Source organism: Scedosporium apiospermum (assembly GCF_000732125.1).
Source record: "Scedosporium apiospermum strain IHEM 14462 chromosome Unknown SEQ_SAPIO_0143, whole genome shotgun sequence".
In the NCBI taxonomy this organism is placed as follows: Eukaryota; Fungi; Ascomycota; class Sordariomycetes; order Microascales; family Microascaceae; genus Scedosporium; species Scedosporium apiospermum.
The window spans coordinates 1,310,665-1,517,516 of record NW_015971844.1 but is presented as its reverse complement, the minus strand read 5'-3'; the positions used below and the strand labels follow the sequence as shown (position 1 = coordinate 1,517,516).

Below are 206,852 nucleotides of genomic sequence, written 5' to 3'. Positions count from 1 at the left end.
CATAGTACTAATCGACTTCTCGAATATATCCCCACAACCAGGACGGGATTTGCGAGATTCGAGAAACATGAAGAAGGCTAAAAATGGATATTTAAGCTTTTTCTCCTTCACGGCTGCCCGTATATCCGGCTGTCTCGATAGCGAGCTTCCCGGAGATCTTTAGCCCTTGATGGAAGCCTCACAAGCGTTGGTCGGTACTGGGCAGTAACATACTCCGTACCACGATAGCTGCAAAATGTTTCGCGCCCCTCCTGCTGCTTCGTTCTGCAGCCATTGGCGAAGCGGTCCGCCAAAACCTAGCGTGCAAAAGTCCACCGGGACCTATACTATAGAGATTCCGGAATACCATTATCGAAAGCATCCGCAATCTCTCGGATTCTTCGAACTTCCGGGGGCCGGGGTGTGTTCCATTCGCTTTCTACCGGGGGGAAACAGCAAAGCAAAGTGCCAAAAAAGCCCTCATGGACAAAGGCCCTGCAGTTCAAGAAAAGATTTTGTTTTCATTCTTCGGGATAGTGATCCTCGTTTCCCTTCCCCCTCAAACGAGCCCGGCTTCCCTGTACGCTATGGATCTTAACGGCTGGGTCGAGAACTCCAAAAATTTCCGCCATCTCTGCCGCCTTGTTCTCGAATTCTCGAAGCTTGGTACTGGGAGGGGCTGTGTGGTGGACCCGACGTTAAGCCGCTTCGGGTCCATGGCCATCACGGAAAGGGGGGTTAGGAAGTCCATCTCACAGATGATAGGCAATAGGTAACTAAAGACGCTTTCGCTCGAAAGGGCATCACATCGACAAGTTTTGGTTGATAGTGGGGACGCCATGTGGGAGGGGTATACCTACAGATATTGCATTCAATATCCGCAATGGCCGGGATTTTCAAGTGATCAGAGGCGGGGGACGAGAAGGGAGGGAGAAGGGGGCATGGCGTGAAGGAAAGTGAGTACACCATCTCGAGCACGAGTAGATATCGAGCCTTGTACCGCTACACGTCGCCCCTCTGGTGATACATCAGGCCTTCTTTGAGAACGATCCTGGTATATAGCGGAAACTTAGAACTCATCACGAGTCCACGTTTTCTGCAGCACAGACTCTCCTAGTCATGATAACCACGGGGTTGGTTGACTAGTTGCTGATTCTCAGTAGCTGCACCGACGGTACCAGAAAATAGGCAATAGACGAGAGGGGGCACCAACGTGACCAGGATGCGGAGATCCTCCCATAACATCCCCCGGCCCCGGGCCAGGAATATCGACGACGCGGGTGATCCTTGTCAGCAACTCACTTCGAGCCATGCGCATGTGCGTTCCTAATGGTGTCTTTGTACAGCATGGCATGCACAAAGTGTGCTTGTTGTAATGGAGTAGAGGACATGATCATGGCCGGAATTCCATTCATCATCCCGCTTCCTGAGGGCCGTCCTGCCGGCTCGATTGACACAAGCTGGAGTTACTGTACCACGTACACCTCCTAGCCATCAATACTTGAGGCCCGTAACGCACTTTTCACACCCATCTTTCCCTACCCCCACTGCCCACTGCGTGCCCACAGTTAGCTACTGCCACATAGGGTAAAAGATGCAAGTCGTATCACGGGCGAAGGGAATAAGATCGAGGATGGCGCACTCCGAGCTCTCGGCCATTATTTCCCCCCAACTATAGTCTCCACGATGGGTGTAGACAGAACTTTCGCGCATCTCAAAGTCTCCGCCAGCCACTAACGGCTGACGGAAGCGAGCAACGAGTCACTTGACGCGAGAGCGTGACGAGGGACAACAAGCCAGCTCCATTCTTCACGGGGCCGGTAGTGCTCTGTGTGATGGCAATACAACTTGATGAGCTCCCTCATCAATCTAATCTTCTGGAATGTACGATCCATGTGCTAATGATTATCCTCCCGGCGTCATGGAGAGTTCGTCGCAATTTACCACAGCTGCGGGAGAAGAGAAGAAGAGAGATTGGCAGACAAAAATACAGCTACTTTACGGGGACGAGAAGCCACTCATGCGCGAAGGGAAATCGGCAGCGTCTCCGCAATCCCTATAGTAGGATGCTAGGCAAGTTTGACAGTGGAATGGGCAGGTAATCAATCCCCCATGGGAAGCTCGCAGACGGCGGCATATGGAGGAGCACGATAGATGGCCTCGTTTCTGTTCTCCACTCCACCCTCCAAGACTCACAGCACAACTGCTCCTGGCACCAGATTGTGAGAAAGGGGTGCGATGGGAAGATTACCATGAAGATTAGAGAGGGCAAAGGGCGGGAAGAGTGAAGGCCATGAGATTTCGGCACGGTCTGGCGACTCGCCTGATCCATCTAAAGATATTAAGATGCATCGCCTCCTAATCTATTCTGACCAGTCAAAAGTACGCCTTCGATACGTTGGGTATACTTCTGACGACAAGCCCGATACACAAGGATCTTTGCGGCGAGGGGGACGATTCGGTGACTTGAGGCTTCCAGAGTCAGGGCTACACCAGGGCCAGGACACATGATACGGCGAGCGGCATGGCATTGGGGCAGATCGTTCTCGTTGGGTGCTGGGGGCAACACCCCTCAAGGTAGGCCAGAGTCGGACCTCCACTACTGTGAGGGTCTTTGCTGAAACAGCTAGGTTATTGAGAGGGATCGTGCCGGGCCCATCCGCAACCATCGCTCACTATGTGTATCCATGTATACATAAACGAGTTCAACCGAGCGAGGGATTTCTCTCACAGTACTCTGTTGAAACATGCCCATGCCTCGGCACCAACCTAACGAGCATGCAGTCTCAATAGGAGAGACACGACATGAAAAAGAGAATCCCGGACAAGATGCCGATGGCAAAATGGAAGACCGGTGATTCCTTCCGCCTTACATGCAGTCAGGGGTAAATGGCTGGGGCGAGAGGTAGTAAGTGAAAAGGACGTCAATGGGCCAGCGAGGGGAGCGCAGTGCGTGATGCGTGAGCCCGCGTTCATCCTGCCAGTAATTCAGGGGGCTGGTAAAACTCGAAGTTTGGTGATGCTCAAGAAACGACCACCCTCGGTGCCAAAGTCGTCGACGAATAGCGTGGGCCGCTGAGAACATCCGGTGCCAGGCGGCAATAGATGAGTACGAACCGTAAGCTCATATCAGCTAGAAGATATTACTGCCGACATATCAGGGACAGCGCTCGCAGTCGTCGAAACCTGGGTCAAGTTGGTAACCATGTTGTCATTTTCAGAAGTATTGGTCGCCAGGAACGCGATCAAGAGAGACGGAGAATTTAGGCAAAAGCAGTCAATGATGGGCGCCGGCCATAGCGTGACGACCTGGTTTTGATTGCTCGGAAAAAGAGGGAAGGACGATGAGTGGACAGAATATATTGCCAAACCCACGAAAAAAAGGATGGCTCATGTAAGGGGAAGGTGGATATGTACTAGAAACCGAGCCATAAATCAGGGAGTAGGTTTTCCAGCAACATCGCCAGGTGGTAAGTCAAGCTCACCTTGGAGCTCAAAAGCTAGCGAAGCTTTCGTGTGGTAACCGGCCGTCCTTGCCAAGTCCGATGCATCACCGATAGACGGAGGGATGGATGGCATCACGCTCATATACGATCCTGGGATGACTCTCCCCGAGTCTTACCCAGAGAATCCATCCCATCAATGATCACGCCCAAGTGATGGCGCTCAAGACATCACGGTTCGACGCCTCCGTACGTGTAACGCACTCATAGGGGTAAAAAGAGCAAAAAAACCAGTCGTCGAGCTGGGCGCAACCGGGGATTCAAGAGTGGGTAATATCCCTGCTCGGCAATTCTGATGGTTAATATGGGGAGCTCATGTATCGCGCTCGGGGAGGGGGATTGATGCGGATGTGGGATGTGCCAGGAATGTTAATGGAAGGGCACCTTCATGCAAATTGCGAGCGAGGTTGCCGGATGTTAATCAATGGCATCCGGGAGACGGCGCGCACTCGCGCAATAAATTCGATATAAAGCAATACCGAACGTTTGCCTAGGGAAATCTCTCTTGGGTGCCGCCGAGCTGGGAGATTCCAATGTCTTGTAATTGCGCTTGCCGTCGAAGAGAGAATGGAGAATATGCGAGGCGAGGCTTCCTCTGACGTCGTTGAGGAGGGCAGGAAAGAAATGAAGCCACCCCAGGATCGCTTGGCAGATTGGCGGTATTACGGTGCCGGTCTCTCAGTAATATATACACTTCAAGGTCCCATCAAAATCAAGCCATGCACGTGATGGAAACCACCCCCGAGTCTTGATCAGTGCTCACAGCGTCGTAGCTTCCATCCAAAAGACCACGTTTGGGAGGGTTTGGGAGGGTTGGAATGCAGGAAAGAGAAGGTAGGATGGAGAGGTCCAAGTGCGGTTCTGGGAGGAAGGCAAGCCCGGATGACCTGGCGGGCTGTTTTGAAGTTTGGCACACGGCCAAGTGCCGGCAGTTGGTCAGCTGAGCTGGAAGAGATCAAGAGAACATCTTTGAACTCCGTGAGTGACAGTAACGTGTAAATATCTCCAAGCCTACAATATAAGGCTCAGAATATTCGAAGCGAGCATGAGGCCAAATAAAGATCTATAATTTGCAGACGTTACAATTGTAGGATGGGAAAATACTGGCAGTTGTCATTGGCGTTTGACACTTTACCGGACCGGGTCCATCCACTACCATCTCCAACCACTAAGACCCGATCTTGCCACAAGTCGATCTTAATTCTGGGTAAGAAGATCTATTATGAGGTAAATCCACCAACGGTGCAATCTCCGGTGTGAATATTCACTCTTATAATTAACCGCCTTTGTAAATCTCTGGGTTGGTGGGAAAAGGCTCCTTCCTATTTGGGGTTTGTGGGTGGGTGGTGTAAGTGATTCGAACCTTGGAGGAAAGCGCTTCCCGATGTACGAAGTAAGGCTGCACAATTGTAGAGAAACATGGGTACTCCTTATTTCTGTAGAGGGCTATACGTATATATTTGGTGGACGAGGGAGCAACTGTTAAGTACATGGGGCTTCCAGCGTACGTATGAGGAAAGCGAGACAGATCAATTGATGGATGTGGGTGGCATGCATCGATGGCACGCAAGCTGGACTCTCTGGCCAAGTTTCCGTGTTCAAACCATGAATTTGGAGTGAGATCCTGACCATGGCGGCATACATCACTTTGCTATTTCAATTTTCTGATACATTCAACTAGCAAGAAAGCGGTGAGATCTGGAGGTACTCCAGGGCGACCCAGCTTAAGTGGACATGGCACGTTGAGCCATGCATCGCAATCCCGTGGTACCACGAAGCGTTAGCTCGTGATAAATGCAACTAGTTTGCAGATTTCATGTTGGGTCAAGTATGATGTGGTCTTTACCAATCGATCCTGTGGGCAAATCCATCGCTCAAGACTTCTCGCAAACTCCTAGGCTTCGCTTCCGCAACAGCAAGCCAGAGTGTCATCGCGAGGGGTAGACATCAGAAATTCTTCTCTAGCTCTGGTGGACTCAATGCCCAGGGAGGCGGTGCAAGGGAGAATGCGGAACCCGATAGCCCCGAGGTCCCGCAGCGACCCATAACGTTGCGATTTTTCAAAAAGCCCTTGGGTCTCTCGCTAGGTCTCTCACTAGGTCTCTCGCTACGATGCAGCAGCCTTTCTACATGCAAGGCGATGGATCCGTCGAATTCACACCTTCTCCACACCACAGTTAGGCGAATTTTATAATGTTATACTAGTAATTCTCAAACATCTGAGTACTGCTCCTGGCCATAAGGCTCTCGCCGCGTTTGTCGGATGATTCCCAAGGGATAATTACCAGGCATCAAGTTGCGGTGACAACCGGCTCATTCCCCGAGAACATACAACATGACCTTTTGGTTAACGGATGTCGCCGACTCTTGGAAACTTCAGTATCCTGGCCGCATGTCTAGTGCGAGAATTGGGAGCCCATCCACGATTATGGTCCGTCTTGTTTCTTTCCTTCACTCCCCACCATCTCTCGCGGGCAGCCCAAAGGCCAATAAGTGACAACGAATAACTGACATCAGCAATGCAGCTTTGCACACTGACAAGGAGGGAACGTAATCCAATCCAAGCTGCGTCCATCGCTTACTTCATTGTTCCGTCTTCCCCGTCTTCCCCGACTCATTGACGGCCTTCTTGAACCTCCCTCGTGCACAGAAGTTGGCGACAATAGTAAAAGACTCTACTATCTCCTCTATCATAGGAACAGGCATTGGGAAGAGTGCCTAGTAGGCATGATCTATTCTCCTTTAGAGCTGCACAAGTTCGACGACGGCAGTTTGAAGTTTGGGTCAGAACTGACCATCTTGGAGTTAATGTTCTCAATCCGGCATAAGTGCCTTGGAGCGTGAGGCCCAGAGGTTCCGCTCCCATTCTACCGAGAAGTAAAAAAACCGCCTGAGGTTCAATAAAAATGAACGACATCAACGAAATCAGACACGAAAATGTCATATTTTGTCTGATGGCCTGGCATTTCTCGAAACGACTTCGTCGTCAGTGTGTTGTGGCTGGCCTTGTGGGGTGAGCCGGGGGTTTAGCGGACAAGTTGACGCGCGGAGGCCTGGATCGGGCGGGCTAGCCAAAATCTAGACTCTGACCAACCACAATCGACGACATTGCTCCTTTTGGGCATGGGACATGGGCTATTATCGACAAGGCAAGGGGAGGGTGTGAAATTGCGAATTACTGTACCCTCTCGGGAATCTGCGGACAGAAAAACTCGGGCTCTAACCAACCCACGAAATGCCGATCAAGTCCATCGAAGAGACGAGGACCCGAACCAGTATTGAAGACGCCCGAAACACATCACCTCGGAAGTGGAAAGGAATCAAAAGGATTCGATGAGGACCAGGCCGGACCCATCCTGATGGGCCGTAGTAGGCTCACCCCATTCGCAAGAGCCAGACCTCTGGTCCAGATCCAGTAGGATTTTGACGAGTGCAGTATTCTTACGGCTTCGCCCGATATTCATCCACGGCCTCATATCGGCGGCGATGCATACATGTAAAATGAGGCGCAAATGTCAAACATCAAAAGAAAAGATTGTTTAACGGAGACAAAGTATAGGTTGCTTGAATGGGGGCTTTCTCGTCGCGGCAATTTGAGTGGGTAACTTTAATCAAACGGCTGTCCTCGACTCCTACCTTGTAAAGTCAGCGACAAGAAGAAAAGGCGCCAGGTATAATGGCAAGGACCAGATCGACATGGACAAGTGGACTGACGCATGTCACGTCCTGTACTTACATGCACGACACGACCCTCGCTTGCATGTCCTTCAACGTTGCGAATCCGCTCTCCTGCAGCATGCATGCCATCTGGACCCATGAGCCAGTATTGCATAACAGGCATAAAACGAGGAAACTTAGGAAAATCATCGCATGGACTATGGCACAATTGCAAAAATGAAGAAACGTCTTTTATGTTTATGTTGATATCAGGTCATTAAGATTCTTCGTGTGTTCTGTGTTGGGTTGGTATAATATAGAATAAGCCTAGAGCAAGACGAAAACCCTTCTCCATAACCCCAGCCACCAATTCGCTGCACCCGTTCCGAGAAAAAGAAAAAGAAATAAATCCTTGTAAAATAAAAGTATTTGGGTAACTTAAAAGCGAGTTCCAAGCTTCGAAGAGTGAAACTGAGCCACAGTTAAACTTGATAAAGCTGGATAGAGAAGAGAAGAAGTAAATCCAAAGAAGAAAACTGGTGAAAATTGAGAAGAACAAGGCATGGGTCAAGTCAACAAGTCCTTTGGGTATTATCCGAAAATCAAGAACAGACAATAAGAGAAGCCACATGCGTAGAGACAAGAAGATTACAAGAAAAAGGGGGGGGTGGCATATTTCCTCCATGGACTATTTGTTTTTCTCTCTTTTCCTGTTAACTCGATTTTCCACATTGGAAGGTTCCATCCCTAACTTGCATTCTGATATAGAGAGAGAAGAGATTTGATGTAGCAGACTGGGTGGGAGAGAAAAGAAAAAAAGTGGTAACAGCGTGAGATAGCCGAACCATGGGAAGGCTCCAGAGGAGACAGAGAGAACATTGAAGCAAGAAGGCCAAATCCTACCCCGTGTCAGAAAATACCCACATCCAAAATCCACAATGCTGCCATCCTTCGCCAAACGCGAAAACTGCAACACAAATAAGCGAGAAAAGGGAAGGGGAAAAAAAGCAACATTTGAGTGTGCGGTCAAAAGACGCCCCCTCCTTCTCCCCTTCTTCGCCCTGGCGCCTCCAAAAAGTGTGTCCTGCCATAGCAGGTGACCTGCATATGGTGAACTTCCCACAATCGGAAAGGGAGGTGGAAAAAAGAATGTGGAAAAAAATAGGGAAAGGAAAAGAAAGAAAAGAATAACCATAGCAATGTGTTCTCGTTGTGTTCTGGCATCAGCGCCCCGTACATCGTTCATCATGCCACCCGTATTCATAAACGAGTGGATCTTCAAAATTGCCCAACCTGCCAACCCATCGCCGTTGTGTAAAGCCGGAAAAAAATAAGAGAGAGAAAGAAGAAGAAAGAGAATAAGAAAAATAACTCAAAGTATTTCTTATTTAGAAACCATCTTAATTCATCAAGTCGTGCTGCCGTATACATGCTGTGGGGCCGTCCCCGTCGATGGGGCAGCTGGCCCTCCCTGGACACCAGTGAAGCTTCGCTTCCTAGCGAGCGAGGTGGTGCCAATGTCGTCGTTACCATACCCGTCGCTGCCACGCTGGTCTTGGCCTTGTCCATGGCCGATGCCAAATGAGTCCCTCATTGGCGTTCTGGTTGTGGGACTCGCCATACTTGCTTGGAAAGCCTGCGAGAAGTCGGTAGGGGCGGTAATAGGGGCACTCAATTGGGGCATCGAGTAGTCTTGCACACCAGATCTCATGCTGCCGTTGCTTCTCGGGAGGGAAAAGTCGATAGGGGCTGTCAGAGGTGCGGATGGAAAGCTTGCCGTGTAACTGTTCGATCCATACTGCGAAGAAGTAGTTCCCCGAGGCGTGGTGGATGCGCCGGGAGATTGGAGAGTGCTGCCCACGGGTCGGTATTGGTTACGAAGGTCGAGCCCTAGTGGCAGAGTAGCAGACGCCGCTCGTAGACGCGAATTGCGGCTTTGAGGGTTGGACTGCACGTTGGAGTAGCTCATAGCAGTCGGGGACTGAACAGTTGTGGCTATTTCCATTCTCGTGTTAGTGGATCCACCTTCAAAATGAGAGATCTTATTTTCTTTGGACTTACTGGAGTAGGTAGAATCATAGCCCATGCTGCTAGAGGTACCACTCATTTGGTCCTGCGGATACACAGACCTGCTTTGGCTGTTGTGCTGGTTCTGATAGGAGCTGTAATCAATGGAGTCGCCCTTCCAAGACATGCTTGATCGTAGGGGGGACTGGAGATTATCGGACCTCGACCTAGACATGGTCTCTCTGAGCTGGAGAGGCTGCAGAGGACGGATGCCTTGCCGGTTTTGCATCTGCATCGTCGAGGTATCGAGACTATTGTGTCTTCCGTAAGGGTTCGAAGTCCTTGGCCCCCCGCTCAAGGGATACCCGTACCGGTCGTTAGGCGTCGGTGAAAGAGGCGATAGAATGTCTGGGTTGCTAATAGTGCCAGAAGCGCTGAAGCCGATGTTACCAAAAGCAGGGCTAAGACCTGTCGGAGACATATGGTCTTCGCCTTCAGCTCGTCGCACATCCACCATCAGCGGGCCTCGCATCATGTGATCGGTGTAGGAAGGTGTCGTGAAATCAACAGGAGAAGTAATAGGGGTTCCGAGACCGTGAACGGCTCCGTACGGTGAATGAAGGGCACCCACGTTGTCGAAGTCGTCCGGAACCGCCCGCATCTTCATCATACGGTCTCGGTCGTCGGCTGTCAAGCGCTTGATCTTGGCACGCCTGCGATATTTGTTAGAAAAGCCCTCCTCTCATTTACTTTGCCTGAAATTCCCAGAGAAAACAAAAGGCTTACCGGTTCTGGAACCAGACTTGCACTTGGCGAGGGCTGAGGCCCGGAATTTCGCGAGACAACCTCTCTCGGTGGGCAGCGTCCGGATGGGGTTGCTTTGCAAATTCGCTCATCAGAAAGCGGGTTTGCTGGTGTGTAAGCCTGCATAGTCATTGCGTTAGCGCCACTCCTTCTCCATAACATTGTGCCCAAGAAGTTTACCTGAAACGCTTCATTTTCCTCCTTTGAGCCGTCCTCTCAGCAGCTGTTTGTGGTTGGCTCTCGCCACCTTCCGCACCGCCCATGTCATCATCATCAATCGCTTCATCCTCATCTTCTTTATGGCCTGAAGCCTCCATAGGTTGTGGGGCCTGCGCCTCGGCTCCTTGGCCGGCGGAGGAGACCGTTGTGAGAGGGTTGATGGCCATCGTGAGGCCCGGTGTCTCAGTCGATACGAGCGACTCTTCTGGGGCGGATTCTGAGGGCTTCTGGCCGTACTGGTCTTGCTGCGGAACCTCCTGCTGGTCGGTTACAGGCGTAGAAGTCTTCGCGGAGCGCAGGCCCAGGGGATCAATAGCGCGTCTGTGGTCGAGGCCGGGTGTCGAACTTTCCTTCGAGTTGATGTCCACCGGGCCTATGGCGTTGCCATTGGTGGTGGCGCGAGCCTGGGAAGCCTCAGCGTTGTCATTGCCAGACTCAAATGACTGGGAAAAGATGTTGTTTTCGCTGGGGGGCAGGTACGAGTACTGCCCCTGCCAGTCCGGCTGCGTTGACAATGGGGCGTCGAAGTGGTTCGACATACGTGGTGAGCTAGTCGGCTTCTGGTAAGTGGTCTCGAACTTGCTGAAGGACCAATGACTCTGCTCAGTATCAGAATGCCTAGAAACGAGCATTGGGAGTGATTTTGTTCTATTTTCTCTAGATCGTAAGCGACTGGTCGAGGATCTAAGATCTGTTTTCGTTCCTGCCCGAACAAGTGGAAGAGCAGCTCATTCGTTTTCAACAGAGCGAAGGAGCGTCGTCAGGTGGAAAGAATGTGCTCGAGATGTCAGGGCGCAGAAATTGTTGGATATCAAAGAGCTCGGATGGCAAGCATGCGAAGTCCCTCGGGCTGGTTTATAGCAGAGCCGAGGTGATCACTCCGTTCCAGTAGATCTCAGCAGGGTATAAATCTCGGGGAAGGAGCGATCCCAGGATGGAGCGGTTGTCAGGTGAAAGAGAGAACAAAACGGGCAAGTGTGCGATTGAGGCTTGGTTGCGCCAACTAAAGTAATCCAGAATCAAGAATGGCGAGTCTTTGCAGAGCGTGATCGCAGATCAAACGAGCGAACGAGATCGGCTGGCAATGACTAGAGGTTTGAGGGTAACGAGGGGCACATAAAGGAGGCTAAGAAGGGAAGCGGGGGCCTGTAGGAGCTTGTGGGAGATGGAGACAGGGAGAGGGAAGGTGGAGAACGTCGGTAAGGTGGTGCAAGCTGAAATCCCAGATTGAGTTGATATGCAAAAACTGGTGATCAGACAAGACCAGGCGTGACAGGTAGAGAGATGACTGGGAGGTGAGGCACGTTGGCGAGATGATGTGATAACTTTTGGGAGAAGAGCTCCAGTTGCCCTGATGATAGGAAGTTGGAGAGATATCAAACAGGAAGGAGCCAACTGAGTCTGAGTCTGGCTGGGAGCAGCTTGAGTCCTATTGATATCTTCTGAGATCGAGGTAGATGGGAGGAGGAGCAAGATATGTATATGTCCCACTCGTACCCCAGGTTCCGCGAGGTAGGGTCGTCAGGTATGTAAGAAACTCGTGGGTGTCGAGGACGAGTACACACGAATGGATGGGTGGCTAGTGGGGCCGATGAACTTGGAGGGGGGGCGCGCCGGAAGACAAGCAGTCTTGGAAGACTACTCACGTACAGGGATCCCGATATTGTATGGGGAACAGGGACGGCAGAAGGACAAGAGGCAGTAGGTAGTAGAAGTAATACCCGCAAGGCAATGGAGGGAACTCTTGTTCATAAGTACGAAATAGGTGGAGTGGACGTGGGATCAATACCGACGGCTTCCCGTCAATTCAACGGAGAAATCCACATGCGGCCTGCAGGGTTCTGGGATAGTATCAATGGGGATGGGGCGAAGGTCCACGACTATAATAAGTGATGGGTGGACGGGCTGGGACACAGAGTCGCCACGGGAGTACCTTGTACAAGTACCTGGCCGAGTACCTCGACCGATCAATGATTGAACAAAGGGAACAACTGCCTCGAGACGCGATTTGGACACTGGCCCGCTCCAACTAAGAAAAGCCGCACCTTAATGGATCCCTAGTATAAGAGACTAGTGTACTTCGTAGTGATATCAAACGGACCTCGAGCATGGCGAGTTGCTGAGCCACATGTGCCCTTTCGTTTTCTCCATCTCTCTTCCTTTTCTTGTTGCCAACATCAGAGCGGAAAGATCCTTTATCAAAGCGACCATGACCATGAGACTGTCGGCTGAATGGCTAATGCCGCTTCAGGGTGGTTGTAAGATCAACGCAACTCATCCTCTACCATACTCGATCCAGAAGCTCAACTGGCCGTAATCAACCGATCGGGCTTCGTCAGTGAACCTTTCGGCTTGCCCAAGAGTATATATTTAGGTGAAGAACAGGGCAGGCTTGAGGCTTCTGGTGATGTCGAATGATAAGATGGTAGAGGGCTGAAATGGGGTCACGAAGCAAATGGAGATAAGTTTATCTCTTGATCGCATAGAGAGACTGTCTGCAGAGCGATCCCAAAGGTTTTCCACCTACCAGAGCTCACGTACTTTGAATCAAGAAGCCTAGAGAAAAGCAAGGAGAGGAGGGCCAATGGGAGATGGGAAACAGTCCGACGCGAAGCAGAGGGTGAGGCGAGATCATAGGTTAGCTCCCCACTTGCGCAGTGTTAGCGAGCTTCTCTCCACTCCACGTACATACAAGGTAGTACTGGAGTGTACTCACGTACACCTCTCTCCCCATCAAGTGTCGCAGCAAGATGGGGTCTGGGAGCCTGCTCCGTACCTGGGTACGTACCTCTCCCGTCCCTGGGCGCACTCCTCCAAAGTAGCATCGATCTCGGTCAATTCACACAAAGATACAGGTCTCAAACTTGGGGGAGGGAGGGAAGGCATGGCAGGCATGGCAGGCGTGGCAGACAAGACAGCTGTGGGATGCCAGACGACACTGCACGGCGGAGAGAGGTGTAAGCTATCCCGGCGGCTGGGGAAAGACAAAAGCCCAAAGAAGATGGATGGGGCGTCTCTTTCGAGTGTGCATGGAGATGAGAAACTGGAAGAGGACCTGTTGGCCGAGAAAACAAGGGACATCGCCATTGGCCAGTCGCGGGTCTAGCTTGGTTGGATCCCGCGGATGAACGCATGACCGTTGCTGAGACTGCCATGGCTTGAACCAATAGGAACATGAACGGACTGCTCTCTTGGGTGAGGTCTTCCTCTGAGTATTTTATGGAGAGGGTGTGTTAAGAGTGGGAAGAGAACATGAAGGGAGCGATCGAAGCCAGGCAGGGAGACAGAGGGGGAAAGAGGAAAGAGGATCTTTGGATGTGAGTATACGAAGTACTTCGTACTTCGCTTCATAAGGTGTGGACCAGGGAGTGGGGTGCATTGCCAGGTACAATTGCAGGTCCTCAGAGGGGGTGGGCTTAGACGGCAGGGGTAGCGAAGATGAAGGGGGGTGGCAATTGGCCTGGTCTGTCCTTTCGACGGGGGTACATCGTCCGCCGCCTCCCGCCCACTCCTGCTCGACCTTGCAGAAGTATACGCATCATCAGGTACCCTTGACTATGAAGTAGGGCTCACACTGTTTCTCTCCCGTTGGCTCATCCGGTTTTCGATCGTTTGGCGGGTGCTAGAATTTTACCTGTTTGGGGCGGGGGGTGTAGTACTCAATGTGGTATTTCTCGAAAAACCATGCTACCTGCCGGTGTCCAGGAAGCTCGTGGCGGGAAGAGTGAGCCACAATGTAGAGGCTGCCGATACGAATGTAAGTGTACATGCGCAAGTCGACTTGCGTAGAAGTCGTTTTGCAGAACTCGAGGTGTGGTGGTTATCTGGGACTCGTTGACAAGGTTAGAAGGCGGGGTGAGGGTGAGGGTAAGGCCGCAAATAAGGTATGCAGAAATGTAAACGATGTGAAGATCGCAGGCCGATCTCTCATTCCAAGGTAGGGAACTATCTGCGCCAGGGCCAGGAAGGCAATCGGACGTCATACTTGGTTGCAGACCTTGAGCTCTGCGCAGGATGAGATGCAGAGAAGAATATCGACATCACATAAGATTGTACCTTAATCTCATGTACACTCTAAGATGGTGCGTCCGTCTAAAGCATTTCATGTACATACTTCATACATACTTCGTACATACAAAACATGAAGTCGGAGGGAGAAAAGAACACGGAAAGATGGAGGAGGCACAGAAGGAGATACACTTGGTCTGGCTCACGGCAGGAATGATGTCTGGCATCGCCGAAGCATAGAATACTCGCAGGAAAGGTGTTCCGTGTCAAGTCTCGCCCGGGTTAAGCTGTGGGAGAGGTCATCGGCGTATTTTTCCCTGCCCCTGTTCCCTGCCAGGGCGCACGAAGGTGCCACACCTTCTCGAGGCAACGCTAAATTTGTTCTTCTCCAGTCGTGTCGCAGGGGGGGAACGGCACTCAGGAAGCCCTGATCGCCTAGTCAGGCTAGCTCGTCCTGTTCATTTTTCTCCACCTTTATTTCCCTCTTACACCAAATATGTTCGCTTGAGCGACAACGCACATAATCATCAATGTTGGAAGGGATGTCAGAAATTCGGTTGGCCTCACCCCTTGCGATAGATTCGAAAGAGGCTTCGCCGAGATGGGATTTCCCTTTTGTGAACTCCAGGCCAATACAATTGGTCCAACCCAGCTGTAGAGGTCACGTCCAACAAATTGGAGGCGGCGGACGGGCGGCCCAGACGCGGTATATCTCCACGTGTTCGACCATACAGGGTCGTGTCATCGTTGGTGTCACGTCATGCGATCCAAGGACACACGGACGCCTGTCTCGAAGCAGCAGTAGCTTTTGCAGATGAAGAGGCAGAGAGACAGAAGTGAGTTGGAGCTGGAGTTGGTTTGGGGATGACTCTCGTTCCTGTTCCTGATCTCGTTCCTGCTCCGGTCGAGTGGTGATATCCGCCCCTCCTGCAACAGCAAAGGTAGTACTACCCTCTTCTTCCGGCTTACCTTACGAGAGTGTACAAAGGTAGATGGGTAAGACAAAAGTACCGCAATACAGAGGGGGGGGATGGTCGTGATGGAACTTGGAGTATATGTCCTCTCTAATATCGGGTCTGGACTGGACATCAAAGCTCCTAGAGGAACAGCTAGACGGTGGATTCAGTTTTGATGGTGGTCGTTAATTCTCCTCATCCATGGCGCGGTTATTTCGCCCATGTTCTCCACTCTCTATTCTGAAATCGAAAGGGGGTTTTCTCGATCTCTGCATTCGATTTCTAAACGATGTTGGGTCTGGAGGTTCGAGGTGGGGGGGAAATGCTGTTTTGTCTGGTACCGCAATTTATAGGGGACCAGGTGGGCTGTGCACTTGGGTCTGGAGAACTTTTTGAGCTTGCATTGTACCCGACGAGGACTTTAGTGCTCGAGTCGAAAGCTTGGGTGTGACCCGTACTCGACAGGTTCCATCGCCGAGGTTGGGATTTAACACGGCTTTTCAGAAGAGATCGATGCAACAATATATTCGACAGGAACGTTAGCGTGCCCACTGGGAAAGCTCGCCGAATATGCCGTAGGCTGTTGGGACGAGTGCAACGCCAGACTCGACACCTTTAGACTCGAGTACATCGAGGCCCGAGGGCAAGTAGGGCACGGGTGTAGAGACAGTCATCGAGCACTCTGCCCTACATCAAACTGATTCCCCAGGGCAAAGATTAAAGTCCTGTAAAACTGTGCCTTCTTAACTGTGCCACTGGGAGCGCCTCTATGTTGCGGAATACTCGCTAAGGATGAGGAGAAAGAAACCCAAACTGGGGTATTCGGGTCGGCATAAAAAGAAACCCCGCTAATTCAAGAATCAGTCTTGCTGGTGGCGGAATAATTCCAAGGGCACATGGGTCGTCGTCGATCATGACCCTTCCTCTTCGCGATGTCGGGTTGGCGATCTGGGTGCGCCAAGCTTGCAGCAGATCGAGTGCCCAATGTCTGTGCACTAGCCTGGCTCTGGTACACAGTATACCTACGTTCTTTAATACGCCCCATCGCACATCCATTTCTTTGACTCTTCCTCATCTCAGCCTCAGTCTGGGGCTCTGTTGCTCGCGATTTGGCTCCTGCTGATGATAACCATTCTCGATGAAGTTAACTCCCTGCAGGACGTTCCGTTTCATAAGTTATGTTGGGCCACCCTCTCTGTCTTCCTCCACCCCAACATATGGTCGTATTTTCTGGATGACAGTCGGTTCAGTATAATGACAGGTTAGTTGCGTTATAGATTTGCGAACAGGAACGACTTGCAGACCAGTGGAGTAGGGGAGTGCTAGAGAAAGATGAATTGCGGTTCCGGGAGGAGCTGTTTCTGCCCACTCGACCACCGCCATTGGCTATCCCGATGGTCCGGTCTTTCAGTAGGTCGTCTCCCATCTTCTTCTCCTTCGGTTTAATAGCCGCGGTTCCATCTCGGGCAGAGACTGCACTCCTTCTCTGGTACTGCGTAGACCACAGGTGTTGCTGTTGTCATTGCGCCGGATCAAGCAGCCCGCAGCAGCCTGCATCATGATAGCCGATTAACAAGAGTCATTAAGGACGACTGCCGCTGCAGCCTTCGTAGACTAGTACCGCAGAGGAAATGAAGTCGAAGTAGAGGAGTCAATCCCAGATTGTGTGAGAAGTGAAGTGACAGGTGAGAAGCTCTATTGTCGTTGGGTGAGACATTCCCACAAAATAACGCGAGAAACCTCAAGTACACGAAGAAGTGGAGAACGGAGCATGAATGCTGTTGGCCCTGTGTTAATGCAGTATGAAGCGTGGTCTAAAGAAGAACCAACACAAAATATCAATTTTGATACTTCAATTGATGTTTTGTTATTTTAATCTTCAGTGTTGGCGTTAGTTCGTTGGTCACCCAATTGCTGCCTGGCTGGCTTCGCGAGGTTACAACCCGCCAGGCGAGAACTTCAATAACCAGCGCGAGGCGCACTGGGCTCAAGTAAATTCAAGCATCAACGATGACCGGGCAAATAGGAAGTACCAGGTAGAGTACTCGTTAGTGATCGGCTAGTGCACGACGACACTAATACTTCGAAGCCACTCCGGGACCTGGATCAATTGATCCGTCTCTGTCCGCCGTGCATGGAAGGAAAGCTATGACCCCTCGAAATGTTCGATGCGATGCTGCGTTGATCATGATGTCGATCCCCAGTCCTCTACGATTCAGGGGTAAAGGTTTGAAGGATCTGGATCTAGTATCTTATCCCTTGTTGGTGGCTCGCCTTTGGAACTTTTTTTCCTCCGGGTTCCTTGTCATCATGCAGAACTTCCCATCCTCTTGCGATATGCCTTGGGAGAGAAAAAAGGCTCTCCTCACGCCACACCTTTGGCTTCTGTTGGGCGAAGGACGTTGCACATAATGCATCGCATTATAACGCTACCTACCTGTGAGGGGGAAAATAAACCGGTGCCGGGCGGCTCGCTGCGACATCTCGCCGAGTGACAGCCGGTCGCATCAATTGCTCAGGTGGCTATGGTCACTCTTCTTCAAGCGTGTAGCTGTAATGTCCTCCTCACGCGTTGTTTCTGGAACATCCGGCGCCGAAGGCCCCGGCATAGACGAGCAGTAGCGGCTGTTCTGGCGTGAAATGGGCGAGTGCCCGGCTATTTCGGGGTAGTCATGCCCAAAAGAGCGACTGGGCTTTTATCAGCAATGATGTTCCTCGCGTGTTGCGATGCATGCGACCAAGCGTGACTGATTCAAAGAAACTATTTTCCTATCTGAATGTCTGTCTGGAATACTCATGCCAGACGCAGGGAAGGTGAATTTGACGTCCCCTCCCCTGCGCCTCGACTTAGCGACGCTGAAATGTATCTTGAATGGACGTTGTCTATGTCATTTGGGGATCTCGGCATTTGCTTCGCCTGGCTCCGAGCCAAGTGTAAGTGGCCAGTTACGAGGGACCAGCAATATATCCAGATGACCAGATGAGACTTCTTGCATTTTCCCCGGGTTTTCTCATCAAAAATGAATGGGCAGGGTGGAGGTGTATGCAGGTCCGCCACTGTCTTCAACGGAGACTTTCCTGCTTTCCGCCGGAAGAACCCACGAACAGCCTGGCTATCCAGATACAAGATTGACGCAGAGAAATCTGCCGCATTTATCCCCCCGGAGCCAGCTAGACCAACCACCTTCTACTCCCTGAGGCCATGGTCCTTTTCTGCAGCCTGGGGTCGACGCAGGTTCTACGGAACGCCATCTACACCAAGACGACAGGTTACTCCATTCCCATTGGATATCATGCCGGCTCCAGATTTACCAGCCCACGCGAGGCGCGATATATGAAGTTTTGTCCGAAGGGTGCATCAGTTCGTCGAGTTAAAGTATGCTGTGTTTTCAGACCCCATCTCGTCGATGGAAGGTCTGCCCGTTCACCCCAGTCTGAGATATAGTGCAATTTGTGATGACGCCCAGACGGCATCCCCGACACGGGATGGGAAGGGGAGAAACAATCTCAATATCGAGATGGAAGCTCAAGAGGAGGGGCATTTTCGGGCACGTTTTCCGGCTGCAAAGAGTTTCTCGATATTAAGGCCCCGTCCAGCAAGAGTGAGGGGTTATATGGGATTCAATATCTCTCATAGCATGTTGAAATTCGCAGCAACATTCTTCAGTAGTCTAGAATATTGATTCAATTAGGAGACTGAAGATTTCCTGGTTTCACCATTGCGATAAAGTGTGTAGATATTTTCTGTGGAATCTTCCTACATAAAGAGCATAAAACCTTGTTTGCGATGTCAAGATTGGAAGAAACGAAAAAGACGAAAGCCAGCGTAAGTCGGAAAACGAATCAATGGTGTCGGCTTGTGGCAATACTCCTGACCTAGAAAACCAAACCCCCTGGAGTGTTTGTTTGGCAAGCTATTAATACCGTTTGGCTGCTAATGGGCGTACAGCTCCCAGTAGGAGTCGCGCGGAACGTAAGACCAGCCTGGCATTGGCATCAATAAATTCATCCCATCCATTTCGCTTTTCATCCATGCGTAAGCCGGAATGAACGGCGGGGTTGAAAATAGCCTCTATTCCGTCGCTATGTAAACCTCCGTAGCTCCGGTTATGTCTGTGTTTGTCTCCCTAGACGGCTCGCACTTGTGGGCGAGGCGAAAATAGGAGGATGGCCAGCTGTTGTTGTTATCTTATTATTTCCCGCCGCCCGAGGACTGTGTTCGTTCTCATCCGAGACACACAGTCATGCGAAGTGGAGGAAAGGGAGAGCAAGAACGGGGGACAAGTTGTATGAGATGGGACTGTGACCACCGAGGAATGTATCCTTCAATTCGTGATTATTTAGCGGCCGGCCGGTTACAGCAAGAATCAATGTAACTACCCACCCTCCCGGAATATCAAGAGCTGAGGGTGATGGTAACACGAGCGGGATGAGTAGGCAGGGAAAGATATTCATCTCCTTTGGAGCACAGAAAGGGGCATGGATGGACTGATTAAGAAATTTGATGCCCTCTGAAGTCTATGCAGTTAATCGTAATCGCGCCATACGTTTCGCCTGCAGGTGAAGCGAGAGAGCGGTGATTACCTACAAGTTACCAGCATCAAGCATCGATGTCGTCTCCAATACCCCCGTTCACTCTGCCAGTGGTGCGACTCAAATTCTCGTAACAAGGTACGTCCCTCGCGCACACGGTCACAACCTTGGTATTGGGCCTTGTGCAATCGCGTAGCATGCAAGGAACCATCGCACTCTGTCCAAGCATGGAGTTCCTAGACCACTCGTGAGGGGGATGTGCTTCAGGCAGTCATTCCCGATTGGCATTTCTTGGTTGGTTTGAGATTCGTATGATTCCTATCGAATACTTACACTGGCCCCATCTTCCCTATGCGAAGTGGGAGAAGCCAGCCGGAGAATTAATAAATCTTCAGATCTGAAGCTAATCCACTCTTGATCCGAGCCCTCGGTTTTGATTGGCATCTATTATACAGCTGCCGGTAGATAATAGATTTTTGATTGACAGATTGTCAACCCAAGGCGGTGTCTAATGAAGTAGACCGGACAAGAACCTGGAAGGCTGCGTGATGCCATGCATCCCCTGAACTGCGGGTGTACGAAGTTAAGGTGCGACAGGGTAAGGCCTGGCCCAGGCCGCTCCGGTGACCGGGAGCGCGAGGTGGAAGATCCGCCCGTGATGGGAAATTCCATGGTCCGCCGCCATCGCACAACAGTGAATGGACGGAATTTCTTGTGCGCGTGTATGAGGGATTAGACTTCATCTAGACTTTAGGGATACCGAAACCAAGATCGAGGATCGCCCCTGTGCCCTCCCACCATTGGTGCCAAATTCACACATGTGGTTCCAGGCAAAGATGTGAGACGAGGTTCCATGGGCCTCTGAACTGGTGGGCTTTTTCCATGTAGGTTCTGGAAGGCAAGCTGGCTCTCGTATCCTTGAAAGTACACGCGGCTTCCCTTGGCTGGTGCATGCATGAAGAAGCGGATGAGCAGATACTTCGGACAGAGCAGGGCAAGAGAGATCGTGGGTATTAGTGGGACCGTGAGAGATTCTGATTCTAATTCCGATTCCTGACAAGTGCTTCGGCATTTGGTCTGCGGCCGAAGCCCCTTTCATCAAACCTGAAGTGACACCTCTCGTTCTGGAAGGCGCAGCGAAGCTTGGGTTTCATCACGAGTTTAGTCAGCGACAGAGACCACAGTTGCATCAATAGATCCATGTTCCCAAGCCCACGAACGACAAACGCCCCTTTGAATGTTTTGAATCCGACGAAACAACATGAAGCCAACACCCGAAACTGTCTGTCCACTTAAGAGCTCCCACGCCCATGCCCACGCTGCAGTACGAAGTAGGCTGTCTCCGCTCCCCGCCACACCAACCGGGATGCTCCCGTGTCTGATTGACGGGTCTCCCACCCGATTCCTGCTCCTTTTCGGCCAAATCTCCTCGGCTCTGCCCAGAATGCCCTCGTAATCTCTTTTGTTGCTCCAGTCAGGCTTTTGCCTTGACATTATCGAACGGCCCAGTCGCCAAATTTGCCCAAAGCATGAACCGAGCCAGTAATGCATTCGCTTCTCTTCATAGCCTCTTGAAGCACGGCGGGACTTTTGCTCACTGGCCAGCAATTTCTCTCACCTCTCTTATTATTATTTCCTTTATTTTAGTTTTTTCTTGGTTTTAGCCGGCCTTTTGCATATCGGGGTTTCCAATTGTCTTCCCATCGCCGGTAAGCTATTGTTCACCACTCTCTGCCCCGAAAGGGCTGTAGAGCACGGTGTGTTCAATTAGATTCTAGCAGATGCATTCTCCATTGATCTGTCTGTGCTTCCTACATAGGTCTCGGATGTGGGCCCCGCCTGGAACTAGGCAGTAGACTTAGTGGTACGTACCAGCGAGAGCACAGGAGCAACCCTGTGCCAGAGGCTCAGGCAATCAGGCTGGAGTCGCCTTCACTATCATCGCCATGTCCAACTCACAATATACCGCATGAGCTGCGCGAGGCGTCCTACACCACCCTCTATAAGTTGCTTAGCTTGCTAGAGATGCCTAATTACGTGGACGGATTTCCTTCAATCCTCTCCGGCTAGATACGCCGCAGGCGTGCCCCAGGCAAGGGGATGACTAAAAATACCAACTTTGCGAAGCTACACACAATATTTCCATGAGAAGCTCTCGCTGTCAGGGATTGACCATTCGGCGAGGCGTTGGCGAGAGCATACTCATCCCTGCGCTGTTGGCCTAGGCCATTAGGCCTGCCATTTACATGGTGCATCGCGTAGTGCATCGCGCGGTCAGGGTCTGTTCACGAAGAGTGGTGTGCCTGTCTCCTACTCACACCCACCACCGAGTCTAACTCAAACCGGTCCTCTTCCCCGGAGGTGCGGTCAACGGAAATGCCTATCGAGGCTCATGCGGCGCAATCTGTGCCGAGGTGCGGAAGACTACGTCCCACATGCCCCATACAAGCTTCTTTCAAGCATGGCCCTAACTTCGCCACCATTCATTCTCTAGGAATCTTCACTTGCATAAACCAACGTCATCCTTAGGGTTGGATAACGGCTTCTAACTGATTCGGTATCCCTTGCTGCTGATGACGCGCCGGAGCAACGCATTCAGCCCAAGGGACCGTATCAATTGGCAGATCCCGCTGAGATGTTGAATTCGAGGTCTGACTGCCAACCACGCCCGCCTCAGATGCCAACGTTGCAACTGGCTTCACTTGGTATCGGGTAGTGGAATGCATTTTTCCAGCCCTGTCACTTTTTCATGCGGCGAACGCGATGGATAGGCCAAAGGAGGAAACCGAGGCTTATATCAGCCGTCTTATAACCGGCTCACCAGCCACATGTTACCTGACCCGCGACAGCCCGTCTTTCGCTTCCTATGCAGGAATCTTGGCCCGCCTTCCCACCTCCATCCTCGTCAGCCAACCAAAACACTGCTCCGTTGCTGTCGCACCTCGATTCCACAGCTTATCGACTCAACCGGCTCAAAACAATCCCAGCAAACCGACATGTTTTCATACGAGCTAACGCAAGGGCTTCGTTTTGCTTTAAAGATGGGCTGCGTGTCGCAAGACAAGAACGACTGCCCTCACAACTTGGGGGGAAACCCATACTTTCTCCCACCAAATATCCCCCGACGCGTTCAACAATCGCGACTCTCGAGGAAATTACCCAAAAGGGTGGTGTATATTGCGGGTCACCTGACTCGGCATCTCACTGTCGACCCGTGACTCGACTTCTCGTTCCTCCTCCATCCGTATAGGTGGGAGACCCTGCTATGGGATGTAGGTACAAGCTGTACCTACATATATGCGTCCGAAGCAGGTACACGTGCTAGCGTATCGGAACGGATCATATTACGGCAACTCTGTACCGTGTCTGAAAAGGTTGATGCGCCCATGCTCTCGACCTCACCTCACTGAGTTGGGCGTCTCACCCATCCGATCTTCGCTACCATCAGTGTGCTCTCTCGTTGTCGAGTGTGTGACTGCAGAGCGCTCTATTTGGCAGGAGGAAGGGCGTACATGGTGCACTCCTGTGCTATTGTCGACAATATGCGACTGATCTAAGTCGGTGACAGACTTACAGAGACTACACATGAATACATTAGCCCTCCCGCATCAGCCATACACAGGGCTGCGGCTAAAGTTTCTAGCCATTCCGTTTCGTCGTCTGCCAGCGCCTCACTTACTCGTCGTGTACCTTGCTGTACAGAAGAATTAGGCCGAGGCTATCCCTTGGCGGTGGCTGTTTTGGCAGTACTTACTATCCGTAGGACGCTAAAGGAGCCCATTCCGCTCCAAGCTGGGCAGCACATTTAATATCAAGCCGTTTCTGATTGCATAACGCAGTCGACCTATTCCACCTCCTCGAGCGCCCATTCGTCTCCTCCCAGAGGCATCCATGGCAGGACGACGGTATAGCAGGTTTCTGCTATCACTCGCCAATATCACCGATCAAACGCTTCTGGTCTGACTAGACGTGTCTTTTCAGCAACCACAAGACGCGAATGACCGCGTGATGATGCAGGAACTTTGTTAACCACATCTTGAAGGATCGTGGGCAGCTAGTGGCTGTGGGATAGTCTTGCGGTGAACGAAGCCGTTGATGGGGGGCCGCTGTGCCTCTTGGGAGGAAGTCCGCCCTTGGCGGGAAGACAAACGAGGGCACAGCACACTGCTGGCCCCACCGCACATTCCGATTCCTAGAGACCCGTCAACAATGCCTTGGACACATATTCCAGATAGCCATCAATGCCCACAGCCTATCGGATGAGCTATGGGCATATGCTCTGCCTTAGTACATCCGGCAAAGACTCTCCCTTCAGTTAGAATCTATCATTTCCATGGCCTTCAAGAAACGCGCTGACAAGTAAGCGCGTTGATATCCTTCGCTCCACTCATTCGACAAACTGCTGGTCTCGTCATAGACTCGTCCTTGGCAGATCTCTCGGCAGATAACTTACTTTGCCCTGTCCTGTGTATGGGAGGTGAATCACACGCTTCTGCAGGCAGGTGTGCACGTGGGAAGCCGGGCCTTCGGTCATCGTGCCTACTTATTCGGATGCTAAATGCATCAGGCCGTTAGAGGCATCCTTCAAGTATGGCTGCTGTACTCGTACTTGAAGGTGACACGGCTATAACACGCACTTCTTCTTTGGTGTGAAGGTAGTCTGGCCCACCACATTGTGAGGAACCCCATGCGTACCTAGGCCGTTTGAGGGAGGCATAGAGCTCCTAACGTTACTGGCGAGCAGTACATCCTGCAGTCTCGATGCTAACTCTTGGGGTTGTCGTCCTCTTCACCTCGCTCACCCCATAAAATACCTCATGTGTACATGCCTTGAACATTCCGACTCGCCGGATTACATCTCTGCTTGAAAATTCGAAGTTACTGACACACCCTGCTAGGGTGGTCAAGTTTCATTCATACTTCTTGCGTTTTCTTCATGTCAACTGCAGCTATTTCGTATCTAGACCTCACTATGTCTACATCTCGGTATTTCAACGGATTTTATTGCTAACGGTCTTCATTCATTTCTCGACTATCCAGAAATAGCATCTCCGACTGTTAATTCCACTGTGTTCATGAGCTCGATGCAGGTGTCAAGCGAGTGCAGACGCGCGTGGATATTCATCTCGCTTCTCTAAGAAGGATCCGTTCTACTTTCGAAGCGAATTTGTATACGTCTCGCCTGTGGATACTATTCCTGTCCTTGAAAATCTGCCGTGTGATTGATTCGTGATTTGGGCTGTGAGAAAAGAGGATTTCAGTGAAGTACCTCTCGCTTTTCTTCGCTCGTTTTCCTCTCCCGTCGACGTTGTGGAGTCGAGTTACTTTTTCTGGTCATCCGGCTTCAGGTTTGGGAAAGTTCCCGATGGATAAAGAGCCTTTTCTTCGAAACCTGACGAGTATCTCGTACATCACAGCCTATAGCAGCTTTTCTCTATAGGGAGATCATATGTGACAACACGCGCCCCCGGCTTCCGGGTGTTAGGCACTTCCGGTACTTGGTCTCTCTTATATGAAGGATTTTAGATTCGGATGCCTATATGAAAGACATGGGGAGGACAGAAAACCACGCTTGCCACATCCAGGTGGGGCTCTGTATCCTGGCAATGGCTTTAATTCCTTCTCCTATGCGTTTCTACTTTCTTTGGCCTACCCTTGAACCAACGCCTGACCCATTGCCATGAAGTGTGTGCTCTAGTGTTGGCCGACACACTCCCGTTGTTCGGCTTACTCCCCACCCCATTCTGCCAGTGGGTTCTTGTCAGACGACGGGCCTCTAGCTATGGCTTCCACCGCAATGGGGCGGCCGGCGGTGGGTCCAGTTCCTGACCCCATCCAGATATCCCGTCCTTGCGTGGTCCGTCCCCAGGAACGCAGTAATGGTGGGCAACCAAAAGCCAACCTAGAAACTCCTATGGCAGGAGTAACGTTAGTTCGGCGATCTCTCTTGCTCGTACCACCCTCCCATCCGTCGCCTTTGTGGGGTAGACCAGTGGGGTAAGGAGGCAACTAGTGTAGTCATGCTTCACATTTTCCTACCCTGGTGGCGAGGCCCAGGGCGGGCTATTATTGCAAAGTTCAGTGGCGTTTTCGGGTGGCTCTGGTGGGCGCCGTTCGAGCACCAACACGGGAGTATGGAATCAGCCGCCGAGTCAAGGCACATCTCTAGGAGTACGAGAGGAAGGTGGAACTTTTGGTCGTGCTCAACTTAGGATCTACGAAGGATGCGGAGAATCTTGGGACGAAGGAGAGCTCGGCCAACACACACCGAGTTCTGCTCTGGAAGCTAGGGTACTCTCCTGGCTGTTTTTGGCAGTCTGTTTTGTCGTTGTGCAGAGTTCAGGTGAACCAATTTGAGTACACACCACACTTTTACCTATAGCTTCCCCTGGAACTATACAGCTTGGGTCAGGCACTGGTTGGCTCGTTCGTTCCATCTTTAATGAATTGGAAGGGAAGAAGCATGAACTATTATGCCTTGACGGACACATTTCAAAAGGATAGATGTGGGGTCAGGGAAGCTATAGCTCGGATCTCCACGAAAAGCTATATACAACACAGCATTTGACCCAAGATTAGACGGGCAACATGGTGGCGTGGGTGAGAGGGGTAGGGAATAAAAGTGGAGGGCTGGAGGAAGAGGGAGAGAGAAGTATGGAGAGGGTAGTGGCATTGGGAGCTGCCACGACAGCGGAGTAACCTTCCCGCTTGCCTTTTGCCTTTGTCCTCCGTCCAATCCGCCGCCTGTATGAATTTGCCTCAACGACGCTCTTCCCCTCTTGCTGCAAGGTACAAGGGCTTCCCAGAGAACCAAGAAATGTTTCCTAATTTTCTCCAATCCGGGGTGGCCGTGGAGTCGAGGTCAACCTCTCTGTTTTGTTCTTGGCCGACTTTACCCTTTCTGGTCACTTTTCTGTGCGGCCGGGTGTGTGGAGAGCCTGGGACGCCGGGTTCGGGTTCGGCCCATGTATCAAGTAAAGAGGCCGTAACCTTGTGTTGGCATAACCCGTCGACAGAGCAGGAGATGCGAGGTACGAAAAAGTAGAGCCACGAGAGAAGGGGGGTATAGCAGACTCAACCTGGATTTGGTAGCTATCTTGGCCGTAATGATAGCTTCTGGGGGAGGTTGGGGCCACCCGATTCATTTCCCTGTTACCCCATTCGCTTTGCTTCCTGAAATCCTGATGGAGCATGAAGCTCATGCAATATAGCCGAGGAGGAGAACCCGTCTAGGAAGGCGCGTGAAAAAGGAAAGCTTGGGGAGCTCTCAGTGGGGCGACGCGTTACGGGGAAGCTGGAAAGGAAGTCATACTGAAGGAGAATTTTTCTCTTGATGGGGGCGAGGGACTTATGATTTGCTCTCTCCTCCCTTGCATGATCAGATCTTATGGCGACCCCCTCCATCAGGGATACGGCTCGTCGGAGGCCTACGCATAATGCTGGTTGAGACTAAAGCAGGCCCAACGTCGACGGAGCTTAGAAGAATGCGAAGTAAGACCACCTCATCTTGTTAGTCCGGAGGAGCGATAGTGGGGAGGGACAATGAACGGAACCGGACGAGGAGTGAGTGAGGCTCGCTTGGCCGAATCCTGTCACCCACCCACGCCGGAACCATGAGTTCTCCACAACTAGTGCCTTTGCCATCCGTTATCCTTCAGTACGAAATGTTGCTGATATAGGGGGTGAGGCTAAGAGATTTGGCAGCGCCTCTTGACGCTTTTTTCTTCAAAGCAGAGTCTGTCTGTCAGGTAAGGTCTGCGGTCATGCGGTATGTTCTTGTGATCGGCCGATGAGGCTAGAATCGAGCGCTTTCGTTGCCAGAACTCTACTAATATGACGATGCAGTATTGGCCGGTGGTCGCCGATTCCCATGAGCTGGTTCCAGAGTCGTGAGCGGAGACGACGTGGTTGAGTTGTGAGAAGGGAAGTTGTGTGTCGGGGGGCTCGCCGGTAGGTTTACTAGTGGTAGCCCAAGCCTTGGCTAACAGATGACGGCCTCTCGGTAGACAAGACAGAGGATAGGTTTGGACTAGCCTTAAGTCATTTCCCAGATCTCCGCGTCCTCGGAATGGCGAGGCTGACCCCGTCCTCGGGAGTCCAAGTGGTCTCTCTGGCATCAGGGATTCAGCAAAGCTACCAGAGTCTCGACGGCCAGTAGCGTTGATGCATTGACGATGAACTCAACCACTGGTCGAACTATTGACGTGTTTTCCCATAAAATACGCCTGCTAGAGAGTACCCTCTTCCAACGTTCCATGTTCGGTTTTTCATTTCATTGGGGAATGGCTGTTGTAACAAGCTTAGAGCTTCAGAAACAATGTCTTCGCAGTTCAGGGTTCACCCTCTCGACAATCCCTAGTGTTTCTCGAGGGTGATTCGTTGGTAATGGTGGCCAGGGCCCTCTCTTCGACTTGTAGATGGAGGAATAGACACTGCAGAAACGATCCAAATACTCACGGCTTTGGCTTCTTCAGCTCACGCCTGCCAAATGCTATCCCGGCAGCCTCGACCATGGGACTCGCCGCTCTCTGTAGTCGAAGGGCTTGACGCCAGCCTCAACAATGCTGTTCATCGTTCGTCGTAGAGTCCCGTAGGGAGGATTTTGACACTTACGCAGAACCGTTTGATAGGGATAGAGTAATCGACATCAAGCGCGATATCTGCAACATCGTATATCTTTTTGTAAGGCAAGTTGTTCGTATATCTTCTATGGGGTTTAAGAAGTTTACTAGTAAGATTTCCTTCACCAGGACATCAGACGTAGCCACCTTTTGTCTCAGTCAGACAATTTTTGTCACCGAGGAAAGAACCTCTGGACTTTGATAGTGCCTACTAGCTGCCTGGGGGCTGGTGTGTTCTGAGGCAGGATCTTGTCTCCCATTCCCTAGTTATCTCAAGGAAAGGCGTCAGATTGTCAACGTCTACTAAAGTACGTGAGGACCTTGAAATAAACTGGAACCTTCTTAAGAGGATCACTACCGACAGCGTCCACAGCCTCTGCCAATATTCTCCTTCATTGAAAATGGAAGCCCGACCAGAAGTGGTCTTTAGGTCTAGATATCGGAGCGGCGTGCCTGGTATGCATTGTACAGATCGCTGATCAGCCTATCCTCCCGGAGCACCGATGCTTCCTTCAGGTTAGGATCTGGCTGGTGAACTAACCCCAGAGCCGCAGCGCTCTTCTTATCGGCGGGTCCCATTTTGCAGCAATGAGTGTTCCTTTCAGGGTTGTCTGTCTGGTTGATCTGGACGGCATCAACCTAGAGATCAGCTCTCACAAACTCGGATTTGCCGCAGGGCCTCGACGAGGCTCTTAGAGGCCTCAAATATGTAACCGTTGCCTAGAATGGCATCTGGATCACAAAGAATCTGCAGTCTTTGAACGTGGAAACGAAGAAACTTCGATTGCTAGTCCCCTAGCGCTGGCCTTTGACAGGGTATCTCCCATTAACGCTCAACGCAGACGGAAATCTTCGGCTCAGCTATTCTAGCGTTTATGAGCGAGCAGTAGATCCGAGCGATCTCGGAGGATGAGGAACCTTTTCGGCTATCACCATGAATAGCAGGATGCTACGGTTTTACAAATGCTGGGTGAAGCGTGCGTTAGCCTAGTTCTATTCTCGAGATGTCTGACGTGGCAGGATACAACACGAACCACCCCCAATGGTCAAGAGATACTTTTAATTTGATCTATTCAAAACTTATACATATGTTCTACCACTTTTTTAATACTCATAGAAACCCTTTCCGCTCTTCTTGCCAAGCCAGCCAGCATCCACCATCTTCCTCAACAGCACGCTAGGCCTGTACTTGGAGTCGCCTGTCTCCTCATGGAGCACCTTCATGATGGCGAGGCAAGTGTCGAGACCAATGAAGTCAGCAAGCTGGAGAGGGCCCATGGGGACGTTGGTGCCGTTCTTCATGATGGCATCAATCGAGTCGCGGTCACCGACACCGGTCTCGAGGCAGATGACAGCCTCGTTAATGTAAGGCATCAGGATACGGTTAGCAAGGAAGCCGGGAGAGTCGGCAGAGACCGAGGCGATCTTGCCCATAGCCTTGCAGAACTCGATGGCAGTCTCGAGGGTCTCGGCAGAGGTCTGAAGTCCGCTGATGATCTCAACACCCTTCTGCACGGGGACGGGGTTCATGAAGTGGGTGGAGACGACACGGGAGCTAGCCTGGGTGTCCTTGGGATCCTTGGTGGTGGCGGCAGCAATGCTGGTGATGGAGATGGAAGAGGTGTTGGTGGCCAGAATGGCATGCTTGGGGCAGATTTGCGCAAGCTTGGAGAAGATGTCAAACTTGAGTTGGGGAATCTCCGGGACGGCCTCAATGACGAAGTCGACGGTGGAGAGGTCCTCAAGAGCGGTATGAGGAGTCAGGAGGGAGCGAGCCTTATCAGCCTGTTCCTGGGTGATCCTAGACTTGGCCACATCCTTTGCAAGAAGTTTCTCTATTTGATTTGAGGTCGTCAGCTCTCAATGACCGAGGAGGCCGCGGCCCAGCCGTTGGTGGGTGTAAGCTCGTCCATACCTGCGAAGGCCAATCCCTTATCCAGAGCGGCCTTAGACGTATCAACCAGCTTCACGGGAACGCCAGCCTTGTTCGCAGCCACCAACGCAATACCGAGACCCTTATTTCTGTTAGAATGGCTCTCAATTGCATCTTTCCTGCTGTAAGACCTACCATCTGTCCAGAGCCGATAACACCAAGGCTCTTCACGGTGGCAGCATTTTGGCGGGGAGTGGAGCTGAAGCTCCTGACCTGGGACGCCAGCCTACGGCTCTGTACACGGAGGATTGGGCTCGCCATGACGGTGGTGGAGGTGGATAGAAGATTTGGAGATGTGTAAGATGGAGATGAAGTGAAGTGGCATCGCATCGGCCCTCTTTTTCATGAGATTCGAATCCTACAAAATGAATGATCTCATAGAGCCGGCTAACCTCGGCGTCCGAGGCTAACCCGGCATAATGCCACTGCCATACAGCTGTCACCGTCCGGAAGCTCCACAAGGCGGTTATACCAATAATTACTTCGTATGCAACAAGCAATTGAATTCATGTGCCTTTGCCAGAATCCACTTTAAGTCGCGCCAAGACGCGCTGAAGGGACGCGTCGCAGGGGTTGGATGGCAACCATCACCAAATTCAAACAAAGCCACCACTGGTCTCAATATCAACGAAAATCGTGAGAGCACTCACTCACATGCCCAGTCGTAACACAATGCTTCTGGTGGCGACCGTCATATCCTGATAACAGCCCATTCTAGTCTTCCCTGCAGCGACAATGGAGCTGGAAGACGGCACGACTGATATCGTCCATCCCGAAGTTCGAGCCCACATCAACAGCCTTGTCTCCGCTGTACGTTTCCTATCCTTCCTGTACTGAGCCCGAACCATTGGAATCTTTTGAACTAACCGTTGCGACACCCCTCACGAAAGCTTGGCGGTACGAGTGCCGACGATGACGGCCGCTACGTTCTGGGCGACGATGCCCTCGACGTCCTCCGGGATCTCAAGAAATGGATTCGCTACTATGACGAAAAAATGAGCCGAATGGATGTGGCGCGCTGCATTGCCGACTCGAGCATTGTCGATGGAGATCTCCTGCACATTTTAGCGTTGTGGACCGAGAGCGAGTCGGAGAGCAAGTTCAGAGCCAGGCTTGCCCTCGCCTGTCTGGAGGTTATTGTGCCTCTGACATGGCCATTCGACAAGGATCCCGAGAGGTTGACTGTCAACAATTACCGGCATATTCCTGTTCTCGAGCTAGCGCAGTTGAGGTACAAGCGAGCCATCATCAACTACGATGCCGCCCGGGTCCTACATACAGCAGTGAGGATGGCCTTGCCGTCCATGGCACTTCCGATCGGAGACAGGTCCCCTAGGGACCAGGGCGTCATCAAGCTTGTCCTCTACTTCTTCCGGAATATCGCCATGATCGCGCCACCCCCGGGTGTCAAGTACGACGGTGACGAGACACAAATATCTCGTTCCGCCCTTATCGATGCCTTCTCGTACCAGGACATCTTTCTTCTGCTCTTGACGATTGCATCGAACATGGGCGAGGACTTTAGGACAGAGGATGTCATTATAATGGAGATCTTGTTCCACCTGATCAAGAGGGTAGATGCTGAGAGGCTCTTTATGAGCGAGAAACAGCAGGACAAGGCAAAAGCGGCGGACCTAGTCGCCATGATGAAGAAGGAGGAGGCGCTGCACAATTCTTTCAAGAAGCATGCGCCAACTCGCCACAACCGATTTGGAACCACAATCTGGGTCAAGAGAGACGATGGCAAGATGTCTACCATTTCTAGCCAGGCGGCACTCATCGACGCCGCCACTCGCCAGCGCAAGCTCGATGAAACCAAATCCTTCAGACCACCCAAATATCGTCGGAAGAACGAGGCGGACAACTCGGATCTCGGCCCAGCTCCCAAGCTTAACACGAGGGCAAGCGAGCAACTAAGGGCGTTCGTGTCCGAGTTCTTAGATTCCGGCTTCAACCCCCTTTTCCAGCATATCCGTCGCTCGATCGACCGAGATGCGCAGCACGTTCTCCACTACCATTCGAAACAGTTCTTCTACCTTGTAGCTTGGTTCCTCCGGGCCGAGCGGGCGAGGCAAAAGGCGAATAATAAACCCAAGCCTAGACCAAATGCTGAAGAGGAGAATGAAGTTAGCCCCTTCAGCCTCGTTGCTGGCGTTCTGAACCAGGAGATGTTTATCGCCTTGCAGAGATCAATGAGGTCTGCGTTAGACAATCGGAGCTGGGGGGACTTAATTGCAGTCATGCGATGTTTCACGCAGATCCTGCTGACCGTTCAGGACATGACGGCTACGGGCAATGAGGCGGACGAAGAGATTGCCGAGAATATCTTGAGCCGTCTCTTCTATGAAGATACCGTCCACGAACTCGTGACTAGCGTAGTCCGGAATTACAACCATCAAGGGTTCGAATTCCTAGACGCCTCGACCGAGTTAGTGCACCATTTCGTGCGTCTCCTCGAGGCTTATTCCAAAAGGAACGTTGATATGCAAGTCCGGTCAAGGAAGAAGGCGCGCAAGAAGAAGCGGGATGCCGCTAAGGCCGGTACCGAGAACGACGACGCTGACGACCTCGGCGGCTCCGACGAAGACGAGCAAGAGGCGCAGAAGACGGTCTCTGAACGAAAGTTCAGCTTCCAGGCTTTCACGCAGCGGTTTATCCCTCAGAATGTGGTGGACACGTTTGTGATTTTCCTCAAGCACTACAAGGAGCTTAACGACGACCAGCTCAAGCGAGTTCATCGGTACTTTTACAGGCTAGCTTTTAAGCAGGATAAGGCGGTGATGTTGTTCCGCGTCGACATCATTCATCTTCTTTATAATATGATTAAGGGCCCCGAACCCCTTGATAGGGGCTCGAGCCTGTATAAGGACTGGGAAGAGCTCATCAAGCAGGTGTTTCGCAAGCTGGTCAAGAAATTCCAGGAACGACCTGCTCTTGCTGTGGAAATGCTTTTCAGCAAAACCAACGAAATTGCCCATTACATCGAGACCGGTGCGAGGAGGGAGAAAAAGAAGGCGAACCCCCGACCGGCGGCGGAGTTGGAGTTTCGGCAGACGGAGGAGCTGGACAAGCAGATTGGCATTGTGGTTGGTGCCCTGCTTGACAGAAACGAAATCGAGCACATCTCCTGGGTGAAGCGTGTCCTCAGGGCCGCGGAGCAGGAGAGGAGAGAATTTGCGGAGGCTCAAGCGGCTCTTCCTTCAGTTGAGACGGACGCGGGAGAGAATAACGGGGAGGCTGGACCCCCCGTTGAGCCACCGAAGGAAGCCAAGGAGGCTCCTTCTTACAGTAAGTTACAACGACGAGTATAGGTCTCCCGTCTGTACGAGCCGCTCTATGCTAATCCTAATGCCCTCGCAGCTGTCAGCGCGGATAACGAAGACCGTCGTATGGCTATGTTGAAGGACCCCTATCTCCGCCTTCTGATGAACACCGTTGGAATCCGGCGACTAAGCCCAGGCCTCGAGGAGACCCTCGAGTCCATCTGGACCATTCCGTCAGACGTCACTGCGGACCAGCTCAAGGAGTACGTCGATCTCATCAATGCGGCCGAGTTCAACCCACCCACGTTTGAAAACGGCGAGGCGGCAGAGAAGCAGCTGCGTCGGAAGACGAACCGTACGCGCGCCTACGTCTCGTCTGACGAGGACGACGAGAACGAAGAGCTCTTCCCGGCCGGAGGCCCAACAGCGCGTCGGGCCATTGACGGCGAACAGCGGCCAAAGAAGTCGAGGCGGCACAGGAGGAGAAGGAGCCAATCGCCCGACGAGGCCGAGCTCGACGAACGAGCGCGGAAGAGGAAGGAGAAGGAGCGCGAGCGGCGGTCGAAGATCAAGAGCGAGATGTACGTGTATGACAGCGACCTCGACAGCGAGGCGAACAGGGAGTTTTTCGCGCGGGAGGAAGAGCTGCGGCAGAAGAATCAGGCGGTGGCGGAGGCGGCGGGGCAGGCGATTCCGGGCATCGTGCCGGCGAATAAGAAGAACGGGAAGAAGAGGAAGAAGACCATTATGGATGATGACAGCGAGGATGCGATGGATATATCGCAGCGATCGAGGTCAAAGACGGCATCGAGTGATGCCGGAACGGATGAGGAAAAAGCTTCTTCGGACGGCTCTGATTCTGATACTCGAGAGACGCCCCTTGAGTCGAGTTCCAGACGAGAGGGTGGCCGGGGTAAACGTAGGAGAGTGTCCGACGAAGAACTGTCCGACGCTGGGCCTCCTGAGGATGAGGAGCTTCCGGTCTGGGCTGCGAGTAGAGAGCCGGCCGGCGACGATAAGCCAGATGAAGACGGGGATGTAGGGATGAATGCGGCTGCTGAGGATGATGACGATGATGATGATGAGCCGATGCCGTCGGCGAGACCGAGAGCACGGGTTAAAGGTGGATTTATTATTGATAGTAGTGACGAGGATGAATAAATAGACAGAGCTCAAAGAGAGTCTGGAATAGAGAGAGAGTCGACGGTTACGGTCACGAATATCCCGCGTTTAAGGGAGCCAAAGGATACCGATTCCATACTCAAGATTAATCGGTTCTACTTCACGATGGCCAATGAGACCCCTAAAAGAGATGTGAGCATTTGGCCAAAGTCACACAAGATCGATTCACGATTCAGTCGGCATTACCTACCTGAAAGAGTCGAGAAGGAACAAGGCAAGAGCCTCGTCAGTGCCATCACTGGAGTCGCGCCTTCCTGTGTTCCCAGCTCAAAATTCGAACCCAGGATAAGGCTTGTATACCAAATTTGGGGTCAGGATCTCCAAGAAAGGAACCTGCGGAGGTCTGTAGTCGTCATCGCTTGAACTTCTGGGATCTCCAATGGGACTATCTGGTTCGAAACGCATAGCGTACGAACGAACCTTTTTTTTTAATTATTTTAAATTTTTTTAAAATCATGTCTCGTTTGATTGCTGTGGCCTCTGGTTTTTGGGCAATTCACTCCCTACTCAAAGATTCAAACAAGTCTCAGAGACTGAAAAGCATCCCAATCCCATAAATTGGTGTCGATTAGCCCCTTTCCATTGTTCCGCCCCTTCTTCTCCTCGTCGATCTAGAAGCCAAAGTAGGATCTTTAATGTTGTCTGCAGTGAGCGAGTATACTTTTTCAAAGTCGCCGCTCTGAAGCAGCCGTATTTGTTCATGGCGAGGGTTTGCGACTACGACGCTCCGAGTGTCATGAGTACTAATCGAGCCTGAACCCGGAAAACGAAGCATGAGGCTTGAAGATGCGGGTGGAAATCACTGATTCACTTGTCGAAAGAGAAAGCATTAACACAGCGCCAAGGTTGGCTATGATTTGACGCCGGCATGGTGGAACGTTTGTTGGCGCTGTTGACGCGTCATGGTATCGCTCGGCATGCTAGTGGGACGAAAAGAAAAAGAGAAACGATTGCTGGCTCTTTACTTCGTATTGCTCTGGTTTCAGGGCCTTTTTGGTGGACCATTGCACTTGCACTGCCCGCCTGGCGGAGTCTGCGCCAACCTACTGTAGACTTTTTTTTCATTTGATATGAACATGAACATTTGCAATCGACCCATTGTATTATAAATATCCGCGGGAGCTCCAGGTCCCGCGGTAATGATGCTTCACTCTCATCTCCCCGTCTTCTAGAGTTCAAGTTGTCTGCCGGCATTCGTCCGCACCATCAACAACGGCAGTGGTGATAATTAGCGACGGCCAGTAGCGTCCTCCATACTTCCCCGCTTAGAGATGCGATCTTAAACGTCCCTCCCAAACCTCACCTCACCCTCCAAGATGCCTGAAAGCCACAGGCCCGCCGAACTCCCCATGAACAATCAGGGCGTCGACTTATTATCGCCCTTCGACAATAGTCGACCGGGCTCTCCTGATCCCATAAGCCGCTGGCGAGATCCCCGCCTCAGCTCTACGCAGTCTCTCGTTCCCTCGGAGTTTGAGGCCAATGCGGGGAGGCAAGGGAAGCGCAGGTTACTCATGATATATGTCCACGGCTTCTACGGGAATGATCACTCCTTCAAGTCATTTCCGGCACACACCCATGCCTACCTAAGGGACGCCTTGCACGAGTCGCACGTTGTTCACTCCAAGATCTATCCTAGGTATAAGACCTACCACGCCGTCCAGGTTGGAGCTGAGAGTTTCAGCACTTGGCTGGAGCCTCACGAAGACGAGACGACTGATGTTGTCCTTGTCGGTCATTCGATGGGAGGTATCTTGGCTGCAGAGACGGTATTGATGGTATGATTGAACAAAAAAAAAAAAAAATTGGGAGACAGGCGGATGGGCAAAGTTGCTTCAAAATACTAACATGATTGTGCAGCCGAACCCGAATCCTTTTGGCACCCATCCGTTCAAGCACCGCATTCTCGGTGTGCTTGCTTTGGATACTCCCTTTCTGGGCTTGCACCCGGGTATCATCCCTACCGGCATAGCCAGTCTCTTCCGCGGCTCACCAGAGAATACGAGTCTGAATGCACCAGAGCCCAGTAGAGGGCAGTCTAGATCTGCTCCCGATCTCTCCCAGGAGCTCAGCAACATCTCCCTGTCCACCACCACCTCAACGTCTCAATTCACCGATACCATAACCGAAACTAACACCCAGCCCACAAGCCGGACCTCCTCCGACTCGATCCGCCCGTCAACAGAAGCCACCCGAGGTCCCCTACCCCCTTACCCCTCAGAGCCCTCTTTGCCTCAGGATCCACACTTCAACCCCCCTTGGTTCAACGACACCATCCGAAGAGACCGATCCTTCTTCAAAGGCATCGCCCACTTCACCCGCAAACACCTCTCCGAAGGCGTCTTCAACGCTGCGTGGAAGCACGTCCTTTCCCACATGGAGTACGGTTCATGTCTAGCCGACTACCCGGGCCTTCATGACCGGTATAACCAACTACGTGCGCTGGAAAACGTCGACGATATCAAAGCGCTCACGAGTGACATTGTGACTCATGAGCCTAATTTCAGGCTCCGGCCTGTGAGGGTTAGGTTTACTAACTACTACACCAGCTCTACGGGGAGGATAAAGCCTGACAAGGTTGAGGGGAAAGAGAAGAAGGTAAAGGAGCCGAGTGTAGAGAATAATGAAGCGGCCGAAACAAGGCTATCCACTCCGCGAATATCCGTCGAGGTTCACGAGGATGATAAGGTCGCCGAACCTCAATTACTCCCGCCCATCCCCATTCCCGAAGACGAGGACGACGACGCACTTCGAGAGCCCCAAGCCCCGATGGAACCGGAAATCGAAGGTCTCCCCGATATCCCCCCACCGCCGACACCTCCCCCGCAACCCCCCTCGCCATCCTCATTCCCCGACAAAGCATCCCGCAAACAAGCCGAAAAAGAAGCCAAGGCCCTCCAAAAGGAATACGAACGCGCCGTCAAAGCCCGCGAAAAAGCTATCAGGCAGCGCAACAAGCTCATCGAGAAACACCACCGCCGACAGGCCAAGCTCGCCTCCAATCAAGCCCGTACATCCGCAGACGCCGAGGATGACGAGAACGACGACGGCGCGGGTAGTAAAGACGCGAAGAAGAAGCCCCGCAAATTCTGCGCCCTGCCGAGGAAACGCAACGGAGAACCCGACGCCGCGTGGGTCAGCGTGTTTATGGACGGCGTCGATGAGGTTGAGGCGCACTGCAGTTTGTTTTTGCCGGACGGTCCGCATTATGATCGGCTTGTGGGGGATGTGGCGCAGAGGGTTGTCGGGTGGGTGCAGGACGATTTGACGAGAAGGGCTATCGCGGATATGGGGGTTTGCTGAACTTGTTTGCTTTTCTTTTCTTTTTCTTCTTCTTCTTCTTCTTTTCAATGCTCTCTGCTAGCGATCATCTTTGAGAGCAAATCTTGCGAGATAGACGGCCAGATACCGCTTAGCCCTTTGGTACAGATTCCCAAGGCCTCGCAAAACTACTTAATTCTAATACAATAGAGTCTGGGTAATAATACGACCACAATATACTCGATCACATCTCCTTACGATGGATACGTCATGCGCTGGCTCGGTTTTGGGACAAGGCTTTCATGTATTGAGTGTCAGAAGCCTATTTGCAAGTTTAGAAAAGCAAAACTGATCTTGGACTAGTCCTGCCTTTGCTTTCCTTCTCAGCCAACGTCCATCTTCCTCATCTCCTCCCGCCTCGATAGCAAGACGGGGCAGGACATGGGAAAATTGAATGCTCCCTGTTTGACCTTTTGAAAAGAAAAGAGACACTAAAATATCCGCTGACCATGTGCGCTCTCGAGATATTAATCCGCTTGCAGTCCTTCATTTTGTTCTTCTTCTTTTAGGAAAAAACTTTTCTTTTTCACCCTGCTGGCCTGTTTCTGCCATTGTTCGTGGCATGAGTCCCCCTCGCGCGCTGTGGATGCATTTCAGCTCCAGAGCCTTTCAAGGGGCATCCAGAATAAACAAAGTCAACGCAAAACCTATAGACGAGAAAGAAAATAAGGCTTCGTAGAGGGAAAACAGCATGACTGTTAAGAAACCAAATGAGCCATAGAACAGGTCTTTTTTTTTCTGAGTGTGTTTGTGTGTGTGTGGTGTAATCGAAGAGGCAAAAGCATGAAAAAAGCCCTCTTCGAAAAAAAAAGGGAAAAAAAAAAAAAAAAAAAAAAAAAAAAGAAATGCACAGAGCATAGTCTTGTGCAGATATGAATCTCGTTTGACTCCTTTCCTTTTGAATCATTCCCTGAAACGCCATGCAAGCAAGTAAGTATAGTTCCATTGAAGCCCAATGGAACGTGAAAGAAAAACAGTTCGGGGCATGTTCAAGTGGCGGTGGTGATTCCACGTCTTGTTCTGGGTCTCAAAGGAATCCACCATATTCCCGAGACTCAAAAAAGAGACATGGCACAAGAGATGCCTCGTGGTATAGTGTGTACAGTTCTGAAATGCAATAAATTCCATCTGTTCGCCAGCCCTCATGCAGTAAGTGGAAGTTGCGCAGACACGGAAAGGAAATGGGGCAAGGAAAAACCCCGACGATTGAACCATCTGAACCAATATCTATAAGGCCCCTATATGGCCCTGTGAGAAACCTTGTGAAACTATTGTTAGAAAGAAAGCGTGTAGGAGAGTTGCGGTGGTGGCTAGCGGCAGTCATCAACGATGTTATTCTACCTTGTTCTTCTTAGGCCGGCCGCGCCCTCGCTTCGCGGGAGTGTCCCCCGTGGGAGCGGATGCTTTCGGCGGGGCCCTGGGTGTCTTCGGAGTCCTGAGAGGATTGGGTGCCTTCCAGGCTCTAGGAGCCTTGGGAACTGGGGAGGTATTCGAGGGCTTCGAAGTACTACCGTGACCTTGAGAAGTGTTGGGAGGGTTTTGTACAGTGGGGGTTTGAATTGTCTGGACAGTAGCATGAGCGTCTTGAGGCTCAGTTACCTCCTCCATGGGTGTGCTGCAGATAGACAGGGGATGAGGCGTGGCTGGCAACGCAGTCTATGCGCCAACCATCCCAGGGCCATACCCTTGCTGTCGTAATTGCGAGAATGGCTGCGGAGTGGAAGAATTCTGGACCAGGTTAGAACCGCTGTACACCAGAGCGCTGTACACCAGAAAATGTCACGAATACAAACCTTTTTGCGCCGCTTCGTGCCGTTCCTGTCCTCGCCATCTGCAGTGGAGTAATCACCCTCGTCGTCCGGATAGCCTTCACCGTAACCTTCAAAGCTGGAGTCGCCGTAGCTGCGCTTCTTGATGCTCCGTCGTGGCCGAGATGGGTCCTGACCGACTGCTTGTGTTTGGCTGGCCACCTTGAGCCGGGCTGATGCGGCAGGCGTTGATCCTGCCGGTGTGTTCAGCTCTGAAGCCTTTGCAGAGCTTGTGATGTTTGACGAGTTATCCAGCAGTTGCGCCGGAGACTCGAGGGAGCCAAGGATATAAGGATCCCAATGCTCTTTTCGCACCTTGCCTTTATTCATCGAAAGCGCCTTGGGAAGACTAGCGAGGGTGGTCTCTGAGAAGCCGTCCTGGATCTCCTTGCCCTTGACGTGATGAGTGTACCACACATCTTCTGGAAGATTCAGCATGGCGAAGAAGCCATCGGGATCGTCCTCTTGTCTCTCGTCCTTCTTGGTATCGTAAGCGCCGTCGATGGCAAGCTCCTTGATTTGGCTCTTGAAACTCTTTCGCAGAGCATTCTTCTCACCGGTAGGCTTCTCTCGAGCCATCTTCGTGGCGAGGCCGGTAAGGTCAAACATTTCAAAGAGGTCCTCTGCAGTTGAGTATTGGGGTACTTTGATGGGCCGATTGCAAAGAAGATATTTTTCGCCGACGTCAAGGTGGATATCTTCGATGCCCAAGGGCGGTGTGCCGAGGTGCACTTTTTTGGTGGCTTGATCGCCGAGATCCTCCGCTAACCTCTTTCGCTTATTAGGAGTCGTATCGTCGCCCGCGTCAATCATGGAAATATCGTGGGCCATGTCGGACGGCTGAGAACTGGCTCCAGTGACGCTGTGGGCGGGTGTGGGAAGGGCGCTCGTGATTGAAGTCATCGAGGTTGTGGCGCTCGTGAGCGGATCGGAGATCCCCGGTGATGGCTGTGATGGAGTTTGAGGAGTATGGGGATGATGAAAAGACATCGTGGGAGCGGCAGAATGACACTCTCTACGGGTGGGATGATCGCAAAATTCGTTCAAGGCGTGAGGAGTCGAGGAAAAGTCAAGTGAGGTTGGAGAAAATGGGGTTAGAGGGGATCGCTTGGACTGCAGTGAAATACTCGATCTTCACAAGACAAGCAGGGGCTTTCAGTCGCTCAGACTGAAAAAAAACTACACGGGCCCGTGAAGATCCGACGAGGAGAGCGATGCAGACGATGGCGTCGGGATGCGTAGGATGAACGAAGGACGATGGGAGGGTTTATGGCGAATCGCGCCAAGAGGCGACGAAATCTCCTCGGTCGGCCAACGGATTGGACGTCATGCACCGCCAGGATCTGTTTTGGTGGAAAAATCAATATTCAGGGACGCGGAAGGAATTTTCGAGTCGATCAGAAGGAAAATCGAAGTCGGAAAATTCGTTCGGCGTAATCGGAATCGCTTCAGGTCGTCGATTTCGTCGATTTCAGGATGGCGACGGGGCAGAGGTTCAGGTTTTGTCGTGGTGGTGAAGAAGTGAGGATGGTGGAGACGGCTGAAGAGGGAGGGAGAACATTGAAGTCAGGTCCGAAGCGAACAAAGAGGCATGGCCCATGGCCCTTTGGGATGGGATGGGGGCTGCCGAGACTGTGGTACTGTGAACTGGACTGGACGACTGGCACTGCTGACCACCTGCTTGGCGTGGCGGAAGGTACCACCGAACAGTCCACTGGTTCAGGCGCATCACCCCAAAAGAGCAGCCACCGCCTAAACCTCGCTTAATGAAGACTCGAAAAGAGAAGCCGCAGTCCCTAGCAGCTGTACCTGAAACCTACCAATCTTCTATTTTCGCCAGATCATACTGTGTACATGGTACTACACCCTGACATGGTTTTTTCCCTTTCTTTCCACGGTCGATTTCCAGATGCGGTATCCCATTCACGTGATATAGTGGGGGAAAAGCGACATCCTCAATTTAAACAGCAGCTCGTGAACCTCGTTCCGAATTTTTTTCCCTTTCCACTAAACAACGACCACCCATTCTATTCAATAGCTGACACGCCTTGGCTTTTGTTGCTATCTGCAATTTAAATGCTTTCCACGCTGTCAACTCTTCGAACCAGTGCGTCGAGATCAATGACTCGATTCTCCCTTGCCTAAAACCATCATCACGAGGGCCTCTCGTGTGGCTACCCATGATGCGGTGATGACCTGAAGCAAGCTTGGACATACATGCATACATACATATATATATGTATGTGCCAAACCGTACGGTCTTTGACGATGACTTTGTGAGCGGATGCGGGTGGAGGAGGGCGCGTTGTCGACAGGCCCAGTTATATTCTCTAAAACTTTCTCGCGTGGGCATCTTCCCACCTTTCGCTTTCGCCCAAGGTACGTAGGAAACTTATGCCAGACTTGATGGAGACTTGCATGAACCGCTTGATGAACAAACATCTGGTAAACCTACCTTCTGGGGCCGTCGTTTAACAGGAGGCTTATTCCTCAGTTTAACCACCCAGTCGCCTGAGGAAATTTGGCGATACGATTCTGAACGTAAACCACACAAGTTCTCTTGGCACTATGCCACATTCAGTATCAAAGACGCTCCTCACGCGCTCAGGTGCTAATTTTATTCTTTGCCCAACAGCTTTCTGCGCTTCCCGCGTAAGTAGTTTGCCTCCCGTGTAATCGCCTGTCGCAGTAATCCGCCGGCATCCCAAGGAACACTTGACGTCATGAAGCCAAGCCGCAGCACGTACGATCTTTGTGCGAACTCAAGCCCGCTAGCAATTTCTTGGATCTTGTGTACGAAGTAGTCTACCGAAAAAAAAAGTTGGCCATCTCCGATTGCTCAGTTGTTCAATTGATGCCTCTTTGACGCGGCGGCCGGTGCCTAAAGTTGAGTCATGAGGCATCGAGTCCTATTGAGAAATTAAAGCCAGCAGTTGCCTAATTCTTGGGCCAACAATGAGCCAGTTGGGTCCAAAAAAAATCCTATTGCTCCAGATGGACCTCATGAATCACGATGGCTCATGGTGCCTGCTTCTGCCTAGTGCTGCCTGGAGGAATAAAATTTCTGCCGGTCAAAATTAGGGTGGTGTGAGAAAATCCGCACGTTGCTCCAGTCCGATTTTTACGTAATCTACTGATTGGGGGACCGACCCTCACCGCCCTCCAAAAACTATAAATGCAGCCCTTCCCCCCCAACCTTTTGGTCTCCTTTCCTTCTTTTCTTCTCCATCCTTGTGCACGGGCGTTAAGCGTTACAGTGAGGATTCGTCCGAGTACGCTTTATTGCTTGTTGAAAACTTTTTTTTGACCACTCCATTTGGGCGTAGCCCGGATGGGAATTTTTGGCACCTTTCTCTCCCCTGCGAGATTTCTATCTTCTTTCATTGCTTCGGGTCCCTGGCGGACTTGGGTGAGGAAGCACACGAACGAGTGGTTTTACGAGCGGGCCTCGTCGCCATTCCCTGTCTCCGCGGATACAGTTGGGGGGAGGATTCTGTTCGATCTGAACGAGCTGGGTCATTTTTGGCCTGGACCCAGGTCTTGTCACACCCATTCGAGGATGGATGGATTCCTTGGGATTCCATAAAATTTCCCGCCACAGGTTCTCGGCCATTGTTGGCTCAGTCGCGACAGCGTTCTGTGACTGGAATTAGCGCGTTTATCGGCCAGTTGATATCAACAATGGTGTTGAGTTGCTTGTGACAAACACATGAATGTTGATGGCACGATGTTCTCACAAGCAGAATGTCGTTGGCATGACACACGACATGTGAGTCTCCGACGATAACCTTCAAACATTGAAGCTAGATTACGACCGCCCGTATCCTCGAACGCAGCATACATTCTGGGAATTTAAACTACGCAGGAAGCAGAATTAGTGGGTTTCTTTCTGGTCACTAGTGATAGTAAAGTAATGCCTGAAAGAGCGTCATCTCTGCTCTGAAGTATTTTCGACAAAATGAAGTTCCAATGTCTATAAATATCGTATCTGTAAACAACCTGCGTCGTGTAGCGTCGTGTAACCTACAGAAAACTGTCCTCTAGCTATCTACTGCGCAGCGTAAAGACGCCTTTTGACTTGGTATCTCTTAACGTCCTCGGGCATTATCCCAAGACAGGGAGACCTCGGCGAATATCACAAAGTCACCGTTCCCGTCTCAAACAAGCTGGAAGCTGGCTTCGAGGCCACGAAGTCTTGTCTTCTCCAGCGCCAATACAAACAGTTATATCACAATATCATGACGCCTTGCCGCCTTGAAGCTCCTCAACTTTTGATTCCAACTCCTTGATCTCAGCTAGCTTGACGGTCAGCACACGCTCCACCACATGAAGCCAAGCACACAAAGAGCGAGGTGCCAGAGGTTCGACCGCAACTTCTCACGCACCATTTCGTAGCACTTTCGTTTCGTCGGCCTCGAGCTTTATCCAGACTAGATATATTATTTGATAGGTCAGGATCGCCAGGAGGGTGACTTTCGCAATGGGTCGGCCAAAGGTCTTGTAGAAATTCGACTGCAGAGCCAGAAAGAGGTCATTGTCAGCCCAACATCACATTCCAGGATTCCTCAGACACATCACCAAAGAAATAAAAAGACAGAACTAATTTTTTCAATCTTAGGGAGGGCCGTCCTCACGTGTATCGAAGGTTTCTTCGCCTCGCTCGACGAGAATCGCTGGGGTTGTCGCGACGCGAATCCGAATTGGAGTCCAGTTCGAGGTACAGGTACGCGTGGCGCGATTCGAAGACCCGATGGTCTCGCCGCCTGGAGTATCCGTCGAGTCAACATATTCGACGCTGCTGCCTCATTGAGTCAAGTAACGACTAGGCAAACGTAGTCCTCTCGAGAGATCTAGAAAGCTCGGCTCGATGAGCAGAGGTTTGCCTGCGAGAAGCTCGCTAAAACCACGGCAGACACGAACCCTGATTGGGTCGCCCCACATTGCAGCCCCAACTGTCGTTAATTGATACTTTGTACTTTGTACCCCCGCCCACCAGTGGTTCGTGTGCTCCCAAGAATCAATGTCTTCCCCTGGAGCTTGCAGCGGAGCGATCCCATAGGCTCAATATTGACGACACATTGCCAAAAGTACAGGGCTGACTGTCACTCTAAGCATTGATCTAGTGAAGCCAGGAGCCTCGTTGAAATCTGTCCCTTTTCCATCTTCCATACTTCCCATGCCTTCGCCGACATTCGACGACGACGTGTCATTGCGACTTACGATTTAACGAGTAAAGAGTCCTCCGAATTCGAGTATACGAAATCGCACGTCGTCCACCATCCTTTATATATTTGGACAAGTCTCCTGCATTTGATTCCCATCAATTGCATCATCTCCATCTGCAAACTATCATAACCTCCAGAACCTCTTATTCGAACGTCAAAATGGTACGCCCCCAGTCCGCCCTGTTCAGCCTCGTCGCGAGTCCCCGCTCTCGTAAAATATCCGATAATTGCTATATTTCCCCATGCTGATGTTCGATTCCCATGATACCAGGTCCAAACACCCCAGCAACGTCGCCGTAACGCCCAGTTCGCCAAGGAGCAAGAAGCTCGCATGGGCAAGGCTCCCGAGGAGCTTAAGAAGCGCACCAAGGAGGTCGCTAAGTCGCCTATCTCCCCCGTCTGGGTTGGTAAGTTACTCGCCCTCGTCGCTATCATTTCCAGCGCCTGCGTCTCGCCGATCCCCCAGCACGCGACTCAACCAGCGAGCGCATCTCATGGGAAAGGGGCGGTAGACTCCATAAGAACCATTGATCCTTAGCTTTCCTCAGCACTTCTCCTGTTTTCTTTTCGTCCTACCTCGTCCCTTAAAGTGCGTATGTTCCCGATCCCTCGCTGACACTCTGGCACACAGCCATTCTCGGCTTCGCTATCTTCGGCAGTCTAATCTTCGAGCTCATCTCCCGATTCTTCCGGTAATAATTATCGTCCTTACATAGGGCCCTCTATCAAGGGGCATGCGTTCGACACACAAAACTACTTGCCAGGCCGGTCTGGGGGAACTCAAGTCGGGCTGCTCCATCAGATCGCCCGTTCAGCGAAGTATAATGTATTTCTGGGTATTTGGCGTTCAATGTCTATAATGGGACGAGGGAAAGGGTCCATTTAAAATCCCTACATGCGATACTTGTACCATCGGTAGATGCATTTCATTTCATTTGTTTCTCCTTGGATGCGAACATAAATGCGAAAAGAGAAGAGAGAGAAAAAAACAGTGAATCTGGCAGTACGACAAGGGTATACTTGAGTGAACATATAACTGTATTCCTTCCATGTCTCATATTCTCCTGAACTCCAATGTGACTTTTGTTACTTCCTCACTTACGCTCCCAAGCCCTTCCTCTTGCCCTGGGTATCAAACTTCATCTTGAGGCCCGTGTCATATTGCCTTTGGAGGTCATTCTGGACCCGGTTAATATCAAAGCCGGAGGACGAAGAAGAACGAGTCTGCGTTTGAGAAGTGCTGGGTGCAGCACCCTTGCCACCGCCAAGCAGTCTCATAAACTTCTTCTGTCTCTCCGATCCTCCCTCCAAGGCACCGACGTTCCAGTTGGCGGACGTCGCCGGGGTGTTTCCGGCGGATGGAGTCGCTTCGGAGGAAGGCTTTGTCACGGAGTTGCTTTTCTTATCCTTTTTATCCTTCTTGTCCTTCTTTTTCTTCTTGTCCTTCCGCTCCGCGTCATCAGCCTTTTCCTCGATGCCGCTAGCAGGAGTCTGCTTGACATCCTCGGGAGAGTTCTGCTCATGTTTGCGCTTCTTTCCCTGTTTCTTGGCCTTCTTGTCCTCCTTAGGGGTAGCGATATCTGGTTCCTGTTCAGGCTCAGCAATGTCAACTACGGCCTCGGCGCCATCCTTTTCGACATCCACCGCTTCCTCGATTTGCTTGTCCTTCTTCTTCTTTTTCTTGTCTTTCTTATCCTTCTTGTCCTTCTTGGGTTTAGCGTCCTCCTCTTCATCAGCTACCGGAGTGTTATCAACGTCCATAGCCGTCTCAGCGACCTCTGGAGAGTCAGCGTGTTTGTCCTCGACTTTCTGTTTCTTCTCTTTCTTCTCCTTCTTCTTATCCTTCTTTTCCTTTTTCTTCTCCTTCTTGCTCTTCACTTCGTGCTCTGGCTCTTCATCAACATCCATATGGTCATTGGTGTCTTCTTGATTCTCAGCCCCTTGATTCTTCTCGGCACCTTCCTTCAATGCCTTAGCCGTGTCTCGGAGTTGGGCAGCGATAGCCTCATCGACAGCTGTGGCATCGTCAACTACCACAGCCGGTGAATCAGAGCCGTTAGCGCCAGTACTTGGCTTCGTCACAACATCATCCTTGACATTGGCGCCCGAAGGCTTAGAGGCAGCATCTTTCTTGGTTGCCTTACCAGGCCCAATGTATTGTCAGCATTGGGCCATTCTTTGCCTATCCGAGAAACAATTCACGTACCTTCCCATCCAGCCGAGCTCTCAATGCTGCTGCTTGCTTGAGGAGCTTAGCGGCTCGCTGCTCGAGCCTCTCGGCCTGCGCCAAGGTTTTAGTGCACTGGTCGCCACCTCTTTAGCTACAGATGATTCTGCCTTGGCTACCTTTACCTTGTCGGGAGCCTTAAGCTTCCTTTTGGACATTTTGTAAGCCTTGGGCTTGAGCTTCTTCCTTTCAGGTGCCGCAGAGTTCGAAACGCCTAGAGCTGCACAACAAGCCTGTCAGCCTGATCTTTCACGGAAAGATAGTATTAGCAGTATCATATGGTGGATTGGAGTCTCTCATGCAGTGAACCGCATTTGGAAGATGAAGAGGGGTGTGTGTAAAGGCGAGAAAGATGCCATTGGGTGCACCACAAGGAACGCCCATGGCGTGGAAGGATATAGATCAAGAGATTCCCTAGGTAGAACGAACCTGTAGGTTCCAATAGATCCTTCTGCGAGAATCAAACTCAGCTCGGCATGCCAAGCTCGCTGACCGAGACCCAAATGAAATGGATGTCTTATCCTGAGCCCAGTGCGAGATGGGAAGAGACAGACAGCCAAATGGAGTCTAGATATCGAATGGCGAGGCTGAATTTTCACCTGCAGACCAACCAGATGATCTGCAAGGAGGTAACGCTTCTAGGAATAGATCTAGAAGCGTAATTGAGGGATCTGAGGGGTGGATGGATGTCGAGGGTATCCTGGATCACAAGATTCTGTGGAGGGGTGGAAACAAAAGAGAGTGTGAGCGTTGGAACGAAGCAAAGAAAAATATACTGCCGGGCGGTGAACTTGAGACTCTGGGAAGAATGTTGCATGGGGCTGCATGTGAGGGGCAGATTTCAGAGGCAGGGAAGCCGCGAGGCATACTTGCTCCTGCAGAAAGAAACCGCAAATCAGGGTCGGTGACACACGACACTTTGACTGATTCAACTGATTCAACTGATTTTGATACGGATTTGATCTGATGACATTAGACTGTACGAGTGCAACATCAAATTGAGCTACCAATGATTGGTTTCCGCACGTACAATTTGAAGCAATTACCAGATGCGGGTCTCTGTGGTCAGGTCATTGCCGTCCCATCAGGATTCCGGGGATTCCCTGAATTTGACAGCTCGGGGAGTCAATCTTCGCCCCCAAAGTCTCCTGCATGGAAGCAAATAAGATTGATCCCTACCGGGCGGGTAGGGAGTCCAGTCCAAGAGAATTCGATGATACACCCCAGTACATCATTGCTACAACCCGTCGATACTCAGCGACTCTGAGGGCCATTTCCGGCATTGATATTGATCTTGATCATTCCACACCAATGCTGTCCCTGCTGCAAGACCCTAAATATTGAGGTCCAGCCAACGCTGAACGTGCACGCGGCCCCGGTTTTAACGCCCCCCCGCTGCCCCCAAGTCCGCCCAGCCTGGTCATTCGGCGCGAATGCGATGTTCAGCACGGACAGGCAATACGGCAGATACGGCAACACTTATCGCCGACACGGCCTGGCAGTCGGAGCTGATTAATAAAAGCGTCGCAACTTCTATTCTGACAGATGACGACGATCGTTTCGTGTCGTACTCGTCGCAAAACCCTTTGATTCGATAGCTTTTCGAGAGTCTCAACAGCATTGCCTCCCATTTTATTTCCCTTCTTTTCTCCCCCCCTTTTTTTCTCTCACATTTTTTGGCTCTTGTGTACATGTAGTACGTACCAGCGAGCTGCGTCAATCTCGTAAAGAACCCCGCGCCCGCTGAACCTTTCTGCGAGATAGTCGCAAAGGATCACCCACCGCCCCTCCTCGGAAAAGTGCCTTGCGAACTGTGATATCCTCCCACAGTAGCCTAACACTTGCAGTTCGAGGCCCTCGTCAACTCATCATGCCAAGAAATCTCCAGCTGTTCTCACCCCCTTCAGCCCAGCCCTGGTCTGGGTTCCCCCCTCCATCCTACAAGACAGGAGTAATTATAGAATATGATGTGATCACCGTCCACTTTCATCCCGTGGCCCAATCCCATACCAGCAGTTATACATTCGTAAATTGCCCTATAAGGCGCATCCAGCTGAGAACGCTCCAAAAGCCTGTAGATTGTTTAATCTTTGACTTGGTGTGTTAGCAAAGTACCACACCCCACAAACGTCGCCTCGTCAATATCGCTTTACACTGGGGTGCTTTAATCCAAAGATAGAGCTTTTCTCCCTTGCTTAATTCTCTACCACGACTAGCTGCGATGCCGAGGAATAAGGGCCGAAGAATAATGTCGCGTGCTAAGGCCAGTAGTTCCGGTACACATTAATCATCGTAAGAGCAGGATCTGTCTTCCCATCACCTGCGACGGCACGTTACATGGCAGGTAGATTTGGGGAGGTAGAACCGATTTGAGCGGATGCTAGATCCGTCATCGACTTTAAGACAAGCAACTGAAATCTTCTTAAGAGTCTACCATACGAAACTAGGAACAGAACCAAAATTCGCTGTGCTGAAAACGAGTGTAATAAAGCATCCGTTCGCCATCCAACTCCATCCTCTGATATCATGATCCATGAAGAGATAGACACAAAGTTTTCCCAAAAACAACCGTTATATGCCTCTAGTGCGACCGAACCCCCCAAAACTACCATCAGAGATGCGAAAGCCTTGCAAAAAAGAAAATGCTAGGTAACTGAAATGGGTAAAGAATCTTGAAAGTAAAACAACGGCGGACCGAGTAACACCCATGAGCCAATCAAAAGAAGAAAACGAAATAAAAGAAGAAGAAGGAAGAACGATGAAGAGCAACGTAGGTAAAGAATAGTCCACGAGGAAGAGCAACGGAAGAAACATAGAACGAGTGGAATGCTGAAACTGTAGAGTTCGCTCGAATCGAAGGAAAACCAAAAACCGGAATGCAAAAAAACCCGAGGTAAGTTTGCGCCTCTTTTATATAGCCCGTATAACCGATGAGAAACCGAGAAGGAGATGATGCGAATCATCTCGGCAATGTTGACGAGAATTGTATGAGAAGAAGAAGAGCAGGAGTTAGGTCTAGTAATAAATCTGGTCGGTGTCTTCGCTGGCATGGAGAGGCGCCAGTGAAAAGTTCGCTGCGAATGGCGGGCTCTCAGGCCAGGGAGTTGATGCTGTAAACTGGTCCGTAACGAAATGACCTGTAACACTTAGGTGTTAGTAAATGGATTATTTCCACGTTTGGAACAGAAATGACTACGTGCTCTTGTCATTTCCCACCTTGCTGCGGAGGGGGAGGGTATTGCGATTGTTGGGCTGGGATACCTGAGGAGCCGTAGAATAACTGCGGGTCTGTCTCGTAGTATGGACCATCCTCTCCCGCACTGCTTCCTCCGAAACTGCCATGGCCGTGGTGCTGCTGGTAGGACGGTGTTGCCGCGGGGTACGGCGCGTGTTCCATAAATGGACTCGTCTGGTATCGTCCGTCTTCGCGTAGGTAATCGCCTCTGCCGCTGCTTCGTCTGCTCTCGGCCTCATGTCCCCTGGAAACTACATGTCGCATCGAGAAGGTCCCCCACGGAAGGCCTGATACCTCTTGGTCTGAAGCTACATCGCTTGGCGTCGGTATCTGATAGCAACTTCCAGCATGCTGCTGGTTCCTGGCTTCCCGCTCGGCCCTTTCTTTGTTTTCCCTGGCCTTTTCGCCTACATTTTGAGACAGAGTGTTAGTCATTCCTCCTCGTGTCTCAAAGTGGCGTGGAAAGGGCATTTGGCACTTACGGAACTTCCTTTGCGCAAGCTTGTTTTGGATCCTGCGTCTCTCTTCTGGCTCAGTGACCTCAGTCCAATCATCGGTGGTAGACTTGGACTTGGACTTTGATTTCGAAGAAGAGGACGAGTTCGACTTCTTCGAGTTGGACTCGGCGTCTTTCTTGGAGGAGACCTTGGGTGCCATTATCTTCCTTGCCGCAGGCTCTGAACTAGTTATGTCTGCTTCGGAGGCGCTACGCTTCCGGCTCAACGCCTTTGGAACCTGAAGACTGGAGGAGATAGTAGGAGACGGCGCGGCAATGGTCTGGGTCGCGGCTTTGGAAAGAAAATCCTCTGGTTCTGGCTGGAGAGGAGATGCGCTGCGAACGATGATCGAGGGTAATGTGTTTTGGCTACGCGAATCTGATGGTGCGCTGCTGGACATGTACGGCTGGAAGTCGGTTTATGGAAGGCGTTGGGACGGATAATGCCCCTTCATAGCCAAGGTTGGAGTGGCAATGGTGTTTGGCGATCGTTCGACCTTGTGATTGGCATACAATGGTAACTTGTTAAATATCTAGAGAAGAGAGTGGAGAAGGCGCAAAGTGTTGGTGAAGACGCGCCAGAGTTGGGAAATGGCTAGTGCGAGGGATGGGTAATGTATAAGAGTGTAGATGAGTATGAGACTTGAGCTTGTCGATGTCAAAAGAGAGTGAGTGAAACACACGAGATGTTAGTTCGAGATCATGGGGGGACGACGAAGCTACTGATCTATATATACTCGACAAGGTTCTGCCTGGCAGGGTTGAACGGTCTACTTGTCGTCCGAGGTTGGGGCTAGTAGTAGTGGGGTGTGATTTTGTGAATAAAAGTAGAAACAATGACGGGAGGAAGGCCCCGTGTGTTCACGGCCAGCCCCGAAGTTGCTCGCCTTGGGCTATAGGGCAGACTAGGCAAGGCAGCCGAGAAAGGCTTCTTCATCGAAACGATCAAAACGAGCCACACGACTGCCGACGTTGGGCCACAGTGACTGGCACGGGATAGCACATGCTCGTCTAAATCGAGGGTTGAATGAGGGTGAGTGAAAGAGAGAAGCTCTCGAGGCTTGGCCTTCGCGGCAGGGGCGTCTGGGAAGTGGACCCGCGGGGTCATGATGTAGTGTAAGTCTTGTAAGTGAACAAGAAGGGAAAGGCGTCGGTCGAGTCATGGCAAGATGCTATTAGCGCAGTGTCCAGAATAGCCCAGACGGCAGACGGGATGGAATGGAGCAAGACTAGGGTAGCAAAAGGTGAGATGCTAATACTGTAAACTGGGTCGACCAGTGACAGGCAGGATGTGACTGTCTGTAGGGCAATGGAGAAGAGGTACCCTCGGAGTACAGTACCTACAGGAGTCCCACGTCCGGACGGGATAAGGGAATGGATACATTGAGACGAGATAGTTACACTGCGGGAAGGGGGCTTTCCTTTCAGGCATAGTTTACTGCACTAGAAGACTAGAAGAGGGGCGAGTACCTGGCAAGTGCTCTGGATAGAAACAGAGGGGGTAGGGGTATGTTATTATGAGGGGGTGGGCGGATCAAGAGAGCGAAGGGTGTGTCGAGAGAAGGAAAGGAAACCCCAATGGCACTACTTCGTTCTCCATACCCTCATACGCCTGTGGCCTGGTATTATTGTGAACAGTGGCAGTAGGAAAGGGGCTGAAGGAGTGGTGGTGTTTGAGAAGTATTGGCTGGCTGCAAGAAATAGCACGCTTGCCTGGTAAGGTCAATGATGGACCCTCTCTCTCATGATGGCGTCCCAGGTTCATGGACAACCTTGTTTTTTGGGGGGGGGAAGATGGTCATAGATGGGGATGGACGTGCATACTTCGTAGTGGAGGGGGTGGGATTTTGGGGTGCCCACATCTCAAAAATGGTCTGGTACGGGAGTGGGCCAATCCCGCCTTCCTTCATGTTCTCCACGAGCCCAGGCAAGCAGTTCCCCGATTGTAAGGGTAAGCCAAGGCTTTGGATGGAAATAGTAACTTTGCGGAGAGCCCAGGGTAATCATCTGCTCCAGAAGCTCAGGGGTGGTCAAATATCTCTCCGTTGAAAGATGCGATGGATGTGGGATGGGGAGAGACGTGGGCTAGATCCGAGATAATACGGGCAGAAAATGGGACTAACACGCTAACACTCCACCATGTTCAATGGGGCCTGGTCGCTGTGCTAGTCAGGGAATCAAGGATAAGAGCAGACAAGGGACAAGGGACTGTTGTTAAAAATATCAACAGCTCACTTACATGCGGAATTGAAGAAGACTCCAGGCCAGGTCCCTGAAGTGCAAGGAGTGGATTTGCTGGAAATTACCATTCACACGCTTTGCTCGCAGGGAGGCCAGGATGTCGAATCAAGGGCGTGGTTCACTCTCCAGGTCTTGTTTCACTCTTGGGAATGTGGAATGAAGGTGGGAGTCCGTAGGAATTCATACATGTAAATCTACTTGCACATTCTTGTTTCGATTGAGAAAGTCAATGTTGATTCCCCCAGGAGTACATTACTCCGTACATCCCTCAACCTCATCGAACCTGAGTGGGAGACAGGAATCGTCCAAGGGTGGAGATTATGCAAGACGGCGAGATCCGATGAGCCTCGAGATAAATATAAACTTGATAATAATATATCGACATCATTACTGGAGGAGTGTTTGACTCGGTGGCCGAGTTGGCAATGGCACTGGTACTGAGATGTTATCAATTGATGTCGTTGAAAATATTCATTTTCCATTGTCCCCTGCCAGCAAATCCATCACCATATTAGCCTGGCAAACACCAGTCTTCCAAAAGTCTTCCTCAACAACCGGAACACGAGGCCCATGTGTCGTCAGTTCCAATTTCTAGGACCGTGAGCAAGCAAGATGCATCAATCAATGACAAGGTATATGCGATTACAATATGAGCGGATGTCCTCGCGCGAAATTCACGGCTGGTACAAGTCGAGGGTCAGAGGTTCTCGGCAAGTGAATTTCGGAAACCGCATACGATCTGGATTCAATGACAGTAGTGTACATATGCAAGAAGGGATGCCAAAGCCACTGTTATTGCAAATTATTACTGCAATTATGCTGGGAAAATGTCTCGCCACCTGGCATTTGCCATGCCAAGACCTACGACGTCGGGGTCACAGCGGGGGTGGGCTGCAGCAGACTGCACCGTTGGATCATTTAGAGTACAGAACCAGCACGCGAGGTGATATTAAAAGTGACACGGTTTTTATTTTTATTTTTATTTTTATTTTATTTTATTTTTTCCCTTTTTCCTTTTGGGAGGGATTCTGGTATCTGGCAATGTCAATGCTCCCCGTGAAGGAAAGTTCCGTCCGCCTGGCCGGCACGGTCATGCTCGGACTGAAAGTCAACACCGAAGCGTTTTTGAGGCAAGCCGAGGCCAGAAATAAACCATAAGCACCTTTTTTCGCGATGGATATATAGAGTCAAAGTTCTAACTATATCTGGGAGGATTCTCAGCTCGACAAAGATAGAGAACCAGGTTTAAGATGATATTTGACGATGCGACCCTACAGGCCAGAGGTGGGCTCAAACTTCAAGCCGCTTGTGGGGTGTGGTTTGCAGAATTCCAGGGTCTGAGGATGTTACTCCTGTCATGTTATCCGTGGTCAGACCAAGCAAAGATTAATGTTCAATGTCGCATTTCTTCGAGGTCTAGAAGTACACCATGTACATAAGTTTACATCGGTGTCGTACTGGGCCCAGCCTTTGACCCAAGTTTGAGAAGATCCACTACAGCCCTGGTCATATTACACTTCAGTTGTATTCTGTCTTCCCTTGCCTTAATGGCTGCCGTGTAATATTACTTCGTTCTTCGAAGAGGATGTTTGGACCAAGTTGTTTGGAGTATTATTATTTATTGCTAGTCTTTTATTGGTATAGGCTTTTTATGTTTCATACCATCTTTAGCATCCCAGGCCGCGGGAGGACCGTTGTCATTGCGGTTGCAGGCCGATGAAGCAAGTGGCGTCGGGGGAGCAACTTATGCTCTATCACTTATTCTTGACTCAAATCGAGATATCTCCGATTGAGGCCGACCCAGAAGACTTGGAAGCAGGCGGCTGGCAAGGCTGTGCATGCAAGATGGCTGCAACGTCTCCATATGACAGAAGCAACTGGTCTCTTCACTACCTTTCATGGTTGCAACGGAAATAGGCCCAAAAAATCTGTACAGAGCTATACTGGGCACTCGAATGAGAACTCTTTGGTCCCGGAAAATCCAGTACGGGATGGACACGTCAAAGCAGATGCACCTTACCGATTGTTGGCAAATGTATTCCACTCTTGGATCCTGTCCCTGGAATAGTATGGTCGCGGGGGAGAAATCTACATTACTGATACCAATGGCACTTCTCCATTGTCAATTGATCTTCCTTGAAGTTGGCGTCCTGATATCGTGGGTGCTAGCTCCGCGGGAACCTATGGGAGAAAACGTGGCGCCAAATCGGCGCAATTGCAAAATACTTCGCACCCTCCAAGTAGACGCCACCTCGGAACAATGCTCAACGGGGAATTTGACGGACCGTTCACTGACCGACATCACGTCTTAGGAAGTCGGGACGCCGATAACACCGATGCCCGACGGAGCATTTGCAGCTCGACATGGGATTATCGATCGACTTTCATAGCTATTATTATCTCTCAATTGCCAGCTGAATCCAGCCTGGCATTCAAAAGCAGGTATCCGCAGATCTGGGCTCCCGCAGAACTCTTCCATTCAGCGTGGGATCGAGTTGTAGTTTCAATGTTCTAATTCGTGTGTGGCTGTGCAGCCCTGCCTGCCGAAGTGATCTACATTTAGACTTGGTGATCCTCAATCTGGTGTCAGGAAAGCCACCTTCTCTTTTTCCGAAAAGAGATTCATGCCATGGGTTCCAAAAATGAACACGCCAAGACAAACCAGTCAGGTCCGACGGACACGGAGCCGGTTGAAAGTCGATTGTGCACTTATTTTAGCTCCTTCGGTTTTCGGTCGTGGATAAGTGAGGGATCTTCGAAAAAGTTGATGATTCCTCATGCCACTAACGACCATTCATAGTCACTTGCGTGAAGTACGAGCCTGAAGTAGTGTAGACCCCGGAATTCCCGAGACTGTCAAATTTGCGAACTTGCTACTTGGGAGGCCGGGCGAGACCACGGTAGGATCAGCATCGACGATCGATCCTTTTTGATCCTCAAGGCCAAGGATTCGGTATTCATGCTTAAAATTAGGGGGTTCTCGGACCCGAGTTATGCTAAAGAAACATTGTTCTTCAAGGAAACAAGACCCTCAGTTACCCCGGATTGGATGGACAGACAGACATCTTTCAGAAAACATCATTGCCACCGTGACATTTAGACCCTGCGCCATTTCCTGATTTAGAGCCCTGCCACGAGAATGGCCACTTTCACTAGCATATAGCGTGCCTTGTATGTGTGCCATCATCCCCATCGCCGGGTGGATTCCGGATCAAGGATTCCTTCTCTTTCGAAGTTCGGCCTTTACTAGCCGAACGCGAGATAGGACAGGAAGTCGTGCGATGTGGATGCATTCTCGACTCCACTCAGCGACTCCTCGAAGAGGACGACTTTCACCCTGGTTTACTATTTACATTTACCGAGCAAGGTTTCTTGGGCGATTTACGTTTTGGTATTAGAAGGCAGAAAGTCTGCTATACTAGTCTCCTTCTGTTTCTCTGAAACATCGTTTGATTTTTTTTTTTTTTTTTTTTTTGTCAAAAATAGATGTGCGAAGTATCTATCTCCAGCACAATTCACTTGCGGCACAGAATAATTTTTGGGGGCTGCGATGCTTTTAATTTGATTCCTGTGGATGTCGGAAGCGCACTTCATCCATCGCCTATCATCTTTTTCTCATTGTTATGCTTGCACTCTTTGCGGGCTATTTCCGGTATTGTGGTGTGCTGTCGGCAGTCCCAGTCGATGTCGATGGCAAACCTTGATGTGCTGGTTGTTGTTGATCATCAACGAGATTCGCCGTCGACTTGCCGATCAAGATACAATGCTTCAACTACCCACTAAATCACATCCAATGGCGAATGAGCTTAATAGTTCAATGCTGAGAGGTGAGAGGCGTCCTCGGTGTAACCTGGTATCAAAAGCAAAGTGGCTTCAGCCATTCTTTGAGGCCCGATTTCTACACTCCGAAGTAATCCACTTGGTGAGAGAGTGATATCGTGATTTGGGGATACTCGAGACTTGGCGAACTCGGTTGAATTACTCATCTGACCGACGACTTCCCAATGGCACGCCCAATCCCCTCTTTTTTGAAGTTTAGTGTTTCCTCTGCCAAAGATTGCGACGGTCCCATAATGCCAGGGCCTCGTGGTACGTATCGCGCAAAACCCCTCGAATTAAGCAATGGGTGAGCATGTCGATCACCCCAATTCCCAAACAGTTGCTGTTAAAAATAGATTTCGTCCCATCCACGCCCCCGGCTTGGGTTTGGGTCCAAGTCTTGGTGGGTCAGATTTGGAGTACCAGTATGTACCGAGGTATGAAGTAGTGTAGTGTACTATCAGTCCTCCCTCACCCTTGCGTGCCACATTTCACGTTGGAGTTGATGCTCCGACTTTGGTCTGTGGAAAATATCAAGCAAGACCCTGCTTCGAGTTGCACGTATAATTTCCGGGACAAACTTGGTCTCCACTCTCTTTGGAGAACAAATTGACGATTCGAACCCCGGATGGGTTTTAGCAGTGATGAACGGCGCCGGTCCCACATCCTAGACGATGCAACGAAGTGATTTCTTCCTCTGTCTTTTTCGACTTCTTTTTATGGCTGCGGGGATTTTCTCAACGACATCATAGCCTTGTCACCTTGAAATTACAAGCTACCACTGAGGTAAGTCTCCTTCCGTTTCTCGTTATCGTCCGCCTGACCATGGCCGATACGACCAGACCCCGAATAGAAAGTATTATGTAGCATCGTGGCCATAAAAGACGCTCGTGTAAGGCACCACACTCGTCGTGTTATCCAATTTCTTGTGAAGGAACCTCTAAAAAGTGAGCGGGAAGGAGCGGGTCCCCTGTCCATCTAATTATGTGAGTGCTTCAAAGCTCATCCCTGAGATCAGGGCATAACAAGAGTCGGAAACATCGAGATAACTATTCATCGGTTCAAGGACGTTGCTGGCCAACTTCTACTGGTCGGCACGAGATGGCTTCGGGCTTCAGGGCCAGTGGCGTCTGGACGAGCTAAATTAGCATGGGCCTTGCGCTTCAAAAGGACCTTCCCTCCACGTCACAGACATGTGGAAAACGACGAATGGCATGGTTCGAACCTGGCTTCTAGAGACTGAGATTAAGGTGTAGGCTGGCTAGCCACTCTGCTTTGAGGGTGCCAGCATGGGTCTGCCTGAGGAGCCTGCGCTAGTGTGGTTCCTACCAGCATGGTGTAGGACAATAGGGAAGCACGGTTGGCGTGATACGCAAGGTACTCAAAGGTACACATTCACGCAATGTGTACAAGTACTTCATACCAACCAGGCATCTGCCGTATTAATCGTATTTCCTGCTTTGGAAATCTCAATGCTCCCCAGAGTTCATCGTCATGGCAAAACCGTGATGTACCGGACCAGCTGTTGCACTCCGAGGCTGGTCCCAAGAAACGCATAAAATGTGGGTCGCTGACCGCGCTTTACCTTCCGTCTCCGAAGAATGAGGTCGGGGGCAAAAGAGTCGAGTGAATGTGATGCCAATCCTTCCAGGAGGCAGGAGGCTTCACAACCCAGCAGCCCAGATAACTCAAGGCTAGCGCAAACCAAAGCACCCCCATCCGAGCTAAACTGGTGCTTGAGTGAAGATTGGCCGGTGGTTTGCACGCTAGAACAAGTCAAGAAGTGCCACGGAAAGCAGAGGGACTTTTGGTATTCTGCCTACCGGGTTTCTCGTGCCTCGTCTCCCTGCATTTACGAGCCCAGGGCCCAAATGATGCAGGCTTGCAGCTCTGATGCAAGCCTCGTCTGGGTTTGTGGATGGATGATTCGCCTTGGCCCAGCTGGGCGACAGCATTATCCCCCAGATGGGTGTCGTATTTGTAACCTGCGTGAGCCAAGCAAGCACCTCAATCCCTCACCTTGCTCCTGTCATGCACGGCGTCGGATATTGCGCTCGAAGCTCTGTGGAGGGGGGTGTGCGCATGTACAAGCAAGTACACTGAGACATTGGATTTCCTTAATCGGTCCCGGAATTGTCAACCCATGGACGTGGAGGCAGGGACCGATCGGAGCCGACAAGTAATCAGACAAATCGATTGTCAAGAAGAGGTCACCTTCGCGTTGTCTGTGTAAATGCAGCCTTTCCATGTGGGATCTGCATGAAAGACTGAGGTAGTTTTTCCACTTTCCTTCCCAGTATCCACTCCACTGAAGGATTTACCTTTGCTACAATAGGGCTGCTGTCGGGGGCCAAACCTTTACCCCATTCTACATCCCCAATGGATCAATGATAATCGATCAATATCAGATCGAGTCTTGCTGTTAATCCTAGCTCCCTAGAATACTGAACCAGTAGGGAAGGTTCCCGCGACCTACCAAGACCTTCTAGCCGCTGAAGCTGGCGAACCCAAGGCTTAGGCGCATCCTTGTGGGACGACAATGGGACGCTCTCCATCTTCCATGTTGACTAAAAGCTTACACACACGCCAAAGCTACATCTTACACCACTATCTTCGCCCTTCACCATCAGACTTGGCCCCCTATCCGTCCATCCGCTGTCATCCCAAGCATCAGATTGGAACTTAGTTCCCAGTTCGATGGATCGAGCAATTGTTCCGCTGCGGGACGATGAGCCTAAAACAAGCCACTCCCGAGATTTCTTGCGCTTCCCTGATCTCAGCTGACGTCTTAGGTTGACTCGGCGAGGCTATCGACGTTGAGCTGAAGATAATACTTAAGCGCCCGCTTAGGACTGGACGACACGACACCACCATCAATCATGTCGATCCGATGTGCCTAGCCTAATTTTTCGGGTCTCATCAGGCGTTGCGCGACCCTCCAGGTTCTCTCACACTTTAGTGGTGGGCCGCTTCGACTACAATCTCCACGGTCCTGCCGCTCTCCGCCTGTGTGCTGTTTATTCCTGGGCATAATAAACACACGCAACCTGCTCTCTGGCCGGCTGTCGTTATCGGGTCGCTGGGAAAAGGGGTGTCGCGTCATCCGACTCGACTCAAGCGAGCCCAAGGCACCCGAAAAAATACGATATCTTCACCGTCTCATGCTACCCCTCCTGGCTCCGGGGGCTCGCGACGTCTTTCATCTCCTTCGTCAAGGTGTCATCACATCGTCAATTCTTTGCTTTATGCATTGACGACTCTTTTAATAGAACCATGATCATTAAGACTTCGGCAGTCGGTAGCAACGCGCCTGTTGGTCCTTTAAACTTGTCTCACGGCGTAAGCAACGTCGAACATTCCTCCGAACCGCTTCGTCTCCCGCACCACTCTCCAGGGTAACTCTGGAAAGGGAAACGTCGAGTGTCCATCACCGTCAGTTTGCCAATTCGAATGAAAAGACGGGCCACATCTGCTACCATAGACCCACGCCCTCTCTCAGCTCCGCCATCGCATTCCATACCATTTTGGATGTTTTTAGGAACCCAGCATACTTTTGCGCCTGCAGCCCTACAGGTACGCCCTTACTTTGTTCGAAGTGGCAGACGGGTAAGGTGGGATAAGCGTGGCTATCGCTATTTTTGCGACACATCCGCCACGTTTCGAGGTTGCATGATGTTCTATTTCGACCCCTACTGCTTAGACAGGCCTGGTGAATAAAGGGATGGAGTCGAATTCTCCTTGCCCTCGCCTTCACTTCGTCGCCAACCTCGTAGGCATATCCGCAACTGGATGGCGTTGATCTATCTCTGTGGAGCATAGCCTGTCCATTCTTAGATGAAGCTAAGTCGGCCCCGCCGTCCGGGTCAGAAACTGGAGATACTACTAAAAAAGGGGTTCGCGGGTGCCTGGAGGCTATTCATGGAACTTCGACTGAGGACGAAACCAATCCATCCTAAGATTGGAAATCGAGAGATATTTCTTGCATCATCTATCGACCAAGAGAGAAGAGGGCCGGAAAATGGGGGTCTAACATGGAGGGTTTACAGATTAACACCTTATCCCTCTCGGCTATGAGCTCAGACTCGAAGCTAATAATAATAGTAATTTACACGGGACGTTGAGAGGATCTAAATCGATCGTCGTGGACTATTGTACAGGCAGAACTGGTGATCAAGGCCTCCCGGTGGCTATTCAAAAAAACACAGCACATCATGAGTTCTCCTTAGTGACCTTGCTGCGCCTCTCGAGCGGCCTTGCGCTCGGCCACACGCCTCTTGAAGCGGACCTCTGCCTTCCTCCTCTCTCCTCCGTCAACCTTCTGTCCGCGGCGGAACTCCCACATGCCCTCGACTATCGTGACTTGAGATAGGCCATTGCCAACGGGTGTCGCATAAGGTCCCGAAATCTTGTTTGCTCCCCTGACCCTGTAGTCTTCCACCTTGGCCTTCTGCTCCGTCGATACATCTGACAGGCTGCTTCCGGCAGGGACGTTGACGACGGTCTTCTTATCCGTCTTCAAGTCGTGGTGGACACCGAGGAACGCCTTCCCATCCTCGACATACTTGAAGTCTCCGCCGGGTCCAAACTTGCCCTCGCGATACCTCCTAAGCCAGTGGAGGAGGTATCTCCGCGTCCGGGCGGGCTCGATGCCAAGTTCCTTCAGTTGTGGTGAGGTGAGGGTGAACAGAGCTTCCCAGGACGGGAACTTGTCGGAGTACTGGCTGAGACTTCGACCGATTATGCGTAGGAAGGACTCGGGGTTCGGTACGATGGGGATGGGAGGCGGAATCGGTCGAGGAACAGACATTTTGGAGCTGTGGAGGCATCGCACTTGCCCTCCGCGGGGGAGAAGCGGCGCATTGGGCCTGAAAAGGCTAAGGGAAGAGAGGATTTGCCTTGGTCGCATGGTCATAATGAACTATGGATCAAAGGTTAGCTGTCTTGTTGGGCATAGTATTCAAAACGGATGTTGAGAGGCTTAGCTTACACCATGAATCTATACTTCTTCTATGGTCTCAATGTTTGAGGAGAGTAACTTGTAGAGCGACAGAAAGTGCTCTCTCGGTCTGTCCAGGCAAGCACTCAATCGAATCACCTTCAATTGGTGACATGAAATCTTGAAGCTTGAGATCGCGATTCCCTCCAATTTTTCCATGATTCAGCCATTGGCCGATTCCCTCGAGTAAAGTGGGACTTGGCAGTTAATTCACGTGACCACGCATGTTCGGCCATGGATTACCGATTTGACCGATGGTGGGGGCCACGTCCAGTCGCGTCACACAATACACCGTGCAAAGTGGCAAGGCTCGTCAGCCTCTCCTTCCCCTCCAGATGGAACCCTCAACTCAGCAACACAAGTGTTGCATATTTATTTCTCATTCCCTCCGATGCCACCTTGAATTTTCCATCCATCTTCATCCCACAGAGGCCTCTTCGAGCGGTTACCAAGCTCGACTGGCTCCTTATCTTCCAGACTCATCGCTGCGCCCTCCATCCCTTGCCCCTCGCCCCTCCATATGCACCCAGCCCCAGCTCAATGACTGGATACAGCGGGCAAACATCTTGAAGTTACAATGCCGGGTTTACCTCGAAGGCGGGGAAGGGGAGGACTCGCTATGAGAATACAGAATGGAACTTATTTTAAAATTGGAATTGATGGTACGCATGGCCGAGTCTGATATTGATGCTCAATCTACCGTTACTTACTCTCAATGATAGATTCATTCCCAATCGGCCTCATCGATCATCTCAACTCCCTGCCCCTTGAAGCCGATCGCGACGATCGGCCGTCCAAAAAGCCGCGACTCGACATTCCCGCCGTAGAGCCTCTCGTCATTGGCCGCGGAGACTTGACCGTATCGAGGAAGCAGCCAGACGCCGAAGACGCCAACCTCGACAACTTCTCACGATTCAATGTTGGTGAATACCTGACAGTGTCATTGTTTCCAGAGTCTAGATATCCGAAGGACGTGGTTTTCCTCGGATTGGCCTCTCGACCGAGATCGCCAGCAGGGTTCTTGGATGCGGGACTGGCTCTATCCAGCAGTTCCATCGGCCCCCAGGTTACGACGATTATCCGGGCAGCAGGCAACAATGGATTGAAGCGTTGCCAGGAAGCTGGATTCTCATCAGTCATCAACATCATAGTTTCGCGCTGTGATGACGTCCTCGATATTCATTTCTCGTTCGAGCTCCATTGGCAGCCGAGGAGTCAGTATCATGACCAATTGGGCCACCAGTCGTACCAGCTGATTCGGAACGTGATCAACACATTCTTTCCTCCAGATGGAGAATCTTCCACAGATAGTGAGGAATGGTCACCATTGGACTTCTACGAAGCTGCATATGTCCCTTCTAAAGATGATCCTATCTCGGACTCTATCACTATTCCTGGAATGACATCCACCCTTTACCCCTTCCAAAGAAGGACGTTGCAATGGCTTCTGAGACGAGAGGGCATTGAATGGATAAAGACAGGTGATGATGCTTCAGGTATTGTGCAAGAGATTGATGAGGAATCACCTGGCTGCCTCCCTCTCTCGTTCCGGGAGGTGCATGATCTGAAAGGCACACCATGCTATCTTAGCAAGGTCTTCCACCTAATTTCCACTGATTTAGCCCAGTTCCGTGCTTCAGAGCAGCTTCTGAAAGGAGGCATCCTTGCAGAAGAGATGGGTCTCGGGAAAACTCTGGAGATGATTGGGCTTATACTACTTCATCCTCGGCCTGAAGGCGGTCCTGAGCCTAACTTCCTCGACCCAAACAACGTCAGCCCGATTAACGCGACGTTGATTGTGACTCCCGCGTCCCTTCGTAGACAATGGATGGACGAGCTCTCCCGACATGCACCCCATCTTCGGGTTATGCATTATTCTGGGTGTAAGACCAAGACCCGGGAGGAAGAAGTTGACCTTATCTGCGAGCTATCCGAGCAGGATATTGTAATCACTACATATTCTGTTCTCGCGACTGAACTCAACTATGTCTTGGAGCCTCCCGCCCGAGCCATGCGTCACGAGAGGAAGTATTACCGCACAAAATCTCCCCTGATGCAACTTTTGTGGTGGCGGGTTTGCTTGGATGAAGCACAGATGATAGAAAGCGGAGTCAGTCGCGCAGCGGAGGTCGCTAAACTTATCCCCCGAGTCAATGCCTGGGGTATAACAGGTACTCCTGTGAAGAACGCCGTCCAGGATCTACGAGGGTTGTTGATCTTCTTGCGCTACGAGCCGTTCAACTTCCTAACGGAATCATGGAAAGACCTCACTACAAGATATAAGCCCATCTTCCGACAGCTTTTCAACACACTGGCGCTCCGACATACGAAAGCTATGGTTCGGGACGAGATTAGGCTCCCTCGGCAGAACCGATATGTTATCACCATGCCCTTTGCGGCAGTGGAAGAGCAGCATTATCAATCCATGTTCAAGAAGATGATTGAGGAATGCCACCTTGATACGCAGGGTACGCCTCTAGTCCCAGAGTGGAAGTCAGAGGATTACCACGAGAAAATGAGCAGCTGGCTCAACAGACTCAGACAAGCGGCACTTCACCCGGAAGTTCTAATCCGGCGCCTATATGGTGGCACAAAGAATCGGCCCATGAGAACGGTTGACGAAGTCTTGGATGCCATGATAGAGCAGAACGAGAAAACTATCCTATCAGAGCAAAGGTCTTATCTCATGTCAATGCTTACCCGAGGCCAGCTGCTTGAGAATGGACCGCGCGTCAAAGAAGCGCTCGCCATTTGGGAGAAGGTGAGAGACGAGATAGGTCTCATGGTTGACGAGGCTCAAAAGAAACTTGATAACGCCGTTCGTGAAGCTACTAATGGCCGCGTGTCGGTGGACGGCGCCGATGGTTATGAATTGGAGAATGAAAGTTATAGGTACGATATACCTGCATCTGTGCCACTCACACTATCAAGGAACTATCCACTGACATCATTACAGCCAGGAGCATCAGAGCAACATATCCGAGCTGCGGCGGAGATTACGATCGGTCCTCGAGGTCCAGCACCGAGCAGTCTTCTTCTGCGCTGATGCGTATTTCCAGATTAAGGAGAATAAAGATTTTACCCAGCCTGACTCGGAAGAATATAAGAGGCTTCAACGTCTCGAGGACGAAGGCTACGAACAGGCTAAGTCAATTCGTAGAAAGATTTTGACTGAGGTGAGTAGACCTGGCTGCGTTTCACTCGTCGCAATTCTGTATATCTAACTTTCAAGCAGAGTTATCGGAAAACCGAAGCTTTGAGGAACCGCCTCTCCAACCGAGCGTCGGACCAATCCTTCACGACAATTCCGGAATTGGTCGTGAAAAGTGAGCGCGGTTTAGAGTCACGACCCTTGCTAGAACAGCTCGAGGAATTGTATGAGATGCTCAACCGGCAAGCCGACCAGCTGGACGAGTGGAGGGAGGAGGTGATCCAAATTTTGCTCCAGCCTTTGGTTGACGAAGAGTCTGAAGGCCCCGCTGAGCAAACCGGAGAGGAATTTGCAGATTCGACGAAGTTACAGGATAAGCTAGTAGCCTATGTCTCTGTCCTACGAGCAGCCATTGCGGATCGACAAGATGCGATTACGGGTCAAACCAACGAGCGTGTCCGTCATGAGATGCAAATGGAGACCGCAAACGCCCTAGACGGCACCGTATCACACGGGCCATTGTTCCTTCAGCTGCGGGAGATTCGTGATCGGCTCAAGCCGGACCCCGCTGTTGCGTCAATGCGCGGCATAATCAGCGCCCTACGCCAGGTCAAAAATCGGTATTTCAAAGATGACGCGAATGAACGGCAAGCCATGGAGGCCAAGATTGTGAATCTCCACATGCAGGCCATCCAGAAAGACTCAATGGCGCAAACTAAAGTCGCGACCAGTCTGGAATCGGAGTTGGAACTATTCACATCAACGATGAATGCTCGGGTGGAATACTATCGCCAACTTCAGGCGGTATCTGATAGTGTTATTCCGTATGAGGGCGAGAAGGATGAAGAGACTATGCGTAAGATGCGCGCCGCAGAAGAAAAACTTCAGCAGAAACTCGCCGCAGCCGAGTCGAAGCATAGATACCGTAAGTCCATTTTTTTCCCCCTCTCAACCACAAAACCCCTTTCACCCGGGCCCAGGGAACTAACGCGCGTTGGGATAAAGTCATTAATCTCAAGGAGACGGGCTCGAAGTCGAGCGAGCCTAGAATTTGCGTGATCTGCCAGACACCGTTCGTCGCCGGTGTACTAACGATTTGTGGTCACCAGTTCTGCAAGGAATGCATGATGCTCTGGTTCCGGGCACATAGAAACTGCCCGGTGTGCAAGCAACACCTCAAGCCTTCTAATCTTCACGACATTGTTTTGAAGCCACAGCAATTGCGGATCCACGCTGAAGATCTTGGCGGCAGAAGCGGCGAGGCTGGAAGTAGTAACTCAGGGTCAGGCAGCTCAAGGCATGGTGGGCAACCGTCGCAGTCGGTGATATACACCCAGTTCAGCCCAGAAAAATTGGATGCGATCAGGAACATTGACCTGGATGGACCATCCTTTACGACCAAAGTCGACAATCTAGTTCGGCATCTACTCTGGCTCCGACAGGTTGATCCGGGCTCCAAGTCAATCATCTATTCCTCGTAGGTCTAACAAGATGAAGAAGATCTCAGAAGTACTGATGCTAATGGCCGGTTACAGATTTTCCTATTTCCTCATCATTCTAGAGAACGCCTTCAAGCAACATCGGATCGGCTACACCTCAATCACAAAGCCGAATGGCATCAAGACATTCAAGGAAGATCCGAGCATCGAGGCGTTCGTTCTTTATGCGCGATCTCATTCGAGTGGATTGAATCTCGTCAACGCAAATCACGTTTTCCTGTGTGAGCCGCTGCTTAACACCGCCCTGGAACTCCAGGCTATTGCCCGAATCGATCGGATCGGTCAACAACAGGAGACGACGGTCTGGCTTTATCTCATCGATGGCACAGTTGAAGAGTCCATCTACAATCTGTCGCTGAGGCGCCGCATCGAACATCTCGGTCGCGTGACGAAAGGAAAGTCGCAAGAGACGACGGCAGAGCAGCTTGACATGGCAAACGCGCTGGAGATGGAACAGGCGCCGCAGTTGTCGCGCCTCATCCGCAAGGATGGCATCGGTGGTGAAGTGATTGACAAGCGTGATGTTTGGCAGTGCCTCTTTGGGCAGAACCCCGAGCCGTCACAGAGTGGTCCATCAACTCAAGGTGTGTGGTCTTCTACGTCCGGGGAGGTTGAGGAGAGTTAGGTAGCACAAGTGTGTTTGCGCTGCGATAAAGGGAATGGGATCTCTCTCCATAAGACGTGGAAACGTGCATACGTGCTATTCGTTTACAAGCACGGAGTGGTTATGACTGTGATGACTGTCAGTTGTTTATATAAAAGATACCATTTTCAAAACGTTTTCTGTCGGATGATGTATATATGAAATAAAGATGTCAAGGCTTATCATGAATGGTGTTATTGAACTTTGGACTTTGAGCCCCTCAAGCCCCAAATCACGACTTGACCAAGAATGCTGCGATACAAGAATCCTATCATTTGTACCGCTTCCGCTCTTTCCACTAACCATCGCCTCACAACTACTTCCCCGGGCAGGCATTAGCTGAATTAATAGCTTGGAAATGTCCGAAATTAACTGAATGCACATAGTTGACTGTGTATGACCAAAGAGACGACTTCAAATGTAGTACATCTGGGACTATAATATCGGCAAGACATGGCGAGGGTTGGCCAAGTTCATCATCTCCCATTGTTTCTATGTTTATTAGGGGAAACGGGGGCTTTTCCGCTGGCATTGTGACGGATTGTTGATCGAGGTGTTTTCTACTTCGTTGAAGAAGTTTCCCTCTCGACTATAAATTGTCTTTCAATAATTTGTTGAGGTAGGTCAAGTCGCTGTGGATTTGAAGATTGAGGCTGATTTTAAGAGTTCAATTGACTTGCCGAAAGTGGCTCTGGGCGGCGCCTTCTGGGTGCATCAATTTATGGGCGTCATCTCGAGAATGCTCTTTAGCAGCAACAACAACAACGAAAATAGCTATCATCCTCACATTCCCCTGTTCTCCACCATACTTTGCTCCGGCTGCCTCATCCTATGATGGCGCATGATAGTGTATCACCACAAACCTTTTCCGAAGAACGAACCTAGCCTAGTCACAGCTCTGTCACAAGATAGCCTAGCATCCGCAGATCTTAGCTTCAGCCTTACCTCTCATCTCGCCCTCTTCTCCATCGACTCTCCGGCCTCGACGAATTGTTGTGGCAAACCTGTTCCCGCGACCTCGACATACTTCTTCCCGCGATGTCGAGGTCCTTTATCTAGCCATTAATTCATACACGTTACCATAGCGCACTACAATTTCACCGTCGAGCCGTGCCACGTGTTCTGGAACCGAAGCCATGGCGAGCCGCGATCTCGTCCTCCGAGTTCAGCTCGCCTCGATGAAGGAATGGGGCGACTTTCTCGACAAATGCCTCTTTAAGCGCCTAAGCATTTCGAAATTTGAGTCCTTCGTACCCCATCTCCGATCCAAACACCCTCTCCCCCCCGACGCCATCGCCGACCTCCTCCTCCGCCCCCGCGCCGGCAACAACGACTGCCTCGATCCCCGAATTCCCCTCTATATCCAAGCCGTCCTCGAGCTTGAATATATCGACGCTCCGGCCATCCTAAAGGCCCTATACCGCTACTCCACATCTCATACACAATCACATAGCGACGTCCAGGACCTACCGCCCGTCCGATGGCGGAGTTCCTACTCCGCCGAGGAGGTCATGTTCTACCGTCTGACCAAGGCCGTGGTGCATGGCACCGGGATTAGGACGCCGAGCGACGCGCTGCGCATGATGGATATCGTGGCCAAGTGGATGGCGCTCTTCACGGCCGCCTTTGCGACCTTCGCTGCCGATGTCATGGGTCAACTAGAAAATGCCGGTCCGAGGGAGGAGATGGAGTCGGCGCGGGCGGCGTTCGTGGCGCTGCTTCTGAGCGTGTGCGAGAATCCCGTGTTGTTAAGGACAGTGGGTAGACCGATTGCAAAGAGTAAGTCTTTTGAAGACCGGTCATCTTCTAGCTTGCCGGGGTAGGCTGGTCGGACTGGAGAATAGGCCGCTAATCCTGTGTGTTCACAGAGGCGCGGAAAGCTATGCTAGACAGCCTTGTCAACTTCGTACCAACTCTGCAGATTGCGTCCATCGCTGAACGTTTGGAGCTCTTCCGATCGACGCTAGCTAGCTTTGAGCCCGCCGAGAAGCCAAAGGATGGGGGTCTAGAAGAGATGTTAGATTCCAGTGTTGGTTTGGACAGCGTCATACTACCAGAGCTACCTATCTCCAATTCTCGGGCGGGGCTATACATTTATCTCAACGCATGTGTAAGTGCGGAGGTCCTTGACGTCTCTTGTGAGGTACCGAGAGAGACTTACGTGCGTTTCGTTTCTAGTTTGTTGGGAGGCCGCTGCTCGATGACCACGCTTTATTTGCGTATCTTCATAACCGTTACCAGGGAGATGTACAAACTACAGCCGTCGACCTGATCCTAGCCTCCTTCGACGTGCTCGCGAACGCAGTCTTTAGAAACGATGGGCACAAAACAGCCCACCTCCTACGATCCTACCTAATCAACAAGCTCCCTCTTCTCCTAGTCGCTCTCGGCCATTCCCTGTTCCCGCCCACCACGCCTGAGTTCTGCATCACCGAAGCGCTGAGCCAGGTTGATACCAACACTTTTCCCACCCTATCATCCATGTTCGACGATAGCCGCAACAACAACCCGCTCACGGATAATGTGCGGGAGGAGTTTTGTTTCGCTTGTTGTCTGCATAACCTCATGCCCCAGTCTCATATTGAAACCCTTCTGGGGGAGAACAGTTATCAGACGTTACCCTCGGGTGGTCGCTATGTGAAGGATGATTTGGTGCGGGACTGTGCCGCGGATCCAGAGAAGATCCAGAGCTTGATAGGGGAGCTGGACAATATGGATGGAAATGTGGGCGCTGTGTGCCAGGCGTTAACAGAGGTAAGACCCCTTTTATTCACCCTCTAAGCTATCCATTTATTTTTTTTTCTTCATTACTCACAATGCTATGTGGATAGGTGCTCGGACGTCTTTGCGCAAATAAGGAGACTATGTCCTTGAAGACGCTCTGCAGCCAACTAGCTAGGAAGCCTCAGAGTCTAGATGTCATGCTTCTCTTTGCGAAACCTGCAACTATTCTCCAGCCCATCTGCGATCTTCTAGACAATTGGCGGTACGAAGAGGACCAAGGCGAATACCAGCCAGTCTATGAAGAATTCGGCTCCATCTTGCTTCTACTTCTCGCGTTCGCCTACAGATATAATCTGACGCCGGCCGATATCGGTATCAGGTCCCGAGACTCCTTTGTTGCGAAGCTCCTCACCCAGGGCCACCTTAGCAGGCCGTTGGGCGACCTCACGGAGCAGGAGAAGGGCCATCTCGATGGCTGGATTCACGGGCTCTTCGATACCGACGCGGGTGGTCTGGGAGACGAGCTCATGTCTTCCTGCCCACCCCAGGACTTTTACCTCCTCATACCTACGCTGTTCCTGAACATTGCGCTTGCCTTCGGGTCCGGGCGCCTTACCGAAGAGACCCTCAAGGGCGGTCTCGAGTGTAAGTGTCTACATTCGCGGCTAGAGAGTTGTTAGACTTCCGACTAACTTAGGAAATAGATCTCGTTGATACTTTCCTCCTTCCTTCTCTGGTCACGGCGATCCGGTTTTTGTCGGATTACCTTTGCAATGATCGGCAGGAAGAACAGAAGGCAATTATCAAGATTTTACAGCTACTTTTAGCCCCGAACGCAATTTCGACGGAGGCCTCGACAATGCTTTCGTCGGTATTGAACCTGGTTGCGAAACCACTAGAGCACTCCCTACGGGCGTATCAACGTCGGGACCCTAATAATGCCCAGATTGAGCCGCTTCTGCGTACGTTGAAAGACAGCCTACCTCTGTCGCGTAGGACGGGAGGGGCAGAGCACAACGAGGTTGAGTCGTGGAGCAGCACCGCATCGGGAGGCCTAACCATGTCCATCAAGCATACGATGAATGGATTCGTGCAATGGAGTTTACAGCCCGCTAGTGTCAACGCCATGCCAACTTCCTACACGCACCGGCAGGTACTCTGCGGCCTACAGATGCTCGGGGCCTCGCGGATGCTACGCATCATCCTCGACGAAGTCCAACAGCAGTCCGAAGCCGGCAACGCGAGCATCGTGTACGACGTAGCCACGGCGCTCATATGCGCGCCAGACGTCAGCAACGACCCTCCCCCGCCACCCAACATGCAAACGCTCGACGAGTCGGGCAACGTGCCCCCCGTGCCGCAGCGGCAGCTCAGCCTCCGTGAGGCCCTCAAGACCGAGGCCGAGAACTTTAGAAAGCTGCACAAGAAGGACCCGGCACTCGCTGAGATCGTCGTGCGGCTTCATCGGAAGGTCGAGGCCCAGATGACGCCTTCGCAAGCGCAGATACTGCAGGCTGATCTCGGTGCCTCTATAGATACTTCGGACGTCGTGCATCAGGCAGCTGCTAATGCCGCTGCTGCGGCCGCCGTGGCCGCGACGGGCGCGGGTGATCCCATGCAGATGGATTCCGTGGGGCTGGATATGATGGCAGGCGTCACGGGGAGCGATTTTGGTATGGGTGGATCGGGGAATGGGGGATCGCTAGATTTGAGCGAAGATATCTTCGGTCTTGATTCCGGGATGGACACGTTTGATATGTGGGGGGACATGATGGAGACGAGTTGAGGGCGGTGGAAGGAGCGAGCACGGGTCTGGGGAGGGTTTCGCTATTTGGAGGGTAAAACAGGACAACTGGGTGCCTTCTAGCGTCTCTGGGTTGTTTAGGGAGTTGAAGAGCGTTGCAATTACAATCGTAGAGAATCGATTAGTGCATTATTAGTAGAAGCGAAACCTAAATTAAAGAAAGCGGGATTTCGAATATGATCTGGTCTGTCCACCATCCTCTGTTGAAACGAGGAGGAGCAAACTAGATCGACTGGCTTCGACGGTGATTTAACAGTCCGTTTCCCTCCATGGAGGTATGTAGACGGAAGGGATTGTGTCATGACAGCTTTTACGAAAGGGGACTACTTTTGTTCATTTCAGAAAACAGGGTATCAATAATTGTCCTCTAAACGCCTTCCTAAACATATGCCCAGCTAGTCTTCTCACTTTTAGTTTTTCCTCTTCGTTTCCTTTGAAATGAAAACCGAAGGAATATGCCACATTCCATAACATCCTCAGCGCTGGCTGGATCTCCTTTCTATCATTGCGCATACGATTGAACGTAATACTACAAACGGAGAGTTAGTAAACACAACCTCATTCAGCATGTTAGTCCAGGGGAGCGAGCCACTCACCGTCATGACCGACTCCTCAGCCATCGTATGCTCATCAAAATGCGAGATGTAGCAATACAGAATCAAAGCATGATCGTCTATAAAGCTCCCAATCACCTTCCCCTCGAGCCTCCCAACACTCAACACCCTACTCAGATCCTTCCCGTCAACGCGCACGGTCGCCCAGCGATCGGGCCCAGCCTCGCGAAACCTCGTGCTTGGGTGCTCCTCGATAGGCATGCTCATCTGCTCTTGGTTAAGTTCGGGCGTCACGAGGCCGGACCACTCACTGCAGACGGAGCCACCGTCGGTCTGCACGCGCAGGCGCAGGCTCCCGAACATGTTTGCACTGAGCTCGAGCTTCGCGCTGGAGCGGGACGAGGAGGAGGAGGCGGCCGTGAGGCGGGTGAAGCGGTCGGCTATGGCTTTGAGTTGGAGTAAGGGGGGGAAGGTGATGTTGACGTCTGGGTCACGGGTCTTGGGCTGCATGATGCTCTCGACTGACTCCGGGTAGAGGACGCGGACGGGGATCTCGTGGGTGATGATCTTCTCGCGCTCGCGTCTCAGAGAGGTCTCTAGGTTCTCGACGGGGAAGGTGGATGTGCCGCCGTCATCATCGTCATCGTCGACACCAAAGTTAGTAGTCGGCCTAGGCGGAGGAGCCATACCGCCGTGCGCCGCCGAATTGGTCAGGGTGGTGATGGTCATGGCGAGGATGGGAACTCCATCGGTGCGGCGCTTGGCGAGCTTCATGCTGGCGGAGACGGAGTTGAGGGCGGACTTGAGAGCTCGCTGCAGAGGCGTTAGGGGGATCTCGAGGTCGATGATGTTGTCGACCTCTTTGGAGGAGATGGTGAACTCGTCGAAGATGACGTCCATGTTGAAGCTGGCCCAGACGTGGGAGCCAACGTCGGGGATGGCGGTGAAGCGGGCGACATTGTTGTCGAGGCGCACCCAGGCGATCTTTTCGAGGGATGATAGAGCTGCCGTGAGCTCTGGGGGTGTGCACGAGGTGTATTAGTTTCACAAGTTGCTTGGGGGGTGTGGCGGTTTACATACTTTGGAATGTGCTTATATTCTTCAGCTGGGCGTTGAACCTCATTTCGTCTGTGTGAGGCTCTCAGGCTTAAGCCCCCGGGGTTGGTATCAGACAAGTCCTTGGGCTCGGGGAAAACAGTCTCGTTCGAGCTTGAGGCTCGAAACGATGAAGTGCGAAGAGCTCGCAAGAGATGTGGGGCTTGTTTCTAGGCTTGGAGAATAATTGAAGTATCAATTGTTCACTTCCCGCGTTGTGAGTCGTGACGTATTACTTGGTCCCAGACTGTACAATGTACAATTGAAACACCCCGGACTGCTGTGTGCGGAATGCGGAAACAACTTCGAATTGTCAGTTTTAAAATTGAAGCTTTCGAAACATCCATAATCTTTTATCGTCATCATGCAGGGTAGTTTTTCCACTTCCAAGTCTCGTCACTGCATTGTGATGCCACCGAACAGAACCTGGTTAGACGAGGTACGAAGCAATCACACATACTTCGTACATACAGTGTATCAATTGAAAGTACTTCGGAATGAGGTACAGAAGTACAGAGGTCGTGGACTTCGTCGTGCTGATAGTGCTGACTGTGTTGGAGCCCCACTAGCTTGATCAATCGATTGCCAGCTGTGACAGCCATTGTAGATTAGTTATGCTGCATACCTTGAACGAGGACCGGAGTCTTCGAGATTGTTTTTTGGTAATTCGATCAGTTGGATCAATGGACCTGATTTGGTGCGTATACGCAACAGATATTGCCCCGTCAGCATCTAGATTATCAGGATCAATGTCTCAACTTCATTCCGCAGCGTTGTCAGACTCGAACTTCGTGCAGGCGATGAGAGCAACTTTACATAGCAGAGCGTACACAGGTACGAAGTAACTACACTATTTTGAAAGTGGTCTGCGTGTCGAGACTTGCCGTCCGCACAACCTTGTGCTCTTATCCCCGCTATCTGTGCTGTGCGCCCCTGATCTTAATCTGGCCCTACAAGGTCTGGACAGGGTACTGCCAAGCCTCCGTATCGACGATCAAAGGAAACAATACGCGAGTCATTTTCAACTGCGAAACAAGGGCGGCCCTTCCGAAGTATTGTACATTCGCACCACCACCACCACCAGTCAACCGCATTCCAGATCCTAATCTAGGTTCCCCTGTAACCTAGCCTATCGGGCTATTCGCCGCCCCTCCGCCTCCAACATACCACGTAGTTTACGATCCACTACCGCTGGCGGGAGTGTGGCGGCCTCCAAGTCTCCGACCGGGACTCGGGACTCGAGGCCTGGGTCTTTCACGTGGGCTCTGAGCACGAAGACATTAACCTGGCGGAAGCAGCTCCCTCATGCGTCACCACCGCCGCCATGAAGATAAGAGCAAACGAGCTTCATTTTACTTGTCTCTCTCCCTTTGAGCTTATGTGTATCCTCTCTGGCAGTATGGCCCCAGGAAGTGGATCGCGAGTTAGACACTTGACACTTGACACTTGACAGTCAGTCCCTCCCTCGTGAACACTGACCCCCAGGATAGCTCTGGCGATGAAGTATTGACAAAGTACATCATACTACGAAGTACACCGCCGAGCACACATTTGCTACCCCGATTAACCTGCACAGACCATCAATGTCTTCGGGCAACAATGTACGAAGTACGAAGGTAGGGAGCGACAGCAAAGGACATTCCCTTTGCAACATCCGAGGAATGTCTCCAGCGTTAAGGCAATCTGACGAGACAATTTCTTCAACCATTGATGGCTCGCTCTCAACTGCTGAATAGGGCCATACTAATACGAAACAACTCCCATCCTAAATTCGTCAAGGTTCGGCTTCCTCCTTACCCACCAGGCCCGAATGACCTTCGTCCTCGTCATCGTTATCCATGCCCCACTGTAATACCACCTACGACCCGCCTAACCCCGAACGACCCGTGTCCTTCTTTAGCGCTTAATACCACTATCGGCATAGTCTCAGACCCTCAGCTGGAGGCCTGAAGGACCACCAGACCTGTGCTCCCTCAGCAACGTTTGATTGATGGACACTGTAAGAGTTGAGTCCATCCTTGACTCGAGAGGCTTGGTATCTATCATAAGTGACGACGCCCCTCGCCGCCACACCCACCTTCTCTCCAACCTCGAATCCTTCGAACCCTGCTTCCTCCCTCTCCCATTCCAACTCCGACAGCGAACGTCGACCTGGGCGGTTTCGATGCCCACGAAACCTCGCCATTCGCCCAAAAACCCGCATCCGACCAAATCATGAGCCTCGACACTGTCGGGACTCTGCTGGCTGCCATTGCGAATCTACTCACTGAAGGTCTCCAAATCCTGGCCCAGACTGATACCCACCTGTGGGGCCCCGACGAACACGAGCAGGTGCGCGCCTTCGAGGACGCCCTCGACGAAGCGAAGAAGGACTTTCAAGAGCTATCGCCATTGGTGAAAGGCCAGCTGTACTATCAGAACGATCGTAAACGTATGTCTAGTCCCTGTTCCTCTAACTATCGAAGTCGCCGTGTAATATGGCCTCTCCCGAGCACACACAACACAATCGCTGACATTACTGGATTTTTCCTTCTTCCTAGGCGAATCACTCGACGAACTGAGAGCTTTGCGCGCGAAATTCGAGACACACATTCAAAGCTTCCGAGACTGGGGGAATGCAGGCGGTCCAATAAATCCCCTATGGCTGAATGACACGAAACTTTTACGGAGAGAATTACACCGAGCTCAGTGCAAAGCCGTCGGGAGGATATTCGCCCTCGAACAGGAATCCGAGCCCCGATGTCTCGGCGCATTCCTCGTATACCGAAAACAGCGCGCCTGGGCGAACCAACCCTGCAACCAGCTGGAGGAGTACAAGCGGCGTCAGCTCGAGGAGCTGATGACGTGTAATAGCGTCGGCAAGTTTGAGCGTTTCGGCGAACAGGACATCGCCTTCGTGTGCGACTTTTGCGACGGATACATGGTGTGGGAGGATCTCGAGAGCATGCCGTCCATACGCACCGTCGACGAGACGGTCACCGCATCCGGTACCAGGACGCCGCCGTTACCGCCTACCCTCGGAGCTGAACATTGGCAGGCCACAGGATTTGCTGTCACGACGAGGGAGGAGAAGAGTATCGTCTTCGCGCCGTTGGCCGTCGGTAACCATCTTCCGCCTGACGCGGGGGAGTGGGAGTCTCGCATCATATGCCCTGTCTGCAATGACGAGTACGTCCTTGCGCAGGGAGATGACGAGATGGAGCAAATACGGTACGACGAGAGATCCTACGCCAACCTCGCTGCTTTCCAGGCGCACATGGAGTGGCAGCACACCTCTTACCCTGTACCGACGATACCCTTGCCTGCGCTGCCATCGCCGAAAAGCAACTGTAGAATTATGTAACGGACTATGATGGTATCTTGGGTTGCTCTCTTTTTTCCCTTCCGGCGTTGGTATGCGCTTGCTTTTGTTTCTGTCGTTTTCTTTCTCTTCTTTATTTGGCATAGGCCGGATTGGGATGCGAGTCGGGTGCATGGCCAGCTCGGCGTAGGATACAGGGAACGGAGTTTTCACGGCCGACAAAAACTATGTCTCTTGGTGTTTCTTGGGGTTTTATTTATCATGACGGGATGAGGTGTTTTGCAGCTTTTTTTGTCACGGCGTTAGGTGGGCTTGATATACACTAGGAGCGTAAGTAAGGTTTCTAGAGTGCTTGCTCTCCCTCTAGATACAACAGGCAAGATGTCCTCTTTTCCTCCCTCTTCTTCTTCTTGCCCGTGGACTGCACCACGTGTAATTCAGGACAGACGGAATCGGTCGCTTTCAAGATCGAGTCTCGATAAGCTTACTAGTGTGTACTTGTGTAATATATATATACATGAGTCTCGCAGGTTCAGTAGACTCGCGCCACCCGTCATCGACACGCTCCCATCACGGTGATATCCCCTATGTAGACGTGGACTTGTTTTTCCATCTCCCCACGCTCAGTACGCAAAAGCCGTTGACATTAACCCATTTTCCATACAAGAAAAAAAAAATAAGAATAAGAAAAACAAAAACAAGGGGCAAAAAGATTGTTTGCCCAGCCCAGCATACTCTCCCCCCCCTTTTCCACGCTCAAAAGAACCTCCACCACAAAAACACCAAAATAATGAGCCCCAACGCCGCAAAAGGCCCATACTGCTTCACCAACAAATCCCAATTAATCTTGACAGCCGCCTTCCTATACTTCTTACTATCGTCCCTCAGCCTCGACGACAGCTCACCCATGCGCTCGAGGCTGTCGCCGCGGTAGAGCAGGTCCTCGATGTTCTTGGTCATGACCTTCGTGACGTCGCGCAGCTCGTCGTTGAGGCGGTCGAGGTTCTGCGAGGCGCGGGCGTCGGAGTAGGTGGCTTTCGTGCGGGCGATGAAGGTGTCGAAGTCCATGAAGGCGTAGGGGCGTAGCGTGGGGGAGTGGATCTGCGCGGGCGGGTGGGTGGTTGTGAATTCGCGGGAGAGGTCGGCGAGGTAGGTGAATGCTAGCTTGCGGGGGTAGGAGCGTTCGCAGATACAGATGAAGACGATGTCGCTCTCGATTAGGTAGCTGTTGGAAGCTTGTTAGCTCTTGCTTTTGGAATTTACTCCCCTTCTTCGGGTCTCTTCTTTGGGACTGGGGGAGAGTGTGTGAAGGGAGGACGGACTGGAGGACGAATTGGCCGGATTCGATGCTCGCTTGCGGTTCGGAGTTGCGGGTCAGTTTGCGGAGGACCTGGCGGATTTGACTCTTGACTTCGCCGACGGCGGATTGTGACTGTGGTTCCAAATCGCGTTAGGCCTTGGCTCTATGCTGAGATGATATATTTCCTATAGGTGTGGTAGTACCTGCTCGTCATCGACGGATGCGCAGAGCATCAAGCCTAGGTAATCGACTCGTGTTAGCTACGCCCATGTTCCGTTCCCCCCCTGTGGCAATGGGAGCTCGGCGTGGGGAGCAAGTACCGTCAAGACGCGCTATTTGGGTAGATCGAATCATGGTGGCTGTTGAAGAAGAAGAAGATGGATCGGGGTGTTCGTTTGCTCGTTCGTCAGGAGAAGAACAGTCGAGCGAGTGCTCCGTGTCGAGGAGAGCAGATTTCAGGAGCAAGGCCGGAGCTTTTAGGATGCGAGTGTGCCTAGACAGAGGTGGGTTCTATAGGTGACGTGGAATGTTGGCCAGTTTGGTAGATCTGGCTTCGTTGACGCGAAATACTGAAGCCTGGCTTCGGGCAAACGTTCTTGGAAGATGTGGTGGTTGTTTGCTTCGTTGCTGTTCAGAGTTGAAGTTAAGAGTGCGGTCGTTGGCAGTTGAAGCCACATGGAACAATCGATATTGTGAGGTGTTCAAATGCAGGTACTTAATTGAACGTCACCACAAGATACGTACCCAATTTGAGCTGAAATCTCACACAAGCTCCCTAACTCCCTTGCCAGCAATACTCTAAATTTTACCAGCTGGAGGCAAACTAACAAGCCATAATTGTACATCTAACCAGGCTGACAGTGACGCCTGTTGAGCTTGAAGTTCCGTCAATGTTGTCCAACTTGGCATATGACGGTCTAATTCCTACGCCCTCCTCTCAAGGCAACTTCCTATATAACCCAATCACCACTACTATACCAGGATGCAATCCAATCGCACGGAACAGTGTTGGCTGTCGACGGAAGAAGAGCAAAAAAAGAAGGGAAAGAAAGGAAAGGAAAGACCAAATCCTAATTTTATAGAAGCGCCCGAGGACTGCATTCCTAACGGTGAACAGGCAAGCGAGGGTGGGGAAACAGCCAGGAGCAGCGATCCGTAGGCAGCTCGACCGGCCACTTCTTCTTTTGTCCATCGCATAGTCTAATTGGAAATGGCCAATATAAAGGGTGAGTGGCCAATATACTGTCGCCGCTGAGGGTGCGGAAGGTTCGAATCCAAGGACGAGAAGGATTTTCACTCTTAACGCCACGCTCACAGTGATATACTTCGTGTAAGCAAGCTCAGGGGGTTGCCATGTCCTCGAGAACATGCCCTCGGCTTCTTCAAACCCGGCTAGCCCTCACCGAGCGACCTCTGCCGTGTCATTCAATTTAAAGGGGCTTAAGCATCGATCCCGTTGGCTTTGTCCCATAGCCTCCCGACAGCCCATTCAACAGGGCGACTGGCTGGAGCGATGCAGCTGGGCACATACTTCCACCAGTCCTGCATAGTACCCCGACCGGATTCATTGAAAGTGTAGAGCACCTTGCTTGCCTCGAACCATGCTGGATAGAAGCCACTTGTCTCCCAGTCAACGATTCCAGAAACCACGTACTCCTGCGCCTTCGTAGGGTCTAGGTCGACCATGATGTTACCGGGAAAGAAGTCACCATGAGTGAAGACGGCCGGTTCGTCAGGGTCGGGGTGTGGTAGGAGGCTTTTCAGGAAGGCAGCATACTCCGGACCGCAAGGCGCTTTGATGGAAAATTGAAAGTCTCTAAACACGGTGGCCGTTGTCATAACGGTTTCGGTATCTGCGTGATCAACCCAGGCATGATGATCGCTCACCCCCTCTCCTCCAAGGCCACCTAGCCGCCTATCTTTTTGCTTGAACTCTCTCAATCTCATAAAGATTTGGTTCAATTGTCTCTGGATTGAGAGTTTGTTACTGTCACTTAAGGTGGGCCATACGCTTTTCAAAGTCGTCGACGGGATGTACGACATCAGCATCAACCGGGAGTCACCCAATCCAATGAGTCCATGCGGCTTCGGTGCCGGAAAGTCCGGTGCATTCTCAGCAAGATAAAGTAAGGCAGAGTACTCGGTCTCAAAGGCTGTCGTCTCCGAAGCAGGGACGACCTTGATAGCAATGTCAGAGCCAGACCCGCCGCCGCAGCGTAAAACGCCACCGCGGCCTGAAAGCTTTGCGATGACCTCCGCGTGCCTTAGCACCCGACAGACGCCTTTATCTAGACTATCCTCATCTTCGACGCCTCCATCCTCCTCCCCAATCGCGCCGAAGATAAGTGTCTTGGCTGCATCGGAGAGAGGGTTTAAGATGACGGTTTTCTCGGGCGATCTCACGAGAACAGCGGTGAAGTTCTGCGGCTTGGGCGGCGGGGGTTTGCGTCGTTCTTGGAGGAGTTTTGCTGTTGGATGGGCAAAGTGTTTCTTCAAGGCGTCCATCGCCAGTCCGCGAATCTCACCATTCAAGTCCCAGCTTGGGTTTTCAGCTAATTTAGCCTGCACAGTCTCAAGTATTTCTCTGTTCATCACCGCGCGCCTCGCGAGGAGCTCGGGAGTCTCTTCCCTGGTATGAAGACGACGTCAGAATCAACAGATGAGCGCGTGAGGGGTTGGAAGCCTTACAGTTTCGAAAGTGACATGTTGGGACCAAATTGATCGAGACAATTGGAGTTTCCAGCCGTACTGGGTGGGTTGAGATGGTTTGAAGGAGATTTGCGAATTGATGCTAAGGGGAATGCTGTTATTTGAGTGTGGAGAGTGCTGGGCCAACCATCTAAAGTTCTACAGCAATCGAACCTTCTGCAGACAGAAATACCAGTAGAGGATAATATTGATTTGTTTACAGCAAAGGCTTCACACCAGCCAAGGCATAGCCTGGCACGCAATCCTCATATGCGGCTCCCAAGTACATGCAGCATCCTCCTGAAATCCTAGAAACGCCAGACCATCATAACTCGTTCCAGGTAAGAAAGAAAAAGCGAAACAAAACAACAATAAAAAGAAGAAAAAGGAAAGAAAGAAACATTAAAACAACGCCCATTCTCATCCTTTCTGCTCCTCCTCTCGCTTGCCCCTCGTATCCGTCGGGGTGGTCTCCTTCTCCTCCCCATCCTGGCCCCAATCGTCCTCAAACTTGCGAGCCAGGTACTCGTCGTAGTCACCCGCCTTCCTACGCTCGCTCGCCTCCCAGGCCTCAGCGAGCCACTGTTCGTCGTGCTTGCCCAGCGAGAGGTCCTCGATATACCGCGTGCAGTCGTAGCGGAAGTGGTCGTCGTTGAGAAGAGATTCGATGTTGGGTCGGGCCTCGTCAGTACCTGCGTCGAGGATGTGCTCGTCGTCCGGGAAGTGTGCGATGATTTCCTTTTGTTCCTCTGGGGAGAGGACTTCCCAAGCAGCTGGATTTCGTAAGATGGACTGTATATTTCAGGCGGTTGTTAAGTTCTTATGAATATATACATTGAGAAAGGCGTCGCAAGAACCACTTACTCTCAGGTCACACTTCGTAAGTGGCGAGCGCGAGCTGGTAAGGACTCTAGAAGCAGCCCACCGGTTGGCAGCGGTGCGCTTCTTGAAAACAATCTGAGGGCTTCGGGGCTCTTCGCGGAGATCAAATCTTGCTTGAGTATGGGCGTTGCCTTCGTTCTGGGATTCTCCTTGGGCGCGAGCCTGCTCGCCAGCCTCGAGTCGGGCAGATCGCCTCGTCCTCATCCTTTTTTTCTTATTTCCTCGGTCGGGATTCCTGAGAGTTTCGAGAGATATGGGTTATGTATTAAAGATTAAGATGTCAGTGGTGTAACTCAGAGGGTGGTAGATAAAATAATTTTCCGGAAAGACAAATATCAAGCTGTGATGATTGAGGATTTGGTGATGGCGAATGTAAAGATGAGGAGAGAAAGGATCAAATGGCATGCTGTGCTGTTGTGTCTATAAGGGGTCTGAAGTCCAGGCTTGCAAGCCGAAGAGACATGCCTGTGTGTAGAACGGAGGCATTTTTTTCATTCATTCATTGTGCTTCCCCAGGGTTTGGAGTGAAGCTATCACTACAAGAGGCTCGAGTTTGTGTTGTTGGGAGGTGATGAAAGAGGTCAATTGCTCTCAGTGATTGATCAGTGTGAGGTCGCTGCACACCGAATAAAGCCGAATTACTCACATGGATTAACTGAGAGCAGCTCTCATTCTCATTCAACACTAAACACTAAAAAAAATCAATCCTCCATCTTTCAACATTCGAGAAACAAACTCGATCATCAATATTCGGATCCAATCTCGTCCATTTCTCCTTCTCATAAATCGAACTCTCATTCCATAGTCTATTTATCATACGACGCCGTCTGGGGCGAACAGTTTGATATGGCGCCTTCAGCCACCGACCACTTGCGACAGCGCCAACTGCTGCTCTTCCAGAAACTTTTAAACCAGCGCGATGGTGCCAGCCCCCTTACTCTCGTACTCGATAGTCTCGAACAGCCTGCTGGACCTCTCGTAACCGAGTTTGCGCTTCGGGCAAAGGTGGGTTGAGTTGACGTTTGGGCCTTTTCGAGGCGGGGCTATCGGCGCCCCTCCTGTCGTCCTTCTCCTGCATCTCAGAGAGGCTTAAAAGTGCTGACGGACAAATTTTTGTATAGAAAGCGGCCAAAGCCAAGGTCATCTATCTCGGTTTTTCTACTCTCAAGAGGAATCCGCATGCGGATGTATATCTGAGTGCTAGGGGCAAGACCCCAGCTGCCGTGAGGACAGAGCTCTTGAAGCACTATCCTGCTGTTGACTCGGGGGCCGCAAAACAAGGCACACGGCCTCAGAGTGAGTGCACACTCCCCATCCCCAGTCCTTTGTGTCCTTTTATTCTTACAAGATATACAGGGGCTATTGTCATCCTCGACTCTCTAAACCCTTTCATCTCCACACACTCAGAACAACTCACCGCATTCCTCTCAAATATCATCACCCCCACCGTCTCCCTCATCGCCATCTACCACACTGACGTCCCCTGCGTCCTTCCCAAAACCTACAGCGAATACGCGCCCCACCCATTCACTGTCATTACTCACCTCGCAACCGCCATCCTATCTCTTTCCAGTTTGGACCATGAGATCGAGCGCCAAAAGGCCCGAAACCGCAGCGTGCCAGAACCAGAGTTCGGTCTCAACGAGGGCCGCGATGGTGTCCTCATCGGACTACAGGAGAAGAGAACACCGAAGCAAGGCCGTGGCCTCGTCGTGGACATGGAGATCAGGAGGCGTAGCGGCCGCGCTGTGACGGGCAAGTTCGTCCTCATGATTCCTCCGGATGTGGAGAGGAGAAAGGGGGCGCTGTCGAGTTTCTGTTTGCAGGAGAGCCATCCTGCCTTTAAGCCTCCCGAAGACGAAGCAGGCAGTGAGGGGCAAGAGACGGAAGGGGATGGACCAGAGAGCACATTCAATCTGGGGCTTACGGAGAAGCAGAGAAAGGATCGTGAGGGGATCGTGCTGCCTTATTTTGATGCGCAGACGGAGATTGGCGGAGGGGAGGGTGGGAGGATTCTATACGAAATGGGGAGGGAAGACGATTTTGATGATGAGGAAGATGAGATATGATGTCGACTTGATGAAAATGTTGGTTTGGATCTGAGATGCATGGCGCGATTAGAGAGAAGGTGAGATTGATCGTTGATCTTGATGCCCGTGCGATTCGAGCTGTCCCGCCTCCTATTTCTCGCCGAGGGTGCGGAATGGGACCAGAGTAAGACAGATAAATATCGATTTATGATAACGTCTCGATCTTAGAATTCAAACTACTTTGTATAACCAACCCTTCATGATCGTCTTGTCACCGAGCTCCAATGTGATGGGGGGGACCTTCCCTCTTGGTTTGGTTCGTGGTGGGAGCTTCCGCCACATTGTCCCCCACCACGCGTGGCGCAGCCAGCATCAACGCGACCACCCAAATTTCTCAACCTCACAGCCTGGCGACGCCTTCCTGTTTACTGCCCACCCTCCACCTCTTTCCATCGTCCTCAGCCCACTCCTCACCGCTTCCACCACTTCCACGACAACTACCAATCCTCTCTTCTACTAAGACCTCGTAACCGGGAACCTTCGTCTAAAGCTATTTTACTAAAGGAGAAAACAAAGATTCCTGATAAATCACAACCATGTCGGAGCCGTACTCGAGGCGTCCCCGGCGTCCAGATAGCCACCAAATGTGGGACGAATCCGACAGAAACGTACGCCAAGGTGATCGTGGTCAAGCCCGCGACCAAGACCGTGATCGCGATCGCGATCGAGATCGAAACCGAGACAGAGGCGCGCGGGATTACCGTGGACGCGGCCACGACGACAGGGATGATCGAGAGAAGGGCCAGCGAGATAGGAGGAGGTACAGATCGCGGTCGCGAGATCGTCACGATAGAGGCGGACGTCACGGGGAGAGACAGAGGTCGAGGGAACGAGAGCGACAGCCAGATCGAGGAAGGGACGATAGGCGTGGTGGCAAGCGAGATCGCAGAGAAGTCGACCGAGAGAGGGACAGGCGAAGAGCGGTTGAGGAAAAAGAAGAAGAAGAAGAAGAGCAACGCGAGGATGAGGGTCTGGAACTAAGACGCCGAGATCGGGATGGTGACAGAGGTATGCGCGAGATGCTCGTATCATTCCTCATCCCCAAGGATTCTAACACACCACCATCAGACAAGCAGCAAGACAAGCACCGTCGCCGCTCCGCCTCCCCCAGACGATCTCCCAGCCCCCCTCCCCGCCAGCACAACGAAGACGCCGACGACGACCGCCAAGACTTCCCGCTCGAGACCCTCCCCACGCGCAACAAGAGCGAGCGATCCAAACACGCCATGTCCTTCCGCGTCGGCGGCCGAGACACCGATTCCCCTCGCCCCGAGAGCGAGAGGACCGACTCACGCGGCCGGCGCAGTCGCGGTCGCTCCCGGGAGCGTGACGACACCTCCATGGACGTCGAGGAAGAGGGAGAGGAGGAAGAGGATCTCGACGTCGTTGTCGAGGACGAGGGATTCGCTGATATGCAGGCTCTCATGGGTTTTGGCGGCTTCGGCACGACGAAGAATAAGAAGGTGGCGGGGAATGATGTCGGCGCGGTCAGCAAGGAGAAGACGACCAAGTATAGGCAATACATGAACCGTCCTAAGGGGTTCAACAGACCTCTCAGCCCGTCGAGGTGAAAATGGAGAGTTTTTCTGGCGATGGAAGCGACAGTTGTTTTCGGGTTTCTCTTTTTCTTCTTCGGGGCTAGATCACTTATGGTATGTCTTCCTTCAAACTTCGTACTCAAGTCTCGTGTTACTTTTATCAAGCAATAATGCTAAATTCGAGCCCTTCGTTATTTTTGCACCTCTTAGTTTGGCTCAAACATTTACTCGTCATCCTTTTACGTGGATGTCGTACTTTCTCGGCCTGATGAAGCTAAGTCTCCCTCGCATATTCTTGCTCACAGGAACAGGTTTCTTTCCATTTGATCCTTGGTGAGTGCTTATCTCCTCCAGCGAGCTTTGTAAAATTGGAGAGTTTTACACCCTCGATCGTAGCTGCGTAGTTTTGGTAATTAGTTTCCACAACGCCACCAGCTTTTGTTTCAATGTAAATCTCGACCTTGCGTCTCTCCCCTAAGCTTCCCCAAATCACCATGTGAGAATATCCCATCACAACAAAACTTAGAAGTCGGCCATTTTCAAGAAGGCTCAATGTTTCACACAAGGGTAAAAAGCCAAAAAAGTAGTACTTGATCCCCTCAACTGATCCTGTTCTAAACCTATTCCGCACCCACTCGTGCTTCGCCACTGACCATGACTGGGCTCCGGCATTCCTATTCTCATCTGGTTCTCTCCCAGGAAACGACATAGGCTTTTCTCATGCCTCTCACGCCTCTCAGTCCTCTCTCAGGTCTTCTCTTGGGCTCTCACATCTTATGCGTACCGTACTCTCTCTAGTGTTGGTACAGCCAGCGTCCTGGCTTTTCCGGGTCGTTCTAGGATTCGAACCCATTGCCTGGCCAGGGCCAATGGAGTTCCGTTTTTATTAAAACAGTCCGACCACTAGGGCAAATCAAGCACTTGTAAACGTGTGAATTGAATCGCTTATTCTACTACTTATACCCAACTTGGACAGCTGAATGGAAAGCAACCCCTGTATTATTCTATAACTCCCAAAAACTTGTAATAAAACATAAAAGATGAATAAAGAAATAGAAAAAGACCCCGGCTTCTTGCTCTTCCCTCCCTTCTACGTGCGGTAATCGCCATTAATCGTAATGTACTCGTGACTGTAATCGCAAGTCCAGTACCTCGCCTCCTCCTTACCCGTTCCCAACCTAACCAAGATCTCCAAATCCTCCATCTCCAAAATCTCCGCCGCCCTCGCCTCGTCAACGTCCTCGGGCTCGCCATCAACGAGCAACTTCAATTCAGCCGAGCCATCGGTGGGGATGAACGAGACGTTAGTAGTCTCGGGCACGATCTCGGGGACGGGGGTGACGTCGTGGCCGGGTTCGGAGATGAGGGAGTAGCCCGTAGCACAGAGGATGCGACCCCAGTTAGCGTCCTTTCCGTAGAGGGCGGTCTTGACGAGGGGCGAGCGGGCGATGGTGCTCGCGATGCGTCGCGCGGCGTCCTCGGAGGCGGCCTCGGCGACGCGGATAGTGACGAACTTGGTGGCGCCCTCACCGTCGCGCACGACGAGCTGGGCGAGGTCGATGGCGAAGTCGGTGAGGACGTCGCGGAGAGCGATGTAGTCAGGTGAGTCGGCCTCGGCGATGTCGGAGCCGCCGGCGGCGCCGTTAGCCAGGAAGGCGACGGTGTCGTTAGTGGAGGTGTCGCCGTCGATGGTGAGGCTGTTGAAGGAGCGGTCGACGGCGTGCTTGAGAAGAGGGGCCATGAGCTCGGGGGCGACGGGGGCGTCGGTGGCGATGACGCCGAGGAGGGTCGCCATATTGGGGTGGATCATGCCAGCGCCCTTGGTCATGCCGGCGATGCGGTACTCGATGGAAGGGCCCGAGGAGGGGAGGGTGAAGGTGCGGGAGCGGAGCTTGGGGAAGGTGTCGGTGGTGCAGATGGCTCGGGCGCAGGTGAGCCAGTGGTCGTGGGAGGAGCCGAGGCGCTCGAAGGCCGTCGGGACGTTGTCTACAATCTTTTGGATAGGAAGCCTGTATGTAACGAAGAATAAAAGAGTATTAGCCGATATGAATGCTTAAGAGCACAATCGCGAGGGTTTGGGGGGAATCATTTTCCTCACCTCTGACCAATGACACCGGTACTCATAACCACAGTAGCCTCATGGCTCCCCAAGCTCTTGTCCGCCGCGCCAGCCATCAGCTTGGCATCCTCAAGCCCACCCTTTCCAGTCACGGCATTGGCGCACCCCGAATTGATCAACACGCTGCGAATGCCTGCATTGGACTTCTTCTTGAGCAGGTCCCTGCTAAAAGTAACCGGCGCGGCCTGGAACTTGTTCTTGGTGAAGACTGCCGCAGCGGAGCAGGGAAGGTGCGACGAGATGAGAGCAACGTCGGGCTTGGTGGTGTTTCCGGGCTTCACGCCCACAATGATACCGGAGGCGTCGAAGCCCTGGGGGTAGGTGCCGCAGGTGGGCACGTACTTCTTCTTAGCCGCGGGGATGGCGTTGGCGACGGGAGCCGAGTAGCGGCGGATGAAGCCAGACAGCTGGGCAGGACCTGGCCTGAAGAGCTTTGTTTGGAGGAGGACTTGGGAGGCCATGGCTGTCGGAAGCGAATTGGGCCCAGGAGATGATTCGGGTGGAGGGGGGAGGGAGAAAAGAGGGCCAGCTGGTTCTCCTGGGTTAAAAGCTTGGAGTAACAGAGATTGATACCGTGAGAGAAGCTGCTGGAGCTCCAACATCAAATAGAATTTGAGGTACCTCACTGAGTCACAGACCACCACAACAGAACATTTGAGGGGCGCCGAAACCGCAGCGATCGATAAAGGAAAAAAAAAAATTGGAACCCCTCCACGATAAGACAAGACTGACTCGACCCCGCTAAACACATGGAGAATTGTTCAGTTTCAATTGATCAATCACAACAAAGTCTCAGCTGGGCCATCCACACCGCCAGTAAATCTGCTTATGCATTGATACCCTGAAGTACTACTTCATCTACTACATGTGCGCCTAGAGACATCATTGATCGCTTTTATTGATTGTTGCCATTCATATCCCCTCCTCTCGCTCTCAGCCTTCCGCATTCCTCAAACCCACACTTACGTCCACCCTTTGCGCACTCTTTCCAGAAGACAATACCAGTCACAATGGCCTCCTCAACCCCCCGGTGGGCCGCCATCGCCCGCGACACCAACGAGACCAAGATCCAACTGGCCCTCAACCTCGACGGAGGCGCCTTCCCCCCCACAACCGACCCTCGCCTCCTCTCCACTGGCGACGACCACGCCAAACAAGCCAGCAAGAGCCAGACCATCAACATCAACACGGGCATCGGCTTCCTCGACCACATGCTCCACGCTCTCTCTAAACACGCCGGCTGGAGTCTCGCCATAGCCTGCAAAGGTGATCTTCACAGTACGTCTCCCAAGCCCCTTCTTCTGCTTTTCACCTTCCCGCCTCCTAACACACTCTTTTCTTAATAGTTGACGACCACCACACCGCCGAAGACGTCTGCATCGCCCTCGGCACAGCCTTCCACCAAGCCCTCGGCGCCCCCATCGGCCTCGCCCGCTTCGGCACCGCCTACGCCCCCCTCGACGAGGCCCTCTCCCGCGCCGTAGTCGACCTCTCTAACCGCCCCTACTCCGTTATCGACCTTGGCCTCCGCCGCGAGAAGATCGGCGACCTCAGCTGCGAGATGATCCCCCACTGCATGCAGTCCTTTGCCCAGGGCGCCCGCATCACCCTGCACGTCGATTGCCTGAGGGGCGAGAACGACCACCATAGGGCCGAGAGCGCCTTCAAGGCTTTGGCTGTTGCGTTGAGGACGGCTACGACCAAGGTTGCGGGAAGGGAAGGGGAGGTGCCGAGTACCAAGGGGACTTTGTCGGCTTAGGTGGAGGGAGAGTCGCAGGTTGATGGGGCGGAGGGGAAGGAAGGAGGTGGAAATGGAAATGAGCTGGCATATTGTCTGCACTGTGGTTTTGTTTTACTGACGAAGGAGTCCTTTTCTCCATTGGGGTTAGAGAGTGGGCTGGGGTGGTGATGGATTGCATGATAGGGAGTCTGGGTCTTGTTTCTACTTGGAAAAAGCGTGTGGTTTACTGGTTTACCGTACAAGCAAAAGGGAAAAAAAAGAAAGAGTGGTGGATGAAAAAGATTTTTGGACAGGCATAGACCCCCATCCAGACTCGTTGGATTAGCGTTCACATATATTACATTTCTATTCCTTTTCATTTCTGCCAGAAACCATTCGTTATGTTGCGCCTGACAAGAGGGAACAAAAAATGAAACCTATCAACCTTCCCTCCTTGTTTTGCTTGAGCTTGTCTGTACACCACATAATACACATGATGGAAAGAACATCCCGATAAGACCAACTCGACGGAAGAAAAGCCGCCACGATTGTTTGGCACCCGTCACAAAAGCAGAAAAGGCATTACAGTTTCCGAAGTCTTCTTTCCCGGGCACAAAACGCCGGGGTCCACCACGCTTCCTAGATCCAGCGCACGCCGAGAAAAGATACATCTTACTCAGAGCGGCCCTTCTTGGTGCGCTTGGCGGCAGGTCGAATGTGATGTTCGGGAATCCAGCTTTCGTCGTAGGCCTTGCCAGTCGAGACGCCGGTGGACTCAGAGCCGGAGACGTTAGCGTCGGGAGCGGGCTCGACCTTCTTGGTCTTGCGGGGCGCGCGGCGAGCCTGGGGGAACAGGGCCTCGATCCAGGTCTTGTAGACGAAGTAGAGAGTTCCAGCGAAGGCACCAGTGAGGAAGAGGTACAGGAAGATGCTAAAGAACGAACACAAAGGTCAGCTACTTCTATATCAGGCTCACCAACATAACTCCGCTTGGCGCAGGGTTTGGAGAAGTGAAATCTTACATTTGAGGATCAAAGATGCTGACCGGGGGATCAACAATGCTAGCGGTCGAGTTGCCAACATGAACCTGGAAAACGGCGCCCTCCGAGTTCGAAACAACGGCGAGAATCCTCAACTCGACATCCTGGGGGAACATGTCCAGCGCAAACGAGTAGGGCAAGCTGAGCTTCTCGCCGGGCGCAACCTTGGCCCCGTACGACACGGCGGTGAGGTTCTTCACGATAGCGGCCATGGGGGGCGAGTCAGGGGGGAGTTGCTTGAGGGTCGCCAGGACGCCGGTGATGAACTCGACGGAGATGTAGCCTTCCTCACGGTTGGTCACATCGATGAGGGCCTTGGTGGGCTTGCCGTTGATGAGCTTGACGCCGAAGATGTCAGCCTCGGGGAAGGTGGCTTCGAAATCGGCGAGGAGCGTGGAGGGTGCGGCGGTCGCGTCGAAGGCGATATCAGCCTCATCGACGACAGGGGGGACCTGAGAGAATGAGAAGCAAGGTTAGAGACGGAATAATGCTTCGTTGCGAGGGTTGCTCAGCGTAGAAGCGGGGAAACGGCGTTGAGTCGAAAAAAGATCATGATTGAGAGATGGTAATTCGATGGGACAATCGTACCGAAGCATCATCCTGAGCCAATGCGCCAAGAATGGGCATGGCGAGGAGCGCAAAGAGCGAGGTCGCCTTGAACTGCATGATGACCGGGGACCGTTGAGCGGAGCAAACAAGGACAGCACAGAGAGTATCTCGGGTGAAGAAAGGGCAAAGAATGTAGCGAAACACTCAATGAGATGAATTGAACATGAAGGAAATAGATTCGTGATGGGAGGAGAGGCTAATTGGGGGGGTGGGGATGGAGAAAAGGAGATCGCGTGTGGTCCCAGAAGCAGGGCGTGTTGTTAATTTGCTGTGGGATTTTTAATATGGGAAGCTCGAGCTGGATGCAATCTGGCCTTAGGTGAGCAGGAGAAGCTGGTGGAGATCAGTCTGAGGAGTGTGGGGAGAGCAGAGGGTTTGCTGCGACTGGGGAGGGCCTGGTCTGGTACAATTGGACGCTGGAACTCACTAATCCCTCACTGACAGACCATGACATTGGTCAATCGGACTGTCTCAGTCGACCGCAACTGTCAATTCAGCCAATCCGCACGGACCATCCTTCAGGGATGATCCAGCAGTCCGGAAGCTCCTTCCGACGAGACAATCCAATGAGCTTACTTAGGTTTGCGAGTCTCTGTCCTACAATTTGCAGCGCTTCTGCTTCTTGATCAACTTGGGAAGAAGACCTGAACGGTTTTTTTGAGCATCATCGACCATCGGCTCTACTTCTCACCAGCCTTACTACTGTAGACGCAGCACTAGAGCTTTGATCCTGCTTCTCACATGCACGCACACGCAAAGCCGCCTAAGGAGACAATGTGCCAACAGCTTGAGAACAATGATCTCGGTTGTTGATCGTTTCTCCGAGATACTTTTGAGACTTCGATTATTGCGCATCATCACTGTCCGATGGAGGACTAGGGCGTGGAGCTTTATGCTTCGCATGATCCGCTTGGTTTTCCCATCTCTTGTTGCCAGCAAGTGCGAGCCAGAGTTACCACCAGTTCGTCGCCCAGGATTATGTGTTTCTTCCGTTACAACTATTACAATAGATTTAAACGTACTAACCTGCATTTTCGAAGGATTGCGATGCTATAGACGTTATCTCCCCCCCTCCAGGCCTCCTTTTGGGGATCACCTCGCCGCCGCCGCCCAAGTTGCTCATGATTGGGAACACGTCGGAGACTTGGCGAATTGGAGATATAGTCCGGAAAGTATATCGCGCTGATACGGATACAGACATAATGAAGGCCAATATGAAGGCCGCAGAAACCGAAGCCAACGTATACTTAATTCTCGGTGAACACCCTCTCATCGTAAAGTGTCTTTCTACAGGCCCTGCCAAGAGCTATGTAGATCTGAAATTCTATCATCGAGGAACATTACGAGATTACGTCTCTTCGAATCGATCGCATGTCTCAGACGAGCAGCTCAAGACTTGGGCCTGCCAGCTCGTAGAGAGTGTGGCATACATCCACTCGAAGGGGATTAGACACGCAGACCTTCGACTAGATCAATGGCTCCTCGATGAAGACCTCCAGCCTCGTCTAGCTGATTTTAATGGATCCGGTTTCGACAGCCAGCCGGACCTGGGCTTGGAATATACGCCAGCTACTAGCATTGAATGCGCATCACATTGTCTCCCCCGCGATTGGGATCAAGACAGCACTGTGGGATCGGATTTATTCGCGCTAGGATCGTCGCTATACGAGCTTGTGACGGGTTCACGACCATATAACGGTGAAGAAGACGACGTTATCGAATCCAATTTCTCGAGACAAGTATTCCCCTCCGTCCAGCCTCTGCTGATGGGAAATATCATTATGGGTTGCTGGACCGGCCAGTATACCTCAGCGGAACAAATCCTAGATCGTCTGAGGCACTAGCGTTGACTCGGGAATATCATGTTCGTTGCCCCTGCTGCCTCCTATATCATGCATCAATAGATCGATCGTGATAGGGAGATGTTGGATATACCTACTATTTTTTCTGCTCATGAGTGTGCCCAGGTCGAGGTCCTTTCCGTCGACTCGAGCCAGAGTGAATCATTTTGTAACGATGGCAATGTCGAATACCCTCTGCAGGTTTATCGGGACAGTGCTCGGCTTTATATTCGATCCTGTCGCACTTGCCCATTTGGCAGCCTCCTCCACTCCACATGGTTTTCATCACATATTCAGTGCACATCTTGGATGGGCGATATGGAGCTTAATATTATTCGTCAGGAGTGGCTGGTGACTGATTTGTACAGAGCAGGGATCACAAAGACACAGTTCCTGAATGAGGCAGCCTTGCGACTTTCTAAGTCTACGTGCGCCCAGCAGGAGATTGACTACTACAAAGCAGTACTCCAATCTTGTCGAGGTATCCATGAGCTGAAGTTCCCCAAGTAGGGGTAGGACAAACGTGTCGAGCCTCCTTAAGTTCAACACCGGGTGGGCTGTTGCCTAACCCCCCTCATCCTCGAGAGATTCCTGGCCATCGATCCAACTGAATGAATGGTTACAACTGGACGGTTGCTGAGCTTTCGCCAGGCATCCGCCAGTGTAACTTGCTGTTATTCGATTCCTATAAGGCATTGAATGACAATGCCAGAGCCGTGTTGCACGCGAGAGGCTGACCGACACGCGAGGAGTTAATTGCATTGAATATCAGATTATAAATAGGCAGGCTGTAGGCAACGCGACGAGAGAATCAAGGCATCAGTAAATCTCCGGTCCGCTAAGCTTTCTCGAAATGACTCGCCATCAAGCTCTCACAAACGAAGGACATAATCCTCAAAAAGTAACGAGAGTGTTTGTAAAAGAAAACCTCGCCCAATCGCTTCGGCGGCATTATTATAATCAACCCATAAGAGGCTATACGTGATACATGTCTACATATTACACAGAGACGTCTTCATGCGCCTGCCCAAGTTTCAATCTCTAATCCTCCTCCAGAGAGATGAAAAGTCCGACGGTCCCGAAAGAATCTAAGAATAAGCGAAAAAAATAAAATGAAAAAAGAACATGAGCAAGAAAGAGAAATAGAAATAGAAAGAGAAATAAAAAAAAGAATACAAGAAAACCCGACCTAGCCATGGCACGGGGCGGTTACCAAAAAACAGCACCTCCTAAAAGAATCAACTCCCAACCCATATTATCAACTTCCTCTAAACGCCACACACACACTCTACTGACCCATCACATCGATATAACGTCCACCTTTCCGGGGCTTCTTCTGCCCAGGTTTCCTCGGCGCCGCAGCACCAATAAGATCGTCAATGCTGCTGGCATTGCTCATGCTCGTTGTCGGCCTGCTAGGAGGTCCACTAGGGGGGCCCGCTGCGCTCTGGTTCGAGACCGACCTGGCCATGGGCGGGGGGATGCTGAGGCTATCCTGACTAAGAGACTCCCCGAGAGCAGGCGCAGTACCCACTCGACGCGGTGCGCCGAGCGGTCCTCCCGGAGGCGCGGAGAAGCGACCTACGCCAGCCGTGGCGGAGCTAGGTGGAGGCGGCGTTCCCGCCATACGCGGGGGCGGCGTGGAGTTGGCCGAACGAGGGGGCCCCCTGGGCGGTGGAGGCGTAGCCTTCTTGGCCTCGGTGGTTTCCGCTCCGGCCTTCTTGTTGACCCATCGCTTGAGGTCGGGATCGTAGACGAAGCTACTTTGCTCTCCGAGATTGGCCTTGATGGGCTTGTTGGACTGCTCCGCAGGTGTCTCCTTCTTTCCGCCTCCAAACCAGCTGCCGAATCCCCAGCCCTTCTTGGTCGCTTGTTTCTCTGCTGCACGTTTCGCTGTTCCACAGTTAGCTTACTCGAAATCTGACATTGTCACCGAGGAAATCTTAGTTAGGCTTACCCTCTTCTTCAGCGACCCTCCTGATCATCTCCTCGTTCTCTCGGTCCTTCTCTGCCTTGGTCTTCTCGCGAGGCTTCAGCCCGGGAATGTCATCATCATCATCATCATCATCGTACATGATACCCTTCTTCTTAGGTCTAGGTGCTGGTCCGTCTTCTTCCTCCGCAGAAGGCTCAGACTGAGGCTCGTAAGATGGCGGCTCATATCCATATGACTGGAACGAAGGGGGCTCATATCCGCCACTCGAGGTGGTTTGTTCACCCCCAGCAGTCTCTGCTGCGGCCTCAACTGGCGTGTCCGCCGCGGCAGCCGGAGTGAAGCTAGGTGGTTGGTAGCCATAAGAAGGGGTCTGATAGCTATCCTGGATCTGACCATTGCTCATAGCATTTCCCCCGGCTGGTTCTTGGGAGGGCGTAGGGTTATAGGTTGACTCTTGGACACCTAGAGGAGCGTAGGCCGATGAGGTAGCCGCCGGAGCCTGGCCGGGATAGGACGGCGCCTCTGTCTGAGTTGGCAGGGGATAAGAAGGGCCTTGAGAGACTGTGGGTTGGGGTGCAGGCACTGTTGGAGTGGGCTGGTAGCCTTGTTGAGAGACCGGTGCTGGGTTATATTGCTGCTGCTGCGGGGGCTGCGGCTGATAACCCGTTGATGGTCGACTAGGCTCGTAATGATTGGGCTGATGGCGGGCAACTTCACTTGAGGAACGAGGTGTGTAGGATGAAGTGGGCTCATATGGGTTGGCTGGCGCCGTCGCTTGCCCTTGTTGCGGGAGCGGAGCATAGCGGGAGGCAGTTCTTGAAGCCGGTGGAGCAGGAGCCGCGGCGAAGCTAGGCGCATTCATGCCTGTAGGGGCGGGCCCCATTGGATATCCAGCCTGGCTTGTACCATAGGATTCAAAGTTAGACACAGATGGCGAGCGGCTGATGGTCGGGGTACCGCCGGCAATCTTGGCAAATGGTCCGGATTCCGCGCCCACGTCGCCGTTAGTTCCGTTGCCGGAGCCGTCGTTATCGTCGCCCGAGACAAACTTATTGAATGTGCTCCACATCGTGTCTGACACCTTGTTCATGCTTGGCTTCGGAATCCAAGAGTTCGACTCTTCCTTAGGAGCCTGCTTAAGGCGCTTGATAAAGTCTTCGACCGCTTGCTCTAGCATGGGGTGGTGATAAGGGGATCTCTTGGTCTGTGAGCCCATGGCGTTGAGAATGCCTTCGCAATACTGAAGCGCTCTGTCTCGCTGTCCATATTCGGCAAGGGTGCTAGCGAGCTGCAGCTTGTATCCGGCCAAGTGGGGTGCAAATGGCAACCCGGTGCCCGAAAGAGACAGACCATACTCGTAAACCTCGCTGAGCAACAAGGCTTCGGCATCTTTAAAAAAGCGATCAGCCTGGCCCCGGTGATCGGATCCGATGAGAACGAAATTTGATCGAGGATCATCGATGCCGCCAAATACGGATGCGTGCCTCGCGAAGATGAAGCAGACATGAGCGGCCTCTGCCCGTCCATAACTGGCAAGTAGGCCTCCCAATGCATTAATCGCTCGGATGTCTTCGGGTGATCTATTACCAAGGACGAGACATAGGGTCTCACGCCACTTGTCAAGGCCACCAAGAGAATCCGTGGTCGAGGTGTTTGTTGACGAAGCGGCTATAAGCTGGAGCCCAGCGCGAGCATGTACAGGAACTAGCTCGTCCACGCATTCATCATGATTTCCTGAGAGCACCTTATAGAGTGCGGCGATGGACTCGTTGTTGTGGCCTGGGTAGTTAACTTCCTTGCGGACGAACTCCTGAGCAACTTGCTTGTACAGATCAGGGGAGACGGTGTTTGCGATAAGCATCGCGTGCCCCCAAAGCCGCTTATCAACAGCAGCCCAAGCAGCTTTTTCTCTATCGCCGACGAGCAGATGCTTTCGGATCACCTCAATACCGGCGCCGTCGACGGCATCAGCCTGCACGATACCAGCGCCGCTCTGATGCAAAGTTGCAGCAGACTGGCCTGCACCAAATGCAAGCGCGTTCTCCGATGCCTTTTCATCCAGGCCTGGCATCAAGATATCTCTGACAGCCTTCTGAACCGCGGGGTTTCCTTCAAGGACACCATCATTTTCGATGAACACTCGGAGGATCTTCCACAAAACAAGTCGCTCAACAGATCGCTTCTCTTCGTGAGAGGGATTCTGACTATAAGTCAAGTCAGGCACCTCGATGGTCAGGGAGTCGATGCCGGAGGAAAGCCAGGCTAGGGTTTCCTTCTTCTTTGACTTTCCCTTGAGCGGACCGGGGAACTTAGACAATCTCTCCTCAAGTGGAAGAATGTCCTTGACATGCTTAATCTTGACCTCACCCGGAGTTCGAACGATCATCGGGGCAGTCTGGCTAATACCATAGCGCGGTACGCTCTTGGGGAACGTGGAGACAATGGTTCCCCCAACTCCCCAAACAAGTATAGGAACTCCCTTCCACCGCTGAAGAGGATCACGCTCCCGACCGTCGGTGGGTGGCACCATGTTCATGGCCAATGAAGGAGCCCGCGGTCGATGCGTCGGGACATATGCGGGCGCGGCTGGTGGCTGAGAGGTCTTGGGAGATACAGGGGCCTGAGCTGGAGCAGATCGTCGAGGGGACTCGTGGGGAATCTGCCCGTTCATACTACGCTGTAGAGAAGTGGGAGACTGGGAGAAAGACCGAGGTGGGGGAGGAAAGCTGTGTTCCTTGGCACCAGAAGACTGAGTGGACAGGGGTGTGTATGGCGATCTCTTGGGTGGAGAGAGAGTTGTCTGAGCTGGGTTGGGCTGCAACGGTGGGGGCGGCGTCGACCTAGGGCCGGGAACCGTTACGGGGCTGTATCTGGCACCAGCAATGGAAGCCGAGGCGGCGCGCGCAGAATGGTTTGACTTCGGAGATGCCTGCTCCTGCTCTTCGTCAACCTCACGCGTCGGCGGGAGAGAAGGTATCCTATGAATCCTAGGCTCATGCGGCAGGCTAGTACGACGATCGCCATGGACAATCTCGCCATTAGGACCGGGAGCAATATGACTCGCGCGGTTTGCAGATATCTCAAAATGTGCAAGAGGACTGGAGGTTCGAGGCTGGTGGGGTAGGATGGCAGGAGGATGCGCCGCGACGGGCGGAGCAGCATAGTGAGCAGATGGTTGCCTGGAACCGGTAGGGGCTGGTGAGTATCGGTTCGAGATGGTGGAAGTAGCAGTGCCATTAAGATGCGGTGGTAGCTGGTCCGGCGAAGGGGAGTACCGATGGCCGGCCATAGTTACAGAAGGGCTTGAGTTTAACTGGCTCGGCATGGGCGCATATGGGTTGACTCTTTCTGGCTGCACAAGATTCGCGACTCCGGGCGGCCCCATAGGAGTGGAATGAGGCGCCGTAGGGGGAGGGGCATATGGGTTCACCAACTCAGGAGCTACAAGGCCAGCACCAGGAACGGCACTGTGGGTAGTTGACTGCACGGGGGGATGTGAAGGCGGCGGAGCAAGCGGCGGAGCGGCTGACAAGGACAAAGCCCGGCTTGGGGGGGGAAGAGGACCAGGAGGAGGCCCGACCAATGGGCTCACAGGTGCGGGTGATGAGGTACGACCGTGGCGGGAGCTTGGCCGGGGTTTCGAAGTGATGGGAAGCTCCTCGAAGAAGCTCTCCTTAGCCTTAGGCGGTACAGAAGGTGTCCTATGAAGATGCGGGGGAGTTGAAGCGCCTGCGGCCACTGGAGACGGTGGGCCAGCATGAGGAGGAGGGCCATGGCCATACGCGCTTGCACTCCGAGGAGGAGCACTCGGTGGGCTAGCAGGCCCAATGCTGGAGGAACGTTGTTGCAAGCTAGGCCTCTTCCTCGGCTTTACGGCGTCCACAACATCCATAGGAAGGTCGTACGGCGACGTGTACCCGCCTTTTGATTTGTCCACGAAGCTTTGAGCCTTGGGTTGACTCGAGGGCCTCGGTGGAGGCCCACCGTACAGCGTCGCCTGTGGTGGCGCGGTCGCGGAGTAGCCGACAGGGTGTGGTATCACCGGAGGAGGATTAAATGCATTTGGCGTGGTAGTTGGCGCGTAAGGATTCGAAGCCTTAGAAGCGGGAGGTATTTGAGGGGCATATCGATTCTGAGAAGCGCTGGGTGCAGTCGTCGGAGAGGGAGCGGCGGCGGCAGGCACTTGGGCCAGTACCGGCGCGGATGATGGTTTCTCATCCTCCACATCATCCAGGAAGCCCTCGTCATCGCTACCAAAGAAAGCCGCTGGATCAATTTCTTTAGCGCCCTTCGACTCTGTCGCAACATCATCCGGGAGGAATTCGTCCTCAAGAAGCTCGTCGTCGGCAAATGCCTCACTCCACTTTGCAGCCAGTGCATCCTCATCGGTAACCTTTGAGTCCTCGTTGGGTTCCCCTTCAGCAGTGACGGGAGTCGCGTCAGCCACAGCCGGGGCCTCGACATGGGGCTTTCCGTCCTGCAGGGATTGTTGAGAAGCCTCAGGTTGTGATTCTTCGACTATTTCCTCTTCAAGAGTGGCTCCTAGAGCCGACACTTGCGCAGCGCTCGTCTTGGGCTGGCCCATGGCCTGGAATGTAGACTTCCGATCAAGGGGACGCGGTTCAAAGCTAGGTTTCGCGTTGTGGACGACATTGCTAAAGAAATCATCCTCTTCATCAACGAAGGCATCGTCCACACGAGCAGCCGTAGGTTCCGCCTCGCTTGGAGGGAGCGCATGTGATGAAACTTGAGAAATTAGAGGAAGTCCCTCTTCATATCGCGCGGCAGACACATCTTCTTCCATCCCTGTGCTCGTGAAAATCGCATCGCTATTATGTTCCTTCTCTTCCATTAAGTCCTCCACCTGACTTCGGGGTAGAGACCGGTCCTTCTGAGCAGCGACGGGCTGGTCAAGAGGCGGCACAGCAGGAAACGAATTTGACCGATCGGAGGCAGGTAAAAACTGGAGAGGGTCGTTGGACTCGGAACGGTTAAGAAACCAGTCTGTCCCGTCATCCACGCCTGCATCGCCGTCGTCCCAGTTCATCTGCTTGGGAGCTTCAGCCTCAGTGATGGCCTCGGTTTCGGTCTTGGTTATTACAGGCGCTTCAGCTGCCGCACCTTGGGTAGACTCATCGCTTGTGGGAGCTGGCGCATGAGATTCTGGCGCCTGGGGTTCGAGCGGTTGCGCTTCTGGCGCTTCCGGTTCTGGTTTTTCGAGAGGTTGCGATTCAACAGCGGACTCGACTGGCCGGTCTTGGTAGTCAGGAAGCCAGTTGTCTTCATCGGCATTTGTGTCCTCCGAGAACCATGCGTCGACATTCTGGGTGGTCACATCCTCCTTGGCAAGCTCTTCAAAGGATGGTTCAGAGGGGATATTCTCGATCTCGATCGTCGCATTAACTGGCTTTATAGCGGGTACTTCGATCGGCGCCGAAACATCTATGGCGTCGGAGTTTGGCCGGAAAGCAGGGTGCCATGACGCGAATGAGTCGGCCGAGGCCATGTCGCCGATTCTCGATACTCGGGATAGGGACGAATGGCGAAGAAACACGTGTGGAAACAGGGTAGTCGAGGAACTGGAATTAGAGATACGCTTCAATTTCAAAGGCAAGAGCTGGACTCCATGGCAAGCATTCGAAATTCCCAATGAAGTATATAACCACAGAAGCACAAGATGAAGAAAGAAGAAAAGAAAATTATGCAGAAGAGGCGCTTCTGGGTTGGGAAATCAGTTGATGGAAAGAGAAATTTCGAAAAGGAGATCCCCTGCTCGCTTGTTCACGACGGGAAGTGTCGAGGTGTTCCTTCGCACTAGGGAAAACGTCCGGGGCCGCAGCTTAGTCAGAAACGATCTCCCTGCTGACATGGGATTTTTTTGCTTTTGCAGATAGCTGGCCTGATTTTTTGTATACTTTTCCAATGTTACGTCTTGAGTGCAGCGAATTTGCACATATTAGTGTCAGTGGCGTAGTGGGGGGCACCAGTAATTTTGATTGTTAGTGGACAAAGCCAAAGGCACATGTGCAGCTCACAATAATTGTACTTAGTGGGAGGTACAACGGTACTGAGGTACTGTACCCTGCCCCTTGATGACAAGTATGAGATTAATGGGCGTGTTAGTGGAAGCTGCTCCAATTCGTCATGCGGCATATTGATTTTCAATGCTTGCTTGCTGAAAAATAGGGTAGCTGCACAGGGCTTCCCTCCAACACCTTCGCTCCTTCCATTGCGACAAGAGGAGGAAACTCTCATCCCCATCACGACTTTTAATATCTCTCAACTTGCTCTGTGTTGCGGATGAAGAGCGTGTTAGAATAACTAATAAACACACACAGGGTCAAACAAAGTGCAACCGAAATTAAGCTATTCCTAATTCTGTTGCTATCTCAACTCTAACCGCAACCTTGCTTTGACAACACGCGAGGCTCGAGTTGATTGTATCCTTCGCGAACCGTCCTCCAATACATTGATCCCAACTCATCCGAACGGGCATCACTTTAACCAGACGCCGATCCGAAATCCGAACTACCGATATGCCTCAAGATACCGGCGGCGCTGCCGTCCGCGCAGGCGGTAACGCCGCGCAAGGTGGCCAGCAGCGACAGGAACAATCATCTGTAGGAGCTCCCTCTCATCTTCTTCAACACAGTCTGGGTTTCGAATCCCAAACTAACATGCCGTTTTAATAAAGGGTCCAAGCGGAATGATGCGATTACTCCTCGGCGGAGGCGTCTATTTGCTCATCAATCTCGCCATGGGCTGGTATTTCGCCAAAGAACAGAATGGGATCCAGGTTACCGATCCGGCTGGGAACATCATCACCGTCCCGGCTAACACGGAAGACATCCCGCCGTATCTCCTCCGACCCAAGACGCTAGACTCCGGCGCCACTTTCCGCAATGTCCCCAACAAAGTCGCGCCGATCTGGCCCATGGACAGCTACCTCGACATCATCGTCACCCTAGCTCCGTCGTTCAACCCGGACCCCATCTCCGAAACGCCGGCGGATATGATTGTCCTCGACGAGAAGCGCTTCCAACTTAGCAACTATAGTGACAAGCGATCCTACGACGGAAACTTCGCCGTTCCCGACCGTATCCAGCACAACGGAACACTTTGGGGTCATTTCTACATCGGGTTGTCCGGAAGCGAGCTTGATTTCCTCCAGCCAGGCTTCAATCCCGCGTCTGCTTATCACTTCACTTACCCGTTGACTCATTACCTTCCTAAGAAAAAGATTGCAAAGACTAGAAACCTCTTGGATGATTTGCCTCCCCCAGTTGTCGAAGAGGAAGAGGAAGATACTGCCGGTCCCGTTATCGCCAACTATTACCACCCCAATATCACCCTCTCCTTGATCCCCAATTCTGGTGTCATGGATTATGCCAATCAGCATCCCGCAGTCCGACACTATATGCACCTCGAGGTACGTGAAAAGACTCTTTTTCAACCACACAAGCCATCTCCGCTAACATTCAGCAGCCTACTGGTGCGCGAGACGGTACTGGTCAGAACTCGTGGTACTGTAAGTTACTCCTATTCTAACCCGAGCGCTTACGCGACCGCTAACGGAGCTCGTCATTTTGTAGACCCAATTCTCTTCGTCAACACTTTCTGGCAGCTCAAGAGCCACATGACCCTTCTCAATGACACCGTCACCACTCTCCCAATCCACGTAGACCTCGGCAACCTCCGAAGCTGGCAATTCAAGATCATGGCCTCCCTCGAGCTCACCTCCAAGGAAGCCGCGCGCCAGTCCGCCTTCGGTAACTCGGTGGCGGGAGGAAGCGACGGTTCCGAGATCGAGATGATCAAGGAAATCTTCATCGACACCAACCCTATCCTTCTCGCCATCACGGGCGTCGTATCCGTCGCCCACATTATCCTCGAGACCCTCGCCTTCGGATCCGACATCGCCCACTACCGCAAGAAGAAGGACAACGTCGGCATCTCCGTCCGCTCCATCCTCGCCAACGTCTTCATGCAGACGGTTATCCTCCTTTACCTCATCGACAACCAACAAAACACAAGCTGGATGATCCTCGGCTCCCAGGCGGTCGGTATCCTCATCGAGTTTTGGAAGATCACCACCATCGTCAACGTCAAGTTCGGACCCCTTCCGCCGGGTTCTTGGCTCCCCTACGGCATCATCCTGGAGGACAAGCAGAAGCTCTCCGAGACCGAGGAGAAGACGAAGGAATACGACGAGATCGCCTTCAAGTACATGTACATCGCCGGCGTGCCCCTTCTCATCGCCTACGCCATCTACTCGCTCATCTACGACTCCCACAAGTCGTGGTACTCGTACATCATCACCACCCTCGTCGGCTCCGTCTACGCCTACGGCTTCCTCCTCATGGTCCCCTCCCTGTACATCAACTACCGCCTCAAGAGCGTCGCTCACATGCCCGCAAAGGCCATGATGTACAAGTTCCTCAACACCTTCATCGACGACCTCTTCGCTTTCACCATTAAGATGCCCTTGCTCCACCGCCTCGCGACTTTCCGAGATGACATTATTTTCTTCATCTATCTTTATCAGCGATGGGCGTACCGTGTTGACTACACTCGTGTCAACGAGTTTGGTCAGGATGGTGAGGATGTCGTGGAGGAGCTGAAGAAGAAGGAGAAGGAGGAGAAGGAGAAGGTCGAGGCTATACCCAAGACCACGTCTGGTGAGGAGGCGGCTGAGGGTGCTACCGCGACGGGTGCGGAGAAGAGGCAGGTCAAGAAGAGGAAGTAAACGGGAATGCGACTATTTAGAGCCAATGTACTACATGTTAGTACAGTTTGATGGACATTTCTCTCTCTAGTAGTGATCTGAATAGAGTTGTTACGAGTACAAGGGAATCAATCAGGTACTTATTTATTGTTTCTCATGTCGTAAAATTCAAGTATATATCTTTCCTCACATCAGCAAACACTCCAACCCATACATAGCCCTCTCCACATCCCTCCGAACCTGATACCAATCCGCCCTCCTCTGCGCAAACTCATAAACCTCCTCGGCCCTAAATATCCCCTTAAACCTATCCCCATCCGCAATCACCGTCGCCATCTCCTTAGCATGCGCCGCATCGATAAGGTAAACCTGCGAAAGCTCCCTCAGCGCGCCGAAATACGCCAGCAGATCCTGGTTCTTCAGGGTGCGGATGTAGTCGAAGTACAGGTTCATGTCGGCGATGAGCTTGATGGCGCCATCGGTGCTGATGCGCTGGCGCTTGAGGTGCTTGCAGACGGCCGTGAAGAGCCGGAGGCCCACCTCGCCGTTGAAGACGTCGAGCATGGATTTTTCCGTCGTGCCGACCAGCATGCGCGTGTGGCCCGACACGAGCTCGACGATTCGCTTGGCCGTCGTGGTCGGGCCGATGTCGAAGTCGGGGCTCGGCATGCCGTTTTCCGACAAGGTCGGGTTGTAGTCTGTGGGGAGCTGCGTAGTGCCGTGGAGATACTCGACCTCGTCCATCAGCACGTCGATGCCCTTGTTCAACCCGGCGGCGACGCTCTCGTCGAGCATCTGCTCGAACTTCTTCTTGGCCAGACCGGCGGGATCCAAGAAGTCGTTCTTATCCGCAATCTTCGGCGCTGCTAGCTGCTGCTCGTAGAAGACGTCGATCATTTGCGAGATGAGGTCTCCCACGTTGACAAGCTCGATAAACGTCACTAGGGGAGCCACACCCGCTTGGTTGTGATCGTTGACCGCACGAGGGTTGTACTGCGAGAGGTGATCCACGGCTTTGTCGAATCCACTCTTCACATGTCCAGACCCTAGGATGCGAAGCAATACCACGAATATCGTAGCACATTGCTCCCTCGCCTCCTCGCCAGACTGACCTCCGAGCTTGATAAAGACGGCGGTCCTCCCAAGACTAGTTTTCGCCGCGTGGACGAGATCGAGCGCGACCTCGATGCTAAAGAGACTTTTGATCCCATCAAGACGAGACGTCATCAAGGCAGCTTTCGCCGCAAGTTCGTCCGTCGGTGCCTCGGTGGGCAACGGAGTCTTCCGTCCGTCAACGCCCGTTCCCGGAAAAGCGGGAGCCGGCTTCGGTTGAACTGGTTGAAGAGAGTTCGAGTCGTTGGCAGATGGTGTTGCTGCTGCTGATGATGATGCCGCATTGGATGCTGGCTTGCTCGAGGTGAACGGCGAGCCAATCGGAAAGGTTGGAAGCACCGTAACCGGCATCATTACCACCTTCTTGAAAGAGCTCAAGAAATCTTTCTTATCCGCCTGCCGGTTGAAATTGCTCATGTAGAACGACTCGACGGATGCGTCTTGCTCCGAAAGCTTCTTCTCCCAACTATCCACTTCAGCCTCCGCCTTTTTCGTAAAGTAGTCTAGCTCCTCCTGGAAATAGAGATCAAGATGAGGCTCAAACGTCCTCAACGTCAGCTCCTTAGCCTTGACATCGATATCATCCTTCCAAGATGACGGGGGTGCTAAGGACTGGAAAAACCACATGCACTGCTCCGACATCCCCGACACGGCTTGTAGGTACGCCAGTATATTCCGCTCGTGGGCCTCGTCGAATAGTGGGGTGCAGTATTCCATAATAACATCTTCTCGTATTTTATCAACGAAGCCCCAGAAGACGGATGCGGGTTCGGGGAATATTCTCTCGATTACCGCAGACTGCTCATTGACCTTTTTCGCCAGCGTTTCCAGGAACACGCGGGACGGGTCCAACGTGATCCCATCTGTCGTTGCTTGATCGAGGCATTCAACAGGGTTCATCGACAGCTGCATCTCCGGGAAAATCGGGTGTTTGTCGATGAAAAGATTCACACCCGCGGCGCCTCCATTTAGGTGATACAACACAGTCGCATAGCGCTTCATGCGCCCGTCGATATCCCAGAACTCGTATCCTTGCTCAAACTCACGGAGGACGGCGCTCTCAAATACGCCCGTCATAGTTAGGAGCTTTTCCTCTCGTTGATTCCACCCTTGAGCCCAGTCGCTCTTTGCGAATACTTTGAGGTTCGCCAGCATCCTCGCCTGCCTCTCTGGGTCTCTGAACACTTTGAAGACGATCGGATCAGCATGGCTCGCCGCGTGTATCAAATCATAATAGAAAGGCGCCAGCGCGCCATAAATCTTCCCATATTCCTGCCTTGCATAACCCCTGATGCTCTTCGCGTTTTGGAATACGTTGAGTATCGCCCCCGAATCCTGGTTGGAGGTCTTGGAAGGAGCGAGCGACATCGTCTCGAAGCCGTCGGCGACCTTGTCTACAACGGGAGGAAGCTGGCGCTTCTCGACTTCAGCCACGGCGTCAAAGATGGTCGTGTTAGCCGGCGCTGCCGGTGCGCCGGGTGGCCCGTTGGCCCGCTGGGCAGCTTCTCTCCTCCTCCTCACGGCCTCCTCGAAGCGTCGCTTTGCTTCCACCTCATCCCAGCACCCCATGCTTTTTAACCGGGATACCCATCGTGTATCGTCGTAGACCATCTCCCGAAGGCGTCTCGAGGCTCGCGCGGCTCGCATCAGGTCGGATACCGGCAGGTAGTCGAGTATGGTTACAAGAATCTCTGTTATAGAAGAGGCAGGGCAGTTAGCAATCAAGTTGGCGGGGCAGGTTTCACCGTGTTTAGCACACCGTCGAACGCAAAAACGAGAAGTTCCAACTCATTAACATACCTGCAGGAAGTGCCGGCCGAGTATCCAGCATCTCGGTCGCCTTCAAAGCATTGAGAATGCTGGAATTGCGGTTGGGCGACACGGGCGGCTTGTACATTTTGGACGACATGGTGACGTCCAGATGAGCTCGATAGCTCCCGAGAGACCAATTCTCGGTCGGTTAGTTGGAGTGGCTCACAGCAGTGACCTGAGAACTTGAAGAGCAGAGAAAAGGATTGTCAAGCGGTGCTGGACCATGATAAGCTATTGAGAAGAAAGAATGCCCGGACTACTCATGTTTACGGTGGAGAGGCCAAGTTGTTGAAGATCGTATACCCTTGCAGGAGGAGCACCCTGCATCATTGTCGAGTGATCCCTCAGATTTGGGGGGTCGAGTTTAAGGGGTGAAGTATATTCGCAGCTGTCTCCAGCTGATACCAGTTGTCCTAATAGAGCTCATCACAACACCATTGATCTCTTTCGATCCCACAAAGCTCGGAAGAACACGGTTTGTTCAGAAACGACATGTATTAGAATACCGAGGATTCATGACGATTTTGCCCGTGATATAAGATATGGTAAAAGGATTTTTGTATAATGCCAACGCTCAACTGCGTGCCGAGTTCTATTCGAAGAATGCACATGCATGTGTATCCGACGAACCACTTCATGCAACCCCGTCATCTAAAAATCAAACGCGAATCAATGCTAACTTTCCTCTACCACGCATATGCTGCCGATGAATATGTAAAAAAAAGAAAAGAAAAAAAGAAGAAGAAGAAGAAAAATAAATCCCAATCTAGTCCCAAATGTACGTGCCGTCTCACGCCGTGAGCTCTGATAAGCCCACGGTCAATCTATTTTCAAAGCAACAACCGCCAAGCTTCAGGGGCACACGGCCCCTCCTCTATTCAAGAAAGGTGAAAAGATGAGTGTGAAGGACATTCATTGCCCTCGTGGCGTCCCTGGCCTCGATGACGCAGGATATGTTAATCTCGCTCGCACCTGTTTGGGACGCAGTTAGCATGAGATCGCCTCACCTTACAACGGACACGATCGGAGAGAAAAGCACATACCTTGTGAGATCATTTCAATGTTTACGTTGTGTTCACCAAGAGTCGAGAACATTTTCCCAGCAATACCGACCATATTCTTCATATCAGCACCCACAAGGCTAAGAATAGCCATGCTATGCCTGACACTAACATCGCCGATCTCGCCAAGCTCTTCCGTGGCCTGTAGGAACGCCTTGCTCTCGCTGCTGCCCAAGTGGATAGCCATGGACACGTGGACCTCACTCGTAGAGATGAGATCGACGGATATGTTGTGGAAGTGCAGGATGGAGAATACGCTCGCGTAGAAGCCATGGGATAGAGATCTCTTATTCGAGTACACGTTGATGACGGAGATTTTGTCCTTGATAGTAACGGCGGTGGGCCTCTTTGGCGTCTTTCCCTTGGCGGGGTAAGATGGCCTGTAGCCATTCTGTCGCTGTATTGACTGGCTCGGGGATTTGACGATATCGGGAATGACTATGGTACCGGAGCCCCTAGCGTTTTTGACGTTCTTGATCCTAATGGGGATGGGAGGCGTGGCGTGCATGACTTGGTCCATGGTGAGGTGGTGGATGACTTCGGAACCGTAAAAGGTGAGTTCGGCGGCTTCGGAGGGGGTGATGCTTGGAAGCAGGCGCGCGGTCGGTACTTTGGTGGGGTCGGCCGTGAAAATGCCGTCGACTTCTTTCCACACTTGAAGCTCATCGGCCTTGGTGGCAACGGCGCAAAGAGCCGAGCAAAGGTCGGTATACCCGCGGCCGATGTCTCCGTCGATGAGGCTCCCCGGCACATTTCCGAAGAAGCCCGTTACCACGGGGACCTTTTCCCCGCAGTCCGAGAGGCGTTCTTTTAGCGCAGCCGTGACGGCCTTGTAGAAGGCGGTGTCGATGCGGCTGGAGGGGGGGAAACGGAAGGCATCGCTGAGATCTACATACTCGGCGTCCACTCCCTAACGGTTTTGTCAGTAAAATTAATAAAAAAAAAAATAAATAAATAAATAAAAAAAAAAGAATAAAATAAGACGAAATAAATATGCATACCGTATCCTTGAGCAAGGTAGTCATGAACTTGCAGCTCAACTTCTCGCCAATGCTGACGATTCTGTCCTTCGACCGCGAGTTCGCCTCGAGATTGAAGCGTTTCGCAGCCACGATATACTCAACTAGTTCGTCACATTCATCCTCGACCTGCCTGCACAGATCTGCTCTTAATAGTTCATCCCTCACAAAAGTCTGGGCTGCCACCCTATGATCGACGCAGATGGCGTGAATGAGGTCTTTGGCTTCGTCGAGGAGGGCATTTTGGATTTCCTCTTGGCAGGGCGCAGCACTGATAGCTTCTAGCTTCTCAAATACTACTAATAGCCTATGTGCTGCGTCAGTGCTTGAGCTCTGATGGAGGAGTGAAAAATCGGTGTCGCTCGTTGCCGCGACACTCTGATCTAGGGATGATGATGACTCACCTGCTCGTTGTGCCTTCAGCCTTCTTTCCAATGCTCCTCGCCGAACATACCACAATGACTCTATTCCGATAAAGGTAGTCGCTATAGCGTCAAGACGTCAGTAAAAAGCAAGTTTTCAGAAAAATGAAACAATGCCGATTTCGGTGAAACCAGCAGTCGGTCTGGCCAAGACACTCTGGCAGTGACAGATGCCGACTTCACCAAGGGTTCAATCAACATACCGGACAATATCTCTAGCAATCTAGACGGTGAAGCAGAAAAAAGTTAGCAGCAAGTCGCTGACCAATTCAGCACGGCATCTCTCCATGCCGAGCGGAGCGCAAGTGCGCGAAAATTCCAGGCAGAGATCCTTGGCAGCCATTTCAAATTCAATCGGGTAGGATTCTCATCGTGCCCAACAACGCAAAAAAAAAGAATTGGCACAGAAAGAGGAGAAAGGGAGGCCCTACCTTGTCGGGGAACTTGCCCACGCTCGTCCCGCCAAACTTCTGAACCACCCAAGGGTACGCAGAGGCCCTTGAATTCCTCAGCACGGTCTGAGGGTCAATTGCGGAAACCATGGTTGAAAAAATAGTCCTGCCGGAGAGGACGAGGCAAAGTAACAAAACCGAAAAGGGAGGATGGTAGTCGAGGAGTGTACGATGATGGTTGGTAAAGAGAAAAAAAAAAATGAGAACTACCCGGGTGCCTCACAGATCCTCACTCGCTCGAAGTCCGTGAGAATGTAGCACAGCGGCGGACCGGCGTGCGGATCGGAAACGAAACGAAGGTGGGGGAGGGGATGTGGTGGGGTGGAAAAGGCCAGAGAATTGCCCCTCGCTCGAAAAAACGAAGAAGAAAATGAAAGCAAGGATCAATCAAATAAGAGCAGGCAAGTGGTTTAATTTTCCCACCTACGAAGTACACCGAAGTGACTTGATGATGCGCTCGGCTGTGCAAAGTCGCAGGGTGTGTTTGAAAGGTGACAGAGTCAAGGAAAAGAGAGAAAAATAAATTGAACTAAAATAAAGCAGCAGCTAAATTAAGAGCCGCTGAATGGTTGAATGAATGGTTGAATGGAGGGTGTGAGTTTGTCAGTTTTGTTCCGCGGCAGGGAAATTGATAGCGCGGGCGGGTTCCTGCTCCGGAGTGGATAAAGCTAATCCGGTCTGCCAGTTCTCGGTGGGGGAGTGCGTGCGGTGAAGAGGGACTTGGAGTTGGCAGAAGGGAGAAGGGAAAGCAGAAGTTATAAGGATCGAGGATGATGATGAATTGGCAAAATAACCTTGGATAGTCGGATCGAGGGATTTCTCAAGATCAGAAAGGGTCTAGTCACAAGAGTCTAGTTAGTCGGCTAGCAGTCCCGAAGGTGAAGAAAAGTGGACGCTCCGGTCCCTTAAGTACAAAAAACGTTGATGGAGTGAGGCGTTGAGGCTTGCGTCGAGAACCCGAGGCAGATCAATGGACAGACGGAATGACACTGAATGACACTGGCCAAGAGAGGGACCAGAAAGGGACCCTAATGGCTGCAGGGAGCACTCGAGGAAAATAGAATACACGCCTCACTGGCCGAAGTGGGCAATGGATCGAGGCAGCGTGGGATATCGGAGCATGGCTGAGACGGAGCACATGTCTCGGGCCCAATAGTGGACAGCGACTGTGTGATTTGACTTTTTGGTCGACTTACACGAAGACGGAGACGAGGGTTGACGCGCAGTCTGGAAGGTAACAGTTTGCCGGTTTGGGTCTCCTACAGGGCCTCTGCGAGAATAATAAACTTCCAGTCCGTCAAGTAAGGTCAATTCGGGTCAAAGTACTCCGCGCATAGCCCGCGTTGGTTGCTGGGAGTTGTGGGATTTGTTGATTTGTAGATTGGTATTTGTAGTTTCAAACACATGGGAGGGAGGGAAACCGAGAGAGAGAAGAAAATGAGGCGTCGAGTCTGCAGAGGTTATTCAAATTCGGTGTTGCATTTTGCAATCTGAATTCGGGAATCCAGGCCAGGGACAACATTTTTAAAGTCTATCACTCTATGACTCTACATCTACATTGTACTTTGGTCGCCATCAATGGATTGACTTCTATGAAGCGCGAGTCATACTTTTTTTTTCTTCGGGAAAATTTTTTGCGTCGGGAGCAAGAATTTCGGCATCAGAAACTTAAAAAAAAAGAGACCATATCCACCATTGGTCCATACCCGCGGTAAAAGGCTAACACTCAGTAACTACATTTAATCGCTGTTGCCAGACACTCTGGGTCCCAATTGAATGGCTGATGGTATTCCATACTGTTTCATTCCCTGTAAAAATAACGGAGCCCGCCAAACTCCATATCAGTAATCAATGAATCAATCAGAGTCGACCGTTTTTGTTGTAACATCAACCCACCAGTGGGAATACCCATCATCGAGATACTTGACCTCACGTGGTAACCGATACTGAACTCCGACGCACCGTGATGTAACCGAAAACTAAATGATGATCAATGAGGCATTAACCCCGATGGTGACTTTCCGGTGACACGTCAAGTGCCTGCAGTTGCTGTTGAAGTTGACTGTATAAGTGCGGTACTCGCGCACTCCGACCGATCATCATCTTCATCGCCTCTGGCAGAAGCTAGCGATCAGTGATATCTTCGTCGTCAGTTGCAGCTCGTGATTGTTCACTCGATATCGATATATGCAAATATGAGTGTTTTTTCGCTGTTTGTTTAAGTCTCTCGGGCATCCTCTGGAATGGCCTCGAAACAGCCAGCCAAAACCTGGGGCTTCGCCAAGATTGATAATGCCTGTGCTGGCTCACCCCACCGGTACTTCGTAAACTAATCCCTCAGTAAATATCCTCCGTAAATGCACCACCCACTAGGATCATCTCATCCCGCAGCTGCCTGCGCGTTCAGCAGTGGGTGGATGCATTGACAAGTAGACACGACGCCCTTGTGCCCTCCGCATCTTCTTTGTCCCCGCGCCAGCCTGCATTCATCGTGGTGCATGCGGTTGCTCCACGCTAACCTCATACGGACATGGTAGCCGTCCTATCATCCCGCTCCTCTCGACCTCCATGAAGTGGTGAAGAGGAGACGCGGATGGAGATGAAGGGAAGTGATTAGTATTTGATTAGTATTTGACGTGAATGTACTGTGGCATCGGCAAGAGAACAAGGGCCCCCAATATGATGTGGCAGAAACGAAACCCAGGGATTATGGCGTGGTCGTACTAGGCACCCTTGTAGACATCATCGGATAAAGAGAGCAAAGACAGGCCATCAAGTCGTGATAGCCTCAATCATTCAAACAAGATTTCCTTCTGATGGAGCTGCATCTGTCAAACACCACATTGGCCCTCCCGCCTTTATTAACTACCACAGTACACAGAACAGAGGGGGAAGCCCGAGGCTTGAATTCCAAGCTCTGGCCCCTGGCTCATGATGCCCATCGCCCATCCAAAACTCAGCCATATAGTCCTAGGCACACGAATATCCACTGGAAACCCAAATCCTCTTGAAAAATGGTGGCATCATTAAACCTAGTAAAACAAGGACCATCATTGGTTCTCGTCGAATAAACGCAGTATACCTGACCCAAAGAGAGAGAAAACCCCAAAGAATCGAGGTAACAAAAGTTATACTGTGATATATGTACCGAGAAACAGAGGATGCCTGAAAAGCGCGAAACAAAAAGTCACAGGAGTTGAAAACCCAAAGTGCAAACAAAGTCACAAAGACCCCCAGTCGCCAAACCGACTCCCACCAAACCCCCAATAAGCCAACAAGAATCGACCACACATCCGTAGAAGGTGGTCCCCAAGGCTCCCGAAAGAAGCTCACTCGTCGTCATTCATTCATTTCTTCATCAGATTTTTAATGCACGCCGGCGAGACATGCTAAGGAGGTAGAGAGAGAAAGGAACATGTCGCCCCAATAGAATCCCACAACGGGGAAGATAATCCCTGGCATCAAGACACACCCGTCCACCCGCAGAGCTGGGCCGGGCGGCGGCTAGACGCAGTAAAAGGGATGAGGCGAAGATGATTATATGAGTCCGGAGTAAAAAAAGATGACGCCGCGCCGAAACAATGGTCCCAAATGCCGGGAGAACCCGTTCAACTCCCGTCTGTCTATAAGGTGGTCGTGCTTTGCTGGGTTAGGAGCCGGCTCTCGTCTGTTGTTATGAACCCGTACTTGTCGAGCGGGAAATCCTCTTCGGGAGTTCGGATGCCGATGCCGCTATCATCATGAGGGTTTCCGTCAGCCTCAAGATTGGCATCTTGAGCGCCGTTCCCTCTTTGAGGAAACTGTGCCTTGTCTGGCTGCGCCTGAGAGAGGTTGGATAGGTGAAAGTCATCGCTTTCACTGTTGTACCGAGGACCAGATCCTGGCCCCTGCCTGGCCGCCTCCTTTGTGGCAGCTCGAGGTCTTTGGGTAGCCAACGAAGCCTGTGTGCTCTTCTGCTTCATGAACCCTCCATGTTCCGCCATAAAACTAACCATCTCATCAATCCAGCATTTCGTAACCCACCAGGAGCCGAAGCTCTTGCCTTGTGCAAGGGTGAGATCCCTCATGACCGCCGTGCCCACACGCTGGACACACCAGACAATATCAGTCGCTGAAGCATAGGGAAACCGGCCGGGGAGTGATCGGAGGAAAGCAACCCATCGGTCGAGAACGTTATGGGATTCTGTCGAGGCGCTTTCCTCTCCGCTTCCTTGTCGCCCGTTACGAGCTGCGACGTCCCCATAGATCGTCATGCACTCGAACTCCCATTGCACGTTGACCGGGTTTAATAGGTCTCGGATCTCCGAGAGAAGGAGCTTCACGAGGTCGTCCATGCCACGGGTTGGTACACATTCGGCTACCTTTCTCACTCGCACCATGGAAATCCAGTCGTGGTACATCTGGTCGCGATTGGCGGGGTTGGAGAGCATATTCGCCGCCGCGTGAGCGGTAAGATTCACCCGTAAAGCGCGGTCAATGAGCGCCGCAAAAATCGTCGCCGGAGCCTCCTTCGCCCTGATGACATGGGGGGGTTGACCTTGGAAGGATTCGCGGATATGAGGCACGAGTCGTTCCGAGATGCTCCTAAGTGTATCTAGGACAGGTTTTGGCACTACTTGGAGTGTCAAACTGGAAATGATTCGCATCATTCGTTGATATAGGATGAAGTCACACTCTTCAATCCACTGCGCAACACTCGGTGAACCTAGGAGCTTGTGGACAGGCATGGTAAGAGTGCCTTGAAAGGATGTGTAAAGGTGAAAGAAGGTCTTCTCCTTGCAGTAGCGAATGCACTCTACAAGAGAGGTACAGTGAGATCGATAAAGGGCAGCAAGAGACTTTGCTGCATCCGGATCTGTACCCTTGGGGAGGAAGGGTTCTATTCGGGGAAGGATAATTGCTTCACTTTGCTGAAGCTGTTCTTCTGCAGTTGGAGAGAAGGCTAGGTCGAGGCTGGTTTTCGCTGTTGTTGAGTGGAGCTGGTCCACGGTTGTGACCCCGGGAACATTGTACAAACTATGCGAGGATGTGTGATTTGTCAATTGCTGGACAGCGCCGCCCGTCTGCTCCTCGGGCGAGGGAATGTTTCCTTTATCTGCCGAGACTGAATTCGCTGGTGCGGGGAAAGAACTGTGGTTATCACGGTTAGCCAAGGCCATCTGAGCGAAGAGCTGGAGCATGGACTGGGAACATACTTGAAACTCTGGGAGAAGCTGGATACTTCAGGTAATGCCAAGGGCTGTGGAGGCTCGGGTTCGACCAGATCCGCTTGGTCTTCGGTTAACGTGAAGTTAACATAATGATACTTGGACTCGCCGCGGACACCAAGACGCCGCGTCTTTAGGCCTGGGAACAGGACGCGAACAAGCTTTCCGAAGCTGGCGGGGTTGAGAACTGTTATTCTTTCCGTGGCACACCTCGATGCGTAATTGGCATACACGCGGCCTCGGGGTACAGATCCTTTGCCTCGGGCGCATACTTGGTTAATCCTACATGGGAGATGGGTGTCTTGGTTAGCATATGTGTTGCCGAATATAACTCGACGACAAGGCGTCCTGATGCTAATCGACTTACCAGAGCATTGCAAAGACTTGTCGTTGCCGCTCGGAATTGGGACCGCGCTCGTTACCATGGAGCTCCCGAGCAATATCCTGGAGCGATCGGTGCTTGTTGGCCATGAACAACTGCTGCATCTCTCGCTCGTTATTCGCGCTGCTGCGGCTTGCGGCAGGCTTAAGAACAACAGGTTGAGAAGTGGTAACCTCCATCATATCTCCATTCTTAGCATCCATCATCTGGCTGTCGTGATCGGTGAAGGCTCCAAGGTCGGTCATCGATAGGCTCGCAGACATGTCACGTCTGACGAAGCTGCCGTCGTGTTGAAAAGAGACGGAGTGCGCCATGGAAGCATCCATTGACGGATCCATTTGGTATTCCCTCCCTGCTGATTGCATATGGGAAGCGGCTTGGAGAATAGCGTCCTCGGGAGACATTTGGGCCGTAGCGACAAGCGCCTTCGCCGCGCCGTGCATGCTGCTAGCCCACTGGCTGGCGTAGACTTCCTGGGCGTCTGCAAAGCTCTGATCCAAGTTGGGCTGGGTGCTGATACTGTGAATTGAGGCGGTCGAGGCTCGAGACAGAGTCCTCCGCCTCGCCTTCGCTATCGCTGAAGGATCTGTCGACGCGGACATCTCGATTAGCGCGTGGGGTCAAGCTTGATGGCCGCGGCCAAGAAGACGCGAAGGTGAATTGCTGGTGACGGTGGAAAGATGTAAGGTCGAGGGACTCTAGAGCTCTCACCTTTATCCATATCTTGTTCCTGCGGGTTAGTTGGTTTCTCTCCGTGTCAAGGTGTATATGCGACAACAAACATCGGGGGTGCGACGCCGAGAGGAGAATCAAAAGTGTGCCTTTTTGGCCACAACACCACTTGTTGGCACAAGCAGGGGCAAAGAAGAGGAAGAATGGTTGAGGAGAATGAATGAACGACAGGGTATCGAAAGAGGGAAAGCCTGATGGCGTCTTTCAAAGTACTCGACGGAACTCCTGAGAAATACACACCTTGTCGACTGTGTGGTAGCCGAGTCGTATTTTTGAGAGACTGGATGTCTCGCAGGATTTGGCGGGTTTATTTTGAAATCTAATGTTGTTGCGGTAACCACGATTTCGTTTAACCAACCGGATGCGAGCGGAGTGCACGCTCCACTCGAGTGTAAATATGAGGCCTTGCTGCCTTAGGCCATGCTAGATCAGGTTTGATTACGAAGGACAGAAGCGGGGACCACCCCGTGATTGCTAATAGGCAAAGACCCCATCACGTGATTGGAAATCACAGTTCCAGAGCTCGAGAAGTGTCCCCAAGGCCAAGACCACAAGCTGCTCCCTTGGGACCTGCACTGCCGGTCCAGTCAACAAGCACAGGCCGGCACAGTTCTCCATAAATGGGTCAATCTGCGCTGCCCATGCCAGTTGGGCCTTCACAATCTCACAGCCCATGACCTAATATGCAGGGGCTGCTGTACAGCGTAGGACCGGACACTGCTAGTGGACACTTGGTCGTTTTGGTGATTCCGTAAAAGTACTCCAACAGGCAATAATACCTCTACTTGGGCGATGAAGCTATATTCACATAAGGTACCGATATGACGGCACTACTTGACACTCCCTAAACTCCCTGAACCCCCCCAAGCTCTCCTGCCATCACCTCGAAACGGACTTTTTGTATTTTGCAGCTCTTGTCGCAGACCCCCTTCGTCATTCCTGATTCTGCTGTGCCGACAGCATTTCCAACTCACACATTTTCTATCCACCCAGTTTGTGATCACCTGCTATCTCATCATCACTGGACTACAAGTCATCTCCATTACTCTGAGACAAACTCATTTTGCAATTCTCTTCTTTCTCAACCAAAACATTCGAAGAAATCAAATATAACACGAGCTCTGCTTTTGCAGCCACGTTTATTGGTTTTTTGACTCTCCTAGACCTAACGATCAATACTCTGTCCGTATCCTCGCCCTCGCGTCGCAAGAGTGCTCGAAACAGCATCTAACCGAATAACGTCGGATCTAGACTTCATCAACGTAGCAAAAGTCGTCGCCATCATGTCTTCTGCTCAGGATCGCGTGCAGCAGTACGTCGGTGTTCTCGATCGAGAGGTATGTCTCCGAAGCTGTTCTTCAGGCAACAGGCGTCTTCCCCTGGGCGTGACCGCTTTCTAACAAGCCCTGGCTTCTCTCCACAGCTCGCCAAGTACCCTACCATCGCCAATCTCGAGAAGACCACCGGTGTTCCCAAGGCGTATGCTGCCATCGGCTTCGCTGCGCTCTACCTATTCCTCATTATCTTTAACTTGGGTGGCCAGCTCCTCACCAACATCGCCGGCTTCGTTATCCCTGGATACTACTCTCTGAACGCTCTGTTCACCACGAACACGGCGGATGATACTCAGTGGCTCACCGTAAGTTTTGAACCAAGGAAGAAATACGCCCGCGCGCAGGATTTTCGACGGAAGCTAACGTTCTTCTTCCTAGTACTGGGTCGTCTTCGCCTTCTTCTCGTACGTGGCCAACATGCTTCCCACAGCCCGAGGCTGCCTCAGTCGATGCTAACATGTGCTTTGTCTAGTGTTATTGAGAGCCTTGTCAGCGTTGTCTACTGGTTCCCCTTCTACTTCACTTTCAAGTTTATCTTCCTCCTCTGGCTCTCGCTCCCCACTTTCCGGTATGCTCGCTTTCCCTCTCGAACACCGCTAGATGGTGGGTTAAAAAAACGAGGATTTAGTGCTAATCATCCTTCTTGTAGTGGTGCCGAGTTCATTTTCCGATCTTTCTTGGCCCCCATGCTTTCCCGATACTTCCAGTCTCCCTCGACCGCCTCCAACCTTCGTGCTAGAGCTGAGGGTGCTGCTAAGAGCGACTAAATTGTCAACCTTCCAATAGTTGCTCAATTGGCCTATTCAAAGGTCTATAGATGTTTGAGACTAGTCTAGGGTGCAGTCACCTCTTTGTGCCCTAGGAGGCTCTTGATCTTCAACTGCCAAATGATTATGACCTGGACACCCTGCCAAAGCTTACGATGTGAACGAGTTAAGGATAGGATACAACGGATGTCTTTCATGGGTTATATTTTTGTAGAACAGGGGGGCGTGGTTCTGTACGCTGGATCCTGATGGGGCTTTGTTAATGGTTATCGTGATCGTCACAAATGCACTCTCTGTTTTCTTTCTTTACTTGCATTCTATTGCCCTTCTCCTATGGCCTCTGTGTTAAGACCAGTGCTTGAATTATGTACTGTGCTCATTGGAAGTTGACAGCCTCGGCTGAACTAACTTAGAACTCCAGCAAAATTATGTCCTCACCGCCGAGTCCTCATAGAGCCTAAAACCTTGTCGAGGTGTAGTCTATATTGCAATGAACCAGGCCTCGAGACGTTGCCAGTCAGCGGTGTTTGGTCATGGATATCTGGCGAGCGTGGTCTCATGGAAGAGAGTCAAAGTGCGATCTGCCAAGGTGGCACGATTACGTATGCCCGCCAGCGCACTCATCAATCAATAGTTTACTTCGTCCGGCATCTGATCTGTTGATGGAAATCTGCACTAGCTCCCGCTGCCGATGCCCCATGCTTCCGCTTGAGAACACTGCGTACTTTCGTAAATTACGACTGTGAACATCATCCTGAACTTGGATATCGTCCCTGCTTAGTGGCATCCCAGACTATGAAGGATACCGAGTATCGTCAAAGGATTATTATCCCTTACTATCAGAGGGTCTGGTACCAATTTTCAGTGTACCGAAAGTACCTACCGCCCGACTGGATTCGTGAAAGTCGAAATTCCGCAGTGTTCAACGTCAAAAATCTAGCGACTCAAGGGTCTTCTCAGAGTTCATCAATCAGATTGATCTTATTTATTCCCGAGCACAGGACGCATATGCAGTAATATGCATCTTGGGAACTACTTCGTGGTATCTTCGTGTGTACAAGTACCCGACGCAGAGTCCTTGGGTACGAGGTACTTAATTCGTCGTTCATACTTTGGGCGTGGACTTTATCGACTTCTAATAATAACCACAGTTGCGCTATAACTTGCTCCATGTTGGAGCCAGTCAGAACGCCAGACTATCGGAGATGGGTGCGCCCGGAGGATTACGAGGTGTAACTTGTACCAAACTCGTTTTGAAACTCACTAGAGCATGTCATCCCTTTCCACTCGACGCCAACACCATTTCAACAGCCCCTTCTCAATCCAGCGTGCCTGGACGAGAAAAACAGAAACCTCACGATATCCGCAACCCAAACCTGCGGAGGCGAAACCATGAGTCTTCTTCGAGATTACCCTTCTTTCCGCGAATAGCGCCAATCCTGTCCACCGAGTCTAGGTTCGACGTCCACTCGTTTCTCCGTCTCACCCCCGTCTTTATCTCACGATCGCCGCGACTCTGGGTTTTGCTGGATCAAAACCCCCCTTTCGCGCGACCGTGCTAGGATTTCAAGCCTACATTCCCGTCGCTCGACCTGCTTTCCCTGCCCGTTCTTGCGTTTCTAGCGACTGCCCTCCCGGTGGCCACGCGTTTGCAATGCCGCGAATACCATTGCAAACGCGGGCAAGCGCATCTGCCGGGACTTCGATGATGCTCTCCTTGATCTACTTGGCCCTTCTCCTCCCATCCTTTGTCCTTTCTCTCGGTATCGAAGACGCTCCTAAAACCGCCGCACTAGATGGCCTAATAATAGACAGAGATGTGGCGGGAAGGAGTGCGGAGGTGTTGTACGAACCACAGTTTGTCTCGTTTGAAAGGACGCTCATAGCGAGGCAGGCGGAAAATATCAAAGTTCTAGGGAACAACAGCCCTCAGCGGTTCTCTATGGATCCGGCATCGATAGCCTTCTTTGCCTTTTCCGTCGACGGGCTAACACCGAGAGCGGCACCTTTCGAGCCTGACCTCGAATCGGCGAGCAGCGTGGGGCAGAGTCCTAACCCATTGATCGAGGATTTATTCAAACGACAGACAGAACGAACTGTCTTTATTTCGGCTAATGTTTGCCGTCACCCTGAGAGGAACACCGATGATCAACCGCCGGCGCTGCATCTCATCGTTTCCTCTGACCCTGACGATCAATTTCCGAATAGCACCAAGGCTACGACACAAAACGTAATATTCTTCGAGGGCTCAGCAATGCAGAGCATATCCATATCTTCGGGTACCGTTTATTTCAGCATCGAAGCGCCACCTGTGCCGGATGATTTTAAAGGGGAATGGAATCTCGAAGTGGCTGTATCCGATGATGGCTGGTATCATAGCTATGTCGAAGAATCTGGAGAGGGTAATGGCATGCTCTGGGCTGCAGATGTCGATGGCGGATCCGCACTCCTCATGACGAAAAACTTGACGGAAAGCAGGGTGGAGGCTAGTGTTCTGATGACAACTCCTGGGCTGCCTTTCACTCTCTTCGTCGACGCTTCCCAGTCGCGAAGCCTTGACGGAGTGCGGCGCTCCTTTTGTGGGCTGCAGAACTACGCTGGAATTGCTTCCACGAAGAACGACAAGCCGACCGAACAAATGCTGATGAGCATGACTACACGTGGGTTGGGCAATTTCCCCAAACAGCAATTCTGGTTTGGGGGCCTCAACTCTAGCACTAAGTATACGGGGATTTTAGTCAAGTCCAAAACCAGTGTGCTAGCAAAGAGGCAGAATACGGGTGCCAATACCGGCGTCATCCAAGTCTTCCCAGAGTTCCAGTTCCAAACCACGGAAGGTAAGGCTGCAAGCTAGACTCCTAGCAAGCATTTTATTTGTCTGTTGTTCAAAGTGTTGCTAACAAGTTTATCAGGAGACAATTGCCGAGTCATCACAGACCTAGAGTTCTGTAATGAAGTAGAGTATGCCGTGCCGACCAACAGTAACAAGTTTAGCAACACATCCGCTTTAGCTAAGGCTTACGACGACTTTGCGAAGACTATGTACGCCAACTTCGAGAAGGCCATGCAACAAGTCCCCTGCGAAGCTCCGGTAACTGCCCGGTATTCATTAGCCCGAACCTGCGACGACTGCAAAGTGGCCTACAAAAACTGGCTCTGCACAGTCGCGATCCCCCGCTGCGAGGACCTCTCCTCCACCAACGCGAATGCGCTTATCAGGAACGCCCAACAAGAGTTCCCCAACGGAACCAAGCTTGACGAATCCTTCGTTAATAATCTCCGAGAAACCGAGGGCCCGGGTGTTTTGTTTTCCAGGCATTCGTGGATCGATGAAGTGATCGCCCCGGGGCCTTACAAGGAGATCCTGCCTTGCGACGACCTGTGTTATCAAATCGTCCAAAGCTGCCCGGCGTCCATGGGGTTCAAATGCCCTGTTCCTGAAGATGATAACTTCAAGTTCAGCTACGCACAACGTAGCGAAGGGACCTGTAACTTCCCCATCTCTGCGACCTTTGTGTCCGGAGGCAAAACCGTTGTTGCGTCGGGGATGGTGTTGATAGCGGCATTGACTGCATCTTGTTTCAATTATTTCTAACGGCACTTCGCTTTATGAATGAGCGTTCTTTAGTTTTCGAGGTTATCGCTTCTATTTTTTTCTTCTTCCTGGTCTGCGCAGGCTAGGAAGGACTTCTTTTTATTTTGCCTGGGAAGCATTAGCTTTCCTTTAGATGTTGCATGGAATCGGCGTTTTTTTGTTTTCTGTTATAAAAGGGTAATGGCACACTTGGAACGGAATGAACTCCAAACTTCTGTTGGACTTGAGAGGCAGGGGAGAGGTTCTTGATTCCGGTCTGGGAGGTGAGGAAGCGAATGGCGTTGAGCGTATGTGCTGGTGGTCGACTTTAGTGGTTATTCTTATAGACCAGGTGAACTTCTTCGTTCCTGTAGATGAAGCAAGCTAGACTTAAATTTAGCTCAGAAAATACGCAGAGATCTTCACTTACAGTGGATGTATCTTGAATTTCAGTCATATCGTGACCATTTAATATTATTCGTTTGTATAGCCGTCGCCTTCTCTCTTGAATAACCGCCCCTAGTTTTTGAATCAAGGCATCAAATCGTACGCCCCTCGTGTATCATCATGGTTTTCCATACGCGCCAGTCACCTTATCTTACACACATCACCAAGAAAAAAGAAAAGTAAAAAGCCAACCCCCTACCTCTGTCCGAAATCCAGCTTCCTCGCCACCTTCTTCCCCCGATCTTCATCCACAACACCAGGTCTCCTCTTAAGATCAGCCCCCATCTTCTCCTCCCCTCCCCTCTTCCTCGGCAATTCCTCCTTCCTCGTAGGCTTCGGCGCGGCGCTCCACCATTCATGTCTCAGCATCTCCGCAGCCGTGATGCGCTTCTTCGGATCGAGGACAAGCGTCCTCATGAGAAGGTCGACGCCATCCGCACCGACGGGGAAGAGTCCACGGAACTGCTCTCTAGGCGGGACCGGGTAGATCTCCGCGGGGATGGCGCCGTACTCGCGCAGCTTCGACACGCCGGGCCAGTTCTCCTCGGTAGGCGTGCCGAGGTGTCGGCAGATTAGCTCGATTTGGCCTATGTCCGTTTCGCCGGGTAGGTAGGGGTTGCGGAGGACGAGCTCGGCGAAGACGATGCCGACGGACCAGACGTCGACGGCGCCGCTATAGTGCTTCGTGCCGAAGAGGAGCTCGGGGGGCCGGTACCAGCGGGTGATGACGTTGGAGGTCATGATTTGGTGGGGGTCTGCGAAGCTTCGGGCAAGACCGAAATCGGCAAGCTTGATCTCTCCGTCGGCGGCGATCAACAAGTTGTTGGGTTTGATATCGCGATGAAGTACATAGTTCTCATGGCAGAACCAGACGGCGCGGGTGAGCATGCCCATCCATGCCTTAATATCGGCGGTACCATAATGGATAGAGTGTGAATCCCGGATCAGCATCTCGAGATCGCCCAGAGGGAGGTACTCTAGGACGAGGTTAAGATTCTGATCCTTTGAAGAAAATACGGAAAGGAGGCTGATGATATTCGGGTGTTGCAGCTCTTGCAGGTGCTTGATTTCGCGCACGGCATCAGGCGGCAGACCGTCCGTGTATTCCTTCTGAACCTTGATCTTCTTGATCGCCACGCGCACCGAGGGGTTACTTCGCAGCGATCCGAGATATACGATAGCGTAAGTACCCTCTCCGAGTTTCTTTCCTCTCACGTATTTTCGCTTCTCCTCCTCGTTCATCATCTCTGAAAGGTCGAGGCTGGGCGGGATGGAAGCTAGAGGTAGAGCGGGGGGGTGGGGCCGAGGGGTGCTCGTTGAGGATCCCTGTCCGGAGTTGGTCTTGAGGGGTGAGGCCGAAATAAACCGGCCGCCAGACGGGATGTCCGACGGACGTGCCACGAGGGGAGAGCCTGACATCTTCGCGTTGGGAGGTGCCGGAGAGGGCAAACGGCGTCGACGATGTCGGTGGCGTTCGAGCGAGGGTGACTCGTTAGATTTTCGAAATTTTCGAGATTCGTGGTTGCGGATTCAGTTTAGATGAAACGGGTATTGGCTATGCAGGCGGAAAACACCAGCAATGCAAAGTGCTTCGTTGCCTGGGGGAATGTGAAAGGAAGGCAATGAAATGTTGGAGCTGAGATCTTGCCTGCAATTGACTGGAGGCGACGAATTGAAAGATCCTTATCGATAAGCTCATCCGCATGTCGTTGATGACAGCTGACGCCATCTGTCCAAATTAAGCCCGTAAACTCCGGCGGCAGGACCAACGGGAAAGGGCCGAGTCCGAACCCGAGATTCGAGATTCGTCACCCTGGTCCATTCTGACCTCTCCCCTTACGCCCTTACGCCACCCCTCCAAGCACCCTAGGCTTCTCGATCCCAAAAACGCGTGTTTCCAGGCCTGCTTCGCCGCCGTCTACGTCATCCCGTGCTGTGTTAGAGGCCACTACACCAATCCCGGGACCGTCCTGCTTTGTCCTGTATTAAAAATCCGGTCCTGCATTCAGCATGCGCAGGACAATAGTTTTCAGTAATATTGCCTGAGCCGAGTGTCGTGTGAGGCTTGAGCACCATTCCTGACCAGCTGGGCGCCAGCTTCCGAGCATGGGATTTTCATAATTTAACCCCTTCTTCACCCAGCCAAGCCCACCTTGGTGACGTTTCCGGGCATCAAATCCTTTTCACAATTGGGCTTCCATACCTGTGTAGTTTGCGCCATTGCTTCGGCACGACCGGCGACCATGCGCAAGCTGTCATACTATAAGAAAAGACAACCAAAATCAAGTGAATGACACTCGAGACCCGTCATTAGTCTGGCGACATTATCATTCATCCACTCCAACCCCCAAGTGTAAAGCTTCGCAAAAGAATGAGAGTGAGATTCTCTTATTGGGTATGTCCCAAGCCACTTTTTGACGGCTTTTTACTTCAAATCCCAAGAATGACGAGACAGCGCTCGCGTGCGAAGATGCCCCATGAGAAAAAGGAATAAAAATTGCTAATTGAAACGGGAACATCTAGGTTCTGCCCATCATTTCGGGTGTGGTATGGCTAGCCACCCTGCTAGGTCTGCTCCTAGAATGGGCAGTAGACGAGCATAAGAAGCGATACCCGTCGATGAGCCCGTATGCCACAATTCCTTTCATCAGTAACATCGGCGCGCATGAGATGAAACCACTCTTCATCGCCGGCTGCGTCATCACCACTGTCTTCCTCGATCTCTCCTTCGCTTCGGACTGGTGGCTACGGCACAGGGGTCGTCTGGTCCCCAACACCACCGTCGGCGAAAAGGTGTTCTCGGGCTTGAGCATTGTATTCGCCATCATCGGCACCGTTGGTTTAATTATGCTATCCATCTTCGACACGGCAAATCACCAGCGTCTGCACAACATATTTCTGGGTCTCTTTATTGGCGGGTACCTGATCAGTGCCATTTTCATATGCCTCGAGTACCGGAGACTAAGGAGGAGTAGGTTTCCCCCCTTCCCACTCCCATTTCTCTGCAGTCCCTGACATTACTACACTTTGGGCATATCCTCTGACTAGTCAACCAGACCACCGAGAACACAGGATCCTTCGCACCTCCTTCCACATAAAACTCGGCTTCGTCCTCCTCGAACTCGCCCTCATCATCTCCTTCGCCGTCTGCTCGCGCATCAAGAAGCGTAACGCCGCTGCCGTCCTCGAGTGGGTCATCGCTTTCATCTTCTCCGCCTACGTCTTCTCCTTCATCGTCGACCTGTGGCCCGCCATGCACACGAAACCCGAACGTGGCAGCCGCGTGCGCCGCCGTGACTTGGGCATGCCGAACGGGGATAACAACAGCGGCGCCGCCGTGTGTCCCTCTAGTTCGGGTTCGACACAGCTCAGGGATTGGACGCCGATGGAGATGGAGGAGGCTCGTCATGATACAGTGCCTGTGCAGCCGCGACAGGCACATATGAATCGGGTGTCGGACAATTTTTAATCCATAATTCTTCTTTCTTTTTATTCTTTTCTGTGTTCTTATTGCGGTGGTTTGTTATCTTCTTTACTTCATTTCTTCGTATAGAGGAGTGCAAGGTCGAGGACGTTGAAGGGAGAGGAAAACTGCATTTAGAGTCGGTGGCTTAGATGGTGGGAAGGCGTTTGTTTCTTTTTTTTTTTTTTTTTTTTTTTTTTTTTTCTTTCCTGGCGTTCCTACCATTTTAGAGAGTGTTTCTTAGGGGCATGGTCGAGGAGTTGTCGGTTTTTCGTCTTCTCTCATTCATAAGAATCCCCTCCATGACTAGATTCGACGAGCGAGACCAATACTCTGTTATATATCATCGCTCGTCATACATAGTATAAAGCAGCGTATGCACGCATATTCAACTGAATCACCAGGTTCAATGTTACATTAAAAGTTAATAAATCAAACTATTATTATCTTGATATGAAGTGAGCGGAAGATGCGAGAGTATCCCCTACGCCGAGAGGTAGATTCGTGTGTGTATATAAACCGTCGTATAGTACAGCCCTTGGAACCTGCCATTCTCTTCAAATGCGAACAAAACAAGACCGCAGTTGAGCTTGCCATATCCCAGCCGCGCGGCCATATGCATCTATAATGCCAATATTTCCTTTCAAACATATCCCCAAAAACGCCAAGTACAGACTGCCCAACATTATACAAAACTTGACAAACAAGATGTGTTCAATCGATAATTTCTTTGAACCGCGAGCCCCGCCCGGGACTTCTACTCTTCCCAATCGGCGGCGTCCAAACAGCCCTCGTCGGTATATCAGTAGGCGAAAGCGTCGCCGGCGATTGAGTCTCTCTCGCATCGACAAACCTCTCATCCGATCCGCCCGAGCTTGCGCTCGATATACGAGTCAACTGCGGTCCCGCTGCGGCGTCACCAGTCTTGGCCTCGCTCTCTCGCGCCTCACCGAGAGGCAGGCTATCCCTTCCCGCGACGGCCACTTCCCTCATCGACGAGACAGGTACAAGGCTGTGCGTACTTCCACCTGGAGTCCGCAGTTTCGCCGTGTAACCGCCGACAAATCCCTTCTCTGACTCCTCGAGAGCCTTTGGAGATCCTTTCTGCCGGGAGAGTCTTGCCTTGATCCAGTTCTTGACCTTTCCTGGTGACAAGGCTGGTTCTTTACTGTGACCGGGAGAATCCTCCTCGACGGGGGTAATACTTCTCGGGGTGGAGGCATTCTCCGGCTCTTGAACCGGTGGGAGGGCGTGTGACGGTTCTGGGTGAGTAGGGACTGCCTCGCCATTCTGAGTACCCGACATTGCTATAAGTCGAAATTCCGCAATTTCGGTGGATGTTATACTGCGATTATCAGGAGCAGGGACGGGAGCAGTAGCGGAAGCATTAACGGCAGCAGTACCGAGGGCAGTACCGGAAGGGGCACGGGGAGCAGCAGTGGGGCCGACGAGGGCCGCTTCCACCTCCTCCATCCGCAGGACCCTGTCGCCCGACTTCCATTTCCGATCTTCTTCTTCAAGTACTTGCTCTCTCTCCTTATCCTTTTTCTTCTGACCTTCTGTTACACCGATTAGCTTTGCCGCATACAACTTCAGTTGCCTTAACTTGAAATATTTCACTATACCTTTGAGCTTCCGGTAAATGTCTCTTATCTCTCTCTGATGTACCTTCTTTGTTTTCGCCTCCAGCTGCTTCTCGGCCTGCTCTTCTTTCAACACTCGTTGGCGCTCATGCTCCTTCTCCGCACGAACGTCCATCTCCCTCAAAATCGGCTTAACCTTACGGACAGCAACGGCGTCGATTTCGTCCTGCGCTACGTACATTCCTCCCCCGACATCTCGCTTTCCCGGCGGAGGCATCTCCGACGCCACCTTGGCCAGGGCGATGGCCTCGGCCCTGGGAGCCCATTCGGCCAATTTACACGGGGGAACCTTTCCCGTCTCTTCGTATATGCTTTCGTCGATGCCCCTGAGCTGAGACTCGACGTTTTTCCGGGCCGCGGCGAGCACGGCTTCGCGGTCTTTTCGACGTTGCTCTTCGTCGGCTTTGGATTGCAATGGCGGCAAAATGGCCGTGGCTCTCGACGTCCTATTGTGGCGTCGAAGTTGTAAATCGCTATCACTTGAGGACCTGTGACGTATTCTCAGGGCGTTGGCGACTCGGTGGAGAGGGGCTGGAATTTGATCGGGAGTGTTCTGCTCTTGAAGTTCGCGGTTCTTCCGAAATTCTTCTTGGAGTTTTTCCAGTCGCTCTTGTGCTAGCTTGTATGCCGCCTCGTGAAGATTCACGGGTTCAGGCTGGCCTAGATCTGTGCTACTGCGCATATCATCGGAGTAAGCATCATCGTGAGCCTGCTGTTCCGCTAGTTTCTGTTGTTGTAGATATGCCTGTCTCGCTAGTGCTACAGCCGAGGAGTGGATTTCGCTGGCCCTTCTCTTCTCTTCAACCTCGATGCTCACCGGGGGGTGAGACGTATACATGCTGCGATCCAAGGCCGTAGCCGGGATAGCGCCGGATTCCGCCGAAGGGGATAGCTCTGGAACGAAAGACCATTTCTGGCCCGCACTAGTGTCAGACACACCACCGGCACGCTGCTTGATGAGAGGTGACGACATTGATCTCGGCCGCGAGGCCGTTGCCTCTTGCGCTGCCATCAGCGACGAGCGGCTATCGAGGCGAGGTCTCATCTTAGTGCTTTGAGTGGCCTGCGCGGATTGAGACTTGAAGGCTAAGCATGCCGCCGAGCTCCCCCAGTTTTCTTGAGAGAAACTATTACGGTGCGGGGAGGCGGTCGTGCCGGTATTCGTGGCTAGCTCGCGGACGGCCTGGTTGCGTTTTTGCGATCCCTTCGAGTCCGCGGCGAAAGAGGCCGCAGCAGCCGCTGATGACCGGACAGTCCTTTCGGGTGTGGGTTTGACCGAAGGCGGACGGGGACTCTGTCTCCGGGACCATCCAACGGTAGCCGCTGCTGAAGCTGAGGCGTCACTCGGCAGGCCGAGAGAAGGGTAGCTAGGTAAACTCTTCGGATCGGCATATCTGAATCGCCTGGATCCTGGTGCTGTTTGAATGGGGGCGATTAAAAAGTCAGCAGAGGGCTCGTCTATGCGGAGATGAAGGTGTATGAGGGGCTCATCGGACCACTTACATGAGCTTGGTTGCTCCTGTTGGACGTGCGCCATGACGGCATAGATGGGTAAAAAAAAACGAGCGGCAGTTCAAAATTTGAATATTGATGATATTAATTCATTTACTTCTTCTCCCACGATATTTACTCTCCATCTGATCTGAACTAGGTGGAGCGGGGAGGAAGTTTGGGTGGCGGGGTTTAGATGTGGATGTCAGGTACGTGAGACGGAAGGCAGATATCAAACTGGTGTCGTTCAAGTTGACTAAGATGCTCTCCTGAGGACAAGAATTGAACCTGAGGTTGTGTTTCAAGGGAGGAGGTGAGAAAGTATATCTTGGGTTGACGATGGAACTCTTCGTTTGAAATAGAACGTATGGGGGCGAAAAAAAGGAAGAGAAAGAAAAAAAAATAAGAAAAAAGAAAAGAGAAGATCAATGCCACAGATCTTGACAATTACGAAAGTTTAACAATACTTGACCGAGAAAGCCGCAGCAGCAATCAAGTGAGGCGAGGTGCCCGTTGCAGGACACCCAGACCCCCGGCGCTGGCCGCGCAGGTATTGAGCTACATACGATGGAGGAGCAGTGAGTGGGTGTAAAGTTGATTGATCGATCATTGAAGGTTGCATCATCACCCGCTGCACTGGACTATCTTGGCATCGTCGGGGGCGTTAGTTCGAGGTCGCTAACTTATGGGGCGAGGCCAGACCTCGCCAGGCATTGATCTGATTGATTGAGGTATCAATGACGTCCCATCGGGTTGGAGGTCGCGGGGGCAGACCAGGTAGCAGTACATTTTCAGGTGGTCTTTGTGCGAGCGGCACTCGGGACGCAAGCAATCGATTCGGGGGAGCAGGGAGGAACAGGCAGTCAATCATCCAGAACTTCCTGATGTGGCGTTGAAAGCTTCGCCTGGATTTGGCCAAGGGCATCACGCGGTCGGTTGTTAAGGCCCCCAACTAGCTGAGCCGAGTAGAGTGTACATGTACCACGCCAGGCTGTGATGGGAGTCATTGATGATTGGAGCATCTGCCTACCTAGCAATGCAGGAGGGCACAAGTAGGAGTTAAGGTGAGGAGAGCACTTGCGGCAGCATGCCAGGCTAGTTCTTAGTTGTAACCATAGCGTGTCTCTAAATTCGAAAGGTGCATGCAGCTATCAAAAGGAGGGAGGTTGGAGGCTCTCCCAACTGATGATTGATCCTTGTCGAAGAAGAAAAGAGGCAGCAGCATGCTAGTCTTTTCGTAAATGAAGTTGAGGTACATAGAATTTGATATCGAGGCTCTGGTCTTGCTTATCGCCACAAGAAAACAAGGCGAAAGAATAGCAAAATATACGAAGTGTGTTAGTGATATAATTAGAGTCATCACGATGGAAGGTGTCATTGGTCTTGATATTCTTAGCTCTCTCGCCTCTGAGCCCAAGCGATGAACTTGACTGCGGTTGTCAAAACAGCATCGGTGTTCACGGCAATCACACGGCATTCGTGGTACCGAAGAGGACTGCCGCGCCTCCCTTGTCGTACGTATAATTGGTCATGGACATGGACTGGAAATCGTAAACTGGCGTTCGCGATAATAAGTACTTGTACACATACGCACACCCGCGATGCAACCCTGGATCAGGAGGCACAGGCACTACGTCATCGCCACTGCTTCCCCACAATCGACGATTTTCTAGTTTACGCCAGCCGGCTCCAACGTTGAAGCAAACCAGTTTACGAAGGGAACTATTACTCACGTCACGTAATATAGGCAAGTACGAAGCTATCATTGATGTTCTGGGAGCCTGAGACTACGGAGTAGATGGAATGGTGCCACAAGATGGGCCAAGGGACCTTGCGTATTGCTTCAGTCTGGCTATTATTGGCATGGACGGGCTTGCTTCGTCAACTCGTAGTACGTACGGAGTAGATTATTGGTTTGCTTCGTAGTCCACCTCCATGACTCCAAGCCTGGCCCATCTCTACCAAATCGGTATTAGACCTATGGACAGGCTTCTGTTAGCGGCTACTCGAGTCCTCTTTTTGGAAGAGGCTTCGAATTCAATTGATAAACCACGACTTGGATTCGATTCCGTCTGGGCCGAGCTTCCCAGGAGACTTCCCACAATAGCAACATTGGACTATTCTAGTTTATACGATCGTGGCGACTTTATACTGTTTAGGGACACGAGGAGCCCGATGAAGCGTCGAGGCGTCGAAGAAGAATACGTAATCTAGGAAACGATGATCCCGAAATGGAACCCGAGATTTTCTTGTTTTCCTCTTTCAGAGACGTGGATCCAAACGCGGGAGAGCACTCGGGCCCGATCCGGATCAATTGAGCCTTCTGAAACAGTATGGTACGGTACGGAGTAGGCGGGTAACGCGCCTCAACCAAAACGAACGAACCTTCATCAAATGCTCCAGGTTTGTGCAAACCGCTATTACTCCTGCAGTCTTCAACACCAGATTTCTCTACTGCTTCGGAGTCCGAGCTTGCGACTATACGAAATCTGGATGTATCAATCCTTGGTCTTCCTTGTTGTGCAAAGGTAGTGCTCAGTGTTAATTTGCTGTCAATATGCACATGAAAGAATTCTCCGAACATTAGCCCCGTAAGGCCGAAGCTGACTTCGCATCGCTCGAATGCTGTTTTTCGTCTCATCTTGAATCTCACATATAGAGGAGTCTCGATGTCGGGTTGCTGTCTATCCACGGTCTTTTCCGAATTTCGCGGGTTGTACGAAGTGGAGGCAAGGCCTGGCTTTGCTTTTGTCAATTCGTTTCCTTCTGCCTGACCGCGCCGCACGTCGTGGACGAGAGTGATCTGCAGATACGGTTCACCGCTTCTGGTGCCTAGGAAAGGGATATTGATATCTATTTCGCCAGTTCCTTTCTCATCGGTGCCTATTTCGGCTCATTTCTTTCTCTGGTCTAAATCCGCTGCAAAGTAGATACCCAAGTTTCTTGTCTCTTTTTAAAAGGGGGGTAAAGGTATATAGTAACTAATCTAAACCACCGTCCGGGTCTGGAAGCCTCCCCGAGAATGCCGTCATCAAAAGTACCCGAAATCCACGGTGTGGTCAATTTCCGAGATGTCGGCAAGTCCATCAATGGCTTTCTTGGTGAAAGGTATGATACACACCGCCGAAAGGCCAAGCGAGAGCAATTGCAAGATGCATCTCTGGTCGGCATACCTGCACAGGCGCGTGCTAACTGCATGACGCAGACGACTTCGCGAAGGGCTCTTCTACCGATCAGCTAGGCTAGGTGTGTCAACTGAGACCTTCGACGGGGAACAAGGTGCTCTAGCGTGCCATTGACTGACACATGGGATTCTAACTATGCAAGACGATGCAAGACCTGAGGATAAAGATGTCCTCATCAATGACATTGGCCTCAAGTCCATCCTAGATCTCCGCTCAAAGTCAGTTCTCCCATGTGTCCATGCCAACAATAACGCAGCACGTGTGACACTAACAAGCCGGCAGCACCGAGAGGATCGACCAGGCGGAAAAGCACGGTGCTCATCGTGCCTCACGTTCGCCCTCTGCCACACTCCCTGTAGAACACTACTTTCATATTTCACTCGCCGGGAAAGCCTATGAGAGGCTCCTGTTGGGCCAGCTATCATGGCTGACCTTCATGTAAGAAACAGAGAACACATCCCGCACAAGTTTAGTAGAGCTTTATTCGCTAACTTCGTCGTCTTGTTCCTCCTCCAGATGGATCATCATCCTCTTTATCTTCCGCCAGCGCCATCGCGTTGTTCATATCATTGTCCGCGAGGTCATGGTACCGCGCGGTCTGGTCGGCACGCAGTTGGATACCATGGAACACTGCGGCGCTGATGTAGCAACCGTAAGCACCGTCACTTTTTCTTCTCGCTTTCTCTTACCCCAACGCCAACGCCAACCCCCAACCTATTTGCCTAACTGGCCTCTCTGTCACTTGCCCGGCCTAACGACGAATGCAGGCCCTCCGCGTTTTCGCGACACCAGCCCATTTCCCCATGGTCACACATTGCACTCTTGGCAAAGACCGCACAGGTCTTGTCGTGGCTCTCATCCTCATGACTCTAGGTGTACCGAGACGGGCTATCGAATATGACTACGCCCGCACCGATGTCGAGGTCGAACCCAAGAGAGACGTCATCCTCAAAGAAATCGCGTATACTGGACTGCCGCCCTCCTGGGCCTACACGGCGAAGGACATGGTTGAGAGAGTCGAGACTTTTATCCAGGAAAAGTACGGAGGAATAGACGCCTACTTGGACTTTATAGGCGTCACCCTGGAAGAGAGAACAGCCATAAGAGAAACGCTGTTGTATTAGCTGGAGGAGTCCTTTGACAAAGCACGTATCATAAAGCAACATGTACTCAATATTATGGGAGAACGAGTGGGCACATTAAAAGCGCAGCGGAAATTTTTGATATTTTTTTTTTTTTTTCTTCTTCTTCTATTTTCTCCTAAACCGACCCTGTATCCAGCATCGGTACATCTTGATACGCGACGCCCTGTTCACTAAAAGCCTATTATCCCGCCCTAGGGCGTCGATCTCAAACTTATCAGACCAAATCTTGGTCAACTCGTCTTCCTCGAAAAAGTAGACTCTCGTCCCGTCACCCCTAACGTAAAAGTTCTCGTCAAGATAGCGATTCTTCTTGAACCGCACCTGAGCGAGGTCCCCTCTTCCATAGTCTCGGAAGCAGACGTGCCCGTCAGGCTTCAGCAGTCGATGAATGTTATCCACGGCCTTGTCCCACTCAGTTGGGGAGAGGGCAGAGAATATAAAGATCAAAACGACAACGTCCACGGAGCCCTCGGTGAGTCCGGGAGGGAGCTCATCTCCCGTCACGTCCCAGACATCAGCTTGCATGACATCCGTGTTATACGCCTCTTGGCTGCGCATCACCTCTACGGCCTTCTTGGAGTAATCACACGCGTGTACTTTTAGTTGCGGGTTTTTGTTCCTGGCAATCAGTGGGAAAGCCGTATTTCCGGCACCTGCGCCGACCTCCAGGACGACCTGGGGGCCGGCATCTTCTTTTGTTACGTCTTCGAGAATGGGAAACTCTTGTTGGAGCCATTTCCGGTCTTTGAAGAAGTTTGCGGCATTATTCTTGTAGAATAGATTCCACCACTTAGCAGGATCGGTATTAAATCTCTCTGAACAGGGCAAGCTGTTAGCTAACAACGCCATTGCAAAACTGGTATGCGTATAGACAAGAGGTGGAAAGAGATGATGCATCAGATGGGAGCGAAAGAAGAATAAGTTGGTCATCAACGGTATTGTCAGATGAACTATGCATTTTTGAAGGCTCATCACCGCATCGGTGGGTTGGTTCCAGTCAAGAAACAAGAGAAAGAAGAAAAAGAAAAGAAAAAAAAAAAAAAAGTAGACTCACTTTTATCAAAGTCATTTGCTGGAGACTGACGCTGCTTCTCATACTGAGCCTGGGCAAACTCCTTATACGCATCGTCAGTCTCGACATGATCCCAGGCATTGAACTCGAACACGTCGTCCTGCTCGCCAAGGTACCGGTTTCCAAACTGAAATGGATCGGATCTCTTCTTGTTCTTCTCCGGGTCATGGGACCTGTGGGCCGGGAAGTCCTGCTCCCCGGGTTTCGATTCTTGCTTAAGGTTTAGCTCCTCGGTCTGCTGGACCAGATCGTCACCAGTCTTTGGCACTTCCGGCGCCAAAGGTGCGGCCTCCGCAACCGTCATTATGTATCGGTGCCTGCCCAGATAATCGCGTTTGCAGAATAAGCCACGGTAATTTCCTTGGTTTCTTCCAATGAAAGATCCTGGGGTAAGGACAGGCTGCGTGAATGGATACAAATTCTGTTGGATTGAACTTCGGGGTTTGGGGTTGAGAGAAGGAGGAAAGAAAGCGAAGTTGGTGTTGAGTCAATCTCCCAAGAAAAATCTTTTTATTGACAGCTTGGAGTGGGGGGAACAGGGGCTGTGTGCTCCTGTTATGCCTACACCCGCCTCCAGCTGTTGCCATATAGGTTGGTCCCCACTCTTCACAACAAATTGAACCTCGGGAGTGTTGTTTTTCCGAAACAACTCCAATCCCCAATGCGGAATTCGAGTCAAGCTTGACAATACCTAATATACTTAGTCCCCACCTACAGCCTCTCCACCATTCCCTCCATCTTCCCGAGTTACTGGGACTGTCTCCCCTTTCTTGGCAATCGGCGCTCCATACCTCGTCGGCTTCCTCACGATCCTTCCCGACTTCGTCCTGCCTAGGTCGCCGACATGGATGATCGCACCCGATCCAGTCGCAGCAGCTCCATGCTTCAAGATTGTGCGGCCCCTTGAAGTTTTGGTTACTGACAAGTACTTTGTTAGCCCAGATACTCGGATGGGAGGATGCTTGAGAGCCTAGTTCTGATGATAGGAAAACTTAAAGAGATACATACGATGCTCCTCCTGCCACTCTTTTTGCTTCTGTTTGTTATACCGGTATCGAGCCACAATGGTGCCGTACCTTCGCTCGGTTGACCGGTGCCGCATTGGGGACTGCAGCATCCCCCTAGAGTGGGAGATGATGGGCCCTTGTCCCATCTTCGAGTCACACTGCCTGTCCCCCGGCAAGGCACTCGAGATCTTGTGGGCATGCAGAGGCATGCCACCTCTGGCATAGACCTCTACATCGTTAACCTGGGGAGAGCCCTCTGCAACCCTAAAATAACCATATTGGGCGTCTTGTGTTCCTATTAGCCTTGAACATGCTGAGCGCTGATTAGATCAATTTGGACTTACACATCCATTCCAGGTCCAGAAGATTCATAGGCGTCAACCAGCGGGTGTCGTCGCCCACAGCGAACGCGAAGCAGTTGTATGCCGGGCTCGAGGTTTCCCAGTGAACTGCAAAGCTCCCCTCACGAGCATCGGAATGGTCTTGAATAATTCCTTGGACGAATTGGGTCAATTGCTGGTTAGCCATGATGCGCACGGCTAAGGAGAAAAGGATAGGATTGAAGAACTGATTTGACTCGACAGTTGGAACAACTGATGTATAGAGCCAAAAGGGGAACGGACGATTTGGGAATGCTACTGATAGCGAGGTGAGAGGGCAATGATACCGGAACCGAGATCTGGCTATGCGGAAGATGTGTGGGAAGCAGCTTTTCAAGGATAAAGAGCTGTTTCTTCTAATCTCTAGCTGAGGGAGGTGCTGCCGGTGGCATCACTCTTATGTGAGTCTGCACCCTCCCTACGGCGTATTCATAACCCACGCCGTGCTCGCTGCTTTTCTTTCCAGAGCCTTGGATCTCCAATTCCAAGATTGACTCCTTAGAGCGCAACATGTGGGGATCTAAATCTGATGACTAGTTTGGCTGTTTCGGCGCGCTTCGAGGCTATAATGAGCTGGGCTAACAATCTTTGGGCTAACACTCTTTCCACCATTCAACTCAATGCAAACGACTTATGTGTTGCGGGCGGCCGTCTCACCAGCATCTGGGATGTTAGCATCTACAAGCGCTATATCAGGCTTGTTCGCCAAGTTTTGTTTCCAAGCGAAGCTATACACTACATCAGCGAGTTCGGCGATGCTACTGTATCGTCTTGGTTGCATCGCTTGCGCATAGATGTGCAACACCTGGGTTATCTTGGAAGTCCCTACGAATGTATTCACGTCCGCCCAAGCGCACCTGCGAAAGCGCGCACGTCGGTACCTCGTTGACTTTATTGGTTTTGTAGAGTCATAGGGTCTGGGGTATGGGAAAGGCCGTATTGACTCAGGCCGTGGTTGGGTCGTGGTTGTCCAGTTGGCGGCATGCCGACAAGGCCCGTATTTGCGATCCGCAACGCCCTTCGTGGGAGAGTTTGTCTCGCTCGACCTCTTCTGATGCCTGACCACTGCAGGGTTGTCTTTAACTTTGGGTATTACCTGGCCAGCAAGGGCTTTTGATATTTCTGATGCTGGATATCCCGGTGACTCGCGACGTGCCTCTTTGGTGAGCACATTCTTTGATGATAATGGTCTAGCAGTCTGTTTCGGGGGCAGCTACTCTGAACGTCTTATGAAAAGAGAATTTTCGGTTTCGATAACTGAACGTCCAGGGAGATTACATCTTCCATCTGGCTAACTCCGGGCCACAGCTACCAGTGTTTGCTTCTGTACTACTGCTAGCAGCATGGCTCACCGAGGCTGGCCCAATGATACCTATTTAGCACTCTCGCTGCCTTGGTCAATGCAATTCATTTCAAGCGGATTCCTAGATGTTGTTTATTCTGGAGTGGCTATGGAGTTTAGAGACACGAGGCTCCCCTTCCGCTTGACAAACAACCCGACTCCGGGCGTGATAAAACTGGTTGGATTTGTATTTCATCGTCGGCAGGCACGCAACCTTATTGACCTGGCTCAGAGTGTGACAGGCTTCCAGGAATTCATCGATGGTTTTCCATTTTTTGTAGAGTCACATACTTCGTAGTCGTTTCAGGTGCGGCCCAACCCTATAGGCATGGCCGATTGTGGGGAGTCGCAATTGACAAACGATTGTGAATACATAGGTTCTGACGCTGCGTCAGTGTAAAATGCTCCCACGAAGGCTACTACCGGCTAGAAGTCTCAGAAGATTCACGACGATTCATGCCCACCGCTACGCTGGCGTACATTGGATGCACCAAGCCGGAGCTTAGACGACTTCATTTGTGCTGACCGGGCCATTCAGGCAAATGTATGTGATGCCTGCGCGTGAAAAATGCCAATGACAGTTTAGAATGGCAAGGTGTAGAGCATACAAACCTTAGTTTGCCAGCGTGCCATCGAGGTAGCCGTGAACATCGGGGTCTGTAAGCTCCCTTCTATCCTCCCTCTCAAGTAGATCAACTGGAAGTTCTAAGTTAGAGTGCGGGGAGCCGGAGGCATTCCCTTGCCCCTTCTAGTCGACGTAGAGAGGTTAACTAGATGCAAATGCTAAGGCCGGGTCAACTTGGCATAAAGATGGTGTCGATAGCTAAGAAACGATTCGGGTGCCTCGATTCCTATCTTCATTACCAAGGTAAATATCTCCTCTTTGCCTGCCAAAACAAGAAGAAAAGGCAGAACACGAACGGTACCAAAGAAAGCTAAGGCAGGAGACAGCAGAGATGTACAAGAGGCACAGCCGGTAGCTCAGCCCGTAACGCAGCACGGAACTCTAAGCAAACAGTCAAGAATCGTCATCGCTGACAATCTCTCCAGTAGCAAGGAGTCGTCGGCCTTCGGGGAGTGGAAGGTCTCGGGTCGGCGGGCGCTGCCACTTCAAAAAGTCACGGCCTTCCTTCACCAACAGGAAGCGAAGCTGGCAGGCACAGTCGAGAGGCCTACCGGCTATGTCATGGGATGGAAAGCCTGGCACCGGGGGCCAATCTAGAGGCTCCGATGCCTTCGTGAAATGGTTGATCCTCTCGTCAACAGTCTTCCTCCGATTTACCCATTCTTCGAGGATAAGACGATACTCAGTTACGGGGCTATCCAGCTTCACATCTGGGTGCTTTTCCCACTCTCGCTTCATGAGTACCTTGGTCATATCTAGCTCGTTTGGGTAAAATTCTCTGCGAAAGCTAAACTCGCGCGTAATGATCTCGTAGAGGGTAAAAACGACGAACTTAACATCGTTGCAAGCTTCATCGTACCCAAAGACGAAGTCGTTCGCCTCGTCTCCTCCCCAGCCTAGCTTCGCGGCTGAGTTGAAATCGAAGACTTGGATACTATCCGTCTCTGGGTTGATGAGAAGGTTCCATGGGCAGATATCGCCATGAACGATGCCTAAGTGGAGGTTGAGATAATCGACAACCTTCTTCTTATTATTGGTTCAATATGCGAGACGGGCAAGAAATACAAACCTGAATAAGTTGTTTAAGGTATTTCAGCTTGAAGACGCGATCGTCGTTCTCATCGAGTGTACCACCTGGGACGTACTGCGTAACAAAACCAACGACTTTATCATCGCCCTCAACTACATCGACAACGAGTGCATCGAAGGGGACAATGTTCGGATGCTTAGGTATTCGCATAACACAGTTGGTCTCGTGCCAGATGGAGGCCCTATTCGCAACATTCACGAAATACTTGAAAACGACCTTCTTAGTTACGCCAGGGCGAGGTTGGTAGGTCGTCAGGTCTACCATAAGCCCAAGACGATCCACCTCGGTGAGGTCACCGCGGCTTACTGTAGCGGTTCCCGTGGGAAAATCGGCGAGTGATGGATAGAAAGGGACGAACGCAAAATCTTCCGTGATGTCCGATTTGCTAGACAAAAACGTGCCGTCATCCGAGATGCTCACCCGCAGGGCGTCCGCTGGGAGATCATCGACAAATTTGGCGAGGGCACTAAATATGAAATCATCGTCATATTTCTCGACGGGCGAATACACCAGGATGAGCCGCCGTTGATCCCAATCCTCCACGTACCACAGGACACCACTTAAGTAGGGTATACAGCCCGACATGGTGAAGCGCTGCTCAGGAAGACAGTGATCGAAGTAGTGCGAGCCCATTTTTTCGGCTCTCAAATTGAGGAGAGACGAAGGGTAGAACGTAGTGCTTTCTTTAAAGATGAGAGGACAAAAATTAAAATTAAAAATAAAAGAAAATCGATCGTCTTGGCCGTTGGGGGGGAATTATCGAGGTGTGCAGGTACGACGTCATCACTGTAGCTTGGAGGAAAGTGACCACTCAGCGCCGCCAAGTTACCCTTTCGGAGGAATATCGGAAGAACCCCCACAGTCTTAATGACAACAATTGAACGGTTTCGAACACACCAGTCGCGCTGAGCTTGGCAGAGCTCTGCCCCAAGACGAGAGTAGACATAGAACTGCACCCACCTTCGCATTTGCCTCTCCGGAACTCCAACTACCTGCATCATGACGCCGTCTCTCCTTCGCCCCCAGGCATATCTGTCGAACAAAGAAGTCCTCGAACTCGCTCAGCAAGCTCCCAACATCCTCCGCAACAACCCCAAGGCCTTCTCGACATCACCGCTAGTCTCCCTCTTTACTGCGTCGGAAACGCCAGAGTTATGGATGATCTACGAGAACCTGTTAATAGCCTGCCTCAGGACGGGCGATGACCAGTCCGCCTTTGAAATTCTGGAAAGGCTTATCCAGAGGTTTGGCGGTGAGAACGAGAGGATAATGGCCCTAAAGGGGCTGGCAAAGGAAGCGAAGGCCGCCAACAATGCGGAGCTCGAGGCTATTCTTAAAGAATACGACTCGCTCCTATCTGGCCAAGCGGAAAGCGAAACGAACATTGTAAGCGCCCTCCCTCCCCCCAAAAGTTGGTAGGGAAGGTTTAAGGGAAGCTGCTCGTGCTAATCGGGACTCTTTCTTAGCCAGTTGCGAAGCGCCGGATTGCATTACTTAAGTCGATAGGACGAAAATCGGAAGCGATAGCGTCCTTGGTTAAGCTATTGGATTACTCGCCGACGGACGCCGAGGGGTGGTCGGAGTTGTCAGATCTCTATCTTTCTCAAGGCTTGTACGCGCAAGCAATCTATGCTCTCGAGGAGGTTCTTGTCCTACAAGCAAACTCTTGGAACGTAAGTCATGATTTCCGGCCAATTGCTAAGTTGATACTAACTTTTGAGTCTGTAGATGCACGCTAGGCTGGGAGAGATCCTATATATGGCGGCCACCGAGCTGGCAGATGGTAGTTCAAATAGGTATTTCGCGGAGTCAGTAAAGAGGTTCTGCCGGAGCATTGAGCTCTGCGATGACTATCTACGTGGATACTATGGCCTGAAGCAGGTAAGGCCGTGCCACTACTCCGCAATATCAATCGAAGTGAGCGATTGAATACGAATGCTAATGCACGTCTCAAGGTCACGGGTACTCTATTGAGCGATCCCAAGCTCCTCAAACCGTCCAAGCAGGCGGATGGGGAGGGCATGGCCCTCCCTCCCAAGAAAACCCTGGAGGCATTAAACGAGAAAGCGACGGCGAAGCTTGGCGAGATTGTGCGGCGATACAGCACGGGAGATGTCCATTGGCAAGGGTATGATGCGGCGGAAATTGAGGCCACCCGACAGCTCCTTGCCAAGGATGAAGCCCAGGTTGTACGATAAGTAATGTGTAATGACACTAGTCAGCGTTCTTTTTCTTTCTTTGCTTTTGCTTGTTATTCTAGCCCTCTTGTTCTTTCGGGCCGCCGCACCAGGCCTCGGACGGCTTCAAAGGAGAATACTGTTTGCGTGCGACAAAAGCACCGACAGAGCGGATCTGGTCCACACCCTATACTTGTTATATGTGTGATCCGCGATGTGGGAATAATATGAAGCGCACCACACACAGGCGATATTTCTCTTCCACTTGTGGATTTCTCCCTGTTGCCTTGATGCCGTCGTGGAGTATTTCGCGAGACGCGAGATACCTCCGTGGGATGGCACATTGCGATGGCAAATAATACTCTTGCAATATAGCACGCTTTCGGCAACACTTCGAATGTTATTATAATCAGGGCTAATGCTACCCTACATGCGATGGGGGGACGCGGGGAGGGGAAACATTCCGGGCGCCGACATCCTGGGATTGCATTGGATGTTGGTCTGTTCGGATCTTAATTACCAACGGGCTCCTCCACGTGCTCTCTGGCGATCCACGGCTTCCCGCAGAATGGCGCTGACGGCCCTAACCTGCTGCGGTAATTACCTTCCTTCATGGGAAATCCAAACGGTGATACAGGGAATCTTTGTCCGGGTAGGAATATTTAATTAACCTACAATAGAAATATTCTTGACCGAGGGTGGGTAGGATGTTAAATGAGAGGAAAACATGCATCGCAGCATGCATCGCAGCATCCCACGGCATTCTGCGCTGGTAGGGCACATGCTTCGGGACAATTCAGACCGCAACCGCTCGACAACTTAAGGAGCTGTCTGCCCGGACCTTGGATGGAGTGCTGATCTTGACCTCCGGAAGATAAGCTCTGATCATCAAGCTCCAGTCGCTCTTTTACACAAGTTCTTCTTACCCCAGATTAAGGTCTTGTTGGGCTTAGCAAGATCAATCTTATCTTTTACTCCAGTTTTAATATACCAACTTGGGACATCATCAACAGCAAAAGATGCAGTTGAAGTACGCCACCCTTGCGCTCGGCCTCGGCCTGGCCGCTGCCGCGCCTTCCAACAAGACGTCGTCCTGCAAGCCCTCTACTGGAGTAATCAAGACCGCCCAATTGGGTCCTCGTCCCTTCTTCCTCGTCGATGACCTGGAAGCTGGGCCCCTCAAGGAGAAGCTCACCTCTTGCATGAGCAAGAAGACCTTCAAGCCTTCGGTCTGGAGCGTCGCCCACCGTGGTGGTGGCACCCTCATGATGCCCGAGCACAGCCTTCAGTCCAACATGGCCGGCGCTCGCATGGGTGCCGGTGTCCTCGAGTGCGACGTTGCCTTCACCAAGGACCGGGAACTCGTCTGCCGTCACTCCCAGTGCGACTTGGCGACCACCACTAACATCGTTGCGATTCCCGAGCTCAACGCCAAGTGCACGCAGCCCTTCGCTCCTGCTGCCGACGGCAAGCCTGCCAGCGCCAAGTGCTGCACCAGCGACATCACCCTCGCCGAGTACAAGACGCTCTGCGCCAAGGTGGACGGCTCTAACAAGGCGGCCACCACCCCTGAGGAGTTCCTCCGTGGCACCGCCCGCCATCAGACGGATTTGTACGCTACCTGCGCCACCGTCTTGACGCACAAGGAGCACATTGAGCTCGTCAAGGGCCTCGGTCTTCGCTTCACCCCCGAGCTCAAGACCCCCGAGGTCCCCATGCCCTTCGAGGGTGACTACACCCAGGAGAAGTACGCCCAGCAGATGATTGACGAGTACAAGGCTGCTGGCGTTCATCCCTCGCGCGTGTTCGCCCAGTCCTTCCTCTACGATGACATCTTGTACTGGATCAAGAACGAGCCCGAGTTTGGCAAGCAGGCCGTCTTCCTCGACTCGGAGGGCGAGACTCCTGAGACACTCCCCGTCGCCACTGAGAAGCTCACTCAGCGCGCAGCCGACGGTGTCCGTATCGTCGCTCCTCCTCTTCAGTACCTCGTCACTCTCGACGAGAACAAGAACATCATCCCTAGTGCCTATGCTAAGAAGGCCCAGGAGCTCGGCCTCGACATCATCACCTGGTCGCTCGAGAGGTCTGCTTTCCTCGGCGACGGCTCGCACGGCGGCTATTACTACTCTACCATCGCTGATGCTATCAACAAGGACGGTGACGTCTACAAGCTCCTCCACGTCCTTGCTCAGGATGTCAAGGTTCGGGGTGTCTTCTCTGACTGGAGCGCCACTGTTACCTTTTACGCCAACTGCTTTAACATTTTCTAAGTGAGGGCGGGGTGTTCGCTTGATGGAGAGGATATGATGGCTCTCTGGGCTTTTTGGAAGATTTGTGGATGAGCTATGTTTATAATTAGAGAGCCGGTTACTGTGCCCTTCGTTTTCTTATACCTCTATGGGCCACAAGATTATTTTACTTTGTATATATCTTGAATGCATAATGCTTAATGGTATTAACGGAGCGCGTATTCCTCCATCCATATATTGCTGGGTATTGTCAATGGGAAAATGGCATGGAGCCAGGATTCTGTAGATGCTGGTTCAACAAATACATGTCGGTATCACAACTCTTTTTACCAATATAGCGGTGCTCAAGGTTGTCATTCCTCGCTAATTCGTCTCAGGGCCTGAGGGGGATAATGAGAGATAGCTGTTCTTCCTTGCTGTCTAACCCATAATACCTCTCTTGGCAAGACACACTGGAATGAACTGAGCTAATATTTGTTTGGTATCTACTTCTCAAAGACGCTCGACACCCTCTCAGCAGGGGCGAAGGAGATTCGCTTGCAGAGAACTTTACTTACTTCGTTTGGTAGCCGGTTTCGAGGGGATATTTTGACCGATGAGCTAAATGCTCGGCGTAACTTTCCCATCTAAGGAGCCCGTTTCTGTTTAATTAGTTTGGATGCTGGAGTCCGGGGCAGCTGGACAAAAGTGTCGAGCGGGGAACAACTTAAAGTCAACAATCGATTGTTGCCAGGGGCAGCATTGGGGCTTAGTCACGAATTATGCTTAATACTTCGGGTCGTCTGGAACCGCAAGGATCAATTAATGTCTCCGGCACTCTCCGCGCACACCCCACTCCTCCTCTTCAGAGCGGTCTTTGCCGACAAGACATCGGGTCGAATGCGCCAGAAGGCGGTCTGGAGGACAACGAGCCGACTTGTGCACGCGTTCTTCGAGACCTGGCTGAAGCGGGTCGATTCTCCGAAGTAGCAAATGAAAAAGGAACAATAATACGTTGATACGTCAACACTGCAGTTCTACAGGCACCATCGTAGCTTGATCCAATTAAGTCTGGAATATTCTGCCAGGCAAAAGCAGCGCCGCAGAGCTCGGTTGGCCTTAAGAGGAGAGGGCGCAGGACAAGATGCAGTCGTGGTATTGGGGGGATGGGGGAGGGAGGGGGACTTCTGCCACTTTGACCTCATTTGATGTTTCCGTGGTTCGCGAACTTCATCCCTCATACTGCCCTTTCCAGCTGGAAGCCTGCACCCCAACAAACCCGACGCCTGCCCCTCCACCCCCAATCATCAGCTGGTTCGCCCGATTTGCTGCGTCTGCTTCGATCATGTATTTCGTCCGTTGTCTCCGGAAGGGAAACAGGGTGGCCGCCAGTAAGAAGAAGCAAGGGCTTGCATTGCTGGCTGTAGGATACGTCGAATGGTCCCGACGAACATTGTGCCTGACCAATGCCGGCTGTCCTTTAAGGGTGCGACTTGTCCAAAATAGACCTTAGCTTAAGTTACATCCTTTCCGTCATAGCGTGATCGCATTTTTGGTGTTCACCAACGAGAGAGCCGAGACTTCATAATCTAGTTCCAGGACTACTGGTAGACAGGTCACCTGCAACGTTCTCAGCATTAAACAATAAAGCGGCGCAGAATGTTCACCAGAGTAGTGTATGAGTATGGTGCATCAATGTAATAATACGCACTCATCCTAAACCACCAGCGGCCTGAAGTAGGAGAGTTTCGGGGCAAGAGAGTTAAGTTACTCTACTTTGACGATCCTGGTTCTGCCTCCTTCCTTGTACTTGCAGGACGAAGGTAGTCAGCCAGGCGAAACATCAACCTCCAGTCCAACAATATTGTGCCTCGATCATCCAGGTTCTCTTCACAGTATTAGGCTGTAGCGGCTGGATGTACCGCACGCAGTACTTCGTACATCAATCTCACCGCGATCATCGTTCCAAAAAGCACTGGTACGAGTACTTCGTACACTAATAATTGTTACTGGCTGGCCACAGGCTGAGCTGTACTGGTAGCTTGAGCGCTTTCTCCAGGATTCTACACTAATACTTCGTGAATCCCAGCAACCCGTCTTCTCCATCTCTCCCCGCTTCTCTTCCGGTCCAAGTTCCCAAGCCCCTCCTTGTCCTTCTTCGCTCGTCCCACTCCACTATCATTCAAGGACACCACAATTGTACAAGTACTTCCTACTTCCTACACACTGCCAACGTTGTTGACCACATCAGTACCCTCGTACCTCTCGTCAATTGATCGGATTGATTGCGGAAAGCAAAAGCACTATTATTACAAAGGTACAGGCGGATAGTGTTATTGAATCTGATATTGATACATGACCTCGCCCTTCCCATCGAATATTAACACACCGTTCGTTGTTGTTTTCACCTCCCCGATCCGCTCAATCTGTTGTTCGTTGTCGCTCTTTCCCACTTCGCCCTGGTCGTGCATATCACCAAGACGAGTTCGACGAAATTGATCCCGGCTCTTGATTCCCAATCCTCTTCGCCATCTCACCTTGGGCTCCAATCAAGCATCAATCCCGAACCCCGCCTTCGCCCTCCCCGCCACCGCCCTTCCTCTGTTCAATTGCGAGTCCGCCCTGATCTGGTCCTATTGTTTGGATTCGTTTCTGCTGTCGCCTTATCCGGTGCCTCGCTCTGGTCTGCGCTGGACCAAGTACACCTGTATCTCTGCATCTCTGCATCTGTCCGCAGACCAGACCAAGACCAGACTGGACGTCCTGGGACGACTTTGATCAATACTTGATCCGACATACGAAGTACACCTGCACAGTCTACACGCCAGACCGACCCACCACCCTGGCAGTGCAACCTGCAACCAGCAGCACCCTGTGGATTCCGCCGCCTCTTCTTCCACTTTCCAGGGCCCATCGTCAACTAAACAAGACAACTTGATCCCCCGATTCTTCCTACACCGCACACCGTTTCTGGCACCCAATCGCCGGCATTACAGCCCAACAGCATCACCCGTTACCCGTTTAAAAGCAACACACTCTCCCGTGCTGCGTCCTCAGCTGCTGTACAGTAAGCTCTTCTTCTGGAAATCGCTCTTGTTTGTTGCCAAAAAGCGCATCAGTCTTCGTTCTCCGCCATTCAAATTTTTTTCTACCACTTGATCCCCAATCCAATCCACACCAAGTCCACACACCAATCCCACTTAATCACTCTTGTCTGCTTACTTTCTCCCTTCGCGCTGCAATTGTACTACCCGTCGGCTACCTCATCATTCGCTGCATTGCTCTGCACCCTGCAACATTTGAACACTGCAACACTCCGCCGCGAGACCTCTAGACCTCTCTCCAAGTTGAACCCGCTCAGCAAAGAAGACCAATTCCTGTGTTGTGTTGGTTTTGCTTCGCTCCGTTTTACTTGGCTGGCACTGCCCCCGCACCCGCACCACTTCTTTTAACGTCGTCGCGACCAAAGTAGAGTCATTGACACACACACCACCAACATTGTGCTCCAGCCAGCAGAAGCCTTCGTCCGCCAAGCCACCCACGATTTGAAGCGGAAGTCTATCTGACAGGTCATCGCTAGATCCAGTGTGCCTGTCCCCCAATCTCTTTACGGTAGTCGATCCCACAACCCGACTCAACCGTTCAAACTTAAAAAAAAAAAAAAAAAAAAACTACGGAGTTGGGTGGAGAAGACGCCGTGGGCTCTGGCTGTCCGCTCTCCCTCCCCGCCTCGAAGCAGGCTTCATTGCGTTTTTGCTGAACATCCCCCCCTCCCTTTCGTGTACCTTTGCTCCGACTTTCTGTTCAGATTGTCGTGAGTAAAGGGTGCATATTGCTACTTCCGACCATGACGTTAGTCACCCTGTTCCTGCGACGGCCTCTTCCCCCCCAGTCTTGTTCCTCTTGTGGCCACACATTTTGTTTTTATTTTATTTTCATTCGGGCTTCCTTGAATGTTCTTTTGACCCCCTTTTGTCTAACTTTGTTTCTGTCCAAGTACAACCGTGGTTGCAAGTTTAAAGTCACTAACATAAATCCTGACCTGATTGTAGTAGCCGAGGAGGAGCCCGTCACATAACAATCAAGCACCATCACCCGGTGCATAGCTCTAGCGAGGAGGAGGAATCTTCCCAACAAGAGGACTCTAGCTACGACGACGAGCAGGACGAGACTTGGGACGGTTACGACGACGACGAGGTCGACCCTTCCGACTCGGCGTCCGTGAGTCAAGACCGGCGATCACGATCACGCTCACGCTCACGTTCCCGGTCGGCCAACCCCTACCGCCAGCATAGACTCTACGATCGTAACTCCTTCCATCGGCCGCCGCCGACCCAATCCGACAGTCTGGATCAATCAGATGACTACCCGGCCCCGTGGGGGGCGCGTGGTGGATATGGACCCCCTCCGGGTGCCTTCTATGGGGGACGGGGCGGACCTCCAGGAGCAGGATACCCGCAGAGCACCGTTGGAGGCTTCATGCCGCCGGGTCCGGGTCCGGCTCCCTACCACCAGGGTAATCAGGTAATTCCCTACAATTACCCGAACCCCTTCACGCCTATGTCGAGCAACGGCGGCGCCAATTACTTCGGCGACCCCAGAGATAGCTATGGCGTCGCCCCGTACCAGCCTAACGGCCATTACGGCTACGGCGGCTACGGTGTTGGCGTTCCCCCGCATATGCAGCAATACCTTCAGACTTACCCTCCGCCGCCACCACCGACAGAAGCTCCTGCGCCCAAACCCGCTACGCCAGCCCCGCCACCGAAGGAGCCGAGCCCGAGTCCCGAAATGATTAAAATGAAGGCCGAACTTCAACTGTACAGGGAAGAGCAACGGATGAAAGTCGAGGCTGAGAAGCGAAAGGAACTGGAGGAGAAGATTCGCAAGGATACCGAAGAAGCCATTGCCAGGAAACTTGAGGCCATGAAGCTGGCGCAAGAAGAAACTCAGAAAGAGATTGCGAGGGCAAAGAGAGAAGCGGAGAAGGCAGCTCGCGAAGCCATCGAGGCAGAACGGAGAGCTCAAGAAGAACAGAGGCGGATCCGAGAGGAAGAGATCAAGCGTGTTCAAAGGGAAGCCCGCGAAAAATTCGAAGCCGAGCTGAAGGCCCAAGCTGAAGCGATCGAGGCAGAAAAGAGAGCTCAAGAAGAACAGAGACGTTTCCGAGAGGAAGAAATCAAGCGTGTTCAAAGGGAAGCCCGCGAAAAATTCGAGGCCGAGCTGAAGGCCCAAGCTGAGGCGAAGAGGCGCGAGGAAGAGGCCGTACGACGCGCTGAGGAAGCTGCTAGGTTGCGGCTCGAGATGGAACGGAAGCTTGAGGAAGAAGCTAGGGCAGCAGCGAAGAAACGGGAAGAGGAGGCTATAAAGCATGCCGAAGAAGCTGCCAGGATGCGACTCGAGATGGAGAGGAGGCTCGAGGAGGAGGCTAAGGCTAAGGCAGCGAAGAAGGCAGCCGAGGAAGAAGCCTACAAGAAGAGGCTAGAGGAAGAGTCCAAGATCAAGGCGGAACTCGAGGCGCGCCAAAAGATAGAAAAGGAAAAGGAAGAAGCTGCGGCGGCGGCGGCTGCTGCAGAGGCGAAGAAGCAGGAGGAAGAGGCTCTGAAGAAGCGGGTGCAAGAAGAGACGAGAGCGAAGGTTGCCGCTGAGGCGAAGAAGGCGGCAGAGAAGGCCCCCATCAAGTTTAAGGATGCTGTTGGCAGGAAGTTCAGCTTCCCGTTTCATCTTTGCCAGACCTGGCCTGTAAGCGGCATAACCCTCTCCTGCCTCCCACCCTTTTTCGAAGGTTGCTGTTATTATCGCGCAGTGATACGGTAATACTAACCTCTTCTTCTAGGGAATGGAGGAATTAATTAAGCAAGCATTCCAATCCGTTGATGTCATTGGGCCACTAGTTCAGCGTGGCATGTTTGATCTCATCGGACCCAACGGAGAGATTATCCTCCCCCAGGTTTGGGAAAAGGTCATCGAGCCGGACTGGCAAATTACCATGGTTATGTGGCCTCCTGCGAATAGGGAGAAGCTGCATCCCGACCACCCACACTTCCGTCTTCGAGGAGGAATCCCTGGCCGCCCCGGAATCTCTATCCAGCCTCCCATCGGTCGACGCGCAGGGGGAGCAATGGGGAACCCCCCACCGCCTCCCGATTGGCGTGGTGCCCCTCCAAAGCCTCCTGGCGGGCGATCGAACATCCCCGTAGGCGTCGATATCGTCAACGTTGAAAAGGAAAAGCGGTCCAAGAAGTCGAGCGGAGGAGCGTTCCTGAACTGGATGTCTGGAACGCAGCCCAAGAAGAGTAGCAAGAAGTAAGTCAAGATTAACCCTTCGACTCCATTGATTTTAGCATTCTAAGATCTTGCCTACCTATGAACCATTGGATGCTAACCTAATGTTCGTCTACAGGAAGAAATAAATTTGCAAGATTGATCCCTTTTGTAGTTTGATGGGTGGCGATGTTTGTTACAATTGTTGGGGTGTTTGATTGCGAGCCAACTTTGGGAGTTTTATGAGTTTTATCTGGCATGGACAGGGAGGAAATACATCTGCGTGCTCATGGCAACGTTATCTAGCGACGTCTTTTCCCTGACATTTTTCTCAGCCAGACCATTCTTAGATCTGGTATTTCTGTGGATTATGCGCTGTTGTTGTTTTTGCCATATTTCTTCTTCTTTTTTTCTGTTGAATGATACCTCGACTCTCCATCTATTTTTTCCCCCTTTCTTTTTCTCCGCTCTCTCTTCCGCTTGCATTCTCTCCCTCTCTCTCGTTGCAGAGAAGAAGTACTTATGTTTGTTTTTGTTGGTTTTATTTCATTTTATTTTTTTTTCTCAGCTGGGTGGACAATCCCCTCTCCTTTCCAAAGAAAAGAAAAGGGCACCCATGGGCGGACAACGGAGTCTCATGGTTGGAAGGCGTGTGGCATAAACGCGGAATGGTAGAAATTCGACCTTCAGTCCCTGACTATCGCTACCTTTCTTCGAGTTTTATCCTGACGTGGTTAGCCCTCTTGTTTTCTAGTTGGCTTGCATGGTCTACTCGGCAAAGGAGCGTGAGGTACGAGGATACATTGGAACTTGGGGTGTTGGTGTGGTCCCTTTCCTTTCATGTTTTCCCAAAAAGGAAAGGAAAAGTGGAAAAACGAATGCAGCGATCTTGAACATCTCGAAACTGTATATGGGCTGGACAAAAAGATCTTGTACGTAGATCGAAAGTTGGCGAAGAGAGATAGCATATCAATTGGAGTCTATATGCTTAAAAACAGTCTATAAGGAGAACAGGAGAACCCATCCAAGGAGCTCCATTGCCAGAACGCCCCGAAAATATCTAATATCTATACGTGCATCACTTCCTTCGTTTATTTTGTACAGAGTGAGTGGAGAGGAGGAGGAACCCATATGTCAACATCAAGAGGCCCGTTCATCATTAATTCACTTGGTCAAGTGTATCCGATCGGTGATACCACTTTCATAAAGGCGCGCGAGGTCGCACATTCTTATCCAGCACCCTCCTCGCATGATTCTCAAAAGCCTCAATCATCCGCGCAGCAATCGTCTCCGAAACGGCCGCCGAAAAAGCCGCATAGATCGGATTAGCAAACTCGAAGCGTATGGTCAAGTTGACCTCGGCACCCTCCTTCCCCGCGACGTTCCTGGGGGTTAGGCTCCAGCGCGTGACGAGGGTTCGAAGGACGGAGGAGTTGTTGGAGGCGAGTTTCCTCCCCGGGTCGGCGACGAGCTGGGCGGATGCGCCGCTGACGGCTTCGACGAGGGAGAAGGGGACGCAGTTGACGCGGGAGGTGAAGGATTCTTCGAAGCCGGCCCAGCCTACGCGGAGGGTGGCCTGTGTCGGGGAGCGCCGGTTGTGGTTGTCAGTGGTCGAGGGTTCGGACCAGTGGGTTACTTTGGAGGCGCTGCAGAAGGGGACGAAGGTCGAGTAGGAGTCGATGTTGGAGATTATTTCGTAGAGAGCTTTTGGGGCGTAGGGGAGGGTGCGGCTGGCGGTGAGGGTTTGCGGGCTTGGTGAAGTGCCGGGGAGGGTGATGAAGGGTCGGGAGGAGATTGTTGGGGCGAGGCGGCGGCGGAGAGGCATGGTGAATGGGAGGCGCGGGGGGGCGGCGCGCAGGAGGAGCCGGGGCGGCATTTGGGATGGATGGTTCGAAGGCTCGGTGGAGGGGGGGGCTGTGAGATTGGGTAGTTGAGGTTTATCGCATTGGTGATTTGGAGGATTGGAATACTTAATGCGGTCGGTTGACCTGTAAGAAAAAGGGTGCCATTCCCGATAAAAGATTTTCCCGCGATATTAGCTTACACGGCCTTCATCCACCATCTCTTTTCGTGATTTATTTATTTATTTATTTATTCTCTCCGCTGTCTTTCTTTTTATTTTAATTTATTTACCATTTCCCTTCTAGCTAGCAGAAGTAACTGGAAATTTGAAGTCTTGATCCCATATTACGAAACAGTGAAGTTGAAAAGTGATACTATTATATCCAGTCAAGTAGAAAGTCGGTATAAAACGGATTCTCCAACATCCTCTTTCTGAGGACGAAGGGCGCCATTGAAAGACACCCCGAGTCCTCGCGCAAGACATCGAGGGTTACCTATACTTGTCTTCATCTTTGAATTGAGGTTGTTGGCCTTTGATACGCTTTTCCGCCTCTTCTGGAATCTTGCCTGCTCCCAGCTGGCTTTGGATCAACGGACTGGATTGAACGTCGAGTTCAGCAACAATCGGCCTCACATGTCCACGCTGAATTGGCCGAATTGGCCTTCCGCTTGTAGGACTGAGGGAGGCTCAGATCTTTTAAGTCCACGTCCAATTCAGTGTTGTTGCCGTAGGTGGGAGGTAGGGTGCGCAGCTACAGTGTGCACAGCCGAAATGATACTATTGCTGGTAGTTGAATTAGCTAAGGTACCAGTGCTATGTACCATTATGTCACCATCAATCCACCACCAGACAGGCAATGCAATATCGCTGGCAACCTCAATCTCTCAACCTTCGTGCCTTGCCCTACCATCACCCAGGACCGCGGGTCCCCGTCGATGCGAATCCCGCCGAGAAAGTGACTGCGCGATCGAGGATGGCCATGCGTCTTGATACAACCAGCTCCCCTTAGCATCTCGAACCGATCCCCCTTCTCACTTTGGGCCTCCAACACCACCGCCGGCCAACAACGGAGAGACCCCACGTGGGGTATTACCTTGCGACAATGTGCGTAGGACTTACTTCGATCTCGAGCCGTGGATCGACACCTAACTAGGCGAACAGGTTCGAAAAGTCACTATACGACCTCATTCGAGGTCTGAGGAACCATAAGGGGAATGAGCGCGAGTACATCCAGAACTGCCTCAAGGAATGTCGGTCGGAAATCCGGAGCGCCGATATGGGTAAGCACTCCCAAGACCTTCTCACTGCTTTTTCCCTTACTGTGGTCTAGGTCTAAGTGCTGACGGAGCTTCACTATCCAGACCTCAAGGCGATCGCATTACTCAAGCTCATTTACCTCGAGATGGTTGGCCATGACATGTCTTGGGCGTCTTTCCATGTCCTCGAAGTCATGTCGTCACCCAAGTACCACCAGAAGCGGGTTGGATATCTCGGTGCTGCCCAAAGCTTTCGACCCGACACGGAAGTTCTCATGCTGGCGACGAATCTTCTTAAGAAGGTGCGGAGGCGTCCTAGAAGGCCGCCCACTGTTGTGTTTGGAAGTGTTCGTTGTCTGACTCGTCGTTTCGCAGGATCTGGCGTCCACCTCGATCCCCATTATGTCCCTACCGATCACGACCCTCCCGCATATCATCACCCCCTCCTTGGCCCTCTCCGTGCAAAGCGAGATGCTTTCCCGTCTGGGCCACTCGCATCCGAACGTGCGCAAGAAGACCATTATCACACTCTACCGCCTCGCCCTCGTGTACCCAGAGACCCTCCTCGCCGCTTGGCCTAGGATAAAGGAGCGCCTGATGGACAAGGATGAAGACCCTAGCGTTACTGCCGCTATTGTCAACGTTATTTGCGAGCTCGGATGGCGACGGCCTCATGATTTTTTGCCCCTTGCGCCCCGGTTATTCGAACTTCTTGTGGACGGAGGGAATAATTGGATGGCCATTAAGCTCATCAAGCTCGTGCGTGCATCATTATGGGACACCGTCTTTCTGCTAAACGTTTCCGTCTAACCGGGCACTTTTAGTTTGCTACTCTCACGCCGTTAGAACCTCGTCTCGTCCGCAAACTGCTTCCTCCCTTGACCGAGATTATCCGTACTACGCCAGCCATGTCTCTATTATACGAATGTATAAATGGTATCATTCAAGGAGGTATCCTTGGAAGCGCAGATGACATATCCGGTAGGGAGGAGATTGCGTCTCTTTGCGTCGACAAGCTGAGAAGCATGATTCTGGTGGACGGCGACCCGAATTGTACGTCCTTCCAACCGTTTCCCGTATCTGTCTGTTGGTCTAACCGGGCGCCACAGTGAAATACGTTGCGCTCCTCGCCTTCAACAAGATCGTCGTAACCCATCCTTTCTTAGTGTCTCAGCAAGAAGACGTAATCCTAGAATGCATCGATAGTCCTGATATTACTATCCGAATCAAGGCCTTGGACCTAGTCCAGGACATGGTTTCCTCAGAGAATCTCTTGTCTATCGTTGGCCGGCTGATGAAGCAGCTAAGGGCTTGCCAGCCCTCTAAGCAAACCCAGGGCTTTGCCACTCAGCAATCCAGTACATGGACTGCCGATTCAGATGAGGGCTCAAACAACGATTCTCCAAGGGTATCGACGTCGACTAGTGAAGCATTACCGGAAGAGTATCAAATCGACATTATTGGCAGAATTCTAAAGATGTGCTCCCAGAATAATTACAACTCCATCTTCGACTTCGACTGGTATATCGATGTTTTGACGCAGCTCGTGCGACTGGCCCCGGCTCCTCGGGCATTTGAACAAGACCCTTACCTGCCCGCATCTCGCTCCTCGGCTGTGGACGTAACTGAGACGATCGGGGACGAGTTAAGGAACATCGCCGTCAAGGTCAAGGCCATGAGAGGCTCTGCGGTGAGGGCCGCCGACCTCATAGTGCAGCAGCTTCTCCTAGATACGCCCAACCAAAATTCTATCTCCTCTGCCGCACTCAAGTCGATAGCCTGGCTTCTCGGCGAGTATGCCACATCACTAGCATCCCCTGATACCACGCTCGCATCGATCCTGCAGCTCATCCCGAGAGCATCCTCTCCCATTATTCTCATCACCTGCCTCCAAGCTACCGCAAAGATATTTGCACTAATAGCTGGTGACCAGTACCAGCCGTGGACAGCTGAACGCAAGAGCAGTATCTCTCTGCTCATGGCTCGAGTCATTGATGCGTTCGAGCCGCTGACTCAACACCCAAACCTCGAGGTTCAGGAACGCTCCGTCGAATTCGTGGAGCTTCTGAAGCTTACCTCTGAGGCGGTGTCTGGGCACCCTCCATCTACGGATGAGACACAGCAAGATCCACCCCTTCTACTAACTCAAGCCATCCCGTCTCTCTTCGCCGGCTGGGATTTGAACTCTGTGGCTGTAGGTGCTCAATCAAATGTACCAATACCGGATGGCTTGGACTTGGACAATCCTATCCATCCAGATTTGGAACGACTCCTGGCAGAAGCAGACCTGCCATTCCTCAAGAATGAGGAAAGCGACGACTTTACCTCGTACTACTACAAGAAGCCTGCGGCAACATCTATCTCCTCGGAGATGTCTATGCCCGCGATTAGCAGGCTAGGCGGCGCGCCCGAAGAATTCACGAGCTCTTACCAGCAGCAAGTGACTGAGGAGAGCTACCTCGATGCTGATATCGTGGCGAGGCGGCGGGCCGAAAGACTCGATCGCAACCGAGACGATCCGTTTTACATCGGCGGCAGCGACGTCAGCAAGTCTTCCACGCCCATTCACAGAATCCTTCAATCCACCAACGGTCCCGAGCTAGACATCGACTCCATCCCCATCATGCAGCTCGACATCGACAAGCTCGCCGCCGACACATTGCCGACCTCCTCTGCCAGACACCATGCAAAGCCACTAGCAACCCCCAGCGCCCGCCGGCAAATCGTAGTCGCGCAGGACGAGACGCTCGGCGGAAGCGGGCGATCAACGCCGCGCACCCATGATTCGGACGAGTCGCGGCATGGTCGGGGAGCGGGAGGACGGTCGAAGAACTCGTCGTCTATCCTCAAGGTCAGCTCCTCAGGCATCGAGTCGCTCAGCCTAGAGGCCGGGGCGCCGACGGAGGATGCGCGCGCGAGGGACGACGAGGAGATGGCTAAGGCGATGAAGGAGGTGGAGAGGTTGCGGCTGGAGATGCAGAGGGCGAATGAGAGGATTCAGGTCGCGCAGGGTGTGGACGTCGAGGGTACGGTTGTGAAGAAGAAGGTGAAGAAGGGGACGAAGAAGGGAGTTGCTGGGACCAAGAAAAAGAAGAAAGCTGCTCCCGCTGCAGTTGGAGAGGCGGGTCCTGCGAGCGGGAACGGGATTGAGGATGCTGCTATTGGAGGAGGTGATGCTGTGGTGGTGGTGAAGAAGAAGAAAAAGAAGGTCAAGCCGCCTGTTGAGATAGAAGAGTGAAAGGGGATACAGGGTTGGGAAAATAAAATGGAAGTCATTTATGATGTTTTGAAGATTATATGGCATCTGCCCATGCGGAGGTCTCCTGCTGGCTGGGGATAGAGAAACAAACTTGCCAGTATATGCGCCAAAAAGACGAGTCAGATCCCCGTACGAGTCTTCGCGTCAAAGGGGGGGAGAGAGAAAGCGAGGGACGAATGTTGTTCTTTTACTTTGCAACGCTGTCATACATGATATCTTCCCGAGAGAAAAACAACACAAAAACGAAATCACCTTCTCCCCTGCTTTCTGCCTCGGCATCTCCCCTCCAGCTTCTCTCCAATGCAATCCCCTCTGATACGGAAGGAAAATCAAATCCACTTGATGTAGCATCCTCGCGTGCCGTGCCGATTATCTTGAAACCAGCATTCACACCTAACAAAGAAAAGAAGTAAAAAAAGGAACGACAAAAGAATAAGACTATAAAGCAAGGCAAAAACCATTTCCTCATTCCCATAGACGATAAAAAAAACCCATCACTCATACACCTCGGTGTGTTTTAAGAAAAATCCTAGTGCCTGCCTTTTAACCCTCCCGCCCGCCTTCCTCCTCTTTGTTCTCTCTCCCACAGCCACTAATTCCAATAATCCAAAATAAAACACTTAATCGACCATAGGCTTATCTTCCAACGTCACAGCCCTATGCGTAAGAGTCTCGGAGCGCTGCCTAGGCGACTCGGGCAGCGCAACCGGGATCCTCCTTCCGGTCGAGAAGCGCGCTCCGCTGCGTGATAAGCTATTCCTCTTCTCGATAGGAGACTCCGAAAGGGCAGCGTCGGACCTTGAGGCGTAGCTTATGCTCTCGCTACCGTTAGCGGCAGCTGCCGCCTCGACCGGAGAACCCGTAGACTCGGATCCGGGCACCTCGAGAGACTGCCTCTTAAAGCCGCCCACGCCGCTTCCCAGGCTGGAGCGGTGGCGCTCATTCGGAACCGTGGGGCTGGCGATGGGGAATCGGGTCTCGGGACCGCCGGTGGAGCGATCACGTCTGTGACCGCGAGGGCCCGGCGCGGGACTAGTGGCGCGGCTGCGACTGGATCCGGGGGCGGCGCCTGCCTTCTCTAGGAGGAGTCGATTGCGCTCTTCCATGTTGGCTTTCCGGTTGCTTTCATCGGTGCTGATAGCTCTCGGTCTCGGCGCTGATCGACCGAGAGAACCAGAGTAGCCGGGAGTGGACATGCGCTTGAGCTCGTTGAAGATGGCGTCCTTGTGAGCGAAGAGGTCTCGGATGAGGCGGTAGGCGTGCTTCTCCTCCATGGTGAGCGAGGTCTCGGTCTTGGGCCGGAGAATACATGGCGCAATGTTGGCAGCGAGGGCGGAGATGTAGGCTTCATCGGCGGATGTGAGGTCGATGAGGCGTGTAAAGTGGTTCATGCAAGCATCGAGTGTAGCAATGTTAGAAAGGCGCAGCTGCGAGAGGGTCTGCTGTAACACTGCAACGCGAGCGGCGTCTGCGGTGTCGGGTGAGGTGTTTGAGTAGATGGTCCGGACAATTTCATAAACGTGAGATGAGATTAAAGAATCTAGTGTAAAAATGGTTAGTTAATGTCGCTGGATCCATCGACTTGGAGTTCTCCAGGCCATGTTTGACCACCTACCAGGCAGCTCGAGTAGATAAAGCTTCAACAGGCTAGCAACAGTCGGGACGTCAAAATCAGCAAAGGCTTCGGGGGAGACGGGCTTGCCGTCGTTAACCCTGGCGCGGAGCTTGTGGGTCTGGGTCAGTGGCACATCAACGAGCCAAACACCTCGCATCGCCGCATCATCCTCGAGATCGGGATAGTGGTTATCCAGGTAGGTAAGAATGGTGGTGACAATGCTGGGCACGCGCTTCTTATCGGCGGTTGCTCGAGCTTCTAGATCAACACCAAAGGTTTGTTGGTCGACCTTGTTATAGTAGTTTCCGTAGACGACGACCTTTGGGAAGAAACTTCCCGTGCGGTAGTTTTCAATCAAGTAACGAAGATCGTTCGCGGGCTGAACAGCCTCCTGGAACAGCATCATGTTGTCGACGGTAGACTGGAGGCTGGGGATGACGTTGCTAACGGTTCCGGAGAAGTCCAGCAAGACCGTCTTGATAGCCTTTAGCCTATCCAGCTCGCACCGCTCAAGGAATTTGAGATGGAGTATAATAGCTTCCTCAAGCTCACAACGCATCTCGTCTAGCTTCTGGACGCCGGCTTTGTACTTCTCGTCCGCTTCCCGAGCTTCCCGCTGGAGTCTTTCCGAGGGAGTCTCATTGGTATGCGGGTTGTTGAGGGGGTTCCAGTTCGATAGGTATTCGCTCACGGCACCAACCACGGGGGAATCGGACCCGTCGGAGACGGGGAAGGACATAGTCCTGGAGGTCGTGAGCTTCTTCTCTGGCACGCCGGAGATTTGGAAAGCCTTGGGGCGCCACTGGTAGAACATCCTCGAGCTATTGGCGAATGTGTTGCCAACATTGCCCACGAGACGCAAGAAGCCGTTCGACACGAGGTCCTGACCGATGCGCTCGGCGTAGCTTATGCTCGACGTGCCCATATGTCGCTGGAGATATTCGACGATATCGGTACCGGCGGAAGTGTTTTGGTATGTGCCGAGCACCGGTACCTTGGTCTCCCCGAGCTTGATGGTAGTGAGCATATGGGCGAGTATCTTCTTCAACTGTTCGGCGCCATAGACTTCGTCGCCAATCTCGTATATATCCTCATCGGCCTCTTCGATGGGTGGCTCCTGGTTCTCGGATACCTTGATCTCGGGGATGGCGGCCTTTGGACTCGACTCAGGGTCCCGGAAGGCCAACTTGTTTTCTTCTTCGAGATCTTCTACAAGACGGCACTTGTTTAGGTAGTTGCTCCGAAGCTTCTTGACGGCCTCGAACTGCCGGTCGTGGGCCTTGATTCGCGCTTGCAGCTCGTCCTGGGAATCTTGGATGCGGGCTTCGTGGGCATCGCACCATCGAGAGAAGGGGTTGACAACGAGGTCTCGGATATTCTGGGCGATTTTCTTGTGGGACTTGCCGGCGTCGTCCATGTTGGTTCGAACGCCCTCGTAGGCCTGTGGAGGGTTACGAACTGGTTAGTCAATCTGTTATTGCATCCATCAGGCTAAGGACTGGCGGTCCGTTGCATCCCCACCTTGCGAACGCTGGCTCCATCATCTTTGCTAAATCCGCCGGTGATTTTGTCGGCGGCCGGGGCGATCTCTGCTAACCGTTGACCGTAAATCTCCTCGGCCTCGGCTCGCATCCGCGCAACGGTGAGGACCTGGCGGTTCTCCAGGACTCCCTGCTGGAGCTTTCCGAACAAAACCCCAAGGCCTAGAAAGAGGGGGCAGACACCAGTTAGCCACGCAACCACAGGCGCCGTGAGCAGATAGCCCCAAGGCTGGATCAAATGAGAGTCGCAATGACGCACCTGCCGCATAGTCGGCAGACCAGAACGAATCCGCGAAGCTCGGCATGGCAAGTGGATCGCGCTGTGCTTGACAAGAACGATTGGCGAAATTTGGATAATCGCAGGTTTGGCCGCGCTGTGTAGAGGTAGCTTCTAAAGGTAGGAAAAGGAAGAAAAAAAGGTCGTTACACAGTCGGTGAGAAGTTGTTTCGTTTGACGTGTTGCGGGTCCAGGATGCAGGAGACAGGAGGCAGGACGTAGCGGACGACGAGGCTGTTGCTGACTAGGAAATTATTTTCCTCCGGAGACGCAACTACGAAGCAAGTATTGATGACGCCGGCATATGCAGACCATTGACTACAAGTATCAAAGAAGATCAAAATGGGTTTCAAAGGAGGCGCCAGGCACAGTTCTTGGGCAAGAAGGTAATACAGAATTAGAGGACGTAACAGGGCAGGAACAAGGAGACAAGGACAGGTCAGCTTCGTCTGCGGCTGGAATCCAATGGTGATGGTTGGCGTGGACTGCGGAGGCAGGTGCTAGTTCGTCGTGTACGGAGTACTTCGTGCATACAAATGTACATACAAATGTACACGAGTACGCATGTCATGTCGTTTTGGGAATCAATGGTTGGACTCGTTGGAGTCCTCATTGATGGATTCTAGCATCAGGGTAAAGTACAAAGTACGTACTTTGCAAATATTGGACGAATGGCTGTGTTCGAATAACATTGCATGTACCAAGCAGGTATCGTTGCCGCCAACAAGGAGACAGCGCGACCAGGCAGGAAAGAGAGCGTAACTCAGCATTGAAGGATCAGGCTCAACTCTGTCCGATCAGTGATGACCTCTGAATTGATTGATGGCTACATCGAATCGTGTAGTTCTGAGCATGCCCGACCGGAGATGCGAGACGTCGAACTTGCCCAATTTTTCTTCTTTTTTTCTTTTTATTCCTTTTTCTATGCCTTATGGGCGCATCATCGTCAGATGGAAAGCTAAAGTACTTGAGCCACTGGACCTGCAAAAGACTCGACTCGAGCACACTCATCAATGAACAAAGGTCAATCCTCGAACACGCCGCCTGAACCCCTGGCGTACCCACTCCCAATAAGGCGCAGATCCTGGGCCTGGGCTGGCCTTAGCCACTGATCGAGCAATAGTGCCAGCCCGTTCAATACGTGGGCGCACTATAAATATCCGCTCACCCCTGAAACACGAACAATCAATGAAGTACGAGGTACTTCGTATCTGCGACAGAGGATAGAACTGGACAGCCTTGATCTAGAAGGAAAGAGTTCTATCAACCTCCCTGGGCATCCCCAAGTCGGAAGAATAGATCGAGAAGACTCTCCAATTTTGGAACTGGCTGCTCGTGCCCGCACCCTGCCTCCGAGGAGGCCTTCCACCGTCTCGTCGACTTAGACGGAGACTTAGTTGGCTCCTGGACCCAATGGATGTCCTTCACTAATACCAGGCACCACGGACACCATTGATTGCCTCCCGGAGCATAAGACGGAAACTATGAGGCCCTGCCGATCAGTGCCGCCCGTCCTTATGCATCGAGCATCGACAAGTTCCCAAGCCCCAATGGACAGATCCACGACGATAAAAGCTGGAGCCAGAAACGCGCGGCTAATCTTCCAAGTCTTGATCCACCGCCAATTGTGACCCAGTGTGTACGTCAACCCTGACAATGGCATTAACCTCTTCTTGACTGTAGACTGTTCGTGAGATCTGGTCCGAGCGAAGACGTGAATTTCGAGAAAAGAAAAAAAAAAAGAAAAATACGACTTATGATATTCTTAAACTAAGCAGTAGTTGGAAAGATGTTTGGTATTGGACGTCGTTTCGAGATGAAAACTGTTTCGTTGTTGAGCTTGGCAGTCTTAAACTGTCAAAGTTGGTGGAATTGAGAGCATCGGTTGAACTTCACTCCGCCAAGCACGTCAATTCCTCTTCAAACGACTCATCCTTATCTTTCACCTCACTTCATATCATCAATTCCTATATCTTCATCGACGCAGCGCACAGATTGTCTACGTAGTAGATTATATATGCTTATATCGTCAAGCGTAGTCACATAATTCTTTATACAATGTCCTTCAAGGACCGTCGTTCCCATCTCCCCTTATCAAAACCGGAGAGTCCGGCTGTTGACCCCAACCGGCCCCCCGGCTCCGTGAACGGCCGTTCACAGTCTCGCCATCTCACGAAGAAGCGCGTCCTAGCGGCAGCGCTGTCCTTGCTCTCTATAAGTCTTTTATTCAGACCACTAGCCGATAATTATCGCAATGTAGTGCCCACGAGACATCGGCCATCGCCATCTTTAGACTCCAAGAACCCCAAGTCAATCGATGACCGTGTCCAACATATACTCTCCCACACCCCATTGATTGGTATCTCATCCTTCCCCCCAGTTCCCCGCACGTCGTGCTCATGGAAGAGCTATTACTAAAGAACAACTGTACTAGATGGGCATAACGATTTGCCAATTCTGATCCGTGGCTGGTACAACAACCACATCTATCAAGACAACTTCACCACGCCCTTCGAAAAGGGTGGTCTCGTTGGCCATGTTGACATACCCCGTCTAAGGGATGGATTGAATGGCGGCTTCTTCTGGAGCGTCTTTGTGCCATGCCCCGCTGATGGTGCTGATTTCTCTGATGAAAACTACGCCGAGAGTGAGTAGGCCTGCGTGTTGCGTACAGTAACTTCAAGCGCTAACGGTCAATTTTCATCAGGCGTCCAGTTTACTTTGCAGCAAATTGACTTAGCAACTCGATTGAAAGAGGCCTATCCGAGTGACTTTTCCGGAAGCGTCGATAGCAGCAATGCTCTCGATGCGTTCAAGAATGGCCAGCTCATCTCCCCCTTAGGAATCGAAGGACTTCATCAGATTGGCAACTCCGTTGCGAATCTGCGCAGGTTCCAAGCCTTGGGTGTTCGATATGCTACTCTTACCCATAACTGCCACAACAAGTATGCCGATGCCGCCCTCCTCGAGCATCCCATTCGCAAGGCAGAGCCGAAATGGCACGGCGTGAGCGCCGAAGGCAAGAAGCTCATCGCAGAGATGAACCGGCTCGGCTTAATTGTCGATCTGTCCCACACCAGGTTTGTAGCCCACGCTAGATAAAATTCCCTGTGCTCATTCACTGACACCCACCCGTTAGTGAGGACACCATGATACATGTGCTCGGCGGCAGAGACGACTGGAAGGGAAGCCATGCACCAGTCATCTTCAGCCATAGCTCGGCATATAGCGTCTGCCCGCATCCTCGAAACGTCAAAGACAGCGTCCTCCAGCTCGTCAAAGAGCGTAACTCCCTCGTCATGATCAACTTCAATCCCCCATTCATCGCATGTACTGAATCCGACAACAACAACGGCCTGCCTAAATATGTGCCCGAGGACGCCAACCTTCATCAGGTCGTCAAGCACATCGTGCATATCGGGAACTTGATTGGATACGACTATGTCGGCTTGGGCAGCGATTTCGACGGCATTGAGAAGACGCCCGAAGGTCTTGAAGATGTATCCAAGTATCCCGCTCTCGTCGCTGAGCTTCTACGCCAAGGCGTCAGTGATGAGGATGTCGCAAAGGTTGTGGGAGGGAATCTTCTACGTGTCTGGCGTGATGTAGATGAAGTTGCATCTCGCCTACAGGCAGCGGGCGCGCCTATCTTGGAGGATGATTTACCAAGTCTCTGGAGTGACTCGTAGTAACCCGACCCGTCCTCGCAATTATAACCCTGTACAGATAAGAATTTGGACTAGAACATTTGTATTCTAACAGATTTATAATCATAAGTTCTTGTATATTGAGTGCGGAAATCACCCCAGCGATATGTCCACATCCAAATCTTCCTCCATCGTCTCGATGTCCATGTGTGTTGTACAGGGGCTGACATCTATCTGCCAGCCCGAAGGTGACTCGCTCCCTTTCCAAATCGCAATCGAAACTGACCACGCAGTGAATGTAAGACGCCACGGTCATAGGTAGAGTCGAGTCGAATCAGAAAATTTTTGTTGGGCATCACCCTAGCCCAAAGATCGGCTCGATCAACCACGGCGGTCCAGTCTGTTGAGCTTCCGTGCGGTGTAAATCTGGTTCCTCGTCCTCTGTCCACGGGCCGGTAGACCCATTGCGTGTCTCCTTCCGCGGTAACTTCCCATATCTTTCAGTCGCTTTAGATTCTCGTGCAGAATTCGCTTCGCGTCGTTTTCGATCGTCATTTGGGACAGCTCTGCTGTCAGGGCTGTAACGGTCTTGGCTGAGAGAGCGCCGACCTTTGCGAGGGGGAAGATGGAGTATTTTGCCATGATGCGCGAGGATGTCGTTGGTCCGAGGGCATAGAAGCACTCGAGCGCTTTCTAAATGATTGGGAGCTCGAAGTTAGGCAAGATTTGGGGACTGGGAGGATTGCGGGAGCCAGATCCTCCTACCTTTACCGGCATGCGCGCCTTGAAGTTGACACCTAGAATGAAAACCTAGAGAGTCCAATTGTGTCAGCTAAAGATTTAGGTTTCCCGTTAGAGGGATTGGTCAACCTACCATCTTGAAGTGATACCCGACTCAGTCTTTGCTACTCTGGGTGGTGTGAGGTTCAATTCGGCATCATGAGGCGTGGTTTTGGTCCATCAATTTTTAGCAGCCCAGATTAGCCACAACTTATCATCAAGCCACAACACCAGCCTCGACAGCGATTCCATCCTGTCCTTTCTAAACTCCTAAGTACTTAGTACCTCAACACCTTGAATGAATCAGGCCATGATCAGCCAGTAATATTCTGTACAAAGTACTTGCAGGGGTCTATAACGCTCACTGATGCTCTGATACTCATTTCCACTGCTCCTATTCCTGGAGAAACTGGCTGAGAAAGGCACTTGAAACACTGGCCCACCCGCCATCGTCCAGCAGCAACAGCGAAGCTAGTGACCTGTCCTCTTGGACGCTAGCAATTGAGCAATAGCAACAGAGCACGCGTATATTCTTCAACCCCCCCCTCTCCCTCTCCAAAACACCAGGCTGAACTGCGACAACAATCCTTCATTTGAAGCTTGGAGTCTTGCAATCACCACCTCCTCACTTCGTGCAAACCCATCCACCCAACCGAAAAAATGTTCAACGTCAGGCGGATTTTCCTCTCCGCCCTGCTCCTCCTCGGAGTGAGCATGGTCTTCCTCGCCCAGCCCGCCGAAGCTGCCAAGGGCCCCAAGATCACCAACAAGGTCTACTTCGACATCACCCACGGCGATGAGCCATTGGGCCGCGTCGTCTTCGGCCTCTACGGAAAGACTGTCCCCAAGACCGCCGAGAACTTCAGGGCTCTCGCTACGGGAGAGAAGGGCTTCGGCTACGAGGGTTCGACCTTCCATCGTGTCATCAAGCAGTTCATGATCCAGGGTGGTGACTTCACCAAGGGCGATGGCACTGGTGGCAAGTCCAGTAAGTTTCCCCCGTCTTAGATGGTCTTTAATTTCTTCTCGCGGGCCACCAATGTACTAACGGCTTTCGTGTTTCCTAGTCTACGGCGACAAGTTCCCCGATGAGAACTTCAAGCTCAAGCACTCCAAGCCCGGCCTCCTCTCCATGGCCAACGCTGGCAAGGACACCAACGGCTCGCAGTTCTTCATCACCACCGTCGTCACCTCGTAGGCTACCTCTACCCCCGGAAAGCGAACACTTGTCCCCCCGCAACCCATACTAACGCACTCTTCTTGCAGCTGGCTCGATGGCCGCCATGTCGTCTTCGGCGAGGTTCTCGAGGGTTACGATGTCGTCGAGAAGATTGAGAAGGTCCAGACTCAACCTGGCGACCGCCCCGTCAAGACGGTCAAGATCGCCAAGTCCGGCGAACTTCCCGTCCCTGAAGAAGGTATCCACGTAGAGCTTTAAGTCAAGACACTCTGTCTATTTGTCATACCTGTACACTCTTCCATACCTGAAAGATGAAGATGGACAGTCAACGCATGTATATTCTCCGATGACTACAAAGCAATCAAATATGAGGCTCTCTAGCCGTGTCACTGTCTTCCTCTATTTTCTTTCTATTTTCTTTTCACTTTGCCATTGCACAAAAAAAAAGGAACTCGCTGATTCGTGTTCGCACCCACTTCCTCCTCCAGGTCTTTACGGAAATGCATCCTGGGCCTCTGGCCTAAACGGAGAAGATATCCCAGTTAAACTCGATAGCGGCTCTGGAGGCATCTCTTTCCTTGGAAAGGCTGTTATGGCGGGCGTCTTTTGCGCCGCTGTTGTCACAGTATACGCCAGGCGGATGCGCAGGAGCGCTAGTGATGAGAAGTATTCGTAAAGTGTTTGCACAAGTGCAGATTCGCAAATGGTACCCTCGAGCCTTTGATTTTCAAATTATTCTGTTGCCTTACTTTGGTGCTGGCGTTCTTCCCGTCGTCTCGCATTTCTGCGTTCTGATGTTGGCGACTTGTAACTATCACGTGCCCCGCATTTTGGACTCAAAAATCAAATCTTCAAAAAAGCTATCAATTGATCGCTTGATAACACACATTCCCAACCCAAGAACGCCAAGTCTCTCGAGTTCGAATATCTTCCTTCAGAGGAATTTTACTCTGGTTCATACCGCTGTCTATTCCGTGAAAGATATATATATCGGTGAAAATGAGGGTTCTAAATCTAAACTTCTTCTCTTGCGCCGTCAAGACCTGCAAGGTCTCCAACCAATCCTTCCCCCTCCATCCCAAGGACGCCGAACTCGCCCAGGACGATGATGCCAAGTACAGGCCCGAGATCCTCGTCGGCCTTCTTCCCCGACTTGACTGGGCTGCCTTGAGGACTACATGCACCGAGGTGAGTTTTGCGCATGTGTTCTTTTTAATTCTCCGTACCTCGCAAACCAGTTTTATTGCTGCTTTCGCGTCTACCGGGTCTCACTTCCCGGTGGTGAGAATGAGGAAAATGATATAAGAATGTGCTAACGCCGCCCTTGTTATAAAAGCTGGGGTTCCCCGAGCTTCCTGAAAACCCTCCAACCGTAGAGGCGCTCCAGGCCGATGAAAAGCTTGCAGCTGACCTGCACCGCTTGCTTATGGAGACTCATATCGTTGAGGGCAAGTTGACATGCGGGAGCTGTGGGCGGGAGTATCCCATTCGAGAAGGGATTCCCAATTTCTTACTCCCAAGTCACTTGGTGTAATGGGGAATCTGCTGGGAAAAGGGAAGACGGGAGTTGATGGCGGGGTCGGCCGTTGAAGGTTTGGGATTCACTTGAAGGAAGGTGTGCTAGTTGCTTTCATGGTTAGAGGAGAAGCATACAAATGGCGTCACGGCGTTGACTGGGGTAAAAAAAAGGCCGGCATGAATAGGGGAAGGAACTCGGGCTTGGGGATGAGGAAGACTTCGCATCACAGACGATAGAAGAGGGGCTTCGTGATCAAGCATGCGATTAAGGCCTGTTTCTAAATGATTCCCAAAATGAAACGCAAAAACTCCCACACTGCCCTACGGACGTGTCCTCGATCCAATGCACCCGTGATTCCGCCTTACATGATCTTACATCTTACTGCTGCTTCTTCTGAGCACCTGGACCCATCTCCTTCGTGAAAGCTCCGTACGAAACCTCGAGGCTCGCGAGCGCACGAATGCCAAAGCTCAGAATCGTCACGAAGAACAGGGATGCGAAAAGTGTCATGAAAAGTCCTGGAAAATTCCTTGTTAAACTTGCGGGCATCAACGAGGGGAGACATTCAGCGCATACCTTTGTTGAAGAACTCGTACTTCTCGAAAAGAGGTCTTGTATCCCTTTCAGTGTCACCCTCATCCTCCCTCCGAACAACCTGAGAATATGTTGCTCGCTTCTTCAACTCTTGATGGACAGGCTCTCTTTGCACCTCAGGAGCCTCGCCAGGTGTTGAAAGGTAAACAATTGTGTAAGATCCGCCAGATTGAACGGTCTTGATCGACTCGGCGAGAGCATGATCTATGACACTGTTAGCCACACGCCATCCAGAAGTTGTATACAGCCCGTAGTCGTGTTGACAGAAACACACCATTCTCAGCAAGCTTGCTAGCAGAGTTCTGAGATGGGAGCGCAGGCAGGTTCATCTGCTCCACAGCGGGAGTCTTGTCCGCCTTCGCGCAGGCCTTATTTATATAATCGGCAATCCCATCGGCCGACACCTCGCCAGCAACACTGGCAACACTCCAGGCCGTCGCGACATTCTCGTGGGATAGGGCTCGCTGGAGGTTCGGTACCGACTTGCCATTTGCTCCTCGGAAGTCGTTGGTGTTTAATTTCGGCTGCAGCACGACAAGGTATCGGTCGGTTGGGCATGACTCTAGGAAGCTCTTCGCGGATCCCTCGACTTGGGAAGATGTTTGTAGTTGGTTCTGGCTGGGGGCGTCGGCGAAGCTATTGGATGGGGAAGAGAGCTCGGGTTAGTAGTTTCCTCAAGCTGAGAGCTTGGACGAGGTTATCGAGTTGAGGTAATACAACGTACCGAGCAGTTGAAATGAGAATGAATGGAGATGTGTCTGAGAAAGCAAGAGCAGAGGAAGATAGCGCCAGCGCGCTAGCGACAAAGGAGAGACGCATGGCGAGTTGATGCAGATCGAGGTCGAGTTGACGCTCGGAATGTTGTCGCCTAGAGTGCTTCGACCTGTGATGTAAAGTTTCCAGGATCAGAGACCTGTTGTTGCAGGACAATTGGAGCATCATTGAAGGTGCAGATCATTACATAATCATAGTCCGTGGTCAACTGTCTGGGTCCGCAAGAGCACCGCGTCCGCCCGCCGGCAGCCGCCAAAACCTCAATAATTTTGAGCATGCTTGCATTTGATATGCAGGTGCTCCAATGAAATTTTGACGACCCTTCGATAAACGACACCGCCAACACCAAAGATAGAGACCGGTTGTCCTCAAGAAAGAAAGAAAGAACTCGTACGCATTCGAATTCACGCAAAATGTTCGCCACACCGAGAGTAAAGAAGAGCCTGCTTCCGCCCCCCATTAAGAAGCGCAAGATCGAACACACCGTGGAGGAGATCTCTTTCAACCCCGATGACCGCCAAGAGTACCTCACTGGATTCCGCAAGAGGAAGCAGCAGCGCATAAAACGTGCGCAGGAGGAGGCGGCGAGGAAGGCAAAGGAAGAACGGAGAGAATTGCGGAAACAGGTAATGAACATGCCTAAATGGTGCCACTGGAATGTATCTCATCTGCAGTATTAACACGATACGGTTTTTCAGATGAGAGAGGAGAGACAACGCGAGGTCGAAGAGCATGTGCAAAAAGTCAACGCCCTCCTGCGGCAATCGGAAGTGGCCGGTGCGATAGTCAACGAGGAATCTGACTCGGAGGGGTCAGAGTGGGAGGGGATCGAAGACCCACCAACGAACGATATTATAGACCACGAGGACGAGTACATAGACGAGGACAGATACACCACGGTGACCGTTGAATCGGTCTCGGTAACAAGAGACGGACTTCATAAACCAAAATTGGAGGAATCGGAGGACGAAGGAGATACGGAAGAAGCCAAGAGAAGGGAGGCAGAACAGACGAAAGAGAAGAAGAGACCGCCAAAGCAACCGAAGAAGAAGTTCAGATACGAGTCGAAGATAGAGAGGCAGATCACGCAGCAGAAGCTAAAGGCGAAGAAGAAGGCGAGAAATCAGTCCAGGTAGAATAACACAAAAAGGGCATCCACCAGGGAGGCGCATAATTCCCTCCTTTTCTTACTCCTGGCAAGAAGACTGTCGATTGTGGAAGATAGCCTTTGCTGCCACTGCTGATCTAACAACGAATACGTTCTCCAGCCACACATCAACGCAGCCCAAAATAATCAAGTTCCGGGACCAATACCTCACAAGATGATCCGTCTCTCCAGTAGTGCCATCTCCTTCCTCCGCTCGAGTTGGTCGAAAAAGGTCGGGTCTTGCAGGTTTAGAGAGTACCAATCTCGCGCTGGAAGTCCTCGAGCTCCTTCTGGACCTCGTTGTACTTCTTGGCCATCTCCTCATACTTGGACTCCCATTGGTCTCGCTCGTTCTCAAGGGCCTGCACCTTTCGCTCGAAGTGTCCGGCCTTCACATCGGTCTGTCGGAGCCTAATAAGGGGGAGAAAGAAAAATTAGGTTAGCGACCGTAGGGCGAGCACCGGTGATTGGGGGGAAAGGGTGAAATATGGGAGAGAAGGGTAAGGAGTCTAAAAAAAAAGGGGGTAGCTAGGCTCAAGCTTTGGTTGAGTGACGTACTTCTCGTTAGCCTCACGGAGGGTCTTGTCGGCCTCTTCGGCCTCTTCCTCGAGGAGCTGCAGTCTCCGCTGGAGCGCCTCGTTTTGCGTAAGGGAGCCACTTCCCTCATCAGCAATCTTCTTGTACTTGTCAACGTCGCCCTCGAGCTTCTCCACTTGTCCCTCAAGAACGTTATTCTTGTGCTGCAAGGAGGTGATCTCCTGCTCCTTGGCGAGATTTTCTTGCTCGAGAGTCTTGACCTTGGCCTGGAGCTCGTCGACCTTCGAGTTGGCGGTGTCAGCATCCAGACGGAGCTGGTTCATTTTCTGTCGCGGAAAGCATCACGTTAGCGCGTGTTGCGTTGGTTCGTTTGGAATATCTCAAAGGGGGGGAGAAGAGGTGAGATGACGGCGTGCCCCTCCGGTTATACATGGTGGGGTAAACCATCAGCAAGCGGAATGTCTGTTACCTCCTTGATGCGGTCCATGGCTGAGTTTTGGGCGGATAGTCTGATGGATTAGAAAAGGTGAACTGAAGAAGGACAGGTGGAAATAATTCCAAACGCGTAAAAGGTGGAACTGGGAGATGTCGAATTTCGGAATTCTGATAGATGGAAAGAGGGGAGTTTGGAGGAAGCGTCGAGAATAAAAGGTAATACTTAATGTTCCCTGCTGCCCCTCCCTGCGAAGTACTGCAGTGTACATTGCAGGATGTACAGATTTACGTACAGGTTCATGTACAGTGCCTGCTCACGGACGAAGGTACACCACAAACGGCTCTCCAATGGTATTAGGCACCTGAATTTCGTACGAGGGGTGCTGACAATGACAACCCAACCGCAACGGTTCAGCGCAACTTGTGTTGCAAGGGGTCTCAGGTCCCGCCTGATCGACATGGGTTTGGTTTCCTGGCCAACGCTAAATGGTCCGTGCATTTCAACAATCCTTGCCATAGTCAAGAGCACAGCTCGTTACTCGTCCCAACATCCATTTCAACCTTGCACGCTTCAATTTCCAGTCAAGATCGGTGACAATCATTTTGGGAATAGAATCGACATTCTCTCCACTTCGGAAAAGGGGGTCAATTTCGTGACCCCAAAAAAGCTAATTCGTGCCGGAAATATCAACTCAACAATCACCCCCGTAATTGACTCCATCCAGTTCAGCTCCCCGGAAGAAGGACATCGCCAATTCGGTCTCTAGCAACATGCTGGCGGCACATCGCGACCAGGAAAACCTGGTTCACAGTCACCAGGTTCCAACGAAGAGCGGTGGCTCGAAGCACTTTGCCCCCAAAACACCCGGGGCGCGATATCCGAAGACGCCTTTGAAGGTGCCGCTGAATGACGAGAATGGCCCTCACATCACAGGGGGCAAAGCTCTCCTGGGAACCGGCCGGAATACCCTTGGAAAGAAGCAGGCTCTGGCAACTCCAATCGGTAAGTTTTCTTTTATCTTTACTCTTCACTGGACACTGTTGGCTGCGAGATTGCGATTAGCCTAACTTCTCACGTGTAGGAACTCGGCCCCGAGCACCCTTGGGAAACAAAACCACCAACGCGAAGGCGCGCGCGGCTCCTCCAACCGGAACCGTTAAGGGCATAGTTCAGGAATTTGAGAAGAGCCAGATCAAGCAGCCGAGCATCCAGAAGCCGAAGCCAAAGCCTGCAAGTGTCTCCCCGTTGAAGTTCGCAGTCAGAAGCGACGAACAGCAGTCCGACGACCTTGATATTGAATACGCGCCACCGAAGCCTCAAGACCTGCCTTACGAGTCGGATGTTTTTCCGGACGGCGTCTTGACATTTGAAGGGTTGAAGCCTGAGAACTTGCTCAAGGGCTACTATGAACGGTACCATGACCCCGTGGACGAGAATGGAATCCGACTCAAGGACAAGAGATTTGAAGAAAATCTTCAAAAGGCGCTCAAGAAAGGCGATGAAAGGATCCTTCGAGATATTGAAAACACAGACTGGTCGGTCTCGGACGTACCCGAAACGAAGCATATGGCTCGACCACAAAAATCTGAGCAGACTAGGCCGCTCGGTCGCACATCTGCGCAACACCCCCAAACACTTAACTCCCGACGTGCTGCGAGCGCCCTATCCATGGCCTCCACCGTCAGAGAGAGAAAGCCTCGACCAGCTCTCACAACAGTGACACAGGCGAAGAAGCCGACTTCTTTCTTGCCGTCTGGACGCAAAGTCTCGAAGCCGATCGAGCCTACCAAGTCTCTTCCGGAGAGTGCCATTGGGGAGGCCGTATCGAGGAGCACGTTGGGGTACTCGAAGGGCCGCTCCGCATCCTCGGCGATCAGGGCCCGACAAACGCTCGCCCGCTCGGTATCCGGAGCATCAGTCTCATCAGACAGCTCCGATGCGACCATTACCCCTGCCAACTTCCGCAAGACTCAGGAGGCAAAGGCAAGCCAATGTGACCAATGGCCTCAGCCCCAGTTCCTCAATATCTTCGATGTTAATGCGGAGTCTGATGATGACGCCCATACTCCCAACTTCGACAATATTGTTGATGAATTCGAGGACTTCCAACTTAAGCTGGATGATAACTGAGATGAAAAATAATCAAGGCCAACCTCGGCCAGGGGGCTAGCGACGGCGGAGGAGGATTGCAGGCTTTACGTTTTATTTTTTTGACGGCGTTATCGGCGACATTAATCCTAAAGGGCTCGGCCGCATTCGTGTTGTTTCTCAAAAATGGTTACAAGAATATCGATTAGACGGCGGCACAATCGGCCATGACGGAGCCGGCGGGAAAGAGGGTATGAACGGCGATTATTTTGTGTTTTAATATGTATATTCTACTCGAATTCAACATTGATGATTATGAACTTCACATAAGAAGCTTGCACAGGTCCTAGCCAATGTTGCTCTCCTCCACTTCCGGGAGTTCGCTAATGTTCTCCAACTAGTCCGTTCGTGGTCGGCTTCTATGGACTTTTATCACTTCCATTATCTCCAGGCTAACCAATTATGAATTAGGATTAAGTTGGGTTTTATATGTGGACTAGTGTTGGCCAAAGTGATTTAATATGGATTGAAGCCCCTCCCATTCCCAGATTCTCCCATCAACCGAGAAAAGCAGTGTTGGTAAAAGCAGCAGCCAGCCCTATCCCGACGACCATCGGAATATCTAGACGCTGTCCCCGATGAGAACTTCCATCAGGTGACGACCTCGTCGTCGTCGGGCCGAGAATGGGAGTTGGATCCCCCGCAACCTGCGCCTCGGCATAGCAGCTAGCTATGGCAATAGTGGCGTGCAAGCCCCGTCCACCGCCCAAGGGATATCATCCACATGCTCCCATCAAGTAAAAGACATTCCTCGGCAAAGGCGACGGCCGACGCGATGATCTCGGATAACCAGGACGAGGCCTTGCTCGCGTAGGCTGAGTAGTCTGAGAGCACAGAACTCGAAGCCGCCGTCGAGAAGCCGCACCACAGCGAGTACTCGGGGAAGGGGTAGGCGATTCGGTCCCGGCCCGTGCGCGTGCAAGGTTCGAGGAGCTGGAGAACATAAACTATGAGCCGAGGAAACTACCGAGGGTGCCGTTCGGTTCTGGAGGTTTAAAGAATTGCCTGATATCCTTGGTCGCGCACGCCAAGGAATCGGATGCGACTGTTGGGGAGGCTTGAGGTAGGAGCCGCGAGATGAGGTCGTCGTCCGCAAGAACACCCATTCCAGGTAGTTTCTGGGTTTGGTAGTGGGAGGATCACAGAGTCCCGGTCGTAGCTTATCCCGGTATCATCCAAACCCAGGACCGTTTGGCCGGAAACTTCATTCTCTCCTGTCTAATATCGCGTTCTCAAAGTATCTGAGGATCTAGTTGGACGGATGCCAGCGCTCAGGGACTACTGCAATGTATTCCAGGAAGACCACAGCGCAAGTCATCTTCCGTCAGTCATCGGGGAAGACTGGCGGACCGAAGCCACGGCGAGGGAGGTATTGTCGAGATATATAACAAGGTTCTCTTGGACGGTTGTATCAACATGTTGAGCATTCGATGGTCAAGGGGCCGTTGATGAACTAAGTAGCACAAATAGCTACACTTTATCAGCTCTTCTCTCCGATAACTCACGCTTGCGAACTTAAATGCGCTCTCCCAGTTCACATGGATAGGTATCCTAGTGCCGAAGGACTTGTGATAAATATACGGAATACTCTTCCCGTTCTCATCATGCGAGCTTCTCTTGCGGATTCTGGTATAGCAATCGGGCATCCATCGTGGAAAAGTTCATGATGTTCCTCCTTCGCTTGCACATTATCCCTGCCGCAATAGCCCCGGAGATATCTATTTTCGCCTTGTATGAATGCCTCTTCGCCGGCTTAGCTGTTAACGGACAGCATCGTAGTATTCGACGAGTGCCGGAGACTCTTTTGCTCGCTATAGCTGCCAAATATTACCATGTCTAGGAAAGAAAGAGGAACAGCGGCTCCTGTAGACGGCAGGCCAAACGAGATGCAATTGAATTCGAGGAAGAAAGTCGGCAATAGTCGAACGGAGGCGAGCAAAGTGTGTAAGTAGGGAAGGGGTTCTGGCTGGCTGGGCTGAGATCTTGAAATCATGACCGAATCGATGTGCCTCATAGTCACGTGATTACAAAATCCCGACCAATGATGGGCGCGTTAAGGATGCCTGTATCGGTACATAAACAGAAGGTACTGTATTGGAGACTGAATAGCAGAAATGAGGAAAAGGTACTTCCACCTTAAGTATCACATGACGCAGTCTGACCCCAGCGCCCCTGCAGTTGCAATCCAAGCACTCAAAAGTGGATTGTCATCCCTGACCACTAGACAATTCTCCATCATGAAAGTCTCAAACCTCAACCTTTACTCGCTCCCGCCATTGCCCTCAGCGCCACCTATCGCGTCGCTCATTAATTCATCACACGGCTTCGGCCTCCTTTTCCTAATTTTCTCGTCCCCTGGCGTTGCGCGACTGCATTACCCGCCGATTTAGCCACCCTGCCCCCGGGTTTCCAAGTTTTCTCGACACCGTGGACATTGTCGCGTGAAGCCTTACCAGTTCGCGTACCTCCTCCCTATATCCGCCACTTTTTGCTTAAATCGGCCTGTATGGTCCTCACTACCAGTGACTATTCAGGGTATGATGGTTGGAGGACGGCGGCCAAGGTAGAAACTGCGCAATTCTCACGATGACTCGCCCGCCTGGGGGGGCGGGCTTCGCCCAGTTCTTTCCTGCGGCTCCTCGAGCGGTGAAAGACCGCATGACGGAGCGGGAAAGAGCAGAGAGGGCGAAGAAGCAATCGCACGAATCGTCTGAAACGCCATCTCCAAATTCTCAAATTTTCACCTCCCACGCCTCGTCGCGGGCCGACCAGCCAGACGGCCTCGGTCGACCCCCAGATATGCCTTTTTCGGATACCTCTTTACCCCCGACTGATGATAGCGAGTCCATTCCTGGTGATATTCCTAATGGCACCAGGTCTGCGAGTTCTCATGCTAGCACTGTCTCTTCCATCTTCAGCGCCCCCGCCTCCGCTCTCCAGGCCGCCCCAAGTGCGTCCACTCGACCACCCGCCGCCATTCACTCACCCCCCACCTCCTCAGATTCCCCATTACATTCCGCCGCCATGTCTGTCGCGAAGCCTTTGCCATCGCATCCTAATAATCCCGACATCTCCTCACGAGAAGGTTACTTCCACGCCACAGACTCTCCAGTGTCGACTAATGGCCAATCATCGGTATATGCCGGTCGCGTCTCCGCCCGAAATCCTGCTCGAGCAATTCAGGGGATCAGATGCATCTATGACCCTCTAATCGACCGAAACCTTGCTAAGTCGTCGAAGAAAGACACAAAACCACAATTCAAGGAGTTCGGATTGGTACGTGATACATATATGATACTATATACCACCCACTCTATACTGGAAGGGGGGGCGTCATCGCAATGCTTTCTGTGAACATGAAGCTAATATTTTTTCGGCAATTAGGACGATGACGCCCCCCCTGTAGACCCCCGGCTGGCAAAGGGTGGCAGGCTCAACTATATCAATGTCGACTTCCATTTCCCCAAAGCTCGCCTCCGACATACGCCCTACAACCTGAAGCCGTATCCTTTTGACCCCAAAACGTCTATCGGGCCCGGGCCGCCAACCCAAGTTGTTGTCACTGGTTTCAATCCGCTTGTATCATTTTCGAAAGTCACCGCCTTGTTCTCCAGCTTCGGCGACATTGCAGAGAGCAGTAACAAGCTGCATCCTGAGGACGGAAGTTACCTTGGATTTGCAACCTTCAGGTATCGCGATGCTAGACCCAGCCGGCAATGGCCCGCCGGTATCCCGGGTGCCGATGCAGCAAGAAGAGCCGTGAGGTCGTTGAATGGAAGCCGGCTTGAAGCGAACCGAATTCGTGTAGAATTCGATCCTGAAGGCAAGAAGAGTGGTCGCATGCTGGAAGAGGTCCTAAGCAAAAGCAGGGAGAAGGCAGAGCAGGCACTTGCAGCCTCGCGAGCGGCTTCTGCTGGCCCTCGTAATTCAGATGGCGTCCCGGCACCCCCTCCGACGGCACCCAAAGGCCCAGCCGCGCACAGGCAGGTTCCCGTGGGAACCTCGACGACACGGCAAGGGAGCGTTGCTGCCCCTTCATGGGCCCCTCTCTCTCAGTCGAAGCGATTCTCCCTCATCGAAGACCAACCGATAGAGCCGCAGGTCGCCGATGACCCCCACATCTTCATCTCGAAAACATTCGTACCCGTAATGGCGACTACTATTCCCCATATGAAGAAGCGATTAAAGGCCTTCCGATTCGAAGATATTCGCCTCGATCGATCGGGTTACTTCATCATCTTTCAGAATACGAGTCACGGAAGGCATGAGGCGGAGAAGTGTTACAGGGCCGCTCACGACACTGATCTTTTTACGTACAAGATGGGCATGAAGCTGCGACTCCCACGACCGCCTCGCCGCGAATCCGGATCGTCAACGCAAAATCAAAATCGCTCCCCGGCGCCCGACACGAAACTCAGGACCGACTCTAGCTTGAGGCATGATAAAGATCGTGAACGTCGCGAGGTCGAGGCAGATATCGAGGAAGAGAAGAAACAACGGGCCAAAAACTTTGATCCAGTGATGGAAGCCGTTGCAGTTGTCCGTCGGGAGATGGTGGAGCATCTCATCAAGCATATTCGGATGAAGGTAGCTGCGCCGGCGCTCTTCAATTACCTGGATCCCGTCAACCACAGTGCCAAGAGACGACGGCTTAACCTGGAAGGGCCGGAAACTGATCCATTAGCGGGTTCATTCGAAGATGGCGACGACAGCTCACGGGCCGCCACCCCTAATTCCCGAGCAGACCCTATCGAAAGACGCACGGGACGCCTAGGAGTGTCAGCCTTGCCTCGTATCCGGAAAGCCAAAGGCGCCGGACAGCGGAATGTCGGGTTCACGGATCCTTTCGCTCGCAAACGGCCGCCTACAGCTCGCAACGCATTCCGATCGCTCCATTATCGCCTCAAAGGTCTAGACAGCGACGTCGAGTCAGACGATGAGAATGAGCAACGGACGTCCCTTACCAGGGACACAGAAGAACCAGAATCCCGTCCCCGAAGCCGAATGAGTACCGATGATGAAGTCTCCAAGGATGATCTGGCTTCCTGGGGCCCAGGGGATGATGATTCTATGACCGAGTCCAGTTTCGTTATCAACGATACTGGCCCCGCTGTACGAAAGCGGAAATTGGGTCTATCCGTTGAGGCTGCCCTAAAGAGACAGAAGAAATCGGACGAAGAACTCTTCGGTGTAACCTTTGATCGCGTTGAAACTATCATACCGTCCAAGGATGTTTCCGAGGAGCCACCGCCAACTATCGAGATAATCGAGGACAAAGAGACACCCTCACGTTCCGAAACACCAGTTCCTCCTAGTGCGAAGGGCGCAAAGAAGAAGGCTCCAAAGACCAAGAAGAAGACGAAGAAGCAGTTGCTCGAGGAGCAGGAAGCCCTTAGAAAACTGCAAGAAGCGGAAGTGGCCAGTGTCAAGACCGAAAAGTCACTGACTGATGACGCCGCTGTAGGTGATGACCAGAGAAAGGTGACCGAAGAACCTGAAAAGCCATTTCCAGACGAGAACTTATATCCTACCAAGCCGCAACCTGCCATGGAGTTACCGGACGACTTTGCTTTGGAAATCAGCGCCTTCGAACAGCTCTCCCTTGGCTCTAGGGATGCGCCTGATGTCGCGAGATTGTGCAAAAAGCACAAGCCGAGCGATTTGGGTGATGTAGGGCTGTGGCTTTGGAAGCGCAATCGTATTAGGGAGTTGAACAACGTGGATGGCTCTGTTGATCGTCCTGTCGGCATAATCGAAGGCTATTACGTTCCCAACCCCACTGGATGCGCCCGGACGGAAGGCATCAAGAAGATTCTGAACTCGGAGAAGTCGAAATATCTTCCCCATCACATCAAGGTACAAAAGGCCAGAGAAGAGCGTGAAGCGCGTGTCAAGAAGGACGGGAAGGACCTGGCTGCGGCCGCCGCTGAAGCTGCCAAGATTGCGGCGGAGAAGCTCCTCGCGAAGGGCAACTCGCGAGCCAACCGTGCCAACAACCGACGCTTTGTGGCCGATCTCAACGATCAGAAGAAGACTCTGGGGCAGGACTCGGACGTGTTCAAGTTCAACCAGCTTAAGAAGCGGAAGAAGCCCGTCAAGTTTGCCAGGTCTGCCATCCACAACTGGGGCCTTTATGCTATGGAGAATATCCCCAAGGACGACATGATTATCGAGTACGTGGGTGAGGAAGTTCGACAGCAGATTGCCGAGATCCGAGAGAACAGATACCTTAAGAGTGGCATTGGAAGTAGTTACCTCTTCCGTATCGACGAAAATACGGTGATTGATGCGACGAAGAAGGGAGGCATCGCACGGTTCATCAACCACAGTTGCATGCCTAACTGTACTGCCAAGATTATCAAAGTCGATGGCAGCAAGCGCATCGTCATCTATGCGCTTCGCGATATAGCCATGAGTAAGTGACCATTCTCCGTATTCTTCCCATCCTATGGTAATTTGCGTTTCTTAACTAACACTACTTCGTAGATGAGGAGTTGACCTACGACTACAAGTTCGAACGGGAGATCGGAAGCTTGGATCGGATTCCCTGTCTCTGCGGTACGGCGGCATGTAAAGGCTTCCTCAACTAAGCGTTTTTTTTTTTTGGCAAGCATCTTCATCATTCTCGGCGCAGGCGAGGGTTCTACGTTTTTTCACCTCTCCCTTCCTGGGCTTCGATGTGTTTTTCTATTGTCATGACTTCTGCTTGGAAGACTTATTGTCACTTTTATTAGTGTTGTCATCGGGACTACTCTCGGACCTCTTGTATTCTCTCCGGCATGATAGGAGTTCTTTTTTCATATTTTTTTTTTCCTTTTTTGCTCACTGTGTTTGTTCATCCTGGATGAAGAAAAGACGGAAGAGGTTTCAACTAGCATAAGCAATACCAAGCAACACTTCAACAGTTGCCTACTATGCTCAAGGCTGGTTCTGTCCTCACTCCTTACTCCTCACCAACACCCTTTCTCTCTTTTTACAATTCCATTTTCTATCAATATCACGGTCACTGCACGGTCACGGTCTAGGTCAAGTTCGATGCATTTACTTTTTATTTTTCTCTTCTGCGTCTTACTTTTTATTGACGTTTGGATCATGGTTGTCTTTTCTCTTCTGACATATATACTCTGGGTGCATCATAACTCCTTTCTCTTTCTTGATCGGTGTCATGGGGTTCTGCAAATTATGGAGGGGATTGCAAAAGAGGTGTGGACGAAACGACGCACACAAAAAAAAATTCGGGGGAGGGTGATGGGTTTCATCGGGGTTTGGTGTTTTTCTGCTTTGTCGAGGGTTCTTCTGAACCCCCCCTATTCTCCCTTAATGTAGTTAGAGATGTCGGTGAGGCGAGAGTACGAAGGAGTGCTCTGAATGCGAAGAGAAAGGCACTTGTTGCTTTGTGGTCGTTGATTGATGTCCAAGTCCAAGTCTAAGTTCAAGTTCAAGTGCTCGCCACACGTAGTAGTATCCGTCCAAGCCATGTTCGTTCCAGTTTACGCGCCCATGTCCATCATTTCCACGGATGCTGTACTGCTGTCTGCCCCTCCTGGAACGAGCGTTCTTGGGGACCGTAGAGAAGCCGACGAGAACGCCAACTATCTAGTCACTAACTACGAAGGAAGAACTGGATATCGGAATCACCAGGCAAGCAATCGGGTTCTCTGAAGAGCACGAGGAGTATGGACAGTGTGTGTGTTTCTAGTCCTTCGAATTCAGGGGACGTCCTAAATAGAATATTAACGCCCGATCGGACTTTCTCTACCATGGATACCCAGGCTTGAAGTTCGCATCTTGTCGGTATCTTGACAACACTTTTCCCAAACGAAAAACTAGTAATCGAGGTCTCTCGAGCACTACCGGCCCTCGAGCTCAACCCAGTCAGATTAGCACGAGAGAAGCGCAAGAACGTATTGTGAACGAAACACAGACCGACTTTATTTTCCCAGAAATAAGAACATAAGATCCAGCTCTCCATCCAGCGTGAGTTATTCGAACCCTTCTACTCCAATTGGGTATGGCAAGCGCCTTCCTTCTCCTCGGCTCTTCCAGCGCTTCTCACCCCTCTTTGCGAAGGTCTTGTCTACAAGACACATTCGCAACTGTGAAGACCATCTGTTAAACTCCATCCCACTATCTCTAGGAGGTATCGTGAATATGCCTATCCTCAACATAGAGTGTCGGCCTCGTCGTAGTTGCCTACGCGCCCAAGAAAAAAAAAAGGAATGAAAGAAAGAATGCATTCAAATCGTTATGTTGCGGGAATCAAGTTTCCAAATGCCTTTGTTCATTCTCCAGAAATCACTCACTCCATTATTGTCGTCTCTCCTGCTTGATGTGGACTCCGCTAGCCCTGGTAATATCGGGTGCCCTCGGGCCAAGCATCCAGTCTTGCATAGCCAACCACTCGCTCCAGGTAGCTTCTGCAGATTGGATCTCCTTCTCTGTAACTTCTTGAAGAGGCTTGAGGAAAGGGACGTACTGGCCATCGGCCATATCATAGTCGGCCTTGACCTTCAGCCAGTTCTCGCTCTTGGCAGCGAAGAGGTAGTTCTTGCGCTCGGTTTCGTGTATTGGACCGATGCCCTCAGCCCAGTCATCGCCGAAGAAGCCGTGCAGGACGGCGGGGAAATCGAAACCGGTAACTATGAGGCGGCGGACGTATGGGATCAAAGTGACGTTCACGGGGACGAGTGCGCGCTTTGCGGGGGCCGGGCCGAGGGCAGCTGGTCGCGGGGTCGCGGCAGGGCCTGGCGCACCCACCGTTGGGCTGTAGGAGTAGACGGGATGGATCGGATGCTGGAAGGGAAGTTGGATGTTGATGAAGGAGGCTACGACCTGAACGGGCGGGGTGTATTGGGCTTCATCTAGGAAGTAGCGAAGGCACGACTGGAACTTGGGGTGCCATTCGAAGAGATCGAATTGAGTTCCCTGTATGTTCTGTCAGGATAGTTAGATCGAACAAGGTTAATGCACCGCGGACCTCGGTGCATGGCTGGGTTGCATGACTCGCCACGGGAAAGGAAAAGGATCAGATGGCAGTCCACCGCCTTTGTGGAGGGTACGTCACTTCGGCGGGGTTCGGACATACCTGGTGGAATTGCTGTTGGGATCCTCCCGGAACAGCCATGTTGGGTGATGAGCTAGCAGGGGTGGATGGAAGTCCGGAGCACGGATGAAAGCGAGTAGACTAAGGCAAAGTGTCTAAGTGTGTAGTCCAAAGATGGTGGTTTGTCAGAATCGACTCGGAGACGAGGACCGGGTGAAATCAATGTACTTGGAAAGGTTGAGCGATGGGAACATTGAAAAGATTGAGTACATTGATCAAGGTCAGGCTGCCACATTAGTGGTCCGGTTGGTAATAAACTGGACCACCACAAGCAGAGTTGCTGCGAGACAGCTGCAGAGGAACCAACATTGAAGGATTGTGGTTCGCCTACGCAGCGGTTAAGCAGCTAAGCAGCTAAGTAGCAGGGGGGCTCCGCTTAGTAGAAGCTGAAGGTGCAGCTAGTGACGGAAAGGAGACAGAAGGGACATACCAGACTAGTAAACTGGAACAGCCAGTCAGAACGTCACATGCGCAAAGACCAAAGAGTGAAACGGAAGTCGTCGGGGTCTAGATCCAGCCGGAAGCACGCCTGGTCTTATGGATAACGGCCGTGTCGGCTTTGAAAAAGAGGGATACAGTCGACGCAATGCAACCGCGGAAGGTGTGATGGCCTAATACCTTAAAGCCAAGTAACGATTCGCACTAAAATGTACGCTAGGATAGAGGCGCCTTCCTAGGATGCAGACACAAGGGAGAGCTGGTGTTGCCTCGAGCTTAATGCAGAAGGGACCACTGCGAGCGACCTGACAGCGCGGGGCCGGTACGGACTAGGCTAGTACCGGGTTAGTCCTGATACGTACGAGGCCGAAGCGAGGCAACGGATAGTGGCTGTGAGGACTGAGTTTGGTAGTTTAGGTAGGGAGGCGAGCTCCTAGGCTGGAGAGTATAGATAAGACTAACTGATGATGGCAATTCGTGGAGGAGATACGATAGACGAGTGCGGAGGTTAGTGACTTGAGGAGGCCGGGTAAGGTCAGCACCGAGGGTATTAATATATACTCTCGAGAGACGTCCCTAACCAGCTTGATCTAGACAAGACTACTCTGGAGCGTTGAGCCATTGCGACGCTGGCGCACGTCAGTGCTGTGTGGGATATCTACGCTCGGCATGACAAGACGTTAGGTGAACGTAGGGTGGAGGCCGTCCCAGCTCAGTCGGGGTTGGGGGACTTGGATGGGGATAGAGCGAAATGCGAGTGACCTACTATCTGGGTGTAGACTTGTATCGTTTCGAGGTTCCCGTACCCGACTGGGTTGGTGTAGATGCAGGTACACCCTAGCACCCCCATGCCCAGCTGGCTACTTCCTACCTCGCTCACTGGATCGGCTGTCGTCGCAACGGTGCGACCATCAATGCTGTACCATGTACCATTGTACCACTGTACCATTTGGGAATCCGCCATCAATGGACTTGTGGACTCGCAAAAGTTGAGATTGCTTGGAGTCCAATGAATCAGATGCAATGTTGAATGCCATTGATGCTGAATTGCAAAAAGTGAGGTGTCAAAGTTGAGGTACCTCGATATTGATGTCCGGAAATGGCCCCCAACACCGACCACCACCGCTAATCTCAGGTTGTCTGACTTCAACTGTTAGGGCCACAGGTCTTCCCCGGTTCGTCTGACATGTTCGTTCCACATTCACCTGTGTACTACGATTTTGCTTTTTATTTCACCCTCATTCTCTCTTTCACCTCGCCTCGCGTACGAAGTAGTCCGCTTCGGTATAATGATACCACAATCTGATCGACCTCGTTTGACTTTGATATGGCCTGGGCGCTGGCAACGACCCTGGACTTGGAGATTTTAGGCCTTACAAGGGCCTTAATAAGCACAACCTAAGAACAAAGTTTAACCAGGGGTATTGATCTGTGCAGAAGACTAACAATACCCTGGATGAAAAAAATAAATAAATAAATAAATAAATAAAAGAAAATAAAATAAGAAAAGAGAAAAAAAAATATAACTCATGGATCATTCCTTTAGCTACCATACAGTAGGCTCATGATAGCGTCGGTGTATCGCAGGGTCCTCCTCTTGCAGAGACCTGATGAATTGATCGTGCAATTTTGCAATGGCTGAGGAGAGCTGAATGTGGACCCTCCACAGCTCGAGGCGCCATGGAACAGAAGTCCTCCTGCTGTCGATATCACATCAACCAAGGTTTGCTAATGCGTCCCCCAAAGGACTGCAATATAGCCAGGAGAAGGCAGAGGGGTCAGAAAGGGAAGAGGAAAGGAGAGGAACCAGCTCGAATGACACATTCCCCTGGTGATAAAGTCACGGGAAACTACAGGGCGGCATAAAAATCCTTGAGTGGACAGAAGCTATAGCTAATTGATACTCAATTCCTCCATGTGATAGAACAATTGAAGTGCATGAGGCGGGAGGTAGGTGAGAAATATCCATAGCTGGGTTCACGGGATGGGGTGTGGTGAAAACTGGTCTACTGACAACGACTGGGCTTGTTGGAAGTGTCTCCAAAGTTGCCACGGAGTCTGGCTGGGCCCTTGTCTTTCTTTTCTGGACAATACTCACTCTCTAACCTACCTGCGTTTGGCGGGGATTTTGAGTCTGAACCTCTTATTGGAAACTGTACGATGAATGTAACCAAAGATACATTTCAAGAATATAACTCTAGCCAAGGAAAATGGAAGATTGGGGTGTACGTGAGTGTGAGAAATTTACGAAAGTATGAAGGAGTCTCCAACTCAACTTGTGAAGTACACAGCATATGCGGCTCCGAGGTGGCATTCGGGAGGGCGGCCGAATCGACCCAAGCGGCCCCACCTTCGATCGAGGTGGACCATGCAACTCTGTGGTCACCAAGCATATCCGGGATCCATCAAAATTGAAAATTTGTTCCCCTCCTTCACGCAGCGACGTTCAGGTGCTTCCTCCCAGTGCGAGCCGCCTTCACCCCTGTCCAGAAACGGATAGCTCAACGATTCAGATCAATGAATGATTTCTCATACGTAAAAAATACTCGGCGCTTCTCGGATTTTTCTATTTTCTTTGGTTGCTTTGCCACGCGTAGCGTAATTTAATTGCAGGAACATTTTATCATAAAGGAAAGTGGCTAAAATTTGACCCCTCTCTCCGGGAACATCAAGGCTCTTGGGCGTAGCTACCACCGCCTGGATCAACCACATTCATTTCCAGATGCCGCCGGTCCATGGTGATCAAATGCACCTGGGGGGGAACATCAGTGGGGTCGGCAACCCCCCTCCTCTGCGCAGCAGGCTACGACCTGCAGCCAACAAGCCACTACGTCAGGTGGGATTGGGTCACCATGCAGGAGAGACGACCATCAATACTCGCTCTGCAATAGTGAGAGGATCTGGCATGAGTAGATGTTCGGCAAACATGACGCATCTGTGGCGTCTAGACTGGATGCCAAGAGACACCGCACACTTAGGCGTGTTGACGAGGTACCCAGCGCTAACTTGAAGCACGTTCCAGCCCTGCGCTGTTAAACGGTCACCCACATGTGCGCTTGTCGAGTCGGGATCCGGCGCACTTGACATCAATTGCCAGCCCACGACAACCCTAGATTACGTTATTAACACCTCAGCCCAGCTGTTAGTCCCCTTTCCCACCCTCAAGTTCAGCAGGTATTGAAGCGGGGGCTGCAGACTTGACGGCGGTCACCAAGCACCAAATATCGGACGAAGCAAGGTTTTCGGGATTTATCAGCATATTTGATGAGTATTACGATGCCGTTTCTCGTCCTCAAAAACCAAGCCAAGGACAAGAGGTTGAAAAATTAATGTTTTGGATAATACTCACGTAACCGAGCCGAAAAGATTAATTGTCGCCAGCTGCAACAATTGCGTCCCCCGTAAGAATTAGGTAAACGATCGGCGTGTCTTTATTGGGCGATCGGGTAGTGTTCCGGAATGGAAGGAGACCAACAGGAGTTCGCCGATAGCATGTTTAGGATTTTACCAAGGACCCGGGACAGCACAAGCCCCAGGCTAAGCGGGGGGCGGTGAATGGTGGGTGAGATCGGCGGCGTCGCCGTACCTTGTACCTCGTACATCCTTGGCAGCAAGACTAAACGCGTCCGACTCCTATCATTCAGCTCCAACTCTGTGTGCTGGTGTACTTGTATGAAGCTATAACCTCAATACCTGCATCAATCAATTGATCAATAACTCGATAGATTAGATTCACCCAAAGGATTGATCGGTCAACCTCAGTAAAGGACTTCATAGTATGTACCCTCCGAAGTAGTGGACAGGGGTTTCCACCTGCCGCAGCTAACCTGGAAGCGGCAGTTGAACGAAGCTTCCACGCCACGCACCCGGTTAGGAAGAGCAAGGACATTTACTGGGGTCCCAATCTTATTGTTCCTGCTCAACATTGCTTTTCGAGGATGAGACACACTGGAGAACGACCGTTCTCGTTCTTTGATCAGGCTTGACAAAGACATGACTGAAGAGACTCTGTTTTACTTCATAAGTGGAGCGAGATTTTATTTTTTATTTTTATTTTTTATTTTTTCTTTTTTTACCCTCTGCAAGTGTTATTTTACGTTTTGATACACTTGATACACCCAAGCCTTGCCCACTTCGCTTCCAGTTCCGAACCCGGACACTTGAGCGATGACGCCCTGATCGCAGAAAGTGACGTGTCGCCTTGTCATTATTCAAGACGTTGCCAAGAACCATTTCTACGGTGAGGCCACTCCTACACCTCAGCTCAGCTCTCATGGACAAAAAGACCGAGTCGGTAAACCTCGGAAATTTTTATTCTCGTCATTTATTCAAGGAGCTTTCGTACGACGACATGTGATACTACCTTTCGTGGTCCTGAAAAGTTTTCTGTGTTTAGTGAATGTATGAGATCGACATGTCATTTGCTGATCCTTTGCCGGCCGGCAGAGTAGTATTGTCACGCGGCTGCTCAATCAGCAGAACCTTACCAGACTAGGCTAACAAGGACAGATCTGTGCGGAAGTTGCCCCAAAAGGCTAATTCCCAAACTAATAACTAATAACCACAATATTAATACTGGGTATGGAAAGAAGTTTTTAAGACAGCTCGCACTATGGCGGCCCTGGTTGGGGGAGGCATCGCGCGAAGATACTGGACAACGGCCATGATATCGATCTAAATATCATGGATGGTACGCCGCATGAGAGCTGAGCAGGGCATATTTGACTCAACGGTCCAGAATTAAACACCAATATACACCGAGCGAATAGCCGGAGAAGCTATCTCAGAGCGATGATAATATGTCTAGTATAGGGCAGGGACGACGAGTTCTTGTGTTCCAATCATTGCTTTCTCCTGGATTGTAACATCAATTTCAGAACTTTACGACTTGGCCAATATCGCCGCCGGAGGACCAGTGTAGCTCCAGGGAGCGGTGGAGAATCATTACTAGCTGATCAACAGGATTGATATCGATGTCGAGCTTGTCGCGGGCGATATTGCATAATACGGTTTTGCACCGGAACCTAGTATTTTAGAGGATAAGATTTTGCAAACGTCAGCCACTCTTTTAGAAAAGAAATACGATCCTCTTTCCATGGAACTTATATCTTTTATAGATCTCCTCTTCTTCTCTTTTTCGAGTATGGGAAAATTCAAAGTCTTGAGGCTTCTCATCGGTGAACCCCCCACGCCCACTCTCCCGGACAAACTCATCAGACATCAATCAATATTGCCACCAGAAAAATATTTTTTCTTTTAATCTTGGTATTTTTATCCTACCTCCTTTTAGGAGAGTGGCAATGATGACGGGGTTATCGCCATTTGCCTCCGCCTGCCAGTTTTTTTCTTCTATTTGTTAAACCGCCGACTGCAACCTTCTTGTTTTGAGCCACCGGGTTCGGGAGATGTTCACGGATCTCCCCTCGGCTTATCCAGAGCAGCTGAAGTTGGAGCTCTTGGTAACCAGTCGGAAAATTCTGGGGCCCTCCTTTCTGTCGCGTGGTCTCCTGGGCTAGTGTAGTGTGTTACCTTTATTCAATGTTCCAATGACTGATGGAGTTGTCATCGGGATGGAGGGGGTGAACCTATGCTATGCCGGATGTCAATTCGTACATTGTAAGAAGTAGATCCACTGTTCATTGGGGCAGCTTCCGCCGGTTCTCCCCTAGTATGTACATAGCACGCCGCATACATTGCTGGTTTACACACACGCCAGTACAAGTAGACCCTTCCTTAGTGGAAGCCTGACAGTTTCCGGTTTTCTGGTTATGTCAAGCCGTTTCGGGGGACGAGTGGGGGGATAGCGCAAGGTTCATGTCGCACGCGCTAAACACTCAAGTGGCGTTGCGGACTCGTGGAGTGTCAATGTACAGCCAGGCGCATCATTGGGCACCGCCGGTGACCCCGGTTGCGAAGTCTTCGACTCTTCAAGCGGTCAGTCTCTATGTTATCCAGGGTCGGTCCTTCAATGGTTGTCGTCAGACCCCCACCCCACCAGGAGCTTAACCGGCACGTAGCTTGCAAGGAGAGTCCAGTCAAGAGACCTCGATGATATTTTCACTCGACAGTGCGCAACAGAGGCCCATCACCAACTTACGAAGTAGCGAATCACTTTTCCCTACGACTCACTGTATGGGATGAGATGAAAATCTAGATCAGAAGTGTTTCAGGGTCTGGGAAACACTGCATCTCGGCTAGCATTCCCACTGCGATGCACCCTCCATCCCGGACGACTTGGTGACAGGGTGAAGTTGTGCCCCAGCGATCCGAGGATTTGACCGACCCCACCAAATTTGCTTTCCCCCCCATGTGTTTCGTTTTACTCCTCAGAAGTACATCAACCTCGATAAGTCTACAGTAGTGTACTTACCTCGTGGTACTCTGCTGTAATCGACCTGTAATTGGCGTCTACGAAGTGCGAAGGATCAATTGGGTTGTGCGCCCGCCTCGTGGCTGGGATGCTCGACAGCCCCGAACTTACCTTTTCGGTGATTTTAGGCGCTCCCTCATGTGCATGGTTGCAATCGATCAATGTCGCCAGGGGCCCTTTCTGCTTCTCTGAGGAATTAGATAATTTTGAATCAGCACTTGAGGGCATTTCCAAGATGCCCTCCTGTGTCATGTACGAAATTTTTGTTTTTCGGCTCGGATTTAGTCAAATGTTTTCAATCTGCACGTCAGGGCGTGTGGGTGCTGAAAGATCTCTGGCAAAAATGCTACAGACGCGTCATGGTTCAGCTGGGGTTGGTAGGCAGAATTTCTGGCAGACTCTCTTCTGCGAGTCGTTGCCGGATTAGGCAAGGCAAGAAAATTCCCACAAGTGAGGGTCTATGTAGTGCAGCCTGTGTATTACCTGTGTACTTCATTACACGGGTACCCTTCTTGAGTTTAATCTGTAGAATCAGCGACACTGGACTGAGTCGACGTGAGTACCTTAGGATCAATAGACGTTGGTACTTGTACTTTGTTACGTCACGGACACCCCCGCAGTCTTGGGCCATAACAGCGTCTACCAAGTACATGTACCGTTTACTCCGTATCTCCGGAACTAGAGTTACTTGTAGCTTAAATGCACGCCAAACAGGGGACCCATACTTTCCCGATCTTGGAGCATAGCGTCTTGAGTCGGAAGGCGAAGCGAACCACGAAGTACTGCGGTACATGCACGTCTGAAAAGCCTCAACGGTCAAGGCCAGGCCTTGATTGTGTTCTTCTGCATGTTGGTGGGGTTGAGGTATGATGTCGGGGATACCACATTGACGTACTAGACTGCGGAATACTTGAGCAAGGGTTTAATACGTGTGTGTACTTGCCCCGTTGCCGTGTCAAAGTCAATCCATTGACCATATCTAGTATCGTACACTAAAGCCTCATAAAACTTTGCGCATGTTTCAATGGGGCATCTCGCTTACCTCTGTTTTACAAAGCATTTTTAGACCCAGGCGATTCCAACTCAATCATGTCACAGGGCGGCAACCAAGTCTTTCCTTGATCAAGCATCCTGCATCTCGGGGAGGAGCCGAGTGGCAAGCTAGCTGATGATGTGCCGCAATTATGATCGTCTGTGCACCGATTCACATCCCACACCGGGCATGTTGAACCGCAGTGAGCTTTTGCCCTCAGGTTCCTTCTTCAGCTTACTTCTGCTTTTCGAGACCTCAAGGCGGCGGTGAGGAATCCGCGGACTTGAGCAAGAATGCAGTAGAACACCTGAATATTAGTTCACATGTAGATAGTAGTGTTTCTGGCTCTCCTGGCTCTGTGAATTTCCGGCAGTGAGGCGCACTGGTGCGCGAGATGGACTCCTTGGCCAGTCCTACCTGCCATCCGCATGCTGAAATAAGAATATACCCGGTTGTTTCAGCTGGCGGGAGCTAGAGATGCGTGGAGCAGGAGATGACGCACTTGGAAGACGGGAGATTGAAGCATAGATCCCAGGCGGACACCTGCACTACTCAGGGTGCATAAGTCTGCGTCGGCGAAGACGAGGGATCGTTCAGACTAGGAAAGCCGTGGCCCGGTGGTGCTTTAATGCCCGAGCCGGATCTTCGCAAGGTTCCATGTGAGATTCCCAAACAAGACTGCATCACTGATTGGGCCATGTCTGGGTGTGTGAATCGAACAAAGTGAGCCCAGAGCTCTCGGGTAAGGGTAGCTCCTGCAAGCCAGACGAAACGGAGCTAAGATCTAGAAGTCTGTCTCTGATTCTTTGGCCTAACGCCGAAAGCTGCTTCGGGAAAGGCACACCATGCATATGGTCTGGAGCCAGGCGGCAGCGGGAAGGTTGATTAAGATCCCGATGTGGAAGCTTGTTCAGCTGGAAAGGCGCAACTCTGACCCAGATCAAAATTTGTGGCACGTCGGCTACGTTGAAAGCACGATGGAACATCCCTTTGAATGTAGACATGACCTAGACGACATGACGGAGGGGAATCGGCATGCGATGTCTACGATCATGCTGCAATGGAGTGTAGTGTTGGAATTGGGAGCTGAATCGGTGAGGGTTTGGGATATTGGAGAAAACCAGAGTAACGAAGAAGAAAGCCGAGGCAGGCAAAGTAGCCCATGGTACCCTCCATATTCACTGGCTTGAAGGTGAAGAGTGGTTGCGGTATATTCCCCACATACGATGGCTATTCAGCTTCAAATTTCAGGTTCTACTACTATCCGCGGAGAAACTAATACCAACTTCTAGTTCGGGCGCTTGGCGGGGCCTCGTCATATCTGTGACATCAAATGCCAACAAATCTGGACGCGGTCATGGAATCACGCCGCCTACACCGAACAGCATCATGACCTTCGTGATTTTTTGAGCATGCCTGTTCTTTCGGTGGTACTTTCCAAAGTTTCGCCGGAAGATCCCTGGGGGCTGCCCACTCTCAACCATTTCAGACTTTTATACGCCTATTTTGGAACGATGTGCTTCTTTCCGATTATACATGGCTCCCCGGTCCTCGGATATCGCATGGCGGGGTGGCTTTTCTTCACAAGCATGGTAATCAACAATGATTATCTTCCCCAGGCGTGGGAAAGGGTTTTTGGGGAAGTGGCCAGTGCACGGCAGCGATCATGATGTGAGCTCGTTGTGTGGTGTGGCTGAAGCCCATCCGTAGATCAATATATGATGTGTACTCCCGCTACCACATCCAGTCTCGGGCCAGTCTATATAATCCCTGTGGAGCAGAATACTGGTGCTGATGGCGTACTCTTCGGATATCGTCGAAGGAGGGCGTGGGCAACTAGGATGAGTGATCGTCAGGTCCGGGGTACGTAAATCCCCGAGAATATAGGGCTAACCTAGCTTTCTCGCTGCAGATCATCTTCCCTAAGGGGACTACGGGTTCGATTTATCACAAGAATGTTCCTCTTCCGGCCGTCTGAACGACATTTCAAGACAAATCGTTAAAAGTATGGCCGATATGAGAGGGGTTTTCTCAGCTTGCCAGAGCATCAATGATCAATGTGACGTAGAGCCCGGCCATGTAGTAGAGGATGCACCAAGCTGAAAGTTTGTCTACCGTGCCGATCGGCCCCGGAGTTGGAAGAGCGTCTCAAAATACTACCCTCGGCGGTTGAGTCGGTTTTTTTTTCTTGTGAATCTTTGATGTCGGGGCTTTTAGTGGAGCCAAAGTTCTCCGGCGCCGGCTCCGGGTCAGTGCTCCGTCCAACGTTCGGCGTCGGGGCGGCGGACGGCGCTTATCCCCTTGCCGGATCCTCCCAACTTACCGTAACCACGGGAACCTGACTACAAAGCACAGCTCTTCGGTCAGTAATTCCCGACCTACAGCTTTGGTGAGATGCGTAAGGATACATAACTGTTGGCAATCCGGGCGAGCCCATCCGATAAATTCGTCAACGATCAGTCCATCCTGCTCATGAACCTGCCCCCAACCCTGTGCCTACGCGGAAAAAAAAATGCCGAGAATAATAATAACAATATACTAATGTTTCTTATTACTTCGTACAAGAGAGCTAACTGTGTCCGCAACTGTTTGATCGAGGCCATTACAACCTAATACTGGCTTGGACCCAATAATACCTACCTTACTATGGCGTTCCGTTAGTGAACTCGCCTGGCCAGCCCCCGAGTCTTGGCCCCTATGGAGCGAAGAGTATTCCCAAACTTACAGGGATCATGAAGTGTCGCCATCTCAGAAGTTGACAACAGCTATAAGAGTAGGAGCAGGGACCGCAAGGCTCCGCCGTCCTTGACACCAAGTTGGTCATCGCCATGCAATACAATGCAGGCCAAAAACTTTCCAATTCAATAGAAACCTCTTCTAGCACTAGCGCAGCCTTGCGCCCAAGTGGTGCTTGTGCTACGCGAAGATGGGATAATGGATGAGGGAAAACGAGGAGCAGAACTCTTCACATCGGCACATTCTCTCACTTCTCCCCCCTTCCCTATCTTCGACTTTTCCTCATTTTCGGCTACTTTCCGTTTCAAGTATTAGTCCGTAATAGCGAGATTCTTGATTCCATCCTACACAGATAGCTTTCGCCGAAGTGTGACTCAAGGACCAAAGAAAATGAGAGCCGCAATGCGACTTGGTGCGGTACTTTTCGGGGTCTTCAGCATCGCGAAGTCTCAGGCCTTGATCTGGAATCGCGACGACGGATCTTCGTCGTAGGCTCCTGCCGAGGAAACGGCTTATGCTGTACTACTCACGAAGCTATACGAGACCGGCCCTGAACCTACCTCGCCACCTACTCAACAAGATGTTAAGGCTCGACTCGAAAAGCGTCAATTGCTCAGTGATGTCTGCGGCTATGCGGACGGGAATATATGTGAGTTTCCTGTCCATTTCTCTCTTTTCCATTTCCCTTCAGCGATACTCACAGCTGCCTAATCATGATGACTTCGTTGATGACGAGAAACTATACTCAACTATTAATCAAACTTAGCCTCGGAAATCGGTTGCCACTCGGGATATACGTGCGCATATGAAATAATCGCCAGCATCGTCGGTTGCTGTACGACTTCAGGCCGGTGCTCTCTCAGGACCGATTGCTACGACTACACTCAATCCTCTGCATACTCCCGTCTACCATCTCTTTCGCGGGCCCGCGTCCTCTTGTGGTAAGTTCCTGAAACGAGCGAGCCTCCACTCTCTCTTTAAGCCACCTCCTTTTCCTCTCCTTCTCGTGGCTCGCCGGACTATTGTGCCATGTCGCTGACTATTTTGGACTTTTGATTTAAAGCCCTAGTTATTCATCTAGATGCGTTACTTATTTTCACAGCGGAGGCATCAGGGATGGTATGATAGGATATGGGTGCAGCACTACGAAAACCATAGAGACTGTCTATGCGCGGGCGACAACCACTCATACCTCTCGACAACCGCCAACATCACCGACGACGACGCGGATTGTCGATCCGACCTCAATATTTGAGCCGAGAACCCCGGGTCCTGTGACTGCTACACCCACACCCACACCTACGCCCCCAGCTCCGAATGTAAAGTCAAGTACGTGTATCTCAAGCGCCATGAAGAAGTCGGCGCCCTCTGACTTCAGACTTTTATCACTTGCATGGAAAGTTTGTGCTGATATTCGAAGATAATAATGATACCGCGAAAATCGTCGGCGGCGTACTCGGCAGTATCAGTAAGTCTCTCAAAACGAACCTACTTACAGAAGGGTTTGAACAAGAGAGAGAGAGAAGAAAAAAGAAGAAAAAAAAGAGGAAAATTCTCTAACCTCTCCCAATAGTTGGCCTATTCCTCATTGGCATCGCAGCATTCTTTTTCTTGCGAAAGCGGAAAGCAGCCCAAGCCCAACAGCCTCACTCCCAGCAACCGCCAATGCAACAGCAGCAGCCTATCGTCTCTGCTGACTCCGCTCCGAGGCAGAGCCAGTATTCTTTCCTGCAGTCTCTAATAAGCCCTGTGTCCCCAGGACAGCCGCAGCCGCAGCCCACGAGCTTTATACACCTAAACCCTCAGGGAGCTCCACCGTTTATGCAGATGCAGCCATCGGGTCCTTATCCGCAACCGTATGACCCGATACCGCGTCTCCCCGCGGCGGCTGGGTATCGATAAACATAGTGATAAGCGGAAGAGAGAAGCGGAATGTAATGAGGAATTAACGAGCACGACGGCGGAATAGGGTTCTCAAGTCTGACTTGTGCGATAATATTGATAGGAATCGTACGTACTCCCTTGAGTATAGATGGACATAGGGGGTGTATCCCGCCTCAGTCCTCCGTGTTTGTCCGTGAATCGCGTACACAATATTAACATCGTGCCGTATACGTAAATGAGGAAGCCAATATATACCGTGGTCCTCCAAGTCCCCGTGAAGCATGTTCGACACCGCATTCATAGACAGAAGTGACAAGCACGAACCGAGAAAAGGCTATGGCAATACCTATACGGAAAGACGTTCACTCCATGAAGTAGGTATCTACAATTTGCTCGGAAACTGACGATCATAATGAGGAAGGTGACTTTCTGGACACGGTATTAAGTGATCCACAGCCAGAGTGTTCAGATACCCTGGGTGGAGCTCCTCCAGACTTGTAACACCGCACAATTTCATCGTCGTCTCCAGTTCATCTTGGAGGACTGGATAATGATATCAGTGGATGTTGCAAATCTTGGGAGATTCGCACAAGTGCATTTCTGTTTCAGGGAAGGGGATGACGCTTACTGTCCACGAATTTCCGGACACCTTCCGCGCCATAATTCAAGGCATATAGGAACCCTCGACCAAGTCCAACAGCTTTTGCCCCAAGACACAGAGCCTTGAAAATGTCGGTCCCACGAGTTATCCCTCCGTCGATGTAGACTTCCATCTTATCGAACACCTCGGGACAGTTCTTCCTTAGCTCGAGCAACACCATGATGGTCGCTGGGGCAGTGTCTAGGTTGCGACCACCATGATTCGACAGCACGATACCATCGACGCCCATTTCCATGGCCTTGACCGCATCCATTGACGTCTGAATCCCTTTTAGCACGATAGGGATGCCAAGGAGATGCTTCCGAAGCCAGGGAATATCGTCCCATGACAGTGACGGATCGATAAAACCACCCATGATCCGGCCTAGGGCCCCTCCCTTTGCGTCATTGCGAGCCTTCAGGCCAGATATGGGAGAGGAAAGCGACTCATCCGATTGTATTCGCTCATCCGCCTCCCTCTTCCCCGGCAAGGCAGAATCTACAGTAAGGAACAGGGCATCGATACCCTGCTCCTTCGCATTCTTCATCAGGTTCTCGGAATTCGACCGATTCCTATCCACATAAAGCTGCAAGAAAACCGGCAGTTGGTCGCCATCGTGTGCCTCAGTCCCTCGAATTTCATTCATAATATCCACCAGCGGAAACGATGCGCTGGAAGAAACGCACATGGGCACTCCCGTGGCTTTCAAACCTCTCGCTAGTTCCTTCTCACCTTCGGGATGAATCGTTCGAGCCATTGAGGTTGGCGAACAAAAGATGGGAAGACGGGTGGTCCGACCAAACATGGAGCATTGCGTGTCGACGGCACTGACGTCGCGAAGGACGCGAGGGCGTAGGGTTATTGAGGAGTAGGTGGAGCTGTTGCGGTGCTTGGTATAGAGGTCCGTGGCGGCGGAGGTGACGAAGGCCCAGGCTTTGGGGGTGAATGATTTCTCGGCAGCGAGTTGGAAATCGTGGACATTTATGAGGGACGACAGAGGTGGTTTGGGTGGTTGGTTTTTGGTGTCGAATTTGGTGTCCATGATCCCGGCATAAGTTATTATATGCAAAACAGATCAGCTGGGTGTTAATACAATCCAAGTAATTCTTGACGACTACTTCGGATATTGGCGTCACCGCGATATACTACTGCAGTGTCCGCACTCGCCCGGTTCTTGGCTTCAGCGTCGTTGTCGACTTATTTATAAAGATCAACTACGGTTCCGCGATGTTGTCGATGGTCGTCGTGATTGGCGATGTCCCACTCCGCAGCCAATTTCTCCGCATCTCGGAGAAGCTGTCGGTCCTAATTGCACCGAACCAGAGGCATCGGAATTCCTATTACGCAGAGTTTGCGCATTGGAACATTCGATACGACTTTCTAGCATCTTATTTGGAGATGCATGCATGTACCTCTCTGTAGATACAGCAGCCAGAAAAAAAAAAATAAATAAATAAATAAAGAAGGATAAAGAAGAAAAAAAAAAAAATGAGCAAACCTTGCTTGTATTTTCTCAAGATTCTAATGCCTTTCCAATAAGCGTCTTCGCTCTATCGCTGAGCTCCATCCCCAAAGCCAATTCCTTTCCCTTGTCGCTCATCTTGCCCCACGTCTTCCTCAGAATGCCCACCATCTTCTCCTCGTCAATTCCGGACGACTTCTCAAATTCGTCAAACTGATCGTCCAGGAACACCAGGCACGCCACGTCCTCGAGCACTTGCGTCTCCTCGTTCGTCGTCAAATTTTCCTTGCGAATGAGCCCCGCGATACGGGAAACGTCGTCCGCGGGGATCGGCGGCTCGATTTCCGGAGAGGCCAGGAGCTCGGCGACTTGGGTAGCGGCGAGCGATTTAAGCTTGGCGCGCCAGGTGAGATAGCCGGCCCTGGTCATGGGGTAATTGCTCCGGGGGTTTTCCCATCTGGGTAGCCAGAGGTTCGAGACTGTAAGTTAAACTGCATTCTTCCTCTGCACATATAGCCATGCAATTGGGCCATGTGCTGCTGTCCGAAGGTCTTTGGAGGTGGGGTTATATTTACCGTCGGAAGTGTTGCGCTCGACAGGCGAGTTGAAGCGCTGGTGAGGCATCAGGACATCTCAAGGTGAGCCATTGAGTCATGTGTTTGGCATAATGAAGCTCGAAGGGACTTGTGTCTGCGGCTTGGCGAGGATCGAGGGCGTGAGCTGCATCGATCAGCTCCAAGGCTTTCGCATAGTTTGGAGGTAGGTCGGGTAACTTGGCCATAGCGAGATATTGATGGGACGAAGTAACGTCACCTTTCAGTAGATTCATTATTCTCAATCACCGTCAAGGGTGCATTCAAATTTGAATGTTCGGTTGCGTGATTGGATGAGTCAGCGGCAGCATCTTCATCCCAGGACCGTGTGTCGCAACTCATGCATAAACGGCAGTTCTATGCATAGCACAGACCAGAGGCTCTCGGGTCTTGGCAAATAATTTTAGTCTTCAATGAAACTGTCGGTTGCTCAATATTCCTATCCCCAAATCATGGAAGTGGACGGCCAAGACTACACTTGGTCCAAGCCTTGCAACTCTATCACCCACCCCGGTTCTCGCTCACTTGATACTCCCCTTTCCTCTCAATGTTCCAATCCTGTTTCCGCCGTTGGCGTCTAAGAATTAGAGACTTTAAAGGAATAGGATCCAGTCATGTCCAAGGTGAGGGCGCTTTGGAGCAGGTTGATAGCGGTCTATGATCAGAGGTGGCTGGTATCTGGAGACGACAGATGAAAGGTCTATTCCACTGAATGGAATTCCAGAGATTCCATGATTTCTGAAGAGCTGTGTTGGTCGCTCAAGGTGGTAAAATCTCGACCGAGGAACCCGATGATATCGTCCCCCTCGACAGCACCAACTAGAAGAATACAAGTTTCTCCGGATTCGTCAAGAGAAACGTCTTGAGTCCATTCTCCGGAGTAACACTGACATGGACTTGGTATTTGAATGGGATCGTCGAGGATCATCGAGACCGAGCACTGAGGAGATCACTTACATCAAATTCTTTAACAATGCTTCGTTGTTAGTTACTTTGGGGTAGCCTGATGTATTCCCAGGATGGATCCCTCCTTCCTGAGTAACAGCGATGGAAGTTGCAGGGTTGTGCTGCTTCCTTTAGATCTCTACATTTCTTTTGGGGTAGGAACGCCCCACGGGAGGACATCAATGATGACATGTGCGGCACTCGATACTCGAAGGATTTCCCTATTCCTTCATTCGCGTTGAATGGGTCCTTCCTGCTTTGTCCCCAATGACTTGAGAGTCTCAGCCACGCCTTCTCCAAAAATAGAAGCGCCTACCCGCTTCAGCTTGCCACACGCGACGCGTTTACTTCCTACATATTTGATCTCACCCTGCCTCATTTCCTCGTTTTCGATCCTCATCGCACAATTCGATCTTGGTGTTTCAAGGACTCCTGCACGTCACTCACCACGTGGCATTGATCGAAACCCCCGATCTTCCCCGATCTTCCAACAAACCTCGACTCAACGTATAATTGGGCTATAGTTAATGCTTCTGGGCTATTCGATCTGCGCATATCACACGACCGCTCCCTTGTCGGAGCCCAAAGCCCTTCCATCCTCAGGTTGGATCTTTGTTGAGAACGACTCACTTCACTGGCCCCCAGCGCGCCTTCCCGCTCTGCAGGCCATCCCAATCGAGTGATTCCAACGTCCAATCCTGGTCATGCCCTCTCCACATTCCCTCATTCTCTCATCATCAACAATCGCGGAAAGAGGAACAATAGCGATTGAGCTATTGCGATAGGATTCGACCTTCGTTTGTAAATGATTCAGTCTTCGCGGGGCTTGAACACTCTTCTAATATAAAAGCAGTCACTGTAACCGCCCTCTTCGACAATTCAACATCCCCACCATTCTGCGTTAATCTCTCTCCGAAGAACTAGCCTCACCCTTCTCCCCACCATAGATTAACCCGCGCGCTACTGAAAGAAGCCGCGCATACACGTCGTCTCGTAAGTCTACTAACGGTCGAGGTCTCTTTCCCCCGGCGGTGCAACGCCCCACGGTGTCACACAAGCAATAATCCTGTAGCATATCCCATCGTTTTACCACCTTGTATGCTGACGATCTAGAATAGGACACCCGGGACGCTACTCATTCCATACTGGGAGTGCCTGTGCCTTCTGAAGTACGGCGGGTTCAGACCTTGAGCTTGTTTTATGCGCATAACCCTCTTGGAACGTGAGATCATGGCGCCTCACACATCGTTTGTTGTGAAGTCCTATCCCCGGAGTCGGGCTTCGGAATCTCAGATCTCTGGATCCACAAAGGTTGTATTTTCTTTTCGTCACAAAGTGAACAACCAGGAGTATAATGGTACAATGGTGAAGAACTTCCCCAGAGGTCATCGTTTCCGTACACTGTCATTCAATGGCCGACTGCCCCACCACGACTCCTCGTCCAGCGACACTAAATCCCGCGAAGATGAGAATGAGGAATATAAAGACAGTGGAGAAAGTGACGAGACTTCTGATCGGCGTTTGGACTTTGACTCCTCCGTTGTCTCCTCAAGCGCAGAATCAAGAGAGACAGGAGAGCAGGAGACCCCTGACATTGAAGACTCTTCCGAATCCATTGCTGCTTCTCCCGGAAGCAGCCCTCATGCCAACGACCATCATCGATCCGCGTCAGAGTCGGCATCACTTTCTGGTTCCATAGACAGCGAAGGCGAATACTCGAGCGAACGCAAGGGCCGCTCGGTATCCTCTGGTGCTGGCGCCGCTGATTATCCCCGTGACAGGTTGAAGGGCTCGCGAGGCCAAGGACGCAAAAAGGCCTAGAGTGCCTGGACTGAGTCCCAGGACGCACTCCTCATGAGCTTGAAAGAAGATGGTGAGACCTGGTCATTTATCGCCGAAGTCCTGGGAACCGGAAAGAGACGGGCGCAGCGACGTTTCAAGAAGCTCATGCGGAAGCTCAAGTCTGCCGCCACCCAATGTCGGAAAACGAATTACCACTCGAAGAGGTCGCAGGATGAAGAGTCTGACGTGGGTCGGCAACTGTACGTCGAGAATCAGATTAAGGAGAATTTGCATCCTCCATATCTGGGCAGCCACTACACAAAGCGCGATTGCGAGGTCCTCGCGTCCATGGACAGTAAGATGAAGCGAGGAAAGTGGCTGGAGATGCAAGCAAACTTCTTCAATGCTACCGGACAGATGCTCCCACTGAGTGTCTTCCGCGATAGATGCGAGGCTGCCGAGGCTGAGCAATATGCCGTCGTGCGAGACGGCAAGATTTCAACCTGGATGGCTGGACTGGACCAGCATAAACAACTTGACCCCTTCGAACCTTCTGACCGCGGCACGATTTTATCCTGATTTTCTTTAACTTGGTGTCTCATTTGAGAAAAAAAAATAGAAATGGTGGCGACACGACAAACCGACACACTGTCATTCAAGACGATGGGGTTTGCGATAGACGATGGCGGAGAACTCGGTTGACACGGCGATCTGGTCCATTGATCTTTTTTTTCGATAAGAGCGAGAACCTTTGGCGGACAGATCTCGACGGCATCACGGATCCATCCTTTTTCTTTTCTTTTTCCTGTTCTCGAAAGTTGGCATAAGATGGTGCATCTCGAGACGGGAGAACAAAATAAGGGGTGAGTGTAAGATGGGTGGGCATTTCTTAGACGGCGGCTTGTGTCCTCCCACGAGGTTTCGTTTTTCTCAAAATTTCCCTGTTTGTTTTCTTTATATGTTATTTTTTCACTGAAATTGTTCCTTTTTTTCTCTTTTTCTTTTCATTCCCTTTCTTCCCCAAGAGCATCGCATCTTCTCGGCACCATACAGCATAGAGTTAGAACAAGATCAGGCGGAGCAGGGGTGTTTAGATGGTAGACACAGAGACCAAGTCCTCGAGGATGAACAGTTATCATTGACAGTTTGACAACTCGCTGTCTCAACTGGCGAGCAAGCATATTACATCTGCTTCTCTCGAAGATAAGCATCATACATCAATTCAATCGAGACGCTATTTAACACACAAGTATTTCTTTCTGCCGTGCGCTCCTCTCGCGTAGCATTGGTGATAATACACAAACCCCTTGTAAATGCTAATGAATCGTAAAAAGTCACTCACGTTGTCTCACAACAGGATGTCGGAGTAATAAAAAAAAGGGACACATCGAAGACGTCGGGGGTTGCATTGACAAGGGACCTAGGAACAATCTTGAAGCGAAGCTAGGTGAAGACGAAGAAAGTTCGCTTGGGAAAATAGAACGCGGACATGAAGATCCAAGCTCAACAAACCAAAGGTGACGCCCTTCGATACAGGAACAAGTTTGGGTATCAACATAGAACGAGAAGATCGAAAAACCTCCCGCGCGAAAAAGAAAAGGGGCAGAAAAACGGGAAACACGAATAAATAGTCTATACGACATTTGGTCCTGAAAGTATTAAAAAAAAAAAAAACGTTCCCCTTTCCCTTCAAACTTTTTTTTGGTACAAAATCCTGTTTGCGAATACAAGTACAAAGCCAACGCTCACTTGATGTCTGCAACAAGTTTCTTCCACTGGTCCTGCTCCGGTTCTATGTGTGTGAAAAAGACCTCGTTGCGCCGTGCAGTATGCTCAATGTAAAACAGAAAAGAAAAGAATAATAGATCCCAACTGCTCAAATACTATTGTGAAGGATAGATGCGAATATATACGGAATCGTCATGGTTGCTTAGTCGACTCCGGCTCAAATTAAGGTGGTCCAGGCGGGGAGATGCTGGGGCCGCAGGAGATGGTGATGTGATGTTATGCAGGCTATGCTGTCGCGGAGTATCGTATTAATGGACGAAACCCACTGTCGGTACGGAGTCGTCGAAACTAGATACTAGATATAAGTGCGGAATCCGCCAAACTCTGAAAACCCTTTGGCGCTCGAAATACGGTTTGGGCGGGTGATGGAAACGTCATATGGGATTCTCCATTCCGGGAGGTGGTCCTGCTGGCGTTGGGGTTTGTCGATTACTAGGCGTGTTACTCGCTCCCAAGCCCCTCTTCATCATCTTTCCGAGGACGGTAACAAGCTCGCATGCATCAGCGAACATATCATCATCCATCCCTTCCTGGGCATCATACACTTCGGCAATCGTCTTCTTCGCTAGGGCCCGGCTTGCCTCGGGGTCGTGGACGCATTCGTACAGGAAAGCAGCGTACTCCGTCTTGACAGATAATCGGAGTGAATGAGAGCCCCATAATAACTCCTCCGCAAGGACAACGGCTTCTTTGAATGACTTGTGCGCCACTGGAAGATAATCCGTGGCAGGGATGAGAAAAGAGGCGGGTGATTCTGCCGCAAAACCAGGTGGGGGACCGACAGGGCCGCCTTCCATTGGATGAGTTGGCTGTATCGAAGAGTTAAGAGACTCTAGATCGTCGTCCCGGGCTATTCCCTTGCCTTTATAGATTTTTGGTGGCGTTGCAAGGCCGGCGGCAGCTCCGGCAAGGATATCTGGGGTGGAAATGGCGAGGTCGGAAACTGGTGGGCTGTTGTGAAACAAGACAAATATGTGGTAGAATGAGGCGCGGAGCTTGTACGCGAGCACTCTGAGTTCGACCACTCCATGACCAACGCTGGGTATCACATATTGATCGAGCATTTTGAGGCCTTCCCTTGATAGCCAAATGATATGGAGAACAAGCTTGAGGAACTCTGGTGTCTGTTCTGCCTGGTGTCGGCGTTGCTTCTTTGCGGTGACAAGTTGGTCAGCTAGATTAAGAGAAAGACCAAGGATCTTGAAGAGGATGGAGGCTAGTAACGGGTTGCTTGGCTCGACCATCTTGGCCAGTTTGCCCAGAAATTTCTGGTCAACCTCGGAGGAAGCCATTCGTTCTGAATCGGCCCCGCCCACGGTCGTCTGGTCAAAGGATCGTTGGATGGTGTGGTGGATAATAGGTGCTAGTTAGGTGGTGGCGAGTGTTAGGGGAACGAGCGAAGCGAGCCTAGATTTCGGAGAGGAAGCGGATGAGCAACGGGTCAATGATGCTAGGGGACAACTAGCTGTGGAGTCTCGAGGGATCACCGTCGAAGCAGGCAAAAGAGTCGGGCAGAAATATCAGACTGGTCAGGGGCCGAGCTACTAAAGAGACCGAAGGCGTAACGTATGGGGCGCAGTAAGCTCTTGGTGACGGCGTCCGTAGCAAGTAAGGCGTCAATTGAGAAGGTGAGGATGTCGGCAATAAGTATAGGTGAGATTAGGGGTGAATATGAATAACCTCACACGTAGCATGTCGACGTGTCCAATGTCAGGGAGGTGGTGATTACACGAAGCTCAACAGAGGGCGGCCTTTGTTTACACGGCCACGGTCACGGCCACGGCCACGGCCACCTGGTGGATACAAAAATTCCGACAACCAGGAGAGCTACCCTCAGCGGCCGGAGGAACCGAGGCCAGGTTTGGGTTCAACGCGGGGATAATGTCGGATTGGCCTGGTCAAATAACGGGACCTGACGCGTGCGACTCGGAGAGGATGAGTAGCTTTCCAAAATTGGGCAGAAAGAGCGAGGCGAGCGCCCCGAACACGAAGGTCAAGTGCTCTGTGCCAGGACTCTGAGAATTGGGTGGCAAGACGGGCGATGCAAGTTGGGCTTTGCGTGAGAGGTCCTGATGGGAGTTGATAGTGCCAATCAATGAACTAGATCAAGGCATTGGGAGGAGAGCTTGGTGGAGGTGAGTAAGAGAGGCTTCCGTACGAAGGAGATCACGGATTGCCAACCAAGAGCGTCCAACGACAGCTCGGCTCACCCATGAACAAGTCGGTTTCCCCGGGTTCCTACCAACGTGTCGGGAAAAGAGGCAGGGGCGAAGAGTGAGGCCTTGCTGAGATCAATTGACGCGACGCACGATGAGATGCGGGCCAATTGGGAAGGCGAGTTGTCTCCGAGTGGCCTTCCAAGGGTTAGGGCTGAGAGTTTGGGGGGCTCGGCGAGCAAAAGTAGGAATCCTGGGAGAAGCGAGGACACGGAGGCAGTTCACGTTAAAGGGGCAGCCAATGCAGTCCTCGTCATGGAACGAGCGACGGGCCTCAAGAACGAGCAAGCCCTTGCAGACGATGGAATCGAAAGTAAGAAACGAACGTGATGCGCTCTAACCTGCAATTAGGGACTCCAAGAGACACGAAAGCATAACACCCAAACGAGTGACGGGCGAAGGTCAAGCTTCGATGTTCAATTGGGGGTTCGAGACGTTGGAAGGCAGGAAGGCACGGTGGATGGTGGAGGGTGCGGTGCACCTGCACGATGAGTTGTTCAATTGCGTCGTGGAAAGAGCAAAGTGAGTCTTGTCAAATAAGAGAAGGGGAAGGAATTACTGGACGTGTTGCGCTGAAGGTGGGTGGTGGGAGACGGAGTGTGAGCAGCCAGCAGGGGGTGTGTACGAAGTACTGAGGAAAAACATTGGGAAAAGAGCAAGTGTGTGCCAGGACGAAGTAGGAAGTAGGAACGGACTCGATTAGATGTTGCTTCCCGCGAAGTACTCATGCTAGGCTAATGTACGGTCTGTAACATTCGTTCATAAAATCAATACTGGACAACATTATTATGTTCCAGCATTAAAGTAACCATTGCAGCTGATCCATTCCTCTAGTGTATTACCACCACCTCCACGAAAAGAAAGTACGAAGTACGAAGTACATTAAACATCAAATCTCGGCAGACACGTCACTGTGACGGAGATATGTGGACTGGCGGAGCTTGGGAAGGTGCCGGCGAGGGGGAATCGGGAGGGAGCTTATTCAAGAGGCGATGAAAATGATAAACGCGTTTGTTCAAGACAAGGATGGCTTAGATGAAGAAACAATATTACTATGACAGCTCTCTCCCTTGGATGAGTGGAATGAAGGGCACCACAAACAAAGTACTTCGTAGACGTAGACCTAAAAAGCAAAATCACATCCAAAGAACAAGTACTGTCCATCAATAGTAGTTCCTGGCGTCGAAGGGTAACCCGAACCAGGATCAATTGATGCTCAGCGCGGGATGACCTCAATAACCTTACTCGGGAGGGAGCAGGAGCAAAATACGAAGGAGGTAATTTTATGGCAATCAGACTTTGTAGGAGTCTCTACTTGTAGTCTGGTAAGCCTCGGCAGTCTCGAACGTGGAGAAATGAATTTTCATACTTCGTAGACACCGCTTTCCGCTCACATCATGTTCATTCATCCAGGATCACGCCTGTTCCATGCAATGTGCGATGGGGGCAGCTACGACGTACGAAGTATGTACAATCCCTACCGCGTACGCATAGGTCTAAATCTTCCGCGATTGGAATCGCGTTCTCATCAGATTTGATATCTTCTACCCCCTGTCACCAACGCGTGTTATGCGCCGCAAATGCCGCAGCGCAGCATATTCTAATACCGGTGATTGAATGTACTTCGTACCACAGGCGAGAGCAGCTCTTTTGTCCCTTTTCTCTTTACCCCTGGCACGGTTCAACCCCCTGGCTCAACATTGAAGCTTCGTTGGTGGCTTCAATGTCACCCCCTGGGCAGCCGTTTAAAGTGCTTCACTGAGTGAGTTATGTTGTCAGTCACTTGTCAAGTTATCATCATATCTGAAAGGCTGAGCGGTACACAGGTATTTCGTGTTAATACCCGCCTTCCCTCACCCCTCGACGATGCCATCCGCACTGACCTTACTTATATATACTTACAGTAGTAGTTTAATATACCTCTGTAATAGTGTAGGAATTGTGGTAGATGAGGTATGCCAGCCCGGAGCGAGAACAATTGTCATTCAGCGACATCCACGACCTTTCTTTTTCTTTCCCCCTGGACCCCCTACCAAGAAAAGGCTTCTCTTTGCTAAACCAGCAGTTAACATTTTCTCGGACGCCGCTGTCTTATCCGGATAGACGCCATCTAATCTGTCTCGCCTATCTTACAGCGAGTTTGGGTAACTACGTCGTACCGATGATTCATTCTTGACCGCACCATCAGAGAGTTCATTCGCCCGAGACATTTCCCGTCCATAACCTGCAGGTTACCTGGGGTTACTTCCAGTTGAAACGATCTATCGTCAGACATGCTCACGGCTCACATGCAGTGAAGGTGCTTGCAGGAGAGATGCGGCGTGAGGGAACCTGGCCTGGTAGAAAGGAACGCTAAAGAGTTGGACTGTTCCGAAACCCCAAGCTGAGTGCGCCCTGGGCTCCCCGCAATGTCCCTCGTACGAATCGTCGAGGTTCGTGATACTCGCGTGACATTGCGATTGCGGACAAATGCGGATGATGGAGCCGCGAAGAGGATAGTCTCATTCAAACGTTTTGCTTCTTAGTCTGGCGGTGGTGGTGTTTGACGAACGAACCTACCCACTACTAAGATTGATGGTGCTCCTTCTACCGAGGAGCCAGCTCGGGAGCCTTTTTAGGTTGAGCAAGCTGGACAGATTAGTGGGTAGCGTGCCACCTGCTAGTGGCTTCATTTCGCGCTTCACTTCAATGTTCAACGTGAGGCGCTCCAGCCCAGTAAAAGTGGAGATGGAGCGCTGCAATCAGAGTATTGGGAGGTATGAAAGACACGAAAGGGTCATGTTGAAAGTTTCCCGAGCTGATGTCTACGATTGACACCCGATGCAGCTGAGGCCAAGGCATTACGGGCTCAATATTGCGGTACAACCCGGCTTCATGAGCACCACACACCACCCAAGACGTGTCCATATCAACCCACCACCAGCCACCTCTTTTTTTCCGTCGCGACTGGGTGCCTCAAACGACAGCACGAATTTTCGCAATACCTGCTCCCAAGAATGTCGCTATTGCTCTTGGAAGCACCAATAGATGCATTTGGCGCAAATTCCACAGCAGGAGTAAACTCGCCCATGACACGCTTCGGATTGATTCGTCTGAAGCGCCTCGATCTCTAGAAAGGTATCGAGTTCGGTTTCTGTCAAACTTACGAAGCAGACACGATGGACTCGAAACACTTCAGGTGGAGTCGGTGTTAATTCTAGCGTTATCAGCCAGCCCAGTGCAACATTCACTCCACCACGCTTGGCCTTTCGAGATGCGACCATGCGCGCACCATTTCTGCCGCATGCAATCACCGGTCGTTTGCCGACCTGGACTGGTTTGTGGCGGAATTTACAACTGATGAAAAGGTGGTTCAACGATCACCCTGTTTGGAATTCTTTGCGAAGGACATTGACGACCCAAAGACGTTGCGAGCAATGACAACTGATGCACATCTGTGGCCCAAGAACCAGGTCTGAAACTGGCGGTGAGGAAATATGGCCTATGCTCCCAAACTCCAGCGCCGGGGGAACGGCTCGGATTGCTTTCCAATGAAGCGAAGCCGTTATTTGAGGGAACCAGATCGCGGCCCGTTGAGAACGTTTGTGGAGGGATCTTTGGTTGGTATATGCTGTGTAACTGACATCTTACGCTGCAGCGAAGGAGAGGGGTTGCTGAGACTCGAAAGGGCTCTGACCTTCCTTTAGTGGGCTCATCCAGAGCACAATCGATTCCGGATTCCAACGCTTCTTGTAGCCCAGCCCTATCGGTTGTTGATATGGTTAATGGCAACGGATGGACACCGAGAACCCAATCTCCACGTCTGCCCGCTCAATGGGGACCATCAGATGAGCCAATGATCTGATCGTTGTGGTGCTGCGGGCTGACAGAATGTAGGTTAATCTGGGGTACCGCACTTGAAGTGTCAGCCTTTGCGATCCTTTTTATTTGCCTCCCAGGCCAGCTCTGGAGTGGGTCATCTTGATGTGCGCCCGCTTAACTGCCCCTCGCCGCCGCCGGCTCGGCCGTCGTATATCTCTCGTCAGCCCTGGATGATGGCTTCGCATAGCATATTTGCTTACGGGGGCATTACAGCCTCTGTTATATTGCTATTGGATTCTTCTTCTTCACAGTACCCTCTTTATGGGATTGTACGTCCGACATTCCCATGAAACGCTGGAGTCGAGTCATACGTGAGCGCTCCTTATGCTCGGTCACCTGGAAACAGGCGGTTTCTTGGGCAATATGGATTTGGCTTTTCGATTCCCATCAGCCCGTGCCCATCAGCGCGTGGTAATATGACATCTTTTTATTTTACTCCGAGATCCGACCATTCCTCTTTCACTCTCAAGTGAGACCACTAAGCAAACCTCGCGGAAGCTATGCGACGGATGGGAAACACGACGCAGAAAGCCACGTTGAAGAACCTGGCACCCAGTTACTCCCGGACACCATGTTTCGAATTAGATTCTGGTGTCGAGGTTCGTCTAGGGCTTGTAGTGCTAAGAATTGCTGTTTGCACATTCCTGTCTTGACATCATTTCACGTGGGGGTTTTGTCTCGCTGTTAGACGTGCTGTCGAGGTTTGAGGTGAGTCTGGA

General features: G+C 51.6%; 48 protein-coding genes and 7 pseudogenes across 48 annotated transcripts; 25 read left to right on the top strand and 30 right to left on the bottom strand.

Annotated features, from left to right (window-relative positions):
• Positions 1-8,547: 8,547 nt before the first annotated feature.
• Positions 8,548-10,801, bottom strand: SAPIO_CDS9710 (uncharacterized protein; the record flags this gene model as incomplete). The annotated part of the gene is made up of 4 exons (XM_016791040.1): positions 8,548-9,134; positions 9,201-9,859; positions 9,933-10,070; positions 10,131-10,801. 4 exons carry the CDS (start codon positions 10,799-10,801, stop codon positions 8,548-8,550), a joined length of 2,055 nt encoding a protein of 684 aa, XP_016639550.1.
• An 18,590-nt stretch (positions 10,802-29,391) lies between these two features.
• On the bottom strand, positions 29,392-30,481 carry SAPIO_CDS9709 (3-hydroxybutyryl-CoA dehydrogenase; the record flags this gene model as incomplete). The annotated part of the gene is made up of 3 exons (XM_016791039.1): positions 29,392-30,122; positions 30,203-30,302; positions 30,356-30,481. The coding sequence occupies 3 exons, from the start codon at positions 30,479-30,481 to the stop codon at positions 29,392-29,394; spliced, it is 957 nt and encodes a 318-aa protein (XP_016639549.1).
• Positions 30,482-30,955: 474 nt separating this feature from the next.
• Positions 30,956-34,644, top strand: SAPIO_CDS9708 (Topoisomerase 1-associated factor 1; the record flags this gene model as incomplete). Its single annotated transcript, XM_016791038.1, has 3 exons — positions 30,956-31,030; positions 31,111-33,508; positions 33,581-34,644. 3 exons carry the CDS (start codon positions 30,956-30,958, stop codon positions 34,642-34,644), a joined length of 3,537 nt encoding a protein of 1,178 aa, XP_016639548.1.
• Positions 34,645-35,981: 1,337 nt separating this feature from the next.
• On the top strand, positions 35,982-37,968 carry SAPIO_CDS9707 (uncharacterized protein; the record flags this gene model as incomplete). Its single annotated transcript, XM_016791037.1, has 2 exons — positions 35,982-36,443; positions 36,526-37,968. 2 exons carry the CDS (start codon positions 35,982-35,984, stop codon positions 37,966-37,968), a joined length of 1,905 nt encoding a protein of 634 aa, XP_016639547.1.
• A 1,369-nt stretch (positions 37,969-39,337) lies between these two features.
• SAPIO_CDS9706 (uncharacterized protein) lies at positions 39,338-40,784 on the bottom strand (the record flags this gene model as incomplete). The annotated part of the gene is made up of 2 exons (XM_016791036.1): positions 39,338-39,448; positions 39,780-40,784. 2 exons carry the CDS (start codon positions 40,782-40,784, stop codon positions 39,338-39,340), a joined length of 1,116 nt encoding a protein of 371 aa, XP_016639546.1.
• Positions 40,785-45,178: 4,394 nt separating this feature from the next.
• SAPIO_CDS9705 (uncharacterized protein) lies at positions 45,179-45,715 on the top strand (the record flags this gene model as incomplete). The annotated part of the gene is made up of 3 exons (XM_016791035.1): positions 45,179-45,181; positions 45,291-45,426; positions 45,651-45,715. The coding sequence occupies 3 exons, from the start codon at positions 45,179-45,181 to the stop codon at positions 45,713-45,715; spliced, it is 204 nt and encodes a 67-aa protein (XP_016639545.1).
• Positions 45,716-46,117: 402 nt separating this feature from the next.
• Positions 46,118-47,404, bottom strand: SAPIO_CDS9704 (uncharacterized protein; the record flags this gene model as incomplete). The annotated part of the gene is made up of 3 exons (XM_016791034.1): positions 46,118-47,158; positions 47,226-47,300; positions 47,372-47,404. 3 exons carry the CDS (start codon positions 47,402-47,404, stop codon positions 46,118-46,120), a joined length of 1,149 nt encoding a protein of 382 aa, XP_016639544.1.
• A 2,857-nt stretch (positions 47,405-50,261) lies between these two features.
• Positions 50,262-51,378, bottom strand: SAPIO_CDS9703 (uncharacterized protein; the record flags this gene model as incomplete). Its single annotated transcript, XM_016791033.1, has 3 exons — positions 50,262-50,383; positions 50,463-50,888; positions 50,964-51,378. The coding sequence occupies 3 exons, from the start codon at positions 51,376-51,378 to the stop codon at positions 50,262-50,264; spliced, it is 963 nt and encodes a 320-aa protein (XP_016639543.1).
• Positions 51,379-61,259: 9,881 nt separating this feature from the next.
• On the bottom strand, positions 61,260-61,949 carry SAPIO_CDS9702 (annotated as a pseudogene; the record flags this gene model as incomplete).
• A 799-nt stretch (positions 61,950-62,748) lies between these two features.
• SAPIO_CDS9701 (putative SNF2 family helicase/ATPase) lies at positions 62,749-67,308 on the top strand (the record flags this gene model as incomplete). Its single annotated transcript, XM_016791032.1, has 5 exons — positions 62,749-64,925; positions 64,990-65,209; positions 65,269-66,109; positions 66,190-66,661; positions 66,720-67,308. 5 exons carry the CDS (start codon positions 62,749-62,751, stop codon positions 67,306-67,308), a joined length of 4,299 nt encoding a protein of 1,432 aa, XP_016639542.1.
• A 1,154-nt stretch (positions 67,309-68,462) lies between these two features.
• SAPIO_CDS9700 (Mediator of RNA polymerase II transcription subunit 5) lies at positions 68,463-71,836 on the top strand (the record flags this gene model as incomplete). The annotated part of the gene is made up of 5 exons (XM_016791031.1): positions 68,463-69,105; positions 69,195-69,436; positions 69,505-70,080; positions 70,158-70,695; positions 70,755-71,836. 5 exons carry the CDS (start codon positions 68,463-68,465, stop codon positions 71,834-71,836), a joined length of 3,081 nt encoding a protein of 1,026 aa, XP_016639541.1.
• A 520-nt stretch (positions 71,837-72,356) lies between these two features.
• SAPIO_CDS9699 (Hus1-like protein) lies at positions 72,357-73,531 on the bottom strand (the record flags this gene model as incomplete). Its single annotated transcript, XM_016791030.1, has 3 exons — positions 72,357-72,383; positions 72,451-73,424; positions 73,489-73,531. 3 exons carry the CDS (start codon positions 73,529-73,531, stop codon positions 72,357-72,359), a joined length of 1,044 nt encoding a protein of 347 aa, XP_016639540.1.
• Positions 73,532-75,717: 2,186 nt separating this feature from the next.
• Positions 75,718-76,846, top strand: SAPIO_CDS9698 (uncharacterized protein; the record flags this gene model as incomplete). Its single annotated transcript, XM_016791029.1, has 2 exons — positions 75,718-75,934; positions 76,044-76,846. The coding sequence occupies 2 exons, from the start codon at positions 75,718-75,720 to the stop codon at positions 76,844-76,846; spliced, it is 1,020 nt and encodes a 339-aa protein (XP_016639539.1).
• Positions 76,847-77,560: 714 nt separating this feature from the next.
• SAPIO_CDS9697 (uncharacterized protein) lies at positions 77,561-78,458 on the bottom strand (the record flags this gene model as incomplete). The annotated part of the gene is made up of 4 exons (XM_016791028.1): positions 77,561-78,029; positions 78,127-78,236; positions 78,308-78,342; positions 78,425-78,458. The coding sequence occupies 4 exons, from the start codon at positions 78,456-78,458 to the stop codon at positions 77,561-77,563; spliced, it is 648 nt and encodes a 215-aa protein (XP_016639538.1).
• Positions 78,459-79,544: 1,086 nt separating this feature from the next.
• On the bottom strand, positions 79,545-80,809 carry SAPIO_CDS9696 (uncharacterized protein; the record flags this gene model as incomplete). The annotated part of the gene is made up of 2 exons (XM_016791027.1): positions 79,545-80,733; positions 80,793-80,809. The coding sequence occupies 2 exons, from the start codon at positions 80,807-80,809 to the stop codon at positions 79,545-79,547; spliced, it is 1,206 nt and encodes a 401-aa protein (XP_016639537.1).
• A 403-nt stretch (positions 80,810-81,212) lies between these two features.
• SAPIO_CDS9695 (uncharacterized protein) lies at positions 81,213-81,878 on the bottom strand (the record flags this gene model as incomplete). Its single annotated transcript, XM_016791026.1, has 2 exons — positions 81,213-81,584; positions 81,657-81,878. 2 exons carry the CDS (start codon positions 81,876-81,878, stop codon positions 81,213-81,215), a joined length of 594 nt encoding a protein of 197 aa, XP_016639536.1.
• A 642-nt stretch (positions 81,879-82,520) lies between these two features.
• On the top strand, positions 82,521-83,743 carry SAPIO_CDS9694 (Uncharacterized protein; the record flags this gene model as incomplete). The annotated part of the gene is made up of 3 exons (XM_016791025.1): positions 82,521-82,679; positions 82,796-82,970; positions 83,031-83,743. The coding sequence occupies 3 exons, from the start codon at positions 82,521-82,523 to the stop codon at positions 83,741-83,743; spliced, it is 1,047 nt and encodes a 348-aa protein (XP_016639535.1).
• A 557-nt stretch (positions 83,744-84,300) lies between these two features.
• SAPIO_CDS9693 lies at positions 84,301-85,335 on the top strand (annotated as a pseudogene; the record flags this gene model as incomplete).
• Positions 85,336-86,392: 1,057 nt separating this feature from the next.
• On the bottom strand, positions 86,393-87,882 carry SAPIO_CDS9692 (Arginine biosynthesis bifunctional protein ArgJ, mitochondrial; the record flags this gene model as incomplete). The annotated part of the gene is made up of 2 exons (XM_016791024.1): positions 86,393-87,311; positions 87,401-87,882. The coding sequence occupies 2 exons, from the start codon at positions 87,880-87,882 to the stop codon at positions 86,393-86,395; spliced, it is 1,401 nt and encodes a 466-aa protein (XP_016639534.1).
• Positions 87,883-88,431: 549 nt separating this feature from the next.
• SAPIO_CDS9691 (Imidazoleglycerol-phosphate dehydratase) lies at positions 88,432-89,180 on the top strand (the record flags this gene model as incomplete). The annotated part of the gene is made up of 2 exons (XM_016791023.1): positions 88,432-88,699; positions 88,768-89,180. 2 exons carry the CDS (start codon positions 88,432-88,434, stop codon positions 89,178-89,180), a joined length of 681 nt encoding a protein of 226 aa, XP_016639533.1.
• A 633-nt stretch (positions 89,181-89,813) lies between these two features.
• Positions 89,814-90,847, bottom strand: SAPIO_CDS9690 (uncharacterized protein; the record flags this gene model as incomplete). The annotated part of the gene is made up of 3 exons (XM_016791022.1): positions 89,814-90,072; positions 90,164-90,633; positions 90,770-90,847. 3 exons carry the CDS (start codon positions 90,845-90,847, stop codon positions 89,814-89,816), a joined length of 807 nt encoding a protein of 268 aa, XP_016639532.1.
• A 3,072-nt stretch (positions 90,848-93,919) lies between these two features.
• Positions 93,920-100,073, bottom strand: SAPIO_CDS9689 (COPII coat assembly protein sec-16; the record flags this gene model as incomplete). Its single annotated transcript, XM_016791021.1, has 2 exons — positions 93,920-94,524; positions 94,589-100,073. The coding sequence occupies 2 exons, from the start codon at positions 100,071-100,073 to the stop codon at positions 93,920-93,922; spliced, it is 6,090 nt and encodes a 2,029-aa protein (XP_016639531.1).
• Positions 100,074-101,103: 1,030 nt separating this feature from the next.
• On the top strand, positions 101,104-103,313 carry SAPIO_CDS9688 (uncharacterized protein; the record flags this gene model as incomplete). Its single annotated transcript, XM_016791020.1, has 4 exons — positions 101,104-101,187; positions 101,262-101,996; positions 102,053-102,095; positions 102,160-103,313. The coding sequence occupies 4 exons, from the start codon at positions 101,104-101,106 to the stop codon at positions 103,311-103,313; spliced, it is 2,016 nt and encodes a 671-aa protein (XP_016639530.1).
• Positions 103,314-103,478: 165 nt separating this feature from the next.
• SAPIO_CDS9687 (Uncharacterized protein) lies at positions 103,479-106,314 on the bottom strand (the record flags this gene model as incomplete). The annotated part of the gene is made up of 2 exons (XM_016791019.1): positions 103,479-106,096; positions 106,206-106,314. The coding sequence occupies 2 exons, from the start codon at positions 106,312-106,314 to the stop codon at positions 103,479-103,481; spliced, it is 2,727 nt and encodes a 908-aa protein (XP_016639529.1).
• Positions 106,315-107,091: 777 nt separating this feature from the next.
• Positions 107,092-109,261, bottom strand: SAPIO_CDS9686 (uncharacterized protein; the record flags this gene model as incomplete). The annotated part of the gene is made up of 6 exons (XM_016791018.1): positions 107,092-107,189; positions 107,261-108,188; positions 108,280-108,604; positions 108,702-108,782; positions 108,923-108,942; positions 109,151-109,261. 6 exons carry the CDS (start codon positions 109,259-109,261, stop codon positions 107,092-107,094), a joined length of 1,563 nt encoding a protein of 520 aa, XP_016639528.1.
• A 3,533-nt stretch (positions 109,262-112,794) lies between these two features.
• Positions 112,795-115,362, bottom strand: SAPIO_CDS9685 (Uncharacterized protein; the record flags this gene model as incomplete). The annotated part of the gene is made up of 3 exons (XM_016791017.1): positions 112,795-114,301; positions 114,367-114,660; positions 114,746-115,362. 3 exons carry the CDS (start codon positions 115,360-115,362, stop codon positions 112,795-112,797), a joined length of 2,418 nt encoding a protein of 805 aa, XP_016639527.1.
• A 1,413-nt stretch (positions 115,363-116,775) lies between these two features.
• SAPIO_CDS9684 (uncharacterized protein) lies at positions 116,776-117,593 on the top strand (the record flags this gene model as incomplete). The annotated part of the gene is made up of 5 exons (XM_016791016.1): positions 116,776-116,829; positions 116,916-117,131; positions 117,205-117,230; positions 117,299-117,394; positions 117,476-117,593. 5 exons carry the CDS (start codon positions 116,776-116,778, stop codon positions 117,591-117,593), a joined length of 510 nt encoding a protein of 169 aa, XP_016639526.1.
• Positions 117,594-119,247: 1,654 nt separating this feature from the next.
• Positions 119,248-121,188, top strand: SAPIO_CDS9683 (Calcium influx-promoting protein ehs1; the record flags this gene model as incomplete). Its single annotated transcript, XM_016791015.1, has 2 exons — positions 119,248-120,430; positions 120,506-121,188. 2 exons carry the CDS (start codon positions 119,248-119,250, stop codon positions 121,186-121,188), a joined length of 1,866 nt encoding a protein of 621 aa, XP_016639525.1.
• Positions 121,189-121,809: 621 nt separating this feature from the next.
• On the bottom strand, positions 121,810-123,033 carry SAPIO_CDS9682 (annotated as a pseudogene; the record flags this gene model as incomplete).
• Positions 123,034-123,985: 952 nt separating this feature from the next.
• Positions 123,986-125,083, top strand: SAPIO_CDS9681 (Frag1/DRAM/Sfk1 family protein; the record flags this gene model as incomplete). Its single annotated transcript, XM_016791014.1, has 3 exons — positions 123,986-124,009; positions 124,138-124,585; positions 124,671-125,083. The coding sequence occupies 3 exons, from the start codon at positions 123,986-123,988 to the stop codon at positions 125,081-125,083; spliced, it is 885 nt and encodes a 294-aa protein (XP_016639524.1).
• A 708-nt stretch (positions 125,084-125,791) lies between these two features.
• SAPIO_CDS9680 (uncharacterized protein) lies at positions 125,792-128,257 on the bottom strand (the record flags this gene model as incomplete). Its single annotated transcript, XM_016791013.1, has 3 exons — positions 125,792-126,636; positions 126,703-128,136; positions 128,224-128,257. The coding sequence occupies 3 exons, from the start codon at positions 128,255-128,257 to the stop codon at positions 125,792-125,794; spliced, it is 2,313 nt and encodes a 770-aa protein (XP_016639523.1).
• A 2,976-nt stretch (positions 128,258-131,233) lies between these two features.
• On the top strand, positions 131,234-132,520 carry SAPIO_CDS9679 (uncharacterized protein; the record flags this gene model as incomplete). The annotated part of the gene is made up of 6 exons (XM_016791012.1): positions 131,234-131,319; positions 131,417-131,457; positions 131,539-131,614; positions 131,679-131,834; positions 131,913-132,048; positions 132,164-132,520. 6 exons carry the CDS (start codon positions 131,234-131,236, stop codon positions 132,518-132,520), a joined length of 852 nt encoding a protein of 283 aa, XP_016639522.1.
• Positions 132,521-132,646: 126 nt separating this feature from the next.
• SAPIO_CDS9678 (Uncharacterized protein) lies at positions 132,647-133,917 on the bottom strand (the record flags this gene model as incomplete). The annotated part of the gene is made up of 2 exons (XM_016791011.1): positions 132,647-133,356; positions 133,596-133,917. The coding sequence occupies 2 exons, from the start codon at positions 133,915-133,917 to the stop codon at positions 132,647-132,649; spliced, it is 1,032 nt and encodes a 343-aa protein (XP_016639521.1).
• Positions 133,918-134,313: 396 nt separating this feature from the next.
• On the bottom strand, positions 134,314-135,148 carry SAPIO_CDS9677 (uncharacterized protein; the record flags this gene model as incomplete). Its single annotated transcript, XM_016791010.1, has 3 exons — positions 134,314-134,531; positions 134,622-134,906; positions 134,965-135,148. The coding sequence occupies 3 exons, from the start codon at positions 135,146-135,148 to the stop codon at positions 134,314-134,316; spliced, it is 687 nt and encodes a 228-aa protein (XP_016639520.1).
• A 2,212-nt stretch (positions 135,149-137,360) lies between these two features.
• Positions 137,361-138,690, bottom strand: SAPIO_CDS9676 (uncharacterized protein; the record flags this gene model as incomplete). The annotated part of the gene is made up of 2 exons (XM_016791009.1): positions 137,361-137,909; positions 138,037-138,690. The coding sequence occupies 2 exons, from the start codon at positions 138,688-138,690 to the stop codon at positions 137,361-137,363; spliced, it is 1,203 nt and encodes a 400-aa protein (XP_016639519.1).
• Positions 138,691-139,056: 366 nt separating this feature from the next.
• On the top strand, positions 139,057-140,255 carry SAPIO_CDS9675 (Tetratricopeptide repeat domain-containing protein; the record flags this gene model as incomplete). The annotated part of the gene is made up of 4 exons (XM_016791008.1): positions 139,057-139,443; positions 139,524-139,730; positions 139,786-139,938; positions 140,013-140,255. The coding sequence occupies 4 exons, from the start codon at positions 139,057-139,059 to the stop codon at positions 140,253-140,255; spliced, it is 990 nt and encodes a 329-aa protein (XP_016639518.1).
• Positions 140,256-141,253: 998 nt separating this feature from the next.
• On the top strand, positions 141,254-142,507 carry SAPIO_CDS9674 (annotated as a pseudogene; the record flags this gene model as incomplete).
• A 3,805-nt stretch (positions 142,508-146,312) lies between these two features.
• SAPIO_CDS9673 (uncharacterized protein) lies at positions 146,313-148,878 on the top strand (the record flags this gene model as incomplete). Its single annotated transcript, XM_016791007.1, has 4 exons — positions 146,313-146,317; positions 146,518-148,207; positions 148,302-148,771; positions 148,869-148,878. The coding sequence occupies 4 exons, from the start codon at positions 146,313-146,315 to the stop codon at positions 148,876-148,878; spliced, it is 2,175 nt and encodes a 724-aa protein (XP_016639517.1).
• A 1,052-nt stretch (positions 148,879-149,930) lies between these two features.
• Positions 149,931-150,554, bottom strand: SAPIO_CDS9672 (annotated as a pseudogene; the record flags this gene model as incomplete).
• A 1,120-nt stretch (positions 150,555-151,674) lies between these two features.
• On the top strand, positions 151,675-155,066 carry SAPIO_CDS9671 (Ap-3 complex subunit delta; the record flags this gene model as incomplete). Its single annotated transcript, XM_016791006.1, has 6 exons — positions 151,675-151,680; positions 151,744-151,852; positions 151,934-152,130; positions 152,204-152,587; positions 152,653-152,881; positions 152,938-155,066. 6 exons carry the CDS (start codon positions 151,675-151,677, stop codon positions 155,064-155,066), a joined length of 3,054 nt encoding a protein of 1,017 aa, XP_016639516.1.
• Positions 155,067-155,707: 641 nt separating this feature from the next.
• Positions 155,708-158,548, bottom strand: SAPIO_CDS9670 (Uncharacterized protein; the record flags this gene model as incomplete). Its single annotated transcript, XM_016791005.1, has 4 exons — positions 155,708-156,627; positions 156,703-158,143; positions 158,233-158,405; positions 158,503-158,548. 4 exons carry the CDS (start codon positions 158,546-158,548, stop codon positions 155,708-155,710), a joined length of 2,580 nt encoding a protein of 859 aa, XP_016639515.1.
• Positions 158,549-160,578: 2,030 nt separating this feature from the next.
• On the top strand, positions 160,579-162,209 carry SAPIO_CDS9669 (Membrane dipeptidase; the record flags this gene model as incomplete). Its single annotated transcript, XM_016791004.1, has 4 exons — positions 160,579-160,738; positions 160,955-161,167; positions 161,228-161,600; positions 161,660-162,209. The coding sequence occupies 4 exons, from the start codon at positions 160,579-160,581 to the stop codon at positions 162,207-162,209; spliced, it is 1,296 nt and encodes a 431-aa protein (XP_016639514.1).
• A 339-nt stretch (positions 162,210-162,548) lies between these two features.
• On the bottom strand, positions 162,549-163,044 carry SAPIO_CDS9668 (uncharacterized protein; the record flags this gene model as incomplete). The annotated part of the gene is made up of 3 exons (XM_016791003.1): positions 162,549-162,860; positions 162,933-162,977; positions 163,042-163,044. 3 exons carry the CDS (start codon positions 163,042-163,044, stop codon positions 162,549-162,551), a joined length of 360 nt encoding a protein of 119 aa, XP_016639513.1.
• Positions 163,045-163,607: 563 nt separating this feature from the next.
• On the top strand, positions 163,608-164,385 carry SAPIO_CDS9667 (Peptidyl-prolyl cis-trans isomerase B; the record flags this gene model as incomplete). The annotated part of the gene is made up of 3 exons (XM_016791002.1): positions 163,608-163,935; positions 164,015-164,141; positions 164,214-164,385. 3 exons carry the CDS (start codon positions 163,608-163,610, stop codon positions 164,383-164,385), a joined length of 627 nt encoding a protein of 208 aa, XP_016639512.1.
• Positions 164,386-165,126: 741 nt separating this feature from the next.
• On the top strand, positions 165,127-165,661 carry SAPIO_CDS9666 (uncharacterized protein; the record flags this gene model as incomplete). Its single annotated transcript, XM_016791001.1, has 2 exons — positions 165,127-165,315; positions 165,464-165,661. 2 exons carry the CDS (start codon positions 165,127-165,129, stop codon positions 165,659-165,661), a joined length of 387 nt encoding a protein of 128 aa, XP_016639511.1.
• Positions 165,662-166,024: 363 nt separating this feature from the next.
• Positions 166,025-167,059, bottom strand: SAPIO_CDS9665 (uncharacterized protein; the record flags this gene model as incomplete). The annotated part of the gene is made up of 4 exons (XM_016791000.1): positions 166,025-166,164; positions 166,223-166,444; positions 166,515-166,876; positions 166,965-167,059. The coding sequence occupies 4 exons, from the start codon at positions 167,057-167,059 to the stop codon at positions 166,025-166,027; spliced, it is 819 nt and encodes a 272-aa protein (XP_016639510.1).
• A 368-nt stretch (positions 167,060-167,427) lies between these two features.
• On the top strand, positions 167,428-168,150 carry SAPIO_CDS9664 (Uncharacterized protein; the record flags this gene model as incomplete). The annotated part of the gene is made up of 2 exons (XM_016790999.1): positions 167,428-167,640; positions 167,713-168,150. The coding sequence occupies 2 exons, from the start codon at positions 167,428-167,430 to the stop codon at positions 168,148-168,150; spliced, it is 651 nt and encodes a 216-aa protein (XP_016639509.1).
• Positions 168,151-168,409: 259 nt separating this feature from the next.
• On the bottom strand, positions 168,410-169,185 carry SAPIO_CDS9663 (uncharacterized protein; the record flags this gene model as incomplete). The annotated part of the gene is made up of 3 exons (XM_016790998.1): positions 168,410-168,572; positions 168,720-169,024; positions 169,168-169,185. 3 exons carry the CDS (start codon positions 169,183-169,185, stop codon positions 168,410-168,412), a joined length of 486 nt encoding a protein of 161 aa, XP_016639508.1.
• Positions 169,186-169,904: 719 nt separating this feature from the next.
• On the top strand, positions 169,905-171,264 carry SAPIO_CDS9662 (uncharacterized protein; the record flags this gene model as incomplete). The annotated part of the gene is made up of 2 exons (XM_016790997.1): positions 169,905-170,136; positions 170,216-171,264. 2 exons carry the CDS (start codon positions 169,905-169,907, stop codon positions 171,262-171,264), a joined length of 1,281 nt encoding a protein of 426 aa, XP_016639507.1.
• Positions 171,265-173,868: 2,604 nt separating this feature from the next.
• SAPIO_CDS9661 (Histone-lysine N-methyltransferase, H3 lysine-4 specific) lies at positions 173,869-177,872 on the top strand (the record flags this gene model as incomplete). The annotated part of the gene is made up of 3 exons (XM_016790996.1): positions 173,869-174,558; positions 174,667-177,697; positions 177,769-177,872. 3 exons carry the CDS (start codon positions 173,869-173,871, stop codon positions 177,870-177,872), a joined length of 3,825 nt encoding a protein of 1,274 aa, XP_016639506.1.
• A 1,717-nt stretch (positions 177,873-179,589) lies between these two features.
• Positions 179,590-180,406, bottom strand: SAPIO_CDS9660 (uncharacterized protein; the record flags this gene model as incomplete). Its single annotated transcript, XM_016790995.1, has 2 exons — positions 179,590-180,207; positions 180,368-180,406. The coding sequence occupies 2 exons, from the start codon at positions 180,404-180,406 to the stop codon at positions 179,590-179,592; spliced, it is 657 nt and encodes a 218-aa protein (XP_016639505.1).
• A 13,045-nt stretch (positions 180,407-193,451) lies between these two features.
• On the bottom strand, positions 193,452-194,528 carry SAPIO_CDS9659 (annotated as a pseudogene; the record flags this gene model as incomplete).
• A 471-nt stretch (positions 194,529-194,999) lies between these two features.
• Positions 195,000-195,729, bottom strand: SAPIO_CDS9658 (uncharacterized protein; the record flags this gene model as incomplete). Its single annotated transcript, XM_016790994.1, has 2 exons — positions 195,000-195,369; positions 195,524-195,729. The coding sequence occupies 2 exons, from the start codon at positions 195,727-195,729 to the stop codon at positions 195,000-195,002; spliced, it is 576 nt and encodes a 191-aa protein (XP_016639504.1).
• A 2,119-nt stretch (positions 195,730-197,848) lies between these two features.
• On the top strand, positions 197,849-198,847 carry SAPIO_CDS9657 (uncharacterized protein; the record flags this gene model as incomplete). The annotated part of the gene is made up of 2 exons (XM_016790993.1): positions 197,849-198,267; positions 198,346-198,847. 2 exons carry the CDS (start codon positions 197,849-197,851, stop codon positions 198,845-198,847), a joined length of 921 nt encoding a protein of 306 aa, XP_016639503.1.
• Positions 198,848-200,430: 1,583 nt separating this feature from the next.
• SAPIO_CDS9656 lies at positions 200,431-201,300 on the bottom strand (annotated as a pseudogene; the record flags this gene model as incomplete).
• Positions 201,301-206,852: the final 5,552 nt, after the last annotated feature.